The sequence below is a fragment of the Ahaetulla prasina genome, chromosome 15 (assembly GCF_028640845.1).
Source record: "Ahaetulla prasina isolate Xishuangbanna chromosome 15, ASM2864084v1, whole genome shotgun sequence".
Taxonomy (NCBI): domain Eukaryota; kingdom Metazoa; phylum Chordata; class Lepidosauria; order Squamata; family Colubridae; genus Ahaetulla; species Ahaetulla prasina.
Genome location: NC_080553.1, coordinates 18,618,400 through 18,865,557, shown reverse-complemented (window position 1 = coordinate 18,865,557; position 247,158 = coordinate 18,618,400). Strand labels below are relative to the sequence as shown.

Genomic DNA, 247,158 nt, shown 5'->3' with positions numbered 1-247,158 from the left:
TGCCTTGTGGAATTAGAGGGGGGCTGCCCAGGTGACCCAACAGTTGATCCCACCAGGTCCCTGGGTTCCATCCACCAGTCTGGCCTGAAGTTGGAGAGCTTATTTTGCACTGAGTGCAGAAAACCATTGAGCTGAAAACAAGAGAATAGGAGTAACTTCAGTGGCCTGCAGTCAGCAGCCCTTTGGGGCTAACAAGACTCAGCTGCCTGAGAAGCTCCAGTGACGTCACCCTCCTGCTGGGTGCTCAAACAGAGCACTCCGTGTTAGAAGATTGTAAAAGTCAGTGAAACAGAAAATAAATCACTGTTCACTGAGCTTAGCATAATCTCTGGGTGAAAGAGATTATCAGAATTGTGGAAGAGTGGCAGGTCTGACAGGGGGTTTGCTCTTAAGAGCGAATTTTCCTGGATTTATGACCCCACCGAATTCCACTCCTTCCAACTTCAGCACGCCCCTGTTTTTTATCAGGGAAAAGGAGAGGAATGTTGCTTCTGCTCTAGAGAACTTATTAAATTGATTGATATTCCAAGCAGACGGGAATTTCACAAGCGTTCGAACTTTGAAGTAGAATCAGCACGGCAAGTACCGACTCCCTTTTTGAAATTTGAAACCTTTCTTTGTCTTTGATTAATTGACTTTTAAAATGGCGTCTAAAAGTGAAAGTAAAATCTTTTAGTACGATGAAGCAGCGTTACTTGTGGATTGTTACAAACGGAGTTTTTATACTGAAAGGAGGGAAGGAGAGTTATTAAGTTTGAATTCCTGATTCTTTTGAAGACAGAATGGCAGCTAAACCTTTAAAGCCTTCTGGAAGAAGGGATCTGAACCAAGTCTTGAGGAAATATTGAAAGAACAATTAAAACTTTCTGAAGATAGGCAAAAGAGATGATGGAGAATTTTAATGCAAAAATAAGAGAAGATATTCTTATGGCAGTTCAAGGACTGAGTAAAAAATTGAAGGATTGGAAGTGGAAATGCAACAGATCTCTCAGTCAAATAAGTATTTAGAAGATGAAATGAAAGGTGTTCAGAAAAAAGTGGATCAAAATGAAGATCAGGTTGTGATATTACAATATAAACTTATGGAAGGAGCTCTTAGAATTCGTGGTATGCGAGAAGAGCGTGAGAAGACTTAAGAAAAATTATATCAGAAGCATTGGCTGAATTTATTGAAGCGGACCCCAAGAGGTAGCTTACCAAATTGATAAAATATATAGAGTTAATTCTTGGATTGCAAGACAGAGAAAGCTTCCTCGGGACATTGTGGTTTATTTTGTGAAAAGGACTATGAGAAATCAAATTCTGCAAGTTTCATATCAGACAACTTTAAAAATTGGAGAACAGGAGTTGAAGGTGTTGAAAGAGATTCCTTCAAAGATGTTAAGAGACAGGAAGAATTTGCTTTTTACACAAGAACTTAAAAAACATCAGATTCAATTCAGATGGGAGGTGCCAGTTGGACTGACACTATTCTATCAAGGAAGGAGATATAGAATTGACACGGTTTTAAAGGCAAAGGATTTTCTTTCTACAGTTTTGAAAGTCGAAATAGAAGTGATAGAAAACTTCAAGAGACTCAAGAAGGCGTGGTGACCCAAGAGCCTTTATTGCTGCCAGTATTAGAGGAACCACAAGAGCAAAGGGTGACAAGAGGAGCCCTTAAGCGTAAGAAGAGCAACAGTCTCAAAGTAAAAGTCAGGATCCCATTATGGAAGCTGTGGGAGGAGCTAGACGGAAGATACCGGAGGAGGAGCTTCCGTTGTCTGCTTCAAAGCTTCAGGAGGCCAGTAATGGCAAATAGAATCTTGTCATGGAATGTTAATGGCTTGAATTCAGCTCAGAAAAGAAGGAAAATATTTCACTACTTGAAACAATTTAAAAATGATGTGATTTGTTTGCAAGAGACACATATAAAATTATCAGACCAAAAATATTTAATTAATTCAAAATTGGGTAACCATTTTGTTGCATCAGCTTTGGAAAAGAAGCATGGAATTGTTGTATATATCAGGAAGGATATACCAGCTAAGCTAATTGAGGCAGATATTCAAGGAAGATTTATTGCTATTGAACTGGTGATAGATGCAAAAAAGACTTTGTTGATAGGTATTTATGCACCTAATCAGCAACAAGAAAAGTTTTACAAAATGTTACATGAGAGGTTGACCCTCTGGGATTATAGTTCGTTTATTTTATTAGGAGACTGGAATGGAGTAATTGATACAAGAAGGATAAGAGAACCTCCTCCAAGAAGATACCTATACATGCAAAATTACCAAAATCTTTTTGAAATGATGGAAGACTTTGAGTTTAGAGATATATGGAGGTTACGGAATCCAGATGAGAGAGATTTTACTTTTTTTCTGATAGGCATCAATCTTTTTCACGCATTGATTTTATTTTAATTTCTAATGACTTGCTTTCTAGGGTGAAGAAAACGAAGATATTTTCGAGGTGTTTAACTGACCATAGCCCAGTATGGATGGAATTATTACAAGGGAAAAAAGGTGGTAGAACATGGAGGTTGAATGAAAATCTGTTTAGATATGAGGATAATGTAACTTATTGTAAGAAACAGTTAAAAGAATTTTTTGATTTTAATATGTACAAAGGGACACCTATAGGAACTGTGTGGGAAGCGAGCAAAGCGTTTATTAGAGGGATATTGATTTATTTGGACAACAGGCAAAGGAATAATAAACAAAAGCAGCGTAGATATTTGGAAGAAGAAATTCAAAGGAAGCAACAGTTATTAATTCAAAACCCACAAGATCATAAACTTAAAGAGGCTATAAAAATATTACAGAGTCAATTTAATATGTTAATGGCAGACCAGGTGGCAACGAATATACAATATGCTAAACATAATACTTTTTGTAATGCAAATAAACCTGGGAGATGGTTGGCATATAATTTAAGGAAGAAACAGAAAGCACGTGTCATACAAAAAATAGAATATAAAGGTAAAGAGACATATCAACAGGATAAAATTAAAAAGGCATTCTCAGAATTTTATACTGCACTATATGCAAAAGACAAAATATTGGATAGGGACATATATGATTATTTGAAAGATTATAAGGTGAATATTCAAACATTAGAACAGAGGAGGGAGCTGACCCGGCCGATAGCTACTGGAGAAATAGTGGAGGCAATTAAACAATTAAAAATGGGGAAAACCCCTGGTACAGATGGTCTTACAGCAACTTATTATAAAAAAACACAGGATGAAATATTAGGCCCACTTAAAGAATTATTTAATCAGATACAATTAGGAGTGGGAATACCCCCGTCATGGAAAACATCTTTTATTTCACTGATACCGAAAGAGGAGCAAGACTGCTCTAAACCTGGTAACTATAGGCCGATTTCACTTTTAAATAATGATTATAAGATTTTTGTAAAAATAATAGCAAATAGATTAATGTTAGTTTTACAACAAAGAATTCATACTGATCAATCTGGTTTTATAAAAGGGAGGCAGATGAGGAATAATGTTAGACAGATTATTAATATATTGGAATATTTGGAAAGAAGAATACTTCAGCGGCACTTATTTTTTTGGATGCAGAGAAAGCCTTTGATCGATTGCATTGGGATTTTTTATTTAAATTAATAGAGAAAATGCAATTTGGAGACTGTTTTATTAGAATAATTAAAGCGATTTATGGAGAGCAAACAGCACAGATTATAGTAAATGGTAGTTTGACAGAAGTTATTAAGATTGCGAAAGGAACAAGACAGGGATGTCCCTTATCACCATTATTGTTTGTTTTGACTCTGGAACCATTATTAGATAAAATACGAGAATTAATGAAAATAGAGGGAATTAAGATTAGACAATATGAGTACAAAGTTAGAGCTTTTGCAGATGATGTAGTGGTTACGTTAATGAATCCTATAAATTCAAGTAGATTTTTGTTGGAAGTAATTGATAAATATGGAAAGGTATCAGGATTTAAAATAAATCAGAATAAAACAAAAGTGATAATTAAAAATATGTCTATACAACAGAAACAAAAACTAGAGGAAATGACAGGATTTGAGGTAGTAAAAAAGGTTAAATATTTAGGGTCTATATTAGCTCATCGAACAAGAAACTTTATAAGAATAATTATGACTTGCTATGGCAAAAAGTTCAGAATGATATGAATGGCTGGAAGAAATTGCAGTTATCCCTATTGGGAAGGATTGCGGCTATTAAAATGAATGTGTTACCTAGATTTTTGTTTCTGTTCCAGATGATACCTATAATTAAAAAGGATAAAAATTTGGAAGATTGGCAGAGTGGGATTAATAAATTTATATGGCAGGGTAAAAGGCGAGGTTAAAATGAAAATAATACAGGATTCACGGGAAAGAGGTGGTTTAAGAATGCCTAACTTTAAACTATATTATGAAGCAGTAACCCTCTCAGTAATAAGTGACTGGTTTAACTTAACAGAGGAAAGAATTTTGAATATAGAAGGTTATGACTTGTTATATGGATGGCATGCGATTTATTTTATGGAAAAAAGTGGATAGGGCTTTTAAGAATCATGTGTTGAGAAGTGCTCTTTATGGTCTGGAATAAATATTCCTATAAATTAGATTATAAGATTCCTATATGGGCGAGCCCTAGACATGCAATAGAGAATATAAATATAGAACAGAAACAGGAAATGATTACATATAAAGAACTTTTGTATGCTGAAGGAGGTAGATTGCAATAAAAATCATTACAGGTATTAAAATGAAGAAGGAGGAATTATACTTGGTTTCAATATGGGCAAATAAGTGCTAGATGGAAAGAAGATCAAAAATTGGTATAATGCAAAGGGAGGAAAACTTAATAAAGCAAATTAGAAATCAGACCCAGGAGCATATAAAGAGATTGTATAATGTGTTGCTTGAAATAGATTCGGAAAAGGATTTGGTAAAGGATTGTATGATTGTATGATAAAATGGGCACAGAATATTCAGGAACCAATAATGTTGGAAACATGGGAGAAAATTTGGGTTAGAAATGTTAAGTTTACACAAGCACAGAATTTAAGGGAAAATTTTTATAAGATGTTTTATAGATGGCACTTAGATCCCAAAAATTATCATTGGCCCCACCAGAGGAGAGCTGGAGAGGAGTGGGGGGCCCATTCAGTAGTCACTTCCCTCCCCCCTCCCGGAGCAGCTGCAATCCCTCCCTCCCCCTTTTGCCTAACAAATGACATTTATTCTGATGAAAAGTGCTTACAGTTGCAGAAAAAGCAACTCCTTTAATTGAAGCACAGCTAGCAGTTTAATAAAGCCATAAAGAGGATGTAAACAGGGACGTGAAATGGGAGGAGGGGGACACTCGGCACAGGGGGATGCTTGGGGGGGGGAGCGGGGTCTCCTGGGGGCCCCCAGGAGAAGGAGAAGGGGGACTCTCAGCCATTCCCTCCTCCAGTGGCCAGGAAGGCTTGGAGGCCCCTAGCAGCCCCTCTGGGTGAGTGCTTGCCCACTGCTAAGTGCAGGTCCAGCCCCACCTGGATGGGGATACAGCTGCCCCAAGAAGCAGGAGGTGGGGGGGAATCTGCAGCCGCCTCTCCGTAAGCTTGAAAGCAGGGGAGGGGGAGGGAGGTCCCTTCTGGCCCAAAGCCAGAGCTGCCAGTGGCAGGAGTTTGTGGCAGTGGAAACGGTAGCACCCAGAACCGCCTGCGGTCTGAACTCTTGGGGCCCCAACTGTGGGAGGGCTGCCAAGGGGGGGCAGGAAGACAAGAGGGGGGAGAAGCCCCCTGCATTCTCTGCGCCTGGCCTGGCCAATCAAGCTGTGGCCCTGGGAGGCAGTTGGGCTCCAGGCCCCTGAAGAAGAGCTTGGCCTGTCCCCAGTCTCTCATTGCGGGCCTCCCCAGCTGAAGACCCTCCCACTCTGGACCACGCTGGTGCTCTGGCTCTGGGCCTCACGTGGCTAGAGTTAAGTTTACAAAAGGAATTTTACTCCTAGAGAGACAGGTGAATTTGAATACATTAACATAGTTAAATAATACCCATTTAAATAAGGAATTAAAGAGAGAGGCGAGATGATTAAATTAGGCTGCACCAATTCCCCTCCGCCCAGACAGCTCCAGCCAAACTGAAGAAAGGGGCACCGCCAGAGGTGGTGTGCTTTGTGCCCACGTGGGTGCCACCCAGCTCTGTGCATCTGCTCTGAAACCACCCTGAGCAGCCCCCAGACCACCCCCCAGGCGCCTTCGTATTTCTGGCGTCTGCTCACATTTGGGTTAATTTGCTATTCCGAATGAGATCTCTAGCGCTGCCCCCCCATCCCCTAACCCTCTGTCGAGCAGCAGATGGGTGCCAGCGGGGCGGGGGGGGGCTCATCTGGTTCAGGCAGGCTGGTCGGCTTCTCTTGGCCTGGCCTGCCTTGCCGGGCTTTTGTAGAGAAAAGTGGCGGACGGACGTTATCCAGATAGCGCCTTGAGCTGCCCTGGGCGAAGGTGGGGGGAGAAGCAGAACCCACAAGCCCCCCCTCCCCCCTGCCCACCAGGGGAGCCTGGGAAGCGGAGTTCAAGGGAATGACTTGAAGGGGATCATTTTTTTTTGTCTCAGCTGACGAGAAGAGAGACCCCGGTGGGGAGTCAGGCGAGGCTCCGGTGTTACATAAACGCCTCCTCTGTTAGCAACGCATGTCAGTTTCGACTGATGTGCTTACACACAATACCTGCAATTTGTTCCAAACTCATTCAAAAGGTTTCTTTGTCTGCTCCTCCTCCAGGCTGCGCTGGGGTTTATTCCTTCTCCTTTGCTTCTTTTTGTTGTTACTTTTATTATTTTCGTGTTCCAGGATTCTTTTAAAACTCCTACAAGAAAGCTATAAATGGAAACATTATTTTCGGGGCTAATACTAGTTAAACAAACAGCCTGTTGCTTCCTCGGGAGGAAAACTCCCTGGCTACAGCTCAGCCCTGAAATAGCTACAAAGCAGAGATCCCCTATTTTGCAGCAACCAAAGGGACCCCTTAAGGGCAGCCGGCCAGACCCCAGGCAATCAACCTGGATTGCCACGGATTCAGGAATCACTAGCGGCAGCAGCAGCGATGGGGGCGGCAGCTCCCAACCCCAACACGGTTTGATCGGTTGCTTCAGAGAATCTGGAAGCCCGGAGGGAGGGTCAGTCTGTGCAGCACCCAGCAACCCAAGGCTTTGATGGAGGTCAAGCTCAGGCGGTTTCCTCCTGTCTTTTCGAGTCAGGGGGATTTGGCTGTTCTCTTTCCCCTTTGAGGAGGGGGACCCAAGGGCTTTGCTTAGCCCAGGACGTGCTGCTGGCTCTGCCGCCACCAAGATAAACTCAGTTTATGAAAGGGACGCTCAGAAGACATCCTGGCTTCACTGATTTGGGGCCTAAGATATCCCAGTTCTCCTTCACCTGTTCCCATGGAAGGAAGGCCTTTACTGCCCCCAGACTAACCGATGACCTCTGTTGTGGTCCGCCAGCAGCCTGCAGAGCTGGCAACGGAGTCAGACAGCGATGAGGCTGAGGAAGAACATGGGCCAGTCCTGGAGCCTGGGGAAGGCCCAGATAAGGGCTCTGCGTTGGAGGCAGAGGTGGGGCCATCGGGGAGTCAGGTGCGGACACCAGAGCCTCCAGAGGCTGACAGTAGTGAGGCAGAGGAACAGGAGGAGCCTGTTCCTAATACACGCATGAGAAGAGCGGCCAGAAGGCAAGAGCAGCTCAAGCAAAGAGGATGACTCGGGAGTATGGCCAAGAGATGATTGGCCCCTCCCATAAGGTTTAAAAGACCAGCAACAGCGTTTGGGCTCTTTGCCGGAAAACAATGTTGATAACTTTGTCTTGTTGCATTTGTTTTGTATCGGTGTTTTCTGAACTTTTGCCAAGAAAGGCGTTTGGCAGTTTGCCTAATTGGACCAAGGTTTGCGATAGGACTGAGGAATTTGTGTTGGGAGGAATTTGCTTTAATTTAGTTGAACTACGCTAAGAATGAAGTAATTCTCAGCTGTTTGAATAATTTTTTTTTTTTACACTGACTGAGTTTCCTACTACCTACTGGGGCCTGGGTCACAACAGCCCCTTCCAGGGTCAGACAATCAGCTTTTCCCCCCACAGCAATGCCTTTTGCTGGCCTGGAAGGGTATTTTGGCCCAGTTTGCACGGAACCAGAGTGGACCTGCTCCTCTGCAGTGAGTGAGAACAGAGCAAGGATTCAGCTACAGGTTGAGAGGAAGGAGCCCCTGGCTGTGTTTGTGTGTGTGGAGAAAAAAGGGAGGACAGGGTGAGGGCTTCATCTTTGTTCTTTGTGCCAAGAGGCTCCTCTCTCCCACCCTTCCCTCCCTCCCACATCCACCATCTCCACCCCAGACACCCCCTCTTGTCCTCCAGGAGCCCCAGCAAACACCCCCCACTCCAGATATTCCTAAAGCCACCTAAGCCAACTCTCAAAAGAAGCCGACCGAGGCGCATTTCCAAGAACCAAAAGGTTTTATTTGGCGTCAGTCAGTCCAAGAGTTTCCTGAAGGGCTCCTGACAGGGAAGGCCTGCACATCCGTCTCTCTCACATCTAGGCACCCTCACACCCCACGTGTGGCTGTGCATTATGGTTCCGGCAGCTCCGATGGGGGAGAAGCCTTCATCCACAGAAGAAACCCTACTTGCAGATCCATTTCAATGCCGTTGCTGAAGCCCTGAAGAGGGAGGAGAGATGGCAGCTGAAATAAATCTGGGTCTGTTGGGTCTGATGCTCCCCTCTTGGCTGGCGCCCTGCCTCCCACCCACCCCCCCGGCCCCATTCCCATTCAGACCCCACCCCACCTCCGCCTTGGAAGAATACCTGGGAGAGTTCCCAAGCCATGCAAGCATCCTTTGAGAGAATAAACAAGCCCCGGATTAGAGAACCTGTTTGGATGAAAGCCACCCTGGAAACATCGCACAATTGGCAGATAAAACGAAGAGGACATTCGCGAAGGCTGAGCCGCTCCCGTCCAGGTTCTTAATTGGCTCTTAATGAGCTCACTTGCCAGCGGAGCAGAGCAGAGCAGAGCAACATGCAAAAGGCTCCCGCTTACTAAGAGGGGGCCAAAATACAGTTAGCCAGGAGGAGGAGGAAGGATAGAATGTAGAACAACAGAGTCGGAAGGGACCTTGGAGGTCTTCTAGTCCAACCCCCTGCTCAGGCAGGAAACCCTACTCTGTTCCAGACCAATGGTTGTCCAATCTCTTCTTAACAGCTTCCAGCGTTGGAGCATCCACAACTTCTGGAGGGAAGGCCTTCCACTGATTCTGACTGTTCTAACTGTTCCCCAAGCAGGACTGACCGATTAGATTACCTTACTCTTTCCCAAGGTATTTCATCATGATGCTGGTCACATCCTCTTCTCTGCCTTCCGCCTCGGACCGCGGGTGAGCCTTCGCCCCTTCCAAGCTCCCTTTGCCCACGCAGCCTTCCCCTTCCTGCCTCTGGACTTGGGGCCGGCGCTTGATGCTGTCGGCGCTTTTGAAAGACCCCACCGAGCCGTCAGAGGAGTCAGAGGAGTCAGAGACATTACCGGGGTCCTCCTTCACTTTCGACTGTGGGGACAAAACGGCCTTCATCTCAGACAAGAAAGTGCGCGGAGGCAGGGCGGCTTGGTCTTCAAAATGGACATCCTTCCTCTCCTTGAGGCCTCTGGGCAGGCTACTGGTGGACTGAGATTTCCGGATGGCCGGCAAGAAGTCGTCCAAGTCAGTGTCTGTTTTCCGCTCGTAACTTAGCGTTGGCATTTTCCAAGAAAATGGATCTTTCCCGTCACTCGGGATCTCCCCCAGCCTCCTGCTTTGGAACATCAGAGGCTCCTTCCCGAAATCCAGGCTCTCCTCCAAGGAGGGCTCCAGGCAGCTCCTCCACGGCCTCCTTGGGCGTGATGGGCTGGCTGCGTCTCCACCCAGGATTGGAGAGGCAACTTTGGCATAAGGGTCACCCGTGTTCTGCACGAGGGAGTCGTAGGAGCCAAACCTGGAGGCCCCTTTCAGAACTGGGGAGAGGGACGGCCGCAGCCCACAATCCGATGAGATGCTTCTCAAACTGGAGGCACGAAGCAGGTCGGCTCCAGGGTTTGCCTCAAGGTTATCCAGGCTGATCTGAAAGTCTTCGTTGTCCTTCAGGGTCCTGCATCTCCTTAGGAAGGGAGCCCCGGTTGTTTGGTAAATGGGCAAGGAGGAGGCCTCCTCCAGAGGCTCTTTGTCCTTCAGCCGCTTCCTCCGCAGATCCTCCACGTACTCCGAGAGCGCAGAAGAGGACCGGGACAGCTTGTCCTCGGCCAAAGGAGAGAGTTTCCTGCTCGGAGATGGAGACAAAGGGAACTTCTCTTCGGCTGCAGCCGGAGAGGCCACGGGCCTCCGTCCAGGGGGTGACGTGGCCTCTGACTTGGGAGGGCTGTCGTAGTCCCACCTCAGGGAGCCAACGGAAGGGCTTTCCGGGCCTCCTCCACATTGTCCATAGTCCTTCCTTTTCGCACTTAGCCACGACATCGGCTGCCAGCTTTTCTCCGGGTCTTTGTTTGCCCTACGAGGAAAAAGTGGAACAAGGAACTCTGAGCTGGACGTTAAGCCAAGGCTTTCACCCCACAGCTGCCAGATTGGGAAAAACACGCCCAGCCGGGCTCCACAAAGGAAATCTACATTTACACTTGAAAATTGAGAGGAGAGAAGCTGCTTCCCCATCTGGCAGGACGCAGCCCTCGATCACAGCTGCTCCCTCCGGCTTTTGCTCAAGGAACCCTGCAGGGCCAACCAGAGAGGGGAAAGCAGCCAGAACTGGAAGAATGGCGATCGGAGTCCCCCGCTTGCCAGGGCCTGCAGGGTGGGGATCCCAAACAGCCAGAGAGTTGGGCTATTCCTTCTCCTTTGCTCTGTGCTGGGGTGGGGGTGGGGGCAAAGAGGAAGGAAGCGAGAAAGGCCACACTGAAAAACTGCAAAGGGTTCCTTTCTTTTTCCTACTTTCTGCTCTGTTTTGAGAAATACACATTTTAACAACATTTAGCTTGGCAGTAATAGACCCTTCTGGCTAAGGAGAATGGATGCCATTGCCATAGCAACATTACACAGCCTGTAATCTGCAGAGTCAAGGCCTAAAGTGAGATTGACCTGAAATGAAATCTACACGGAGGGGTCTCTCAAGAGGACCTCTCTATCTATCCGCCTGTCTGTCCACCCACCCGTCCGTCCGTCCGTCCGTCCGCCCATCCATGTCTCCTGGGAAGGCTACAGAGTTTGGGAGGGCCTCAGGCAAAGCAGCACATGGGGAGGTGCCCAGCAGTAGCACATGGGGCAGCCTCAGTTTCCAAGAAATCAACCTGCAGCACAGAAGAAGACCACCCACGGCCTCCCCCCAATTGATCCCAGGCCCACAGCCAAAAGAAGAATCTTGGACTGCCTGCGACTCAAGTCATTCAACTGCAGCCCTCCACACCCCTTCTGCCGCTCCAACAAGAGGAGCTGAAAGGGTGTGGAAAAAACAATCCCTGCTGTTTGCAATCCTAGCAAATGACCCCCTCCTTTAAGCAGGCCCATTCTTCTAGACAACCCCCTCCCCAACCATGTCTCCCTCTCAGGCTCAGGGCAGAGGAAGCACCTGGTGGCCTTTTAGGAGGATCCGGGCTTTGAAAGCTCCTACCAACCTTTCCAGGTTAGCCACAAACGGGCGAAGAGGTTGTAGAAAAAATGCTTTTAAAAGGAAAAAAAAAAGTTGGCCACGCCCACCCAGTGGCATTACACCCCTCCCCACCAAGCCACGCCCACAGAACCGGAAGTAACCAATTTTACATTTCACCACTAGGTGGGGGGGGGGGGCAAAAGGGAAGGGGACCCTTCTCAACCAAGCTTCTGAGGGTCAGCGTTTGGCCCTCTCGGCCAGTGAGAAGCAGCCCCGCCTTCTGGAGCAGAAAACCATCTTTCTCATCCGTGCCTTCCAGGGAGAGGCGAAAATGGCCAGGAAAGGCTGCCCTGCCTCTCCTTCCTCGCTTTTCCTCCCCGGTGGTTTTTTTTAAAAGAGCATCTAATGGGAGAATCTGAAAGCCTCCCTAAGCCAAATGGAATTTTTGCAGTGTGCAATCTGCACCAAAACAAATGACATACAACAGTAATTAGTGAAGATTACACAGCAATTAGGATGATTATTATGCTTATGCTAGTTGAAATAATTTATGCAATAATATCTGTGCTTGAATTGAGGCACAGAGCATGTCCAGAGACAAAAGGATAGAAGCGGTAATTGCACAGAGGGACGGACCAGCTGAAAGACCAGGCAGCAGCGAAGTTGGTTTGCGCTGGCGGGAAATGCCAGCCCTGCCTGGGATGCAACCTGGCGTCAGCCCTCCAGTTCCACCAGAAGATCCAGAGGAGGAAGGGAGCCAACACCCAGCGCTCCCAGCCTTTGCAAGAGGCTCCACGCAGAGAGCCAAGCGGTCCGTGGGGTGAGGAGAGGGTCACCCCTTCCAGACGGGACTCAGAGGCTGGAGAGCAAAATGACCCCTCCTTTAAGCAGGCCCATTCTTCTAGACAACCCCCTCCCCAACCATGTCTCCCTCTCAGGCTCAGGGCAGAGGAAGCACCTGGTGGCCTTTTAGGAGGATCCGGGCTTTGAAAGCTCCTACCAACCTTTCCAGGTTAGCCACAAACGGGCGAAGAGGTTGTAGAAAAAATGCTTTTAAAAGGAAAAAAAAAGTTGGCCACGCCCACCCAGTGGCATTACACCCCTCCCCACCAAGCCACGCCCACAGAACCGGAAGTAACCAATTTTACATTTCACCACTAGGTGGGGGGGGGGGGAAAAGGGGAGGGGAGCCTTCTCCACCAAGCTTCTGGGGGTCAGCGTTTGGCCCTCTCGGCCAGTGAGAAGCAGCCCCGCCTTCTGGAGCAGAAAACCATCTTTCTCATCCGTGCCTTCCAGGGAGAGGCGAAAATGGCCAGGAAAGGCTGCCCTGCCTCTCCTTCCTCGCTTTTCCTCCCCGGTGGTTTTTTTTAAAAGAGCATCTAATGGGAGAATCTGAAAGCCTCCCTAAGCCAAATGGAATTTTTGCAGTGCAATCTGCACCAAAACAAATGACATACAACAGTAATTAGTGAAGATTACACAGCAATTAGGATGATTATTATGCTTATGCTAGTTGAAATAATTTATGCAATAATATCTGTGCTTGAATTGAGGCACAGAGCATGTCCAGAGACAAAAGGATAGAAGCGGTAATTGCACAGAGGGACGGACCAGCTGAAAGACCAGGCAGCAGCGAAGTTGGTTTGCGCTGGCGGGAAATGCCAGCCCTGCCTGGGATGCAACCTGGCGTCAGCCCTCCAGTTCCACCAGAAGATCCAGAGGAGGAAGGGAGCCAACACCCAGCGCTCCCAGCCTTTGCAAGAGGCTCCACGCAGAGAGCCAAGCGGTCCGTGGGGTGAGGAGAGGGTCACCCCTTCCAGACGGGACTCAGAGGCTGGAGAGCAAAATGACCCTGCCTGGGACCACCTCTTGGGACCCAGCCTCAGAGGAGGCTGCCTTGGGGGGCCCTTGGAAGCCCTCTCACCTCAGGCTCGGGAGGCTCCGGATGTCCAGCGAGAGCTGAGAGCTGCTTCCCGCCAAACTGGGAGCTGAAGGGGATGTCCAGCCTGACCCCGTCTCCAGCCACGACCGGACGCTTCCTTCAGACTCCAGATTTAAGCTCAGCGATGAACTCGAAGCCAGACTCACCTGACTCTCCCTGCAGTGAAAAGAAGAAGAAGAGGAGGAGGAGGAAGGAGGAGGAAGAGGAAGAGGAGGGGGAGGAGGGGAGCTGCAGCTTCAGCCTCCTCTGAGGAGATACAGCTGTTCTCTGACAGGCAGAGCAGGGAAGGGTTGAACACGGATGTAATCCCAGACTCTCTGGAAGACCCCCTCGCCCCCACACGTTCAATGAATTATTGTGATGATGATTTAAGTTGCTGAGTGGGCAACTTAATGTGGGCAGGGAAGAGGCTTTTTGGGCAAAAAGACTTGCAAACATCTGGACATCTGCACTGCTGTTTCTCAGCCTCAGTCAGTTTCAGCTGTTTGAACTTCACCTCCCAGTATTCCCCAGGCAGCACGCTGTGCGTCCCTTGAGACCATCCTCCTCCTGCTGGCTGGGGAATTCTGGGAGTTGAAGTCCGCACGGCTGAAAGCTATTAAGGCCTCTACCCAATGGCACCGCATAACAGCCAAGGGAGGCTCCTCAGTGCCCTGGATGGGAAATGGGGCTCACTCAGGGCAGACGCCCAACCCCAACCCCCCCCCCCCGTCCACAGAGGCATCTCAGCCCCCCTCCCTTCCAGTGTGCAGCTTAGAAAAAGCCAAAGCACCTTTTGGCCAGCCAGCTCTGCCATCGCTGCCCTGAACTGCCAGGAGAAACTCCCCCGACTTTCAGGGGGGAGAAGCTGCCAGGCAGAGAGTTGGGAAAGTGAAGTGTGAATTCTGAGGCACAAAATGGAATAAACCCAAAATTGATGTAAATCTAATCCGTCCTTCCTTTCTACTCAGCAAGGCTTGTTTTTCACAGGTGCCCATCAAGGGGGTTTATCCTGCAGCCGCCCATCAGCCCCACCAGGGACCCCCTTTGGCTCCACTTACGTCTCCTGCTGTGCACCAAGGGAATCCTGGGCCGTCTGGACGCTGCAAGGAAGGAGAAATCAGTCCCGGGTCCCAGTGACTGCTCCCCTCCCCTCCCCTCCAGACCCCGCAGAAAGCAGGATCAGGTCTCTCTTGAAATACATTCACTCAGGGAAACTGTGTGTGTGTGGCTCTTGGTTTTGTTTTTGTTTTGTTTTGATATCCTCTTAAGCATCTCTTTCGTTTGAAAATTCAGATGGGGTTGATTGTTCTTTCTGTACGAAATTTATAAACAAGTGGATGTTGGCATTATTAACGTTAGATAAACTGACCTGCGGTTGTCTCCCATCCTCCTCTAAACCTGAGGGTGAAGTGGGCGGAGGGGGGGGGGGAATGAGCTGCTAATGCTCTATTAACAGGCTTAATCACCGCGATCACCAAGGAAAATCATTCTGAAGTACGTGAAGGTGGAGGACGGAGCAGACCGTGGCTGCGCTCCAGGGCCAGGAAATCACCAAAAGGTTTTCCGTTCTGGTCCCTCAGAGAAAGTCTGAACTGTCACCCCCGCAAATTGCAAACTGTTCTCTATGGCTGTGACCCCCCCTCAATACTGCGGGGCCCCCAATATTTTTTGCAATCCTCCCTTTCCCCCCCTCCCACCCGTGGCTCTAAATCACACACACACCACCACCACCCGTTGTCTTGTTGCTGGTCTTTGATGGAAGCAGGGGGGAGGAGGGGGGCCAGTGCCTGCTCCCCCCTTTCCTTTTTCCCTGTCTTCCATTTCAGTCACGCTCGGCAGCTCAGCAAGACCCAGATCACAATTGGCCCAGTCTTTACACATGCACACACACACATACACACACACACGGTACGTCATTCTAGGCAGTCTGCTTTTGAGAAGGATCCCTTTGTGGGTTTGGCTCCTGGGATCAATTCCCTTTCCTGTTCAGTACACAAAGCTGAGCTGGAGTACAGGAAAGCGGGGGGGGGGCAGTCGAGGAGAGGCAGCCCGGCTCTGCCAGGGGAAACAGAGGGCCTGTGTTGGACTCACTTTTCCCCAAGCCTTCTGCTGCGGCCATCGCCACGAAAATGGCCAAACTTCAAGCCCAAGGAGGCTGGAATGGCGCTTGGCATTAAGCAGGGGCCTCGAAGGAACGCAATCCCCATGGCTGAACTCACACATCCCAGGATGCAGGAAGGGGCCCAGCCGCATGGGAAGGGGCCTGGCCAGGACCAAGGAGGGTCATTCGCTGCACGATAAGCACAACCCCAGAGTACATTCAGCTGGAAAGGGGGGAGGCGGCTGGACTGGACACCGGAGCCAGTTATCAAACCTTTCCCCAAAGCACGTGGTGGGGGTAACTGCCGCTGTACCCCACTAAAAGTTGGGGGTTTTGCAGCATCGGGGAAATCTCCTCCTGGGCACTGTCCATGGTGCTAAAACTCTCCCCCCCCCCTCTCTCTGTTCAGCCAGGCCCTGACTTGGCTTCCCACCTTTTCTGGCTGAGCAGCTGACAGGGCCTTGGAAATTGGGCAGCTGGGCAAAGGCCGAGGGAGAAGCTGCCCAGGTGACTGCTGGGCTGGGCTCTGGTGCACTCACCTCTCCGTCTCACTCTCGTCGCTCGACTGCACCTCTTCCAAAGCCACCTGCAGGTCTGCAATGCGCCGGATCGAGGTCTCCAGGTCTGCCTGCAAAGTCTGCCTGACCGCCAAGAGCTCGTCCACTTGCTTCTCCTGGGGAAATGGGAGGGGGATTCAGGGGGGGGCAAATGCAGGATGGGGGGGCTGCCGCCTCCGGAGAGAAGCTCCTGGGGCCTTCAAAGCTCTTTCACGGATGCAGGGGGGAGACAATGCAGGACTGTCTTGACTGGGGTCACGCAATGGCCTTAGCTCAGTTATTGCTTTAGGCCATTTTCTGAGTTTAACCGAAAGCTGACCGTGGCTGGTTTGCACAAGCCCCTTGCTGTGTCTGCTCTACCCCCGAAGCAACAGCGCCAATGGCACCGTGAGGCCGAAGCATTTTGGAACAAGGAATTCTCATGCCCTGCTCCCTCCCTGCAAAAGAGCCACAGGTGTGGCCAGCATGGCACAGCCTGTAATTCCTCTTGATTGAAGCTGCCAGCAATCAAATCATCATCACACGGAGGTGACCAAGATCGAGGCACCCACAAACAGTGGGCAGGCATGGCTGGGAAGGCCTGAGAGTAATCAGAGAAGGCCCGAGGTTTGTGGGCTGGATGAGTCAAATGGAAACAGAACTGGGACTAGAAAAAACAAGAAGAACGACAGGAAATGCAGAGTGTGGAAGAAGAAAACCCTCCGAAGGATGCCTGCCAGTTGCAGAACAGTGGGTGGGTGGGTGGGTGGGTGGGAGGGAGGGAGGGATGGAAGAGCACCAAGCATCCTTCAACAAAAGGCAGATCCTTCAACTGGGCCATGGGGAAGACCAGGGCCCCACTTGCTCTGGAAGGGAAAACCTGTTTTTAAAAGGGAAAACCTGTTATTAAAACACAGCTGCCTGCAATTACTGCAGGTTCTAGTCCCACCAGGTCCAAGGTTGACTCAGCCTTCCATCCTTTATAAGGTAGGTAAAATGAGGACCCAGATTGTTGGGGGGGGCAAAAAGTTGACTTTGTAAATATATACAAATAGAATGAGACTATTGCCTTACACACTGTAAGCCGCCCTGAGTCTTCGGAGAAGGGCGGGATATAAATGTAAAAAAAAAAAAACGGGCCAGGGGCAGATGGGCAGAAAGACCCCCTCCCCTCTTCGCAGGAGAACATGCTGAACGGAAGAAGTTGCACTCTGGGCCTGACTCTCTGCTCAGGGTTGCCTCTTCCACCTGTCCCAAGCATGGGAGGTGGTCCTTGGTGGTCAGAGCTGGCGGGAAGACACAGCACTGCCTGGCCTTTGGAGGAGAGGTGGCTTTCAGCAGGTTTGGACCAGTTCTGGAGAACCGCTAGCAGAAATTTTAAGCAGTTCGGAGAACCGGTAGTATAAATTCTGACTGGCCCTGCCCCCATCTATTCTCTTCCTCCTAAGTCCCAGCTGATCGGGAGGGAATGGGGATTTTGCAGTAACCTTCCCCTGGAGTGGGGAGGGAATGGAGATTTTACACACCCACTGAACCGGTAGTAAAAATTTTTGAAACCCACTACTGCTTTCGAGGTTGGGGGCAGCCTTCAGCTGGGACCAAGGAAACTGGGAGAGCCTCTGCCCCCACGTCTCCAAGGCAGAAGAGCAGGAAAGCTGCTCTTTCAAGCCCCACCCCTCTTTGTAGGGAGGAAGGGAGGGGCAACCTCCTAGATGCTAACCGATGCAAACCAACATGGCCTCTCCTGGGGTTTCCTAGAGAGCAGGAGCTAAACTGGCCATTTGGACAGGAGAAATCAGGAAGGCCAACCAGCCTATTGATCCTCAGGACGCTCGGCCCAAAACTCGAGAATCATTTTTCTCATCCTTTCTCCAGAGACGAAACTCAAAAATCTCACGGAAACAATCAACTAAGCGGGGGAAGGCCTCGCAGTGCTTTTGTGTTGCCGGTTGTGGCTCCTTCAGGGCTTGGAATCGGAAAGAGGCAGCTCCTGCTTCCTGTGGGTGGTTTGGAAACTCAGTGTGCGGAGGCTGTCGCTGTGCAAACGAGAGATATTTTAATGCCACTGCACCAAGATTCGCTTGCGTGCAACGACAGGGACACGGGGCGAGGGGGCTGGCCTAATTGCACATTTCTAAAGATATATTTCTCTCTCTCTTTCTTTTTGCCCTTTGCTATTTTAAGTCTACCTTAGAATCTCAAACCTGCTCAGAGCTTTGGAGCTCTAAGAGCAGAACTAAATTGGCCATTTGGAAAGGCCCTCCCTCACCTCCTACCTACTGCGTCCTCCCAACAATCTTGTGAGGTAGGCCGCCCCAATTTCAGACTTCCAAGAGGCAAATGGCGTGGGAATTCCACCCTCTCTCAAGCTCCTTACTAGCTGTTATTCTTTTAAAACAATGCTCATATTGTCGTTAATTTTTTTTTAATCCAATGATTCAAAGAGAGACCTTACAGCCTGCTTTCTGTCTTCTTCCAAAGACAACAAGAAATGGCCAGTTATACAAGTGGGGAGGCCAAACACCCTCCCCTCCCAAAGGAGCAAGAGCAAAACATCCTTCCTTTCATGATGGAGACATGACAGCATCGTTGGTTTCACTTAGAAACCGATGGTTTCATTGACGTTGAAGGGGCAGCTGAAGTCACCCCTTGGAGTGGTTTCCCTCCAATTCTGTGGCAGAAACGAAGAGGCTCCCCTAAGGCCTCCTGATCTCCCCACCAACCCACAGCTTGCACTCCGAGGAAGGGGCAGTACAATGGGGCACTTCCAAGGAGTTCAAGCATTGCTCATCAACCCTTCCTTCCCTTCCCTTCCCTTCCACCATGAAGCCAAAACTGAGAAACGATTAAGGCATGCAAAGTGAGAAGAACGGGGGTGAGGAGGAAAGCACCAGGCAAAGAAGAAGAAGGTGCTGAGATAACAGCTCCAGCAATTAGGGGGAATGTCTGCTGTCAGAGAGGCCCCGTGGCAGGAAGCCCACAGGGGGAGGTTGGCTTATATTTCTCGCTCTGACTCTTTGCTTTCTCTCCCCCAGAGCCTTGGGATGAAGGAGGCCCCAGCATACCCTTCAGCATCAGTCCCTTCTCTTGTAGCTCCTACACCACAGCTGCTTTGGAGGCAAACCAAGAGGTGGGATCGTAGTCACAGGTTGGCACCGCAGCTTTGGTTGGACGAAGGCATCCTTGGCTCCTTTAATTGGTGCCCAGACCAGGAGGATATGTGGGCAGCTTTTCACCCACTGTCACATAAGGATTAGCAAGATTTGGGAGCTCGAGGCACAACCTTCCTGGAGCCACCCAGGGCTAAAGACGTGATCCTCCTGCCAGCTACGTTTCTTCCACGCACACATTTACCTGGGAAGTCCTCTGCCAACTACACACTGAGTAGGTACTATGGCATGGAGGGTGCCAAGCCACTAGGCTTCCCCCGCCCTGATCTTGCGCTGGGTAGAAGAGGCCCCGAGAGACTAGGCACTCTGCACCCGCACCCAGAGAAGTGGGGCAGGAAAGCCCTTCCAGCTGCCCAGCAGGGGCCTTGCAAGACAGGCCTTGGGACCCAGCCCCCATCGCTTCCAAAGAAATCAGCCCAGCTGCCCAGCTGCCCAACTGCCCAGCGTAACAGACACAAACCACAACTGACGTGTTTATTTGCTAAGGAAAAGGGATCTTAGCTTCTCAAGTCAATTAAGGCACCACCCACTGCAATGTGCCATGAACTATCCTGGGATTGGTGGTGCAAGCAAGTGTCTTACGTATCTCACCTACGGTATAAACATAAAAGATTTCTAAACCGGCTTTTCTGTCTGTGTCCCCCCCGCCCCCCACAACCAGACCAAGACCAGTGGGATTGCTGGTCAAGGCTGGACCTCTCACACATGGATGCCCCCCACTTTACTCTTACCAGATCTACCCGCCTGCGACTGGCCTCCAGCTCCCTCTGGGCCAGCTCGCTCATGTCGGCCTTCACCTCCTCCAGCCGCAGCCGGTAGTAGTGGACGTTCTCCCTCTCGCGCGCCTCGCCCTCCTTCGCCTTCTCCAGCTCCTCTCCCATCTTGATCACGCTGTCCCGGAGACGGAGCACCAGCACCTGCGGAGAGCAGCCTCAGGGGAGCTGAGCGACCCCTGTCCAGGAAGCCCACCCACCCCAGACCCCGGTATGGCCATCACCCTACCTCGAAGCGCTTGATCTGGACACTCTGGAATTCCATCTTGCTTTCCAAGTCGCAGATCAGGGCCTCCTGGCGGCTGACGATCGACCGCTCCACCATCGCTTGCTCCAGGTAGGAGAGCCTGGCCTGGGCTGCCTGCAGCTGTTTGTGGAGGGGAAGGGAAGGCGGACATCAGCAAAGCACCATTAAAACTCAGAGGACAGCAACCCCTAAACCGAGATGGGGCGGGCAGGGGCACCCCTACACCATCCCCAGCTAATTTTAGCGTCATTGCAGGCTGGCAGCTCCCCTCTCCGAGAGCCAGGCAGGAATTGAGGCCCCTGGCTCCAGAAAGGTCTTTGTTCCACCTGCTGACCTCCCCTCTGCAGAGCCCCCCCCCCAACTATGCCCTCTCCAGCGCCCCCCAGCCCAGCCGGCATGCAGTTCCAGCTCTTACTCTTTCCTGCAGGGTCTGCTTCTCCTTCTTCAGCTCTTCCAGCTGCCCCTGCAGTTCTCGGATCTGGGCAATGTCTGTGGCTGACTGAGGGGGGGAAGAGAAGCCAAGGCCTCTGAGCGGCCGCGGGGTGGGAGGCCGAGAAGGGGGAGCCCCATGGCAGGGAGGATGTGCTGGCAGACTCTCGGCAAGGGTGGGCAATCTGTCCAAGCCCATCTCAGAACATGCTTGCCACAGTCACCACTGGCCAGAAAGTTGCCCAGCGACATCAATCCTGATTCCCACCAGGAGGTTCCCTTCACCTCTGCCTTTTATCTGAGCAAGGGGGCTGCTCCCGGGGGCGGGGGGGGGACCCAGCCGAGTCTGGGCCTTGGAAACGCAGACACAACTGTTGTGTCATTTGTTGGATGACAGCAGGCGCCCAGTGGGAGGGGAGGGGGCACCAGCTCCTATGGGGTCCCCAGTGGAAGGCCCAGTGATCGGGAGTCTGTGCCCAGAAGAGAGGGGGAGGGAGGGGTCACCTGTGCAATCAGAGCCTTGTGCTTTGCCATGAGCTCGTTCAGGTCCTCTTGGTCCTCCTCAAAGCACTTGAGCAGGTCGGCCTTCTCGTGCTGCAGCTGGTATAGCTGCTCGTCCACCTGCACAAGAGACAGCAGGGCCTCTAGGTGGGGGCTTCACGGGGGTGGGGGGGGCGTTTGGGTCAAGGGGCAATTATTCAGTCTGGTACCAAATGTTTGTTCCTGGTGGCCGTCTCCAGCTCCGAGTGCAAATTCTCCACCTCCAGGGACAGCATCTTCTGAGACTCCTGGGCTTCGGCACATCTGGCTGCGCTCTCTTCCCACTGTCAGAGCAGGGAGGAAGGACCTTAGCGGACGCCATTGCCATGCTGGCTTTCCAATGACCCCCTTGGCTCTCCCATAGCTAAGTGGGGCTTTAGCCCTCCCCCAATGCAAGGGAATCTGGGGGGGAGCTTCCTCCTCCTCCTTCCCCTTCCTGCCTGGTGGGGGGAGGAGAGGAGGAACAATGGGGCCACGCTTCTTTCATAGCGGCTGAGCTGAACAGCCGGGCTCATTAATTAGCCAATGAGGTGAATCTCCTCCAATTGGCAGAGATTAAAGCAACTCACAAGGCAAGAGTTGATAAACGATTGTTTCTTAAGCAGCATCGATTGCAACCAGTGGGCACCAACCCAGGAGGCCTCAAGGCTCTTCCACTCCGGAGCAGCCCCCTGCCACCCCCCACCCAGGTCTGGCCGGGCAGCCTGAAGCCCCCTCTTCCGCTATGCCCGGTTTCTCCATCTTGCCTTCTTCACTCCTGGCGTTTGCCAGCACCTGGTCTTGCCCGCAGCGTGCCCGCTGGGTCTTTGCTCCACTCGTGCCCAACCCCTGCCCAGCCTGGACTCAGCAGCTCCAGCTGGCCTTTCTCTGAAGCCTCCAATCAATCCTCCACCCCACCCCCCACCTCCGCCCGCCCAGTGGGGCCTTTGCCTGTTTGCTGACTGAAAAAGGCAGGGTCTGCAGCTGGAAGCTTCAGTGGGCGATTTTTGCCCTAAAACCAGCATCATCGGCTTTTTTACGCAGAGGCTTTGGAGACGGTAATTAAAGCCTCCCACCCAGGGGCTGCCTTTAGTGATATTAAATAACAGGGATTGTTAAGAGCAGCAAAAAATTCTGCAAGGGAGGGACTCAAGCGGAGCAGCCCCTGCCACCCCACCCAGGTCTGGCCGGGCAGCCTGAAGCCCTCTTCCGCTATGCCCGGTTTCTCCATCTTGCCTTCTTCACTCCTGGCGTTTGCCAGCACCTGGTCTTGCCCGCAGCGTGCCCGCTGGGTCTTTGCTCCACTCGTGCCCAACCCCTGCCCAGCCTGGACTCAGCAGCTCCAGCTGGCCTTTCTCTGAAGCCTCCAATCAATCCTCCACCCCACCCCCCACCTCCGCCCGCCCAGTGGGGCCTTTGCCTGTTTGCTGACTGAAAAAGGCAGGGTCTGCAGCTGGAAGCTTCAGTGGGCGATTTTTGCCCTAAAACCAGCATCATCGGCTTTTTTACGCAGAGGCTTTGGAGACGGTAATTAAAGCCTCCCACCCAGGGGCTGCCTTTAGGTGATATTAAATAACAGGGATTGTTAAGAGCAGCAAAAAATTCTGCAAGGGAGGGACTCGGGCGGGAGCAGCCCTGAGCTGCAAGCCAAGAGCAGCCTGCTGCACGATCCCTGGGTCAGAGGAGTTTGGACGGAACTTTTGGACGGAACTGATGCAGGCGCACGGCAAGCCTGAAGGGAGCCCCCATGTGGGGGGTGGGGGGACAGGCTCTAAGTGCAGAAGAAGCCCCTAAGGCTTACTGTCCGAGCCAGCTGCCCCATTCCTCATCCCTTGGCTTCACCCTTGGCTTCACCCTCCTTTTCATCCCAGAGCTGGCGTGGCTGGATGGCCGTGGCCACGTCGCACCAATCCCAATTTTGTTTATAAAGGTTCTGCTTTCCAGTCTCGCTTGCCCCCATTTGTGAGGGGGAAATGAGATTTGGGACACGCAGAGCCCTCTCTTTCTGCACCCCGTAATTCAGATTATAAACCCCAGAGCTCTGAATGTCTGATTGCCTCTCCTGAAATATTTAGCCCCCACTTCCCTTCCCTTCCCCTCCCAGCCCTTCATTTGTCTGTTCTGCTTCCTCCTCCTCCTCCTCCCTCTCTCTCTTTAAAAAAAATCTGCATAATAATTTTTTCCCACTTGGGAGCAAACAAACTGAAATTCCCATCAAAAAGGATACATAATGTATGAACAGATCAAACGTGTTAAGTTGGCAGTGGTGCCATCTGTTCAACGCCTCTTCTGCATGTTGACCAAGGGTCCCTTCTCAAAAGGCTGGGGAAGGGCAGGAGGGCACCTTCGGGCCAGTTTTTAATCCTCGCAGAAAGTTTTTACTTCAGCACCTCGTACCCCCCCACACACCCCCAGCCTTCCTGCCTGCACTTCCCTGCTGCTTAAACCTCCTGGGGAATGGTGGAAAGGAGAATCTGAGCAAAAGAGGGGCTGCTGCCCAGGGGGCTACCTGCGCCTCCCTCCCCCAGCTTCGCCCGTCTAGAGGGAATGAAAAGAGAACAATCCTGAACATCAGCAATTTGAGACTGGACAGCAACAGCCAGACCTCCGGCGGGCCTTTTTTTTGTTTGTTTGTTTACATTTATACCCCGCCCTTCTCCGAAGACTCAGGGCGGCTTACAGTGTATAAGGCAATAGTCTCATTCTATTTGTATATTTTTACAAAGTCAACTTATTGCCCCCCCCAACAATCTGGGTCCTCATTTTACCTACCTTATAAAGGATGGAAGGCTGAGTCAACCTTGGGCCGGGCTTGAACCTGCAGTAATTGCAGGCTACTGTGTTCTAATAACAGGCTCTAACAGCCTGGGCTATCCGGCCCCTTTCATCTGCCCTCTTCTGAATAAGTGGATCTTCCACATCCAGGAGCAGTATACCCCTAATCCCCACGTGGACCAATGAGGACAAGTTATCTCTGCAATACCCACTGGCGGGCACTTAAAGGCACCTATCAGGAAGAGAGGCCTTGTAGGTTCATCCAATGAGATGATCCCTCTGGGCGGAGAGTGGGCGGTGGCCTCTGACCAGGATAACATTCAGGAGACAAACTCACAGCACAAAGACTCCACTGGCTGCTGCCCTGCTGGCCCAAACCATGTTTAACTATGCACATCATGTTGCAGTGACCCCTATTGAGGAGATACAGGCATTACAGCGTGGTGTGACATTGGAAACATTTGGAAAAACAGTGGGAAATTAAATTAAAGAACACCTAAATTCAGGGTCTTTCCCGAAAGGCACAATTCTGAAAAGCCAGCCCTCTGTCAGAGTAGGCGGGACAGATTGGAAATATATTTGAGGGTGAGGCAGGTTGCTCTCTCTCTCTCCCCCCCTCAACCATATACCTGAAACCGAACTGAGGGAGGGGCTGCAGCAGGCAGAGGGCAGGCTAAGGTATCTTCCAATCTCTTCCCCAACACACACACCTTGGCTGTTATCTGCAAAGCCCCCAGGGGGCTTCCCCTGAGCCTGAAGGGCAGTAGGGCAAGAGCCCCTGAAGGGACCTGCAACTCCCCTCCCGCTTCTGCCAAACCAGGTAGAAACATCTGCAGTTCACAGATGCTGTTTACACAGAATTATTATCCCAATTACCAATGCCTGGGCTCCCTGTAATTGCTCCCATCTCCGGAATGGCGTGTTTTCAATGGAAACAAGCAAAGGGGATTATTTATTGAATGTCTCCGGAATGCTTGTGCAGCTAAATTGGAACTACTCTTCCTGGGCCCCCCCTCAGCCATCCCCACACTCCCGTTTCAGGGATCAGATGAGCCTCCTTCCCAGCGTCCTTCCCACCCAGCCGCCTGCCCCAGGGCCCCTCAGCTGCTGCTGCATCCAAAGCCAGCCACGGGGCTCTCCACCCCCCAAAACAGCTACGCAGCCCCCTTCCATTGCTGTGGAAGGTCGCCAGAAGCCCCAACAATCCCACACCCAATTTCTGTCTGTCCCTGATGGGCCCCAGGAAACTTTGGAGATGCCTTTTATCAGCCAAATCCTCCTCCACCCCCACCCCAGAGGTGGGTTTCAGCAGGTTCTGACCAGTTCTGGAGAACCGGTAGCAGAAATTCTGACTGACCCAGCCCCCATCTATTCTCTGCCTCCCGAGTCCCAGCTGATCGGGAGGGAATGGGGATTTTGCAGTATCCTTCCTTCCCCTGGAGTGGGGTGCGAATGAAGAATTTACAGTATCCTTCCCCTGGAGTGGGGTGGGAATGGTGATTTTACAATATCCTTCTCCTGCCACGCCCACCAAACCACACCCACAGAACGGTAGTAAAAAAAATTGAAACCCACCACTGCTCACAGCCCCACCCTCAGCTTTTCCCAGCGGCTACACCACTACCCACAGAGGCCCCAGCGAGCGCAAGGCCTAGTAATTACAGCCGGGCAGACGAGGCCCCAGGGAAGACCCTCTATTAAACCAATTGCCCTAATGCCAACCCAGCCCTTCCCAAGAAAGCTTCCACTCTGCGCAAAAGGAGAGCCAGAAGAGGAACAGGAAGCGGCTTGGAGGCTCAGGGTTCAAGTGCCATCAAAGACCGTCTGAGCCACCCTCTCATCATCTGCTGGGCTGAAAGAAGCTTGAAAAGTGGGGAGCTTTTGATTCAACCTTAGGATTGGGTGTGGAGCCCATGCAGGCAAAGGCCAACACCGCCTGGCCGCTGAGCCTCTTCCTGGGGGCTCCCCTCCTCACCTGGCTGCGAAGCTTGGCCCACTCCTCCTGGCTTCCTGATGGGCCCGGCTCTGCTGTCCCAGAGGTCTCCAGCAGCAGCTGGACGTCTGCCAGCAAGGCATGAGTCCTCTTCAGGTCGCGCCGGAGTCGCTTCTCCACATCGAAGTCCCGGTGGCCAATCTGAAGGAAGGGGGGGAGCTCAGGGAGGGCCTCTATGTGGGGTACCCAAAGCAGGGGACCAGCTCAAAAAGGGTAAATGTTGTTGTGTCGCCTTATCTAAGCCAATGCTTCAACCACCTGATGTGGCAAAAGACCCAGGAGAAAACTGAGCAGACCAGGAGCAAAGAACACCATTGTTAATTGTCTTTGTGGGGGGGGGGGACTTCAGCCATAGGGAAAGGGGCCCGCCAGATGCCATCCATGCCTGCTGTTGCCATGTCTCCTTTTGCAGCTGGCCTGCAGGGTGTACAGCCTCTGGGCGCCTCTGCCAGGGGTGAGTCAAGCGGAAGGAACCCGGTGCCCCCCCATGCCCACCGGGCAGCTGCTCTTCCCTCACCTGCTCACAGAGGGTGGCAACCAGACCCTCCAAGTCCCGCTTCTCGCGCAGGAGGTTCTGCTTCTCGTCACACTCCTGCTCACACTGCATCTCCAGCTGGCGAAGCTGCAGCCAAGCCAAAGAGAGACATGAGGTGGGGAGGGGGCACGCAGGCTTCGGGGGGGCCTGACACACCCTGAGACCACCCTTCCCTCAGGCAGGCCGTACCCGCTTCTGGCAGGACTTGCGGGTGTCCTCCAGCTCCTCCTCCTTATCTTCCAGCTCCTTCTGGTGGATCTGCTTTGTCCGCTCGATCTCCAGCTCCAGTCTCAGGTGAAGCTGGAGGGGACAACCAGGATGAGGGGAATCAGGTGCTATGGTGGGCCTCCCCCTCACCTCCTGGCTGGGCCCCCTCTGGAAAGGGCCGTGGTAGCTCAGGCAGTAAGATAGCCTGTTATTAAAACACAGCTGCCTGCAATTACTGCAGGTTCTAGTCCCACCAGGCCCAAGGTTGACTCAGCCTTCCATCCTTTATAAGGTAGGTAAAATGAGGACCCAGATTGTTGGGGGGGCAATAAGTTGACTTTGTAAATATACAAATAGAATGAGACTCTTGCCTTACACACTGTAAGCCGCCCTGAGTCTTCGGAGAAGGGCGGGATATAAATGTAAATAATTTTTTTTTAAAAAAAGGAAGACAGGGCCCTGAAGGGTGACCGTGGATGGGGGGGGCTCACCTGCTCCAGCTGCTCAACAGCCATGGTCTGCTGGCTCAGCTCCTGCTGCTGCTCCCAGGTCCTGGATTCGAGATCCCACAGCTTCTTCTGCAGGGCGGCTGGGGCACCGGCGTCCAGGCTGGCAGAGTTGCTGAGCTCATCCACTTGGCAGCTGAGCGTTGCGACCCGTTGGCCCAGGCCCTCATTTTCCAACTCTTTTTGCTGCCAGGGTGGGTGGTGGAAAGAGAGCAGGAAAGTGTGGAGAAGACCTTGGAAAGCCAGCCTCTTCTGGATCCTGAATCCCAGCAGCCCCCACACTCATTTGGGGCGCTGGGATTCAGCCCGGCAGGAAGCTGGCACGGCCAGTCTCCACTGTGCCCACCCGGGTCTTACCTCGAGGCTGTGCCGCAGGCTGCCCAGCTGGAACTGCAGGCCGGAGTTTTCCTGTGCCACTTTCTCACGGAGGCTCTTCTCAAAGGCCGACTCTCCCAGCGCCTGGGCCAGCTGCAGGTCGAACCTGCCAGGAAACGTGGACTTTGGAATGCGGATAAGGAATCAATCTCCCTACAGAGTTGGTCCAGTTTTGGGTAAGCCATGGGGCAAGAAGCCCCTGGAAACCCCCTCCCTCAATGGTCTCCCTCCCTCCTTCTTGGACCCTCCTCACAACAGAATGCTGCCATTATTGGTGGGGGGGAGACCAGGAAGGACCCCTAATATATGCTCCCCCCCAGCCTCATCCCTTCCATTGAATATGCTTGGAGTGCCGATGGCTGTGTTGTGGTCCGCCAGCAGCCTGTGGAGCTGCAACGGAGTCAGACAGTGATGAGGTTGAGGAAGAGTGTGGGCCAGTCCTGGAGGCTGGGGAAGGCCTGGATGTGTTGGAGGCTGAAGTGGGGCCAGAGCCATCGGGGAGTGAGGTGCAGACTCCGGAGCCTCCAGAGGCTGACAGTAGTGAGGCAGAGGAACCGGAGGAGCCTGTTCCTAATGCATACATGAGAAGAGCTGCCAGAAGGCAAGAGCAGCTAAAGCAAAGAGGACGACTTGAGAGTAGGGCCAAGAGATGATTGGCCCCTCCCATAAGGCTTAAAAGACCAGCAACAGCATTTGGGCTCTTTGCCGGAAAACAACATCGATAGCTTTGTCTTGTTGCATTTGTTTTGTATCGGTGTCTTCGGAACTTTTGCCAAGAAAGGCCTTTGGCAGTTTGCCTAATTGGACCAAGATTGGTGATAGGACTGAGGAATTTGTGTTGGGAGGAATTTGCTTTAATTTAGTTGAACTACGCTGAGAATGAAATAATTCTCAGCTGTTTGAATACAGTTTGTTTGTTTTTTTCACTGACTGAATTTCCTACTACCTACTGGGGCCTAGGTCACAACAGGCTGCCATTGCCTTGCTGAAAGAGCGCAGGGACTTCGGGGAAGTGGGGGGGCTCTTGTGCTCCCCCTCGGGCAGACTTACTTCTTCTGCTTCTTCTCCAGCTCATGGTTGCGGCTCTGCTGGTTTTCCATCAGCACTCGGGTGTCCTCCAGCTCGCAGGTCAGCTGCTGGCACTTCCGCTTCAGTTGCTGGGCTGCCCGCCTGGCCTCCTCATACAGTTGCTGCACCTGGCTGAGCTGCAAAGCGGGGGGGGGGGGGCGTGAACAGAGAGCCATCCCTCTCTAGGGCACACACCTCCCACTGCCCCCACCGTAGGGCTGCTCAGAAAGCCTCTAAAGCTGCCCTGTGCCCATGCAAGCCATGTGGTCTCTGGCACGGATGAAGAGTTTGGCCGCTGCGGTGTGACTCCCAAAGCCCCTGAGGACTTTGCGTCGGATTAGCCCCAGCCCCAGCCAGGCCCAGCCGGGGACGCTGTGAGGTCAAAGGCAGCAGCTGGGCAGTGGTGGGAAGACCCCCGGGAGGGCTGTCTTTGAGTCCTGCGCTCCTCCTGCATTCCCCCACATGTGCGTTTACACACGCGTGTGCCCCCTCCGTGGCCTGCCTTTTGCTCCACTTCCGCTTTGGACTGCTGCTCCCGCTCCAGCCTCTCTTCCAGCTGGCCGATTCTTTTCCGCAGAAACGCCGTCTCGGTCTCTGCGCAGTCCAGGCGCATCTGCCACTCATTCCCTGCCAGTGCAAGAGGATCCCGTGTTTGCACGGCCGGCCGGCCAGCCACGCCCAACCTCAGGGCAGGCTGCTTGCAAACACGCAGCAGTGGCCCGAAGGCTGGAGGGGCTCAGGCATCCAATTCCAATTGCCAGAAAGAAAGCAGAGGGTCTCAAAAGGTTTCGGCCTCAGGGCAGCCTTAAAAATGAGCCCCAGAAATTCTGGTTCACACGGTTCCTGTCCAGAGCTATTCCCTGGATCAGAGAGGCCAAGTGAGAAATGAAAGGGTCTCAGCGCCACCCCCCCAGGTGTCCCCAGAGCCCAGCAGCGCTGAAGCCTCCCAATCTTCCCAGGCAGGTCGTCTGCGGAGGGAGCCCGGTGCCTTTCACGCCATGCTGGCAATAACCTTGGATGCTGTGCTCAGCCTGGCTTCCCAAGACTTCCTAAGACATCCTGACAGATCTGGGGCAGAACTTCTCTGGGTCAGCCAGGGGCGCCTTGTGGCTTGACTCAAACTGACATTCCCCAATGCCCCACCCCACCCCCCCGTCAAAATGAGGGGAGAGACAGGTGTCACTTGGGAGAACTGTCAGGCGCCCCAATCTAGCAGAGCAGTGGGGAAGGGGGAGGCTGCTGCCCCACGGCAAGAGGCGTCCTCGAAGACGTCGTCCTTCGTTCGCTGCCCCACTATCTTTTAGAGGCCAAAGCCAGTTGGGTTTTGTAGGAAGGGAAGGGCAGCACCCATCAACACCAGCTCAGGGCTGCCCCAGATCCTGTTGGGGGGGCGGGGTGAGCGTGTGTGTGCCTCCCACCTTTCCCAGAGCTCTTGGCCTCGATCTCACGGAGCTGAAGCTGCTGCTGTGTTTCCCCCAGCTGTTTTTCGGCCTCCTCCAGCCGCTTCTGAAGCTGCAGCTGCTTGGCCTGAAAGGAAAGAGATGCCTAGGTTGAAGGCTCTGTGAGCAGCCCTTGTCACCCCGCTTCCTCCTCTCTCGTGGGGCTTTTTCAGGGGCACAGCTGCAAACGGACCTTCCGGCTCAATTGCTCTGGGGCCAAACTGGTCAGGCGCCGTCTCTGCCACGCCAACCGCGGCTGCACCGGCCCATGTGGAACAAAACCTCTGAGGCTGCCTCTACGGCTGACCCAGAAATGAGGCCTTGGTGCTGCTTCCTCTGGGAGGAAGAGACGGGTTCTGTTGTGTCCACCAGCAGCCTACAGAGCTGGCAATGGAGTCGGACAGTGATGAGGTTGAGGAAGAACATGGACCAGTCCTGGTGGCTGGGGAAGGCCCAGATGAGAGCTCTGCGTCAGAGGCTGAGGTGGGGCCAGGGCCATCGGGGAGTGATGTGCAGACTCCGGAGCCTCCAGAGGCTGACAGTAGTGAGGCAGAGGAACAGGAGGAGCCTGTTCCTAATGCACGCATGAGAAGAGCGGCCAGAAGGCAAGAGCAGCTCAAGCAAAGAGGACGACTCGGGAGTAGGGCCAAGAGATGATTGGCCCCTCCCATAAGGCTTAAAAGACCAGCAATGGCGTTTGGGCTCTTTGCCGGAAAACAACATTGATAGCCTTGTCTTGTTGCATTTGTATCTGTGTCTTCTGAACTTTTGCCAAGAAAGGTCTCTGGCAGTTTGCCTAATTGGACCAAGGTTGGTGATAGGACTGAGGAATTTGTGTTGGGAAGAATTTGCTTTGATTTAGTTGGACTACAATGGGAATGAAGTAATTCTCAGCTGCTCTAATAAAGTTCGTTGGTTTTTATACTGACTGAGTTTCCTACTACCTACTTGGGCCTGAGTCACAACAGGTTCAAGCAGGACCTCCTTGGTGGTGGGACCGCAATGCCTGATCTGCCACCTAGCTCTACTTCCTCCATTCAGAGCCCCTTTTCAAACCAGCTTCAGCTGATTTTCCAGGAGCTGCTCCAAACTGGAGATGGAGAGTGAACGGATGCTTTCATTGCCGTTTTGGTTGTTTATGTGCAGGCAATCTATACTGGGCACCAGGGCGGCTTTTCAGCGGCTAAACTGTCTGAGCCTGGCAGCGTTTATGCTTGGTGCATTCAGGGCCCCACACTGGGTTGAGAGGAGGGCAGCTGCGGGGGCTGAAAGCGGCAGGCCGAGAGGGGTGAGGATTGCTGGGTGGAGGACAATTTGCCTTGGTGATGCCAGGGACGGAGACCGCTGCTAGCCCCTCTGCGCCCATCAACACACACACACACCCACGCACCTGCAGCTCTTGGGCCTCTTTTGTTGCCCGCAGCCTCTCGGCACGTTCCGCATCCAGGACCTGACAGGCGACATCTCCTTTCAAGCGTTCGTCCGACAACTCTGCCGCCAGGTCTATGACCTAAGCAGAGCAGAAACAAGCGGTGGGTGGGTGGGAGGGAGGGAGGGAGGGAGGCTTTTCCAGGGACAGCACCACCATCCCCCACCCCTGATACTTCGGAAGAAAGGAAATAAATAGGAGACTAAGGAAAGCCACATCATTCAGAATCGCCCACTGGTTTGTCCGGGACTTGGGTTCCCTGTGTGGATTGAGAGCAAAGGCAGACAGACAGGCAGGCAGACAGACAGACAGACCAATGTTCAACCTCAGCAGCTGGATATACAGATGATAGATGAGAGAGAGGGAGGGAGAGAGAGAGAGAGAGAGAGAGAGGGAGAGGGAGAGAGGAGATACAGTGATAGACAGATAATCTCACTAAAGCCACGCTGGCAGGAATACCAGCCCTCACAGTATCTGCCAGCTTCTACTGGCTTCCAGAGTGGCTGCGCAGCCATGACCGAGAGGCCGGCTGGAAGGGAGGAAGGGGCAACAGGGGGACCCTCTGTCCATTTGGGCTCCCGTCCTGAGCTTTGGGAGAGGAGGCGGCTTCGGAGGGAGTTTTCCTTGCCTCGCATAAATCCTCTCCACAAGTTTATTGGAAGCCTGAGACAATTTGATAATCTCCCGGGTGCTCAGGGCATGATGATAGTGTTAATTAATTAATTGCTGAAAAGAGGCTTTGGCGGGAGCGTGCCAAACAACTGTTGTCTAATTCCCTGCACAGCCGAATGTGCAACAAATGCCTGCCAAGTTCGGGGGAAGGGAAGGGGGGGGCAAAGGGGGAGAAAAAGCCTGAGAAGCTGATCTGGCAAAATTCCAGCATCTCAATGGGAAGCCGGGAAGGAGGCCCCCCCCTCCCCCAGCTGGGCCTGGCAGAGAGAGCGGGAATTGGAGCACGCCAGCCGGAGGCTTTCAGGAAGGGACCTTCCTGCTCCCCCTCCTCTGCCCCAAGAGCCCCCACCGGTCGGTCCACCTCACAGGGCTGCAGAGGCCAGGTGCAAAAATTCTAGAGCTTCTTCTAACTCCTTTCCGCATGAGACTAGAGCAAGGAAGACCCTCCCGGCTGGGTGTCCCGGGCTCCCCTGCCCTCCCCTTTTATGCTACACCATTTTGCAAGCGCTCCCCCAAGTGCTCTTACCAATCTACCCATTGTTCTGGAGTCAAGCATGACAAAGAACGTGATAGGAATGCTTTAAAAATAGTAATAATAATAATAATAATAACAAAGCCCAATTCTTTTGCTTGTGTTCCTTAGCCTCCAGGTTGATAAGGAATCCAAGCAAGCAGATCCCCGTCCACCAGGATGCTTCCATCCTGCAGGGCTGGATAAAGGTGGGGTGAGGAGGGGGCTTCTTAGCATTTCTCCATGCTGCATCCCACATGCCAAGCACTGAGGCAGGGCACCCCCGTGTCTCTAGCAGCAAGACCACAGAAAACGCCCCCCACCCCAGCTGATGGAGAGGCCAGGCAAGCTACCAGCCTGCCACGGAAGGGCCCAGCTGGCCGAGGCACCGCAGCCCTGGACTATGCCAGCCCCTCGGCCTGAACATTTCGCCCACACCGGCTGGCCGTTTGGGGCTTGGTGGGGGGCAGATAAAGGGGGAGGGAGAGGCAGCAAGAGTGGCAGGGGACCCCAGCGGCCAAGGAGGGCCTGAGGCGCTGAGCAACTGCAGAAGCAGGCAGAAAGTAGGATCACCGCTTTAATCTCCCTGCTGCCCGCCGTTAGGTGCCATCTCGGCCCGGGCCATTCCTTCCAGGCCAGGAGAGGCTGGCATGACTGTAACCGAGAGGGGGTAAGGAAGGAGGGTGTCGCTGGCTGCAATTGCCTCAGTCCTGAAACCGGGTTATATCTGCCCTGCTGTCTTTCCCCTCCGCTTCCCATCATACCCGGGAGAACGTTCTGTGGCGCTCCTGTTGCCCACTGGGCCAGGCGCTCGTGCCAACTGCAGATGCGTCAAATTCACCCTCTCTCCTCCATCACTCAATGGCACAAGCGTCCCTTGGCACTGCTGATTGCAATGCTGACCCAAGAGACGCGGCTGCGATGGGCAGCTGCTGACTTTTGCTCAGCCTCAGAAAGGTCGGGCGGGGTGGTGGTGGGGAGAACCCATCAAGGGGCAGTGAGAACCTGCCACCTGTCCAGTGGCCCACCTGTAGGAGAAGCCAACCTGTGGAAGCAGAGCTTGTCCGCCTCCCCCTCCCCATGCTAGAAAAAAGCTTCAAAGGTTCCCCTCCCCTCCTATTCCTTGTTCACATGAACACTTCCAAACATGCAATCCAAGCATCGCCTGGATCTGCCGCGGCAGTGGCCCACCTACCTTGGTTTCCAGCAATTCAGTGCTCTCCCGAAGCTCCTGGCGAGAAATATCTGAATTTTCCAACTTTTTTTGCAGCACTGCAAGCTCCTCCTGAGAGGGAGGGAGGGAGGAAAGGAGGGAGGAAGGAAGGAAGGAAGGAAGGAAGTTCTTCAGGGTTTATCTATCTGCAACTTGAGTTCAGGATCACTCAGCATGGAGAGGCTGCACGGGCACCTCCCAAAATGGCTGCCTTGAGAAGGGGGTCAATTGCCCATCACCCCGATGAAAAAGAAGGCTGCTGGGTCTGCATTGGGCTGGGGATTGCAGCCAAGGCATCTGGGTCTCTCTCTCTGTGTGTGTGTGTGTGTGTGTGTGTGTGTGTGTGTGTGTGTGTGCGTGCACCAGGTGGAGGACCAATTTAGCTCAAGCTTCCTGCTGAATCTAAGGAAAATCAGGATTTGAGCCTCGCCCCTCCCCCCTTTTTCTCCTGGCAACTCAGGTACCTCCTTGACTCGGAGCTGGCCTTCTGCCAGGCTGATGGTCAGGAGTGGCCGGATGGTACACATCAGCTGCCACCACGGCCAGCTCTTCACAGCTCGGTAGGCGGCCAGGTTCTTCTGGATGCATCGGGCAGCCAGGCTCTGGATCTGAAGCAGAAGTGGGGGACACCTCAGGGCCAAGGACTAAGACCACTACCCAGGAGTAAAATCCAGCAGGTTCTGACAGATTCTGGAGAACCGGTAGCGGAAATTTTGAGCCGTTTGGAGAACCTGCAAATGCCACCTCTGGCTGGCCCCAGAGTAGGGAGGGAATGGAGATTTTGCAATATCCTGCCCTTGCCACGCTCACCACACCCACAGAACCAGTAGTAAAAAAAATTGGATTTCACTACCGCCACTACCCCAGTGTGAACCTGACGCTGGGCTCCAGCTAGGCGTCTTCCAGCGCTGTAGGCCAGAGAGAGACAGGATGGGGCCATGGGAGCCCCCCAGTTTCCCTCTGCTCAGTAGGGGAATCTGCTGAAAGCCACCAGCCTCTGTGGGTCCTTTCCCCAAAGGAGACCCCCTCCAACCTCCCCGCTGGATCCAGGGGCCACCAGGGCCGCCCTCCCCCAGTGCAGAGCAGGACTACCTTTAACTTCCTGAACTTCTGGCGGGAGAGGAAGCCCCTGCAGGCCGCCTGGAGCAGGACCAGGCTCTGGGACACCAGTTTCTCTCGCTGCTTCTCCAGACGCGGAAGGACGCCAGTCTTCAGGAAGACCTGCCCAGAGGGACGGAGGGTGAAGCCGCTGCCCGTTTCCCACCAGGCGGGTGAGAAGAACCAGGGTGGCTGCTTCCGGTACCTGAGTGTGGCCCAGCGCAATGCTCTTCTTCTCCAGATCGAGGGCCTGGAAGAGCTCCTCCAGAGCCTGCAGGAAGAAGGAGCACCAGCCTTCAGGGGACCTGCAGCAGTGGCCGAAATCTCAGGGAGGAGCCCTTGGGCTGCCCCGCATCATGAGGCCCACAATCGGCCCGGTGGCCCCATCTTGACTGCTCGGCAGTCTTCAACTGCTGCATTCCGCCAACATTTTGGCTGGAATTTCCCAAGTACAGATTCAGATTCGGATTCTCTCTCTCCCGCTCTCTCCCTCTCCCCCCTCTTTCTCCCCCTCTCCCCCCACCCCCTCCCTCTCCCTCTCCTCCTCTCTCTCCCTTTTATGGATCAGTAGAGCCAGGGTTATTTTGCCTTTAAGAGAGGAGAAATTCACCCGGCAGTTTCATATGGGGCAGCCGTAACTGCAGAGCTGCAGCAGGATTCCCCTGCGGTCCCACCTTCAGCTGCTGGACATCTCTTTGGGGTCCCTTTGTGGGGAGACTCGGACCCAAAGCAGCCCTGTGGGTCACTGGAATTGAGCTTGGGAACTTCCTCACCACCACCACCTCAAGCCCCCACATTCCTTGTGCCACTCAGATCCTCAGCACTGAAGACCCTGCCGGGCAGATGAGCAAGCCGGAGCACTTGTCGAACGAGTCTCCCTGCAGCGCAACCTGGCAGGTGTGGCCTTTCTCCACCATCAGACGCCTCTTGTTAAATCCTCCGCCAGAACCCCACACGCTGAGAGGACCCACAGGGCAGCTGCTTTCACAACACAACGGCACACACCCACCTCTTTCCCATGAACACATGGCCAACCCGAGGATGGGGTGGGGGGCTGACGGTTGGCTTTCCTGTCTTTATCGGCTGAAGCTGCAGTGGCCATCTGGGCTCATCCCTCCCTCCATCATCCCTCCCTCCCTCCCTCCTTCCCTCCATCGCTTCCCCTTCTGACCTTCTTCTCATCCGTCAACTCATAGGCTGAGGTGAACTTCTTCATCTCCGGCTGAGCCAAGCCCTGGAAATGCCTCCAGAATTGAGCCAGCTCCATGCGATCCGCATAGCCTGCCGGAGCATAAACAGAGGTGAAGCGCTTGGTACACAAGAACTAGCATCCCAGACCACTGAGACCACCCCCCCCCACCAAAGTGCCTGGAGGAGGGAGTCCCCTCTTGCACATTCAGTTTAATGCGTGTCGACCAACCCCGAAGAGCTGAGTCCAGGCCAGCCCCCAGAAATCCCTCTGCATCCCCAGCTGAAAATTAAACGTGTGTGTGTGGGGGGGGGGGGAGAGATTGATAAGAGGGCTTTGCAGCATCCCTAGGCCCCCAGGTCTTGTCCAACAGGGAAAGAGCTCCTCAGCCAGCATCCCCCGTAACTTCCCTTACGGCCTGTACACAGTTAGCTCTGGGCTGTCACTTGCCCGGCTTCTGATGGATTTCATTGACATTATAGCCGTTTTCGAGGTCTTTTATTGAGTTTCATTGTGTTTGTACTTATTATTTGAAAGAGTGGCTGTCCTGGGAACCATGTGCAGAAACATATTTTATAAATTCCCCCAAAACAAACAAGCAGAGAGAAGTGGCCTTTTCTCATTGCAAACACTAACAAGCTGCTCACAAAGCAAAGAGATTTGGGGCAGTGCGAACCAGCCAGCCGTGTGGAGGAGAGGTAACCTAGTGGCCCAACCCCCCTCACAGTTCTCTGGAGACTACAACGCCCAGAATTCCCAGCCAGAAGTTGGTCTCAGCTTCTTCTAGGCTTCCTTGCGTGGTCAGAATCCCAGCCAGTTTCCAGCCAAACTTCCCCACTTCCTGCATCCCTCAGTCGCCTGTTGTGTAATCTGCACCACTACCCAGGAAGGGTGGGCGACATTCCCCACCCCGCACAGCCCTTCCCTTGCACTCGGCAGGGAGATCCAGAAAGCCTCCCTTTCGCACCAATTCTGTGCAGCCGCAAGGCCTCCAGGATCAGGCTGCCAGAGAGCTGGGCGCGCAGGGCAGGAACGTCCCACGCCGGTCCTGGGGCGGCTTCCGAGGCCTCCGTGGGTGGCTGAGGCTCCTGCGGCGTTCCCGGGTCAAGGCAATGGAGAAAGTGGATCCGAGACCGCTTGAGCAGATTGCTGAGAGCATCCTGTGGGGGGGAGGAAGGCTGGTTTCAGAGGGATCCCTCAGCAATCACCTTTCTTGCTGCTTCTGAGGAGGGGCCCAAGGGCAGCAGCAGCAGCAGCCAGGCTCTGCACAAGTTTTGTTTCCAGGCGGCTCCACAGGGACACCCCACCCCCATCTCTATGGCTGTTCTGGGAAAACGAAGCCCCTGCATTTCCAAAAACCTGCTTTCTCCCTTGTCAATCACATTCACAAGTGATTTCTGTTGGAAGCAAAGGAGGATCTGCCTGCCTTCGACTTGGTTCTCTCCCTGTCAGAATTGCAGGAGCTGCCTTTGCAAACTGACCAGGGGTGAAATGCTCCCAGTTTGGACCGGATCGCCCGATCCGGTAGTGATGGCAGCGGATGGTTCGGAGAACCGGTAGCAAATATCCCTGCCCTCCCACATGCCCAGCTGAGCCGCGCGATCATCAGAGTTTTTTTTTTTTCTTTTAAAAGAATTTTTTCTTCGGTGGATAAAATCCTTTTAAAAGTTAAAAAAAAGGCTTCTGATGATCACGCTCAGCTGGGATCACCAGAGCCTTTTAAAAGCATTTTCTCTGAAACCTCTATAACCCAGCCCTGGCCAGGCGCTTTGCTCACCAGCTGCAGCTTGATCTGGGCGCACACCGACCTCTTCTTCACAGCGGCCAAGCTGCTACTGAAGGTCTTTCTGAGGCAGCCAATGCGCTGCAGGGCCTGCGGCGAGTGGCCCTCCCAGCCCGCCACGGAGCGGCACAGCAGGGGCATTTGGGCGCGTGGCAGGAAGACTTTCCTCAGAACCCCTCTGTGGGGAAGGAAGGGGGGGGCTCGTCAGCAGGAAGGCCGTCCTCTCGGCCTCCCCAAATCCACCCAAATGGGCACAGCTAATTTCGCTCAGCCGTGGCATGGCGGATCCGGCTAGTTCTCAGCCTGGCCTGCTTTGCAGGGCTGCTGTGGGAGTAGAGTCTGTGGGCAGCCTGGGGCTTCTGGGAAGGGAGAGACCCCACCCAATGGCTAATTCTTGCCCTCTGGCCACTGTTTCCCAGCCGTGCTGTTCCAGATAATAAGAGCTTGTCATTTTTCCATTGAACTTGCTCTAAAAACTCCCCCTGCCCCAGATCCAAACTTCCTCCAGGCTGAGCCGGATGCTGGGTAGCTGACGCACATTGGCTGCCTTTTTAAAATACTGACGAAAGATGCGAGTTTTCCTTGGCAGCCCCCATCGGCCCTCCTGCCTTTCTTTCTGGCCGAATAGAAGGGGAGCCAAGGGACTGATTTTCCCCTGGGCTTTCATGCCCCACCCCCGTCAGAATGAACTTCCACCACCCCTCCCCCCACCATCACCAACTGCCCTCCTGTGAGGCAGGAGAAGGCAGGACAGCCGGGCCCGGCTCCAACCACCTCCTGGGTCCTGGAAACTGCCCCCACCCCCCCAGTTGGCATCTGTGCCCCAGAGATGCACTTCCTTGCTTGCATAGTTTGGTGGAAAGATGGTGAGCACCAGTGCTCAAGTGGGAATGAACCCAGGAGCTTGAGATTGGCCCAGTCTCAAGCTGGCCATCCTGGAAGCTCACCTGGCCACCCCAGGCAGGCAGGCAGCCCTTGAAGCTACCTCAGAGCCTAGCCTCCCTCCTCCAGCCCAGCCAGCCTGGCACCACAGCCCCTCCGCCCATCCAGCCACAGAGGGGGAGAGGCATCCCCCCCTGTCCCCCCCCCCCACTCACATCTTGGACTGCTGCAGGAGCTGGATGGCGTTTTGCACGGAGAGGTTCCACTTGGCCTTGCCCACCCAACCGGTGGCATCATAGCGAACGGGGTCTTTGCCCAGCCGGTGGGCAACCTCAAACTGCAGGGGCTGCTCACACCTGCGCAAGACCCCCTGCCCTGCAGCAAAGAGGCGGAGTAAAGCTTAGCTGTTCTGCCAGGGGAGGGGTGGGGGGAGGATGAAGGGGCCAAAGATGCCAAGATGTTCTACGGCCTTGTTGGGCACTGTGGGCAGCACGGACATGGCATGCCACTGAAGGAGAGACACGGAAAGGCCCCAAAGCCGCCCTTCTCCAAAGGATCTGGAGAGCAAGACCTCCCCTTCCTTTGGTGGGGCAGAGCAAGAGCCCGGCTCCCGAATTGGGGCTGCCTTTGACGAAGGGAAGAGGCCCTTTTGCCCTTCCTGATGCAGCTGGCATTGCCCAAGCTTTCCCCTTCGGCCTTACCTTCCTTCCCGAAGGCTGAGCACAGGCGGTCGAGGGCCCTGCTCTCGCTGGAGCTCTGCATCAGGGCCTCCTCCTCCAGGATCCAGAGCAGGCCCTGGGGGTCCTCCGAGGGCCCCCCGGAAGACAGAAGCATCTGAAAGGGGACAGACCGGCGTCAGCCCCCCCTCCCCTCCCCCACAGCATCCCCTCCTCCCCCTCAGCAAATTTCCTGTGGTTTATTAATCACTGATTATTACTCATTTTAATTATCATTTATTTATCGGCGGCTACATATGTATTATTATATCATTCCATCTGTACAGGAAATATTACATTTCCCTCCTAGCAATCTGCGGTTTTACAGCTCCAGGTTGGGAAGCAGATTATTGTCCCCTCCCAATAATTTTGCCATGGAAGGAGGGCGGGGAAGTCCGTTTCTCCCTCCCTGCAGGTACCCTACAATGATTGTGGCCATGGCATGTGTGTGTGTGTGTGTGTGTGTGTGCGTGCGTGTGTGTGTGTGTGTGTGTGCGCGCGCGTGCCACCTCTGATCAGGATCGATCCCACCAGGGCAGGTCAAGCACAGCAATGCAGACCGGAGGCAGCAGCATGCCAGTTCATGCCATCCTTCTACGGTTTGAATCCGAGTCGGTGGCACCACTTGAAAGGCCAGATTGGCACCAGAATACCTTGGGGCACCCTTCCCCCTGGCTCTTTGGCCTCTGACAGCAAGAGCACAGAAAGCCTGGGTAATTTCTGAGACAGGGAAGGGTACTCTGTTGTGGTCCGCCAGCAGCCTACAGAGCTGGCAACGGAGTCAGACAGCGATGAGGCTGAGGAAGAACATGGACAAGTCCTGGAGGCTGGGGAAGGCCCGGATGAGGGCTCTGCGTTGGAGGCTGAGGTGGGGCTAGGGCCATCAGGGAGTGATGTGTGGACTCCGGAGCCTCAAAAGGCTGACAGTAGTGAGGCAGAGGAACAGGAGGAGCCTGTTCCTAATGCACGCATGAGAAGAGCTGACAGAAGGCAAGAGCAGCTAAAGCAAAGAGGATGACTCGGGAGTAGGGCCAAGAGATGATTGGCCCCTCCCATAAGGCTTAAAAGACCAGCAACGGCATTTGAGCTCGTTGCTGGAAAACAACATTGATAGCTTCGTCTTGTTGCGTTTATTTTGTATCGGTGTTTTCTGAACTTTTGCCAAGAAAGGCCTTTGGCAATTTGCCTAATTGGACCAAGATTGGTGATAGGACTGAGGAATTGTGTTGGGAAGAATTTGCTTTGATTTAGTTGAACTACGTTGAGAATGAGATAATTCTAAGCCGTTCTAATAAAGTTTGTTTATTTTTACACTGACTGAGTTTCCTGCTTCCTACTTGGGCCTGAGTCACAACACACTCAGAGCCCCTAACTTTTTCGGTCAACCTCGTTCCTGAGTTGATGGCTCCTTCCTAGCTGGACTGGCATCCCTGGGGGCAAAGGCCCAGAGCTTTCACCCCAAATGTTTTTCTCTGGGTGGGTTTTATCTCCCCCAACTCACCCACCCCTCATGCTTCGTGCCAGCCCTGCTTCCAGCGCTGCCCTTGGCATCAGGAAAACTTTACCCTGGCAACAAACCCTCGGCAAGCTGCCCCCCACCACACGCCAGCCTCTGAATTACCTGGGACGGGTTCTGATCTACAAGGGCCACCGTGGCGGCTGGCGAGAGTTCAGGCAGATCAAAAGGCACCTCAATGTTTTCCTAAGAAACAGTGATGGGAGGTTGGGCCTCGGAAGCGAGTGGAGGAAAAAAGTCCCCTCTTTTCTGTTCTGCCCCACTGCCTCCCCCCGTCCCCCCATCTTTTCCTGAGGCTCTAAGCTTTCATGAGCTAAAGGCCGCTCCCCCAACCATCTCCATGGCCTTTCCCCAAAGTGTTCTTGACCCAACGGACAGCAATGAGGCCAATGTCCAGCAAGCCTCAGAGGAGGGGGGCTCAGCACTCTGCAGGAGAGCCCACTCCCCCAGTCTGGGAGACTCTCCTGGGACAGCCGAGGAAGCGCTGGGGTGGGTGCCTCACCTCCTGGTATCTGGCCACTTCGGACTCCAGGGTGGTCTTGTAGAAGAGCCCCTGCAGCCGCTCCTGCCCGTAGTTGTGGCAGAACTCCTCAAAGGTGGCCGCCCGCTCTCCCTTCTGGTGCCGGGGGCTGAGGAAGCCAGGGGTGTCCACTACCATCAGGGAGGCCATGGGGAGCTGGCTGGAGGAGAAGGACCTGCAAGGGAGGAGAAGGGCTCCCTGTTTCTGAGCCTCTCAAGGTCCAACCCTCAGACTCAGCCTCTCCCTCCTGGGCTTTCGCTTCCCCCTGGAGTAAGGGGCAAGCCCCAGTCAGGGGGCTGCAATGTGGGGTGGGGTCTGCTTGCTTTTCCCCAGCCAGATTCTGAACACATCGGTGACCTTCGCCTGAATCCCGCAAAGTCACATCCATTATTAATAAGCAGCCACCGCCCCACCTCCCATCCCCTGCAGCCTCCCTTTCCCACACCTGCCTGTGGCACAGTCCCCACCACCATATTCGCTAGGGGAGGGTCCTCGACGGGGGTGGGGGGGAGAGAAAAGTCTCCCCTGATTGGCCTGTCCGTCATTGGTCTCCTATGTGCCTTCTTCCTCATTAATTTTATTTTTATTGATTTTAATGCCATATCTTCAATGGAGAGCGGCTCGTTGGGAATCAGGCATCCTACCCACTGAATGGATTATTGCCCTCCCCATCTTAGGTGCCAAAGGGGCTCCCACCTGTTGACCATCATCACCACGGCTGCAAAGAGCTCCTCATACAAACCGGCAGCCATGCCTTCCAGGCACTCCACCCCGCTGAGCTTGGGGCCTGGGGAAGAAAAGGACTAGTGGGTGGAGGTCCCCTCCACAGGACCCCCCAGCCAAGCTGCCCAGAGCAGAACCAAAGACATTAAGAACCTGCTTTGCCCTCCAAAGGGACCTCCCACCCCCCGCCCATCTCTTGAGTTGAACAAAAGGCAGCTGGAGAGCTTGACAGATTCCAGTTCTTATCAGAGGCGGCTTCGGTTTTGATATTGGCCTCAACCGAGATTTGGAATAGAATAGAATAGAATAGAATAGAATAGAATAGAATAGAATAGAATAGAATAGAATAGAATAGAATAGAATAGAATTCTTTATTCTATTCAGAATTCAAGACTTTCCGAATTGTCCCCTCGCGGATGTTTAGACGGAGGGTGCAGCTGACTTGACTGCATGGATGAATGAATGACCAGAAGGGTGTAGGAAGCAAAAGGGAACATGACCCACCAGAGGTGGTGGGGATCCCCCCCTCCCAGCCACCTGCTCCCTTCTCTGTACCAGCCGTCCCATTCTCCCTTTCGGTGAAGCCGAATAACCTGGGGCTGCGTGGACAGGGAGGCTCTCCTTCTCCTCTCCCTCCAGCAAAAGGGCTGCAGGGCTACACAAGAGGAGGGATCAGGTGCAACCCAAAGCAGGTGCCGTCTTGGGGAAGCTGCCCGGCCAGGCTCCAGGGCACCAGATTCCAAGCTGCTGCCCATCCTGGGGCTGGCTTTGCCAGGGAGGGAGGGGACAAAGCCCCCTGTGTGGCAGAAAGGTCCCTGCCTTCTCCTCCAAAGAGAAGGGGGGGCAGAAGACCCCTGCCAATCCTGAGCAGGGGCCAGCAACAAACCAGCCAAGCAGGTCTCACCTGGCACCTGGTCTGGTTGCTAGGAGACCATCTGAGGCTTACTGGCTGCCTCCCAGTTGGCAGCAGAAACAGCAGCAGCAGGACTTGGCCAGTCCCAACCGTGGGCTGGGTGCAACAGAGCGCACAAAAGCCAGGCCTAATGGAGGGGAGGGGGACGGAGAGGCAGCTGGAAAAGGGGAAGGGGATTCGACCCAGCGCCACAGATCTGGGAGGAGCGGTCAGGGGCTCAGAGGCTGCCTCCTTCGTTCCTTTCAGCCTCCCAACTATCTCCCTCAGAGGCCGGGGCCTGCCTGGTTTCAGGACAGGGTGGACAAGCAGAAAGAATCAGGGTCTCTGAGAAAAACAAGAACAGACCCCTGTGTTGCAAAGGGTCCAGACGCAGAACTTGGAGCCCCCCACCTGGGTCAAGGGGGTCTGTGAGGACACCAAGGAGAAATCACACTGGGGGAACAAAACAAGGGGGGGACGCAGCCATACCGTCCAGTGGCTCCTCCGAGCGGGCTCCAGCTGTGACCTGCTGAAGGATCCGTTGCAGGTGGTGCTTGAAGACAGCCGTGGTCAGCTCCTCCGCCTCGCAGCCCAGGACATCCGCTGCCCGGTTGGCCCACTCGAACTTCAGGAACTGTTTCCTGCCCACTGGAGGAAGAGGAGGAGAGCCTGGCCATCCAGAACCCCCTCCCCTCGGGAGTCCTGGGATTACCCAGCACCCAATTCTTGCTCCCCAGTCTCGGGAGGGGCTGGAACTGGGTGGTGGTGGCAGTCACCACCAGTTTCAGCCGTTGAACCAGGCTGGCCCTTCCTGCCTCATTCCGATGCACCGAGGTTGATCCGTCCATCAGCACCTGGCCGGGTTCAGGGCAGCCACCCCAGATCCGCTACAAACCCCAACTAAACCGAGAGGCGCAAGGCTGTCCCTCGTGGGGGTCGCTACACGAGCACACCAAACCAACATTAGCAGCAGGTCAAGGAATTTCCTCCACCGAAGCGCCAAGGAGCGGATATGTCTGGCCATGGAACAAGGGCCAAGTCTCAGACCTGCAACGGGCACTGCACGGGGGAGGGAGGGCTGACTGCAGCGCCCCAACAATACAACAGCCATGTAGGTTTGTGAAGTCTCTGCCATCTTGGCTTTCCACCGAACCCCCAAGAGCAGCCAAAGAGGGGACCGTGGCTGCACGGGCAGGACACCAGGTGGCCGATTTCTGCTTGCAAAGCCTCCTTTAAAAGCAGAGGGAAGAAGGGAAGAGGAAAGCAGTCCAAATGAATGGCTGCTCAGGTGAAACGCGCAGGTGCTAATGAGCTGCAATTTGGATCTGGCCCCTTCGTGAGGAGACTGCAGCCTTTTGGTTTCCTTTTGCCTGGCAGGGCCACCTTCCCTCTCCGGCTGCAGGAGTCCTACGGATTCACCTGCCAAAAATCAGGCATTCAGAGCCCTCCTCCTCTTTGAACCTGTCCTTGCGGGACCCTCCCGAGCAGTCCTGCCTCAGGAAACACCCACCCCCCACTTCCCCCCCACCCCTGGAAAAGCCCAGCTGCACAATGTGCCTTTTCAGAATCACTGTTTAACCGCAGGGACAATTATTTCTGCTTCGCGGGCTAGAAAGAAATCAGTCAACAGGCGAGAGGCAGAATAAGCCAGGTTATAAAAGCAGCAACCACGGTGGCAGGAAACCAGCCCCAAGTCTTCTTCAGAGGTTGAAGAGAAAAGAAAGGAGAAAAGGGGGAGAGAGGGAAAGGAGGAAAGAGAGGAGAGGAGAGGAACTCGTGCAAAATCCACAGGAAAGGCCCTTCTGCTGAAGTGGGCATAAACTGGGAAGGCCGGGGTCCCATAGCTCCCCACCCCCAATTCAGGGTCAACTCCTTCTGGAATTCAAAATCAGGGAAGGGCCATCCAGGTCAAAATGAGAGACCCCCGAGGGACCCCAAAAATGTGCCAATAATGCCTTGCCTCTTCCAAAACTGCCTCGATGGAGAAGCTGGCAGGGGTAGCAGGATGCCCGTACCTGGCGGACTGAGGCGCTAATTTCCTAATAATTAATCATTGATTCATGGGTGAAATTACCATAAGGCACAGTGCATGCTAGGGAAACGTTTCTGTTGAACCGAGCCCCAGCAGATTCCCCAGTCCTGTGCGCCTGTCTCTTTGAAAGGGAAGTGCATAAATCACTGGGCACGACTGCAGAGGGGACACCCCCCCCAAACACTGCTTAAAGAATTTATGAGCAACTTCACAGCTTCTCTCTCTCTCTCTCTCTCTTGTGGCATCTTAAGAGGGCTTCACAAACAAGAAGAGTTTCCATCCAAGGGTCTCTCCCCAGTTTAACTCCAACCCAGACACAAGGAACTAGCAAGGAAGGAAGCAGAAAGACGGCTGCCCAGGCCAGAGGAGAGGTGGGTTTGGGGGACTCACAGCCAGCCAAAGGAATCCAACAGGGCACTTGAGCCCATCTCTAACCTCTTGGGCACACACGGGAAAAGGGCTCAGGGAGACCTGGTGGATTGGATCTCTCTGGCCAGCTGCAGACCCAGAGGCCAGACAGAATTTCGGCTGAGGCCAGGCAGACTCTGGACTCTACTATGGCCATCTGCCTTGGCAACTCTGCCTCCGCCGGCCAGCTCAAGAGAGGCCAGGAGTCGCTTCACCAGCCGCACCCACGAAGTCGGGGCCACCCGCCGGGCATCTCCTTGGCCTTTGGAACTGTCTTGGGCAGAACCCCAGAGAAGAGACTGGCAGGGCCAGGGGAGAGCCAGCGTAGGTTCCTCAAGGGGCTACCAATAGGATACCAATAGGAGAAATATTGGACAACAATGGAGAAAGAATGGAGAGAGGATAAGATAGGCGAGGAGAAGGAGAGAGGGGAATAGAAGAAAGGGAAAAGGAGAGGAAGAAAGGGTAAGGAAAAAGAGTAGGAGAGAAGGGGGGAGAAGAAGGGAGGAATGGGGGAAAGGAAGGGGAAGTAGGGAAGAGGAAGGAGAGGAGGAAAAAAGAAAGTAGGAGAGGATAGACAAAGGTAGGGAAGGGAAAGAAAGGAGGAGGAGAAGAAGGTTTGTTGCAAAATAAGGGAGAAGAAAGGGTAGAAGAGCAACCCCGAATATAATTAAAAATCTTTTCTTTTCTTTCTTTAGAAAATATATGTATATGTGTGATTAACTATGAATTAAAGAATGTGCGTTTACAATATGTTTATAAGAAATAAAATAAAAAACTTTTTTTTTAAAAAAAAAGGGGGGGGTCGCCCCACGGGGTCCCCTCTTCCTGGCTGTACCTTTGCAAACACCAGCAGCCCCCAGGTGATAAATGCCAGCCAAGACCCGCCACAGAGCTTCCTGCTCAGCCGCCTCGACTCCCAGGGTGCCAAGGGCAGCTTGGAGCTGTGCAAAGGCAGCCGATGCCCCCTGCTTCTCTTCTCCCTGCATGGAAGGAAGAGAGTCCAGAATCGCCCACCAGCCTCAGGGAGGGTCCCTTCCTGCTCAGGCGGGAAACAGAACCGGCTAGGGGCTGGGCTGGGGGGAGAGACTTTGCCTGAGCCTAGCATCCCTGGCTAAGAGGAGGGGAGGGGGGGCGCCCTCTTCCCTCCAGAGTGGCCTTTCCTGGCCTTCCTGCTCTCCTCAATCAGCAAGTATTGGACTCGGATGGAGATTGCTAATGGAACACGATCCCAGCGGGGGCGTGGGGGGGGGAAACCTGCCTGACCCACAGGACCCAGTGTCAGTGGGCAAAAGGCAGGGGGCAGAGGAAGGCCCCAGCGCTGGGATCTGCTTGCAAAATCACAAATCCCACCCACCCCCCACCCACCCCCGTGTGATCTGCACTGCAAAGGGCCATTCTCTGCTCTCTTTCCTGCCCACGCAAGGGCTCTGACAGGCCACTGGTGGAACTTGAAACAGCCACTCACATGTGGTGGGCAGCTTCTTTCCTCAGCGGGGGGCTTCGGTGGAGCCCAGGGAGGTACCAAGGCCCTCTATTCTGATCTCACCTGGTCAGAACCTATTCAGCATCTCACTTGACACCCCAATCCCCTCCCCACCCCACCCGTCTGCGAGCAAGGCAAAGTGGAGATGCATTCAGGAACTGAAAAAGGGGCAGAGACCCAGCCGTGCCCCCTCCTCGGGCCGCCTGCAGCCCCACTTCCTTGGGGGACACCCAGTCAGGGGGAGGGTGGGGACAGACCAGGGAAAGGGGGCGCCTTACCTTGAGGCTGGCTCTGATGCCAAAGCAGCTGTTCTCTGCCATTTGGTGCAGATGCAAAGTTGACCTATTGGCAGAAATTTGGGGTGGGGGAGGGGAAATGGGACGGGGACAAAGTGAAGCACTTGCAGAGAATGCCAGTGCCTGGGGTGGGGGGGCTTGCAAGTACTTAGGAGCCGGTCAGCATCCTCGGTGCCAGCCAGAGCAACCAAGAAGGGCTCACAAAACGGCCGCTGCTCACCCCCACCAGGCACTGACAATGGCGAAGCCCTCCCAGGCCTGGTTCCAGTGCATGGCTGCCTTTCTTGGCTCTCTGGCCCCCTCTGCTGGGGAAGGGAGCCCCTCTGCCAAGGCAGCAGCTGCTGTGCAGCAGCCTCTCCTTTGGGGAGGGAAGGCCCTAGAGCCCCCTCAGAGGAGGAGGAGACCCTGGTGCTGGCTCCGTTCAGTCCTTCGCCCAGTTCCCAGAGAAGGCCGATGTGCCCCTCCCAAGCCCTGCCTGGGTTTAATGAATTCTGAGGGAGCCCAAAGGTCACCCCGCTTTCACCCTCTGCCACCTGCCCAGCAGCCTACCTCTGATCCAGGTCCAGCCCTGCCAGCATCTGTGAGAAGACGTTGAAGGTGCCCTCTCCCTCGGGCTGCTGCGCCACCCGGGCTCTTTCTAGCAGCATCGTCTGGGTGGGAGAGAGGCGGGGGACTCTGGATCAGCAGGAGGTAGCACCTCACCCGGGCACAGCGAGGGGTCCCCCACTGAGGATGTCAGAAGGCGGGTGGGGGGCTGCTGTGCTTCAGAACCACCACCTCCTGCAGCCGGTGCCAATCAATCCTCTTACCTGGAGATGGGCAGCCGTCACACGCCCAGAGGCACTGAAATCCAGCGCCATGACCATGGAGAAGCGGGTGGAGGCTCCGTTGGGCCCAGCGGACACCGTGCCAAAGGCTCTGAGCACTGTGAACATGGCCTGGATCTTCTCCACTGCAAAGCCAAAACACTCTGCAGAACGCAGGCGTGCCCCACACTGCCACCCTCCCTCTGGGATTTGAAGGCTGCTGGGCGGGGTCTGCCCAGAGGACGGCCTACCTGTGACCCGGTTGTCCAGGCTGCCCGCGGTGGCCACGAGGTACTCCAGGATGTCCTGGCAAGCGGTGGTCTTTCCCGTGTTGCTTCTGCCCAGGGCCACGATGGCCTGGTCCTGCCTCTGCGCCAGCAGGCTCCAGTAGGCCCTCTGTGCCACCGCAAAGAGGTGTGGAGACATCCTGTCCCTCCTGCCTTGGAAGGCCTGGGAAAACATGGGCCAGGGTGTTCCATGCACAACCATGGTGGGCCCCCGCCAGAGGGGTCACAGGGGAAACAAATGTCTGACACCCCCCCCCAAAGGACGCAGCCCTTCGCCCAACCGCCAGGTTACTGTACCTTTCTGGAGCTGCTGGCGGTGGAAGGAACCGGCCTGAGGGCCACCAAGTGAGGGCCAGAGAAGGTGTAGGGCAGCTGCGACTGGAACCTCTGGTGGAGAACGTGGAGGACACTCGCCTCATTCAGGCTGACCAGAGCCGCCAGGTCCTCGGTGTAGTCCAGGTTGGGTGGATTGGCCTGTTGAGAGAGGAGGAGGAGGAGGTGGTGGTGCTAGTAGAAAGCCTGTTTCACCTGCTTCTCCCCCAGCCAAAGGAATGGAAGAGACCCCGACTGGATGCCTTCAGGGGATCCTGCCAAAATGATCCCCGTAAATCTAATGGGCCTTCAAGTGGAGGACAGAAACTCTCACCTTCTGGACCTCTTCTTCGCCCACCTCCACAATGGAGCCATCGGCGTCCAGGCGAGCGCGCACGGTTCCTGGAGGCAGCTCCAGGGTGCCCACATCAGGCTTCAGTTCAGTGGCTGCAAAACCAGACTAATTCTGAGGCCAAACCTCGCTGGGATCCAGTCCCTGAACAGCCATTCCACAAAGGCAGCGAACCTTCCCCCACCTCAGCAGGAGCCCCCAGCCCCAGCCCAGGAGGGGGCTACCCGGGCTCTCTTCTGGGTCAGGACCCACCACGTGGGAAGTGTTTGTGGCTCTCTTCTTCAGTGACCCTGCCTGCCCACCTTCCTCTCTCCTCTGCCTCAGCTGCTCCAGTCTTCACCGAGATAGCGTGTGCCCTTACACACACACACACACACACCAGTCCAAAAGCAAGCAGCAAGGGGAGAACAATCTTCGCCTTTTACTTATTTATCGCATTGATATTCCACAAGAGTTCAAGGATTCTCAGCAGCTTTTACGATATGAAAAATTAATTAAAACATCCACGGTACATGAAACATTAAAAAAAAACCCTCCTAAATCATCAAATCCTAAAATAATAAACTGTCTCAGCGACAACATACAAATAAAATAAGGCAAAGTGTAAAACCCAGCACAAGACATGAACTCATTCCCTCCTCCGTGCTTCCCCTCTTTCCAAAGTCATTGGGGAGGGGGCTGCTCCTGTGTGCCCTCCCCCCCCCGCCCGATGCAGCCCCTCAGTTGCACAAGTCAAACCTACCAAGAATGAATTTATCCTTCTGAAACAGCCATAGCTTCTCTGTTTCAAACCAGGCGTCCTCGGAGACCTGCCGAAGGAGGAGGGAGGCTGAGTGCTCCCAGTTTGAATTGGGGAGCCAACAGTTTCACCGATTTTCTTAAAAAGGTGGGGTGGAAACTGCTCAGGGACTCCAGCCTCTTGCCCCCCTTTGCCTCTGAAGGCCTTGCCCCACTTAAAGACTGTGTCCCCTTTTAGCCCTCACTTGGGGTCTCCCCAGGGCACCCATGGCGGGTGCAGTTTCAACTCTTGCACAAAAAGGTCACACCTACAATCACAGCAGCCTTTGGGGGAGAGAGGGGCCATGTTTTATGGATGCAAAGTGCATCCGTAATGGAAAGGCGGATGGGGAGAGCCAGAGGGCTGTGCATCAAATTCAAACAAGGAAGAAAAAAAAAGAATTCTAAACACTGTTCCCCATTTGGGGGGGGGCAAGAGGTGCACAGTCTGGGGAGAAGACCCCCACCCCCAAGGCCCTCCGAGGATTAGGTCCTGCCTGGCCAACACCCAGGCCCCGGAGGCAAGGATGGGCTGCCAAATGCCCAGCAGCTCCCCTCTCACCTTGCTGGAATGGAAACTCTCTTCGGGATGCTCTCGTCCTTCTCCCACCACTTCTTCCAGGCTCCCCTTTATCTCTTCTGCTGCTCCAGAGGCTCCCTGCTCCCTTCCTCCTCCGGCCGGAACTTCTGCTTGCTGGGCTCCTTCAGGTCCCTTCCTGGCATCTCCCTTTTCCCAGCTGGCAGCTGCCAAGGCCTCTCCTGGCCCCTTCTTGGCTTCAGCCACATCCACTCCCCTCTCTGCGCTTTCTTCCATCTTCTGCTCCCCCTTCTTTCCCAGCTCCTCTCCCTCTGCCCCCTTCCTTTTCCCTGTCCCTTTGGCCCCACTGCCCGGCTTGGTCCTTCCTTGGGCCGTCTCCTTCCTTGGGCTCTCAATGCGTTTGCCTTGTGCAGCTGCCATGCCAGGCCTGGAGTCCAGCGGCCCTTGGCTCGCTTCTGCAGCAGATGCCTTGGGACACGGCCCTCCGGCCAGGGGGACCTTCTCTTCTGCCTTGGGAGGAGCAGCTGGGCCCAGATCGGGCCCAAAGAGCTTGGCATTCCTCCTTGGGGGGCCTATCCTGAAGGGCAGGGTCTTCTTCTCCGGGAGCGCCACCATCCCTTCCCCTGCCAGCTTCTCCCCGTTCAGCTGCCCCTTGCTGCTGGCCATGTCGCCCTCCACTTCCAAGAGGTCGGCCTCCTTGATCGCAACCGGCTCCCCAGGAGGCTGCGAAGCAAAGAAAAACCTTCTGGGACCGAAGGGCACAAAGGGGGCAGAGATTTCTCCCTGGGGGCAAAGCATGGCGGGGGGAGGTGCAAGGTAGAAGCCCAAGCAAAGGAGGCCCCTCCTGGGGATTCTGAGAACTGGGGAGGGGGCTCCAGGGCCACTGACACATTGCAGGGCGATCCAGACTGGCTCTACTGGTGCGTCCAACAAGGATGTGATGCCCCCAAGGAGGGCTGCTGGAGCAGCCTCCTCTCCAGAGGGGGACCCCCACCTCGGGGAAGATCTCCAGGCAGCTGGTACTCCATCAGCTGCCCCTCCCGGCTTAAAGGAGCCCACCCCCCCTCTGGCCACTCACATCTTCCTGGGAATTCGAGGCAACGTCCTCTTTCAGCCTCAGGGCCTTGGACTCCTTCTCGTTCTGCCGCACAAGCTGCTTGATGAACCCCCCAGGAATGATGGAGAAAGGCAAAGGTGGGGAAGTCGGCGGGGGGCTTCGGTCCTCTTCCCTAATCTGTTCACATCAAGTTGTTCTGTTAATCAGGGACGATGGAAGAGAAGACCTCTCCCCAACCCATAGAAGCTCCCCTCCCCCCTTGCAAAGAAGGTGCTTCAAAGACCAAGCCGAAGCCCCAGATGCCCTGCGGAGTGGGGGGGGAGGGCGCTCTGCACATGCTCCAGAGGTTCTAACAGAACTAAAGATGCTTGCTAAACAGCACTGCTCCGTATGTACACACACACACACACACACACACACACACACACACGCCCCGTTTGCAAGTTTTAAGATATAGGAAACTGCCCATTTGTTTGGACAGATATGACGCTTCAACGGCCTTCAACTCTGAGGCAAAAAATTTGAATTAGTTGCTAGTCCAAAGCAGAGAAGCTCATGAAAGGAAGCCAACAATGCAGAGGAGGATCCGAGCAGTTAATGGCAAGGAGGGCAGCCCAGCAGCCACAGGGCCTTTGTTTGGGGCCTGTGAGGGTGGCGGGGGGGGGGGGGTCTTTTCAGGGCACCAAAGCTCCCCCCACCCTCCCCACAGCTCATGCTGCTCCCCGCGTTGCCTCATGCGGGCTGCGTCTGCCAGGAAATCCACTTCCCTTCTGCTCCCACAGAGCGAGTCGTGACGAGATGGCCATGCTGAGGTGGGGATGGGCAACTCAGAGAGGGGAGGGCGAGTTTCACGGATGGAGACAAGGACGGACGGCGGATGGAGACACGGAACAGCAGCCTGCGTCCGGAGGGAGCGAGCACCCAGGCAGGGGCCGGAAGAAGAGGAGAGACCGGTCAGGTTCAGTCGGACGCCCTTCACCCCATTCGGCGACCCAGGCGGGGCAGGGCACCCTAGATTGTGCCTCTGCTGTCCCAGACCACTTTGAAGGCTGGCTCCTTCTCACAGGCACAACCTTCACCAACCCCTCCCACTCCAAGATGGGGAGGGGGACAGACACAAGGTCTCCACCCTGAGAAACCTTGATCTCTGGAGGGACCCTCACTGGCTGAGCGGGCCCATCTTCCAGGCAGCCCCTTGGCCCCTCCACAATATTCCAGCGGCTTCTGAGTACTTGGACTCCCATGCCGAGCGACACAGCCCTCCTTCACAGTAGTAAAATGTAAAATTTCTTACTACCGGTTCTGTGGGCGGCTTGGTGGACAAGTAATGTGACTGGGTGGGCATGGCCAACTTTTTTTTTTTTTTACTTTTAAAAGCATTTTTTTTACAATTTCTTCGGCAGAAGAGGTTGTAGAAAAAGTGCTTTTAAAAGGCTTTTCTGACGATCCCAGCTGAGCCGAGCGATCATCAGAGGCTTTTTTTTTTTACTTTTAAAAGCATTTTTTTTGGCCGAAGAAAAATGCTTTTAAAAGTAAAAAAAAAGCCTCTGATGATCGCAATGCTCAGATGGGCGGGAGGTGGGGAGGGATTTTTGCTACCGGTTCTCCAAACCACCCGCTGCCATTGCTACCCGATCAGGCGATACAGTCTGAACCGGGAGCATTTCACTCCTGTTCCTTTCCCAGCCCCAAGCCTCTGGGTCAGGTTCCCCGGACAACTGCTGACCTCTTGGAAATGTAGCCTTCACAGCTTTTAGCAGCCACTCCCACCCACCACCCACCCCTGGGCACCTCCAACACTCAAAATGCCTCAGCATTAAAGTCACCCTGTTGTGCCTAGAGCACAGAGAAGCCAAGCTAAATTATTGTGCAAATGAGGGAGGGGGCATAAAAGCCCCCCCCCAGCTCCACCTAAAGAGAGAAGCCCCTGCAGGACACAATGAGAAGGGACTGCTGACCACCTGCAGGGGTTGAGCTGGCCTAAATCTTCTCCCAAGTCTCTCCTGCACCCAGGAGAGAAATTCCTCAAATGCTTCCCATCGGTCTTAAACTGAGATCAGGACAAACACCCATTCCTGAAGAAGCTTTACTTTATCAAGAGCCCTTAGAAACTGGAGGCCCTTACTTTGGGAGTAACAGTGAAAATATAGGAACAAGGGAAAGGGGAAAGAGGAGAATGGATAGAAATACAGGGCAAACAAAGAGAGTAAAGGATTTTAAGAGAAAGGCGGGGGGGAAGGAGAAAGAGAGAAAAGAAGAAAATGAAAAAACAGCTGACAACATATTGAATGGTTTAAATATTAATAATGGAATTTGAAAATATAAAAAGTCTTTTGCTTGGCTCAAAGGACAAGAGAAGAAGGGCTCCTGCTGGCTGGAGGTCGGGTGACCTATGGTGGAAAGAGGGTGGTGGCCCAGAGCGGAAGGTAGTGCTCCATTCAGGCTCCCAGAACCCTCTAAATTAGGGGCATAATTATTATTATCAGGATTCTGATTATTGTTATTACACACACGCACACACGCACACACACCCAGCCACAAATAATGCATCAGAAAACAAAAAGGACGGCCGCTTCTCCACCCACCGCCATCTGTTTCCAAGCGTGTCTTGAAGCAATTGGAAAGTGCTAAAATCTACGTAAATGTAAATATCTTTTGGTAGTCCCATTCCCCCCCCCGTAACCATGGAGACATTTTTAACTGTCAGCTGGCTGGGTCCCCTCGACCACAGGCGAAACTCCTCAGAAATCCAGTTCAAACATATCTACGCAAAACAGTAAAAGCAGCAACAATCATCGCAGGCAAGAATGGAAACTCGAACAAGAAGCTCCGTGGCCACTCGGGCGCTGCTGCCCTCCCCCCTCAGGCCACTGGCAAAGCTGCCCTGCCACCTTTAGCTCCTCCCTCTGGACAGGCTGAAATCGGAGCTTCGGCTACCAGAGAGAGAGGGGTGGGGGGGGCAGGCGTTCTCCAGAAACTCGATCTCTCCTCCCCAGCAGAGAAGCTGGAGTGGGCTGCCCTGGGCATTCTGCAGAGTTTGGGTCAGCCTGCCTGGCCAGAGGCCGGCCCTGCTCTCCAGCGGCCTCATGGCTCCTTTGCTGCACTGACCTCCCAGTGCACAGCCCGGCCTCCACCCACAGCCAGGGACCCAGCTGGAAACCATGGTGGGAGGCCACCCCTGCTGTGACCGACAAGGACGTGTCCTCGTGGGTGGCCACTTCTGCCAATCTCAGGCCCAGCCACATCCCTCTCAGCCGCCTTGTGCCAGGCTTGGTCAGGGGTCCAACAGCCCAGAATCATCTCTCGGCTTTCTGGGCTTCCATAGCCGTCTCCCTCTGCCTTCTGGACTAAGCCGCGGTGTGGCTCAGGCTGTAAGAAGCTGTTATTAAAACACAGCTGCCTGCAATTACTGCAGGTTCTAGTCCCACCAGGTCCAAGGTTGACTCAGCCTTCCATCCTTTATAAGGTAGGTAAAATGGGGACCCAGATTGTTGGGGGGGCAACAAGTTGACTTTGTAAATATACAAATAGAATGAGACTATTGCCTTACACACTGTAAGCCGCCCTGAGTCTTCGGAGAAGGGCGGGATATAAATGTAAATTAAAAAAAAAAAATAAGCCACCATTGCTATCACATAGCACCTGGACTTACACAATCCTGGTTTACGCTCCCAGCTTAATTTCATCAAACACCCTAAGGAGAAACCAGAAATGGCATGGGGGCACGGCATGAATCTGCCACATGCAGAGTGTGTTGACACGAAAGGCCTCACTTGGTTTCTGGATTAACCCATTTTCTATCTTTACAGAAAACACAGCAACAAAATTCACACACACACACCCTGAAGTATTTGGCAATCTGGCTCATGAGAAGACACTCATGGGGAGCAAAACAGGGCCTTGGATTATTTCATTTCATGAACGGGGCGTCTGTATCGGTTCAAAACAGAGGACCCCCACCCACCCACCCACCCACAAGACCTAATCGCACTTTGGTGACAGAAGGAAAAGACGGTTTCCAAACAAGGCAATTCCTGGTGGGAGGAACCTAAAAGGGAGATAGCCAGCCTTTATCTGGTCACTGCTGAGAACTGGGAAGCAACTGGAAATCCATTTTCTGGGAGGGATGGCAAGTGAGTGAAAAGGGGAAAAATATTTTTAAGCATGAACTTCCGCCATTTGCCTGGATTGCCTTTTCCCAGCTTGGCCGCTCAATTCCTGAATCTGGGAGCTCCCCCCCCCGCCTCCTTCCCACCCTGGAAGGAGCCCAGTGAGAAGCTCCCTGGCACTGTAGGTCAGCACCCCCTCCCCCAGAGGGGAACAAGATGTGGACACTGATTGCGGGTTCCGGCCGCACGGGAGCAGCAAAGAAAACAATTACCCAGGCAAAACATGGTGGCTGGTCAAAAGCCTGTGCTAGAAATCCCGAAAGCCTTCCAGGAAGCCCAACTCTGGCACCATCCGTGAACCCATATGAGACCCGGCACTCTTCTCTCCATGAGCCCCCCGCTCAAACTTCTTCCCAGCAACTTTGTTCTTTTTATACACAGTCAACAATCACTGCGCCTGTCATCTTTTGGATTTTGACTTTTCCAGATTTGGGGTACAGAAAGACTCCTTTCTGTAACCGAGGGGGGCACCCACATCTCCAGGATTTTTCCATAAAACATGTTACAGTAGCCTTTCAAAGGAAAATCGGATTTGGACGCTTAAGATTCCATGGTGCCGATTTCTCACCCAGCCACCCACATCATCTCCCAAGCCAAACTGGGATCAGCCGCTGAAGGGCCTTCCAAGGATCTGGAGGCCTCTCCGGATTTACAGGAAAAAGGTTAAACGTCTTCAGAAACACACAATCCTTCCCAACCCCCTCCAGCATTCAGATTTTCAAGAAAAGTCCCCCTGGTGTTTCCCAGCGTCTGAGCTGGAGGCGGGTGGTGGTGGTGGGGGTGTTTCTCTTAGGTCGGCTTTCCCAGGAGTGGGTCTGGAAAATGAGGGTCTTGCCCCTCCTGGGCTGGGTCCCCCGTTTGCCTCGGGGATCGAGACCAAAGAGAAGAAGAAGCCCTGTCCACTTCTGGTGGATAATCATCCAGGGAGAAAGGAGGGCAGAATGGGAACTTCTTCCCAGCTGAGCTGCCCCAGAGCCTAGGCTGAAGGAAGGCCCTGCTCAGCCATGGCTCTCTAACGTTCCCGCAGGCTGTTCTTTGAGCCTCGCTAAAAATAGCCACCTGCTGACCCTCAGGCTGGCATTTGGGAGGCCAAGGCAGGGTCCACCCCAGACCTTCTCCCCAGCTTCTTCCCCCACCCCCCATGTAGCCACAGAAGTCACCTACCTTCTCTATCAGCCACCTGGCTGACCACAGACAAGCGGCTTCCTACGCAAACAGCCCCAGGCCCAGCAGCAGCAGAAAAACCCGGAGGAGGAGGAGGAGGAGGAGAATGGGAGAAGTGGCTAAGAGGACCCCTCCCCTTCCACCCACCCCAGATGAGAGTCAGCAGCTGAACAGGAGGCAATGTCATGGCTAAAAATACACCCGGGTGTCAGGCTGCCTGGCTGAGACAGAGGCACCCTGCCAACCAGCTGGGCAGGGAAGGGAGGACTGGGGCCCTCTTCCTTGGTCACACTCTGGGGGTCAGCACCTGCACGTATGGCGGAGCACAGAGGTGGGTTTGGACTCTGAATTCTGTCCCCCCAGGCTGAGGTGAGAGGGGTTATTCCCCCAGCCAGCAAGTCAAGGGTCACAGTTAACCACAATCCATTAAGTTAAATAGTATCACCCACCACAACCACCACTTCTAGATCTCACTCCCAAGAAGTAGCTTCCTTTCGCCAAGAGCATTGAGGGGAGTGAATGTTCTGCTTTTGCCAAGGGCTATTCCAGATCCATCTACTGCCCAGAAGTCTTGGTTAGTGGCCAAGAAGATCCCTGCATCCTTTTCCAAGCATGCCTCCCCCCCGCCCCCCTTTGGGATCAGCTGGTAGAGCCCAATCGAAATCCACAGCTTGCTTTTCCAAGGGAGATGCTTACCCCAGGGGTGAAATGCTCCTGGTTCGGACAGGATTGCCTGATCCAGTAGCAATGGCGGCAGGTGGTTCCGAGAACCGGTAGCAAAAATCCCTGCCCCCACCCCCATGCCCAGCTGAGCCACACAATCACCAGAGGTTGTTTTTTTTTACTTTTAACAGCATTTTTTTCTTCGGGCAAAAAAATGCTTTTAAAAGTAAAAAAAAAAGCCTCTGACGATCAGGCAACTCAGTTGGGATCATCAGAGCCTTTTAAAAGCATTTTTTCTATAACTTCTTCAGCCGAAGAAAAAATGCTTTTAAAAGTAAAAAAAAAGTTGGTCACGCCCACCCAGTCACATTAAATCCCCGCCCCCACCCAAGCCACACCCACAGAACCGGTAGTAACAAATTTTACATTTCACCACTGCCTTACCCTGACCAGCACTGCCCACCCTGGGGTAAGTAATAGGGCTTTGCCTACTTCTGCTGGGCCGGAGAAGTCGGGTGCCTCTGCCAAGCAAGCGGTCTGTGGTCGCCGGACTTTTGACTGGTCTCAGCCCGTGTGTGTGCATAACAAAGTTTGGTTTGAAGGTCTTAACCTGTAACATAGCTCACCGTCTATCGTAATCATGATGAGCCTGAAGACGACGGCCGTCATTACTGTTAAAAACAAGCACAATCTTAGAAATAAGGATGACTTACCTGGAAGATCAAGACTTTGATCCAAGGAGTTCCCGGGAGCCTTTATGCCACTTCTGCTGCCCATCTGGCATCAACTTTTCCACCACGCCCAATGCAGCCTCTCGCACCTTGAGATCGTCATCTCGGGTAAACTGACGGCCCAGCTTAGAAACAGCCCTGCCGCCGCGGGCACAAAAGCCACCCACTTCTGGTGGCAGAAATGCCAGCAAATATCTTGTGCCCCAAAAATGTAAATATGATCTTGAAAATGCTCCGGAGAGGATGATGGGCTGAGGTCTCCTAAAGGGGGCTGTTCGAGAAGTTCTTTCTTCTCGTCTTCCAATTTACAAAAACATTTCCTCTCTTCTTTACGCTCCAAAGAGCTGTGGAGGATAATGTTTCAGGGAACATCTGTGGTCACTGGATAACCGTCACTTGCTTTTGGGGAGGAATGTCTGTAAAGAATTTGGGGGGGGGAGCCGATCCAACAGCGCCAATGGCTACCAGCTGCTGTCCTTCCATTCGAAGCGTCACGCTCACAATCGGAAGATTGCTCAACCTCAGGATCTGGTTCAAAAGGACAAAATATCTGTGAACTTGGCTACTAAAAAAGACCAAACTGAGCAAATGGCCTGAATCTCTGATGGGAACAAGGGCAACCCTTGGTAGATCAGCCCAAAGGCCTCCTGGTCTCGTCTCCGGTGTCCCAGAATGGCCAGCTAGGTGTCCCCCAATGGGATGAATCATCTAGAAGAAGATGGCCCAACGGAGGGTAACCATAGGACCCTAATTTCACAGGGGCAAACTTCAATAGCCCCATAGAAGACCCTGGGGAGGGGAAGAACCTTCCTCATCAAGGACACCTGCAGGCAAATGCCACAAGGGGACTTTGCAAGTGGTCATTATGCTCTCAGTCCTCTAAGGTTTCCATCCTCAACTGATTTTCATGTGAAAATGTGATTTTTTAAAAAAAAAAAATCCAATAGATGGCAGCATATATGAACTTTTGGATGAAGAGAAATCTATGTAAAACTCTCCAGGGCTCCTTTCTACCTTAAGCAGGCAACTATCTGAAGCCAGAGACCTGCAGAGAAGACCTCCTGATCCTGTTCACCTCAAGACAGAACTCTTTTCCTCACCTGGTCGAGGAAAGGGACGCAGCCCCAAGCACCACCCCTCCATCATGCTTCAATGCACACAGCAGAACTGCTGAAAAACAAGCAAACAAACCGGATCATCTTCTGTTGGTTCAAGATGGGAAGAGGCTCTACTGCAAGATGTTCAAAGGCAGGGCTGGGAATTACTATCCAATCTGCTGGCAATTTTGCTTCGATAAGAATTGCAGAAGCCGAATTTCTGACTGCACCAGCTGAGCTGCTCTCCTAAGAGCTTCATGAGATCTCCATCGGGTCTTCTCTAGGGCAGCATGGAAGGCGGTTGACTCTCACTTCTTCCTGAAAGCCAGGTGTGACCCTGCCAAGGCTCGTTGTGGTCCGCCAGCAGCCTGCGGAGCTGGCAACGGAGTAGGACAGCGATGAGGCTAAGGAAGAGCGTGGGTCAGTCCTGGAGGCTGGGGAAGGCCTGGATCTGTGTTGGAGGCTGAAGTGGGGCCAGGGCCATCTGGGAGTGAGGTGCACACTCCAGAGCCTCCAGAGGTTGACAGTAGTGAGGCAGAGGAACAGGAGGAGCCTGTTCCTAATGCACGCATGAGAAGAGCTGCCAGAAGGCAAGAGCAGCTCAAGCAAAGAGGACGACTCAGGAATATGGCCAAGAGATGATTGGCCCCTCCCATAAGGTTTAAAAGACCAGCAACAGCATTTGGGCTCTTTGCCGGAAAACAACGTTGATAGACTTGCTCCTTGTCTTGCTGCATTTGTATCGGTGTCTTCTGAACTGTTGCCAAGAAAGGCCTTTGGCAGTTTGCCTAATTGGACCAAAGTTGGTGATAGGACTGAGGAACTGTGTTGGGAGGAATTTGCTTTAATTTAGTTGAACTATGCTGAGAATGAAGTAATTCTCAGCTGTTCGAATAAAGTTTGTTTGTTTTTACACTGGCTGAATTTCCTACTACCTACTGGGGCCTGGTCACAACAGCTCGGTTCTGCAGAGTGGCATTCAAGATTACCAGCCTGCCCAGCCTGGCAAATCTGCAGGCTAAACACCAACACAGATTGTGTTTTCACAGATTGTGAAAAGGCCCATGCGCTCACAAGACACCTGAAGCCAGAGGAGGGGAAAACAAGAGAGGTCCTTTTCCTCTGAACTTGTTTTATTGGGGATGGTTGGACAAAGGAAATCCAGCAAGTTTATGAAAACTGTAATAAAAAGTTATTGAACCCAACTGGAAAAGGATCCTTATTATTTAAATAACAAACAGAAAATGAAGAAAAAAATTGTACAGGGAATTAAATAAACCAAGGTGTCCAGACTTAAAAAATAAATAACATGAAAATGCCTTTTAGTTAAAACATAATTCTCGGGGTTTTTTAAATATTTCTGAAGATAAAAGTAACTTAATGTACCAAAATAAAACTTTGATTATTAGTTTAACACTTTAAAAAAATAACAAATTATTAGATGCTCTAATATTCAGTAGTGCTAAACCACATAATATTTACATCATGGAATATAACAGCAGGCACAAAAAATTGTCTTCTGGATATGCATACATTTTTTAGTGTTTTTAGATATATTTCTCCCATTTTGTGTAATACTGAAAGTAAGCAGTGTAATCTTAAGATCTCCAAAAATGTATATTGTCCCAACATTTTTTATCTGTTTTTAACTAGAAGTTCTTCTCTCTCTACAGCACAGTTCAAAAACAGTATGCATATATCATAATTCAAGATGGTTAAGGTGCTCTAAAACAGATCTCTAATATAGCAGTGCGATGCCGAAGGGGGAAAAACTGTAAATTGCAATTTTCCCTCAAGAGATGCTGAGCGGATGCGCTATTCCTGGCGCCCTTAACTTTCTCTGAATGGGTAGAATTGCCACCAGGGCCCAGATCCTCTGTCAGGGGCTGCTTTGCAGGAAGACCCTCAACCTGCTGCAACTTACTACAGATGGACAAAAGAAGATGGCGGGATCTTCAAGTAGACCAGGGGAAGGAAATTTTACAGAGGGCTTTGCAAACCTTCATTTTCCGAACTTATTTCCCATCTTCCACCAATCAAATGCCCTAAGGAAATGTTGGCGTTAGTAAATTGATAATAATTTGTATTATTATAATAATTTACCAAGCATGCCTCTATGAGGCCCCTGTTATTAAAAAGCTATGAAAGGAAGAGGAATTCTTGCCCAACCTCCTGGGGTTTTAAATGCAGCCAGACCGCCCCTCCACCCCCAGTGCATCGGGGAAAATGAAATTGCTTATTCTTTTAAAAAGTGACTATGCAGCAGCCAGACTGGGATTGTCACCCAAAACACAAACTTCTCAGACAATCTGGAGGGTAACAGCTCTGAGGCTCCATAGCTTTATCACATTTCTGTGTCAGGCGCCCTTCAGCTGCCTCTTGAATGAACACACACACACACACACTTAGACACACCCCTAAAATATCTAGGCTAATCTGAACAACAGCTTAATCTGGGCCACCCTGAGATGAGGGCATTCGGCAGCATAGCACAGCCCAGTCTCAGCTGGGTTTCCGATTCTCTCCAGCCCTGTAAAAGCAACCCACTCGCCTGCCTCTTCCGCATGACAAAACTCTCTGGGGGAGAAAAACCACCCTTGAAATGTGGCTAAAACACAGCACTCTCCTAAGTAATGCATCCTGAAATCCTTTCTGGCAGAAGGAAGAAATCGAGGGAGGGGATTCTCACTTAAGCAGAGCCCAGAGGGGAAGGGAGTCCCTGCCTGGTTTGCGCCAGGCTGCCAATAGGCCGGCCCAACCGGCCAAGCCGGACCGACACGGAGCTGATGACCCAAGGGAGGCCCTCCTGTTCTTAAACAAACACTGTAATGTCAGTTTTGTTTAGAAATACAAACTCACAAAGAGTCTTCAGCTGTTTAAACACAGCCCGGCTTCCCAGTGCCTGAAGTGACCACACGAGAGCCTTTGCTTCATCATCCCCCCCCCCCCCCCGTTCCTTTACAGCCCCTCCAGGACACAGAAGAGCAGGGGAGGCTGGTGGCTCTGTTACTCAGGGCCAGTAGATGCACACATGCAATAGGGGTGCTGCAGAGGCCCCTGGAAAGCATTTTCCAACCCCATCTAGTATAAAGAGGAATTTCGAACTTCAAAGGTCCACTAAACCCGAGCAAGAGTGGAGGGTGTGTGTGCGGAGGGGGATGAGAGCTGGCATGGCAATTCACCCTCAAACCATGTGGCAACTGTAGAGTTTGGGGTCTCTCTGCAAGAACAGCTTTTTTAAAACTTTCACAATCGCCGCCAAACAAGAACCACGTTTCCGAGCTAGCAGCTAGTCGTACCCAGCTATCAACTGCGCTCTGCTGAAGGGAGTTCCAGGTTTGTCTTCCCAAGGGGAGAAAAAGTCCTTGGGCTCCAGCTTCACAGGCGCCACAGACTGCCAATGCAAGCTGCTCTGAGCCCCTTCCTTAATAGACCCCAGGCTCCCAAGACCAAACCACGAGGGGACGGATGCACCAGGAGGACAGACCCGGAAACCGCCGGAGAGCTGAGCCAGGCCACCCAGTTGCCTGCAGGCTAATTCCAGTGTTTACATGCTCCACGTCTAGTTACTGGATTTGTTTAAAGTGTTTTTTTAAAAGTGCCACCAAGTCAGGAAAGTCACAGTAGCATTCATCCTGTGGCTCTCCCTGGCAACCGTTGTGTGAGAAGAGGAAGACAGGCAGACAAACAAACACACACATACAAGTGCAGCACAATCACTGTATCTCCCCAGCTTCTACTTCTACTTGCACCAGTCCAGGCCAAGGTCAGAGGAGCAAAGCCCACGGCAGACACTGGCAGGATGGGCAGGGCAGCTGGCGAGGGAGACGGGACGAGAGTCCAGAGTCACTTTTGCCGAAAAGAAGCAGCAGCAGCAGCAGCAGCAGCAGCAGCACAAAACTGGAAGCCACACAAAACATGTCGAGTTCAGTTGGTCAGCGTGTGTGAAGAGCCCCAGTGAGGCCCAGAGGTCTCTTCGGCCAAGTGGATGCAGCCAGGGAAGCACCACTGTGCCCCAAAGGTCCAGAGCGCCATCCCTGGCCCAGGCCGGAACACGAAGCAGGCGGGAGCCGTCCCGGATGCCAGGACCGGACGGCTGGGCTCCTCCAGGCCGGACAGCAGCATCTCCCTTTGGCCACATCGCCTGGCAGAGCGCATGCCCCTTGCGCTTCTCCCTGCCCGGCCCCTGCCTGCCCTTGGCAGGACCCGGCTCTGGGGCAGCAGGGCTCACCAGCCGGTCTCCTCCCCACCAGCCGCTACAGGCCATTGCTGTTCCTATGGCTCAGGGGGGGCTTGGTGAGCTCCACCCCCGCAGAACGGGACTTGTTCAGGAACTTGGGGGCCCTTCGCAGCAGCTTCTGGGCCTCCATGAAGGCGTCCGTCAGCTCTTTCTTCCACTGCACGAACTCGGGGTCACTCTAGGGGGAAGCAGAGGAGGCTTCAGCTCACACTGGAGAGACCCTCGATGCTCAGCCCCCGGGGAGGGCTGGCTCCCAAAGGAAAGAGCGAACCCACCGTCTCTGCCACGCAAACCATCAGATGCCGCCTCCACCCCAAACCGAGGCTCTTCTCCAATAAACCCAGCTGGTTCTTTGGCTAACAAGGCTGAGAGGTCAGGCGAGGGAGGGAAAACGGTGTCACTGTCTCAGCAGCTCAACCTCCTGATGGCTTAAGAGCCCCAAAGCCCCTCCCAAGGAATAAGCCCCCCTCCCCACCCCGGTTACCTCGCATTGCAGGACAAACTGCTTCCCTCCTTTAATTCGGAGCAGGATGCACCTTTTATCCTTGACCTGCGTTTCCTCCACCGACAGGAACTGTTCCATCGTCAGCAGGTTTTGCTAAGGGGCGAAAGGAATCCAGAGGTTGCCCAGCTGGGGGGCAGGCAGGGCAGGGCAGGGCAGGGCAGGGCAGGGCTGGCAGGCAGGGGGAGGCTGGGGGAGTGAGGCCACTCACCCGGGACTCTCCTTCTGCTCGCCATTCCAGCCGGTTGGGGAAGAGGTAGAAGTAGCGGCGCTGCCACTGCGTCAGGAAGGGGTTCCCCAGTTTCAGCATGTAGCCGTGCATAATGCAGTCCTTCCCCAGAGCGTAATCTGTTGGGGGGGGGAAGCTGCCATGATTGGGAAGACAGAAGGGATTCCCTCGGGACACCCCCCACAGCTGGCATGGCTGGGATGGGCTGCCCCTGAGTTGAGAGGGGGAGGGTGCCAGATGCTGTCCAATGGGAGAACCACTGCCAAGGCTGGGCGTACACCTCTTAAGGAATGCACAACTGGCCCAGAAGCCCAGCAGTCACAGTTTTGTCCTTCCTGGGCAGGAGGCAGTTCAGTGGCCCACCCTGCCCATGGAGAGTGGCAGCCGGGTCTTTGGGGCAGCCGAGCCGAGGGGTACCTTCCTCATGGCCCAGCTGCTTGTTCTTCGCTCGCTTCCGCAGCTCCACCTTGTCTGTGTCGGCGTTCACCGCCTCAAACACGGTTTCAGCCACTTCCTGCTGCCAGCGCTCGGAAATCACCAGGGGAAAGTTCTTGTAGAGCTCTTGGTCGCAATCCAGCAGCTGGCAGGGAAGAGGAGAGGAAGGATTCGCTTCCAGAACCATCCCCTGGTTTGCAAGCAACACACAGCTCGTCCGCAGGATATCGAGGAGAAAAACCGGCACGCTAGCCCTCAAGAGGCCCCCTGGCCTTAAACAGTCTTCATTCCACCACGTAAGGCCAAGGTGGTAGCAGATGCCCAATGCCGTACCAGCCTTATCCTCTCCTGGGCCTACGCTTTATGAGACGCCCCCAGACAGGCTGCGGAGACCTGCAGAAGGGGGCCGCCCCTGCCCACCTTGATTCCCTTTGTGTCCTCTTCATCGAAGGAGCCAATGTCGAAAGCATCTGCTGCGTTGACTTCTCCCCTGGGAGGGATCAGAGGCGGGGAGTACTGGCAAAGTAAGGAGAGCAGAGTTACAAAGGAAAGTCCAAGCCTATAAAGAGAATTTGCATAAAATGTTCCATAGATGGCACTTGGCACCAGCAAGATTGGCCAAAATGTCCCCAAATTTACCATCAAATTGTTGGAGATGAGGGTTACAACCTAGGCGCATACTACCATATGTGGTGGATGTGCCCTAAGATAAAAAAGTTTTGGCTAAAAATTGGAGGAAATTACCCAATTAAAAATGGAATTTAAACCAGAACTCTTACTTATTAGGAATAATTAACCCCAAAATAGATCTTTACAATATCTAATACTTCATATATTAACGGCAGTAAGGATTGCTGTCGCATATGGATGGAAACAAAACAATGTGCCAGGAGAGGAAATAATAATCCAAAAAATTCTACAATGTGCAGAAATGGATAAGATGACACTGGAAATAAAGAAAAGGGAAGAGTCAGAATACTATAAAGTGTGGAACAAACTGTATGATTGGTTAGAAAAAAGAAATCAAAATAATAAATTGGAATGTTAATCTAATTGGATTTAAAACTAGGAAGTGTACATTACTGAATAGTGTAACCCAGACAATGATGGTTCTGTAAATAGACACCAATGTAAATATAAGCACGTAGATGAACGATTGAATAAGAACAGAGAATATATATGTCGATCCAGTAAGCTGTAAAATAATATAAGATGTAATGTTATGTTTGTTACGTGTTTTTAATGTGTTTTTGTTCTTTGTTGTATTTTTTTTATTTTGTTTCTAAAAATCAAAAGTTCAATAAAAATTACTTTAAAAAAAAGGAAAAACAAAGAAAAGTCCAGGCCTTTATTTATTTGGCCTCGGAAGCTCCAACATAAACCAGGTCTTAGCAATCCGGTTCAGAATCGCCAGTCAGGGACCAGCAAAGTGTTCATTCAAGATCTCGGATAGCCGAGTACCTGACGCTGAAGGGCCACCGCTGGGCTCACCTTTTGCAGGTAAACGTGCTGCCAGTCAATTCCTTGAAAGAAAGGATGAGTCTTGACCTCTTGGGCCCTGCGGGATGAAACAGAAACACAAACCGAGCTTCACAGCCCCGAAGCCGCATGGCTGCCCTGAATGGCCACATTCAGCCCCGCCAGAGGGAAAAATGGATCTCTTCAATCGGATCCAATCCAGCCGCAGTGCCAGGATCCACCTGACAGGATAGGCAGGCAAGGCGGGCAGCTGCAAGAATATCTGGGCTGGAGAAACCTGGAGTCTCCCTTGGAGTAAGCAGCTTTGATCCCATAAAGGGGCCTCAGACACACTGGGACTCCCTTCCCCGAGTTAGCAGGTTCAGCCCGGCCAGGGGAGTTTGTGAAGCTGGAAGGGCTCAGGGGCCCAACCCAGTTTTCTGGGCTCCCTCCCCCACCCACGCTGCAGAGAGAAGAGGAGTCCGGGTGCAGGTGGGAAGCGGAGTTCTCTGCAACTATTTGAATTACTTGCACGGAAGAGCACCAGGATTTTTGAAAAATGAAATCAGGGTTCCTCAGCAAATTTAGATTGGGCGAACAATTGGACTCCCACAGCCCTCGCTTCTTCATTTGTCCAGCGGGGACTCACCCACCACCTTGGCAGCCGAGCCGCTTCGTGATGTCCCGCTGGAGAAGCCCCTCCAGGAGAGACTTGAGTTCGGGGGAAAAGGAATCTGGCAGCTCCACATTCTGGCGGGAGAAAGCGGAGGCGCTCTGGGAGCCGAACCTGCCCTGCGACGCGGATCTCCCAAGCACAGCCGTGGATCCCCTCGGCCAGACTTGGAGGCTGGAGTGCACCGCAAGGCTTCCAGGGTCGAACTCCCACTCCGAAGCCCCTTCCCCAAGGTGGGAGAACTGAAGCCGCAGCACATCCAGGCTGGAGCTCGTGGCTTTAACTGGATTTCCTTGGAGGAAAAGCTTCGGAGCCCCAGAATATGATGGAATGAACTGCATCTTGCTGCTGGCTTATTGTGTTCCCATCTTTAAGGCCGCTGAGCAGGCCACACACGGAACATATGAGGCGACTTCCCTGCGAGCCCACTTACCATGGTGAGCGTCATGCGGTCGATCTCGTGCTTGTCTTTGGTTTTGTGTTGTCTGAAAGGGCTGTGCCTGCAGGGAGGAGGCACATGCAGGGATTCAGCAGGGCAGAGGGGGAAAATGATGAACCTTATACATTAACATGGAGCTACTCGTCTCCTGGAGGACCCAACAGTTAACTTTCCTCCCTTCCAAGACGTGTATCTTCAGCCTGTCGTAAACCCAGGTTAGGTCCTTTCCTGCCTCACCACCGTAGTACCCCTGAGAGCAGCATCCTGGCCAAGAAGGCTCAGCCGGTTTGAGGGGACCGGACTTACCCTCTGAGAAGCTTAAACAGCATACAGCCCAGGGAGAACCAGTCAGCCGTGCTGTCGTAGGCTGTTCCCTTCTGCAGCACCTCTGGCGCCATGTAGCCATGAGTTCCACTGGAAAAGGGATGCAAACATGGGAGTTGTCAGCAGAAGAGACCAAGGCCACTACTCAAGACCAAGGGGGCTGGGCAAGGCTTGGGCTGACCCATCGGAGCAGAACAAGGAGTGTGGCCTCCTTCCTTAACCAAAGGGCCCCAGGCTCAAACTCCAGGGGCAGCTGCTGAGGGGGACAGCTGACTCAGGGCTTGGTCTTAAGCCATGGGGAAGCATTGGCGGGCTTCCCACACATGGCCCATCACACGTGGGTGTTGCGTCCCCACTCACACACTGGCGTGGGGCTTCTTCTTGGAGAAATCACAAGCCAGGCCCAGGTCGGAGATTCGCACGTGGCCATGTTCATCCAGAAGGATGTTTGCTGGCTAGAGAGAAACCAGGAGGCAACTGTGACCCTGTGAGGCAAGCAGCCAAGTGCAATGTAGCCGGACAAGGACAAGGGCAGACACAGAGGAAGGCACAGCTACTCTCGGAACCTTCGCTGGGACACCCCGGCGGGAGATGGACGAAGCTCTCATTCAAGAAGGGGGTCTGTAAAGCCCCAGAACCTTGCAGCCTTTGCTACGAACCAGCACTGGCCCCAAAGAACCCCCTTGGCAAATGGGGCCTGGGGAGACACTGTCACAGCTACCGCTTCCAACACAATCCTGCCAGCTTTCTTCCCAGTTCCGTTTTGGCCATAACGAGGGGTGCCGGGACGAGCCCTCTTCGGGAACATGATACTGGTCACAGAGGCCATCCTGCAAAGCCCTCGGTGCCCTGCCTCGCCCCCCCCCCCAGCAACCTCCCGGCAGGAGTTACCTTCAGGTCCCGGTAGACCACGGAGCGGCTATGCATGTGTTCCAGCCCAAGGATGATCTCGGTGGCATAGAAGCGCATTTCCTTTTCCGAAAAGACCCCATGCTGGGAGAGGTGGTAGTGCAGGTCTCCACCTAAGGCCAAGAAGGTCCAACCTCAGCAGCTGCTCTCTGGGTGGAAAATCCCGGGTTCAAGCTGTCCTGTGTCCCTGCCATGCTGGAGCCCTTAGGACGGCCTTCACGGACCACCATGGAGAGGCCCTGCGGTGGCATCCTCTGCGCCCTGGCCCTTCCTCTCTGCATGTGTCCAACAGACACCTCCCCACCCCCCGCTGGCCTGCAGCAGAACCCACCCACCCCCACCCACCCACCTACCCCCACTCATTTACCATTCATCAAGTCCAGAATGAAGCACAGCTTGTCGGGGGTGTGGAAGGCGTACGTCATGCACACAATGAAAGGACAGTCCTTGGAGGGGGGAGGGGGGAGAGAGAGATTGGCACAATGCAAAGAGGTCGTCCCCCCCTCAAGAGTCTGTGCCTTCTCAGAGAGAACGGCTGGCCTGAAAGAGTCAGGGGAATCCAGCAGCCATTCACAGGACCCCAGGCACAATGGATTGCCACCCACAGGATAGAGGCTGAGCCGGGTGTGGAAGGAGACGGATTGGCCAGGCGGCCTTGAGAGGAAGACCCCTGCCATTTTTTTCTCCCTGCCTGGCTCCAAATGGATTGACCAAACCGGGGCCCCAATGGTGGCGTTCTATCTCCACGATCTCCCAGGATTCCTGCAGAAGATCTTCAGGCGTTCTAATGCCAACTGCTCCAAAGAGGATGCAGCTTTTCCACACGAGCCCTTGGTACGTCCACACAGGCCCACTGCGGATTAAGCCACCGTGGGTAAGAAAACCCCCTCCCCCTTTTCCCCCTGCGCTGCAACTCACCCCGGTGCTGACGAGGGAGAGCATGATGCGCTCATTCAAGGCCAAGGTTTCCCCCTGCTTCATCTTGATCCGTTTCTTATCCAAACATTTCATGGCGTACCTAAAAAGTGGCAGAAAGAGGCTAAGGCCACCCCAGGCCACAAAAGCCTCCCTTTCTAACCAAAAAGGGCAGCGCTGCGTCCTCGCTTGCCCCCAGGTGCCTCCCAGGACTCGCTCTGCGATTTGTCGGTTTATGAATTAAAAGGATTAACGCTAGGGATTTCTTCTCAGGGACAGCAACCGCGCTCTCCATTCAGAGTTCGGGCTGCCTTGTCCCTGACCGGTGGCCGTGCTCGAGGAAGCTCCTCAGAAGCTGCACACAGCCCCCGTGCCCTTCACAGGGGTCTGCCCCACAAAGCTTCCTGCTGCTGACGGCAAGGAGTGAGTCCGTGCGGGCAGCACCACTGCAACCAGCCTTCCCACACTTAAGTTGCCTTTTCATGCTTTCAGTGTAAAAACTGAAAAACCCCCAAAACAAATGGGCCACAGTTGAAGCACAATTCAAACAAGAAGGGAAGATGCCCTTTCAAAGGGAAAATCTTCCTGGGGGGATTAAATGCCTAAGGCAGTAACCCCCCCCCCAACCCCTCTGATTTCTAATGGTTTGGTCTGGGACAATGCACGTTTCTCTCATCATACACGCAGGCAATGCAACTGACATTTTCCCTGTGTCCGCTTTACGGCAGCCGTAGACTTCTCCAAAGCCGCCTCTCCCGATAATCCGATGGACACTGAAGTCATTCATGGTCAGCTGTGGAGAGAAGAGGGGGACAACATAGAACCATTCAACCCCCTGAGCTGCTCAACTTCACAGGGACACTAAAGCTTCGCAAAGCACAATTACACGCTGAACACTTAAGGCCGACTGAACTCTGAAGGGTCACCCCAAACTAGTACTTGGCTAAAGGATATTTCTGGATCACACTGAGCCCCTCTAAGATAGACGTTGTTTATACCAGGGGTCTCCAACCTTGGCAACTTTAAGACTTGTGGACTTCAACTCCCAGAGCTTTGCTCTGCTTTGCTGTCAGCAAAGCTCAGTCAGCTTTGCTGGCTGAGGAATTCTGGGAATTGAAGTCCTTGGTAAAATTGCCAAGGTTGGAGACCTCTGGTTTATACAACCCTCAGCGATGTCTCTGCCCATCCCTGATTTTATACACCTGCACAGAACATCCAAGCAAAATGCCAGGAACAGACCTCAAAAGGTCAGAAAATACTTACGTGAATGTTCAGCTCTACATTTTTCCACTGGCAATATCTTGTAAACTTATCACTGGAAATAAGAAAAGAGGGGGGGGAAAGTTATAGTCCATGAACACAATAAAACAAAACTTTCTGCCAAGATGAAAAACAAAACCAAGTTTCTGAGTTTCTAAAGGTCTCTTGATCAGCAGTTTTTCCCCTAACCAGGTGTCTTGAAATCAGACCTTTAGCATGAGTTGCTTATGATGCTTCTTCTAAAAGGCAGGGGAGATTCCAGTAAAAATCGCTGCCAAAATAACATCAAGCTTCCATATTTCCTAATCCCCTAAGATTCTATTTGACATGCATTTTAAAAAGTGCTGAAATAATTCCTGAAGGCGGGGGGACCGAACACTGTATTTCAGAAAACTCAACAGCGTTGTTTTTAATTAAAAAATAAGAGAGTGCTTATTTCTGAAAAGTCTCTGTAGAACCTCCCCAATACAACACAACGGTTGCGGTTGTTCATTTTGCACAGAATGTCTGGGCTGCAAGTAGCCCCAAGATTTCTGGAAGGGCCCCACCTTGGAGAAGGTCCACTGAGATTCCCCCAGCTGAGCTACATCTTACACCCTCCCAGAACAGGCAAAGTATCTCATTCCCAGCAGCCATTTCCTCCTTCCTGAGCTGATCCTGCAGAGACCCCCCCCAAGGGCCATGGGTGGGGGGCCTGCAGAGAAGGAAGACACCCCCAAGCCCTACCTTTCCAGAAACAGCTGGAAGATGCTTCCTCGCAAGCTGTCACAGATTTCTTCTAAGTAGGGCTATGGGGGGGGGGGGAGAAAGCCAAGAATATTGCAATTATCCAAACCGCACTGGCTTCCATACCACAAACCCAAGATTAAAATCAACTCTCCTCAATCTGGGGAATCCCTTGGGGAAATCCCTTGGGCTGTACTAGCTGAGGATGATGGGCTTCAGAATTCAAGACGTTTCAAGACTATCAAATTGGGAAAGGCTGATCTAGACTTTCCTAATCATCCAATCCACCTCTCATCTTAAACCATTCCTTGCTTTCTGCCCAGTGAGTCACTTTGGCCCAGGGATTTATTAGAACGGTCGTTAAGCAAATCTCACGCTCACCTGGAAAAGGGTTATCGGGACCTGCTTCTTGGCCAGGCGGGTCTGCACGTGGCTGACGGCTTGTTTTGAAAAGGGCTGGAGGGAAAAGGCTCATATTTATTCATCCAGCTATTTTGGGGGGCTAGAAAACACTTGAGAACATTTGCAGCACGACCGGACTGGGGGTGCCTCTCTTCAGTCCCAACTGCCCCAAGCCAAGCGGATTCCCTCAGGGACCGAGGAGACAGACCTCCCTGTGCCCAGCTGCTTAGGGAGGCTGGGAGCTGCCCATACACACGTGTGAGCAGGACAGCAGCTCCTTCATGATGAAGGTGTCGTAGATTTGGCGGCTCCTGACAAGGCGATCCTCCTCGGAGTCCAGTTTCTCGTACTCTTTGATCTGCAAGACCCAACAGGGGCTAAGGAGTTACGCCCAGGCGTTGCCCAAGGCTCCTTCTTGAACACGGGTGGGGAGCGCTTCCGGGTCCCCCCTGGAAGGGCTGCAGATTGGGAGTGAAAAGCCGGGGGGTGGGAGACGTATTTGGAAAATGAGTTTCAAGAATGAAATCCCCTAGGAAGGAAGGAAGGAAGGAAGGAAGGAAGGGGGGTTAACCCAGCAGACCCCCAGAGCTGCACTCTCCTGTGCTGGAGAGTCGTTTTGCAGGACCGGAGGGTACACACCCTGAACCCTAAAAGGAGCCGGTCTCTCTGGGGCCACAGTCAGCTGAGCGGCCAAAGGCTGCCTTCGCGAAGAACCTTTTCACGCTCTTCCACCAGATAGCCAGAGATCTGCTAGTCTGGCCAGACACCCCACCCCCCTCCAAATGACGCCGCCCTTTCTGACCCACCCTGGACTATTTTGGGAACACCCGATGGGCTCTCCTTGCTCTGGAGGACAGGCCACAGGCCCTCGAGTGACCATCAAGCCTCTTAGCTTAAAACAGACTCAGCTCCATCTGCTTATTCCTCTAACCAAGTTTCCATGGAAAAGTCCAGTCGGCGTTTGCATCAGGTCGGCGGCCATGCAGAGATCGGGAGGGGGAGCCTTTTTTGGGGCGGGAGGGCAAGGAAGGGCTGCTTGATTCCAGTCGTTGGAGAACGACTGCGTCATCTTTGCCCACCAAACTTTTGGGGCTGACTCCATAGCTTAGCTTGTAATTAAGGACCTCTGAGGAGGAATAGGCAGCATCCCAGGAGGGAGCCCTCCTGGCATTTCCCAACCCATCTCCCACCAGCAATTAAACCTCTTGGCCACGTGGGCTCTGGGTTCTGCAGAAAGGGCACTGCAGGCAGCCTCAATCCACTTACCAACCATTCAGGGCACACCAAGCCCTAAAACGCCCTCATCCTGAGGGCTTCCTGCACCTCCAGGCCGCAAATGCAACCCGTTGCGCTTGAGGTCAGCGCCTGGCATTCTCCAGGGTGCCAACTCTAAGCAGTACCAGCATGCCTCCAGATGCTCCTTTTCCAGAACTAAGCCTGGGACATCTGGAAGCCAGTCGTGCAATTGACAGGTGCAGTAGGTCCTACCGGGTGCAGCGGAACGGACTCGATCGGCAGCCTTCTGCGGAGGGGTGGAAGGGCTGCCATCCACTGAGAGCATTTGCAGAACTCAAGACCAGGCTACACAACGTCTTGAAAGCCATTCTGAGAAATACACACACACACTCACACACACCGTTACCTGACAGCTGGGGTGAATCACTCCTCAAAACACACATTGCCGTGTGACTCACGGAGCCACAGATGAGTGTGGAAGATCTCTACTCCTTCCAACAAGGTCTTCTGATCAGATTTACTCAGTGCCTAAATGCGCCATTACTCTACCAATTCCTTAGACGTAGGAAGACCCTTTTCTTAAAAAAAACCCTCCAGCTTCCTGGGAGATTCGGAAAGGCACAACGTCTCACCTCTTCGTAAAACTTCAGCTGCGGAATGCCTTCATCGATGTCACTCTGGCAAAAGTCTCTGAACAACAGGAATCCTAGGAGGAAGACAAACCACGGTCATAGTTGTGAGAGAAGCAGAAGACCTGATCCCAGGCAGGATGCCTCAAAGCCCATCCGGGGGGGGTGGGGAACCACCCTGTCTGTCCCTCCGGGAAAGAGACTAAATGGCCCCAGAAGTCAGAGCCATGACAGACACAGAAATGGCTGGGAGCTTGTGAGGAGATGCACGGCCACAAAATATTGCAGAAAATAGGACTTCGGTAACAGAGTGGTCAATGCCTGGAATGCACTACCTGACTCTGTAGTTTCTTCCCCAAACCCCCAAAACTTTAAGCTTAAACTGTCTACTGTTGACCTGACTCCATTCCTCAGAGGTCTGTAAGGGGCATGCATAAGCGCACCTGCGTGCCTACCGTCCCTGTCCTAATATTCCTTTTCACTTATTCTTTTCATGTATCCAAATTATGTTTATACTTTTACCTGTTATCTTATATATGATTGAAAAAATAAATAGAATAAATAAAATAAAAATAAATAGGCAGCCACACACTGGAAGAGGAGAAGCACCTTCCCTCCGCAGGAGACAGGATGTTAAGAAGGAAATCAGAGGAAGGGAAATAAATTGCAGAGAAGCCTTCACTGAGACTCGTGAGCGAGGGCATCTCTACTGAAATGCCAGCCCGAAGTGCCATCTCTGGCAACCGTCCCAGAGATGCCAACCTACATCCTGGCCTTCCACTCTCTGCATCTGGCCTTGGACTGAAGCAAGGAGGGCCCCCTGCCTACCCCCCACCAAGCACAGGCGACTGCAGCTCCCGAGGACCACCCAAGGGGGATGCTCAGTCTGACCTCTTAATACAGCCATTAAGAGGACATTGTCGAGAGAGGCGGAGATCAGCCCAGGGCCTGCCAGGGTGAGGATGACCCACAAGTAATTTGATTCTTATTAAGGTAAAATGAAACGGAGGCTGCTGCTTCTTCCTGGCTCAAAACTCTTTGGGCAGCGTGGCCCCAAAGTTTGGCTGAGGCTGGAAAAAGGCCATTGTGGCCGAGATGACCCGGATCAGGACACTGGCAGGGCTTGCCCTCCGATCTTCCACCGGCTGCCAAGTCGCCCTTTTTCCAAGCGAGAGAGAGGCGAGAGGCCGTTCCTATGGCAATCCCTCCTGGGCAATCCCTCCTGGGCAATCGTTCCCCCCAATGCCAGTTCAGGGGCCTCCCTGGTGCTTTGGCCTCCGGCTGGCCTCAGCCCACCCCCAACAGCGGGGGCTCCATCCCCACGTCAGCCACTATGGTAAAAACATCAAAGCGGTTGAGTCAGAGGCGACTCTGCCTCTTGAGTCATCCCGACAAGCCCCTTCATTGCATGGGGCCGATTGGCCCCCAGAGACACAAAGCCAGAGAGAGCAGAATCGTTTGGGGAAGGGCCGAGGAGGACACAAGCCAATCTCCCATGGAGCAAGGTCTGACATTTGCTGATAGATTCAGGGGCAGCCTAAGCTTTGTTTGCAGAACAAAAGTAAATATCTTCTTGGCAAGGCTTCACAACATAGGCATATATATCTCTGGGCCAGGATGGAATAATTATCAGAATCTGCTGCCCTCCATTAACACCGGGCTCCATCCTTGAGCTATTTCAGGACTTCCTTTCCACTGGGGGTAAATAAAACGCTCCGACCCCCTTTCGATAAAATAATAATAATAAATCCTCAGCATTTCTGGTCTCCAGCCTCCGACACTTATTCATCCCGTCTTGAGTTTGTAAGTGATCTTTTTGGGTTACTCCCCCCAAGGCGCCCCAGGCATATTAATAAATGGAACAATTCACGCAAGAACAGTGCAATCTCCCCCATCTAGAGTATGAAAACAATGAATAATTAAACAAGCTAATTCAATAAAACAAACATTACAAGGAAACAAAAGGTGTCTCAAATGGGTGTTGTGACCCAGGCCCAAGAAGGTAGTAGGAAACTCAGTCAGTGTAAAAACAAACAAACTTTATTCGAACAGCTGAGAATTAACTCATTCTTAGCGTAATTCAACTAAATTAAAGCCAATTCCTCCCAACACAAATTTCTTAGTCCTATCGCAAACCTTGGTCCAATTAGGCAAACTGCCAAAGGCCTTTCTTGGCAAAAGTTCAGAAGACACAGATACAAATGCAACAAGACAAGAAAATGTTGTTTTCCGGCAAAGAGCCCAAACGCCGTTGCTGGTCTTTTAAGCCTTATGGGAGGGGCCAATCATCTCTTGGCCCTACTCCTGAGTCGTCCTCTTTGCTTGAGCTGCTCTTGCCTTCTGACCGCTCTTCTCATGCGTGTATTAGGAACAGGCTCCTCCTGTTCCTCTGCCTCACTACGGTCAGCCTCTGGAGGCTCCGGAGTCCGCACCTCACTCCCTGATGGCGCTGGCCTTCCCCAGCCTCCAGGACTGGCCCACGCTCTTCCTCAGCCTCATCGCTGTCTGACTCCATTGCCAGCTCCGCAGGCTGCTGGTGGACAACAACACTGGGCCACTCTTTTTCCTATCACAGATGAGCCTCTGCAGGTGAGCAACCTGTGGCCTTTGGGTAAGAGTGTGTGTGTGTCTGTGTGTGTGTGTGTGTGTGTGTACCACAAGGCTCATTCAGCCAAAGGAGCCAGGCTGGTAAGAACCAAAGTCCAGCACATCTGGAAAGTAACAGCTGGCAAAAGGCTATGTCCTTTTCATGCATTTCCTAGACTTTGGTTCCTTTTTGTGAACAACAGTCTGGGCAGAGCCTCCTGGACCGTTTTGGCCTTCTATGGCCTGGAGATGAGGGGAGCTGATTAATCAACAGATGAGTCTCGATGAGCGTCCTTTACCAAAATGCCAGGACTATTTTTAAACACATTTTATTTTCACATCTGCTTCCTTCATTTAGCAGCCGGGTTTCCTCTATGTTGTCTTTTTCTAGAAGGTCGTGTCTTCTGCCTGTTTATCCCAACAGCCAAGCAGGCACAGAAAGACTCAACCTTTGAAAATGTGGCAATGAGGCCAGCTGTTTTGACCCAGGCCCAAGTAGGTAGCAGTAGACACAATCAGTTCAAAAACAGACTGACTTTATTAGAACGGCTGAGAATTAACTCATTCTCAGCATAGTCCACACTAAATCAAAGCAAATTCTTCATAACACTTCAGTCTTATCACCAATCTTCATCTAATTAGGCAAATTGCCAAAGGCTTTTCTGGGCAAAAGTTCAAAAGCAGAAGACGCCGACAAGAAATAAATGCAGCAAGACAAGGAACTTCTATCAATGTTGTTTTCCAACAAAGAGCCCAAATACCATTGCTGGTCTTTTAAGCCTTATGGGAGGGGCCAATCATCTCTAGGCCCTACTCCCGAGTTGTCCTCTTTGCTTTCGTTGCTCTTGCCTTCTGGCAGCTCTTCTCATGAGTGCATTAGGAACAGGCTCCTCCTGTTCCTCTGCCTCACTACTGTCAGCCTCTGGAGGGTCTGGAGTCCGCACCTCACTCCCCGATGGCCCTGGCCCCTCCTCTGCCTCCGATGCAGAGCCCTCATCCGGGCCTTCCCCAGCCTCCAGGACTGGCCCAGGTTCTTCCTCAGCCTCATCGCTATCTGACTTCTTTGCCAACTCCGCAGGCTGCTGGCGGACCACAACACTAGCAAAGGCTCCCAGTCGGTCATGGATCTACAATGGCGACCACACCTGGCCTCCTAAATGGGGTTTCTCACAGGTCCCTCCCTGCCTGTCTAGCAGCCCTTCAAGGTAGACTAGGAAACCAGCATCATGCATACTAATGCTACATTTTTATAAGGTTGCAGCATCAGAATCTTGCAGGACTGAAGATGCTTCCCCCCCCTCTTATCTGCATGAGAACCAGAGAGAGTCAGGGGCAGCTCAGAGGCGTCTAGTCAGGAGTCAAGCTTCTGTTATCCGACTATTATGTTGCTGGCCTCCCTTCCTCCTCTTCCTCATTGCCTTCAACTTGGCCTAGCCAGAACCCACAAGTGGTGCTATCCAATACAACTGACAAGGTACCGTGTTTCCCCGAAAATAAGACCCTGTCTTATATTTTTTTGAACCCCGAAATAAGCACTTTGCCATATATTTGGGGAAGTCTTATTATTTTGGGGCGCATGGAGCAAAATGGGGCTCCTCTTGCCGTCTTACCTGATTTCCAGCTCTGCGTTTAAATATTTTCGGGAGGGCTTATTTTAGGGGGGCGGGGGGGCTTATTTTAGCACATGTGCTCAAAAGCCCAATTGGGCTTATTATCAGGGGAGGTCTTATTTTTAGGGAAAATAATGTGTTCAGCAGCTTCTTCTTCAGCCTTTTCAAGCTAAACGATTATCTTTTTTTTTTTTTTATTTGCATTTATATCCCGCCCTTCTCCGAAGACTCAGGGCGGCTTACATTGTGTCAAGCAATCTTCCCCCGGCCAAGCAAGCAGCAGCTAATTTTAAAAGATTTCCCGTTTTCAAAACATCCTCCTAAGAACCCCTATCCTCTTAGTGTAAAGAGAGGGAGGGGATTTAAGTTAAGCACTTTCAGTCGCTTTTCACCCTCTGACCATCCATGTCCCTCCATCGCCTAAACAAGCAGCTGCCAAAACCTTGATAAGCATTTCAAAGCCCAGACCGACTTTTAAATAATTCTCATGCGAGTGACTCCCCTGACCGAAACAAGCCTCTTTAGAGAATGTCGGCATATAGAAAACCACGGCAAGGGCCACTTTCATATCTGAGCACCTGACCTAAGATACAATATAGGTTTCGTCTTTTCCAGGCGCCAGAAAAGGCTTCAAGGTCTCGACTCACCGTCAGGCTAGGATCACTTCAATCCCAATCTAATCATATTGGAACAAGACTGAAATGGGGGAAATTTCCCCTTTTGAAGATTAATAAATACAGAGAAGCGCCAGGAGCAATTGGCTGGATTATGCGCAAAGCCTGCTTAGAGATTTGGCTTTGCAGGCATGACACTCCGATTCAGCATCTGTTTGGCGTTGTTTACACTTCTAAGGCAAAGCCTTCCCAGGATTTCCACAAACTGAGTTGCTGGAGGCAAAGCACACACACCCCACCACAGAAAGCCACCGCTCAGCAAGCACCGCCTGTCACCCCCACACGTAGGCAGGCTGTGCAACAGGAACCCCCACAGTCCCACAGCCGGCTCCCCCCCTCCAGGAAGCTTCAGCCGCTGCCAGCAAAATCTCAAAGGCAAAGGGCAGGCGAGGGTTTGGCTCTGCAGCAGAGTTGCCCGTTCGGGCACTGCCATCCTGCTGGAGGAGGCTGGTGAGGGAGCCACCGCAGCTGGACAGAGCCGGAACGCCTGTAGAGCAGCTGCAGCTCAGCTGCATGAGGGTCTGTGCATGTTGCTGGCAGGAGAGGGGGCTACCCAGCAAGGCCAAGGCTCAGCCGCCCTCTCCTCTCCAGCTCAGACTTCTGCAGACTGGCACAATCGCTCCCCTGAGGCGCTTGGAGGTTTGGCTTTGCCTCTGCTACCCAGGGATCCCAGGAGAGCCACGGCTTCTCCTCCAACTCCGGTGTTGTGGTCCGCTAGCAGCCTGCGGAGCTGGCAACGGAGTCGGACAGCAATGAAGCTGAGGAAAAGCGTGGGCCAGTCCTGGAGGCTGGGGAAGGCCCGGATGAGGGCTCTGCATCGGAGGTTGAGGTGGGGCCAGAGCCATTGGGGAGCCATTGGGGAGTGAGATGCGGCCTCCAGAGCCTCACAGTAGTGAGGCAGAGGAACCGGAGGAGCCTGTTCCTAATGTTCCCACGTGACACCTATCCTGCGCAGGCTGCACTGGCTACCTGTGGCCTTCCGGGTGCGCTTCAAGGTGTTGGTGAACGTCTTCAAAGCGCTCCATGGCATAGGGCCGGGCTATCTACGGGACCGCCTGCTGCTACCGAATACCTCTCACCGACCCGTGCGCTCTCACAGAGAGGGACTCCTCAGGGTGCCGTCGGTGCGACAGTGTCGTCTGGCGACGCCCAGGGGAAGGGCCTTCTCTGTGGGGGCTCCCGCCCTCTGGAACGAACTCCCCCCAGGACTCCGTCAACTTCCGGACCTCCGAACCTTTCGTCGCGAGCTTAAAACTCACCTATTCATCTGCGCTGGACTGGGTTAGTTTTTAAACTTATGGGTTTTTAATGGGTTTTATTCTAAATTTTAATCATGGCCAATTTAATAAGTTTTTTAATTATATTTTAATCGTATTTATATTGTATTATTTTGTATTTTTTATCAGGCTGTGAACCGCCCTGAGTCCTTCGGGAGAAGGGCGGTATAAAAATTTAAATAAATAAATAAATAAATAAATAAATAATGCACTCATGAGAAGAGCTGCCAGAAGGCAAGAGCAGCTCAAGCAAAGAGGACGACTCGGGAGTAGGGCCAAGAGATGATTGGCCCCTCCCATAAGGCTTAAAAGACCAGCAACAGCGTTTGGACTCTTTGCCGGAAAACAACGTTGATAGCTTCGTCTTGTTGCATTTGTTTCATATCTGTGTCTTCTGAACTTTTGCCAAGAAAGGCCTTTGGCAGTTTGCCTAATTGGATCAAGGTGGGTGATAAGACTGAGGAATTGTGTTGGAAGGAATTTGCTTTGATTTAGTTTGGACTACGCTGAGAATGAAGTTAATTCTCAGCTGTTTTAATAAAGTTTGTTTGTTTTTAAACTGACTGAGTTTCCTACTACCTACTTGGGCCTGGGTCACAACATCTGGTTGGACATCGCCCCGCATGTTCTCGGACCCCAACTCACGCCAAGACTTACCGATCTTCTGATTGAAGACCTTGTCAAAGGTCAGCTCTCCCCTCTCCTCCAAATACTTCTGCATGACGCTGCGGATGCTGAAAGGCAGAAACGAGGAAAGGGTTACTCCTGGCTGTCTAAAGGAGGACTCAGGGGTTGTGCAAGGGGAACACTGTCCGGCTAACAGGGGGCCGCAAGATCCCCACAGCCCTCCCACCCGCACCCCCCGCACCCCGTCCCTCATTAAGCCATCCCTAGTCACTTTGTGTGATTGCAGGGGCGTTTGCAAAGGATCCTCTCCTGTCCTAATCCAATCAAGAGAACAACATTTGAGGCATACCCAAAAATAACAAAGCTTATGCGGGCAGTAGAGTGGCCCTTTGTCTCTGCCTGCAGGGTTAGAGGAAAAGAGACCAATAAAAGCTATCAACTAGCCATCTAGTAAAGATTTTCCATCTATAAAGATTATTATTTCAAGCAAGTTATCTGTTGATTGGGGCACTTTCTGTAACACACACTTATGTGTTGTGATTATAAACTCCATATTTTTAATCGAATAAAAAAACTGTATTTGTGTATTACCCCCCCCTCCCAAAAAAAAAGCCATCACTAGCCAGGCTGAAGACAAATAAACCACGCAATGTAGTGGCCCTTTCAGTGGCCTTTTTCAGACCAGAGTCCGTCCGTGTTTGCAGCGCTCCGGCACTAAACCACCACTTCCTTCTCCAGGCCGCGTTGGGTGCCAGGGCAAAGAAGACCTCCATGGGAACAGAAGGCCATCGCCAGGGGCATTCCAGCTCCAGGACGCAGACCTCAGCCACTCAATAGGCAAAGACCGCCGTGGTGCAGAGCCCTGGGCCACATCTCGGCTAGTCTAAAACACACCCGAGACACGGGGGGCCTTTCCTGAAGTGCCCTTCTGCAGGGCTGCCCCTTACCCCAGCCCCAGCTAGCCTGGGAGGCGGCTTTCCCCAGGAAAGGAAGGGACTTTCACGGGCTCCTTAAGGAACGTTCCCACAGCCGCCTAAAGGCTGGTCCTCGTTTCTTTAGCTGCTGCAAAGGAGCAGCAGCTAAAGGCACGAGCAAATGTGGGCCAGGAATCTTTGGAACCAGTGGGGGAGGAGAGACCCTTTTTCTCCTTGGAATTAGATTCTGGGTGAGCTCTGCTGCTCAGACACAAACACCATCGGCTACGCACTGAGAGGAAGAAGACTGGTTTCATTCATCGCCCACCCCTTGCTCAGCTTGCACGGCTAAATAAATGCTTTCCTCTAGGCCTCCCTTCATCAACACATCAGTTGCTTCAGGCAGGAGGAAACAAAGGCAATTAAGGCTGCATCCTCCCTCATTATGCCTGCAAGAGCCAAGCAGAAGTGCCTCGTGCCCCCCCCCCAGACGTGCCCCATGGGAGCCCTAAGTGGGCGCCTGACTCCACTCTTCCCTGGGCTGCACCAGGCCATCCAGAGCTCCCTCCCTCCCCCCCCCCAAGTCACCTCTCAGAGAGTGTGTAAAGAAGCCAATTTACAGCAGACATTTCAGCCAAACCCATCCTGACCCCCCAATTCTTAAGCAGACGAGGGGCTCCTTCCCAGGACCCACTCTTGGGGTCTCCCCACCAGCGAGCAGGTGCCGTCAAAGACAAGCTGAGCCTCCCCGCCATCCCCCTGTCCAGGAATGCCCGCTGCTCCTACCATTGGTCTCGCTGGCTAAATGAGTTAGTCTGCCTTACTTTTGAATGCTCATTTAACAGACATTATTTTTAAAAGCCACAAAGAACTCCTGTTCCACTGATTGGCAAGAAACAAAAGCAACCTGGTGCTCTTGACTGCAGAAAATATAAATAATACAGATGGGACATTTTGCCCTAGTGGAATTTTGAAAAAAAACCAACAACCCTCCAAACCTCCTCCTCTCGCTTAAATGAGAGTCAGCTGTGAGACATGTAGCTGGGTCTCTCAACCTCTGCAACTTTTAAGCTGTGCGGACTTCAACTCCCAGAATCCCCCAGTCTTTGCCTCCGCTGCTCCCGGAGGGATTCTCCGGGACCACAGAGCCTGCTTCCGTCCCAGAGACTGGCTGGGAGAAGGGCCCTCCAAGGTTCATCACACAGTTCGGCCATTCGGATTTCTTTGGGAGAGGAAACTGATTCACCGCAGCAAACAAAGCCAGGACGCTCAGCCAGGGCTCCGGCAGGTAGCCTAGTTGCGGGACACCAGGCACAGGCTCAACAAACAGCTGCCAAATTTACAACAATCTGGCTAAGAACGCAGGATGGATCTCTTAGCTAGGATGGATCTCTTAGCCGGGAATCTAAAGACAACCCCACTCTACAACGGGGGGGAGGGGCAGAAAGAGAGCCCCAAAGGTCAGAGCCCCAAGCCAGGTTTACCTACTGCCCAAGGACCTCTTGTTGGGTTTCAGCGTCCCAGGCTGGGTTTGAAGCCAGCCTTTACCTGCTGATAAGCCATAAATTATGACTTAGTGTGATGGATCAACCCAGCCAACAGGCCTTGGGGCAAGAGGTCCGCTCCACTGCTGGCACTTGGCAGGGGACCTCTGGGGATCCAGAGAGGCCTCCAAAGGAGTTCCAAGTCAGGGAGGGGACCACCCTGAATTTGGGGGGGGGTGTCCCTCCACTGTTTTCACATTCCCTCGAGTAGGAAAAGTCAGCCAGGGGTCACATTTAGCTCCCCCCACACAAATGAAAACATACCTCCACGTCACATGCAAAGGGACAGCGGGAGATTGAAAGTGGCAGCTGGTCAAGGGACTGCTCAGGCCAATTTTGGGGAAGGGGTGCAGGGCCACCTGGACACCTGGCACATGCCACCCACCCCCCACGGGAGTCCCCTTGATTCTAGCCCCTTTGGGGCACAATGCTTGAGGATGAGATGTTCCCAGGGTGAAGGAGGCAGTTTCATGGGGGGGGGGGGGAGAGACCACAGTTCAACAAGCTTGGCAGAGCCTGGGGGGCGCTTTTGAAGGGCCAGACGGGTGGGGAGGTGGGGGGCTTTTTTGCTTCTCATTGGGGGTGCGAATGACGGGTGCCTGGATGTGGGGGAAGGATGCACCGACTTGGGGAAGGGGCTGCCAGCCCTCCCCTCCCCCTCCCTGCCGGCACCAAAGATGGAGGCTGCTGGGGGGGGGTGAGAGGGGGGTCTCCGAAGGGCGCCCCCTCCCCGGCCCAGAAGCCGGCCGTCTGGCCGCGCCGCCTCACCTGGGCTCCGGCAGGGCGAGCTTCTTGCTGGCGCGGGCCGCGGGGGAGCTGCGGCTCTTCTCCATGGCCATGAGGTAGCTGACGTCCGCCAACACCGCCTCCAGGTCTGCCATCTTGGCGGGGCCCCGCGGGCCCAGGGAGGGCCACCCAACGCCGCCCAGCTACCCGCCCTGGCCGGCCGCCGAGACGGACCGCCCCATCGCCCACCGCCCACCACCGCCGCCGCCGCTCAGGAGGGCGCTTCGCCGAGCGCAAGCCGGCACTGGGCTTAGGCAGCGGGGCTGCGGAGGGCTGCGCCCCGCCAGCCCGGCATCGTCCTCGGCGCAAACGGCCGGCCCGGCGCGGCGGCTCCTCGCGCAACTGCACGCCGGCGGCTCGCGACCTGCTGGCTCGACCGCTCGGGAAGGAGGCGGCGGCGGCGGCGGCGTCCTTGGAGCTGCGTCTCCGCGGCGGGCGGGCGGGCGGGCGGGCGAGCGAGCGAGGCGGAGCGCGGGGTGGGGGGAGCCCCGGGGCAGCTCCGGGAGGGGAGTGACGGACCGGAGGGTTCCTCGCAGGCGGCTCCTTTCAGCCCCGGCCTCGAGCCGCACCTGAGCGACCTTTCCCCGGCCTCCCCTGTTGTCGGAACCCGCCGAGCGGCTGCTTCGCCTCGCTTGCCCCAAGAGGGAGGCCTCCCCCCACCACAAGCCCTCTAAAAAGCCCGGCTGCTCTCGGGGACGGCCAGACGTCGGCAGATGTGAGTATTACAAGCCGCTGGAGCAACGGAGCCGCCTTTCAGGGGCCGACGCCGGGCTTGGTGGGGAAAAAAGCATCCGCTGAGGTTTTAGCAAAGTAACCAAAGCGTCTATTTAGTCACCGGGTTGGCGCATTGAACAAAACATAATGTAGAAGGAATAAAACGATGCCGCCAACGTGAGACAGGTAGATGAAAACAAAGAGCGAGAGTCATTTTCCTTCTTTCCCCGTTTGGAGGAAGTGGATTTGCAAAGGATGGAATAAAAGGACGAGCCCAGTCTAATGGCATTCGTTTTATTGCAAGAATTGCCCCCCCCCCTTTCCAACAGCTGGAGGGCATTTCAGGCTCAGGGTGAAGATCCTGCATCATCCCTGGCTTCCTCAGGTATCTCCTTGTCTTAAGTATCAGACAATTGTGGGGGGGGGATTTAACTTCGCTAGGGTCATTGATTGATGATCTCTTGATGCGAGTGAAGCAAAGAATTGAGGCCTTTGAACTCTGGTTGGACCATAAGGAAGGCCTAGCGCCAAAGAATGGAGGCCTTTGAACTCTGGTGTTGGAGAAGACTCCTGCGAGGCCCTTGGACTGCAAGGCGATCCAACCGGTCAGTCCTAGAGGAGATCAACCCTGATTGCTCTTTAGAAGGCCAGATCCTGAAGAGGAAACTCAAATCTTTTGGCCACCTAAGGAGAAGGAAGGACTCCCTGGAGAAGAGCCGAATGCTGGGAATGATGGAGGGCAAAAGAAGAAGGGGATGACTGAGAACGAGGTGGCTGGATGGAGTCACTGAAGCAGTCGGTGTGAGCTTAAATGATGGACTCCAGAGGATGGTAGAAAACAGGAAGGCCTGGAGGAACGTTGTCCATGGGGTTGCGATGGGTCAGGCACGACTTTGAAACTAACAACAAAGGGTCGTCACTGTGATGATTACCTGCAAAGCCTTTCATTACATTGCAATAAACCTGGGCTTGCCCCTCCCAGCGCAGAGAAGCCAGCTGGTGGCTGAGGACCCCCATCTGCAGCTCTCCTTTGGAGAGGGGCCTCCTCACAAGTAACACTGGGGACTCTGTCCATTCAAAGACCCCATCCGGCTCAGCCAAATATTTCAGAGTTTTCCATCATGCATTTGCAGATGGCCCCATCGCAATCGTTGCATCTCCTGATCAACAAGTGTTTTTAAGAAAAACATGCCAAGTGATTGTCCTTTACAGAAACATGCCTTGCCATGAGAAAAAGCCTCCCTAACCAATCTGATTTGCAAACCCTCCACAGGACTCTCCAATTAGGAGTTGAAAAGGCCACAAACAGCCGGCCATTAGCAGCAGCAGCAGCACCACCATAGTAGCCTGGCTCTGCAGATTTTCTTTCCCCTAAAAGTAATTAATGAGTCAGAAGGAGGCTGCTGGGAGTCACCGGAAGGGATACAGGAAGGAAGGCATCTGGGCCTGTTCTAGATCCCGTGGGAGTTGAGGGTTTCCTTTACATAGAGAACAGTCTCCCTGCAGAACCAAACAGAAAGCCGAAGGCCTCCAGATGCTCCTGTTCTGGTCAAAAGTTCCGCCTTACAAAACCCAGCAGATCCCTTCCTGTGGAGACAAGGCTGGGGGACACGGCCACCTCTTGCAGCTGTCTTTGTTCTCCCTCCTCCTCCCAATTCTCTGCTGGGGCCTCTCGGTTATAGCCTGGCAAAGATGGCCAGATGCTTCCAGCACTCCAAGGGTTCTCCTGGGATTCAGAAAAGGTCTCCTGCCAAGGCCACCATTGGGAGGGGAAAAAAAACTCCCAGCCACGGTGCTCAAACTGCCAGGCTCTCTTGCCTGCTGCCCACGTGGGCACTGAGGCAGCGGCAGCGCTCCCTCCCCCCCTCCTCCCTGGGGGAAATTATAGGGGACCTGAGGCTCTTTCACCACCTCTCCCCACCCGGACGGTTCAATTACAGGCTTTGGGTGCACTGGAGCCAAAGGGGAAAAAGATGCCAGATGTTCTTCAGATGTCACACTCAGCTCACACCGGCTTCTTTGGGGCCTCCAGGGAGGGTGAAGAGATGGGCAGGCAAACCAGGGGCTACTGAGACAAAAACCTTCCTTGGCTCCTACCGAGCCTCCTCCGGCAATCGGGCCTCCTTAACTCGAGCCACCCTGAAGGACCCAGAAGCTGCCCTACTCTTCATATGTATCCTATTGTCTGAAGGGCAAAACTGCTGAGGGTCCATCCCTCCCAGGGATGACCTTTCTCCAGCCGGAGGCCTCCAAGAGGCACAGGCACATTCCCCATTTTATTACCCCAGAGCGATGATGATGATGATGATGCCCCTCCCCCCACCTCAGCAACCCACCTGCAATCGGGGGTCTCAAATGTGCCAAAGCGCAGAGAACAGAAAAGGCTGGGAAACCAAAAGGGGCGTGAGGCCTAGGCCCCCCTCCCTTCTCCCCCCCCCCCCGAGTGATGAGAGCTCCAGCAATGATGCCAAAAGCAACTTTGCTCCATGGTCCCCAACCTTCCATCCATCCATTGTGCAGAATTTGAAAACTGATCTAAATATTTTGCAGAGCGACCCAATGCCTGGCTCCTATGCTCGCATTTTTTTTCTGCTGTATTTGGACAGGGGGCAAACTGCTCTGAGCCATTCCCCTTCCAGGGACTCTCGTCCACTGGTACCACTTAATCCCATCAGCTCCCACATGGCTGGGCAGTGAGGAGGAGGGGGAGGGAAAGGCTTGCCAATGGCCAGCTGAGTCAACCTTTTTCCTCTCGCTGCTTCCTGTGCAGCCCAAAGCAGACACCCCAAAGGTTTGCCCCCCCCCATGTCCAACCCATCAATCCAGGCCTTTTGGCATGGGAGGGAGGGAGGGGTAGGGAATCTGGGCTGCTTTGTCGCTCTGTGTGTGTGTGAGGCAAGCCAGGCCTGTGGAGCTCCCTGGAGTCTCCTCCCCTTCAAAGCTCCTTGGAGGCCCTTGGAGTGGCTGCAAAGGCCAGTCTGGGTCAGACAGATGGAGTGGCTGCACCCTGAATGCCAGGCGCCTCCATCCCGGTCAGAGACCAGCCTCTTTTCTGAGACACCCCCCCTCCAGTTTCAAAGGAGATGAGAAAGGGGGAGGGCTGCAGGCTGGCACCTCCAAACCAAGGGCAGCCTATGCTGACCTGCCTGCAGCCCGACGGGGGTGGGGGGTGGGAAGGGGGCTCCAGGGCTCAGCTCCTCCTTGCAGGCACCTTGGAGGGGTGCCGCCAGGCCAGCAGGAGCTTCTGGGGACCCCCAGGGTGGGGAGGCCCCATTTTTCTGCCACGCCAGGAGAAACTGAAGCCGAGGACTCTGGGAAGAGCATTTCAGATGACAAAAGCTTTATTTAGGGTTGGAAGCAGAAGCAGAGGCAGCGAGTGGAGAGGGGGCCCGGCCGGGTGGCGGAGGAAGACCGGGAGGCAAAGGGGGGCACTCCGGGGCCCTCCCGGGGTTTAGCTGGTGCGGTAGAAGGCGCCCTGCTGGTGCCACTGCATGTCCCGGATGCGCCGGACCGACTGGATGTGAGGCTGCTGGGCTCCGAACTCGAGGTTGTCCTTGTAGTCGCCCTTCTCAAACAGGCACTGGTACCCACGGTAGCCAGGGTACTGGTAGCCCACCCACCTGCGGGAGGAGGGCAGGGTCAGGCAGAGCTCAATCCTCCACTCATGCAAGAATGCCCCACGAATCGGCGCTCCAAGCCTGGAGCCCCTTCTCCAGCTCGCTGGTCCCTTCCTGAAGCCCAAGGTGGCTCCCTCCCTGAGGGAGGGTCCCGCTGCCCACCCAGAGACTTACGTGCCACTCTGCACTCGCACAGAAGACACCTTCTCCTGGTAGCCGTAGGCATGGAAGCTGGGCACATCGTCATCCACAATTTCGATCTTCTTGCCGCTGAAGCTGGGATTCTCGTACAGGACAATCTTGTGCTCCTGGCTATCCTGCAGGGACGCAGGGGAGGAGGGGAGCAGAGGGAGGGCCCCAGCCGAGTGGGGTGGGGGTCCTGGCTGAGCTCCCCAGGCCCAAACCTGAAGTGCTCCCCAGTTCAGGTGCTCTCCGTAGCCCGCCCGACTGAGGGGCAAGGCAAGGGGGGTCTCTGGGCACCTTCTCCCTCCTCCCGCGGTTGCTCCCGGCTTTCTCGTGGCCACCACCACCCTCCTCTGGTGGCTCTGCCTGGCTGCCATCATCATCCCTCCCCATGGCAGAAAACAGTTGCAAGAAGCTTGTGGTGGGGGCTGGCTGCCACGCCAAGGGCTATCCCTCCCCTGCCTTTGGGCACTCACCACTTTGATGGGCCTCAAGGCACAGATGCTGTCGCTCCTGCGGCTGCTGGTCCAGGAGTCCCAGCGGGGATACTCCCCCTTCTCAAAGATGAACTGCTCCCCTTTGAAGTGGGCCTGCTCATATCCCACCCACCTGGGAGCAAAGAGAGACCAGGGTGAGACCCCGGCTGGAAGTCTCCCCCCAAGAGCTTTGGGGCTGCCCAGACAATAGTACTGCCCTCCCCCTCAAACACTTAGGGGGCTGGGGTGAGAGGAAAACCGACTGACGGGTGTACCAGCCTGTCGTGGCCAAACCAGCCCCACGGCCCCTGCTCCCGAGCTCCCTTTCCTGGCACTTACGGGCCAGAATGCACCACGATGGAGCTGACTTTCTCTATCCCGGCCTCCTTCAAGTTGGGGCAAGGCGTGTTCAGCTCCTGGCAGCGCCCCTGGAAGTTCTCCTGCTCAAAGAGGGCGATCTGGAAGCACGAGAAGAGGGCCCGTTAACAGCCTTTGGGGCCCTGGACCAAGAGGGGAAGGAATCCTCCTCTGCCTCGGTGCCCATCCAATGGAGGGGAAGCAAGATGGCCCCTATGGTCCCCAAGGCAAGGGGTCGTCTTCCTCCTCTCGGTCAGTTCCATACAGGTTGCTCTCCACCCAACACGCAGCCGTCTAGGGATGGGCCCACTGACCTTGGAAGTGGCTTGCAGCTGCTTCGAGGTCTGATGGTCCAAGGCCATGGTGAAAGGGGGCTGCTCCCTGGGGAGGGAAGGCACAGCACGGGTGGCACACAGCCTCCACCCTGCCCAGGGTGCTCCAGAAGGGCTACCACCCCCTCCCATCTTCTGGCATCTCTTCGGTCCAGGGGAGAAGCTGGGGCCATTCCCCGGCTTGGGAGTGGCATGGGAAGAGAGGCATGGCGAAAGACTCGCCAAGGGGTACTTGCCAATGATAAGAGAAGCCGGATGCATTTGCGAGAGAGAAAGGGGGAAAACTAGCAATATGAAGGAAGAAGCCAATGCCTCCCATCCCAGTAAAATCTTGGGAAGCAGAAAAGGGATCCCGGCATATTTAGCCAAGAGAAGAGATCCCTTGTTTACCGCTTCCAAGGACCTCGGCCATCTGGCCAAGACAGAGGACAGACTTCCTCCGTTTGCCCTTTTCCTCTTATCGGGTTCAACCCCAGTTGGGAAAGAGCCCCACGCAAAAGGCACCGTCAAGCCCAGGAAAAAAAGCGAAGCGGAGGAACCCTACCGGTTGCACCAAAATTTGCTTCTGCCGCTGAAAATCCGCCGCCGAGCCCCACCATTTATAGCGGGTGGCAGAGTCCCAGGCCAGCAGTATTGATCAACATGTGACCCAAACCAAGAATGCTGGATTAAAGTATAATGCAAACAGAGTCAGCTCCCCCCCCCACCCTCCCTTTGTCCTGGGAGAGTTATTTCATGAGCTTTCAGTTTGGAGCGGCCCTGCTTTGCTTGCTCAGCTCGGTGGGCAAGGAGAGCCCAGTTTTGTTGACCTCAGCAGGTGCAGCCACCCCAGGGCCTGGCGCTGCAAAAACCCTCTGCTCTCCTCCCTCCTGAGTGGCCCCAGGGCTGTGTCAGCCGGAGCCGGTCCCTGCAACACGCCCTGTGCAGGAGGAGCCCAACCAAGCATTTACGGGTGGGCAGGTGGGCTGCTCCATGGCACGCAGGGCTCCCGTCCCACCAGACCAAGTGCTCCAGGCAGCTGGAGAGGCTTTTCTCTGTGGGAAGCCAGAAACCAAATCTGTAATCAGGTTCTGGCACCTCTGCTTACAAGCAGGCAGGGAACCCAGGAACAGAGGCCTCCTCCAGTGGCCGAGTCTGACTGACGGGGGGCGAGTGGGACGCCGTGCAGCTGCCCAGGGCTTGTGCTGGGCCTTCCGGAAACTGCTGCTACAGTTCCACGGACGCTTCCTGCCCTGAGAAAGTCCCGTCTCCCCAATGGAGGCCAGAGAAAAGCGCCTGTGGGCTTCAGCCCGGGGCTGACTGGAGAGCAGCACTGGTGGGAGCAGCCTGGCCAGTGTAACCCCCCCTTCCCCATCTGCAGCCTATGGGCAGAGGACTCCCAGGTGATCATCTGAATTTGGCAAGGGGCAGCCAAACTACCATAGAGGGAAGGGGGCCAGATGCAGATGGGCGGGGGGCGGGGGCTGGGCCGTCTGTTTCACAGGGAGACCAAACCGGGGTTTTCTGGGGTCTTTGCAGGCACCCAGTGGCTTTGGGAGACTGGACGCCTCAAGGGCTCCCTCTTGTGGCAACAAACAGAAGGGAGTCTGACCAGAGCGTGACCAACAGGGTACAATGGAAGTACAGGGCAGCTGCTCCCTTTGATCTGGAAAGGAGGCAGTGGGGCAAACATGTAAGTGCCCGTGTCCATGCGCAGTGCTCCTCCTTCCTGTCTACAGGGAAGTAGCGCTGCTGACCAGAGGAAGAGGGTTGCTTCCAACCAGGAAGAGAGAAAGAAAACCTCAGCCACACCAAGTCGCTCTGAGCAAGCTTTTTAATCAAGACGGTTGAGACGGAATATGTCCAGGAGCAGGACCTCCGTGCGCAGCGGCTTCCCAGGGATCTGCCAGCCAAGGTCTCCCAGCCTCAGAAACGCTGCGGATGCCCGGACTTCCTGCTGGCACTGCCAGGAGAGGCCTCCTCCAAGTGGCACAGGGGGCGGGGCCATCTCCCCCAAACAAGGGACAGGGTGCTCGAGGGCTGGAGGCCTGGCAGAGCAGATGGGCCTCCCTCTGCCAGGCTGGGAAAGAGAGAGAGAGAGAGAGAGAGAGAGAAAGAAAAAGAAAGAAAGAAAGGAAGGAAGGCAGGCAGGCAGGCAGGCTGTGGTCCAAGACCGGCACCTGGGAGGCGCAGAGGCAGATGGGGTCTCACCCCAGGCCCAACGGCCGGCTGTCACTGTCCCGTCTGGCTGAACCCTTTGGGGATCCAGAGCATTTCGAGAAGAGCACTTATGGGGAGGGGGGGATGCAAGTTTCTAAGCACAGCAGCATCTCAGGAGGCAGGAATGCAGACCCTGAAGTTGGGCACAGGGCTGACTGAGCAGCCAACCAGCCAGCCAGGACCAGAGGTAGCCTTGGGGTAGCCACTGCACTAAGAGTGCCTCCAAAGGGGCAAAAGGCAGGGGGGGTGACCCCCATGCGCCCCACAGCATAACCAAAGGGGTCTTCGGAGATCTTCGGGCCCCATCGCTGACCCAAGCATTCACAGAACTGCCCAGTTGGGGATTTCTCCAGCTAACCAGGATGGAGCAGAAAAGGGCTTGCAAGGGTCTCTGCCCTGTTCCCAGGGACCTCCCCACCCGGCCACCGAGAGGCTCGCTCATTTGCTGACTGATATCCCCACACTTAAAATAGGGGGAGATCCGGACATTTGGAAGGACCAGAATCGAATGCAGGACTCCCTTCCCCAAATATTTACAAGAAAATCTACAGCAAAGACAAAGACAATTCCGTGGCTAAGACCCAGTTTGCTTCTTTCTCCCTCCTGTCCGTTTCCTCTTTCTGAAGTCCAGGAGTGATTTACAGCCATTCTGGAGGAGACCCTGGACTTTATTGCTTTCTCTCTCCTGGGAAAGGACGGCTCAGTTACTCCACAGCCGACAAAACTCATACAATAAAATCTCCTCCAATCTTTGAACAGCGACAGACAGGAACGAACCACTGTTGCCCCTGGCCAAGGAGCAAATCCACACACTTTCGTTTGGATCCCGGAAAAAAAATAAGCGGCAGAAAGCGGGATCCGGTTCTCACTTCTGCAGAGAGAAAAGGGGAAGGCCGAGGCCTCTCCCTCCCACAGATCTCAGGTTCTCGCCTCGACTCCCCAGCAGGAAGGCAGCCCCAGGTGCAGGGCGGTGGGGGCCGGCCCCCCTCCTGCGGGTCCTCTGGGGCTGGAGCCGGACAGGGCTCCAAGAGGAAGGCACTGAGCACGGAGCGGTGGTTGGTCAAGGCGAGAGGAAGCCTCGGGAGGGCAGGGAAAGGGCGGGCGGTCAGTTAAGGCAGCTCCTCCTCTGGCCAGTCATGGCTTCAACCTAGAAAAGAGGGGGGAGCAGGGGGAGGGAAATCAGATCATCTGAACTGCCTGGGCCTCCCCTGGACCACCTGCAGCCTCTTCCCCCACCTGGCAGGCAGGCAGGCAGGCAGGGAAGCTGCCTGGGCCAGGCTGGGCCCCCCCATCCCTTTGCCTGGCACCAGCAGCAGTTCAGTGGGTGAGTCTCTCTTCCCCAGCTCACCCCCCCACCTCAGCCCACCCACCTCCCCGGCACCTCAGATGGGGCTCTCGGGCTGGTCCTGCTTCCTCCTGGACTTCAGCTCCGTCAGCCATGTGGGGGGCAGCTCCTCCATCCTGAAAGGCAGCAGAGCCTCAGCAGCCGCCCTGGAGGCTGTGCGGGTGGGGGAGGCTTTGCTGAAATAAGGGGCAGCCCTGGTGGTGTGACTCCAACACCTCCCCCCCCCACCATCTTGTTTTCTCTCACCTCCCTTCCTTCTCGGGGGTGGCCACCAGCGCCCGGCCCCCGGAGGCCCTGGCCGGAAACGGACCTTTGGGTGACTTGCAGAGGGGTGCTGGGGGGCCTTCCTCCCTCCTCCCTTCCGACTCGTGCCTTTTCCTGAGTTGAGCCTGTGAAGGAAGCCCCAAATCCCCCTCAGGAGAAAACGGAGAAGCAGCCGATGGCCTACAGGGGAGGCGGAGAGCCCACCCACCTGTCCATCCACTCAGCCACCCACCCCGGCTGTGTCCAGGATCAAGCCTTCAGGTGGTCCTGGGCAGGGCAGACAAGCAGGGTGGGAGTGGGGGTTCTCCGATGTACCTTGAGGGCGGAGGGAGCCAGGCCCGGAAAGAGAGGCAGCCGTGGCTGGGCAGGGAATAGCCTCTCTGCTGGAAGGGACTCCTCTTCCTCTCCTGCCCTGGGGGGCTTCTCTTCTTCACCGTGAGGAGGGGAGGGGAGGAAGGAAAATCATCACCAGAACAGACTGAATCCCCCCCACAAGAGGCTTCAGGGCTGAGAGGGTCCTGTGGCTGCTGTCTTGGAGGCCACGCTGGCCAGGTGCGCACCCCTTTCCCACAGCCCCCAGTCGAAATGCTGGCCAGGGGGGGAGGGCAGGGGGGGGAAGGAATTCCTGGCTGCAATGGCCTTCTCACTGGTCCCACCTGTGGAGTCCCTGAACATCCAGGCGCTGGCTGCTCCCTCCACCGCAGAGACTGGGGCCGGCTGGGCGTCCCCACTGGCCCCCCTCCTGAGGGTGTGGGAGATGGGGGCCCGATGCTGCCGCCGCCTTTTGTCCAGGAGGATGCGGCTCTTCAGGACCCTCGAGTCCAGCCGGGGAGTTTGCTGCAAGAGAAGAGACCGGCTTGCAATTGGGAGCTCAAACCTCCCCCCCTCAAAAAAGCCAGAGGGACCTGCCCTGCAACCCACCTCCAGGAAGGAGAAGTCCGGACTGTCCTTCTCCGTGGGGGGAGATGCTGACTCTGCGTCTGGGCTGGAATCGTCCAGGCTGTGGCTCCTCTGCTCCCTGGATGAAGCCCGTCGGTCAGCGGCAGCGGCCGGACCCCTCTGAGGGGAGTACAAGGAGGCTCGGTGGCCAGGGGATGGCTTCTGTGCGGGGGCCATGCTGCCCTCCAAGGAAGGAGACTCCGAGCTGAAACTAGGACAAGCACCAGATGGGATTCGGCCCCTGAATGGCAGCATGACTGATTGCAAGGACCCCTCCCTCGCCTGAGCTGGGGTCAAGGGAGGGGCTTGCTCTGGGGACAGGGAAGGATTCTAACACCTCAGGCAAATGTGAGGGGGGGGGAGAGAGAGGAGGCCCCTTCCCAGCTGCAGCACAAGAGGGGGGCCTCACCCCATCTGGGTCCTGGGCAAGGAGCTGACTGAGCAGCAGGGGGCGCTGTAGGCTGCACTTCCCAGGGAGAAAGCAGCTGGAGGAGCCACTTCCTGCCACCATCAACCCCCCCCCCAGCTGCTAGGAAGCCAGAGCTGGCTCTGGGGGTCCTGCCTGGGGCCAGGGGGGGGCCCCTCGCGGCTCCCCTGCCCTTCTTGCTTGTCAACTGGACTGCAGGAAGCAGGTGTGGGAATGTGCCCTTGGCGCCCCTCCCTGGCCCCTCACCTGTCTCCACTCTGCCGCTGGTCGCCCCAGGTGTCATACCTGCTGTCGGCCTCCTGCACGAGGATGTCGGTGTCCTTGGTCTCTGCTGCCGGCCGGCCGAAGCACTGCTTCAAGTGGTCCTTGGGAAGATGAGAAGGGAGAGCTGGCATCACCCTCTGCCAGGGAGAGACCTGGGGTCTGGGTGCCAGGTGGAACAGGCTGGGGGGCAGCAGCTCCTCCCTTTCCCACTTTGCCCCATGGAAATGGAGGCAGCCCCCTCCCCCAAGGGCCCACTAGGCCAAATCTTGTAACTTCCCTGGGAAGCAGAATTTCCGGGACTTTTGCAGTGGGGAGCTAGCATCTCTGCTCTCCACAACCGTGGAGCCGTTCATAAGGACAGGAAGCCAGAAAAAAAAAACCTTTGTAATTGCATTCATAAATGCTCAATTTCACCGCTTTATGGATATTAAGAGAACTTCAGAATGGCGAGTTTAATCTGACCCCTCATGAATTTGTACCTTCTTTGGATTTAAGAAGTTTTAAAGAGGGACTTAAGAATTTTGAATGACAAAACGACTGGCAAAAACAAAACAAGGATTTTGATTTAAGAAAGTTTTAAACAGACTGGGAGACCCACTGAGATTTGAAACACTGCTTATTTTTGCTGTGAGATTTGAAAAACAAGTATGTAGTTAAATGGGAAACAACTGATGTGGAACTGAACCAGTGCCAGGAATGGAGGGCAGAGGGAGGTTGCAAACAGACACTAGAGGGAACTGAAGGCCTGGCAGAAAAAGAGCTAAAATGGCAAAAGACAGCTGTAACTTTTTATTAAAGAGGTTTTTTTAAAACATGGGCTGAAATATCAATAACTGATATCTCAGAAAAGATACAGATTTCAATGAATAAACTTTCAGATGAGAAAAAACTGACATAGGCACTATGGACTTTGTTTGGAAGACAACAAAAGTGAAATTACTTTTTCGGAGTTGTTTTTATTGGGGATCCTACCAGAGAAAATTAGTAAAGAAAAATACTAGTAAAATTAGTAAAGAAAATATTAGTAAAATTAGTAAAGAAAATATTTATTTGATTAAACATCAAATAAGCAGCAATAATTTTTTTGCACAAAATTGGAAAGCAGAGAAAATACCCCTGGAAGGAGAAATTATTAGAAAAATTTTAGACTGTGCAGAAATGAACAGATTGATGATTAAAGGGCCGGGATAGCTCAGGCAATAGAGAAGCCTGTTATTAGAACACAAAGCCTGCAATTACTGCAGGTTCGAGCCCGGCCCAAGGTTGACTCAGCCTTCCACCCTTTATAAGGTAGGTAAAATGAGGACCCAGATTGTTGGGGGGGCAATAAGTTGACTTTGTAAAAAATATACAAATAGAATGAGACTATTGCCTTATACATTGTAAGCCACCCTGAGTCTTCGGAGAAGGGCGGGATATAAATGTAAACAAACAAAAAAAAAGAAAAGAAAAGAAAGAGAGGATTCAAAATATTTTAAGATATGGAATGAATTTTATCAATGGTTAGAAGAAAGGTATAGATCAGCAATGGACACTTATGTAAGAAAATGATAATATATCTGTGGAAAAATGGTAATCGTTTAAATTGGAGTGAAGAAAGAAGAAACAACAAAATAATGGAGCCAGGAAGAAAACACCGAGATGTCACATGGAAGGAATTACTGATGTTTTAAATGTATGTTTCTCTATAAAATAAAAAAACTTTTTTCAAAAAAAAAGTCAAATTACCAAAATGGGAATCCCGAGAAGGGGCCTGTGACAAGCTTTTGCTCTATCCCTGAATGTCCAGGCCACCCTCCAAGGCCAGCAGTGACCCCCCCCCACCGAGAAAAGCCTCCGAGGAATCTCTGATGCCTCCCAGATCGTGCGACCACTAGCCTTCTGGCCACGCAACCCCCAACCATGCAGCTTTGCTACACAACTACTCACCCAGATACACATTGCTGTGTCCAGGCTGCAGCCAATCCCTCTGCCGCCTTGGTTGGGGGGAAGCTCTATGCTCCCCCCCCACGCAGCAGGTGCTCCTCTTGAGCCAGCCAAAGGAAGGGGGGCCACTCCTCCCTGGCATGGGCTTGTTTTGCCCCACAGAAGGGCAGGGCCAGTCGCTCTCAGCCGGAACCCCGGAGGGTCACCCAGGGACGAGACCACCGCTGAAATGACTGACAAGCAGCAGCACCACCGCCTGGAAGGGCTTTCCAGCTGCCCTGCTCGCCAGGAAGGAGCCAGGGATGACCGAGACGGAGAGATTTTAAAAAAGAGCCGAATATAATCTCTTCCTCCTCCTCTCTGTTTGCAGACTCTTGGGAAAAGCACGCCCACCCCCCCCAGGATTTCTTAAAGAGGGGGCTTCTCCTCTTTGCCTGCGTGAGCAGCCGTGTCTCTTTCAAGACTCTCATCCAGAAGGAGGCAGGATCCCCGATTCCTGAGCTCAGCCAAGGCAATCCTGAAAGAGGACTCCGTCTCTCCCGGCTCCTTGGCCCTTCTCATCCCATCCTTTCTGCCCGCTTCCTGTTCGGCCGGCGAAAAGCAGGGGTGGCCAGTGCACAACCCCACACGCCGCTTCCCACTTACCCCCCCACCTTCCCTCGGAAACAAGGCCCTCCACTTCCGAAACGTTCTCTTCCAAAGGACGCAACTGGGCGAGTCTCCTCTGCACGCACCAGCAAGTCCTGGCTCACCACATAAACACACCGGGAGAAGAGAGCCCATGTGCAGCTTCGGAGCAAGAGGCGGCTGCAGCCACAGATAAGCAGCAGTTTCCTAGAAGTGTCTGACCTCACCCATTCTCCCACCCCCACCCTCCTATGATCACAGCTCTTTCCTGGTGGGGGGGGGCTGACTCCTTCCTAGAAGCTGGAGGGGCAAGGAGCCAAGGCTTCAGCCAGAAATGGCCGGGGTGGGTGGGAGGGTCCTCAGGCACAAGCCCCGGGGAGGGGGGGTCACAAAAGCCCCCAAAGGGACAGACAGTCACGGAGCCAAGATGGTGGGAGAGAGAGGGGTAAAGCAGGTTTTTTGGGGGAAGGGGTTCCAATTGCTTCATGGCTCCCCTCCAGGAGGGCTTCTCAGAAGCTGCCAAAGCTTCTTCAATGTGAGTTGGCAGATTTTCTATCTCCGCCCCCCACACCAAAGACTTTGAAAGGTTCGAGAGTATTTTTAACCAGAGCCAGAACAATTCAGCCAGACATCTGCAGCGTCTCCCATGCAAGTGGATGGGAAGGGGGAGGAAGGGGGGGGCACCACTCAAGGAGGCAACCTCCTTCTACAGGACAAGCAGAAACAACCCTGACCCACTTCTCAAGAGGGAGAGAGAGAGAGACCCTCACTCTGGTGGGAAAGCTCCAAAACATCCCTGAACTCTCTTTAAACCACAAGGACTCCAAAGCCTGCTCAGTGCCAGCATTTCAGCTGGTCAGAGCAGCTACAGCTCTGGACACCGGAAGTGAAACCCAACCTCTGGCCAGAGAAGGCTGCCCCTGCTGGGTGCTTTTGATTCCTGGTGGTTGTATTTCATCTCTGGGCTCAGGAAGTGGGAGCCCGGTTCACCTTCCCCTCTCTGCAAGCTGCCACGCATCCACCGGGGTTGCCATGCCAGTCAGCAGAAGGTTGTCAGAACCAGCAAGGTAGCTTCCTTCTGCCACGCAGGCCTGCACCAAAGTTCCCACACGCGGAGACGTGGTGTCACCCAAGGGGTGCCCCTCTGGACAGCGCCTAGCTGTCCCAGAGGGCTGGCACACCAACCTCCTGGAGAACTCTGCTTTAAAAAACACTCTGAAAGCACCCCCACCAAGCCAGGCTTCTCTGGCAAATCATATGCCAGCCATACCTGCTGGTTAAAGTCCTCTGTGGGCAAATATTTGCAAAAGAGAATCAAAACAAGGTGCAAAGGCAAGACTCAATCCAGTTCGCCACAATGGTTCTCGAAATTTCAGGGTCCTCGGAGAAAATGTCTCCCAACCTCAACCACTTTAAGCTGTGTGGACTTCAACTCCCAGAATTCCCCAGCCAGCACAGTCATTGCCACGGTAAGAATCCTAGGAGTTGAAGTCCAGCCGTCTTAAAGGGGCTGAAGTTGGGAAACGTTAATTTAGATGAAAACCATCACCACCACCATCCCCCACCTCCGCTCCCCAGCAAAGTCTCCTGCAGCTCAGCCCAGGTCCTTGGGCGGTGGGGGTGAGGGTGGGGATGCAATGCCTCCGCTTGTGGCAGACAAACGGACTTTTGCCCTCTTCCTTCTCTGGGAAATGCAGGCCAGGCCAGCAGGCAAGTTCCTGGAAAGAGCGGTGGGTCGCCAAAGACAAACCATGCAGAAAGCAAGCCCACCCAAACCCTCCCCACTGTTTAGAGCAGGGGTCTTCAACCCTGGCAACTTTAAGACTTGTGGACTGAGGAACTCTGGGAGTTGAAGTCCACAAGTCTTACAAGCTGCCAAGGTTGGAGACCCCGGTTTAGAGGCAGCTTCCCCACCTAGGCAACATCAGAGAAGTAAGAGCTGATCTCTGCCACCACCACCCCAAGCCCCTGCGAGGAGCAGGAGACCCTCAGCCTGCCCCACCCCCAGCTCCCCTTCCTCACACTTCTGCCTCATGCCAGCCCCACCACGAGGTCACCAGCCTTCCCTGCAGGGGTGGTCCCATCTGGAGCCCTGCTTAGGCTTGGGACAAGCAAGAACCCCCTGGGCCCGACTGACTCAGCGCCCCAGTGCTGGGCTACACAGCCCTGCTGCCTTTCGGGAAGGGAGCTGGGCCGGCCAGGTGGGTGGGGGGAGTCCTCAGCCTGGCTCAGCGGTTGGCAAAGGATTCCGTGGCCCTCCACTCCCCCCCAATTATCTTCTTCGGACAAAGGTGTCTTTCTTGATAAGGAAGCCGATTCCGAGGGCCAGCGGGAAGGGTCTCCCCCACCCCCAGCCCCAGCCCCAGCCCGTCCTTACGCGCTCCGGCGTGGGCTGCTCCGGCCCGCCAGCGGGCCTCTTCCTGAGCGAGGAGAGCCGGCGCTGGCTGCGCACCGAGAAGTGGCGGAAGGACTCGCGGCCCCGCGTGGCCAGCTGCCTGAAGGAGGCCGGGCGCTTGAAGGGGGCCCGGCCCGGCCCCTCGCTCGACGCCCGCTCGGGGACCACCGCCGCCGCCACCAGGTTCAGCGCCTCGTGCAGCGAGCGGCGCACCGAGCCCACCCAGCGGTTGACGTGGCTCTGCGCCCCCGCCAGCTTCTCGCCCAGCGAGTCCATGGCCGGCCTGCGGGGACGGCGCCGGCTCCCCCGGGCGAGCGCAGGTAGCGCCGGCCGGGCGCGCAGGGAGGGGCGAGGGGCGGGGGCTGCGCTGCGCGGGGGAGGCCTAGCGAGCCCCCCCGCTCAGCCGCCGCCCTCCCCCCGGGAGCCCCCTGGGCGGGCAGCCGCTGCCGAGCGCTGGAGGAGGAAGAGCAGCAGCCGCGCGCCCCGGACTCCGCGCAGGGAGCTCCGGGCCCGGCCAGGACGCGCATCCCGGAAAAGCCCCCATCTGCCAAGGAGGCGGCCACTCCGAGCCGGTCGCCCAGCCGGGAGAGCTCGCTCGCGATGAGCCGGCTTGGAAAGGCCGCGCTTGCAGGGAGTGGGGGGGGGGGGTCCGCCGCCGGCCCGACCCACGCAACGCCCCCCGCCGCCGCCGCCGCTCTGCCGGGAAGGGAAGCGGCGGGGGAGGGGCAGGACCAGGCGGGAGTGCGGGCGAAGTTGCCATGGCAACCACCGGAGGAACAGCAGCATCCGCCCCGCGAGTCGGGCGCATCCCATCGGGCGGATGATGCCGCCGCCGCGGCACGCGGCCACCCCGCATTAACCCTCCGGTGCCAGCCTTTTCTCCCCCCCCCCTTCACTCAAGAGCCGCAGCCAAATCTCCAGCCTGCCCGCGGATGCCCCGCTGCCAAGGACTGCTCTCTCCGGGCCCCTCCCCCAACCAGATGGGTGAATCCAGGTGGTCTCTGGATGCCAAGCGGAAGGGAGGGACCCCCCCACAGTGCCTGCCAGGCCCCCCTCCAGTCTGACCACGGCAGGGATGAAGTCTCTGCCACAGGCAGCTGGGGTGGGGGGTGCAGGCAACGGGCATCTAGGCCAAGGGAAGTTCCCTGGGTGCCTTGCCCCCCCTCCCCCTCTCTTCAGGGCGCTTCTTCCCTTTCCTCTCCCAAGCAAGCCTTCTCCAACTCTGGTGGCCCCCTGCACAGATGACTTCATTTGAGCCCTCTAAAAATAGCCCCGGGGGGAGGGCAGGGGGGAGAACAGGTGTTTGGGAGCCCCCACTCACTCCCCTCTTCATCAACAGGAGTCTTACGCTGCTGCCCTTCTGCAGTTTCCTGTTTGTGCCTCTGGCCTGAGGACAAGCTGCACCCATGGCTAAAAATAACTGGCAGCTTCATCGATCTGAAATCTGATGGCAGAAGGTTCTTGCAAGGGATCTTCCTTTCTCCCTATTTAACGGGCAGAATCACATCCAAGGCCTGCCTTTTTCACCACAGCACCCCATAATCCTTTACCCTGAAGGAGCTGGTTGCGAAAAATAGGGAGTTGAAACTCTCTTTTGTCCAGCAATGGCCAACTTGAAACCCCAAAGCCCCTCCTTTGCCCTTCAACTCCAGGAGGCAGTCGGGCAAAAACAAGAAACTGGCTCCTTCCCCACCTTGCAGTCTCCGAAAGCCGCCCGCTGGGAGCCTCGCTGGTTCTAAGCCTGTGTGGCTCAAGGAGAGCTCCCTTTAAGTGGCACAGAGGGCAAGGAGGCGCCAATCAAGCGCGCCCCCTTTCCAGGCAAGACCACTTCCTGCTGGGGGTGGGTGGGTATGTGGCCACCAGGGGGAGCACTCATTGGCACAGCAGGGAGTGCCAGAGGGCTGCTGGGACTGGGCTTCTCACCCTGTTTAGAAGCAGGCACAGGCAGGCGGTGATGCAGCAGGAGGGAAGATGCCAAGGCCTTCATGGAAGCTTAAATACCTGGCATCAACGTGGCGTTCTCCTCCTTCAGGAAAAAGTGGCATCTTGCCCACGGCATGGCCTGCCTGGAGGCTCCAGCTGGGGGGTGCCCCCTTGCTAAGCTCACAGGGGTCTGCTCCTGCCTGCCAGGGGTGGGTGGGTGGAGGGTCTGCTCCAGGCCAGTTCCAGGCAGACTGGCTTAAAATCCCCACAGCCCACGCCCAAGGCCCAGACTGGTTCCCGGCCCAAGCAGCCCTGCAGCTCCAGAAAGGCCAGCATCAACACACTGGAGGGTTGGCAATGTGCCTTGGAAACCAGCTGCCACTGGGTGTTGTGGGGGCAAGGCTGCTGCCGCCCTCGTGTGGCTGCCCAGCAGGTGCCACCAGAGGCACTTCGGGAAGGGCCCACAAAAGCACGAAGGGAAAAGGCCAGCAGGATGGAAGAGGAAAAGCCCAGCCAACTCTACCCGGCCCTCCAGCAAGGTAATGAAGGCAGGAGACTCCGCTGGGCAAGGGGCCACCATCGGACCCGCTCTCTCCCTAGATTCCAGGGGGAACAAGAGGCTTCTACGCTGTTCAGAGTCGGGTTATTTGCCAAGAGCCTCCCCCGTCCTTGCCAGGAAGCTGAGTCGTTCCCCACCAACCCATTTGAATGGGACAGAAAGCAAGAGAAAGGTTCTTACTCACCCAGAGGCTGCAAAGGGGCTTCCAGCCACTTGGACAGTAATAGAACTCCATGCCCCCCATCCTGTTCCCTTCAGAGCAGGCCCAGGCCCCTTCAAGAGAGCCTGCATAATTCAGAGCTCAGCTCCTGGGGCAGTCCCAGGGGAGCCAAAGGGAGGGGGCATCTCCTGAAACCTAGGGGGCCCAATGCTCGTCTCCGAGCTCCCCAGGGGCCCAACGGGTTGCTAAGCAGGGAGAGGCTGCGGCACAAGGTCAACCCCTTCGTTTGTGGCCAGTGACCTCATTTCCCCTTTCGGCTGCCGGAGGAGAGGAGAGGAGAGAAAGCAGCTTAATGTTTCTGTCAAAGCTGCTTTTTAAAAATTAAATGGGAGGATAAAATCCTCCCATGGCAAAGCAATTGTTCAGCACTCTCCCCTCTCCGGAGCATCTGAAATGCAGAACCCGCCAAGAAGCTGCAAATTATTCATCAGCCCCTCTCTCCCTCTCTCTCTCTCTTCCCCCCCTCCCCCCATCATCACCAGACGAGCTTCTGATCCACGGTCAGAGGAGGTGGGGAGGGGGCGCTGACTCTGCAGCCCCCCTCCCCCAGGAAGATCTGCTTTTCTCTCTCTCTTATGCCTTGAGAGGGGCCCCTCCACTCTGCCCCCCTCCTCCTCCAGGGAACCAAAAGAGTCGCCCCAAAGGGAATTCGGGGGGGGGGGGCGCAGCCTTGGCATCTTTCAGCAGAGCTGGACACGGTGATCAGGGGAGGGGTCTTTCTACCCTTGAGGTGGCTGCACAGCCCTGATAAACTTCAAAGCAGGAAACTCTGTCTCTGTGTTGCAAGGCCAGGGGTGAAATGCTCCTGGTTCGGACCGGATCGCCCAATCCAGTACCAATGGCGGTGGGTGGTTCAGAGAACCGGTAGCAAAAATCCCTGCCCCCCCCGCCCAGCTGAGCCGCACGATCATCAGAGGGTGTTTTTTTTTACTTTTAAAAGCATTTTTTCTTCGCCCGAAAAAATGCTTTTAAAAGTTAAAAAAAAGCCTCTGATGATCACGTGGCTCAGCTGAGATTGTCAGAGGCTTTTAAAAGCATTTTAAAATGCTTTTAAAAGTAAAAAAAAATAAATGCTTTTAAAAGTAAAAAAAAAAAAGAAGTTGGCCACGCACACCCAGTCACATTACCCCCCAAGTCACGCCCACAGAACTGGTAGTAACACATTTACATTTCACTACTGGGCAAGGCTGCCCTTCAGGATCCGGCCAAAGGGCCCCGAGTGGGACATGGATCCTCACCCATGGGCGACAGGCATGGCCGAAGTGCCCCCTGGGCTCCCAGGGAGGAGACAGACACTGCCCTATGGGGCCAGGAGGCAGGCCCAGAGAAAGGCCCAGCTCATCCCTCCCAGCCGAGGCCCCTCCCCACAGACCCCCCCTCATAGCAGGCAGGGAGGGGGCTCAGCGCAGGAGCCCCCCCCCCCCCCATTTCCCCACTGCTGGGCAGGGCAACTGCCGGAGGGTTGCTGGGCTGGGATTGGGGCCCCGTCTTGAAACTACTCTCTGGAAGCAGAGCTGGAGCCGTTCATCCAGAATGCCTCCCTAGAGCCCAACCCCCATCCACCCACCCCCCACCCCCGTGGAGCTTTCCAGAAGGAGTCGAGGGTCAGGTAAATAAGTGACTTTTATTGCAGATACACAAAGCTCTAATCGGGCAGATTAGGGAAGCTCTGCAGTTTCCCAGAACCTTCGTCTCCCATCACCTCCCCAGCCCAGGGGGGCATAACTGCCCCGACCCGTCCCACCCGCAGCTTCTCTGGCAAGGGACTCCTTGCTGCCCCTTCTTCTTTGGTCCGCGGCCTCGTCTGCTCTCAGCCTCCAAGGAAGGCACAGTCTGAGGCCGGCCTGACCTCCAGCCAAGGCTGGGAAGAGGAGCCCCCTGCCCGCCTCCACCTCAGTCACACATGGCTTCCTCCGGAGGAGAACCCAAGCAAAATTCCCAGGCCCACAGAAACAAACCTCACCCCACCCAGGAAGACAGGCACAAGCCACGTTCCTCTATGAGGAAACATGGTTTCTTCCATAACCCCAATGACCAACCGGGTTCAACCCAAATACTAAGCCATAAACTATGACGACGGGGTCTTGCTCCCTGCTAAGCCACAGGCGAGTGGAGCAGCCAGGCGGGAGCTGCGCCGTAACGACCACCACCAAAAATGAAGGCAAGGGGGCACCCAAACCACAATCCCTTCCCCATGACGAGGCCTCGGAGGAATGTTAAGGACATCACGCCTCCCCCCACCCCCCCATTACACCCACACATTCGGGGTTCCTTGCTGGCCCAATTGGACCCCCGCTTAGGAGCACTTCTGCTGGGGACTCAGCTGCGGGGGGAGAGCCGAGCCCCACACGGAGCCCCCCGGCCAGTGGCCGAAGCATTGAGGGGCCAAAGGCCGTTCTCCTCCACCTCCCAAGCCAAGGCGGGACACCATCCCTGGCCCATTCCTTGGAAGAACCAACCGCTGACTCACGGCATCCCAGGGGGACCCTTTCCAAATGGCCTCCTGGGTGCCCAACCAGCCCTGCAGATGCCCAGAGAAGAGGTGGCAGCACTCACCCCCGGCCAATGGTCAGTCCTCCTCTCGTTGTAGAAACTGTGACTGCGTTGCTGGGAAAGGAGGTACGGAGAGCCCTTGACGGCTGTGGCATCATCACGGTCGACTCCGAGGCTGCCTTCTCCAAGCTCCTGTTAGGAGGAGGAGACCCATCAGATGGAGAAGCAGCCTCCCCCCACCCACCCCCCCAAAAATATCAGGTGCTTGCTTGAGTCTCGACGGCCCTCCTAGTCTCTGGATGTCTCCAGGTGGGCTAGATTTCAATTCCCAAGGGAGCCAGACCCCGACTGCCCTGCCCCTTTCTTCCCACTCCAAGCCCCACACGTACCCTCGTGCGTCCGTGGGAGGAGCAGTCCCTCGGCGACGGGCCTCCCTTGCTCAGCCAGACCCCGGGCCTTTCGGGAGTGAACCGCTGGCAGATGTGGGCCTGATCCAGCCTCGGTCCCAAAGGAAAGCTGAGCTGTGCTGGGCTCTGAGGAGTCTTGTCAGAGGAGCAATGCTTCTCTTCCGGCATGGCCCCTGTCCCTGGGGATGTGGTGGCGCTGCTCCGCTCCGCTCCAGGCGGCGCTGCAGGAGGGCCCTTCTCCCGGACTCCGGCCTGAGGCTCAGCTTTCCACCCAGTCTTGCCGCCCCCACAGTCGCTGCTGGGGCACCACCCCCCGGCTGGGGCCAGAACTGCCCACTGCTTCGGACTGGCTTCCTTCCACAAGCCTCCCGGGTCTATCCGGGCAGGGTGGGGAACGGGACTGGCATCTTTGGCACTCTGCCCGGTGCCCTCTCCTTGCTCCCTGCCAAAGAGAAAGGATGTCTTCGTCCTTGGCCCGGCAGGCTCCGCAGACCATGGCTTTGGCTTCTCTGTATCCGGCTTGCCCCACTGAGGAGGGCTGCGTTTCCCCACTCTGGCCCTAGACTCCTGGGGGTGGATTTCCAGTGGAACGCTCCCCTGCGCATGGCTGCCCTTGCCGCTGCTGGCCTCGGTGCCCAGCCCTTTGCTGCCCAAGGAGTGCTCCACCCTGGTCCTGTCTCTCTGGTCAGAGCTGCAGGGGAGGTTCCCCGAGAAGCTGCTCCTGGGGGGCCATTTCTCCCACGGAGAGAAGCTGCTCTCTCTCTGGCTCTCCCTGGCACAAAGCTTCTGGGACTCTCCCCCATATTCTGCCATCAGCTCATCAATGTCTACCACTCTCGATCTGTAGTGATCGGGGTCCACCTCCTCCTCCTCTTCCTCTCTGCAAAGACTGAGCACACCGGATCTCTTCTGCTGGCTGTCCTGCTGGAGGGGCGCCAAGTAGGAAGGAGACCTTGCCCCAGGACGGAGGGGTGGGTCAGCTCTGGCCGGACGCCTTTCCACTGATGCCTCCGGCTGTCTCTGCGGCAGCTCCTGGTCTTCAGCCTTAGCATCCCCGGTGTCTGGACGGTCCGAGGCACCTGTTTCTCCCCTGCGCCTGCCAAGAGGCCTGGCTGGAGAGCTCTCCCCCTCCAAAAAGGGATCGGCTCTTCTGGAAGCGCTCTCACGAGGAGCCACAGCTGCAGCTCTCCCAGGCTGGGTATTGATCTCCTCCGAGATTTGGCAAGTGACTGCAAAGTACGTGGCCTTGGGCTCTGAAGGAGAGAGCGGCTTCTTCGGGCTGCTGGGAGAGGTGACCTCCACCCGCCTGGGCTCTAGTCCATGGAGGGTCTGGGGGCTTCTCTTTGCCGCCGAGCCATCCATCAGATGCAGGGCGTCTCTCCTGCTGGCCAATTCGACAGGGCCCCGAGGGATCTCCCCCGAGTCCTCAAACCTGACAGAGCCATGGGGCAGAGTCTTCCTTCGCCAGCGGTCAGAACCTTTGGGAGCAGAAACGTCACAGAAGCTGCTCGTCCACCTGGCTCTGACACCGAGCTCCCGCAACTCCTTTCCTGCTGCCGTGGCCTCCCACGTCTCTTGGGCTGCTCCGTATCTGGCTGAGCGCAGCTTTTGTCCTTTGGGGTCCTCTGGCCCCCGAGATGGCTTCAGGTCCAGGCCGAAGAGGAGTCCCGGGCAGCTGGCACTTTGCCCCCGGCTGGTCTGCTGATCAAGCACGCCGGCCCTGCCTTCCCAGCCGTTGTCCTCGGTCGCCCTGGCTCCAGCCCTCTGCAGGGTGCGATCCAGCGCTTTGGACCCCTCCGTCGCACCAGCAGGAGCAAGCCGCTTCTCCTTTTCGGTTTCCAACCACGGGGCAAAGTTGCCGTCATCCTTCATCCTGAAAGAGGACACCTGCTGTCCGGCCCGATTTCTCTCTGGCCCGGTTCCTTCGCTGTAGAAAGCAGCCTGGATCCCAGAGGCAGGGTGGTCCTTCAACGGGCCTGTTCCTGGGGCAGAAGCCCCTCTCCAGCCTTCGCTCTTGCCATAGCCACCGGCTCTCCGGTTCTCCTTCAAATATCTCTGGCGGCGGAGAGTGACGGCCTTCCCTCCGGAGACGGCTGCCACTGCCTCGCTCTGTGCCCTCTCCCCCACGGTCTGCAGAATCTCGTACCTGGGCTCGATCCTTTGAGCCAGCAGGGAATCCTCCATGTTCTTTGAAGCAGGTTGCTCACCCTTCTCTCCCAGGGGGTCTCCTGCCCACGTCAGACAGCCTTCATCCTCGGTGAAAGGTCTGGGATCTTTGGGTCCTCCGGCTTTCCCTGATGCATCAGCCTCCAGGGCGGAGGCTTTGGTCGGCTGGCCCTCTCCCAGCATTCTCTCCTTCCGAAACTCCTCACCACAGCAGCGCGAGCCTCCAAAAGGCACCATCAGGGACAGCAAGGCCGGTTCAGGGCCCAGCTGGCTGGCCACCACACTGTGTCTCTGCACATGGTGTTCAAACATGGTGGCTCTGACCGTCTTAGGGCAGGCATCTTCAGTGGACGAACTGGACAACGTTCTCACTTTGGGGCTGAGGACGAAGCCAGGGTCTTCCGCTGGCAGAGAGGCCTTTAGCCTGCCCTGTCTCTTGGGGAGCCCCTCTCTGGATGGTGTTTTTGCCAGCAGCAGGGGCTTCCAGGGACTGCCAGCCATGCCAGCTTCTCCAACATCTGCTCCACCCACAGGCAGTGTCTCCTCCTGAAACAAGCAGAAATATGCATGCATTAAAGAGGTGTTTGGGGCACCTAACTGGCATCTGCCAGATCAAGTCTTTTTTTTTTTCTTTTAAAGTCAGAGCTGAAAGCGTTCAGGAACACCTCAGTCTTTTTCTTTAAATAGTTCATAGCAGCATATTAATTTTTTTAATGCAGAGAATGATACAAAGTACATTATACTCCACCATCCATCCAGTAACACGGCTGGGCATTTGCCCCTGGGTTTAAGCAATCTCTTTAAATTTCAGGTTCATCCAAAGAATGGTCCATCCCACATACACACACACACACAAAAAAAAAGCTTTGCGAAGAGACCGCACCAGACATCACACCAAATCTGAGACCTTTGCAAAAATGTATATATAGTGGGAAATGTTTATTAAACTGGCTATACAAGCAAAACTACCACAACCTCTTACACACATAAGTACAACACCTACACTTTCACTTCTATGTCGCACAGCCAGTTAACCAGCACAATCCTTTGACAGATCAATGAATCACCAGGCGGAGCAAACCTTCAAGGAAGGGCTGGGAGGACCACAAAGGCCGTGTGGCTATCAGGTTGCTTAGAAAGAGCACAAAAATGGTGTGGCCCTTTCTTGAATCTTGGGACACTTCAATTCCCATAATCCACACGCTGGCTGAGGGATTATGGGAGTTGAACTTTAAACTTGGGGAAGACTGGCATAACAGCTAGACCGTGATCTAACTGACTGGGAAAAGGGACAAACCTACAGCTTATTACGATCCCGGAGAGCTGCTTAAAGCATTCCTGGGCACACGTGGCTAGGAAAAAACACAATTTTCTGGGCTACCCAAAAAAGGCAGCAGCGGATGAAGCTCTTGGGGATCCTGCCCTGCTTAAAGGGCCCATTTCCCACAGGGTTACATAGGCCGTGTCCAATTTAGATTTCTCTTTGAGGGAAGAAATGGGAGTTTGGGTTTTCCCCCCTTACCTCTGGAGCCTCTTGCATTTCACTGGCAGGCTTCCTGTCCCACTCAGGCTGCCTCTTGGGCTTCAGCTCGCCTGCAGTCATGGGGCCAGAAAACCTGTTTGCAAAGATTCCACACCATTAAGGAGGAAAAAACACAGGAGAAACACAAGACTTTGTGCAATTCCCTCCATCCTCTGCAGCTGACTATAATTGTCACACACTTACGAAACCTTAGCACTGGGCTCCCCCCACGGGTTCCTTCCCCCTGCCTGCCCCGGAATCGGTCTGCCCACATGTCAATAGGGCATCAGTAACAAAGTTGGAAGGGACCTTGGAGGTCATCTAGACCTGAATTAGGGATTCGAATTACCGAACTTTCTGATCGACAAGCTCAGTGTCTTAACCACTGAGCCACCTAGTCATCCCTGGGTTCAATCCTACATCCAAAGCTTGTCCAAGATCCCCCGGAACATCTTTTCATCGTTGAGGTCCAGACAGAGCTGATAAAATTGCCCAGAAGCTTCAACCTTCCTGGACCTCCATTTCTGTTAGTTCAGAATTAAAACTGAACTTCCTTCGTTCTCGCATTACAGATTCTACCTCCACGGGGCCTTTATTAGCGTCAAAGCCCCACCAAGGAAGCTTTCCTGCAATGCCGCAGTTATCTCTTTCCCAGCTTGATCCCGCCCAGATAGCCTGGATTTCCATTCCCAGAATCCCCCGAGCTGCACGGGAATCGTGGGGGCAAAATTCAAGCCATTCAGAAGGCACCAGCTTCAGGGCGGCTGCTTCACGGCTGTTCCTCCCCCCGCCCACCCCACCCCCCGGTCACGTACATCTTTGTCAAATCCGCGGAAAGAGGCCGTGAGCGGAAGGAGCGGCGCGGGCCTCCTGCCTTGAAACCCACGTTCTCCGCCGTCAGCACTTGAATCCTCTGCTGGATGTTCAGTATCCGGATCTCCTTCCCGGGGCTGTCGCGGAGGGACTCGCTCTCGGTGGGAGCCCAAGGCTTTGCTGACAGGTCCAGGAGTGGGGTGGTCTTTTTAGCGCAGCCTCTGTGGTTGCCGTTCGAGGCGTCGGGCGGGTCGGCGTTCCTTACGCCAGCCTCCTGGGGAGCGATCTCTCCCCTCTCCCCCAAAGGATGGCCTTGGTTAATGCTGTGCTGCCCCACACTGGGCTTCCCCTGGCTTCCCAGCTCCTGTGTGCACTTTTTCCCCTCGTCTTGCGGGACGGTCTGGCCTGGGGGAGCAGAAGGCAAACAGCTTTGGGGGGACTCGGCCAGCTGGCTGGCACTTTTTGCTCTGGGCCCAGATGGGGCAGCCCCGCTTAAGCCGGCCACTGCACCCCTCACTCCCGTGGCCTCCAGGGCCCTGTCGCCAACTGCGAGGAAGCTCTTCTCTCTGCTCTCAGCCAGGCAAGGCTTCTTCTGCCAGGAGGACTCCTGGGTTTCAAATCTGCCTGTGAAATCCGTGGGGAGCGGCCCTGATTTTGGGGGCCCTGGGCCGGAAGCAGCCTCGGGAGGAGGTGGTTGCAATTGTTTCTGCCAGGATCCCCAAAAGCCAGCTGAGGCTGAAGGTCTCCCTCCTGCCTGGGAGTGTGTCTCAGTGGCCAGAGTTGGACTCTGCTGTGTCTCAACGCTGCTAGCCAGACCCTTGGGTTCCCCTGCAAAGGCCTCCTTCCAGTGAGGGGCCCAAGAGACCGGCCTGGGGTCTGTGGAGAGGGAGGGCTGCCTTCGGGGCCACTTCTCTGACTGGGAGCGTAGCAGCTGCCCCTCCTGGGCCTTGGACCCTCCCTCTTCAGCCCTCCCCTTTGCAGGCCTTCTGCTTTCAAAGAGGATGACGGTGTTGGCCTGAGGGCTTGGATAGAAGGGCAGGTGGGCAACCGGCTCCATGCGGCTTTTGTTCTCCATCGGTTTCTGATCCAGCAGCGGTGGGACATTTCCAGGCGACCCCTTGGCAGCGTCTTCAAAGGCCTGGGCAAAGGTGTGGGGCTTTGGCGTAGCGCTGCTGGGCTTGAGTGCCGTGACGGGCGGTTTCACCGTAGCAAACGTGTCGGAAGATGTCTCCCGGGAAAAGGGCTTGGGGGTCCAAGGTGGCCTGGACGCAGTGGAAGGCATGGCGGTGGGACCCATGGGATTTCCCCTGTCCTCCGGGATGAGCGGGGCCAGAGCGCGGGAGTCCTCCCCAGGCTTCCGGCTGGCATCAGACAGCGAGCTGATAAAGGCGTGCCGGAAGGCGGCCTCCGTCCTTGGTTCGCTTATGCCACCCAGCGAGGTCAGGGCAGAGCCGAGTTCAACTTGTGTGGCCATTGCTCTGAAGGGCCTCATGGAATGGGGATGGCAAGGGTCCCGTGAGAAGGAGCCCCCTACGAGAAATGGAGATATCGGGCATCAATACGAGGCTGAGAGGCCGGCGGTTCTAGCTACCCTATTCCCAGGGAAAAGTTCCAAATAATCATAGCAATTGCTTTCAGCCCCCCCAAAAAAGGATCTGAACCTCTGCTCTCCCCCAAAGCCCCCCCCCCCCCATTCTGCTGACTTTCTCTTGAGTCCCAGCACACAGACGCAGGTGTGCAAGTGCGCACACTCCATCACAACACGCTCCCTCAGATGCGTTTTTAGCCTCCCAAGACCGATCCGGTTCCGTTCTTGAGAAGCCCTATCACACTACCTGAGTGTCCTGGCCCGTTTCACACGGATTCCACTCGGGAAGGGCTCTGACTCCGGGGAGGATCATTCTGAAGCGGATTTTCTCAAGGGACCCACAACAACGGCCGGAGAGAAACAGCCTCGAGGATTCAGCTGTGAATGAAAAGAAAAAGAAAAAGATAAGATACTCAGTGGCCGAGGAAGACACTTCTTGCCTCCTACCCAGGACTGATAACCTGGACCCCAACCCCCAAGTCCTGGGGTTCCCTTTCTGACCATTGTGGGGCCTCCTCTCGGCCCCCCTCTCTCAAGGCAAGAGAGGGTCAGAGCCGCTTGCACAGCCTCGCCTCCTTGGGAACAGGACAGGCAAGCCGGGAATTTAATTGGCTTTGGTTAAAACAAAAACAAAAAAGAAACCCTCGGCATCCAATTAAAAGCAACTAATCCACATTTGCATGCGGAGCATTTCATTCCAAAGGAAGCAGCTGATGATTGGGATGCAAACAGTTCCTGGGGGGGGGGGGACTTGAGGGAAGCAGCTACCTTTTCCCAGGAGGGATCCCCCAAGGCCAGGTTGGGGGTGGGCGGGTGGAGGATGCAGTCAAATATTTCAAGCAACTTCCCAGATAATTCCCAAGAACAGGACCCGGATGTGGCTCTGCTTGAGCATTTCTGCCAGCATCTCTTTTTCACCACAAACACTTGAAACATCCCTAAATCCCAACCAACTCAACGCAGTTCCCAGATCTGGTTGATCTGCTTGGAAAGGGGGCTTGGTGGGCTTGCAGGCACCTTTCTGGATGCTCCCAGGTGCACCAACCTGGCCGAGTTCCCTGCAAAAGCCCCCCTCTGGCTAGGTCGGCAGAGGCAGAAGGCTGCTCTTCGCCTCCTGGGGACAGAAAGGCCCTGCCGAGAGGTTGTCTGCTGGCTTAGGCAGGAAACAAGCCGTGGAGTGTATTATAAGGAGACACGTCTCTGTAATCAGGCAGGCTTGTGGCCTGGGCCCTGAAATTATGGCACAGCAATTAAGGCGGCTTTACAGTAACCGGCAGACCTTAATCCCTCCTACCCCATCAGGCCAGCTGAAACCCAGCAGCAGGGGAAACCAAAGGCCATCCGCTCAGAAGCAGAAAAGCAGAACTTCCCATAACCTAGCAAGTACCTGAACAGACTTGTAAGTGGATCACAAGCTTCCTAACAAACAGGAAGCAGCAGGTGAAGCTAAGCAGGATCACATCAGATACCTGTACAATTAGCACAGGGGCCCCCCAAGGCTGTGTGCTCTCCCCACTTCTCTTCTCTCTGTATACCAATGACTGCATCTCCAATGATCCATCTTTTAAACTACTGAAGTTCACAGATGACACAACAGTGATTGGTCTCATTCGAGACAATGACGAATCCGCATATAGACGTGAGGTCGAACGACTAGCCTTGTGGTGCGACCGAAACAATCTGGAACTGAACACACTCAAAACTGTAGAAATGGTGGTAGACTTTAGGAGAAACCCTTCCATACTTCCACCTCTCACAATACTTGACAACACAGTATCAACAGTAGAAACCTTCAAATTTCTAGGTTCTATCATATCGCAAGATCTAAAATGGACAGCTAACATCAAAAACATCATCAAAAAAGGACAACAAAGAATGTTCTTTCTGCGCCAACTCAGTAAGCTCAAACTGCCCAAGGAGCTGCTGATCCAGTTCTACAGAGGAATTATTGAGTCTGTCATTTGCACCTCTATAACTGTCTGGTTCGGTTCTGCAACCCAACAAGAAAAACACAGACTTCAGAGGATAATTAGAACTGCAGAAAAAATAATTGCTACCAACCTGCCTTCCATTGAGGACCTGTATACTGCACAAATCAAGAAGAGGGCCGTGAAAATATTTACAGATCCCTCACATCCTGGACATAAACTGTTTCAACTCCTACCCTCAAAACGACGCTATAGAGCACTGCACACCAGAACAACTAGACACAAGAACAGTTTTTTCCCGAAGGCCATCACTCTGCTAAACAAATAATTCCCTCAACACTGTCAAACTATTTACTGAATCTGCACTACTATTAATCTTCTCATCGTTCCCATCACCAATCTCTTTCCACTTATGACTGTATGACTGTAACTTTTTGTTGTTATCATTAAGGGTTAAATTGTACCCTATGACCATCATTTGTGTTGTAAATGTTGTACCTTGATGAAGGTATTTTTTTTCTTTTTCTTTTATGTACACTGAGAGCATATGCACCAAAACAAATTCCTTGTGTGCCCAATCACATTTGGCCAATAAATTCTATTCTATTCTAAAATATTGGGGGGAGGGAGAGAGAAGAGACAAGGGACTGTCATGGACCCCCCCCCAATACCCTTCTCTCCAGGAGCTGTCCAGAGGGAACTGGGGCCTGCCTTTTCCCTTCAGCACAAAAAAACCCATCTGAATCCAGAGAGTGAAAAAACAGGGGCGGGAGGCTGCCCAGGTTGAATGGATGTGACTGCAGGGGTTCTTCCGGATGTCTGCCCTCGTGCAGCCATGGCAAAAGCCCCCCACGTCCTGCAGCCGCCTCCAATTTCACCACCTCTGCCCTCCTCACATGATCAGAGGGAGAATCGGGGCAAGTTAAAGAGAGCCAACCTGCAGGCAAGGCTCTTGGGACAGCAGGAAACAAGCCCATGGTGCACAGCAAGGCTGACTCACCTGCTGGACTTCCTCATTCCACCTTGCAGGTGGTCCTCCGAGGCCAGAAGGCTGCTGACCCATCATGCCACAGGGCGCCCCTACAGCCAAAGGCTCCTTCCCTGTGCACCTCTGTCTGCGCACCTGGCAGTGAGCGGCTTGTGCCTGTACTGAGTGATCTCCAAATCCCCAGATCCCAAGACCACCTGCTTGCTTCCCAAGATCTCTTCAAGCCTCACCATCCAGCCGGGATGCCTCTGGCCCTCTCCGCTCATAGGGCCGTTTCCTCTGGCAGCAACCAAAGGTGGCTCTTTCCTGCCTTCCCCCTCCGCCCCAGTCTTCCTCGGCCAGACCCTGGCCCAAAGCTAGCTGGGAAGAAAACCCTGGCTGCGCTCTGCAAGGACACAATGGCCTCGGCAGGAGGCGCCTCCGGTCCAAGGCGCTGAGCAGGAGCAGAGGGCATCGCATCAGGAAACAAAGGCCAAGGTCTCCCGAATATCTGCCAGTCATGGCTCATGGCCCCAATGCAGCCGAATGACATTCGCCCAGGAGCTGGTCTTCTAGCCTCCCCAGGGGCTAAGAGCCCCTTCCCCAAAAGGAGCCCAGGAAGTCTCTCTGCACTGGAGCAAACCCTGTTGAAGGCCAGGCCCAGCAGCTCCTTCCTTGCACCAGTCTCAGACCCACCTCGGATTCTCAAGCAACCCAGCCCCATAGGGAAGCTCTGGATGCCAACACATAAACGGAGCTGGAAAAAGCCTTGTGACAAAGCTGCAGCAGCACAGCAAAAGGACAACAAAGAGGTGAATGCATCTTATCCACCCATGCCAATTCCATGGAGCCAAAGGGCAGCCCCTGGATAAGAGAGACCTGCCTCTGGGTCAGGCCAGGAGTCTTCTTTCTTTCAGTCCTTCTGCAAGAGCTGACTTCGAGGCAGGGGCATCCCTGGCAGAGCCCCCACCCACCAGAGATCCCCCCCCCCCAGGCAGAACTGATCATCTTCGACCTTACCAACAAGCCATTAACACACATGCAGGCAGCCCCAGGGGACAAGGCCAGGCACTGCTATGCTTTGCAATGCAATCCCCTCTCATATTTCTGGTACGCACCCCTCTAAAGCAACCTAGCGATGGGGCCTCATGTCCAGCGAGAATGCAGCTGGCAGCCCATGGGGCCCAGGAATGGGCCCTTCGGTTTCAGAGACGGAAGTCGGTGCAGAGGAGGGGCGCTGGGTCTTTCAAGCAGGCTGCCCCAGAGACTCTCCGCACCAGCCGTTTCCCAGGCTGTTTGTTCCAACGCGGAGTGACGGGCAGGGAGGGGAAGGCAAGCTGGCACAGGACTGGCGGCATCTCTGGGGTAGCCGAACAAAGAGCTCTTGCAGACAGCCCACAATTCCTGGCACCCGGCACATGGGAGAACCGGGCGAGCTGCAGGCGGCTGCAACCGAGCGGGAGAGCCCCGTATGCCGGGAGGCCCACAGCTAGGAAAGCCAGGCGTTCTCTCCAGGGCAAAACTAGAGGCTCGCCTTCCCCAACCTGGTGCCCACCAGGGAGGGCTGCAACTCAGCAAAGGTGTTCAAGTCAAACACGTCAGCCTGCCTGCCTGACCAAGGAACAGGCACAGCCCCTTCCCAGCAAGGGCAGGGCCTCCCTCCCTCCCCCCAGCCAGTTATCAGAGTTGCTAAAGGAGCAACTGGTCTTACAATCCTTTTACTGCCCTCAAAATCCACCATATATGATCACAGGTTCTGATTTATTTCACCCAAAACATGAAGCCTTGATTATTTCCAAGGAGACCAGGTTCACTTCCACCTGCAGTTGCCTGGCTCCCAGGCACTCTCCAAAGGGATCTGTGCAGGAGAATCGGCCCTTCTGCACCACGGATACACCTGAGGGGGACCTTGGCCCGCAGGTCAAGCTAAGGGCAGACCACTCCCTCCCTCAGCCTTACCTGCAAGCAGCCAGCCAGCCAGCCACCTTCTGGGCCAGGTACCCCAGCGCTGGGCCTGCCTCTCTTGCGGCCAAGACAGACCCTGGGCCGGGGCTGCGTTCTCTTTATTAGCAACTGTACCCACAGGACATGCGCCAATGGAGACGGCAAGCAGTGCCACCCCGGCAAAGGACTGGCAGCGGCCTGCCCAGACCTGTTCTACCGCACCTCACCTGGCGTGCTGTGCCGACCTTTGGCCTGAGATTCTGCCTGGAGCTGGTTCTCCTCAGGGCCTTCGGAAGCTGGCACCAGCCCCGTTATATGGCAGGGGAAGCCAACTCCCCCAGGCAGCCCCCCCCCAACCCTACAAGATGGACTATGGAAGCAGCTTCATGGGTCTCGCCTTCTGCTCCACTTTTCTCCCGATTCCAGTCCCCGAAGCTGAGAAACCTGATCCCTCCCAGCTGTCTGCATAAAAAGGAACGTATTTCCTTAAAAGCAGCACTGGTTTTCCACACCTCCCCTCCGCAGAACTGTTGCCACACCTATTAACTTCAATTAACTTAGGTGGAACTTACACACACACACACACACACACCCCGCTATTCTGGAGTTGGCATTTCCATGAAAAGGCAGGTTCAGAAGGAAGCAGGGGAGCTGCCTTTGAAGCCCCAAAGCTCAGGAGGGAAGAGCAGCCAAGTTCACCCAGCTACGGTCTCCAAGCCTTGCCCTGAGCTGCACTTCGCAAGTATTCTTTTAATATTCTATGAACATTCAGGAACAGGACAGGAACGGCAATTTCCCGTTTAAGTACTGTAATGTTTGCCTTCACTGATTCATATTAAATAAAGTAGGCACAACCTGGTTAGCCCCAGCGCTTAGGAACCCTCCCCTTCCAGATCAACAGAAGCTGCTGCTTGGGTCAACACAAGAGTGCTTTGTTCTCCCTTGTCTCTTCCCCTCTTTCTTTCCCTTTTAACGATTCTCTAAGACAGAACAGGCTTCTAGCAAACCTTAATCTCCAGCATTACCATTTCACTTTTGTTTTGCCAAACACGGCGCCTGCTCCAGGATCCACAAGGCTATCTGGCTGGCTGTTGTCTAAGCCCAAATCAAAACCATGTTTGTCTTAGAACAGCTTCAACCGCCATCTGAGAAGATACACAGAGCTCACTGCTGAGGAGACGGTCTCTGCCTGGATGACGCTAAACTCACTCACTGGTCGAACTGGTCGGACTAGCCTCCGCATTCCTTCAGAGCTCCGTCCACATGGCTGAATGGGCGAATAAACTCCTTCTCCGATGAGTAAGTCACCACTTATGCAGCACCGTCCAGGCTCATGGTGCTGGGCAGGAAGACGGGGCTAAAATTTAAGACAATTAGGCAATGGGCATGGCTGGGAGACTTGCATGGATGGGCAACAAAAGCCATCCGAAGAAGGCCCTGGGGAGCTTTGCTCTTCCTGCATCCCAGGATGTGGGATCATGTGTCAGAAGTCTTCCATCAGAACAAGCCAACAGCCTTGGAAAACCTAGTAACCATTGCTTTAATCGATATATTCCGGGATAACCATACGAACGGGTATTTAAGTTGTTCACACGTTCTTTTTAGAGAAGCATTAATCATTTGCCAGAAAAACCCAGCGTACAGATTTTTTCCGATTAGCTGCTCTATTTCCTGTCATAGTCGAAAAGAATGCCAGGAGTTCTCTTCCTGAAACACACTACAAAAATATACTCACAAGAGTTGCAGAAAAATAAAAACCGTTTCCAGCAAACCCAAGACAACTTAAATTACCCTTTTTTTCCACTTTAGCCTGACCACATATGGGTTTTTTGAGCCTGTTTTCAACCACCTGCTGCTCAGTGTGATTTCAGTAATATTACTGTTTTTCCATCCAATAAACCTCTTATTAATACAGTCTCCCACAACTTGGGATTGCAGACCACCTGACTCTGACTGGCCTGTTCCTTTTTTTTCCTGGGATGCCAAAGGAGAGCCTGGAAGCAGTAGGGCTCCATTGGAGTCTCCCCTTCCTCCCATCCTCCACAATCCTGAAGAACCTGACAACTTTAGGAAGGTGGCCAAGCTTGGTTCCTCTGGCCAGCTTCCAAAGAAAGGCATTTTCATCATCGCCTTTGTAAACACGCATTGTTTAAAGCTACTTAAGAAACTCTATTCATAACTATTATTATGTGGGCACACCTCTCAGTTTGCACACATCACATGAGAAGAACTCCTAGGCACACATTTCCAACTGCAGCGCAATTCCTTGGAGCAGAAAGACTTTCTGGATTAGGTTGTTTGTTTGTTTTTTTCTTGCCATGAGACCTTCTTATAATTGGCACTGAGGAAAAAAAAGATTTATGACCCATCCAGCAGTCATACGCTGCAATCCCGGAATGGCATTTCCACTTCAATTATTGTATTCCACAGGCAATTTTCAGCAGACCTGAGACATTTGAAAGGCCTAGGGGAGAAGCCACCAAGAACCGATTTTCATTCTCCAAGACACACAGTGGAAAATTATGTCTGAAAGAATTAGACTCGGATGTAACACGGTCTGGTTACCTTGAGTCCTGCCATCTGCTGAGGACTTTAGCTAATCCTTTGAATGCTGAAAATACAACCCAATATTCAGAGGTTGCCCGTCCTCTCAGAATAAATTACTCCGGCTCAATTTATGGCACCATTTATGGACAGGTGTTCTCCCAGTTGCCAATGTGGTTGGTGGCGAAAACTGAAGAGAACAGGGGAGAAGCCACTGGGGGAACCCAAATGAAATCTTTCACTTGCAAATCAAAGGCCATCGACTTGAGCGCCTTCAGCCCCCAGCAAAACCTTCTCTTGCTGCACCAGACTGGAGCCACCAGAAATGTGGGCCCGCACAGTCTAAAAATTTTCTAAAAATTTCTCCTTCCAGGGGTATTTTCTCCGCTTTCCAATTTTGCGCAAAAACAATTCTTGCTGCTGTTATTATATGTATAATCAAATGAATATTTTCTTTACTGATTTTCTCTGGTAGAATCCCAGAGCAGAAATGTGCAGAAGTGATTTTTTGATGATTAAAGAAAGAGAGGATTCAGAATATTTTAAGATATGGGATAAATTCTATCACTGGTTAGAAGAAAGGTATGGATGAACAGTGGATAATTTTGTAAGAAAATGGTAATAGTGTATTTGTGGAAAAATGGCAATAGATTGAAGAAAGAATAAAACAACAAAAGATAGAGCCAGGAAGAAAATACAGAGATGTCACATGGAAGGAATGATTGATGTTTTAAATGTTTGTTTGTTTATAAAATAAAAAAAACTTAAAAAGAAAAAAAAACATGTGGCCCGGGGACAGGCCAGCTCCTCTGGGCCCAAGATCCAGCAGATCCTGCCTGGTCTCAAAAGAGAGCCAACGAGAATCCCATTTGGCAAATGTGGGGTGGGGTGGGAAATCCTGGAAGGACAAAGGGGAATCACCTGCCTGCCCAGAACAAGGCACTCCCTGCGCCCACTCGGCTTCCTTTGGTCCCACCTGGGGGGAGCCTCACCCGGATAGGACGCCGGAGCCCCAACACCTGGGCGGGGGAAGGGGGGGTTAGGCTCCCTGGGCCTTTCGGAGACCCCGGAGGAAAGCCCCCCACTCCTCCACAAGACCCCAGCCCGGACAGAAGCGCCTCCTACCTGCCTGGGCAAGGAAGCCAGGGGGGGCGGTCCGGGGGGGGGCGGCGGGACCCCCTCCTCAGAGACGCCCCACCAGGAGGGATGGGGAGGGGGGAGGCGCTTCCCCCAGGAGCGGCAGAGCAACACGGGGCCCCGACTGCGGGGACAACAACGCCCATGCTCCCCAGCCAGCACCTGCCAGGCTCGGGGGGGGTCGGAGACCCCCCCCGGGGCCTCCGTTCGTCCCGGGGGGCGGGGCTGGAGGGGGTCACAGGTGGGGAGGGGTCCTGCAGACGGGGATAACCAAGCACGCCTCGCTCCCCTCCCCCACACACACCGCGCCCCTCTTCTCGCCCCCCCCCCACAGAGCCCCCCAGCACGCCGGGCCGCAGTCCTCACCTGGGTCGGGCATCAGCTTACCCGCTCGCCCTCCTCTCCGCGGCGCAGCCGACTTCTCTGCGGGGGGCGTGGCCTCAGCCGCCCGAGAGGGCGGAGCCCGCGCAGCCTAAACTGCTCGTCGGCCCGAAGCCTGGCGCGAGGGAAGCACCTCCGTCGCCATGGCGACCCCACGTCGCCCGAGAGGGCGGGGCCACGTCTCGCGGGGCGGAGCTTCGAAAAGGAGACCCTGTCGCGGCCTGCCAAACGGGCCCTCCCGGACCGGCCTTCCTCAGTTCGGGGCCGGAGCCGGTCTCAGCAGCCCCGGGCCCGGCCGTCCCTGGAGCGAGTGCCGCCCTGAGTCCCCCTGGAGGTTCCCCCCCCCTCCGCTTCTCAGACTTCGGTGGCGCCCGAGCGCTTTCTCCCCCCCTCCTTCAGATGTGAACTACAAGTCCCAGAATCCTCCAGGCGGCGTGGCTGGTGGGCCCTGGAAGCGCCCGGGAGACCCCTCCTCTCCGAAACTGCAGGGAGCCTGACGGGGACCCGAGGCCCGCCCTGCCAAGAGCGGCTTCCCCCGGGAATTCTGCATAGAAAAAGAAGCCCCTCCGCTTTTGCAGGCCAGCTTCACACGTTCAGCCCCGGCCGAGCAAGCCGGGCCCCTCCCTCCCTCCCTGGGGCAGAGGGCAGTTCAAAGACTTGCCGGACTCAACTTCTCTGCTTTTTTTCCTTTTTCTTTTACTGTGGATTTGAAAATACATAGAACCATAGACAATATATATAACTTTCTCTTTTGTTTTTGTTTTTTTCTTTCTGGCCCCACAGACACAAATTACACTCAGGATTAACAAAATTCCAAAGCATGATCGAGTCAATGACAGCAAAGGAACACAAGGGCAAAATTCAAACAAGTTTTAAAAAAACAAAACAAACCAGCAGCATTTTGTTTTAAACCAGACAAAACGTGAACCATAGAAACGACGATGCCAGGAGGCACTTCCAGAATGGATGAAATAAGCTCTCCCCCCACCATCACACACACACAAGCAGCAGCCGGTTTGTGTTGGGCAGCAGTTGCTACACATTCACAGCACTTTCTCTCTTCTCCAGAAACCTCCTGGCATTACTGGGGGCGGGCGGGGGGGGGGCAAGAAGGGGCTGGAGAAACCAAAAGCCTCCACTCACCTGCATCTCAGCTTCCTGAATGGGGAGGGAGGTCCCGTTACACTTTACCTCCCTGGCCCACAATTGGAGGACAGAAGCCTTGATTTAATCTTTTGGGACCCCCTGCCTTAAAGCAAGACAAAACCCAGAAGCAAAACAGGGAATTCACCCCTCGACACCCCAAGGAGACAGGGAAAATAGGCAATGCAGCTTTTCTGCCCATCCAGCATTGGGGAATTCATTTGTGTGCTACCGTAGTTCTTTGTAGGTTAACAAAAAAAACACCAGGCACCTTTGAAAAGTTCCTGGCCTTCCCTGCTTTGAAACTTGGGATCTCAACTCCTCAGATTAAACCCCTGGAATGGGAAGCGCACCAAATGCCCACTTGTGCACACACAGACCCACAGTTGCAAGAAAACAAGACTTGTTGCATTCATTCTTCAGGTGTTCCAACTAGCTAATCCCCATCACCCCAAAATGCCCCCAGCACAAGAATGCAACAGCAAGCAAGGATGAAACTGACATCTGTTTGCTCAAGACTTATTGGCCTTGCTGCTCAAAAGGTGTGGCTGTGTGTGCCAACAACTGTCTTGCCTTCCTGCTTCACCCCCATCCCCTTGGGAGTTTCCAGTCCTGCCCACCAGCCTTCCCAGCTGTAAATTGGATTAGTTTTATTTTAAGGCAAAGTCAGCAAAAAGGGGTCAGCGATCACCAGGCTGAGCCAGGACAATCCCTATCTGAAAGGGAGCTTTGCCTCCCCCTGCCCTACAATACAAGCACGCAGCCCCCACCCCGAGGAATTATCTGTACAGCTGAGGCCGGCACCCACCCCTCTCCCTGGGGGTGGAACTATCATCGCCCACCAAATAAGTCTCACGGTAGCAGAGAAAGGGAACAGCTGCTTCTTTCTGCTGAACCTGGCAGAAGGTTACTTATCTCGGGGTAAAAAGGCAGCTTCAAACATGGACTCTGCCCCCTGATAACAGGGATGCTCCCCAAAGGGGCGTAACTTATAAATTGTTCCCAGATATTTTATGGGAACCAGTATATCACTTCCGTTATCAATAAAAAGTAATGTTATAAGCTGAGAAAGCTTTCCTCAAATCATTTCCTTTTCCAAGACACTGAAGCAGAAGAGAAAAAACACCTGTTTCACTGACTCCTTCAACACACACCAGAGGGAGGGAAGTCCTCAAGATCACACAAAAGCTCTTGCACTGCATAATCCAGGCATCTTTTTTATGCATGCATATGTGTGTGCGTGTGTGTGCATGCACACCTGCTCACCCATATATATGCATGAGCTACCATAATATCTGTATAATATGTAGCTATATACAAGACGATTTCCTGCTAAAGAATGTTTACAAGATACATTTTGAGACAGCGACACAAAATACACCTCTGTTTGCATAGAGATTCATGCACACAGACCTCAGGACACACAGAATTCATAAAACACGTATAAATAATGTCTCCCTTGCACTTGTAACTGTTTCCCCCACGTGCGCACACGCGCAGTTCCGTTTCTCCAAGAGACATTGTCCGCTCTCTGCCTTCATCGGCAACCAGGACCAGGCACAAATTCCTCAGCTGGCCTTTGTAGTCCTACAAGCTTCGTTGCCCAAGACACCCTCTCTGTGAGATTCTCTTCTGACCTGAACACACCAGGCCCACCCAAGGGAATCCTGGGGGGGGGGGGAACCAGGGCTAATCCCCTGCCAGGGACTCTGCCAATGGCTCCTTATAAACAGTTTAGCTGCTGCTCTACAGATTGGGGGGGGAGGGTCACCCAAGAGTCACAGCTGGTCTCTACTGTGGCATCATCGTGTCCAGAATGAAATGCCCCCATAGCCGTTGACCAGACGGTCAATGAAAGGGATTGGCTTAATTTTCTTGTTCAAAAGCAACAAGATTTCCCTTTCGAGAACAGCTCACTCACTCATTAAGGATTGTGCTTTTAAGAAAGATCACTAGAGCAACATTCAAAATTCGATAGCCCAGCACAATTAAAATGCACATTTTGCACACATACACACTCGCGCACGTACTGGGTCTTTTGGGTGTCCAACTGATTACCTAACATTCCACTTTTGCCCACCTAAAGCCCAGAGGAAAAGTCCAGAGGAAACACTTGATGAGTTGGCTTCAAAAATCCAGAAACTTTCGTCTCTAAATGCTCCCTTTTCTGTAAAATGGGGTGGAGAGAATCAGAGAACGAAAGACCGCCAAGAACGGACCAGGTCGCCTGAGCAGGAGTTTTCTTGCGTTCTCACCAAGAATTGCGCCTCCACACTGAGATGGCCTTGCTGTTCTCAGGACCACAAAAAAAAACAACAACCAAAACCAAAAGTATTTTACTGAGAAAGCTTGTGGAAGTGCAAAGGGAGTCCAGTTTGCCTCCTGCTACTCCCAACATCATCATCTTCCTCCTTAACTGTAAGATGTTCACCTACGATAATATTTCTGCCAACTGTATTTCCTCCTTGGGCTATACAATTTGGAAGTCAGCCACTTCCATTTCCTGAACTAAATTTCCCTGGGATTTGCAGAAGGCAGCCGCTTTAACATTTGAAGCGACTGTAGAAATAGCAGCTAGAAATGAGCCATAATCGCAGACCTCCCTTCCTTTGAAGTCCAGCAATGACATCACCAAGAATGGCAGAATGTTCCGCTTAGGTTCAACAGACAATGTTAAATATACATACATATATATCTTATATGTACCAGAAATGCACAAACACGTATGCACGCAAGCGAACGGAGAAGGGAAGAAGCTTTTAAGAGTTGCTCTTTTTGTTACTTTTCCCTCTCCAAAACGAAATGGGACGATTAGAAGCCCACTGAGGAACTGCAGCAGCGTTTAGGAGATGGGTCCTTCCGAAGGACGAAAGTGGGGAGCAGCAGCTATGGCTAAACGTCTTCTGGCTTGCAGGAAAAGCATTTTCACAGCAAAAACATGGGGACTTGCTTAGGCCAAGCGGAGGCTTTTTCCTGGCAGATTTTGATAGTAACAAAATCCCATTTTGCTTCTCTTGAAAAACACCTGAGTTTAAAGAAACCAAACCACCAACCCTTCCTCCTTCCCTCCCTCCCTCCCCGAGAAGCCGAGGTCCCTGCTGACTGGTGATTCTGGAGCCGGCCAGGACGACAAGGCAGAGGCAGGGCTCCAGCAGGACCATGTGGGCAGCCCTCTTCACCTGCTTCAGAAGGTGGCTGAAGGGTGCCCTTAGAGGAGAAGAATGAGTGGGGGACGTTGATGGACACGATCCCACGGCAGCCACAGACTGAAAAGATGGAGCTACTTTGGCTGGAGAAACGCTGCCCTGTCAGAAAGAGGAGGAGGGAACCAGGGCAGAAGGTCTCCCTTGGAGCAGGAGAGGACAAGAGGCTCCAAGCAGAAGGAGTTTGCCAGACCAGCGCAGGGAGCCAAGTCCCATTCTCATGAAAGCAGAAGTCCATCAGTCAATATGGCAGCAGGAATTTGGCACAAAGGCCAGGGGATGGAGCAGGCCTCCAAGAAAAGCTCGAGGGCAGAGATGGCCCCCAATAGTAGCCCAATCCTGAAGGTGAGGACGGTCTATCCCAAGCTCGAAGGGCAAGCATCAGCCCGGGCCCTCCAGTGGGGTGGGGACAAGATCTGGGGAGAAAGTCCCATGCCCCCAACTCACATGCATGGCAGGAAGATCTGAAGAGAGGGGAAAACTAAGGACTGGCCACTTCCTGCCATCTTCTCCAAGGCCCCCATCTCCCCCTTTGTGCCAGGTCGAATGCCTCGCCCACCTGACCAAGACGGGGGAGGGAGGGGCTGAGTTCTTTGGTTAAGTGTCAGAAACGGCTCCTGGGCAGACTGGCAAGGCCAGGCTTTCATCTGCTGCCTTTCCAGGGGGGGGGGACCCCAGGAAAGACCCTCCAGGGAAGATCCTTGGCATCCTTCATCCTCCAAGAGCAGGAAGGTGAGGGTGGCCGCCCTGCTGGGTGGGCAAGAAGTTTCCCAAATCACTTGTTTTCAATGAGCGTCTGGACTTTGGAGACGAGTTCCCGGGCCAGCTGCAGGATCTGCTTGGTGTTGTGCCGCTCAGCCATTTCTGGAAGGAAGAAGCAGGAGAAAAACAGCAGAAGAAACTTTAGACCCAGGGGCCTCCAAAGAAAAGCATAGAGCTGGCTGGGGAATTCTGGTGAAAGTCCACAAATCTTAAAGCTGCCAGGTTGGGCAGCCCTGCCTTAGGCCGCAGCCGCTGTGGCAGCAGGTGAAAGCAGGCAGTTTCTGCCGGATCCCAGACCAACAAAACTTAGGGTCTCCTAAGACAGGACCCTCAGCAAAAACCCCAAGCCAGGAAGCTCCCCCACCCCCGGTGAGGCTAGAAGGCCTTCTCTGTGGGGGCTCGTACCGTTGAAGAACTTGATGATGTCTGTGAAGTCCATGTTGTTCTCCAGAATGATGTCCCGATAGACCTCCACCAGGGCCAGGGCGATGAAGAGGCCGTAGCAAGGCGACGAGACCTGAGCCGCTGCCCAGATGGTCTCCCAGACAGTGAAGACATCCTCGTAGACCAGCTCTGGGCGGGGGGGGGGGAGCAGAAACCGTGGTAGCTGCCAGACCCCACACCGGTCCCCAGAAGCCCATCCTCCTGAACTCCCACCCCTAGTAGTGGGTTTCAAAAATTTTTACTACCAGTTCTGTGCGCGTGGCTTGGTGGGCATGGCAGGGGAAGGATACTGTAAAATCCCCATTTCCTCCCAATCAGCTGGGACTCGGGAGGCAGAGAATCCCTTGGGGGGAGGGCCCAATCAGAATTTTTACTACCAGTTCTCCAAACTATTCAAAATTTCCGCTACTGGTTCTCCAGAACCTGCTGAAATCCACCTCTGCCCTCCCGCAGGTCACACCCAACCCCACAGTCAGGAAGACCACTGTGCCCATAAAGCTGTGCCAGGCAAAGGGCCCTCCTGCTGAACGGGGCAACCCCTGGCTCCCCAACCACCAGCCAGACTCCCTGGGGCCTCTCTCGCCACCCTCTTCCGAACTGGTCCCCCAACGGAGCTTTGTGCCATTCCTGGCCCGCTCACCTCGCTTGAAATCCAAGAGGAACCAGCGATAGCAGAAGTAGAAATGGGTGTAATCCCCGTTTTGGTGCATCAGTTCAAAGAGCTCAGAGTCTAGAATCTGCCAGAAAAGCACATTTGGGTCTGGGGGGGGGGGGAAGAGGACAGCCAGGCCACAGCCCCCTCTGCCCTACCGCTCCTTCCAGGAGGGTCTAGTTCAGCCACCTCCCCACAGACTCCCCCACCGGGGATTCCCCCTTCTCTCCTCTCCCCCATCCCACCAGAAAGCCTTTGTGTTGAATGCCTGCCTGTTTGAGAGGAACTGTTGTGACCCAGGCCCAAGTAGGTAGTAGGAAACTCAGTCAGTGTTTATTCAAACAGCTGAGAATTACTTCATTCTCAGCGTAGTTCAACTAAATTAAAGCAAATTCCTTCCAATACAATTCCTCAGCCTTATCACCAACCTTGGTCCAATTAGGCAAACTGCCAAAGGCTTTACTTGGCAAAAGTTGAGAAGACACCGATACAAAATAAATGTAAGAAGATGAAGCTATCAACATTGTTTTGTGGCAAAGAGCCCAAACGCCGTTGCTGGTCCTTTAAGCCTTATGGGAGGGGCCAATCATCTCTTGACCCTACTCCCGAGTCGTCCTCTTTGCTTGAGCTGCTCTTCTCATGGATGCGTTAGGAACAGGCTCCTCCTCTTCCACTGCCCCACTACTATCAGCCTCTGGAGGCTCCGGAGTCCGCACCTCACTCCCCGATGGCCCTGGCCCCACCTCAGCCTCTGACGCAGAGGCCTCATCCGGGCCTTCCCCAGCCTCCAGGACTGGTCCATGTTCTTCCTCAGCCTCATCGCTGTCCGACTCCGTTACCAGCTCCGCAGGCTGCTGGCAGACCACAACAGGAACAGCCCCCCCCCCCGCCCCTTAAAGCCAGGCCAGGCAGGCCACGAGGGACCCAGCACAAGGATTGGCCAGCTTCCCCTCCATACCTGGATGAGGGACCGCATGTTGGCAAAGTGGGTGTCCATGGCTCCTCCGTGGGGGAAGTTCTGATTCATCCTCTTCATCAGCTCCGTGAAGCAGCTGAAGGCCATGGCTTCTGCCGAAGGAGCGGAAAGGAGCTACGTCCAGGAGCCACCCTCCCGCTGCTGGCATAGAGCCCCCAGCCCCATTTCCAGCCCCATGGATGCCAGAGTTGTGGCCCCCTCCCTTGAGGACAGAGCCTGCCAGCCCCAGATGTAAGGCTCTCCTCTCCCCGATCCAAGGACCACGAAGTCTTTCCTTTCCAGTTATTTCTCCTCGGAGCCCCTCAATCTCCCCCCCTCATGGATCTCAGGGCACTGCAAGCAGATTTCTGCCACTCCCAGGCCACCGATGGACACAGAGCCACTCACCCTCGTCCAGGATGACAAGCAGAGGAGCCAGCAAGTCACACATGCCCTGGACGTAGCCCACGTCAATATGGTGCCAGATGTAGCTGCAGGGAGGAGGAAGACACCGTGAGGAGCTGCCCAGAGGGCAGCCAGGGTGGGGGGAGGAGAGAGGGAGGGGGAGGGTCTGCAGCAGAGAGCAGCCTCCCCCAGGGAAGAGCCTGGACCCTCACCTGCACATGACGTTCCGCAGCTTCTCCAGATTGGCCGGGGAGAAGTAGCAATAGTTCCGGTCACACCTCTGCACGTCCTTCTCAATCCGGTGCAGGTTGACCGTGTAGAGGTCCAGCAGCTCAGGCTACGAGGCAGAGATTTGAGGGGGAACCAATTGAAGGAGCCCAGAGCCACACCTGGCAAAGGTCGGGGAGGACCGTATGTGATTCCCCCCCCAGTGCTACCGATCTCATTTACTCCAGGAGGACTCCAGTTCTCACAAGCCCCCACGGGGGTAAAAACACAGGGGATCCTCGACTTCATTTCAGAAGGGCAGAAAACCACCCAATTCCTCCACAAAGAAAAAGAGCTCACCGAGTAGGTCACCCCCGAGGAGGAGACGGGGGAGACTTCGCTTAAGGTGAGGTCGGTGACAGCCAGCGAGTGTGAATCCAGTGTCGGGTAGAGGCTCTCCATCTCGGGCTCTTCTGACAGGTCATCTTCGCTCCCCATTGAATTCGGCTGCTCTGCACTGGGGAGGGTCCAGCGGTCAGTCACGGAGAGTGGTCCCTCCTCTTTCCCAGGCAGCTCCTGGCCCATCCCGATGAAGGCATCCAGGGTCCCGGCAGCAGAGACTTCCCCCTGGGGCCCTTCCGTCTCCCCTTTGCCGTCCAGGGGCGTGCTCTCCGTGGCAGGCGGCGGCCCTTCCCCACTGGCCTGGGCTGCCCCCCCTTTCCCTCCCTCCGGCCAGCTCTCTTCAGTGCTGAAGCTCTGCTCCGAATAGGCTGAGGCGACGGAGAAGTTCTGGGAGGAAGGGTGGCCGGAGTCGGGGGAGCAGGAGCCAGCCTCGGGGACCCCCCCGTTGGACAGAGCCGCTCGCCTGCTGGCCTCCGGCTTCATCTCTGCTTCCGTCGGCTCCAGCTCCTCCACCGATTCAAATACCTGACAAAAGACAAAAAGGGCCCACAAACCATAATGCTGCTCTCCGGTTCCTCAGGGAAGCCTAGGCTGCCTGGGGTGGTCAGCAGCTCTCCCCAAAGGCTCCCCCCAACAAGGAGGGGACCCCTTCCTCACCTGGGTGCTGCCGCTGGAGTCGCTCTGCAGCCGGCTGAGGTTTTGAGGGCCAAAACTGCTACTCTGGGAAGACTGCAAGGGGGGAGGGAGGAGGCAGCATCAGTCGGCTGGACAGAAGGAAGACTCAAACAGGACAAACACCAACACCCACCCCTGTTTCTGGCCCGGCCCATTTCCAAAGGTGGGCAGGGTCAAGAAGTGGACCGTGGCCAGGCCAAACCTGCCCGTTACATTCAGTGGCCTAAAGGAAACCCTTTTGCTGCCAACCCCTGGGGAAACGCCCTGGGAGATGCTCACGCCGTTACTGATGGTGGAGTCGCGGTGCCTCAGGGGCCCCATGTGGGAGTCCAGGCTGGCCCCTGAGGAGCACTTGGCCAGGGCCGCTGCGTGTGACTCCTTCTCCCGCTGCCGGACGATGGCCTCGCAGCCCAGCCACTCGGCCATGGTTTGCTCGTAGTGGGCGCGGGTCTGCAGGTCCACCTGCCAGCAAGAGAGACGGGGGGATAGCACGGCAGGAGCCCCCCAAAGACACTCCCCCCCAGATGGAGAGCCAAATGAACAAGGGCTCAACAGAAGACGATCCTGTTTGGAAGCCCTTCCACTGACTCTTAGCATAAAAGTTTATTTGGGATGGAAAAGACAAAGCCCCTATTTCCAGAGGCATCAAGTGAGGGAAGTACTGTTAGAGACTCGGACGAAAATTAAAAGGAACTTTTATCCAAAAATCCCAAAATGGGTGTCGACAATGGAAGCCTCGGTCCACCCTAATTTAATTGACCTTAACAAAATAGTAACATACAAGGAACTGTTAGATGGATTAGGGAATTTGAAATCTAGATAAAAATTATTGGAAGAAGGAATTAAAATTGACTGGTGGCCCTATTTACAAATCCAAACAAAATACAAAAAAGGTTTAGAATTATACGGATTCTTAACTAACCAACAAGAAATGGATATTAACTGCGACCGGTGAGAAAATAATTACCAAAAGATATAAATGCCTCCTTCAATTTAAAATGGAGGAGGAAACGGTAAAGGAAATGATGATAATTTGGGCAAAAAATGTTGGGTCTGATATTGAATTAGAGGATGGGGAAAAATTACGGGGAACAAATTATAAGATGACGTTGTCGGCCGCATCTACAAAAAAGATCCCGGGGGTGAGGGGCAGAATGCACACTTGTTTCATTTTGAAGAACAACTCGGGGCCCCAAACATTTTCAACCAGCTCACCTCTTTCCTCTCAGCTTCCAACATCCCAAACTGATAATGTCCCAGCAGGAAAGGCCAGACGGATTTCCGGATCTCATGCTGGATTCCTCCGAAGTAGACCAGCCGAAGAAGCTCCTTCTCCTCGTAGCTCTGCGGAGAAAGTGCACTTGAAACAGGCTGGAGGGGGTGTGCAGGGGTGGGAGAGGAGGGGGGGGTCCAAAGGGGACATCTCTCTACCGTGCCATCCTGGAGAAACCTCTCCCAGATCTCCGCCGTCAGCCCCGAGCTGGCATCGCAGGGCACCTCAGGAGACACAATGGCGTGGTTGACCAGTGCCGAGAGGTGCGTCCGGACGGTGGAAAGGTGTCGGCAGTAGGCCAGCCCTGCAACACAGGAAGCAGAAGGAGCAAGAGAGGCTCCCCCAAAATGCAAACCGCTCCCCTCCCCCCTCCTAGAGAGTCCAGTTCATCACCATGAAGGATGGGCGCCCCAATTAGACCCAGAGCTCCATTTTCATTGCCCGAGGGATCCAGAAGGAAGCCTGGCTCGGCCTTGAAAGATCTCATTGCGGGAAAAACTCACAGCCATAAAATGCCCGGGAGACGATTTGGTACTTCATGTTGTCACACAGCAGCTTCAGAGGGGCTCTGCAAAGAGAGAGAGAGGAGGGGGCCGAGTCCCCTTTCTTGAACCTGCTTCTTAGAGGCCAAACTGAAGAGCCAGTAGAGTCTGGGCTGTTTCTTCTCCCTCCCTCCCTCCCTATCCCCCCCCTTTTTTTAAAGAGGTGCTCCAATGTAGCCCATAAAGGCTGGTATTCCCGTGAAGTGCCAAGCTCCTCCTGACTCAGGGCTGAAGCAATCCTGGGTGGATTGCTCCCAGTTTGGACCAGATCGCCCAATCCGGTAGTGATGGCAGCGGGTGGTTCGCAGAACCGGTAACAAAAATACCTGCCCCCCGCCTAGCTGAGCTGCGTGATCATCAGAGGTTTGGTTTTTTTTTACTTTTAAAAGCATTTTTTCTTCGGCCAAAAAAAATGCTTTTAAAAGTTTTTTTAAAAAAGCCTCTGATGATTACGTGGCTCAGCTGGGTTCATCAGAGCCTTTGAAAAGCAATTTTTCTACAACCTCTTCAGCCAAAGAGGTTGTAAAAAATGCTTTTAAAAAGTTCTGGCGATCAGGCAACTCAGCTGGGATCGTCCAAACCCTTTAAAAGCTTTTAAAAGGCTCCTCTGGTGATCCCAGCTGAGTTGCCTGATCATCAGAGGGTTTTAAAAGCATTTTTTCAACCTCTTCAGCTGAAGAGGTTGTAGAAAAATGCTTTTAAAAGTTTTTTTAAAAAAGCCTCTGATGATTACGTGGCTCAGCTGGGTTCGTCAGAGCCTTTGAAAAGCAATTTTTCTACAACCTCTTCAGCCAAAGAGGTTGTAAAAAATGCTTTTAAAAAGTTCTGGCGATCAGGCAACTCAGCTGGGATCGTCCAAACCCTTTAAAAGCTTTTAAAAGGCTCCTCTGGTGATCCCAGCTGAGTTGCCTGATCATCAGAGGTTTTTAAAAGCATTTTTTTACAACCTCTTTGGCTGAAGAGGTTGTAGAAAAAATGCTTTTAAAGTTAAAAAAAAGTTGGCCATGCCCACCCAGTCACATTAACCCCCCCCACCAAGCCACGCCCACAGAACCGGTAGTAACTAATTTTACATTTACATGAAGCTCAATCCTGCCACCCCTCTTCAGGGTTTGCACCTCCCCCAAAGCAAAAGGCCGCCAGGCTCCCCAATTCAGGTGGCAGAGGGGCTGTGTCTCCTTGTTGCGGGGAATGGTGACGCTTGCAAGCCCCATAGTGCCCGGCAGACCCTCGTTTTCAGCTCCCTTCGTTTCCCAGGATCCCCCAGCCCCACCCATCTGCGGCCGCCTTGCCTCCTTCACCTTTCGTGGTTGCAGCCGTTCGACAGGCCGTTCTCGCTGGAACCGCCCTGGGCACATGAAGAACAGGAGGCCTTGCGGGTGCTCGGCTGCCACATGGAGGGGAGGGCGCTCCCAGGCGCGTCCATTAGATCCTGGGCAGCTGCAAGAGCCAGAAACAGGCTGTTAATATTGCGCAGGGAGGGAGCAGCAGCGCCGTTTCAGGAGCAGAGAAAGAAAGCAAGGAAAAAGCATCCCCGGAAAGATTGGGGCGCCCATCAGGCAGAGGCTTTGATCATCATCCAATCGTCCCTGCAAGGCTTGGAGGCAAAGTCAGGGAAGGAAGACCAACAGGAAACGCATCCACCAAGGAAAACACCAGAGGGCAGCAGAGCGCAAGGCTCTCCTTTACGCTAAGCATCCCGCAAGCATCTCAGCCAGGACCCTGGCACTGGACCGGCTTTGTTTGCCTCTTCAAGCGAGGGCTGTTCTCAGCAGAGGCGGCCGAGACCCCGACTCAAGAGGCCCATCACGGCTCTTCAACTCTCCCACTTGCTTCTCCTCTTGCAAACCAACCGGGAGCCAGAAATTAACTTAGACTGAGAGGCTGTTGCTATCCAAGATTAAATTAATCATTCCACCATTTGGGCGCAAGGAAAGGCTTGGGGGGGAGGGTTTGTGTGGACAGTTTGCTCTGCTTTGCTTGTTCTCTCAAACAGCTTAAGCAGCTTCTGTTTGCTGACGCAGCCTTATTTCTCTATTTTGCTGCAGGGCTGAATTTCTATACTCTTGGTATACCATGGAGACCTAAGGAGGTGGGGAAGGAATTCCTTCAGTAATATAATCGATTTTTGCTGGGTTTTTAGATGAGCTAAAGGCGGCTAATCTGAGCTGATCTCAAAAGACTGGCTAGGATGCTGAAGTGTTTTGTTCTAAGCAATAGGTGTGGCCTCTAAGGCTCAACCATGGCAATTCCCGCACCAGGGCCAGAGAATTCAGCCCAGGTGGAAACAAGGTGTCCCGAATCACCCAGCAAAACTGCAAAAGAAGCCATAACTCGGGAATGGCAGCACTTCTGTCTTCTCAGCCAGAATTGAGGGCCCAACAAAACAGAACCGCCTTGTTTGAGGAACAAGGAAGGGGAGTGCAGAACTCAGGAAAGAGACTGACAGGGATCAAAGAAGGAAAGTTTGCAAAGTCACAAGAGCTTGGCCTGTGATGGCATCTGAAGAGGGCGAGGGAGCCCCTCCGGAGATCCCCTTCCCCTGAGCCCATCGCTTTCCGTTCTTCCATCTATCTTCCCATCTTCGTGCCTCAACTTGCAAATGAAGATGTACAGTAAGAGCGGCAGGAATATTCATTCTCTCTGCTGAGCTGATTAAATCAATACCCTTAGGTGTGCCACCAAGTGTAATCTTGATTTTCCCTAATTCTACTTCATCTATCTGTATGTGAGAAATGTTTTTATTTGGAGCTGTTTTAGTGAAGGCAAATCGAGTTAGTGAAGTTAGTTAGATCACTCCAATCGAATATTGCCAGGAATAAAAGGCCCAGCTCTGCCTCTGCTTCCCTTTGATATTGATATTGTTTCCTGATTGCTTATTTGTACCCTATGACTATCATTAAGTGTTGTACCTTAGAATTCTTGATGAACGTATCTTTTCTTTTATGTACACTGAGAGCATATGCACCAAGATAAATTCCTTGTGTGTCCAATCACACTTGGCCAATAAAAAATTCTATTCTATTCTATTCTATTCTATTCTATTCTATTCTATTCTATTCTATTCTATTCTATTCGGCTTTCTGTCTCTGAAGCAGGAAGGATGGGCTGAGGAGGAACACCTCCTCCCCAAAGGGGACTGAGAGATAGTCCCTGCCTTGCCAAGCCACAAATGCCAACACAGGCGACAAACTGCCCAGCCTCAAGCCCCCCGCCCCCCAGTGGGTGAATGGAACATTACAGCAGGGCTGCCTGGACTCCAAGCTGGTGGGGGAAGGAAGGGGGGCCCCAGGAAGACTCAGGGGCCACTTGGGGATCACCACGACTTTGCCAGGGATCCGGGCCATCCAAGTCGCCTCCTGCCCAGAAGCACCAGCGCTGGCAGAGGTGGGGGCAAGGCAAGAGCCATTAACCACAGCTGAAGAAGCAGAAAAGGGGAAAATATAAAAATGGACCCCCAACCATCCTGCTTAAAAAAAACCCCAGAAACACCCAGAAAGAGTTTGAATATTTATCTAAGTGAACGTCCCTTCTTCTCTTTAGCAGGCCCTTGAGGATGGTGGAAGAGGCAAACTTCTTGGAATTATAAGATCCCCCCCCCCCCAAAAGAAAGCAACGCGATCTGAGCTCACTTCTCTGAGCCTCCCGCCCACCCCCGCCTCCCGTAAACCCTTCAAACTTCCAGCTTTTACAGGTTCCCTCTTTTGCACAGGAGCCACAAATGACTGGGTGTGTTGGATCATGAAATGCCCCTGAGCTGCTCTGTCACCCCAGATCCTCCTCACCCCCAAAACAATGCCAGGTTTTTCCACTGTACCAAACGTTCAAGGCAGCTGACGAAATAAACCAATTCAGAAATGTTTCGCATTAAAATAACAGTAATAAAATGGGGTTGCATTTCTGAACCGTGTGTGGCTGGGAGGTACATCCCAACATGCAGCAAACAAATTTTTGGGGAAGAACCGTCTGCCGCCCCTGGTGAGCAACCCTTACCGAAATCTTGGATGCCTGGATAGAGGATCCGGAAGACGTAATCCGTGGCCTCTTCTTCTTCCCTGTCCGAGGAAGACTCCGGGGGTCCCTGCAGGTTGCGCTTCTTCAGTCTTGGGAATACTTTTCCCTTTGGGAAGCAAAGACGGAACCTCTCAGCTCTCTCTGTGGGTGCATCTGGACCAGGGGTGAAATGCTGCCGGTTCGGACCGGATCACCTGATCCGGTAGCGATGGTGGCGGGTGGTTCGGAGAACCAGTAGCAAAGATCCCTGCCCCCCCACATGCCCAACTGAGCCACGCGATCATCAGGTTTTGTTTTGTTTTTACTTTTAAAAGCATTTTTTCTTCGGCCGAAAAAATGCTTGTAAAAGTAAAAGAAAAAGTCTCTGATGATCGCGTGGCTCAGCTGGGATCGTCAGAGGCTTTTTTTTCTTTTAAAGGCAAAAAAATGCTTTTAGAAGGCTCTGAGATCAGACAACTCAGCTGGGATCGTTAGAGGAGCCTTTTAAAAGCATTTTTTTACAACCACTTTGGCCGAAGTTTGTAAAAAAAAACGCCCACCCAGTTACATTACCCCCCCCAAGCCACGCCCACAGAACCGATAGTAACGAATTTTACATTTCACCACTGATCTGGACGGCCCAATGAAAGCCAGAAAGAATGCCGCAGCCGATGCCTGGGGGTGGGGGGCATCTGGGTAATGCCAAAGCCGTTCTTCCTGCCTTTGGCATTCAGGCAACCCCAAAGAGGCTCCAGCCGCTGGACTGGCATCTTGGATAACAGGCAGGGCGGCCCGTTCAGACAAGAGGCGCTCTGCCTCTTCCCACACCCGGCTGCAGGATGCAGCTCCCCCCACCCTCCAGCCTCACCTTCCCCCTTTGTGACCAGAGAGGGGGATCCAGCTGGCCGTGGGGCAGCAGGCCGTTTTCCAGGCAGGAGAGGAACTGAAGCAGATGCCCTCCCTTCGGGAACCTCAGGGGAGGGCGCTGGATGCCATCTTGGCTGACCAGGACAACGGTGCCCCCACTGTCTACTGTAGCCAAGAGGGGGCATAGAAGGAGACAGGAAGAGGGCAGGCTGAGAAGCAGATTTGGCCAAAGGAAGCCCCACAGAAACTGGGCTACCTCAAGCAGGCATGGCCTCTCCCAAGCAAAGGCAGGAATGGGCTCACGGTCTCTCCCCCTCCCCCCGCCCCCGGGCAAGAGAGGGCAATCTCAGAACTGCAGAGAATCAGTTCCAGTCCAGGGCCGCCACCGCCTTACCCTGCTGGTGGCAGTGCAGGTATACAATCTCTTCCAGGAGAATGGTCATGGCGTAGTCCCAGTACACGCTGCAGAGGGAAGAAGCAGCGCCTAGCAAGGGGACCTTAACAGTGACGCCTGCCCCCCCCAACCCCCCCAGATTGCTGAAGCATTCAAAGGACCCAACTGAGCCAGGGAGGGAAGCACAAACTGTTGTGGTCCTTCAGCAGCCTGCGGAGCTGGCAACAGAGTCGGACAGCGATGAGGCTGAAGTGGGGCCAGGGCCATCGGGAAGTGAGGTGAGGACTCCGGAGCCTCCAGAGGCTGATAGTAGTGAGGCAGAGGAACAGGAGGAGCCTGTTCCTAACGCATCCATGAGAAGAGCAGCTCAAGCAAAGAGGACGACTCGGGAGTAGGGTCAAGAGATGATTGGCCCCTCCCATAAGGCTTAAAAGACCAGCAACGGTGTTTGGTCTTTGCCGGAAAACAACGTTGGTAGCTGCGTCTTCTGCTTCGTCTACATCTTGCATTTATTTTTGTGTCTTCTGAATGGTTGCCAAGAAAGGCATTTGGCAGTTTGCCTAATTGGACCAAGGTTTGCGATAGGACTGAGGAATTTGTGTTGGGAGGAATTTGTTTTGAGTTGAACGACACTGAGAATGAATTAATTCTCAGCTGTTCGAATAAAGTTTGTTTTTTCACTGACTTGAGTTTCCTACTACCTACTTGGGCCTGGATCACAACACAAACCAGGTTCACTTGTCCTGCGAATTCCTCTCGCGTCAAACACAGGAAAGAGGCCATGGTGGTGGTGGGGAGACACGCGAAAGAGCGCAGGAGGACCCCCACCTTTTCTCATAGTCCAGGTCTCCCACGGAGCCATTCATCAGCTGGTTTGGGGTCCACTTCAGTGTCATGACGTCGGCCGTCTGATGAAGCGATAAATAGCCCGGAATGGCTTCCATGTCATCTCGCTATCAGGAGAGGGAAAACAAAGAGACGGAACCGGCTTACGATATTGTTTCTCTAGTGAGTACATTTTCAGCATCCAAAAAACATGCAGCTTCACACTGAACAACTACTCACAGCTACTCACCGGCTGCACCAAGACATTGTTTTTGCCATACAGGAGGGTGGCCCTGGAGTTCTGGTGCAGCGACTCCACGTAATCCCTGGCGGACAAGGAAAGCCGGTCATCCATGCTGCCGCTGGAGTGCCTTTTCTGGATCTAGAGGCCAAAGCGGGGGGAGGAAATCGCAATCTTACTTTTCCAAATAATTGGACTATTCAATTTGGGTGCCCAAGTCTAAGCAGACTGACGTTCCCAACTGAACTCTTTGCCCCCTTTTTTTGCACTTTTGAATCCCAGTGGGGTCTTGCCAGGCAGCCCCTCCTCCCCGCCCCCCAAGAGCCACCTGGTTCAGGGATTGAGACCTACGCAGAGCGCAGGGCGCTTGGTGGGCGATTCTTGCCGGCAATGGGAGCTGTGGATCCGGTGTCTTTGGACCAGCTCGTCCGCTGAGGGATCGGTCCAGAAGTGATCAGCCGTCTTCATCTTAGTGTACTCCAAGGCACAAGGACCCACTGTGGGCGCAGGAAAAGGGAGGACCGGGTACAGAGAAAGCGACGTTGGGTCTTGCACCCTCCCCCGACGACTCACATTCCCCTCCTTCAGTCCACCAGCTTTCTACATGTCAAGACCCTCTGGATGGGTGTGGATTGCAACCCCCTGGGATGCCCAGCCAGCCTCCGGCCCCTTACCTAGCAAAGAGGCCAGGATTGGTCCATCCACTGGGTCCATGAGTAAAGCCTCCTTCTCATAGTATTTGCTGCAGGTGGGGTGGGGGGAGAGACACAAAAGGGTTACAGCTGGGTAGATATGGGAAGAAGAGGCCATTTTCCCAGGGGTGAAACCCCAATTTTTTTAACTACCGGTTCTGTGGGCATGGCTTGGTGGGCGTGGTGTGGCTTGGTGGGCGTGGCAGGGGAAGGATACTGCAAAATCCCCATTCCCTCCCCACTCCTGGAGGAAGCAGTGGCGAAATCTAAATTTCTTTCCTACTGGTTCTGTGGGCGTGGCTTGGTGGGCGTGGCTTGGTGGTCCGTGTGGTCATGTGAGTGGGTGGGCATGGCTATGTGACTGGAGGAATCAAAAGACACCAACAATGTCCTGCTGGATTTCACCCCTGCGTTCTCCCCAATTTTAACTTTTTCTACTCCTGCATTTCTCATATTACAGAATACTTGATGGCTCCTGCCAGAGCTTGGCTGGCCCATGGTGCGTCCGAGAGGCCCAACGGCCGAGATGGCAGCAGTGCCCAGGACTGCCAGCCAAGTGGCAGCGTCAAGGTGGAGGAGACCTTCACCTGCTGTTTTCCACCAGGTAGTGCACAATTTTGTCCAGGACCTTCTCAAAAAGCGCCGTCCGGGTCCAGAGGTGCTTGACTGCTTGTGGGGAGAGGCTGGGGGGCTTCGGAGCTTTGCGAGCGCTTTCCTGCAAGCTGGAGCCCTGGTTTCGCCTGGAAGGGGGCAGAGAAGGAGGAGCCCCACGTTCACCATCACTGGGGGAATCACACACCACTCCCCAGATCAAAGCTTTTATCTTTTAGGGGAACCTATTTTTTATGTCTGTATTTTTTACCTGTCTGATACACACAGGTGCCCCACTAAATCCAAGATGAATCAGATTTTGATGGAAGGCCATTAAGAAACCTCAACCAGTGGACAAGACAGGGAATTTGAACCCAGGTCCCAGGGGCTTCTGATGGAAATCCCCTTCCATACTTTGGCTAAGAAAACAGCACCTTCCACAGGGCCACCTGGAACTGACTCAACTTATAGAAGACACCACTTTTCTAAATTACCATCAAACTAAAGGCAAAAAAACCCAAAACCCTCTACTGCGAAGGGGTGCAGGAGCTGAGAGGATGGCTTGGGTTAAATTCTAGCTGGGGACCCCCCCCCCATACCCACCAGCATCAGCACCAGCAAGCCAGCCAGACAGCCAAAGCAGGGCTGAGCTGATCCAACATTAATGCATCTCTCAGCACCAGCCAGGCCACAAAGAACCCAAACCCGATTGTTGCCCCCAACACGTTTTCCAAGCGCAGCTACTACAGCTCACGTGCTCTCGATGAGTTGCTCCAGGTCTTGCACTTTCCGGGAGAGCTCCTCGGCCGGTGGGAAGTTCTTGCCCACCTTCATAAACAGGGCAGCCATCTTGTTGCTCCGCAGGAAACCGGCTGCTCGGCGCTTAAGTCCATGAAGGACGCAGGCTTCGACCGCGGCTGGAAGGAAAAGCCCCAAATGTGAGAGCCCCACCCAGGAAACGAGGAATCTGGCATAACTCAGCTGTGGAATGGCCACGTCCACACCATCTTTAGCCAGCCAGCGCCTCCCCGCAGAAACTGCCTTTCCCCCTGGACAGGCTGGAGACTTTTTGGGTCCAGCAACGGCTTCCTCCAAGTAGACACACACACACACACACACACACACACACACACACACACACACACACGAAGGCTGTGGGTCAAGATTAAGAGCTCGGCTGTCCTTCTGACCACACCAACATTTCTTTTGGAAATCCAAGGGACTCGCAGGAATCTTCTCCAGCACCAGAGTTCAAAGGCCTCAATTCTTTGGTGTTCGGCCTTTCTTATGGTCCAACTTCCACAGCCATCCATTGCAACTGGGAATGTAGTACTTAGTACTTTAGTACTTACAGCACTTCTAATTGTAACAATAACTTTTTATATTCAGCTTTTGTTTTTAAACTCTGCTAACCGCCTCGGGTGCTCCCTGAAGGTGAAGTGCAAGTCAAATAAATAGGTTCCTTTTCTTGCGCTCTCCTCTGTTCCCCTGGTGCCAGGTACAGGCGCAGCCACAGACAATGAGCTATTGATTTTCAGGCCAACCTCAGAGAAGCCAACCATTCGCCTGCAAGGAGCTTGCTTGCCTGCATGGCAGCCAACACCAGGAGCTCAGGGAACAGGTAGGTCCACCAACCAGGTGAAAGACACACACACAGAGAGAGAGAGAGAGAGAGAGAGAAAGAGAGAGGAGAGAGAGAGAAGGCCTGGATTGAGCCATCTTACCACAGAAAGAAATGATATGGCTGCTGTCCTCGTGCACAAACTTCCTTGTGACAGCTTCCTCCATTATTTGCTTTACCTGCAAAAAAACAAAAGTTCAGAGAAAATGGGTACATGAAAAAGAGATTTCTCCACTAAACCAAATTTAAGGTCAACATTTGAGGAGGAAAACACTCACTGGAGATGCAAGAACTGAGGTGCCTCTGGATATGCCTAATGGTGGCCCCCAACCCTATTTTCCCAACCTGCCATTTTAGCAAAAAAACAAGCACTTTTCCCCCTAGCCAAGTTGAAGTAATCAGCGCTGAACGGAATTTTCTTGTGGTTTGAATTAAGGACTTTAGAGACCAGTGAAATCTGTTCTTCTTTGTTGTTTTGTGAAGAGGCCAGCGGAGAGACTGAGCGAGCCCCACCTTAGCCACGCTCACATACTGCAGCTAACCATAGTTGCCCAAATGAATCACAGCTCCTAGGCATAAACCCACAGTGCGCAAATGATGTTGTGCTATTAAGGCAATGTGTGAACTCAACAGAACCCTCTCTTTTCCAGGGGTGTTTCAGAAGGGGAGAAAAATGGGCCCAGTGCAGAACGCAGGGCCCGTCTCTTGAGGGCCAGCTGAGGAGCAAAGGGGAGACGTCCCCTCAGAGGCCCATATTCCTCGACATGACCTTTGTTTTGAGATGATCTGCAGGATGCAGCTGTGGGAGAGTGCAAAGGAATTAAAGCCATTAATCAGCAGGAAGGGGGATGAAGGAGACGGCCAAGTTCTCCTGCCTTTTGCAGCCTCAAGTCCCAATCACGCGGAGAGCCCAGCTCCTGTACTGTGGCACCAAGGCTGGTCACAAAAGCCCAAGGCTGCTCTGCTGCAGGGGAAAAGAGATGCAGGGGCGGCGATTTGGGGGGAAAGTGACCAGTTAGCCCTCACACAGTGAAGCCTGATGGGCTGAAGACCAAGCTGGAAATGCAGACAGCAGTTTCACTACAACCAAGCTGGAATCAAACCCATCCCGAAGGGTTCTGTAGCCTCCTCCTCCCTGGCCATTTATTCGGCCATTTATTCCGGGCACAGCATCCCTTCCCATTGCTATGGCAACCTTAGTGAAAGGGAGGGTGGGAGGGGCGTTCTGCATCCCGTGGGCTGGAAAGCTTCCCCGGCAGTCCCTCCCGGGCTCCCTGAGGCCACGGTCCTCATCTCCTGCACCGGGCTGAATCCTGTGCTCCACCTGAAGAGAGCGGGCAGGGCAGGGCAGGAGAGACAGGGTGAAAGGAAAGGAGCAGCAGGCCCGGGACGTTCAGAGCAAGCACGCAGGGCCAGTAATAGCCTCTCCAGCAGCAAATACCTCCCAAAAGCCACACAAGGGACCCGGGCTTCAGATCAGCTTAAGATGCGGCAGGATGGCCAGGCTCCTGGTTCCAGCCTCAGGCTGACCACCCCGATCTGATCCCCTTGGCCAGAGTTTGCTCCCTTCCATCCAAAGGCCAGTGGCTGCTGGGTAGAGGTGGCAGCATAAAGACCAGGAGAGCTGTGATTTTTCCAACTTCCTTAACAGGAAGGAACTGGCCTCCACCGAGACCCTCCCTGCAGAAAAGACCCCTCCCCCCCTCCCTGGGGCCCTTCAGAGCACTTTTGCACACAGGAGCAGCTTCTCACAGAGAAGACGGCAACCCAGTTATGACATTCTTTAGCCTCACCTTTAAAATATTTTGTTAGGCCATTTATACAATACATCGGGGCCTCTCCCAAGCCTGGTTGTACATCAGCTACGCAGGCGGGGGACTTGCTTGTCCATCTCCCAGAACGACACTGCTGTCCTGCCGAAACGACCTTAAATCTTGCCAGGGAGGTTCTGCCACATTCCCCAGCAGGCTCTGCTCTGGAATCACTCATCAAAGTGACACCTGAACAAGGCTGCTAGATATGGGTTTGGGCCTTCCTGCCCCATCAAAACTTCTTGCCTTTTAAAAAAAGGAAACACGTCCCTGAAGGAGGGAGGGAGGGGGTCTGGTTGAGGGAAGGACCCCAGAGCCACTGTCACTAGTCAGGGCAAAATGGGCATGCCAACCCTGCAGCCCAGGGGCACCAGTGGCCAACAGACCCTCTCCTGTGGCCCCAGGGTGGGCAAGAGCAAATGTCTGAGCCCTTCTTTTTCCCCTTTGGGGGAACTGGGGCAATTTTCAGAGTTTTACCTAAGCTGCTTTCAGAAGCCAAGATCCGTTTTGAAGGAAGCAGCTGGAGTTTCTATAACCCTGATTGGACCTGATCTTCTGCAGTCAAGACACACAATGTTGGGTCAGGATAGGCCTGGTTAGATGAACCCAGCTCTGCACTTTTAGGCTCACAACACAGCAGGGAACCCCAGAAATGTTTTAACGTCAGCCAACCAAGCTCCGTGGGGGTTAAGTCAAGCCAGCCCCAAAGGCTGATCCTTAACAGGACTCTTTTCCTAGCCATTTGCTGCCCCGATTAACACATGGCATGCTTATGCAATCCACTTTCAAATCTGTCCATAAGCTGTCATCCGCCTGCACTGCCAACCTCCTGCAGGAGCAAGCCAAACGGATGGCCCTGCAGACGAAGGACCTAACAGGAGCCTTTTAATTAAAAAAAAAAAAATTGGGGAAAGAAAGGAAGTGAACAGCATCTGCACTATTCCCAGCACTGTTTGCTCTGCATCATACAGAAAAGAAACCAGCTGAGGAACAAGTGAAGCTTTCTCCCGAGGAGACCCTTAAGGACAGACACTCCGAGTCCCAACAGAACTGAACTTACAAGACCCTGAACGGGTCGGGAGGAGGGGGAGACGTTTCCTTATTTTGCATGAAATGCTGCTCAGAATCCCAGCACCTAAAGATTCGACGCTCTTGATTCCTTCAAGCTGTAAGAGAGAGGGGGGGGTAGCCTGTCCAGGGCCTCCAGCCTTCCCACACCCACAAATGACTGCATTTGGGGGGGGGCACACCTTGGTGCAAGGGGGGGCTGCCTGATGTCATTTAGCTTGACGTGATTCTCCTCTCAGAATCACAGAATTTTGCACACACTTGCAGATTGTGACGCACAACTCCAGATCCTCCTCCCTCCCGAGGGTTGCAGTTACTGGCCCTGGATTGTTTCGTGTGCCTGGTGCTGACTTGTTAGAAGGCAGCCGTTCCCATGGAAACAAGCCGACATTATCAACCCAGAATCTGCACTAACCAGGCAAGGATGGTAAGAAGAACCGGGGAGAGGGGACTGCCCTGAAATGCTTGAAGGCACCACGCTGGGGGAGAAGAGACCTTCCTGCCCGAGTGGGCTTCCTCCCTCCAGCAGAAAGCCCAGGCTTTGGTCTTCAAAAGAAGAGAAATTTCAGCCTCTCAGAATCCCTCCAAGGGGGGCCACTTATGAGCTCTCCGTCTTCTGTGCTGGGCAGACTCACCAGCCTCTCCTTCTCTCAAGGGAGGCAGGAACCTCATTTGCCTCTCCATCCAAGGGAAACAGACCTCAATGGCCCCCAAGACAAAGGACGTCTCAGCATTGAGGTAGCCTCCGAGGAGCCCTTGGGGCTTTTGGGAAACAGCCGGACACGTGAAGAGGCTATGCATTAGGAGCAGAGATGCAGTCCTGTGAGTGTGTTGGTGCTCTGCTGAAGGACCATAATCGGAAGAGAGGCTGTGGCCGAATTCTAACAGGGTTTATTAGAAGAACTAAAAATGTAAACATTTGTAACCTGGAATCCGTCTACAACTATTGAGAGTTAAATGACGTTTTCATCAATTGCTCAAATTAACTCACAGCCCCAATCATGTCCAGAATTACGCCCGCTTTGCCAGCAGTACCCCTGAAGCTCGGCAGGCAGCCCACGCATGGAATGCCAGGCAGCCAATGAGCTGGAGGGGCTGCGCTGGCAATTAATCCCCCTCTGCCAGCCTCAAGCCCACAATTCAAGCAGACGACCGAATGGACGGTATCAATGGCTGCAGACCAACTGCCGGGCCATCAATAACACCCCAGAAAGGGGATGCCAAGAATAGGCCTTAAGAGCGGGCACAATGTGGCCGGTTCATCATTAATGAATAAAACTAAGGGAAGCTCCCGGCTGGCAGGTCAGTGAATTAAAAGATGCTTCAAAGGAGGCGGCAGAATCAGCCTGGCCAGCACTGTGGCGAAGCCCCGGCCACCACCCAGGACCACCAGCTGGGCAAATCTGGCTCAGCAGCCCCGGCCTCTCCGCAATAAGAGAGAGTTGGCAATCCAGAGAGTTTCTTCATGGGCCCAAATTTTGGCCCAAACCCTTTTTTTTAAACTTTAAATCAGTGTTTATCATTCAGGGAACAATTCCGGGTCATGACCTCTCTTGCCCCTTGACCCCTTCAAAATCTGACAACCCCCCCCCCAGTTCCAGGGACGCTGCCTTGAAGGCCAGCGAGGGGCGAAGGAGCCGGGCTCAGCCGGGACCCTTCAGCAGAGCCCCCCAGGCCCGAACCCCGCCACAGCCATCGGCCCCCTCCGTCCCTTCCGGCCCCTCGTCTTTGCTGGGGAAGAGCCGCCCGTCCGCCCGTCCCAGGCAGCGCGCAGGAGGGCCGCCTTGGCCGCGGGGCTTCCGTGCCCTACGCCACGCTGTGCCCGGCCCCCAGGAAGGCGGCCGGGCCGGGCGGGTGGCGGAAGGACGGCGGGAGTAGCTCCGGGTCCCCGGCCACCAGATGGCTCTGCGGGCGCCGCCGACAGTCGGGTCGGGCCGGGCCGGCAGGCAGGCGCTCCGCTCCGCTTACGCAACGGAGCCCGCGGCGCCCGACCGACTCCCTTCGCGCCAGCCCCGGGAGCCGGTCCGGCCGGGGCTCCGGCCGCCGACGGCCCTGGCAGGGCGGAGGGTGGGGGTCGGGCGGGGGTCCGGGCGCGGGAGGAGGGCGGAGGCCGCTCAGGGGGGCTTGTGCAGCGCCCGGACTCACCTCCTTCTTGGCGGTGCGCAGGAGGCGCTGCCGGGTCTCGGCCTCGGCGGGCAGCAGCAGTAGCGAGGCGGGCGCCAGCGCGCGCAGGGCGGACGAGCTCCCGGACGTCGCCCCCGGAGCCCGCCGCCCGGAGCCCGGCGCCGGGGTAGCCGGAGCCGCCGCCATCCTGCTCGCCCGTCCCTCCGTCCGCTGCCCTGGCTGGCTGCTCGGCTGGCCGGCCGCGGGGACGCAGCTGGGAAGGCGGGCGAGGCGAGGCAACGCCCCGCCGCCTCCGCCGCTACGCGCACCGGGCTCGGCAGGAGGAGGAGAAGGAGGCGGGCGGGCGGGCGGCTGGAGCCCCTCCCTCTTCTTCGTCGCCCGCCCCGCCCCCTGGCTGCGCCCCCGGGACTCGGCGGGGCGGCTGGCAGCGTCTCCTCCTGGGTGCCCATGGGGGGGTGGGGGGCTTAGATGAAAGAGGAGACAGGGGGCGCCACCTCCTTCCCTCTTCACAACAGCCCCGCGAGGCTGGTTAGATGAGAGGAAAGGCGCCAAATTTGAGGATCCCTGTGCCATCCAGGGGGGACACTAAACCACGGTTGGTTTAATTGTGGTTTCTGGAACTAACTGGGCAAGTTGCTCACGGGGACCTGAAAGGCCAAAACGTTCATTACAAAGGTAAACCTCGTAGGGCCTCCGAGGCAGTTCTCCTTTTGGGGCAATGACTGGGCCAAGCAGCTGCCCTCCCACTCTCTTCTCTGTCTGATTCCAGACAGGTGGAAGGACCCCAGAGTGAAGCTTGGCTCGCCAGGTATCTGCAACACCTGAGACACAGCCAAGCAACCCGGGTCTCCTGAGTCAGAACAGGCCAGGCATATCTCCCCCCACTCCCCAGAGGGCTTTCTTGCCCTTTGCCCTTCTCAGCTTGAGTTGCCCACACCCCCGCTCCACTCACTCCTCCTAGGCAAATGCTCATCGACTTGGCCACACCTGTCAAACCCATCGCTTTGCGTGAAGGAAGCCATCAGGGATTGGTTGGACTGAAAGGGAGCTTAGCTGACCAGGCTGACCAGGGCAGAGCGGTCCGTGGGCTGCCGGAAGGGCTTCACGCTCAGTGGCATCACTTCATCCTTCCCCCCCTCTCCCGCCTGCCCCTCTGACTGACAGATTCAGAAATGGGAGCTGTCGAAGCTGAAGGGAGACGTGAACATCTGGTTGACAGGTGGCAGAGGAGCAGGGGAGGCAGCTGCCCAGGCGTGGCTGAATGGCCAGCTGCTGCCCAGGCGTGAAAAGGTGCCTAGCAGAGAGCCCTGGGCAGCTAAGGAATCGACCCACCTCTCAGTGGGGCCCTTCTTCCTCTGCCAGTCTAGGGCAGCCAGAGAGCGAGGCCTCTCCGTGAGCACCTGGTGGAGCAGAGTGAGGGGAAGCCGGTGCCTTGACCTCCCCTTGGCCATCAGCCTCCAGATGCTTTCCCCCCCACCCCGGCTTTCGAATCCCCAGCAGGGCATAGGGAGGGTCCCCGATTGGGAAGGCAGCTGCTCCTTTAGGTGCCCTTGCATGGATGTCAGGGACAACTCATCTAACCCAGCCACCGAGGAAATCATCCAGGCAGCCATGGGTGGAATGGCTTCCCTCCAGATGTTGTGGGCGCTCCATCACTGGAGGCTTTTAAGGAGAGACTGGACAGCCATTTCTCCCAAACGGTACAGGGTCTCCCATCTGAGCAGACTTGGACGAGACCTCCAAGGCAGGGGTGAAATGTAAAATTTGTTACTACCGGTTCTGTGGGCATGGCTAGATGGGGGGTTAATGTGACTGGGTGGGCGTGGCCAACTTTTTTTTTAACTTTTAAAAGCATTTTTTCTACAACCTCTTTGGCTGAAGAGGTTATAGAAAAAATGCTTTTAAAAGGCTCCTCTGACGATCCCAAAGCATTTTTTCAGCGGAAGAAAAAATTCTTTTAAAAGTAAAAAAACCCAAAAACTCTGATGATGGCACGGCTCAGCTGGGCATGGGGGGTGGGGGCGCCAGGGATTTTTGCTACCGGTTCTCTGAATCACCCGCCACCATCGCTACCGGATCGGGCGATCAGATCTGAACGGGGAGCATTTCACCTCTGCTCCAAGGTCTCTCCCAATTCTGTTATTCTGAGAAGGGAGAAAGCCAACTCTCCTCCCATGTTCCCCTTCTGGCAATTCCTTCATCCCTGTTGGGCCAGGACAGGGTCCTGTTCTGCGATGCAGAAGGTGCCCAATTCTGCCCCCAGCAGGGGCTGAACAGGCTCTCCTGGCTCCCGCGTCAGAACTACGTCTGGGACTGAGAAAGGTGGAGAAGGACAGTAGCCCTTCTGCTTGGAGGGGCTCAGGCTGTGGAGCTGAAACGGAGCTCCCAAGCTGGGCAGGCCCCACAGCTGCCCTCACCCAGAAGGAAAGGTCACCCACCTATTTTTCCTTGCAAACCCCAGACAGAGGCTGTGCAGCTGTGGCTGTGGGTAGACCCACGCCCCCACACCCATCTTGTGCCTCTCTTGCTCCTGAAGCCAGACAAGGCCAGGCACGGGTGGGGAGGGGGGCTCCTCCTCTGTCTCCTCCCCCCCTCCCGCCCTTCTCCGTTTGAAGTGAGCTGCACTGACCCTCCTCCTGGGTGTGCCTGTCCTCCGCCAACTTCCTTAGCCCAGACTCTGCTGGGGTGTGGGGAAGATGTCCGCTTCTCCCACTGCCTGCCGGGCCGGGCCGGCTGGCTCCGAGACCCCCCGGGCCAGCTCTCTGCTTGACCAGAGGGACCCTCGGGACACCTGGAGCAAAAAGGTGGATTTCCTTCTGTCCGTAGTAGGATTTGCCGTCGATCTGGGCAACGTCTGGCGCTTTCCCTACGTCTGCTACCAGAATGGAGGGGGTAAGGAAGCGGGTCTTGAATGGGCATGGATTTGGGGCAGAGGTGAACTTTCCACCCAAGCAAGGAGCCCCTTATAATTCTGAGGGAGGGTCCCGTTGAAATCCTAAACGTAAAAGTGTCAGTGTAGCTTTATCAGAGAAGTTTGCCATTGTAAGAAGGTTCTTCCATTTGCCTGGAGAGTTTCTTGGGTCCAAAATCTCGGTGCAGACTCAGGTAACATTTCAACCTCAGGATAAAGGTACAAATAGCTGCCATGAAGGCTTTCTCCCTTTTGGGGATGGGGAACTGTCCATGGTATTTATTTTCAGCCTGGCTGAAATGCATGGAACACAGACACGCAAAAATGTGCGTAGCCAATATGGTTTCTCTTTGGCCCCATTGGAAAAAAATTATAAAATATTGAAAGATGGCACTGCTTTAATGCAGAACGGCCAAAATGTGGTAAAATTGCAAACCCTTTTTACCATTACTTGCAGCATTACGGACTTAATTTATAACACCAGACTTTAGCGATCTGCAAGTTACTTTCTTTTTCCCCCCTAATTCTGTCTTACATTTCTGCCCTATTTACCAGCAATTAGGGATGTTTGTGAAGTAAAATATATACAAATGATCACAGGAAAACTACTTAAAAGGGGACTATAAATAAAGCAATAAATAAAAGTCAGTCAAGGGGAAAACAAATGGATAAGACACTGACTGAATATCTGACTCCAAATTGTTAAATGTTTCCTTTAGATTTAAAAAAAAAAAATCTGGAAAAGCATAAGAAAAGTGGCCAAATGCCTTTCTTAAATGAGTCTGAATTGCAATTTCCAGTTCGCCTCTGGGACTTGCTCTGGGTGCCCATTTTATTCCAGGCAGAGAATAATATTGCAGGGCAAGACAGGTGTGTTGTACAGGCAGCCTGGAGATCTGCGTATTTTCAAATGTTTTCCCAGGTTGCGGGTGGCTATTCACCTTTCTAACGGCTGAGTGTCTGTACTTTTCAGCTTGTCTTATTAACTTAGCTTGCACCAGTTGCCTGTTTTATCTTGGATGCGTTGGCTGTGCTGTAACAATGATTGTGCATGCATGTTTCTAGACCACATGAATGCAGAGAAATCGGAGGGTAGTCTGGATCTCTTCAACTGTGGGCCAGCAGCTGCTGGAGGGCTTTTAAGAAAAGGGGAGGGGGTTGAGAGGAACTGGTGCATGTCCCCCCGCCCCTTGCTACTCCTTTAAAACATACAGGAGGAATTTGTTACGCACATCACCTGGAGAAGCAAGGCAGCTTCATGAAGCCTCTTAATCTGGTGATTAATTGAAGCTGGCTTTCCCCAAGAGAGATGTGGGGGGGGGGCTTGCTGGTCAGTTTTTTCTCCAGGTCAGAGAGAGAGAGAGAGAGAGAGAGTGCAGCTGAGGACCGGGAACCCTTATCCTCCGTACCAGTAGTGGGTTGCTCCCAGTTTGGTCCAGTTCTATAGAACTGGTAGTAAATGGTTGGAGGCTCTGCCCACCCACCACAATGTCATCATGGGTGATCTGCGCATGTGCAGAGGCTTCTGCGCGCACGCACATGCTCCCGTTGCGAACCAGTAGTAAAGGTAAGTAGAACCCACCCCCTCCTCCGTACCCCTTTGCTGTCCCAGGAGCCTTCCTCATCCCCTACATGCTGATGGCCGTCTTCGGAGGGGTGCCCCTTTTCTACATGGAGCTGGCTCTGGGACAATTCCATCGGGTCGGAGCCATACCCATCTGGAAGAACATCTGTCCCATCTTTAAAGGTAACTAGCCGGCCAAACAGCAGAAGTTCTCCCCAAGGGGGAGGGGCGCCTGTCTAAAAGTTTACGATCCCTCAAGAGAGGGGGGGGGGCTTCAGGAGGAGGCCAGGGCTTTTCTGGGACAGGGTAGGGAAGAGGGAATGAGGGTCCTGGGCCGCCCCCGCCTGCCCGTCTTCTCCTCCTGCAGGCATTGGCTTCGCCATCTGCGTTATCAACCTGTACGTGGCCTTCTACTACAACACCATCATTGCTTGGGCCCTCTTCTATTTTTGCTCCTCCTTTGCCCGCACCCTGCCCTGGGCCAGCTGCAGCAACCCCTGGAACACCCCCAGCTGCCTCAGCTACTTCGAGGTTGGCAACGTGTCCTGGACCAACCTCTCCAAGTCCCCCGCCGAGGAGTTTTACATGTAAGGGAGGAGGGTGGGTTTCAGAAGCCCTGATGACGGGTGGGGGGGCTTTGGGAGCAGAGCCAGGGCTGGCTTATTCTGGCACGGCATGAGCCAAGGCAGAGGCCATCTGGCCTCGAAGTCTCAGAATCTGGATGGAATTATCCACATGGGTAAATTCTGCTGGCATTGCTCCTGGGAACCTCGGCCAGCAATGGAGCTTCCTTCCCTCTTTAACCGAGAGCTTCTCTCTTTGCCACAGGAGGCACGTCCTGCAGCTGCAGAATTCACATGGACTGTCCGATGTGGGCGAGATCCGTTGGCAGCTGCTGCTTTGCCTCTTCCTGATCTTCACCACTGTCTACTTCAGTCTCTGGAAAGGGGTCAAGACCTCAGGGAAGGTACCAGCTGTGTGGGGGCCTCCACCTCTCTTCCCATTGCAGCATCTGTGGGGCCCTGATGCCTCCTCCTCCAGGGGACCCTGGGGGCCAGACCCCGTGCCCACACTCCTCCTTGTGGCCGCAGAAGTGGGCACGGGGCACCAACCCTTCAGGTGTGTTGCAGGAAGAAGGCAGGGGTGAAATCCAGCAGGTTCTGACAGGTTCTGGAGAACCGGTAGCGGAAATTTTGAGCGGTTCAGAGAACCAGCAAATACTACCTCTGGCTGGCCCCAGAGTAGGGTGGGAATGGAGATTTTGCAATATCCCTGCCCCGGAGTGGGGTGGAAATGGAGATTTTGCAGTATCCTTCCCCTGCCACCCCACCAAGCCACACCCACAGAACCGGTAGTAAAAAAAATTAGCTTTCACCACTGGAAGAAAGGCAGAATGGGAAGAAATGCCTCTCCTGGGATTTAGGTGGGGGGAGCTCAGTCCAAATCCTGCAGCCCCTCACAGCCTGGTTCTCCCTCCAGGTGGTTTGGGTGACAGCCACCCTGCCCTACATCGTCCTGCTCATCCTGCTGATCCGTGGGGCAACCCTCCCGGGGGCCTGGAGAGGGATTGTCTTCTACCTACAACCTGACTGGCAGAAGCTGAGGAGCATGGCCGTACGTTGACTGCGCGTAGCTTTTTGTAATTGCCAGGTTCTTCCTCCCAGGCTGAAATTCAACAGGAGCTGTGCTAGAGAAAGTAGCAAAAGGACCTGGCATCTGGAGGCAGAGAGGGGGCTCGCTCTTTCCCCTAAATGGGATCACAAAAGGTTTCCATCCAGCCGTTGTGCAGGACAGAAACATCGGAGGACCCCACATTTCAGGGCAAACAGATGTGGGTTTTCCCAGCAGGAGATCATGGAAAAAACCTGCTGCGTTGGGAAGCTGATCCAGAGCAGTGGGGACCAGGGGTGGGTTCTACTTACCTTTACTACCCGTTCGCATCGTGCCCGCATGCACAGATCACTTTTGATGATGTTCGGGTCAGTGGGAAGAGCCTCCTGCCGGTTTTACTACTAGTTCTATAGAACCGGTCCGAACCGGAACAACCCACCACTGGTGGGGACTCCCTGCGACTTCGGCTGGCCCGGCAGTGGCACTTCTCCAATTCCAGCACAATTCTGATTTTTCTATGGGGATCCGAAGGAAGCCAAGCCTTCCTTCTCACTTCAGTACTGCTGAGATCTACTTGATCCCAGATTCCCTGCCCTTCAGGAGCCCTTTCACTGTTTTGGGTGCCTCCCCACAGAGGGAAGGGCTTGCCGGGGGCCCTCTGTGTAATGGGCCACTCTTTTAACGGGCTCTGCCCCGCGACTCCCCCTCTCCACTCTTCCCTCTCCTGCAGTTCCACAGAGAAAGAGGCCCCCATCTGGCAACTCCCCTCCCCTCAGAAGAAGATCAGAAGGCCAGTCGGGGAAGAGGGGGGGCCTTCTTTCTCTTGCTTTTCTTTGGCTCCCTTAGAAATGCAAATCAGAAGTTGAATCACACATGTCATTTGCTGTCCGCTCGGGCGCCCGGCTTTCCTACCGAATTGACAATGGGCTTCCTGCCCATAATTACCTCTCCTAATGCACTGATGAATTTTCATGAAGACGAGGAAGGGGGGAGGCGGGCAGAACCTACAGGGGGCTTCCTTGCCACCCTTCCTCTACCTAGCGCACCTGTCCAAGGGCAGCACCTGCCTTGCAGGAATCCGTGCCAGCAGGAATACGGCCTTCTGCTGCCAAGCATGACCGTATGGCTCCTCAGCCGTCACCACTGTGCCTTCCTCTGCTCAGGTGTGGGTGGACGCAGCTGCCCAGATCTTCTTCTCTCTGGGGCCGGGATTCGGGGTCCTCCTTGCCTTGGCCAGTTACAACCCGTTCAACAACAACTGTTACCGGTGAGGGTTCAAGGCCCATCAGCTCCCCCTTCGCCTCTTAATTGCCCTGTTGGGTGGCTGCACATCTGGATGCCTGATGCTGGTGGGGGGCTTCCCAGTGTGCCAGGGCACCGCTTTGCCCTGTGCCAGGTGGGAGGCCCCCGTTGCTGGGTTGGAGGCAAAGGGCCGTGTGGGGCTGCCAAAGAGGGCAGCGAGTGGATCCCAAGGGGAGCAATCGAATGGATCCCAGCTATCCGCCTGCTGCTTTCTTACTCTTGGAAGCTAGCACAATCCTTTTCTTTTTCTGGCACATCTGTTGAGGGGAAGGTGGCTCATGGCTCTGTCGCTCCTTTCCAGAGACGCCATCGTGACCAGCCTGGTCAACTGCTTCACCAGTTTCCTCTCAGGATTTGTCATTTTCACTGTCCTGGGCTATATGGCTGAAATGCGGCAGATGGACGTTGCGGACGTGGCAAAGGACAAAGGTGTGTGGTCACCTCTTGTGGGCTTCGGCCTCTTCTCCCTCTACGGGGGCCAAAGGAGGCTGCAGCAGCTTCCTCCACTGGGGAGGACCAAGAGGTGCTGGAGTCCCTGGGCTGAGCAGGCAGCACTTTCTCTCGCTCTCGCTCTCTCTCTCTCACACACACACACACAGTGAGCAGGGCACCCTCAACTGCAAGGGGGCCAGCTCCCTGCTTTGGAGAAAGCCAACCATGTAACTCCGTCCTTTTACTGCCAGAGGTTCTGCTTGTTCCTCACCTACCCAAGGGTTTCTTTGGGGGTTATGGGTGGCAGGGAAGGCCACGGAGAGCTCTTGAGTGCCACGCTCCAGCACAGCCTCCCTTTGGCCCATCGGCCATGTGCAGAATCAAGGCTGCTTCTGGTGCCATCCCAAGGGTCTCTTCCAGGGCCCAGCCTCCTCTTCATTACTTACCCGGAAGCCCTTGCCAACATGACTGGATCCTCCTTCTTCGCCATCCTCTTCTTCCTCATGATGGTCACGCTGGGACTGGACAGCACGGTAAGGCCAGTTTCGTTCTGCATTGGGAGGACGGGAGACCCTCTTGGCTGCCCTCCTACAAGTGGGTCAGGCTCCACGTTACGTGCCCTGTGAAAGCTGCTTCCTTATATATCTTACTTTGGTCTTAAAAAAGAAGAGAGATTCCACGTGGAAATATTTCCAAGGCAGACGTCTACTTTATTTATTTATTTATTTATTTATTTTTATACTTTTATACCACACCATCTCCTGTAGGACTCAGGGCGGTTCACAGGCATATTAAAAATACAACAATAATAAATAAGCAATTTAAAACCCAATTAAAACAAAATATTATAATCGCCAAATCACTAAAACGGTAAAAAAACGGTTAAAACCCATTAAAATTGACTAAAATATTTTATTCTTAGGCTAGTCCAGCTCGTTGAAATAATAAAGTCTTCAGTTCACGCCTGAAGGTCCAGAGGGCAGGGAGTTGCCGTAACCCTGGAGGAAGCTTGTTCCACAGGGCCGGTGCTGCCACAGAGAAGGCCCTCCCCCTGGGGGTCGCCAACCTACATTGCTTGGTCGACAGCACCCGGAGGAGGCCCGCTCTGTGGGAGCGCACCGGTCATTGGGAGGCTATCGGTGGCAGAAGACGGTCTCGTAGATACCCTGGTCCTAAGCCATGGAGCGCTTTAAAGATGGTGACCAGAACCTTGAATTTCACCCAGAAGGCTACCGGTAGCCAATGTAGGCTGCGCAGGATAGGTGTTATATGGGAGCAACACGGTGCTCCCTCTATCACCCATGCGGCCGCATTCTGGACTAACTGGAGCCTCCTGGTGCTCTTCAAGGGGAGCCTCGTGTAGAGAGCATTGCAATAGTCCAGGCAGGAAGTGACGAGGGCATGAGTGACCGTGCGTAAGGCATCCCGGTCAAGGAAGGGGGGCAACTGGCGAATCAGGTGAACCTGATAAAATGCTCCCCTGGCGACGGCTGTCAAATGTTCCTCTAAGGACAGCCGATCATCCAGGAGAACGCCTAAGTTGCGCACTCCTCCCCTGGGGGTCAGTACTTCCCCCCCCCCCAGTCAGCGATGGTGTAAGCTGACTGTACCGGGACGCCGGAACCCACAGCCACTCTGTCTTGGAAGGGTTGAGTCGGAGCCTGTTCCTCCCCATCCAGACCCGCACGGCCTCAAGACACCGGCCCATCACCTCAACGGCTTCATTGGGGTGGTTCGGGGTGGAAATGTACAGCTGTGTATCATCAGCATACAGATGATAATCCACCCTGAAACCACGGATAACCTCACCCAGCGGCTTCATATAGATGTTGGACAGGAGAGGCGAGAGAACAGACCCCTGAGGCACCCCACAAGTGAGGCTCCTCGGGGTCAATCTCTGCCCTCCTGCCAACACCGTCTGCGAACAGTCAGAGAGATAGGAGAACCACCGATAAACGGTGCCTCCCACCCCCAATCCCCCTAACCGCCGCAGCAGGATACCATGGTCAATGGTATCAAAAGCCGCCGAGAGATCTAATAGCACCAGGACAGAGGAACAACCCCTGTCCCGGGCCTCCAGAGGTCATCCACCAACGCGACCAAAGCCGTCTCGGTGCTGTATCCGGGTCTGAAACCGGACTGGAACGGGTCTAGATAGACAGTTTCCTCCAGGTATTGAGGAAGCTGATATGCCACCACACTCTCAACAACCTTCGCCAGAAAGCGCAGGTTGGAGACTGGACGATAGTTCGCTAATACAGCCGGGTCCAGGGAGGGCTTCTTAAGAAGGGGCCTCACCACCACCTCTTTCAAGGCGGAGGGGAAAACACCCTCCAACAAAGAAGCGTTGGTAACTCCCAGGAGCCAGCCTCGTGTGACCTCCCGTGTGGCCAGTACCATCCAAGAGGGACACGGGTCCAATAAACATGTGGTGGGATTCAACCTACCCAACAACCTGTCCATGTCATCAGGAGTCACAGGATCGAACTCAGCCCAGATAACATTCTCAAGACTCGTCCCCGCCATCCCACCCGGATCTATCCAATCAGTGTCCAAGCCATCCCGAATCTGAGCGATTTAATCAGACAGATACTGTACAAAATCCTCAGCTCGTCCCTGTTTTTACTGTGGGAAAAACCTCCCAATTTGTTTTCCACGCAATCTGCCGTGACAGTTTAAACCTGTCCGCAAGCTTTTCCAAGGACAGAATTGCTCTGAAGTAGACGGAGCAGCCCCTCCCCAACAGTCTCCAGGGTTCGGCCTCTGCCTCAGACTGGGTTCTCCTGGGGGGGTGTTTGCAGTTTGGGGGCCTGGAAGCAGTGATCACTGCCCTGATGGACGAGTATCCCCAAGTGCTGGGCGAGCACCGACAGCTGTTCGTGCTGGGACTCATCGCCCTCTGCTTCCTGGGCTCCTTGGCCACGCTGACCAATGTGAGTTATGGGGACAGCGGGCGTTCCTTGACCCCCTTGATCTCAGGGCCAGGCAGCACCCCTCTGGTTAATGCAGGAGAAAAGCCAGCTGGGATATTGGAGGACCCTGAAACAGCTGCAGGCAGAGGAGGGCTAACAACTCTTCTTCACCTGTATGTATTTGCAAGGAAGAGATTGTCTTGTTGAATATTTGCCCCACAAGATACTTTATTTTGCTCCTGTAATGAGGGTTGGGGCAAAGCAAGCTGGAAGCCCCCAAGTGAGCTAACGGTGGGACTTCCCCCTACTAGGACCCACCCCAAAAGGGCAGAGTGGCCCCTTGAAGTGTGGTATTGTCCACCTTCAAGGGCTGCTCCCAACCCAGCTCTTCTGGGGGCTTGCAGCCTATCAGAGCCTCCCCCTCCCCTCCCAGGTTCACAGCAGGCTCTTTCCTGGTCTTCCAATCCAGGGAGGCCCCTACATTGTGAAACTCCTGGAAGAATTTGGGGCTGGTTACTCCATCTTAGCTGTGGTGTTCCTGGAAGCCATTGCCGTCTCCTGGTTCTACGGTGAGGAGGAAAGAGGTTTTGTGGCCCCTAGGTGGGGGGGAGGGGAGGGGAAGAGAGCTTCTCTAAGTCTTTCCGGTGCAGCCTTTGGAGGCCAGCTGACCCGTCCCTTTATGGGTCTCCTTCAGGGAAAACCCCCCAGCAAGAATTTCCCCCCATCATCTCTGAAAATCTTCCTGCACCCTTCTGACTTTGAAATCAGTATCCCCTTTTGCTCTGAGTATTTCTACCTCCCCCCCCACACACACGACTGTCCAGGGAGAAGGCCCAGCTCCTCAAAGGCCACTCAGGTAAGAGTGAAACGTTTGGGCTTTTGAGTGATGAACGGCCTGGACTTCCTTCCTAGGAATGCAGCAGTTCTGCAGCGACGTGAAGGCCATGCTGGGCTTTGGGCCAGGACTCTACTGGCAAGTCTGCTGGAGGGTAGTCAGTCCGGCCACCTTAGCGGTGCGTAACGGATCCTTCCCCCATCACCGTTTCTTATGTCACTGACTGAGGTTGAAATGGACACAAGGGGGGCACTCGCTGCCCCCACCCCCAAAGCTTTTGAGCGAACATCCCAAAAAATGGGGGGGGGATACTGCCGAAGAAGATGGGGATGAGTGGGGGAATGGGAGGAAAGAAAGGCGTGGTTATGGATAAGCCGGCTTGTGCCATAAATTAGGAACAAAAACGTGACCCTAATGCAGGGGTCTCCAACCTTGGTCCCTTTAAGACTTGTGAACTTCAACTCCCAGTCCCTCAGCCAGCTGGCTGAGGGACTCTGGGAGTTGAAGTTCACAAGTCTTAAAGGGACCAAGGTTGGAGACCCCTGCCCTAAAGGAGTATTCTATTAAGGTCTTCTGAGCTTTTATTGGCCTGCCAGGCTCCAGAGAGCTCAGATTCCTATCTTGCCCCTCCCAAACAATCTTTTTTCAACAACACCGGAGTTCAGAGGACCCCTATTTGTGGGTCATAGCCCTCTCGGGGAAGCCGACTGGGGCATTTCCAGGGGAAAGAAGTACAGATGCTCGAATCCAGTTCATAAATGGGGACATTAAATTTGCTGTGCTTGTCAGAACGTATCCTTAGCTCTCTCCAGGGCAACAGTCCTTCAGTTATTGTCTGGTACAAGTGTCCCCTTGGGGCGGAAGGGAAGAATTTTATGGCGGGCGGGGGAGGGGGGGCTTGTAAAGCAGAGAAGATGGGGAGGGGGCAGTGGGGCAGCTGGGCATTCTGCCAGGCCTGACTTCATCCTTTTCCTTGGTTCCTGCCCAGTTCATTCTCATCAGCTCCCTCCTGGACCAGCCCCCCCTCGTGCTATTTGACTACGAGTATCCTGGGTGGAGCATCAGTCTGGGACACCTGATTGGGGTCTCCTCCTTCCTCTGCATTCCCACCTACATGGTCTACAAGCTGGTCTGGACTCCTGGATCTCTGAAGCAGGTCAGGGAAATGGGAGCCTTACAACTTCATCAAGCAAGGGGTGGGTGGGGGTGTTTTCCCAGTCAATTCTCTTAACACTCGCCCCCACCTCTCTCTCTCTCCTTGCCCCCCTCCAGCGCCTCGCCCTGTGTCTTCGGCCAGAGAAGATTGCCCGGGAGCTGACCCTGGAGATGGTGGACGTGCCAGGCCCCCTTTAATTCTTGGAGAGCTACCCCCCCCCCCAACACAGGCTGTTCTTTGCTGAGCACCCCAAAGAACAACCTGGTTCTAGGGAACCTCCAAGCATAGCTAGATGGGCTGAGCCCTCCCAAGTCAACTCTCCAGCACCCCCTTTTCCTGGAATTGCTGGCTCCCCCACCCCTTCTCCACGTCTCCTCTGCACAGCGGGGCTTTTGAGCCTGGGCTGCAGAGGCTCCGAAAGGCCTCAGCCTGTTGTGGGGAGGAGGACCACTTCGCTCGCTGCTTTGAAGGCGTTTCTGGCGGGGCTGCCTCTTCCCCAGAAGGGCTCCGAGACCAGCCAGCGACTCCTGCTTCTCTCCCGGCGCCCCAAAACGAGCGGCGAGGAAACCGCGTCTTGGCTGGGTTGCGTCACCCCGCTCGCTTTTTTCTCCATCACTCCCCGCCGCCGTTTCCCCCACTGAAGCCCGGGACGAGCCCCAATGAAAATGCCATCCGCCAAATAATGCATCAAGCTAAGGACTCACAAAGTCCCCACCCACCCCAGGCTGCGGCCACGAGGCTCAGCTGCACGGCGTCGGCCGGCCGGCCGGCCGCTTGTCGGCGAGGGTGGGGGGAAATCGCGTGACAGCCCCGCCCCTTCCGTGTGAGGGAGGGCGCTCTGCACATGTTCAGAGGCCCTTGGACCCGGGGTTGCGAGCGCCTCTGTCTGCGCTGTCGCGAGGATGCCGCGGAGCCGCCGGGAAGCCGCCCTGCTGGCACTGCTACTGCCGCTCGCGATCGCGCTGGGCGAGGCCGGGGAAGCGGCGGCGAGCGGGCAGCAACATCCTTACGCCGTCCTCCGGAGACAGAACCTGGGTAAGGAGCGGCTGGGTGGGACGGGCGGCCCCGGGCTTCCCGGAGCGCCCCTCGCTCCTTCCCTGCCCGGCGGCTCTTCCCTCGCCCTGCTCCTCCGCGGCCACGGCTACCCGTGGGGTTCTCGGGAACTTCCCCGCTCGGCCCGCGCCTTCTGCCAGCCCTGCCCTGCCCGCTGAGCCGGCCGCCTTTTCTCCCGGCAGCTCTGCTGGGAAGCGTCTTCGGCCTCCTGGTGCTCGCCGCCGTCCTGCTAGCCGTCTGCGTCTATCGGCCGCTTCGCCGCAGGTAGCCGGGAGTGCGACCGCCGGGGCCCGAAGCTCCCGCCGCCCGACCCCACCCCACCCCACCCCGGCTCTCTTTCAACCTGACCTGCAGCTGCCGCGCTCCCCCCGTGGGCTGGACGAGACCGGTGCCCCCCCCCGGCGATTTTGCCGGCTGAACCTCCTTAACTGAACTAAGGACTACCCCGCATGCAGGTCTTGGCCCTGCGCAGCCAGCTGCTCTTGGTCTGATGCGCAACGGATCGCCGACCGTCGCCGCGCGATCCTGATGGCCGCCTGAAGCCGGGAGTGGCCACGTTCTCGGCCAGAGCCCATCGGACAGGGGAGCATTTTATGGGCAGCCACAGAAAGTCACCCTCTCTTCAGCTATCCAATTGCCAAGCGCCCCCCCCCTCCTTCGCGGGAGTCTAATGGAGATCTCTCACTCCAGAAGGGAGTCGGCAGGCCGAAGATGCACAGGGAAAGCAGCCCCCAAAGGCCTCCCTTTAATTTGCCCACGTGACTGCTGGCATTTCTTATGTAATTCTATGCTTTTCGTTTTTTAAGCCCTAATGGGATTTTCCTGATGTGTTATCAGCTACTTTGGGGTAGGTAATAAAACAGCTGTCAGTGTGATTTTTCTTTTCTTGGGGCGATTCCTGTGGGAACCGGGTCTTATTATCTCAGCCGGCAGGACCACCAAAACAAGGTTGGAGGGCATAATTTTTGCTCTTGGGAACAGATTACGCCATCCTAAAATTGCAGCTTGACCGAATACATTCCAACCTTCTTTGCAGTTTTCCTTTACTAACTTTGGAATCGGCCTCCTTTCAACACTTTTAAAAGAGAACTTCTTTAACCTAAAGAGCGCCCCACCCACCCCTTTTTTCAGGTAAGGAACTCAGCCAAGACAGGAGTTGCCCCCAATTTATTTAAAAACAAACCCCCCAGATTTGCTAGGAGGGACATGAGAGGGAGTGGCTAGGGAAGGCTACAGAGACTTCAAGAAGCGGCCGGAGGAGTCCAAAGGGGAAGGCAAAGCACTCCGGTGTAGGCAGGCGGTGGGCCATAAGACACCTGGCGGCAGCTGAAATCTTTGGTAGGTGAGGAGCTGACTCCGAGGAAGCCCCTTCCTTGGCTCAGGTGGTTACCCACTGCTGCCCTCTCTTTGAGGCTGGCAAGAGTCCGCCACCCCTTAGAACAGGCTTTGGCAAAGGAAGCCAGGGCGCCCCCTTTGGTGAAATGGAAGACGGCAGATCTTTGGGCTCAAAACTTTGGCGAGTGAGCGATCAAGCCCCCTCCCTCCCTGATGAAGAGAGCCATCCAGTGCCCAGGCCGAGCAAGGCCGGGCATCTGGCCCTTATTTCCCGCAGGTGTCAACCCACTACTTTTCCAGCAAGGAGCGCTGGAGAGCCTCCTTCAGCTCCTCCTCCTCCTCCTCCTGCCTCCGCTGCTGCTGTTCCTGCTGCTCCTGAAGGGAGAGCGCCATGGCCAGCTGCAACTCCCGGTCGAAGGTGGAAGACCCTCGCAGGGGTGGGTTGTTCCCGCCACTTGCCAGGAGGCTCTCCTGCAGGGCCCTGCGCAGGAGAGAGAAGCGCTTTCTGACCAGCGTGATTGGATGCCCCAGGGGTCTGCCAGAGCAGGGGGCTCCAAACCTGGCAACTTTTAAGACTTGGAGGAGGGTCTCCCTGCTATGCTCAGAGGATGAAAATGGTGGACAGACCAGGCAGCTGCACTAACAGCAAGTGGAAGAGGGCAAGCTAGAACCAGGAGGGCTTGTTCTGCCAGGAGACGGGTCTTGGCACCACTCCTGCCCACCAGCCTGGGGCTCCCTCGCTGGCCTAGGTCAGGGGTCTGCAACCTTAAACACTCAGAGCCATTTGGACCAGTTTCCAACAGAAAAGAAAATACTGGGAGGCACAAAACCTGGGTGGGCGTGGCCAACTCGACATCACTCACTTCCACCAGTCACATGACCCCCAGCCACGCCTACCCAGCCAGTCATTAGGGCAGAGAACCAGTTGTTAAAAAACACCGGGAACCACAAAACCCTTTTGACAACCCTCCCTCCTCTGTCTCTCTCTCTCCCCCTCTCTCTGTCTCTGCCTTGGCTGCTTCTCCATCCCCAGACATTGACCTTCTCAGGCCAGGTGAGGAGTGACTGGGAGGGGAAGGAGAGGGGCGGGACCAGCCGGTGGTGGGATCACCTGAAAGGGAGCCACAGCAGAGGGCCCAAGGAGCCACATGTGGCTCCAGAGCCACAGGTTGCTGACACCCAGCCCAGATGCACCACTGGGGAACCATGAGGAAGAACCTGAGGGCCCCCAGGTCGCTGGCATCCTTCTCGGCCTTACCTTTGATAGTGGAGGTGGAGGTCCTGGGAGTAGGAGACGTCCCCGTTCAAGGGTGGCTCCAAAGGCTCCTGGGAAGATACAGAGGTGACAGAGAGCTCTTCCTCTCACTCTTCCTGCAGCTTCAAACGCAGTGGGGGCTTTGAACTCCTCGGTGGGTCGCCTTCAAAGCAGCTAAGTACAATCCCTAAACATGCCTGCGGTCTTTGCTTTGAGCATAAAGCCCAGCGTGGGTGCCTCGGTCCAATGGCAAAGACCAAAGGGCAGCCTGGTGGGCCACACTCTTGACCCCGTGGAGGACAAGGACCAAAACTCACCTGGTTGTGGCCAGACTCCATCAGGCTCTGCTGGATGGCAAACTGCATGATTTCATTGTCTTCGTCCTGCACGTGCAAGTTCCGGCCGTCGTCTTGGACCCGGTAGGATTTGGGGATCTCGAAGACGGAGGGGTCCACCACAAAGGGGGAGGCTGGAGCAGCTGGAGGGAGGAGGGCTCAGGTCAGGACAGCTGCCAACACATTTGGGAATCCAAACGGGTTCCTTGCCCGAAGGCTACAGACCACTCTCCCGGCCCGGCCTCCAGAGAGACTCCCTCACCAACGGTCCCCTGGGGGCCTTCGGGGCCCTGGGGTGAAGCCTCTTCCAGGGTGCTGCAGCTGTTTACGCGTCCAAAGGTAATCCTAGCGTTCAGGATGTGGAACAAGGGGATTTCTGTGGAGGGAGAGGGGGAGAAAGGAAGAACTGAGCAGCAGGGCCCCCAGCCATCTTCGCCCTCTGTGTTGGCTTTGTGGTGCGTTCCGGATCGATTCAAAGCGCAGCAGAGCTGGGAGGCCGTACCGATTTTAACCGGAAACCCAGGAGGGAAGTCCAAGGTGATGAAGTCCTTCAGCCGAGCAAAGTGGGCAGTGGTCCTGGCCATCAGGTCCACGATGGGGGAGACCTGCTCCACAAGGGAGAGAGGGAACTCTTCGGACATCCACAGGTTGGCTTTAAATCTAGGCAAGGAAGGCAGGATAGAATAGAATAGAATTTTTTACTGGCCAAGTGTGATTGGACACACAAGGAATTTGTCAGTGCATACACTCTCAGGATGGCTGCATGGGTGGGGGCACAATCCTCCTGGGGAGGCTTTGTTCCCTGGGGACCAATTCCTGAGGGCCCCCCCAAGCCAGAGATGCTGTGGGAGATTTTTGAAAGGAGAGCTGCTTGTTTGCAAATGTGGAAAGAGAAACAGGAGCCACCACACTCCCCCCCCCCAAGATGCTCCCGCTGCTGCCTCTTCCTGGGGGAGCAAAGCTGGGAGGGGGGATATGCAGGTTGGGGGCGGGGAGAAACCACAAAGAGAACCAATGGCTTTACTTCTGAGTCCGAATGGTCACTTCTTTGGGCCTGCCGATATCTCTGTCTTTCAAGTCAAACTGGGGTTCGAAGTATTCCTCGGGCGTGAGCGCTGTTGGGTTGTTGGTCGAGGCAAATTCTGTTGTCAGGTCCTGGGGAAAGGGCGGCGTGAGTGCCCTCAGGGACGGCTCCCTCCCCGGAAGGCCCCAACCCGGCCTCTGGCCGAGGGCAACGGCAGGGCTTGGAGGGCAGACCCAGAAGGCTCACCTGCTGGGCTCCGTATTCGTGCTCAATGGTGCCCAAGAAAGACTCCAGGGGGTTTCGGTCAGCTAGGAAAAAGGGGAGAGGGGCCAGTCAGCTCCAAGCTGCTCCCCTCCCCCCAGGACCTCGCCCCCACCCCCCACCCCCCGGTCACTCTCAGCAAGGCAGCCACCTTTGTATCTTCTCTTCTCCTCTTCAGTCAAGTGTTCCGTCCGGATCCTGGTCACCACGTTCACGTTATTGGCCGTGAAGACCTGGAGAAAGGAACAAGAAGCTCATGTTTGCCCAAATTAGGGGAGCCGGACAGCCTGCTGGCGGTCCTCCCCAAAGGAGAGGCACAAAAGAAGACCCTGAGGTGAGCAGCCGGCCGGGGAAAGGAGGCACCAGTGCTCACCTTGGCTTCATAGTCATTCACCACTTCGCTCCTCTCCGTTTTCCAGACCCAGAAGCCAGAGGTGTCTCTGCAAGGCAAACATTTGTTTTCAGGTCTCTGAGCTTCTGCCATTCCTGGCCCAGAAATGATTCAATGCTTCCTAAGATTCCTTGCAGGGAGAAAGGCAGGCACCCCTTGGGGCCTGGGGCTGGGGTTGGTCCCTCATGGTACAAGAGAATAACCGGAGGGCTCCTGCCTCTCCTACCTTTCGAAGGCGATGTTCCTGGTGTCCAGGGAGGTGCTCAGGATGGGGGAGGTCAGCCGTCGCTCCACCTCCTTGTTCTTCGGCACCATGGAGTCCAGGGTCAGCCGCTTGATCTGCTGCGTGATCTCGAAGCGCTCAGTCGCCACCACTTTGTCATCGTGGTTAACCTCAATCAGCTCAGCCCAGTGCCCGGTATCTGGAAAGCCAAGTGGGAAGGGCTGGTAAAGGGGGTTAGGGTCCCTCCCCCTCTCCCCCCCCCCACGGAGCTCTGGCACTGCTCACCTTCCCCTCTGAAAATCAGGCTGCGCCTCCCTCGCTCCCAGCTCATGTTTTCGAAGCCCAGCAAGGTGATATCCACACGCAGCTTTGCCCCACTCTTCCAGATGCGGCAAACGTCACTGGGGCACACTCTGGACACCAGCGGGACTGTGGGGAGATGCAGGGAGGGCAGAAGAGCAAAAAGATGCCCGTGGATTCGTCACAGGAATCAACACGTTTCACAAAATGAATACCGGTTTCCCAGGCTGAGAGGGATAGCATGAACTTGAGTGAACATACAAAAAAGCGGCAACTTAATTCAGACTTACCCCAGCTGGTGAATTCCCACTTCATTTCCACATAAAAATCTGGAGTCTATGGGAGGGGAGGGAGGAAATGAGACAAGAATGAAAGGGGAACAAGGAGTGGGAGGAAGCATGCAGTGAGCCCTACAATTTGAGCCTGTGGCCTTAAGGGACGAGAACTCAGTACCTCACATTTGTGGAATTTTAGGGAAGGGAAACATTGTTCAGCCGATGGTGCAAATCTGAACACGCTTACTCAGAGATAGCGCAATGGCGGACTCTGGCTAGGTGAGAGCCTTAGGGGCTTTCGGGGGGGGATTAAATCACCCTAGCGAAAAAAGGGCAATCCGTGTTTAAGCCGCTTTAGAACATGGAGGCTACCTGAAGGCCCAAAGGATTTTCACCCAGGCGGTTTATTCTTTCCTGCTCCTCCATTTACCTCACTGATCTTCTGAAGCAATTCGGGGACACCCCCAAGGGTTGTGGATGTCTGCTGGTAGTCACGGTGTTGAAGGACCATGTGGACTATTTCCGGATCGCCGGTGCTGATGGCCTCGTGCAAGACTGGCAGAAGAAAAACCGAGCTAAGTCCGCAGGAGAGACAATCTATAGGAGATCAGCTTTAGGCCCTACGGAGATGCCGCATTGAGCTCTGGTCTTCAACACCTCACCACCTGCTCCGATTCCTCCTCCAGGGGGGCCCAGGGAAGCTCACCTGTCCACCCCTGGGCGTTCTCCTTCGTGACATCTGCCTTGTGCCGCAACAGGACGCGGACAGACTCCACGTAGCCCAAGGAGACCGCCAGGTGCAACAGGCTTCGCCCGCGGGGATCCTGCTGCTCAACATCCTGGGGAAAGGAGAGGGGGGAAGAGCTCTTCTGAGGACCCCCAGAGCCCACCAGGGACACCGACAGGATTGTGACCCTTTTGCAGACACACCATGGAACCTACGGAAGCAGCTCCAGCCCTGCAACAGTGGCGGCGTTGCTTCGCTCCAACACACAGACAGGCAAGCTAGAAATGAGGCAGTGTCCTGGGAGACCCCTCCTCGCTTTCCTTCCCTCTGCCAAGAGAAGCCCTTTCTCCCCTCAAGGGGGGGGGGGCTGCTGAGTGCGGTGAGCTACTCTTCCTAACCAGACTGGGGAGAATTTGGGGAGGGGGAAAAGAAGAAGCCACTTTTTAAAGCGGGAGGGGATCTACTGATGGGGATGGGGTCTTCTCTTCCTCCTCCTGATCCTAGCCAGGCCTGGGAGAATTTGCGGAGGGGGGAAAAGGAGAAACCACTTTTCAGAGGGGGGGGATCTAGTGATGTGGGGGTCTCCCTCGCCCCCCTGGCCGCCTTTCCTGGCCAGCCCTGGGGGGACGGGGGGGGCGGGGGCGGTGCCCCCGGCCGGGGATGATGGGTGTGCTCGGATGGGATGCGCACAGAGACAATGAGCGTCCGGACGGCACGGATGCGAGCGCGGCCGGCATGCGAGGCCCGCGCCCCTTACCTCCGCCTCCGGCCACGCGGGGGGGCGAGCTGAAAGAGAAGAGCACCTGCGGCTGAGGCGGGCCTGAGGCGAGCCCCGGCGCCCGCGGCAGTCTACCTGCGCGCCGCCCCCGCCTCCCCCCGCGCTACCTGGCCCTGCAGGGCGGCCTCCAGCTGCCGGAAGTCGTTCCGCCAGACCAGCCGGTGCAGCGGGAACCGGGCGGCGGCGCTCATGCTGCGGCCCCGACTCCTACGCCGCCCGGCCCGCCATGGCCCGCCCGGCTGAGCACCGGCCCGCCTGCTGCCCTCCGCCCGGCCCCGCCGCCGCCGCCGCCTCCCTCGCCCGCTCCACCGCCGCCGGGCCCGGAAGAAGGGAGCTCCGCCCTGCGGCGCCGTGGCTCGGCGCTGCCCGTGACGCCCGGCGGGCCATCTTGGGTCAGGGCAGCGGCCGCCCCGCTCCGTGCGCGGCCGCCATGTCGACCAAGGGCGCCCCTGGCGGGCCAATCGGGAAAGGCCGCCGTGGCTCCTGAGGGGACCCGGCCAATGGGGGAAAAGAGAACGCGGCGCCTTCTGGTTTTGGGGATCGAACTGCGGGCAGTTTCTCCCCCCGCTCTTTGTCGCTTCCTTTCTGAGGGGGGGGGGAGGCAGGGAGACCCGGGAAGCGGCGGTTTGTGCCCGCCCTAGAGATGGCCGCGCCTGCCTCCCTTCGCCCGGCGTCGGCATGGCGCCCGCAGCCTCCTCCACCCCCCCCGCGCGCGCGCGACGTACGGAAGCGTCTCCTGCGAATGGCGCCGCTCGCGCCGGCGGCGTGCGCGTGCGCGTCTAGGCTGCTCGGCGACTGGCGGGGCGGAGGGCGACCTGCGAGCGGCGGAGAGACCCCCCCTCCCTCCCCCCGGCCCGGCCCTCCCTGCCCGCCATGGCCAAGCGGCTGCGGAGCAGCGACGTCTGCGCGGATTGCAGCGCCGCGGGTAGGCCCCGTGGGGGGAGGGGCGGTAAAGGAGGAAGAGGAGCCCCGCCCGCGGCCAACGAAGGTGACCGGGGCCTCTGAGCTTGTGCAGAGCGCCCCGAGGCCGACCTGGGGGGGAGGGGCCTCTCGGGGCGCCGGGCGGGGTGCGTGGGTGGGGCGGGGCATCCCTGGCCGGGAGGGGGGGGAAAGACCCACTCGGCGCCCCCTCCCCTCCCCCGGGAGGGTCTCCGCGCCGGGCTCTGGTGGGGCGGGGGGGCCTCCGGGCGGGGTTGCCACCGACGCTCTTCCGGCTTCTCCCCCCCCCCCGGCAGAGCCGAGCTGGGCCTCCGTCAACCGCGGCGTCCTGCTGTGCGATGAGTGCTGCAGCGTCCACCGCAGCCTCGGCCGGCACATCTCCCAGGTGCGGCACCTGAAGCACACGCCCTGGCCCGCCACGCTGCTGCAGGTACCGACGGGGAGCAGGGAAGCCCTGGCCGCTTCTTGGGAGGGGCCGGGGATCGCCGGAGGTGAAATCACCCCCCACCCACCCCCGTCCTGGCTGGGGAATTCGGGGGGGGTCGAAGCCCCCCCCCTCCTCTTCAGCTCAGCCAGAGGTTGAGAAACGGGGCTTGGAAGGAAAGCATGTATCATCTTCTTATGTTCCCTTCTCGCTGGAAGCCCTTTTGTTACTCTTAAAGTCTCGGGCTTGGATTGCAATGAGCAACAGGAGCTTCTGGTGGCTGAAGGTTTTCTGGGCATGGGCGCAAAAGAACTGGTGGTGAAATAATGCCTCGTAATCGGGTTTTATGTCGCAATGTAAAAGGACAGGCCTTTAAGCAACACACATTCCCCTGTGTTTAAACTGACAGGTAAAAGGTTCAGGTTAAGGTTTCGGGGCTTGGCAAAAGGAAACGGGCTTTAGGACTTGTTTTCAACGTCAAGCGATGCTATTCGGACTGCTTCGATTCAGAGAAAGCTCCGAATGTGACTCCCTCCAGCCACGAAGCCACCATGGAGGGTGAGCAGAGGCGGCTCCAGGGCTTCGGCTTCTGTTTTGCAGATGGTGGAGACCTTATACAACAATGGCGCTAATTCCATCTGGGAGCATTCGCTGCTGGACCCGGCCTCGGTCATGAGCGGACGACGCAAAGCAAACCCTCAGGACAAAGTGCAGTAAGTGGAGCAAGCAGGGTTGGCATGAACCATAATCAGTGCAGCAGCAGCAGCAACAGATGCCAGGAGACTTTCTCCTGCTCGTGGAACATCCAGCAGCCTCCTGGCATCTTCACCGACTGGAGAACAGCTCAGTTGTTGACCTCAGTTGTTTAACCTTTTAAACACACACACACTCATGCACACACACTCTGTGAAGCCATGGTTTGAAGTTGAGTCTCCTTGTGGTGAGAAACTCAGGGTTGCCATCCCACCCACCCATCCAAATCGGGACCCCCTGAAAATAAACATACTGAGGATGAAGAGCTTGGCTGGATTGTTCCTGGCTCGGTCATAGCCCGACCAGTTGATCTTTCGTGATTGTCCATTTCTGCCTCCCCTGCATGCTGCCCCCTCCTTTGCCTCTCGGGTCCTTCGCAGGAGAGACCCTCAGCCTTCCCGAGGCTCTTGTGTTGCAGCCTTTTCTTCTTTCGTGTCCTGCAGCCCCAACAAGGCGGAATTCATTCGGGCAAAATATCAGATGCTGGCCTTCGTTCATCGCTTGCCGTGCCGGGACGACGACAGTGTGACTGCCAAAGACCTCAGCAAGGTAGGTTCACCCTTGGGCAGGTGGCAGGAGGGCCCAAAGCGAACGGCTCTTCCAGGCGCCCTCGTGCATTGCTCCAGCTGATTGGGGAAGCATTAGGCTTAGGGTTAGACCAGGGGTCTGCAACCTTAAAACACTCAAAAGAGCCATTTGTACCCATTTCCCATCTAAAAGAAAACACCGGGAGCCATAAAGCCCTTCCTGTGTCTGATTACTTCTTGAGCGGTCCCAAAATTAGCATATGTAGGTGAATTAAAGCATTCTGGGGTTTTTCTGAAAGTTTTCTTTTCTTGGATTTATCCATGGTTGGCCTAATGGGGGTTGAAAACCTCAATAAATCACATGCCGGGTGGGTGTCGCACATTGGCAGTTGTGACGCATATGTTGAGTGACAGGGAGCTGCAGCAGTGGGGTGAAAGAGCCGCATGCGGCTCCAGAGTCGCAGGTTGCTGACCCCTGGGTTATACGGTCCTGAGACCTCTCTTGCTTTTGCTTTCAGCAACTCCACTCCAGCGTCAGGACGGGCAACCTGGAGACCTGCTTGAGGCTTCTCTCGCTGGGAGCACAAGCCAACTTCTTCCACCCGGTGAGAGAATGGCGGCAGGTCTTTCTGTAGCCCGCAAACGGATACGGAGTGAAGGACTTGCGGCTGAACCAACCTCTCTGGGCCCTTCTGTAGGAGAAAGGGAACACCCCGCTTCACGTTGCTGCCAAGACAGGGCAGATTTTGCAAGCCGAGTTGTTGGCTGTGTATGGAGCTGATCCGGGCACCCCAGACTCCTGCGGGAAGACCCCCGTGGATTATGCAAGGTGAGCCCTGTTTTGCCAGGGGACAGGCTGGTTCGGTAGCCACAGCCCAAAGGGCAGGCTGGCGACTCTTCTGGCCTTGGGGTGAAGAGCGGAGCTCCCTTGGCCAGAACTGCGGAAGGGGGTCCAATTAAGAGCGGAGCTGGGCAGCACCCCACCCCCTTTGTTGTCCCCTAGGAGCCCCCGGGAAGTCTGAGTGCCCTTCTGCCCCCTTTTTCCCATTAGGCAAGGAGGCCACCATGAGCTGGCCGAGCGCCTGGTGGAAATACAGTACGAGCTCACTGACCGGCTGGCTTTCTATCTCTGTGGCAGAAAACCAGGTAACTGGGTGTTCTGGGTTGGCAGGACTCCCGGTTTTCCTCTCTGCTCAAACTGGGCCACACTCCTCTGGTCCTCGGTCCAGGTGGGCAGCTTCGGAGAAGGCCGCCTGCTTCCCTGCCCTGATGCTCTCTCGATACGTTCTTTTCAGATCACAAAGGCAGGCAGCATTTCATTATACCTCAGATGGCAGACAGGTAAGAAACAGGGCCACGTGGGGGGAAGAGGTTGTTTGGGGAGAGGCACACGGAGACTCCTATCCTTCAATCTTGGGAGGACAAAGCAGTTGAAAAGCAGGATGTGAAGATCCAGAAAGACGGAGCGAGCATATCTGGCGCCTTCTCCACATCCGCACCTGCTGCTTCAGTTACTCTGCCTAGCTCTGGTCTTCCAGGGAAAGGGGTCTCCGCTTCTGAAGGGCTCTTTGTTCTCATAGCAGCTTAGATGTCTCGGCACTGGCCAAAGCAGCCAAGAAGAAGCTCCAGTTGGTGAGTCTGCTCCTGCTTTGGCCTCCAAGCTGGGCAGGAAAGGCCACTTTTTAAAGGAGGGGCTGGTTTCTCCAGCTCCCCACGCCCTCCCTCCCACCCCATCCCCTTCAGCCCTGGGAAAGGAAGGCATTCAGAGCCGCAGCTCTCCTGGCCCTCAGACATTTCCTAGTGGAGGGGCAGCAGCTTCCCATTGAAGCCCACAGCTGCTGACTGCAAAGGCCAGGCCGGCCCAGTCTCGGACCCCAGGGACTCTGGCAGGCCCAGCTTCGCCATTCAGTCTTTCCCTCCCTCTTCAGTTGAACAATCACCTGTTCGAAGAGCTGGCCATGGACGTCTACGACGAGGTGGACAGGCGGGAGACAGACGCAGGTGCTTTCCTCTTGCGGGGCTGTCTTCACAAGCCAGGGTAGCTGCCTGTGGGGGCCCCCCTCCCCCTCCTCTCAAACCCCCCCCCCTTGCTTTTGCTGCGCTGGGATCCAAAATGAAGCCACGCTGCAGATCAGCAACAGGGGAAGGGCTTTTCTGGGGGTGAGGGTGGGATTTGGGGAACGGCAGGAGCCTTATGCAGCCCTGATCTCGCCCTCCGCTCGCACCAACAGTGTGGCTTGCAACCCAGAACCACAGCACCCTGGTCACCGAGACAACCGTGGTCCCTTTCCTTCCTGTCAACCCGGAGTATTCCTCAACCAGGAACCAGGTGCAAACCTTCTCTGGGCTCTGGCAGTTACCAGGAGAAGCAAGTGCCCCTTCTTTCCCCCAGCTGAAAAATGGCAGCGGTCGTCCATTTGGCCCTCGCAAGTCCATCGGTCCACTTATCAGGCCCAGTCTTCCCATGCCAGGTTGCCGTTAGAAATGGGGTCGGAGTTTAAAAGGGAGGAGGGGAAGTGTGAGTCTGCTGCCAGGAGAGGCTAGTTTGGGGGGAAGCCTTGAATCTCTGGAAAAGAGCCCCACCCTGTGTGGGGAGAAGCTGAAGTCCTCCTTCGTGTTTGCAGGGGAGGCAGAAGCTGGCCCGCTTCAACGCCCACGAGTTCGCCACGCTTGTCATTGACATCCTGGGGGATGCCAAGCGAAGGCAGCAGGGAAACCCTGTTCCAAGTGCCACAGGTGAGCCCTCCGGCGCCCCCAGGAGCTGCAGCCCAGCTCTTTGGAGGGTCTCCTCTAGGCGGCAGGGGGCCCTCCCTCCCGTGATGGGTCTGGAGGCATGGAGGTCAACGCGATGGCCTGGAGGGCTGCGAGGGAGGGGGATTGTGGGAGTCGCAGGAGCAGTTCTGGAGAAGACGGACCTGAGAAGGGCCTCGAGGGCGGAGTGGCCCTCTGGGAGAATGTATCAAGGAGCCCCCTCTGCCAAGGCTTTGAGAGAAGCCCCCCCACTGCACGCATTTCTCTCTCTGCTCTCAGAAAACGTGGAGCTGATCCTCAAGGCAGTCAACAGCCAGCACGGCCCGGGGGGTCACGAAGCCGACCAGCCTGACTACGACAGTGTCGCCTCTGACGAAGAAGGCGACCTGGAAGGCAGTTCAGGGAAGGCCTCTCGGCAGAAGGTAGGTGGAGACGAGGGCTCAGCCTTTGGGAGGGGCTCGGGGAGGGGGGCTGGACCCTCTGCCAAGTCCCTCGGAGGACTTGGATCCTGAAGGGCAGCCCTCTTCCTTGCCTTCTGGCAAAAGCTCTCCCGAGGCCTCTTGAACTGAACCCTGGCTCATCTGGGGCACCTCCCTCTCAACGGATGGCTGTGAGAGAAAGTGTGACCCCTTGTAAAAGTATGGGGCGGGGGGCGTCCTTTCCCAGAGCCTGGACTCCGACCTGTCTGACGGCCCCATCACTGCCCAGGAATACCTGCAGGTGAAAAACGCCCTGGTGGCTTCGGAGGCGAAAATCCAGCAGCTTTTGAAGGTGAACGTCAACTTGAGCGATGAGCTGAGGACCATGCAGAAGAAGGTAGCCCTGCACTCCACAGGCCGCTTGAGCAGAATCACCAGGGTTTTTTCTGGTGCAGTGACAAGGATGCCCTGCGTAGAGCAGCGGTTTCCCCCCTGTTGCCTCCAGGCCGCCCCCTCTCCCTTGCGGGTGCAGTCCTAAGCTCTACGGGCTGGGGACGATGGGGAATGAAATACCACCCATCTAGAGGGTGATGTTTAGGGGGTTGGTTACGGAGTGATTTAGCTTGGAATGGGATCCGGGTCTGCCTTTGGTATCCCGAAGGCAGGTGGGCCATGGTCGTCTCTGCTCTTTCCCTGCTTCCCCTTGGCCTCTTTTTACTCCCCTCCCCTCCCCTCCCCTCCAAGGCCAGCGAAGCCTTGCCTCCTCCCTTCCTCCGGCTGGCAGGAGTTGGGCCCAGCACTCCACAGCCTTAATCCAACTCTTGGACCGCTTCACAACTGCCCAGGGCAGCGAACAGATTGCCAGGCAGAGCCAGCAGCAGCTGCAGATTCCTGTGTTGCTGAAGGAGGAAACATGACAGCCCGCCCCCCTCTCTTGAGAATGGGAAGTTCAGGAAGTGCTTTGGGGGCCCTTTGGGGTCTTTCCTTAGGCACTCTGAGAAAGTGCACGCCCTCCTCTCTGCCCCCTTTTGGCCAGCGGGAACACAAGCACAGCACCTTGGTCCCACGCTTCGGCTGCTCATTTATGTATTTCAGATACACAGCGAGGGGAGGGGGTTGAGGAGGGGGCAAGACTGAGAATCCCACCCAAGTTGCAATTTCACATCCAAACAGCAGCCTTGGGAAACAGGCTTCTGTTGCTTTCAGAGGGGAGAAAATGTGACTGAGTTCCCCACCTCCGTTCTCTCCAGGGTTATTTCCATTTCTCCTGCCAGGGCTGTGGGCAGTTTCTTTAAACACTCTCGAATATTACGCCTTCATAATTTGTGTGTGAACTTCGATGGGCAGAGCAGGGCCCTCTTGGCAGTTGGGAGCTCCAGTCACTTGCCTTTCCGCTGGGTCCTTCCGCTTGAAGGCGTTGTAGGAAACGGGTTGTGCCCGGGTTCCTTGAGCCGCTGAGCCTCCTGCTTTGGCCAGTAGCTTTCGTCTTGTTTCCTCTCCCACCCCGGCTGTGGCTTTGGCATTTCCACACTTCCCCTCCCAGCTTGCAGCTCGCCCCTCACTTTTCCACCCGAGCGTCCTTTGCTCAGAAATGTTGCTCAAGCCACCGTCTCTTGGAGACCTTGTGGGAGCTGCTGAGCCCCGCCCGGCCCTTGGAACGCAGCTGCCAAGCTCCCCACTCTTCAGTTCGGAGGCCTGAATGTGGCCCTCTTTAAAAATAAAGCAGAGCGGGTGGGACGATTCCACATTTCCTTCTAGCTTCAGAGCCTGCAGAGCGAAAACACGAGCCTCCGACGGCAGGCCACCACCAATGCCCACCCAGCTCCGGGTGGCTCTGAGTACGCAGACGTGCCCTCTGTTCGGCGCCCCTCCTTGCGCAGCAGCCGGCCCATGTCGATGTACGAGACAGGGTCCGCCCAGAAGCCCTATCTGCCACTAACCGAAGCCTCTTACCCCGAGGAACACATCGCTCCCCGGCTCCAGCTCTTCCACGTGAGTAGCGCAGCTGCCCTGTTGCCTTCCGGCTCACCTCCTGTCTGTTTTCTCTGCAGCAGCTGCTGAAGCTCCTTTGCTTGGCACTCAGCACTACCTGCGCTTTCCCCATTCTGGGTGGTGGTGGGGGGACTCTCTGTGTAGAAAAGGCTCCTCATTCTCTTCCCTGCTGCCCAAGTCAGGCAGCTCCCAGGCCCTCTGCTGAGTCTGGGCTCCAGACTCTCCCGGCCCACAAAATCTGGGGGTGGTGGTGGTGGGTTTCCCAGCCTCCTTGAGACTGCTTGGCAAGAGGTAGGACTTTGGCTGCCGTTTCCCTCTGGGGGAAGAGACTGGCAGCCCATGAGGGAAGAAAGAGGCCTTGGCTGCCTCTGGCTGGGTGGTGACTCCTCTGTTCCATCTTTCTCCTCTTGTTTTCCCTTCCAGATGTCCCGGCTGGAAAAACAGAGCAGCTTGCCCGAGGGGGATTACGACAACACCGCCCCTGCTCTGGAGCTGGACGAGACAGGGTAAGGGCCAATGTTTTGAGTGTCTGGGACCCTCGGCAATTCCTGGGCTGTGCCTGAAGAACTCCCTTGCGGTCTTCACGTGCTGGCTTGAGCCAGAGAGAGCCGGGGTTTCTCTCTGTCCTTCCTGGGGGGGGAGGGCATGGAGCAGCCGGGTGCCCAGGAGAGCCAGTCTGGGGCTGCAGCACATGCCTTTCTTTCGGCAGGCTCATCAGGAAGGAGTGGAGCAGGAAGCAGTGGAGCAGCCTTGGGCCAGAGGGCAAGGACCTCGAGGCCCACCCCAGCTTCCCCAGCACCGAGGACGTGATTCGGAAGACGGAGCAGATCACCAAGAACATCCAGGAGCTGCTGAGGGCGGCTCAGGAGAGCAAACACGAGAGGTGAGCCTGGGCGAGCTGCCGTTCGGGGTGGCTGGGAACAAGGAGGGCCCTTTCCCTGTGAAGTTGCATCTGCCTTCTCTGCCCCCCTGCAGCTACGTCCCCTGCTCGGAGAGGATCCATCTGGCCGTCACGGAGATGGCCACTCTCTTTCCGAAAGTGAGTAGTGCTTCTTTGGCAAGAAGGGAGGCCCGTAAACAGGAAGCCACGTTTCCCAAAACGTTCCCCGTTTTTTCCCCCAGAAGCCGCTGTCGGAGCTGGTGCGCACCCCGTTGCGGCTGCTGACCTCCAGCGCCTTCCGGCTGCACTCCGAGTGCGCGAAGGCCCTCCCGCCCGAGTCGTGCTCCATAGCCGACGTCCAGCTGGTCACTCAGCAGGTCATCCAGTGCGCCTACGACATTGCCAAGGCTGCCAAGCAGCTGGTCACCATCACCACCAAAGAGAACGCCAACTGAGCGGGCTCCGGTGCAGCCTTTGCTGTCGCCTTGGAAACTGGGCTCAGGTTTTCAGGGGAAGCTCTTTTTTACAGGAATATTTAAAGCGGTGCGTTACCATTTTTTTTAAAAAAAGGAAACTCAGTATTAAATTTTTTGCATGTTGTTTTTCTAAGAAGACTCTTTCCCAGGATTGCCAAAATCCACTGCCTTATTTGGTGCTCCGTATTTGCCGGCATTGAGTGCTCGCGCTGGAAGTCGTCTTGAGTCAACCATCACATCACCAGCTTACAGGCGTTTTTTGCTGTTGCGAGGAGGGGAGTTTGAATCCTGCACTCTTTTTTGAACTCGGACGCCCAGAGCAGAATTCAGGGACCTGCCCCTGGAATCCTCCCCAGTTGCTTGGCACCATTGAACCACTAGAGAGCCACCTCTTCAGATACAGGGAATGGTCAAAAGGACACCCCACTTTCCTGCTTGGTCTGCCTGGGGCCACCCAGGCACAGGAGGAGGAGGAGCAGCCTCCTTCCCTTCCTCCCTCTGCGGGGCCAAGGGGCAGCCCCTCCGCTCCAGAGGCCAACGGCTGGCTCCTCATGCTGGGTTTTCCTTTTGCAAAATAACTATGCCTTGGGAGGCCTTGTGCCTTCCCCAATATGGAAAGCTCTCGTTATCTGCTCTTTTTGTCTTTTTATTTTCTTTGGGAATTCCCTGCCTTTGCCGATACGGACACATGAGGGTCTTTTCTAGAGTGTGTGCGGAAGGCCTGGCCAGGAAAGGGGGCCCTGTGCAGGATGGGTGGCCAAGCCTGAGAATGAGCTGAGAATGCCCAGCCACCCCACTGGCAGTTGGGAGTGTGTCAGGCAGCCCCTTGTGCTGGCTTCCCCTCCTGCAGGCACTCGGCCTTTGTCGCCCCCAGGCCTCTTTGCGTATGAAGTATGAAGAAAGCACACGGCCAAGGCACAATGGCCAGTCAATGCAAAAAAAAAAACAACATTTCTGGGGGAAAAAGTTGAGGGTTTGGAAGCTTCCCCATTGGTCATCCCCGAGTCGGTGTGAGATGGAAGCTTCCAGGCAGCTGCAGATTCTTGGCCAAAGGCTGCCCAGAATGAGATGATAATGGGTGAGCGGCCAACAGGGCGGCGTTTCCCCATCCATTTCATGGGCTGAGCTGCCGCTACCCCTTAGGACTCTCCTGCAGCCAGACAGCAGCGGTCGGCTGTCCCAGGCTTGCCTTGCTCAGGACCCCTGCAAGAATGGGGGCACCAGCTGCTTTGCGGCTGTAGAGACAGACTCCCCACCTCCATTTTAAAGCCACAACTAAGTGAAGACTCCGTGGTGTGTGTGTGTGTGTGTATAAAATATCCTGCTAGTGTGTGCATATGTAAATCTTACATGTATAAAAACCAAGTGCCATAATATTTTGAATGCTGGTATTTCATTGCAGTTCTTTTTTTTTTTTTTAAATTGTACTATTTGGGGAAGGGTGTGCGTGGAAGCGGTGGAACAGAAATAGAATTATCTTTGGACTGCCCATTCCAAAGTGAAAACCAATTTAAAAAGAAAAATAGCTCTTTATTGACCCTCTAAGCACCTCACCCACCAACTTCACTGCCACTCTTCCGTTCTGCCTTGGCAGGGAAAGAGCCACCAGGTAGCAGCTGCTCCTTGAGGGAGGGGGGGAGGCAGGAAGACCGCTTCTGGGGGAACCAGCCCACCCCCTTCATCTCCTGGCATCCCTGCTGGCTCCAAGTAGACTGTCAGTACAGCTGGCAAAGAGGTTGTCGGCCACCCAGACCCAGAATGCAGAATCTTCTTTAGCTCCAGGCAGCTTTGGGGTAGCTGTGGCACTAGAAGGAAGGCAGACGGAGGATGCCAGTCATGAGTCTGGTCTGACCCCCATCAGCAGTCACATCAAATTCCCCTCCCCTTCTGGGAAAGACCACTGAGCGGGTCTCCACCCTGGGATGGGAGCCCTGAGCCCCGAGATCCATCCTCGCAGAGCAGCGCCCTTGAGGGCCATCCGGCCTGCAGCATTGTCCTAAGCTAGAATGCCCTCGGGCTGGCAATTCCCACCTTGTTGCGATAGCCAGCCTCCACCATGCGCCTGGCCTCCAGCTCTTCCAGCTGCTGGTGCTGCTCTTCTCGCATCCGGGCTTCTGTGGCTGTCTCCTGCTGGTGCTGGAGCTCCTCCTGTTGCTGCCGCTGCCGCTCCGTGAGCTGAAGGAGAAGAAGGTCAGCGCAGGACAGGGCACCTCAACAGTCCAGCCAACCCTCGCCTGGCAAGGGAGCCCTACCTGGGCCTGCAGCTCCTGCTTGCGGGCAGTTTTTCGCTCAACCGCCGCCTCTTGTTCCCGCTGCGTCAGCTGCCTGGCCTCTTCTAGCTGCTGGATCAGCTGCTCCCGGAACCTGACGGAGTCCTGCTGGGCCTGCCTGTTGCGCTCCATCTTCTGCTGGATCTGCTGTTCCCTCTCGGCCAGGACCTGTTTGGAGCCACGGATGGGATGGCTGAGCAGAGACCCGCCCCTCCTTGCTGTGTGCCCTCCACGCCCGGAAGTCCTCCTCTCACCTCTGCCATGAGCCTGTCCCGGGCCTTCTGCTCTCTCTCCCATTCTTCCTCTCGCTTCTCCCAAACCTGCCTGGCTTCTTCCCTGGGAGGGGGCGAGAGAAAGAAAGGACAAGGGAGATGCCCACTGCCCATTCCCACTAGAACCTTCCCTGCAGCCAAAGGCATTCCCGTGTATGCCAAGGGGCTTGGTACCCAGCGTCTCTGAGCCCCCGCATTTCGCCCAGCCACGGAGGCCTTGGAGGTGAGGATCCTGGTTCCCCACTTGACCCCTCCACCTCAGCCCTCGCCTGCCGCTCCCTCACCTGAAGATGGTCTCCAGCTCTGCCTCTCGTTCTCTTTCCAGCTGCAGCTGCTCTTCAATGACCTCCTTCATCCAGGCCACCGCGGCCACGGCTTCTTCCCGCTGGGTAGACTTCAGGCGCTGGTCCTCCTCATCCTTCTCGGACAGGGCCAGGAGGATCTGCCTGTCCTTCTCCTGGAATCACAAAGCCACAGGAAGCCACCGTGGCTTGTGCCCAGCAGAGAAGGGCCGCTGCATTTCACATCGTTGGGGGGCGGGGAAATGACTCCTGCAGGCAGGGCCCTTCCAGATCCCTTCAACAGATGCCTCCTGCTCTGGGAAAAGCTTACCAACTCTTCCTGGACCTGTTGAGCCCGTTTCCTCAGCTGTGCCTGGACCTGATGCTTCAGAAAGCGCCTGGGGAAAGACGGAGGCATGAAATAAGTTGGCAGGCAACCCTGAGATAAACCTGGGCCAGCAAGCCCTGAAAAAAGGTTTACACTTCCCAGCAGAGCCTCCACCTTGGATCTGAGAGGAGCCCAAGACTCTGCAAACAATGCAGCTGGCTGGGCCTAGCAGCAGCTCCGATAATGGAATAAAGATAATAGTGGAATTCTGGAAGAATAGGCTGTGGGGGTGAGCAGCTTCCTCTACCAATGAACCTGTCGTGTTCTCAGTGTAGCCTCCTAGACAGGCCCTCATGCGTCTCTCGGAAACTCCACGTCTGGGCAGAGAAATCCCACAGCTGGACAATGGATTCCGCCCCCTCTTTGCTTCCAGAGCATCTGGAGAGAAGCTCCCCCCCCCCCGTGACCTACCCAAGCTCCACCTTCTTCCGCTGCTCATCCTTCCGCTTCCGCTCAGCTTCCATGGCTTGCAGCTCCCAATGCTGCTTCAGCAGGGTCTCCTCCTCCTCCTTCAGCTTGGTGGCCTAATAAGGGGAGCAAGAGTGAGAGGGCCAGAGGAATTCTCTCTGCTCAAGACCATCTTGGCTTTCCACTCCTCTCCTCCCTCGAAACACAGAGCAGACCAGGCATGGGGTAATGGACCAAGTAAGGGCGAGTCGAGGAATCCTAATAGAAAGCTGGTGATCTGCAGATCAAGGAAATGGGACTGGCTGCCTTCCCCCCTTGATGCTCCGGGATGGGATCGCTCAGAGGATCCGCCCTTTGCGCACCTCCACGTCCCGCAGCTGGAGCTCCGCCATCTGCTGCCGCAGGATCTCGGCCCGTTTCTCCTCCTCCCGCTTCCTGCGCTGCTCTTCCTGCTTCAGCCGCTCCAGGGCTTCTCTGCGGGCTCTCTCGTACTGGTTCTCAGAGCGGACTTTCTCTTCCCGATCAGCCGCTTCTCGCTCAATTGGGAGGAAAGCAAAGCAAGCATGAAGCTCCGTCTACCCTTCTCCTGGGCGAGTACACAGAGAGGGCAGGTGCGCCTTACCTGTTGCTTCAGCGCCAGCTGGTCCCCCCAGGCTTCCACCACCTGCTTCTTGTGCAGCTCTGAGCTCACCTGAAGTTCAGCAGAAACACCGCATCACGGTCTGGCCCTGGTGGGCACCGACTATCTTCCTTTCTGCACCCCCCTACAAGAGGCAGAGGCCTCCAGCCTGAAGGCTTCCCACCTCTCGGAGCTTCGCGCTGTTCTTCCTCCAGCAGTCGTAGAGACGATCTTCCGCCACCTGCGAACCAAGGCCAGGGAGGAATGCCACTCAGCCCCTGTTGCCCACCTCGGGGGCTGCCCAGCCAGGGAGGCCCCCCCCACCCCCCACCCCAAGGAAGGCAGACCTGCTTCCGCTGCTCCTCCCTAGCCAAGCGCAGCTCCTGGCTCCGCTGCCGCTTCTCCTCCAGCTCAGCCTCCCCACCGGTCCGCAGCGCCCGCAGCTCAGCCGCCAGGTCTTCGCGCTCCTGCCACAGCAACTCCCGCAGCCGCAGCCGCCGCCGCTCCAGGCCCGCCGCCGCCTCCGCCTTCAGCCGCTCCCGGCTGTGCGCCTCCATGCTGCGGGCGGAGAGGAGGAGGGAGGGAGGGAGACGTGGCAGCCCCCACCGCCTCCGCGCTCCCCCCCAGTGGTGGGTTTCAAACTTTTTACTACCGGTTCTGTGGGCGTGGCTTGGTGGGCGTGGCAGGGGAAGGTTACTGTAAAATCTCCATTCCCTCCCGATCAGCTGGGACTCGGGAGGCAGAGAATGGATGGGGGCGGGGCCAGTCAGAATTTTTACTACCGGTTCTCCAGAACTGGTCAGAACCTGTTGAAACCCCCCTCCCGCTCCCGCTCACCTCTGCTGGAAGGAGCGGCGCGAACTCCATTCGGCCTGTTTGCGGCTCCGCAGCCCGGACTGCTGGAAGGAGCGGCTGTGCAGCTCCCACTGCTGGCGCAGGCGGGCCTCCTGCTCCCGCCGCCGCACCAGCTGCTGCTCCAGGACGCGGCGGCGGCTGCCCCAGAACGGCAGGGCGGCGGGCACGGCCATGGCGGTGACGTCACGCCGAGGCCCAGTCGCGCCTCCTGACGTCGCCCGCTACGCCGCTGCGGGATAGTTCCGGCGCTCCCAAGCCGCGCTCGCCCGCCGCTGCCTCCGCGCGAACGCCCAACGGCCCGGCTGGTTTCCGGCGCCGCCAGGCGTCTCCATGGCAGCACTTCCCGTCTCTGTACGGGGGCCGCCCAGGGACAAGAGGCCTCGTATCGCGCAAGAGGGCGGAGCCGAGCTGGGGCTCGCAGAGCTAAGAAGATTGAGAGGGGTCTCAGCGCCGGCGGCTTCCGGGTACGCTCTGGGAACCACCCGCCTCTCGCCCTCCGGTCCCGGGATCGACTGAGGCGCTGCCGCCGAAGAGAAGCAGCAGAAGCTTCCGTTCCCTTTTGGAACTCTCAGGCAAAGCCAGGAGAGCTTCACAACAGCCTTGCAAGGTAGCACAGGCTCGACTTTGCCCTCGCACGGCGCTCCGAGGTCACCACCACCCCCTGCCAGCCGCGACTCCTTTATGGGGAGCGAGAGCAAATCGGAGCCGGGGGCCGGGCCGGCGATGTCCGGGGTCCCACGAGCCTCTTCTCTTCGGCCGGATCTTCCGCCGCGGCTGCAGCCTGCAAGGGCCAGAGCCGCTCGTCCTTCCCGACGGGGGCTTCGGAGCGCTCGGCAAGCCGCACCCATCATCCCCAGCTGGGTTGGGAGGGGAAGCCGAGTCGGCGCTTGGCCAAGGGGGGCCGGCGACCCCGAAGCTTCATCTGACCCGTCGAGGCGCGGGCAAGCGCAAAAGCATTCTGTACATGGTCAGAGGAAGCGCCGCCCCGTCTTTGCTTCCCGCTCCTTGGAAGCCGGGGGATCCTGGCGCCCCGCTTTCCTCCCAGGCAGGGAGACCCCCGGCCGCCTCACCCGCCCCGGTCCGTCCGGGGAGCGCCCTGCCCGGCTTGAAGCGCTCCGCGGGGCCGGGCTCCCCTCCGCTTGCTTGCCGGTAGACTGCCCCTGAATTGGGAGGCTCGCCTCCCCTCGGCGGGAGGAGGCTGAGCGGCGGCCCGCCTCCCTCGGGGGCGGCCAGGTCGGGCTCCACCCCGACGACGGCACTTCTCCTGCCGACTGCTGGCCCGGTGGGACGGCTGGGCTCCCGCCATGGCGCTGCTGCTGGAGTACGAGTTCCGGGCGCTGCCGGCCGATAAGCAGATCGACACGGAGCCCTTCCTGGAGGCCGTGACGCACCTGCCGCCCTTCTTCGGTGAGTGGCCGCCCAGCAGTCCCGGGAGGGGAGGCGCCCAGCCGGCCGGCCGGGCTGGGAGGGAAGGAGGGACGCTTGCAGGGACTGCAGCGCTGCTCAGGGATCGCGGCGGCGGCGGCGGCGTTCGGGCGGGCGGGCATCGAAGGGGCGACCGAGAGAGGACAGCATCAGCCTCCTGAGTCCACTTCGGCCCCCACCGGCTGCTGCTCTGGAGGGCTTCCCATGCTGGTTTGACAATCCCGGGCTTCTCCTCGCCTGGAGCCGAGCCCAGGCCAAGCTGGAGCCCCTGGGGCCACTTTTCCGTTTGTCCGTTCCCGGCTTCTTCCTCGGAGTCCCCAGCCGGGCTAGCCAGCCCTCCTCCGCGCTCGCGCGCTCGCTTTCCCCAGCGGAGGCGCGGAGCAGTCAGTCACCTGTCAAGGCAGTTTGCAAAGTCTTCCCAGGTGCTCCAAAAGGGGGCAGCACTTGCCAGCTCGGCTGAATTCGGACGCAAAGCCTTTGCGGAGACTTTTAGTTCTTAAATCAGCGGAAGGGCAGAAATTCTAGACCTTTGGGGCATGTGCAGAGGGCCCTTGGGTTGCCTTTAACACGGTCTGCCCTGCCCCAGAGGCTCTTTTCCCCATCTCTTTCCCCAATTCCCCTCATCAGCTTCCCCTTCTTAGTTGACAGCTGAGAGATCTCATTTCCACAAGCATCTTGGCTGCACCCCCCCCCTCCCCACCTGCTTTGGGGTTCAGATTTTTATTTAGTTGTTCCCTATGACTATCATTAAGTATTGTACCTTATGATTCTTGATGAAGGTATCTTTTCTTTTATGTACACTGAGAGCTTATGCACCAAAGACAAATTCCTTGTGTTTCCAATCATACTTGGCCAATAAACTAAACTATACTGTTCTATACTGTTCCATTCTGTTCTGTTCACCAGGGAGCAAGATGCTCCTGGGGAGCAGCTTTCATAATGGACGTACCTGACACCTCTAAATATTCTGCCAGGTCTCCTACTGTCCCTTCTCTTCTTTCCAAACAACAAAGATCTGGAAAGGCCAAGCAAAGCACTTTTTTTTCTAAGGTGGCCTCTGGAGGGGGGGCATGGGGGAGGAGGCGTTCACCTCAAAAGACGATCAGGGTATCTTGGTGGGCATATAGGGAGCAAAGGGGTCGGCTGAGCCTTTGCCAGGTTTACCTTTGTTCAGGGGGAGAGAAAACTGTCTTCCTTGGCAGAGCATCTGGAATTATCTGGAACTCGTGGGGGTGTGTGTGCACGTTGAGGATCCTGTGTGCTTGGGGGGGAAGTGAAGAGACCGGGTGGGATTTCTCCCTTCCCTGCAGCAGCCACAGTAGAAAAATGGACACTCCACGGATAGGGGCAGCCTACCAGGGAAGACTGGGCACTGAGACTAGACAATGCTGCCTCATTTGTGGCCGCCTTAGATTGGCCCCCAAACGCCTTCATTAAGGGCCCCTTTAAGGCTTTTCTGGGGGCTCCAGTGGCCCCGCGAAGACAGCAAGGAGTCCTTCCGTCCCTTGGTTCATGTGGGGTCAGAGTCCCCTCTGCATAACAGGTGAATGACTGATTAGCAAGTAAGGCTTTGCTTTGCTTAGCAAGCTGTCCCTGAATCCTTCTGGGCTTGTCGAGTTAGGCCCCCTCCCACAAAGCTGCCCCAATGCAGCTGGATGGCGGGTTGCTCCCTGAATCTTGAAACCTGGGTGCCCACTGTGGGGCTTTGCCACCCCGCTAACGGCCGAGTGATCTTCAAACCGGGTTGCCTTTTCTGCTCGGGACATATTGGAGTGTTGGAAGCCAAGCCTGCTGCTTTCTCAGGCCAGACTCGCTGGCTGTTCATCTCACCCGCCCCGCCCCCCCAAGTGGAACAAACGCAGGGCCTGCTGGGTGTGCCAGTCTCTCCCTTGTGCAATCCTCAGGGGGTGGATTGCATCACTCGGGTGCCTTCACGGGTGCGCAAGGCCTGAGCCTCCAGATGGGCTTGGCCAGGAAGGTCCCAACCCCCCAGACTGGAGGGGGACACTGGGCGTGGGAAGGAGCCAGGTCCTTTGCTTGAGGGGCGGTGCTGAGTGGCTGCCGGGATTCCAGAAAGCCAGGGGGAACAAGAAGAACAGGAACAACCGGGCTGCTTTGGGATCTGGAGGAACAGGCAGCCTTGCCCCAAGGGCTGTGTGGCGAAACAGGCATTCCCACAGCCTCCCTGCCCCCCTCCCACCGCTCCGCTCCAGAAATTGAGCTGCATTTTGTTCTCCATACCCCAAAACCAACTCTGAGCAAGCACAACAAAGCCTGCTTTGAAAATCTCCTGGCTTCTTGCTGGGAAACTGGTTTGCTTGGCATTCGGGAAGCCCTGCTGCCCACCTGCCCCCCACCCCACTTCCATGAAGCAAAATCTGGGACTCTCAGTCCTTTGTTTGCTCAAGCAGAGCTTGAAGGGCTGGAAGGTTCTTCTGTTTTATGCCAGCCATTATATTAGCGCCTGCAGGGCAACAAGGTGACTCTGGGTGGCTGAGAATCCACAAAAGCCACAACATGCTGCATGACAAACTGGAAACCATCCTTTAAAACGTGTCAACTTGCACTAGCGATACAACGTTTATGTGCCTGATAAACCATCTTAAAGGAAAAAAAGTAACCCACCTCATCCCACCCCATCTTCTACGCACGTTCTGGCCCAGAAAAAGAAAGGCATGTATTCAAGCCCCCTTCCCCAAAGGCTGTCAGGATGGGGGGGGAGGCTGTTTTGAAGCACCAAAGCCCCCCCCCCGCCTCTTAGAGGAAGGGCTAAGTAAGGTGTGGTGTGCGTAAGGGGCCTGTTTCTGACTCGGCAGCCTTCCTTCTTGTGGCTCCATCCATTTCTCCCATCCCTGGAGGGTAGGTTAAGCCTAGGGGAGTAGGAGATGGCACGATGGAAGGATGAGCTGGTAAAGGCCATCTAGCTCACCCCCAGGGTAGCTGCCCAAGCACCACTTCCCCAGGGTTTTTTTCCCTGAGGATGCCCAGCTGCAGGGAGATGCCTTCCCACTGCTGAATTAAACCGATGTTTAAGCCATCTGAAGACCCTCCTTGCCCCCAGAGCATTCCAGGGGGTGGATGAGGGCGGTTCGTCTTCCCTCCGGCCATTGGCTGGGGGGGAGGGGCTGGGCCCTTTTCCTGTTTGAAGTGGCACCCCTGGTCCCCACCTCCGGGTCCTGGGCACCCCTTGGCAGGCTAGATCGGGGTCCCACCACTGCTGAATGCAGATGCCCCCCAAACTTTGCTCTCTCTTCCGCAGATTGCCTGGGTACCCCACTTGTCTACGCCCCAGTGAAGGCGGATCTCTCCGGGAACATTAAGGTAGGGAAAGACAGCGAGGGGCCCCTGAGGCTGTGAGGAAAGGGGCCGCTGGGTTTGAGCTGGGATCCACCCGCCATGGGCTGTTTGTGGCTATGGTGGCTTGCAAATCAGGGCAGTATGTGAGGCCAGCTCATGGGAAAGGCAGCCCTTTGCAAAGCCCTAGAAAGGGCTGCACGGAGCTTCAGCTCCATAAGAAGCAGGATTAGGGGGGGCTGCTACAGTGGTGAAATCCATTTTTTTTACTACCAGTTCTGTGGGCGTGGCTTGGTGGAAGGGGAAGCATACTGCAAAATCCCCATTCCGACCCCACTCCTGGGGCCAGCCAGAGGTGGTTTTGCCGGTTCTCCGAACTACTCAAAAATTTTGCTACCGGTTCTCCAGAACCTGTTGGAACCTGCTGGATTTCCCCTCTGGGGTGCTAATCAGAACGGGCCTCTACACCCCACACTCTCCCACCAGCTGGATCCAAACCATCCCCTGGGTCAAATATATGATGATTTTCTTTCGGTTCACTTTCAGAAAATACGGGCGGTTTACGAATCAAACCCAACCAAGTTCAAAACCCTTCAGAACATCTTGGAAGTGGAGAAGGAAATGTACGGGTCGGCGTGGCCGAAAGTGGGGGCCACCTTGGCCCTCATGTGGCTGAAGAGGTGAGGCAGGTGATTGCAAAGCTGCCTCTGCTCCTATAGGAGCGGCTGGAAGACCTCACGGGGCCCAGTTCAAGGGGGGGAAGGGCACTGGCAACCTCTCAGAAGCTTTTCTCCTCCTCCTCCTCTCCCCCCTCCCCCGCAGGGGATTGAGGTTCATCCAGACCCTGCTGCAGAGCCTTTGCGATGGGGAGCAGGACAAGGACAACCCCAACCTGATCCGTGTGAACGCCATCAAAGCCTACGAGGTGGCCCTGAGGAAGTACCATGGCTGGATGCTGCAGAAGCTTTTCCTGGTGAGGCCCCGAGGGGGAGGGGGCCGAGGGGGCCTCCAGCAGAGAGCCAGCCTGCTTGGGGAGGCTGGGGGAATCTGGGGGAACCTTCAAAGCAGGGGTGAAATGTTCCTGGTTAAAATACTTTTAAAGGGTTAAAACAAGGCTCTGTCCTCAGAGCCTTTTTTTTTCTTTTAAAAGCATTTGTTAAAAGGTTAAAAAAGCTGAAGCCTGCTTGGCAGAAAATGGGAGGGAGGGAGGGAGGAAAAAGAAGAGAAAGGAAGGACTACAAACCTGGCACTAGACGCAGCTCCAGAGGACAATCCAGGGCTGGAAGGGACCTGAAGGACATCTAGTCCAACCCTGCTCCAGCAGGACATTATTAGTGAGTTTCTCCCTTTTGATCCCCCAATCACATAACCACGCCCACCCTGACACATGACCCCCCCCCACCAAGCCACACCCACAGAACCGGTAGGAAAGAAATTTAGATTTCACCACTGCTTCGAAGACTTACTTTAGGACTGGATGGTTCTAGCTCTGGTCCTGGCAGGTGGGATATTTGCAGGGCCGGCCGAAAGCAGAGAAGCCGAAGGTGCCGCCCACTGATTTGCTTTCCTCCCCAGGGCTCCGTCTACGCGCTCCCCTACAAGTCAGACTTGCTGAAGGCCCTGGAGAAAGGCAAGGAGGTCAAGGAGGAAGAGACCTTTGAGAAGATCCACCATTTCTTGTCCAAAGCGACACCCATCCTCGACACCATCTATGAGATGTACACAAAAATGAACGCGGAGCTGAGCTACAAAGCTTGACCAGGCCCCTCCCCCTTCCTTTGCCAGCCTTTGCCTCCCCTCCCTCCCTCCCTCCCTCCACTCTGCAGCCCAGCAAGTGCCTTCCACCCCTCGAGGTCACCTAGACCGAAGATCTGCAGCAGTTCTAGGAGGCCCAGCAGGCATGGAAAGGTTTCTTCTCTCTGGCCCAGGCTGAGGGGCTTTGGTGCTCTTTCGTGGCCTTTCTCTACTGGCCTTCCTCCTTCTAGGGACATAAAGGGGGGGGCAGCAGCCCCTCCCCGCTCACTGGGGCTGCCTGCCAGGGAGAACCCGTCTTCCTCTGAGCTTTGGGACCTGGCACCAGAGACACCAGGATGGCTGGTGCCCAAACCTCCCACGAGCCGTGCCAGGAGGGCGTGTAAAGCCCGGAAGCTTCACTCCTCGGGAGGCGGCTTTCTGGCAGTGGGGCCACGGTGGGCTTCCCTTGCCTTCTTCTGGGTGGCCTTTTAACTTCTCTGCCTCACCTGACGAGAGCAGCCGGACTTCAGTGACTTTTCGGCATGGCCCTTGGGGGTGAACATCCATGAGGCCTTTTATGCACAAAACGGATTTCTTCAGGGGAGCTGACTCCATCTTAAAACTTGCCGTCATTTTCTGGGGCATAAAAATGATGCCAAGCCTTAATGGTGTTGCTTACTGCTTGATGCCTTCCGTGGATGGTTTTAGCAAACCCAACCGTTGAATTAAAATTTTATGAGAGAGAGAGATGTGCAATTTATTTTGGTTTGCCCAGAGAAGACTCTCGGTGGGAGGGGCAGCTAAACCACACTGGCTGGGGATTACGGAGGTTGAGGGTGGGTGTTGGGAGCCAATATTTATGTAGATGAATATTGCTTTAATTAACGCACCCAAACTCTTTTGAAAAGACCTTTTAGGGCAGCCAGGTAGCCCGTGTGCTTATTTGCAACTCCTGAAGGGAGAAGGACTTTCTCGGCTGCTCCTGTGGCACCCAGTAGACAGAGGGCATCTTGGGAAGGGTCGGGTGTGTGTGTGTGTGTGCCCATCATGCTCACTTACCAGGCCAGCTGGACTCCCAGGTGGCTTTTTTCGGAAGTTGGCATTTGCTGCATCACACCAGCAGTGGGCAGCCTTTCCTCACAGATGGACCAGCAGACAATTGGTGTGGTGGGGGGAGGAACTCCTGCTGCTTCTTCCCCACCCAGGGAGGGAGGGGTCAGCAGAGACAGCCGGCCCAAGTTTAGCAGAAGGAGAAAAAGTTTATAAAGTGGGGGGGGAGGATCCTTTGGGGATGAGTGGGCCATGGGGGGTGGGGGCTGAATCCTGGGATCAGAACTCCTCGTCAGTCATATTCCTTCCCCCACTGTAGGGTGTCCAACCCACTGAACTCTTTAACAGAGTGTTGTCTCAAGCCGCCCCACTCCAGCCTCCCCCATTTGCTTTTCAACTAACCCCCCCTCCCCATCAGCTCCTTGGCACCAGCTCCTTCTTAGGCCCTGACCCCTCCCTCCAGCTTTCCAGGACTAGAGCACCCATAATCCCCAGTCTGGACAGCTAAAGGAGTCCAAAGAGCCCCAGGCGGTTGTCCCTGGACCAAGGGTGCAGCCCAGGCCTGTTCAGGCTGGCCAGAAAAATTCCTGCATCCAGCAGAAATCTAAGCCCTTGGCTGCTCCTGGCTAAAGCCATCAGCTCAGCCGGAGGGAGGGAGGGATGCAGGGGCGAGTCAGTAGGCCCTGAGACCCAGAATGGGGTTCTATAGTCAGGGAGGGAAGGTGGCCCCCAAGGAGCCCAGAGGAAGAAGATGGAGGGGTTGCAGTTTCCCACAACCCTCTGGGCCTTTGGGGCATGCAGCCGTGTCCTGTCCAGCAATGGAGAGTGGCCAGGAAGAAGATCCCAACTCCTTGTGGCAGGGAGTTCCGTAGTTTCTTGGAAGAGATGCTTCCAGGCTCTCCTGGCCTTGGATTCTACACCTGCCAGAATCCTTCCTCTCTATTTGCTCCTCACAGAGGATGATTGTAAAGACACCCCCCTTTCCCCTCCTTCCTTCAGTGTTGCAACTTGGGAGTCACAATCCCTTGCCAGCTTTCTGCCCACCTGCTTGCAAGGGGGTGGGGGAAGGAATTCACTTTGTTGTGCCTCTCTAGTTAACTGGAGAGAAAATAATAATGCTATTAAAAGGCATTTTTTTTTAGTCCCACCTGGGCTCCACCTTGGCAAAAAAAATTGTTTTTGCCAGGTAAGAGGCAGTTAAGAGCTGGGTGTATGCACAAAACTTTTTGAAACATTTACAGGAAGAGGACCGCCCCATTCCCCACTCCTTGTTCATTTTCCCACCTGCAGGCGATCTTTTCTGGGGCAGCCAGCAAGGGTTTGGTTTCGTTTGGGGGAGGGGATTGCCTTCCTTACAGCCCCCTGCACCCACCCCCAGAGGGGAGATTCTCAGCTCCCTCTGGGCTTGTCCTGAGGTCAAAGATTTCAGAGGGCGGAAGGGAGGGGGAGGGGAGCCATTCGTGAAAGCGGGGGGGGGGGTTTGCTCTTGAGAACACCTGGAGCCTTCCAGCAAAAGTGTTTCTCCCCCCTCTCCCCCAGGACAGATGGGAGGGGGGAATCTGACGAGTGGCGTTCTCCCCAAGGATGGTGTGGTCAGCTCGGGGGGCACAAGAGCTCCTTCGCTTCTCGGGGCGCGCAGGGAAGAGGAAGGGGGAGCCGCGGCACCGTCTTTTGCGGTGGGGAGGGGTAGTTTCTCTTGCGTTCTGCGGTTGGGCTTCCCCTGCGCGGAGCCGGAGAAGCTCCACTCGCGGGGGACCTGAAGCCGGAGCAGCCCGTGCGGCGCCGGGGGATTTTCGGCGGGTGAGACTGGAGACCCGGCGCTAAGGTGAGCAGGGCGCGTCCGGCAGGGGTGAAAGGGGCTGGGCTGGGGTCGGGAGGGGGAGGGGTGTGGCTGCGCCCCCCCCCCCGGGCTCCCGCTGGACACGTCCAGGGAAGGCGGCTCCAGGACGGGCAGCTTGGCTGCTGCTTCTGACTCTCAGGCCCTGACCTCTCCCTCCAGCTCTCCGGGACTCGAGCGCCCATAATCCCCAGCCAGGACAGCGAGCCCTAGGCGGTTCCTCTCCAGAGCCCGACTGGGGAAGGCGCTTGAGCTGAGTTGGGCTCCCCGGTGCCTCTAGAAGCCCTTCAGGGTCGGAAGAAGAGAGATTAAACGGGGGCGTTCACCAAGGAGCAGCTTTGGGTACTTGTGAGGCCATCTATCCGGGCCAGCCTCGGACTTTGGGGAGGTGGGATTTGCCTCCTTGCGGTGTCTTTCCCGGCGAGAACTGATCGTTGCAGTCCGGGGCAGAGACTGAAGAGCTGCCGCCGCCACTCAAACGGGCAACGTGGATTAAGAGACCCTCCCCCGTGCGCCCCCCACCTCAGAATCGGAGCTGAAGGGCCCCCCCCTTTGGACTCTGGTCCTGCCGGCTTGGAAATGTGCTTTCTTCCTGGCTAGCGGCCGTCGGCACTTAAGAGCGTAAGTCAGATTTCTTTCCAGTTTCATCTCCGATGCAGGCGAGCCCCCAGCCCCCTGTCTCACTCGGGGATTTTTGCTCTGCCCTTCAGGGTCCCTTCCACTCCGCGTGGGGCAGAGGAATTCCAGAAGGAAACTGGCTTGGCCCTGCAGGGGCCCTTTTTTTCTCCTGCCCTATAAGGGATGGGCAGGATCGGAATTCACTCCCCGTCTTTTATGGAGTTGGAACTCCTGCAGCCCCACAGATTCAGTGTTGGCTTTTATCTTTGGGTGGGACAGAATGGTCCAGGTATTCCCCTTGACAATATCACTTTTGAAGGTGGCAAGATTCACACAGGGGTGCAACAGCAGCTCCCTTCTGGGACATCTCCTTTAAACTATGTGCCTGCCCATCCCACCCCCCCCTCCAGAAACTGAAGGTGACCAGGCTTTGGGCTCTGCTGGCTAACCTCCAGCCCTTTGGCCTGGGTGGGGGGCTCTTCCCTCTCTCTCCAGGACCCCAGTGGAGTCCTGTCTGGGCATGTTGATTAATCCTTTGAGCTGTGAAATTCTCCAAACACTTAAGCTGCAGGACAGCCAGGGAGGGGGTTGGGCGTGCATAGCCTCGCCCCCCCCAGCCCCCCCCCAAGACCGACAAAATACATTTTGGAGAGGAGTCCTGTGCTGTGTGGACTCTCTGGCAGGGCGGAGACCCCAGTGCTGCCAGAGACACAACCACATCACAGGAGACAAACTGCGCCTTCCGGCCGAGCTCAGAAACATGCAGCTTTCTCTCTGTCCCAGCTTGGTTGTCCCCAGCTGCCTCTGGGGTTGCAGGAGGAGCCGGGATGGACCACGCCTCCCTCTGCCTGGGGAGTCAGGGGTTCCAGCCTGGAGCCCACCTCCCCATCCCAGACTTCCAGGCAGCGCAGCAACACACACACCCCAATAAGACAATGGTCCTTGTTTTGGAAGGGGGAGGCGCCCCTCCTCTCTGAGCGAGGCCTCCCTCCCAATGGGGCTGGCAAGGAAGCTCCTTGTGGTGATGCTACAAATGGAAGCTTTGGAAAGCTGCGGTGGGGCAGCTCAATCGGTTCCCAAAATAGGCCTCTCTTGCACACTGCCGCTTTTTGTTGTTGTTAGTTGGGTAGTCCAACCCATCGCGACTCCATGGGCCACATTCCTCCAGGCCTTCCTGTCCTCTACCATCCTCTGGAGTCCCTTTAGGCTCACGACAACTGCTTCAGTGACTCCATCCGGCCACCTCGTTCTCTGTCGTCCCGTTCTTCTTTTGCCCTCAATCGTTCCCAGCATGAGTCTCTTCTCCAGGGAGTCCTTCCTTCTGGAGAAGGAAGGGCAAGGTATTTGAGTTTCCTCTTCAGGATCTGGCCTTCTAAAGAAGGGTTGATCTCCTCTAGGACTGACCGGTTGGATGGCCTTGCAGTCCAAGAGACTCGCAGGAGTCTTCTCCAACACCAGAGTTCAAAGGTCTCCATTCTTTGGTGCTCAGCCTTTCTTATGGTCCAACTTTCACAGCCAAACATTGCAACTGGGAAAACCAGAGCCTTGACTATACACACTTTTGTTGGCAGGGTGATGTCTCTGGTTTTTCAGTATGCTGTCCAGATTTGCCATAGCTTTCCTCCCCAGGAGCAAGTGTCTTTTCATTTCTTGGCTGCAGTCCCCATCTGCCGCTTTTGGGGGGAGCTAAAGGTTCTGAATGATCCCAGAGGGATTCCTTTAAAGCTCTCAAAAGAGACAGGAGAAAATTCGTCTCCCGTGGGGGCTCCTTGGGGGGCTGGGATCCAAGGCAGGACGGGGAGGTTGGCGTTTAACCAGGGGTGCTTCTCTTCCCTGAATTGATCCCATCTCCCCCCCCCCACAACAATTGCCACATCTTGTGGTAAAGAGTTTCACCGTTTAATTCTGTCTCCAGGGAAGGAGCTGCTGGGTGAAGAGAGCCAAGGGGGGGTTGCCTGCCGGAGGGGGCCACCTTCTCCCTTGTTTGTCCAACTGCTGATTTGTAGTCCTTTGATCTTGGAAGAGGAGACCTCCCCCTCCCACCCAGCAAATTCCTGCTCTGAATAGCTTTGCCTGATCTCTGCTCAACTTTTGACTTACTGGGCAGTGAGGTCAGCTTCCGGGGTGGGGGGTGGGGGTGGGGGGAGTTGATGTGCCTGAAGTTCTCTTTCCACAAGTGTTGTTCCCCGCAAAGATTTTCACCACTCAGGCTGCTTGTGGGACTTCGTGTTGTGACTTGGGCACCAAAGAAACAACTTTGGCGAAGCTTCTATCCATGGTCTCAGTCTCAGAAGGATCTCCTGAACACTCTTAGAGTCTTAGACAAGCAGCTTCATCAGAATTGGCAGCTCCTCTGACCCCACCTGACCCAACCAGCCTGCTATGGCTTGGCTTCCTCTTCTCCCAGTCTCTCTCTTCCCACCCCCACCCCCACCCCCGCTTCCTTCCCAACTGCTCTGGAACTCCCAGTTCCTAATTTATTCCTCAAAACTGCTGAAGTCCCTGCGGCTCTTCCTGAGCGCCAAGTCTCCCTGCAGTCCTGGCTCTGGAAATCAGGAAGACCTTGGAAGAGGCCGGAAGCCGATTGCTATAAAACACAACTGAGGATCGCTTTGTGCCCAAACTCACTGGGTGCTACACCCAGGCCCTGGGCACAGGGAACAGCCAGCCTCCTCCTGCTGAAGGACACTGGGGCTTGGCCCAATCCAGGGTGTTCAGTGGTCCCTCTTTCTTTCTTTTTTTTAATTCAAAAAGTTTTACAGAAAATTTCCCCCTTTCCCCCTCCCTCCCCTCCCTTCACAACCCCTCCCCCTCCCTTCACAACCCCTCCCCCCCCGACTTCCCAGAACGAGCACAAGGTATAGTTAAAAATAAAACATATGCTAAAAATTTTTCGTCCCAAGTTAATTATACCCCTACAATCATCAATTCCTAACTTCCCCCAAAAATAATCAAAAATAATACATCATAATCATTCAAAAACAGTCTGATAACTCTTAGTCTGATATCTACTTTGAATATAGTCAATCCATTTTTTCCATTCCTTTAAGTATCTTTCTTGCGTTTTGTCTTTCAAAAAGGCTGATATCTTCGCCATCTCAGCCAAATTGGCAACCTTCAATATCCATTCTTCTATTGTAGGTACTTCTTTTTTCTTCCAGTATTGTCCTATTAGTAATCTTGCTGCTGTTATTAGATTTAAAATCAATTTAGTCTCAATTACTGTACAGTCCGTAATAATTCCCAACAGAAACAATTGCGGCAGGAACTTTATCTTCTTTTTCAAAACATTTTGTAGAATCCACCAAATTTTTATCCAAAAGGCCTTTATATCCTTACAAGTCCACCAAATATGAAAATATGTAGTGTCATCACAATTACATCTCCAACATTTTGCTTGCATATCTGGATACATACACGATAATTTCTTAGGATCTAAATGCCATCTATAAAACATTTTATAAAAATTTTCCCTCAGATTCTGTGCCTGCATGAATTTAACATTTCTAACCCAAATTTTTTCCCAAGTTTCCAATAATATTGGCTCCTGAAAATTTTGTGTCCACTTTATCATACAGTCCTTTACCAAGTCCCTTTCAGAATCTATTTCGAGTAACACATTATACAATCTCTTTATATGCTCCTGAGACTGATTTCTAATTTGCTTTACCAAATTTCCCTCGTTCTGCTCTATACCAATTTTCTGATCTTCCTTCCATCTAGCACGTAATTGCTCATATTGAAACCAAGTATAATTTTTCCCTTCTTCTTTTAGTACGTGCAGAGATTTTAATTGCAAATTACCTCTTTCAGTATACAAAAGATCTTTATATGTAATCATTTCCTGATTCTGTTCTATATTTATATTCTCTATTGTATGTCTAGGACTTGCCCATATAGGAACCTTATAATTTAGTTTATAAGAGTATTTTTTCCAAACACGCAGAAGAGCAGTTCTTAGCACATGATTTTTAAAGGCCTTATCCACGTTTTTGTCATAAATTAAATATGCATGCCATCCATATAGCAAGTCATAACCTTCTATATTCAAAATTCTTTCCTCCGTTAAATTAAATCAATCACTTATTGCAGAGAGAGCAGCTGCTTCATAGTATAATTTAAAATTGGGCATTTTTAAACCTCCCCTTTCCCGAGAATCATTTTCATTTTAACTCTAGCTTTTTTACCTTCCCTCTTTCTGTAGGTGGGAAAATGTGTGTGTGGGGGGGTTTGTCAGGGGCTGGCTGGTGGCTGGGATCTCTCTCTGGCTCAAGGAAGGGCAGGGAATCAGATGCAGGAGGTGCAGCCCCATACATGCACCGGGGTTCAGCCACAAGAATTGATGGGAGCCTTGGGTTTCGCGCATGTCACCATCCATCACTCCAAGTTGGGCTCTTCTGGAGAAGGCCTCGTTCTCCCACTTCAGCCTGGGAAAATTCAGATTGACCGCTCCATGGATGCCCCTTCGATGTAGGCCTTCAAAGCAGGCGGGACACCTCCTGGCCTCTGAGCAGGGAGCCGGCGTCCAGCACCTGGTGCCCTCCAGTGGGGGTGTCTGGGATTGCAACCAGTGGTGAAATGTAAAAATTTGTTACTACCAGTTCTGTGGGCGTGGCTTGGTGGTGAGGGTAATGTGACTGGGTGGGTGTGGCCAACTTTTTTTTTTAAACTTTTAAAAATATTTTTCCTACAACCTCTTCAGCCAAAGAGGTTGTAAAAAAATGCTTTTAAAAGGCTCCTCTGACAATCCCAGCTGAGCCGCGCGATCATCAGAGCCTTTTTAAAAAAACTTTTAAAAGCATTTTTTTGGCCAAAGAAAAAATGCTTTTAAAAGTAAAAAAACCCACAACCCTTTGATGATCATGCAGCTCAGCTGGGCATAGGTTGGAGGGGGCAGGGATTTTTGCTACGGGTTCTCTGAACCACCCCCCACCATCGCTACTGGATCAGGTGATCCGGTCCGAACTGGGAGCATTTCACCCCTGGATGGGGGCGTGTGGTCTCCTCTACCAGACTGCAGCGGAGCCCAGGAGGACGGCTGTTGGCGGCCCCTCCAGGAGTGCCGCATCTTCCCTCCCACCCGCCTGTCTGGATTTTGGGTGGGGTCTGGGTGAAGTTTCCAGGAGCACTGAAAGCACTCCTTGTTCCTCACTGGGCCGAGTCTGAAGTGAGCTGCGGGCCGGTGGCCAGTCTCTCAAAGGCCTCTCTGAGTAGCAAGCAGGCTGTGCCCCATGGGAGGGAGGGGCCATGTGGGTCAGGCACAGCAGCCCCCAGCCAGGACAGCCACATCTGGGAACAGTGTGTGGAGCTGCATCTTCACCCCAGCCACTGAGCCTTGATCCGGCTTTGCGGGAGACAGAGAGCAGAGGTGGGTGGTCTTGGGGCCCTAACATGGAGGGGGAGGGGGGAGGCAATGGGGCTGAGCAGGAGCTCCCGAATCCCAGGCTCCTGTTGAAAAAGGAAACTCCAGCCCCCTTGGCTCTGGTAAAGTAAGTAAGTAAAAGTTACTTTAAAGTAAGTTTTCCTGCTTGTCTTCCATTTCATCGGGAATGGAAGGTTGTAAAAGAGAATTTGAAAGAAGCAGGCCAGGCAGCGATGGTCTCTCCCGCCCCCTGAAGCTCCTGCAGCCGACGTGCTTTGTGACCCTTTTCTAAGAGACAGAATATTTCCAAAACTTCTTCAGCCCTTCCATCACTGCTAACTAGGGCAGGGTGGGGAGGGGGTGTGTGACAGAGGGGGGTTTCTCTGGGTTTCCATCAGTGGTGGGTTTCAAATGTTTTTACTACCGGTTCTGTGGGCGTGGCTTGGTGGGCATGGCAGGGGAAGGATACTGTAAAAGCTCCATTCCCACCCCACTCCAGGGGAAGGATACTGTAAAAGCTCCATTCCCTCCCCACTCCAGGGGAAGGTTACTGCAAAATCCTCATTTCCTCCTGATCAGCTGGGACTTGGGAGGCAGAGAAAAGATGGGGGCGGGGTCAGTCAGAATTTCCACTACCAATTCTCCAAACTACTCAAAATTTCTGCTACCGGTTCTCCAGAACTGATCAGAACCTGCTGAAGCCCATCTCTGGTTTCTCCCATGGTCAAAAGAGATGATCTCCAGTCAAAGCCAACAGAGTGACCAGCAGCAGGAGGGGCCTATTCAGCACGTGTTGCGAGTCCACGTGTGCCACGGGCACCTCTTCCCCCTGCCTGGCCTCCGACCACGGCTCCTTTCCTCCACCAGACCACCCTGCCGTGCACGATGGCTGACCCAGAGGACACCCCCCAGGCTGGCCCCGGCGAGGCCACTGAGGCCCCGGCCGAAGAGTCCTCACCGCAGGGCGAAGCCTTCCCGCTCTCCTCCCTGGCCAACCTGTTTGAGGGCGAGGAGGGCTCTGGGCCTGGCGAAGCCCCCCGCAGCCCCCCCAGCTCAGGGGACGGCAAGCAGAACCTGCGGATGAAGTTCCATGGTGCCTTCCGGAAGGGGGTGCCCAACCCCATGGAGCTGCTGGAATCCACCATCTACGAGTCCTCGGTGGTGCCGGGACCCAAGAAAGCCCCCATGGACTCTCTCTTCGACTACGGCACCTACCGCCACCTCCCCAGCGACAACAAGCGCAGGCGGAAGAGGGTCCTGGAGTGAGTAGGGGGGCCCTGAGCCTCTCGGCAGGAGGGATGCAGATCTCCCTTCTGCTTAGTTGGGGGCAGCTGCCTCTCTTGAGCGGTGCTGAGCTGCCTTTTCCCACTGGCCCTCCCCTAGGAAGAAGCGCCCCAGTACCAAGGGGCCTGCCCCCAACCCTCCACCCATTCTCAAGATCTTCAACCGGCCCATCCTCTTCGACATCGTCTCCCGGGGCTCCCTGGACGGGCTGGATGGCCTCCTGCCTTTCCTGCTCAGCCACAAGAAGCGACTGACCGATGAGGAGTTCCGAGGTGGGTGACGCAGGGGGTCTGTGGGGGAGGGGCAGAAAGGAGAGGGGCCCGTCTTGGCCAAGAGATTTGCACCCAGGGCAACATCTGTAGATGCCACCAAGTGCCACTGTAGCCCCATTCAGCCCAGATTTGGGGCCCAAGGAAAACCACAACCTGCTAACCACAACGCAGGAAATGGGAATCTGGCTGTCTCTCTCTGCCCAGTGAGAAAAGTTGTTCCCCCCAGAATCCGCCTCTTCAGAAACCCTGAACCATTTGGTCTTCAGCAGACAGAAAAGCGAGAAAGTGCTCCTAGGAGGAAGTGTCTGCTCCACATGTCCTAAAGTGCCAGGAGGGATGGTGCCACAGCTGGGTGCCACCAGATGCCACAACTGGTGGAACAAAGGGGGAGGGCATGATGGCTGTGTACATCCGTGGTTGTCAGCCCACGGTGGGGTAAAGGCAGCCTGGGGGCCCAGATGGGTGAGGACGCATTGCCTCCCCTTCCCGGCCCAGCCTACTTCACAGAGTTGTTGTGAGGACAAATGGGGGATCTGGGGTTGCCAGGGAGAAAGGGAAGCAATCGGTATAACAGGTGCCAATTTTGCCTGGTTCCAGAGCTCTCCACTGGCAAGACGTGTCTCCCCAAGGCCCTGTTGAACCTCAACGGTGGCCGGAATGACACCATCCCTCTCCTGCTGGACATTGCCGAGAAAACAGGCAATATGCGGGAATTCATCAACGCACCTTTCCGAGACGTCTACTACCGAGGTGAAGGTCCCCCTCTGAGGGTCCCTGGGCACCTTCTTTCCCCAGCGAAGGAGGCTCAGTCAATCTTCCCCCACCCCTTCCCGAGTTCTTCTGTGTTTACCTGCCCCACCTTCACATCCCCAGAATAAATGGCATATTCTATGTGAGGCAAGGACCATCTAAAACTAATGCATGGGAAACAGCTGTGGGGGGAGGAGTAGGACGGGCACTTTCATTAGTCAGGATCGGAGGATGCAATTTGATGCCCATTTGAGCCTCAGTCTCAGGAGCACCAGGTTGAATGAGTTTCCGGCATGGAAATCCGAGGTCTCGGTGCGCTGAGCCACATCCCAGCAGGTGCTCGTTTCGGGCCTGTGGAACCTGGCAGGAAGTGCTCCAAGGGTCACAGCCTCGGGGGGGAGGGGAGTGCTTGAAGGAGCAGTGAGGAGGCTCTCCACAAACAGTTGTACTTCTTCAGGCCAGACTGCTCTGCACATTGCGATTGAGCGACGGTGCAAGCACTACGTGGAGCTGCTGGTGGAGAAGGGGGCCGATGTGCATGCCCAGGCCCGGGGCCGTTTCTTCCAGCCCAAAGACGAGGGTGGCTACTTCTACTTCGGTGAGTAAAGTTCAGACTCTGGGAATGGCTGCAAGTCTCTCCTGGACGTCCTTCTCCTCGAGATTGGCCACTGATGTCCAAGGGAGTTGGTGGGTCTCATTCTGCAGGGACCCTACAGTCCACCTGTGGGCTATGATGATGACGAAGAGGAGAGGACGACCACAGGGGGATAGGAGGAAGGAAGGCGAAGGGGGCTGCCTTACCCGGGGAGGGGGAGAGATTCTGAATGGATGGAAAATTGAGGGGTCAAGTCACAGAAGAGATCTGGGTTCCAACAAGGGACAGAAGGGGGGGTAAATTGGGCCCCATAAGATTGGAAGAGGCTTGGATTTTCTGGGTATTCACTGCACATTTCCATGCTAATTTGGGGGTGTCATGGATGAGCTGAATCACGTGCCTTTGGAGACTTGGCACCTGCCCATTTCTCCACTTCTGTGCAGGGGAACTGCCTCTCTCTCTGGCCGCCTGCACCAACCAGCCCCACATCGTCCAGTACCTGACGGAGAACGCCCACAAGCAGGCTGACCTCCGGCGGCAGGACTCGCGGGGCAACACGGTGCTCCACGCCTTGGTGGCCATTGCAGACAATACTCGCGAGAACACCAAGTTTGTCACCAAGATGTATGACCTGCTGCTCATCAAATGCGCCAAGTTGTTCCCAGACACCAACCTGGAAGCCCTGCTAAACAACGACGGCCTCTCGCCCCTCATGATGGCGGCTAAGACTGGAAAGATAGGGGTGAGACAGGGCCGGTGGGGGGCACCAAGTTCAGGACTCATTCGAGAGTCTAAATCAGGTTGGCAGAGACTCCAGAGGTCCCGTTTGGGGGTGGGAATTTGTCCCCGATCCCCTGGTTGCTTTGGCCAAGCCAGGTCCCCCTCCTCAGTTCATCAGAACGATCCCCCCCACCTGCAGATGTTCCAGCACATCATCCGCCGGGAGGTGAAGGATGAGGAGGCGCGGCACCTCTCCCGCAAGTTCAGAGACTGGGCCTACGGGCCCGTCTACTCCTCCCTCTACGATCTGTCCTCCTTGGATACCTGTGGAGAGGAGGTGTCTGTGTTGGAGATCTTGGTCTACAATAGCAAGATTGAGGTGAGGCTGTCAGGAGACCCAAAGGGGCCACCCTCAGTGGGAAGGCGCTGCCCGCTGGCTCCTCACGGAGTGCTTGTCATCTCCTGCCCAGAACCGCCATGAGATGCTGGCCGTGGAGCCCATCAATGAGCTGCTGCGAGACAAGTGGCGCAAATTTGGGGCTGTCTCCTTCTACATCAGTGTGGTCTCCTACCTCTGTGCCATGGTTATCTTCACCTTGGTGGCCTACTACCGCCCCCTGGAGGGCACAGTGAGTATACCTTCCCCCCACTTGTCCCATTGCAAGAAGCCTGAATGGACGCAGGCAGGAACTGCAGCTCTGAGATGCCCCAACAGAGTCCCAGCCCGGTGCAACCTGACCCTCCCATCCTCCAGAGGCTCTGCTTTCATTCCCCAAGACTGGGGCAGCCCTCAGCGCCCTTCCTTTCCTTCCTCCCGCAGCCCCCGTACCCGTACACGACCACCCCGGACTACCTTCGCCTGGCTGGAGAAATCGTCACCCTCTTCACAGGAGTCCTCTTTTTCTTCACCAATGTAAGTGCAGGCGGGGAGGGCTTCCTCTGTCTTTCTCCTTCTCCAGGCCCCTTCACACCCCTCCTTGCTTTCCTTGCTTCTGAGCCTCCCCAGCCTTTTCGACTCCTGTCATTTCCGGCTCAAACAGGATCTTTTTTCCCTCCTCCTCCCCCAGATCAAGGATCTATTCATGAAGAAATGTCCAGGGGTCAATTCCTTCTTCATCGATGGCTCCTTTCAGTTACTCTAGTGAGTGGAAGAGGGAAAGTCAGCTCTGCGTGTGTTTGGGGTGGGGAGGGTTTTAATAGTGACCCCCCCCCAAGCCATAAGCTCTCTAACCTGGCCGGCTGGAGAAGATGCCTCTTCTTCAGGATCCTCAAGGGGACATTGTGGCCTCGCGGATGGGGCTCCCACCCCTGGTTGTCTGCATGTTAACTTGCTCGCCCGCCCTGACCTTCCACCACCTGCAGCTTCATCTATTCCATCCTGGTCCTGGTTGCAGCTGCTCTCTACCTGGCTGGCATCGAGGCCTACCTGGCGGTCATGGTCTTCGCGCTGGTGCTGGGCTGGATGAATGCCCTCTACTTCACCCGTGGCCTCAAGCTGACGGGCACTTACAGCATCATGATCCAGAAGGTGAGGGGGAGCAAGGCGCCCTTCCTTTGCCTTGGCACGGTGGGTGAACCCAGCTGGGGTTGCTCCAGGCGGTCCACAACTCACAACCATTGGTTTAGGGACCATTCAAAGTTACCACAGGAGCAAAAAAAGTGGACTAACAAAACCATCCCAGCATCGCCACAATCGCCGGAGCAAAATTCTGGTCCCATGTGGTTGTACATCAAGGACTACCTATATCCCAGCCCAGCTGAGGTCACAGCGGTGGAACTCACCTCCAAGTGCCATTCTTTCTCTGCAGATCCTGTTCAAGGACCTTTTCCGCTTCCTCCTGGTTTACGTCCTCTTCATGATTGGCTACGCATCCGGTAAGCCCCTCGCCCTGCAAAGCCTGGCACTGGCCCTGCCAGGTGGGCCTCTGGCTCACCTCCCCCCCCCCTGGTGTGCCAGGAGGGAATGTGCCAAGGGACCTGCTAAAGGCTCTTCCCCCCTCCGGTAGCGCTGGTCTCCCTGCTGAACCCCTGCCCTAGTGCCGAGTCCTGCCGCGGGGACCGCTCCAACTGCACAGCACCCGCCTACCCCTCCTGCCGGGACAGCAAGACCTTCAGCACCTTCCTGCTGGACCTCTTCAAGCTGACCATCGGCATGGGGGACCTGGAGATGATCGAGAATGCCAAGTACCCGGGGGTCTTCGTCATCCTCCTGGTCACCTACATCATCCTCACTTTCGTCCTCCTGCTCAACATGTTGATTGCCCTCATGGGGGAGACGGTGGGGCAGGTCTCCAAGGAAAGCAAGAAGATCTGGAAGCTGCAGGTAGGCGGGCTTAGGTGGGCTTGGGAGCCTTGGAGGTTGGGGGCCAGCGTGGCTGAGGCTCCTGTGTCTTCTCCATCGCTAGTGGGCCACCACCATCCTGGACATCGAGCGCTCCTTCCCTGTGTTTGTCCGGAGGGCCTTCCGCTCGGGAGAGATGGTCACCGTGGGGAAGTCTCTGGATGGGACCCCTGACCGGAGGTGGTGCTTCAGGTAGAGACACCCAAGAGTTCTGGCCGTACCCATCAACCCCATGGAGAATTGGGCTCCCGGTCCAGCTGTGCAGAATCAGCCCATATTTATTCTTATTGGTTCCCAACTTTTGGAGGTACTGCAGATGGGCATGGGAGCCTCTCTGAAGGCCCCCTCCACATCTGGAGACCACCCAGCTGCTCTCTGAAGTTCTCATAATGCTCTCTTAAAAGTCTCTTCTCCCGTTCTCTTCTGATCCGGAAGGGTTACAGGCAGGGGTGGGTTCTACTTATCTTTACTACCAGTTCGCATCGTGCTCGTTCCACTCACATGCACTCTTCTGCGCATGTGCAGAAGCTTCTGCGTATGAACAGATCACTTTTGATGATGTTCGAATCAGTGGGTGGCGCTTCCCGCTGGTTTTACTACCGGTTCTATAGAACCGGTTCGAACCAGGGGCAACCCACCACTGGTTACGGGGCTGTGGGGCTCAGGAAGTGGCTGGCTGCATCCAGTGATCATTTTTCTACATTGTAGAAGGGTGTAGAGCCCCAGCAAAGAGTTTCCAAAACAGGCATTTATTGGGGGGCCCTGGGCAAGTCAACGCCATTCAAAGTACCCCCTGAGCCAGGAGGTTCGGCATGGTGGAGAAAGGGCTTGCTTGCCCACATTGGTCCTTCTGATCCGCCCCCCACCTCCCCCCGGCATCTTGACCTGCTTTTTCCCTGGCAGAGTGGACGAGGTGAACTGGTCTCACTGGAATCAGAACCTGGGTATCATCAGTGAGGACCCCGGCAAGAACGACACCTACCAGTATTACGGCTTCTCCCACACTGTGGGGCGTCTGCGCAGAGGTGAGGGGGTGGTTGGGTGGGTGGGTGGTTCTGCTCCCCACAGAAATGCCGGGGCTGCGGACTCTGTTGCTTCAGCTGTAGCGACGTCCCCTTCTCTCTCTGGCGGGGTGCAGATCGCTGGTCAACAGTGGTGCCTCGTGTAGTGGAGCTGAACAAGAATTCTCAGCCGGAAGAGGTGCTGGTGCCCCTGGACAGCATGCGCTCAGTGGGAGCAAACGCGCACAAGCCCAGCTACCCTCACAGCTGGAGGAAGGAAGACGCTCAGATCTAAGGGCCAAGCAACCTCCACACTCCGGGACAGCCGTTGTGGCCTCACAGGACCCCCTCAAAGGGGGATCTTGATGGAGCCGCCTACTGTCCCCCACAGCCGGGAAGCTCATGCCAGCCTTCCATGAACCTGACTTTGAACGGGACAAGAGAGGCCCTGCCTCTCGCATTTTAAACAAAACGTTGCTTTTAAAAACACTTCTATAAAAAGAAACCGGAAACCTGGTTTTAGGTTGCCACGCTGCATCCGAAGGGCAACATGGCCCAGAAGTTGAGATGGCTCAGGATCTGAGAATTCTGTCCTTACCGGAGGCTCCAAATGCTGAGCCTGAATGCCGGGGGATTCCACAAAAAGCCACGATCCAAAAGGCATCATGCCACCTTTGAAGGTGCCACGTACCCAGTTTTGTGTGACTTTCCTACAGGCCAAAAACATGCAAGGCAGGCTCGGGTGTCCACGCTACCTGGAGATTGCAAGTCTCCGCTGATAGTATTATTTTGCACAAGGTTTTATTGAATTATTTATTTAGTAATAAAATCCAAAGCATCTCTATTGTACTCTATGCTTTTGGGGGGAGTTGTAAAACCCCTGCACCGCCCAGCTGGTCTTGACTGATTTCGGAAAAGCTACTGTTGTTGGGTGTGAGAATGCCTCTCAGTCAGGGGTGAAATCCAACAGGTTCTGACAGGTTCTGGAGAAATTTTGAGCAGTTCGGAGAACTGGCAAATGCCACCTCTGGCTGGCCCCAGAGTGGGGAGGGAATGGGGATTTTGCAACATCCTTCCCCCAGGAGTGGGGAGGGAATGGGGATTTTGCAGTATCTTTCCCCCAGGAGTGGGGATTTTGCAATATCCTTCCCCTGCCATGCCCACCAAGCCACGCCCACAGAACCGGTAGTAATAAAAAAATTGGATTTCACTACTGCATAGTACTTTTGCCTGCCTTCCTTCCCTCCCTCCCTTGCAGGTTGGGATCTGGGCCACAAGAGGGCAGCAAACCCCAACGGATCGCCTGAAGTTCTGCTCCTCTCCCAAGGTCAGGGACAGGCAGGCATTCAACAGCTGGCGCATCACCGGGTGGCCTGTCTTCAATGAAGGGCCAGAAGCCTACGGGGGGAGGGGGAGGAAGAGAAGCTCTTTCCGCTGAGCAGGTGAAACAAATGCAGGCTGGGGAGCGGGCAAGGCTCATGGGGAGCCAGGCTCGCCTGTTCCACGGTCTGGTGGGGTCGGGGGAGGGGGGCCGTGATGGACGGCTGCGGGAATCGCCATCCTCGGGGGAGGCTACAGGCGAGGAGCCGCGCAAACGACACGGAATCGCGGAGGGCCATTTTTTCCAGCAGAGGGGAGGGGGGCGACGAGGGAGGGGAGGCCTTTCCAACAGCATCGCTGCAGCTCCTGCCTTGATCTCGTTTCTGACACTTGATGAGCATTTTCTTGGCTTGCTGGGAAAGGTGATCGGTTGGGAAGGAAAGTGGGCTGCGGCGGAGCTTCAACGTGTCTGCACCAGCCCGCGTGGGAGCACACACGGACCCGCCAACTTCGCTGGTTGCCTCCTGAATGACGCGCGGCCTCGCAGAGCAATTAGAAAAGCCAAACATTTTTTTGGCTGGCCAAGCAATGTATTGAGACGCCGAAACTTGCACACTTGCCAGTCAACCCCTTGGGGGGAGGGGGCCTTCAGAGCAGGGAACTGAGGCGGGGGGGGAGGAGGAGGAGCCTTCGGCCCCTGGCTAAGCCTGAACTCCCGATTTTTTCCCTGTCCGTTTGGAAACTGACAGCGGCTGATGGAGCAAGGCTGACCCGACTCCCCAACGAGCGTCTCTCCCCTTTCCCAAAAGATGGGCAGCCAGGATTTCCCCTTCCCCAGGGCTGAGCACCCCCAGCTTCAGCTAAAACCACTCCCCCTTTTTAAAGACGGAATCTGTACTATTTGCCGTAAAACAGCAACTGCGGTTGACAAGGAACACCCCACTTTGAAATTCTTTGGCAGGCCAAGAAGTGGAAAAAACAATTGGTACCAACCTGCCTTCCATGGAGGATCTGTACACTGCACGAGTCAAAAAGAGGGCTGGGAAAATATCTACAGACCCCTCACATCCTGGACATAAACTGTTTCAACTCCTACCCTCAAAACGAGACTACAGAGCACTGCACACCAGAACAACCAGACACAAGGATAGTTTTTCCCCCAAACATCATCACTCTGCTAAACAAATAATTCCTTCAACACTGCCAAACTATTCACTAAATCTGCACTACTATTAATCTTCTCATCCTTCCCATCACCAATTTCCTTCCACTTAGGACTCTACGACTGTAACTTTGTTGCTTGGATCCTTACGATTTATATTGATATAGTTTCCTGATTGCTTATTTGTACTCTATTACTTTCATTAAGTGTTGCACCTTAGAATTCTTGATGAAGGTATCTTTTCTTTTATGTACACTGAGAGCATATGCACCAAGACAAATTCCTTGTGTGTCCAATCACACTTGGCCAATAAAAAAATTCTATTCTATTCTATTCTATTCTATTCTATTCTATTCTATTCTATTCTATTCTATTCTATTCTATTCTATTCAGGGGCTGAGAAGCTGCCACCTCCTATTCCCATCCCTCCCCCCATCTTGAAAAGCACCTTCTGAATGCTCAGCTGCTTTGGGGGGCCAGAGCCTGACCAGCAAGGTGAAAGACCCTCTCCGAACAGCACCTGTCCTTTGTCTTGGCCAGAGGAAGACAAAGCACCTGCGATGGCCAGAAAGCCACTGGGAAGGGGGGGGGCTCCATCCCCAATGCAGGGGGCCCATTTCACACCTGGCAGGGCTACAGTGGAGAGGAGCCCACTCCCCCCACATCCAACTGCCCCACCACCTTCTCCATGGGGCTCACCCCTATTTTCAAAGGATTCTGATTTGCTCCCCCTCGGCTCCCCCTTTCCACGTGGCTGCTTGTAGGAAGACCCTCCTCGGCTCTGGCCAGGGGAACTCCAAGCCCCCCCCATCCAAGCAGGGCTCAAGGGGTTCCATGGGGCGAGAGCGGCACGCAAAGATGATCCAGAACACCAATCCAGTGAAAGCCTAGATTTAATGTCTTCTGAGAGGGGGGTGGGGGGGAGAGGGAAGAGAAAAAAGTCAGACATTCGGAAACAAGGGTTTTTCTGGGTTTTTTTTCCCCAAGCTTTTTTTTCCCCTCTCATTTTCAAAACAATACAGTGCAGGGCGCACTTCTCACAGTAGAATATAATGGTTGCTTTTTCGTATAAAAACACATTCTCAGTTTATTTGTAAATGCACTTAGTGCTGGAAAAGGTGGTGAAGGACACAGTGCCTCTGCATTCGGAGCCCCCCCCGCCCCCCTCTTTCCTCTCTGTCTCTTAACAGGTGAAATCTGAAACGCCTGCCAAGCAAGTCACCTGGCCTTGAACCCCCTAATTCCAGCAGGGCTTTTTTTCAGAGGCCGCCTTTTTTGCTCTTTTTTTAAAGGCGGAAATTAAAGTATGCGAAATGCTAAGACGCCCCCCCTCCCTTAAGACAGGCTGCAGCTGAACACTCTGTAGGGCATTGGATGCTCCTGACGCAGGCAGCCTCCTGTAGAAGAATCCCCCCCCCTCACTCAGGAGGTTTCTAGAGTTCAGTCTGGGCAGGGAGAGAGAGGGAGGAGGGATGACCCTTTCCCAGGGGCTGGAATGGCCAATTCACACAGACACACACACACAGCTTGTCTTCCCACACTTTCTGGCAGCCCATCTCCATCACTTCGTCCTGCGATGGCCAGTTCCCAACTGGGGATTGTGGGGGGGAACCCAAAGGAGTGACCCTTGGCCCTTAGAGGATTTCGTTGCCCCCCCCCAGGGGCCTTCTTGACCCAGGCATCTGCAGCCAGATGCTACAGAGGTGGATTCCAAGCAAGGATTAAAGTAAAAGGACCAGAGACCCTCCTCCGTTTCAACACTGCGCCTCTCTTCTGCAAATGTCCGTTCCCCTCCACCCTCTCGTCTTCCTGGTTCTCACACGCAGACAAGTAATGAAATGAAATACTGCTATTTAAAAATAAAATAATAATAATAATAATGTTTTAATTCAGAAATCTCCTGGGGTTATGCTGATGTGATGGAGGGGTGGGAAAATCCATCTTATAGCAGCCAAAAACTGTACAGCAGGTTCAAACTAAAAAAAAGTCACTTCAAGTTTTCAAGTGTTTTGTTTTTTTTCCTTCTTTAGACAGCCTCCAGACCTTCGCCCCACCCCAATTATTAGCTTTAAATCAAAACAGTGCAAGTTACAGACTTCATCTAGAAAGGAGGCAGAATCGCTAAACCCCCTGGATTAACGGGAGGGGGTCGGGGGGGGAGAGTCTGCACCCTTCCTAGCCCTCCCCCAGTCGTGATGCATTTCAAATGCCCCCAGGCGTCACCCAGGGCAGAAAGAGGATGGGGCGAGGGGGCCTTCCCAGGTAGTCCAACTGGCAATGCCCTCAGGCAGACTCACACCTGTTCTCATCCCGCAGGGCACCCCTGGAATAGCAGCAAAATCTCCCTGTTCACCTCCTTAGCCATATGTCCCTTTCCTGTGCCCCCACCTCGGGCAGCCTGGTCCGGGGGGCACCTCTGCCCTTATCTGTAGACAGGCAGGCGGATGTGGGCGTGCTGGTGGTCCAGGAGGCGGGGCACAGAGACCGTCTCGTAGCCCTTGCCCAGCATCTGCTCCTTGATACAGGGCGGGTGAATGTCGTTGATCAGGTACTCCAGGGACTGCAGACTACTGCTGAGGATGGAGGTGTTGCAAGCTGCCTTGCTGGGCAGGCTGGGGAGCCCCTCCGAGGGGGGCAGGCCCAGGTCCCGGGGCCCAGTGGGCAGCTCCTGAGCATTGTAGCAGTCGCTGCTGTTGGGTGTAACCAAGATGCTGTTCCAAGCAGGGGCGAAGTACTGCCCCACTGAGAAATTCCCGTGCACACCCACACAGTTCAAGGGCGAAGAGCTCACTTTGTCCGTGGCGCTGGCACCGCTCACAGGGTAGGCGCGCAAGAGCCCAGCACACACCTCGGGCGACTTGCTGACGGCTCCCCCGCTGCCCGCGCTGTACATCCGCAGCGGCTGCTGCTTCTGCTGCCACAGCAGATAATCCATGCTGTCTGGGTAAAGACCCGGCTTGGGTCCCGCCAGGCCACTGCCCGGGTTGGAGCCGGTCACCAGCTCAGCGCCCTTCCGACAATCTGGCAACACGGCACCCGTGTAGGCCACGGCTGCCCCCACTGTAGCCATTGTGGTGAAGCTGCCCGCGGTGCCGTGCTTGGCCGGGCTGGGGTTGGCCACCACCACCCCCTGGCACATCTGTTGCCCAGCCTGAGCCTGGCACTGCTGATTGATCTGGAAAATGATGTTCTGGATGGAGGGCAGATTGGCCTGGGGCAGCACCACGCTCCGGCCGACGTGCGGGACAACTGAAGTGGCCACCGTGACGTTGGGAGGGACGGGCGCCTCCATCTGCTTCTGGCCGCCAGGATAGCCGAGCTGGGCTGCGCAGGACGGCCCGGGTGCTAAAGTGCTTGTCACTGAGTAGGGGGCTACCGCCACATGGGCAGGGGACATCTTAGTCCGCTTGCCCTCAGCACTCTTCACGGCCCCTTTGCCGGCGGATGCCTTCACGACGGCCAGGAGGCCCTGGTAGCTGCTGGCGTGCAGAGGGTAGGGGCTGTAGCGCTGGCCCATCGTGTCGTACCCGTTCACCGTCCGGTTAAGGTGCTTGTGCTGGGGGACCCTGATGTTGGTGGGGAAGATCTTGATGGTGAGAGGGTTGTTTGCCACCTTCTGTGCGTAAGCGTCGAGCTCAGCCGGGCTGGGGTATCGCGGGGAACGGATGGGAGCCATGACTTCACCTAGGAGAGACCAGGAAGATATGTGATATGCTGTAATGCCTGTAGTCACCCCTAGAGGTCACTAGAGCGCTCCCTGCCCAATTAACACTGACCGGGATGCTTCTTGCTTAAGCTGCCTTTCTACCACCCATAAGGAGGATGGACTTTGTGACTGGCTGAGGCATTCTGGGCACTGAAGTCCACCCATGCCTGCCATGGGTGAGAAACGCAGAGTGAAAATAAAAGCTGTCCTGTCCTCCCTGGGTAATCCAGGGATGGCGTTTTCTCAGGAAAGCAAAAGCAGCCCATTTAGCTTAAATGCCTCCCCTTCCCCAATTCTGGGAGAAAGAAGGGAAACCTCCAGACGGGGTTCTTTTGGCTCAGCCCAGCTGAGAATAGAGAGCAGTCTTTGCACGGTCCAGCTGCAGAATCCGCTCCTGGCAGCGAGGACTGACGGCCCCAACTGCACGCCCTAGGAGTAAATTCTCACCAAACAGCCTCACTCTCTCCGCCGACTCCAGCAACCCTATGCTAGAAATCCAGCCATTAAGGCTGGATGGCCCCACTTGCTTCTCTGGTATTCTGCCCCTGCTTGTGGAGGCTCTGTCGAGCACCAGCGTCACTCAAAGCAATTCAGCCAACACTGGATTCCCCCTTCAGTTTGATCATTTCTAAAGGAAGCCAATTTTTGCCTTCATTCTTCCAAAAGGATTCCATGTTCTTAAAAGATCGTCCCACTGTCCTTTTTGGACTCCCAAGGTTGTTTATAGGAGGGTGGCAGCAATTCTATACGGGAAAGAGTGGAAATGTCTCTTTACACGAAGGGGGGGGGGGAGGGGGAGGGGGAAGCACGGCTCTGAAAGATTGGATTTAAACCATATTATACAAGCAATTTCATGGATGCTTTGTGGCACTATGAGCGCTCCGTTGTAAAAAAAAATAGAAAAAAATCCATTTACCAGCTATAAATCAGCACTTCTTATAATGAGCACAAAAATGTCACTTTTATGCAATTTTACAGATGAACAAAACTGGTGAAATTAAGTGTGGTAACCTACTGTAGTCAGCAGAAGACGGCTCCAAGGAGGAGAACGGAGGGAGAGAGGGAAGATTATATGGATTGTGCCTCTCTCAAACTCCTTTCTTGAGCTAGCTTCTGGTGTGAAAACTCATTTGTTGTTTCCATTATGCTTTCATTTGGAGTTTATCTTGAGTATCCAATGAGCCACCAACTGTGAAAATGATTAAATCTACAAAATCTATCTAATAGATTGAATAAATTAGGTGTTTGAAGAGGCTGCCTCTGGAAAGAGGGGTGGGAAAAGAGGGTCTTGCTGAGAAGAGGGGAGGGGTTTGGGGAAGATGCAAAGAAGAAGGGAGAATTACAGGCCTGGACAAACAAACCCCACCATCCCCCATCCTTCTCCCAGTCTGTCACCCCAAACTCAGTTGGGAAAGACGGCAGCCGAAGAAAAGATGTTGATCAAAAGTCCTATTTTTTGCTCCGTGACAATTCCAACCTCTCCTTCGAAAGCAAGCTCAGAATAGCCTGTCTGCCACTTTCTAAAACCAAGCTAGGTACCTTCAAAGGCGGCAGAGATCTGCTTCAGGGGTAGTTTGCGATCATTAGAGAAAAAACACTAAAAGGTAAATACCATAAGAATTCGCAAAGAGTCCAGGGAAATAAAAAGGGCAAGAACCATCCAACTGCCTCAACGGAGGGGCAAGATCCAAGCCCTGAAATGCCAAACGTGTAAAATGGGTATTTCTCCAAGGAGGGAGGGAGGGAGGGGAGCCTCCAGATGCCAGCCCTGCCAGTCTGCAGGCCAAAAGCTATGGAGGGGGGGAATGCCATGTGAGCGTCCTGCTGCAAGTCTGCGGGCCCTGGCAAATACAATTCCTTGAAAAGGGAGGCGTGAGGAAGACCCCCCCGCACTTGCCAACTCTTGGGAGCCCTGTCCGTATGCCCAACCGCTCTGGGCGCCAAGGCAGTGCCCGCTCGTGCTGTGGCAGAAAAGCAACCGGTCTCTTCTCCCCTCCCTTCTCCGCCAGCGGCTACATTAAACGCAGCTCGGAAAGATGAGGTTTTAATTGACTTAATAGCCTGGTTAATAACAATGCTTATTCCAGACACCTGTAAAAAGCCCGTAATGTTAATGGAATGGGGAATGCCTGGCCAACGTAGCTTTTCAATGACTGCTGGTTTAATGAAAACTCACGATTAAGGGGCGAGGCACTCAGCTGCCGGAGCAAAACACCCGTGTGCCACCACACCCTTCTCGGGCAGAATAGGGGCACCTGTGAAAGCCCAGCCAGGCTTCCATTCCCCACTCCAGGCAAGTGAGGCAGAGGAGGATGCCATTCACAGCCAATGCCCCCTCTTGTTGTGGTCTGCCAGCAGCCTGCGGAGCTGGCAACGGAGTCAGACACCGATGAGATTGAGGAAGAACATGGGCAGTCTTGGAGGCTGGGGAAGGCCCGGATGAGGGCTCTGCATCGGAGGCTGAGGTGGGGCCAGGGCCATCAGGGAGTGAGGTGCGGACTCCGGAGCTTCCAGAGGCTGACAGTAGTGAGGCAGAGGAACAGGAGGAGCCTGTTCCTAGTGCAGACATGAGAAGAGCTGCCAGAAGGCAAGAGCAGCTCAAGCAAAGAGGATGACTTGGGAGTAGGGCCAAGAGATGATTGGCCCCTCCCATAAGGCTTAAAAGACCAGCAATGGCATTTGAGCTCATTGCCGGAAAACAATGTTGATAGCTTCGTCTTCTTGCATTTATTTTGTATCGGTGTCTTCTGAACTTTTGCCAAGAAAAGCCTTTGGCAGTTTGCCTATTTGGACCAAGTTTTGTGATAGGATTGAAGAATTTGTGTTGGGAGGAATTTGTTTTAATTTAGTTGAACTACGCTGAGAATGAAGTAATTCTCAACTGTTCGAATAAAGTTTGTTTGTTTTTACACTGACTGAGTTTCCTACTACCTACTTGGGCCTGGGTCACAACCCCTCTGTGGTGCCTGCTGGGGGTGCCAAGGGCAATGCTTGGAGCGGGGGAACCACGGGGCACGGAGCCAGAAGGAGCAACCTGGGGGCTTCTGAATTCGTCTCCCATCCAGGCAGGCAGAGGGCACTTCTGTGCTCCCAGCTGTGATGAACTTGGGTCCTTGGGTGGGGGTGGGGGTGGGGGGCGGGGGGCGAAGGGGGCGATCCCTGCCTGCATTCTAGGAACAGTGACACTAATGAGCCACTGACATGATGGCCTCCAGGAAAGGGAAACAGCATCCCACGTGGAGAGATCCTGCAGGGGCCCCCTGCCCAACTTCCCCACCCCGCACCCCTGTTTGTGTCCTCAAAATCACAGTGCAGGTTGGTCCCCAGCTTCCCCTGGCCGCCTTTGCCTTCCGGAGGGCGGAAAATGCCCCCCTTCACAGATCTGAGGAGGAGGAGGAGGAGGAGGAGGAGGAGGAGGAGGAGGGAGACCGACTCCGTCACTGCCGAGTACAAGCAGGGACTGGATATGACAAGCCGCAAATTCCCCATGTTGTCACCTCTTGGGTGGGGGGATGCTGAGCGCCCTGCTGTGAAAATGATAGAGGAACCAATTTTCCGTGGGGCTCCTGGTGCGCTTCGGAGCTCCGGCTGGCAAGCGTCCTTCCCTCCCCACAGTAATTACTGCTTTCCAACGGGCCGTAATTGCTTTCCTTCACGGCACCTCGCCATTGTGCCACCACACACTTGCCTCAACAGGCTGCCACTGGCCTGTTCCTCACCCTCCGCCACGCCAGGCGGCCACAGACAGGACTGCTCCCTGACTCAGGGTGGGGGTAGGGGTAGGGGTCTCTCCCTGAAGCCGTCCTCGTCTGCTCTCACCTGCCCTCCAGGCTGGGCTTCCGGGAGAGGCTGGCTGGGCAGCAGCAGCCTCAGTGCAGCCTCCCCAACCGGCTTCTTCTTCTTTTTTTTTAGAATTATTCCATTTTTCAAAAATAAACACTCTTCTAATTCTGCTAATGCCACATGACAAAGCTGATTCGTTAATGACCCGGTTTTGAAGATACATCATTGGGGGGAAAAAAGAATAGATATGATGTGGATGTCTACAGATTTAATATCTAAAATAGATGATATAGAGACAAATATTTGGGCAGACCACAATCCGATATCGATGGCATGGAAAGGCCAAAGAAAAAGAATGAGATGGACATTAAATCAAAGTTTACTAAATGAGAAAGATTTTATACAATATATGGAAAAAGAATTGACATTTTTCTTCAAAGAGAAAAGAAGAACCCTCAACCTTTCAAAATACTCAGTATGTATTTATTAAAGCAGAGGGTGAGACCAATCTCTGATCTATTCCATATTTAATTTTAAATGTTTTTAATGTCTTTCATTAACAAAATACATAAGCTTGTGTGGAATAGGGAGGAAGCAGGCCTGTGCACCGTTAAAGATTAAATACTTCTTTTTTAGAGGGGAAAAAAAGTCATTTCATAAGCCCATTAACCTAGAAAAAGCTTGAGTTAAGACCCAATTTAATCCATTCTAATTAAAGTGATACCTATTTTAAAAGCACATTGAAATGACCTGCAACGCAAAGTTACGGCGCTCAAAGCCATCCAGAATCCTCCAAACTGCCTGTTTGCCGAACCTTCTTTTGTTTCAATTTAAGTACCTTATTCTGTAATTTGCTTTTTCTTTCCGTCAACTGCTTTGAGGCCTTCAGCAAGGAAAATGCAAGAGTAACAATATATATTTAGAATTTGTATTTCTCTTTTAGGAAGCTAAACTTCCCTGGAAAAATACCAGAGGAGAAGGCAGGCAGGCGTTTCATTTCCTCCATCAACTCCTCCTGTCTCCATCTCATCTCATCGTATTTTTCGGGGTGGAAGGAGGAAAAAAAAGATCCCCAAATCCCCATCAGGAGCAGAAATTTCCTCTCCGTCTTGCAAGCTGTTCAATTTCCCTGACTTTGCATTCAATAACAGCTAAATAATTGAATCATCCCGGCTGCCGAAGACAGGCTTTGAATGTTATTAGAATTTTAAATTGTTTTGTTTCTTCAGTATTTTATTAGAGTAAATGGAAAAATGCACGGCCCAAGGTAATCATCTGATGGCTTTTGATATTATTCGGAGCTGGGAGTACATCCGGGACGCTGAGATGGAGCCGCCAGGACGGCTGATGAGATTAGCTCTGAAACAGAGGGACTTTCGGCTCACCCAAATTGGCCAACAGATGGGAGGGGAGGGGGGAACTTAGATCCAACCCTGGGAAATTGGTCTGGACCAGTGGTGAAATCTGCATTTCTTTCCTACGGGTTCGATGGGCGTGGCTTGGTTGGGGGGGTCATGTCACTGGGTGGGCATGGCTATGTGACTGTGGGGATCAAAAGGGAGAAACTCACTAACAATGTCCTGCTGGAGAAGGGTTGGACTAGATGACCTCCAGGTCCCTTCCAGCCCTGGATTATCCTCTGAAACTGCGTCTAGTGCCAGGTTTGTAGTCCTTCCTTCCTCTCCTTTTCCCTCCCTCCCTCCCTCCCTCCCTCCTTCCTTCCTTCTTTCTTTCTTTCTCTCTTTCTTCTCTCTCTCTCTCTCTCTTTCTCTCTCTCTCTCTCAAATGAAGCCCCCAGACTTCAGCATTTTTACCTTTTTTTAAAAATGCTTTTAAAAATAAAAAGAAAGCCTCTGATGATCAGGCACCTCAGCTGGGATCGTCAGAGCCTCGGCTGAAGAGGTTGTTAAAAAAATGCTTTGAAAAGTAAAAAAAGAGGCTCTGACAATAGTGTGGCTCAGCTGGGCACGGGGGAGGGGCAGGGATTTTTGCTACCGTTTCTCCAAACCACCCGCCGCCATTGCTACCGGATCAGCCAATCCGGTCTGAACCGGGAGCATTTCGCCCCTAGTCTGGACCCTCCCCAACGTCCAGGGTTCCTGCAGATTGTTCCTTGACCATCGTAAAAATCGCAAAGGATGGACCAGCCTGAAGCTGTAGCGATGGCTCCATGACTGGAGGGCTGCAAAAAAGATTAGACAGACATTTGACCAGGATGGGAGCTCTGGATGGTCATCTCTAGAAACAATAGTTTAAGAGAATCTGGAGAATCAAGACTGCCAAAGACTGCTGTGCAAATTTCCACCAGCATGAACACTTATCCTGGCTGCTGAGATACACACTCACTTTCTGCCCTGGCATGCTACGCTCATCCATTGGCTGTGCTTTGCACACCCAGTTAGGGGTGAGAAAAGTGAGGAGGGCAGAGCTGGCCAAATTCTCTGCCTCTGGTCTTTTTTTTCACCTCTTCTGATTAGGTAAATATTCTGTCCGTAGCCCAGAGATGTAATGTAATAGCAAGGAATCTGAACTGGGTAAAATCTAAGAAAAATGACCCTCTCTTTGGCAGATGCTTTGCGGTGGTCCAAAGGAGGCCCCTGCCCCAAAGAAGAGGGAGGGGAGGATTCCTGAAACACGGAAGAGGGAAATGTGCTTGAAAGCAAAGCTACCTTGCGAATCCCTCCCTGGGAGACCCCCCACCCTTACTCCTTTGCCAAGTGGAAATCGAATTCATATTTGCACAATTGGCAAGCGGCACCAACTTAGAGCAAACCAGCTGAAATAGACAGGAATCTCCACTGAGAAGTTATGAAATATAGATTTTTTTGCTCCCGAATTAACAGAGTTTCCAATATTCCCTGAATACCAAGCAGAGCCTCTGCCAAAGCCGGGCCTTGCCACTCTGCCCGAGGACAGCCAGCTTGCATGTCTACCCAAGACACTTAAAGATTTCCTAGAAGGCCCGTGGAATGGTTTCACTCAGATGAATCACCCTCCGCCTCGGCTGGCCCCACACGTGGCAGTCAGCTGCTCGGAATTTAATGCCCGAGTTTATAAAAAGTCTGGCAAGAGAAGAGACCGAGGCTGGCACCACTCAGCCGCCAAAGGACAGATGGCACCTACGGCAAACTCACCGAGTTGTGAGAGTCCAGGGCGAAATGGGGGTGACAAAATGCGTTACAGAAAGAACGGAAGCTCCTTTGGAGGTGGCAGCTTGGCTGCTTTGCAGGCTCCAAGGGCACCAGGTCCCTTCAAGAGGGGAAGGATCCAGCAAATACACCCCCAGAGGAACCCAACCCCCCACCCAGTTTTTTATGCCCCAGAAACTGTCCTGTGTTAACAAATGGCCTCTGGCTTGCCCAACCCACAAGGCAGCCTGTGGCCTGGCACTCAACCCTCTTCCTGGAAGTGAGGTGCCATGGATGTGATTCTCCATCACGTGCTCAAAAGTGGAGCTTCCCTCTGAGAAAGTCCTCTTGCTCCCTTTGGAGGAGCAACTGCAGGTGGGGAGGGTGCTGGGCGGCAGGAGGGCACTGGACAGGCACGGAGAAAGCAGGTGGGGGCCGGCTGGCCATGAGACCTTAAGCATCTCAGCCCCAAGGGCAGCCCCCTTCACTCTTTTCATCCGCAGGGAGCTTGACAGCCCAGCCCAGCCCAGCTCCCTAAGCCTTCCTGTTCTCCCCTGGAGAATATTTATCACTACTATTCCTTTATTTGACTTGCTCGCTGCTTTTCTGCTTCATAGCAGCCAAAGCGACACGCAGCCTGAGTTGTGCTTACTCATAAATAAAAGCAAGCTCTGATTTGCTGGGAATCGGGCAAAGGGGCTCCCCTCTCAGCTTTCTGCCTTGCAAGTGACCCACTGGAAGGGGGACTGAGCAGCACTTTCTGAAACCCCGGAATGAATGCGCTGCCATTGCTTTGGCTTAAGGTGCTTTGAGCTACCTGGAACACCTCGGACCCTCTCGGCTTAATGCTGAGCTAACTAAAGGGGGCTTCTTCCCAGGAAAGCAGGGGCGCCCCTCCTCATTCTGCACATCCCATCTAGGTGGCAGTTCTGAATCCTCTCTCTCTCTCTCTCTCTCTCTCTGTGACCCTCCAGTGCCCAAATTGGCATGCAGGACTTTCAAGGAGCCACTTCTCACACCTTCACTGAAAAATCTGGAGTGGGCCCTTGATTTTCAAAAAAACTTGCGTGTTGCTGTTTTCTTTCTCCAACGATGAGCCTAAAACGCAGCCAGCCTGGCCAAAGATCATCGCAGTGACATCACCAGGGAGGGGGAGGGGGGGCACCAGGTGCAGAATGCTAGCAAGACACCAGCTTTCTAAGCAGGGGGCAGAAAGGATTTGGGGGCTCTAGAGATTCTGCACTTCCTTCCCTATTTTGAAAAGAAAACACCAGCCTGCGGTCGCCCCGACGGATGCAAAATGCCCCTTTTCACCAAATCTAGAGCAGGTGTGGCTGATAAAGCACTGACTTCTCATGGTTGAGCCCCCCCTCCCCCACTTAAGCGATGTTTGCATGTTACTCCCCAGTTCTCCCCAGGCAGAAAGGGTGCAAGCCAGGAGGCGTGGGGTCCCCAGCAGGAGGAGGCTGCAGCCTGTCCACAGGGCTAGAACGGCTGTTCTGAATAGCCCAGAGAGGCTCTTGTTTACCGCAACAGCCAGACCCCTGGGGATTTCCAGGAGGGGGGCAATTTATTCTTACTGTCCACCCCGATTTGTGCCAGGAGCAGAGTGGGCAGGCTGATGCTTCGCCTAAGGGCACAATCTCCACTGGCTGGTGCCCACCGCCTGCCTCTCCCCCCCATAGACGCACCAGCCAGCTGGGTGCTCAGGGTGAGCCCCCACCCCACCCTCGTCTCACAAGGCAACCCAGCTATTAAAGGAGGAGCTCAGCCACACAGGCACTTCTGAAGTTGATTAGTCGAGGCTTGCTGTGGGTTCACCCAGCCGAAGAGGAGGAGGAGGAGGAGGAGGAGGGAGGCTGCTTCGCTCTGAGCCACTAAAAAGTAAAACGCTTAGTTTGCTTAGTTTGCGCTGTGACAAGTGGAAGAAACAGGGCTGTGTTTGCATCACAATGGGACAGATTGTGCTTTGTTTGCCCACAAAGAAATTGGTTGTGCTTTGGTGAAGAGGCTTGTCCCTATGCACTAATTCAATTAAGGGAGGATTATGCGGCTCTGCGCCCTTTCCACAGGACCATCGCTCGGGACTTTGAGAGCCACAGTGGGGTCCTTCTCCCCAAAGGAACATCAAATCTAAAGTCAAAGGAGTCAGCTGCATAATTTTCCAGGGACACATTTGATATGGTGCTTTCTGAGCTTGGTGGTTTTCTTGCAGATGTTTCATTACCCAAACTAGGTAACGTCGTCACATGTCTGTAAGAAAACCACCAAGCTCAGAAAGCACAAAGGACTGCACCCTCCTCCTCCTCCTCTTCCTCCTCCTCCCTGCAAACCCCACTCTCTTCTAGCACTGAAGACGTTACCTAACTTGGGTAATGAAACGTCTCAGAGAAAACTACCAAGCTCAGCGAGCAGCAAGGAGCCCTCATTCCATCCCTGAGCTACAAAGATTCTCCTTTAATGGTACATGTTTTGTAGCATCCACATGCACCCCTTCTGTCTCATGAACAATCAACCATTTGATTACAATCTTTGGGGACCTGCTTAAGAATTTGAGGGTCCATAGGTAGCTCCGTTTCTCCTACATTGAGATGCTCTGTGGGCATATCTTGGGCAGAATGCCAAGGCCGATCTGCATGCCCAGAGCACTGATGCTCTGGGTCACTTCACAGCTGCCAGAACCATTCCTGGTGCTTCTCCTTAAACTCTTTTAATTTTTGCAGTCAGGTCTCAAAATCCCCCAGTTTGGGGAGATCCAGTTTTCAGGACAGGGGTGCTGCCTGGCAGGGCTCTGGCTGGGCAGCTCTGGAAGGATGCTGTGCCCATCATGGGCCTGGCTTGGAAAGAAGCTGCTGGCCTTCCCCCTCCCTTCTCTACACCCTTCCCCTGTCTCTGCCAGCCATGGCACTTGGGCAGTGGGTGAAGAGTGCCCACTGGGGAGTACCTGTTTTCTCACCAACCTGCTAAGTAACCGTGCCAGCCTGGTTGCTCTGTGTAAAGCTGAGTGTGCCAGAAAGCGAGGGGAGGGGTCTGGAAAAGTCTGGGGGGGGAGGAGACGGAGGGGGGGTCTGGGAGAAACGTCATTCTCTTCTGTAGCTCCAGCACAGGCAGGAGGGCAAATATTAGCAGGCACACCTTTGATGCAAAATTAATACCGAAATTAATCAACGGCCCGGGTGCATAATAGGATTCTGCAGCCGTGGCAGGCCGTGCTGGGCGGCCGACTTATTTCATGCTGACGGAAAGGAAGCCAGAGGACATGAAATAAGGCCCATAAAGATAATTACCGAGATACTTGGGAGCAAATTAAGTAATCAGAGGCGCTTCTAAATCATGTCTAGTTTTAAGAAGCGCTATCATTCCTGATTACTGAGAGAGCAATCTGGAAGGACAGGACAAAAACAGACACACACAAACCCCTTTCCTCAATGCCCCCAGGCTAAGGCAAAGACCCCCACCAACTTCCCCACTGGCCCCCTATGTGCCCCTTGGCGCAGCTTCTCCACTGTGGGTGGAACAAACAGGTAAGGGGAACAACTGCCTTGGCAAGGAGATGCCCAGGATGGGGGCTCCCTGACCCTTAATTCAGAGAGGGGGGGGGGAGCCAAGCGAGGGGAGGGGGAGAGAGATTGGATTTCCCTCTTACTAAGCAAATCCACCCAGGCCGAGGGTGGCCCAAACAAACTCAGCCTGTGCCCAGTTAAAATTCAGGCTAAATTGGGCACTATCTAACAAAATGAAATTCAACAGTGAAAAAAGTAAGGCTTTACATTTAGACAAAAAAACCCAAAATGCACAGGTACCGTATATGTGGTACCTCGCTTAATAGTTGTGAGAGGGATCTTGGAGTCCTAGTGGACAACCATTTAGATATGAGCCAGCAGTGTTCTGCAGCTGCCAAATAACCCAACACAATCCTAGGCTCCATTAACAGAGGGAGAGAATCAACATCACGTGAAGTGTTAATATCACTTTATAAGACCTTGGTAAGGCCACACTTTTTTTTTTTATAAAAGATGTTGAAACTCCAGAAAGAGTGCAGAGAAGAGCAACAAAAATGATTAGGGGACTAGCGGCTACAACATATGAAGAACAGTTGCAGGAACTGGGTGTGTCTAATTTAATGAAAAGAGGGTTTAGGGGAGACATGATAGCAGTGTTCCAATATCTCAGGGGCTGCCACAAAGAAGAGGGAGTCAAAGTCAAACTATTCTCCAAAGCACCTGAGGGCAGGACAAGAAGCAATGGGTGGAAACTAATCAAGGAAAGAAGCAACTTAGAACTAAGGAGAAATTTCCTGACAGTTAGAACAATCAATAAGTGGAACAACTTGCCTCCAGAAGTTGTGAATGCTCCAACACTGGAAATTTTTAAGAAAATGTTGGATAATCATTTGTCTGAAATGGTGTAGAGTTTCCTGCCTGGGCAGGGGGTTGGACTAGAAGGCCTCCAAGGTCCCTTCCAACTCTGTTATTATTATTATTAAATAAGATTGGAAGCCTGAGAGTTGACTAAAAGCCATGTTGGTATTATGAGGACGATGATTGTCTTTATTTTGCTGCTTTGCACAGACACCGAGAGCTTCTGCAATTCCTTGTGCGCCTAATAACACTTGGCCAAATCAAGTATTCAATTCAAATCCTCCTCTCCAGCATTAATCGAATGAAAACAGGCAGAACGACAACCGGTAAAGTCTCCCTGGGAAAAACCCAGCCTGACTCTCCTGGCAAGGAGAAGCTGGTGCCAGGCGGAGAGAAGGCTGGGCCAGCACAAGGTCCACAGAGGATCAGTGCCAGCCGGGGGCACGGAAGGCCGTTTTCTAAAGGTCTTAATCTCCAGCCGCTTCTGATTCTTCAACCCCCTTCTTAAATGGCAGAATTGCTCAGCCATGGAAGGAAGGGAAAAGGGGGCCAAACCCCTGCAGCCACCGCACCCCAGCCCCAGGCCGGGTCCTTGCAGTTAAGAAACTGCTGGCATGAAGGAGAACAATCATTTACAAAAAAAAAAGAAAAAGAAAAGAAAAGCACCCTCCTGTTTAAAACACACAATAATCACTTGAGAATCTTAAATGTGCCTCCGCAGCCAAAGAGGTCAACGCTGCCCGCCTTGCCCGCCTAAACCAGGCTCATTAAATATACATTTAATCATAGCTTTGGATTTAAGAGACAAAGAAGGCGAGAGTGACCTTTGGGGACCTACTTTAAGGTAACTCGTTTACGGCTGCATCTGCAAAAGGCCACCTCCTCTCAGCCGCAGAAAGCCTTATGGGCTTGAGTGGGAATTAGCAGGGAGGGGAAGGGAGGGGAGGGAAGCTGCAACAGGGTAGATGGCCCAACAGTGCCCCTCATGCCAAGAGCCCCTTCCTCTGCCAGGGACCACCTCTCCAAGACAAGGAGGGTGGCTGCCTCTGCTGCAAGCAACTGGACCAGCTCCTTTGCCGCCCCCATCCACCCCGGCTGCAGCCGCCAGCTGAGAGCAACTCACCCTTGCGTGGCTCCAGGGCCTTATTCGGACAACCCAGAAGCTGCCTCGGTGGGTTCTGAGTCCTCTGCAGACAGGCCAACATGGCGGAAGAGAGGGCGAGACGACTCTGGTGGCATCACTCCAGAAGACCCTGCAAGGAATCCCAGAGAAGAGGAACGGGGTCAGTCCATCAGCCAGAAATTAGGGGGGGACGGACGATGAGGGGGAGACACCCCTCAACCAGCATCACAGACTGCCAGGGAAGAAAGTTTCTTCACAGGGTGCTGCTCACACCGGACAAGCCAAGATTCTACTGACCATCAACATTTCCAAGCTTCTAGACCAGAGTTTCACAACCTTGTTTACTTTAACATGGGTGGGCTCCCAGAATTCCCCAGCTGGCATGGCAAAGCCAGGCCACCAAACAAACACCTTTAAGGGCAGCGGGCACCCAGGTGCCAGGAGGACGCGGCAGAGAGGTCTTGCCCTTGACCGACGGCTGAATAGAGACAATGTTAAGGCAGGGACTGTGTTCGAGAGCAGCCCAGCAAGAGCTCCCCCACACCTGCCAAGGTGAGCAACTTGGGAGGGGCATCGAGGGTCCCTCCAAGGTTTGCAAGCGGAATTAAAAAAACATTGGCGAAAAAACAACTCTATCCCTTCCTCTCTGCTGCTACGGGATTTCTGCCCCCCAGGCATGTTCTCCCTTCAGTCCCAATCAAGATGGGCTATCCACTCTGTCGCCTGGGACTGGAGTGAACTGGTTAATGGTTCTGTCAGAGCGATTTCGCCCGCGTGTCCTTCTCCCTGCACACAAGGGACAGCACGGGGGGGGGGAGGCGCCTTGAAGCCACCCACCCCCCAGGCTGCTAAATGAGCAAAGGGGACACCAGCAAGCGGGTCCTTCCTGGCTCTCACCCAGGAAGGGCATCTTGGCACAGGGATCCTTTCCTGGAGCTCCCGGAGAAAGGAGCTGCCTAAATCTTCAACCCTCATCCTCACAGCAGCTCTGCCTCCCAAAAGCCGCCCCCACCCCACCCTGGTTTCACCCGGGGCCTCTGCCCAGCAGATCTGGCTCCCCTGGTTTGCACAGCCCAGGGACAAGGGGGGCGGGCAGTGGCTTCTCTCCAGGGGGTTGAGGTGGCGCCCGGAGGGACCCAAAACATCCACTGCTGCTGCTCCTGTTGAACATGCGCCTGGAGTTGCCAAGCTCCTGTTCCTGGTATTAATGAAGTATTCAGGAATAAAAGCCCTTTTCACTATCTTTCTTAAGATGCTAATTTCACAACAAGAGTTCGTTACTACATAATTATCTCAATCTACGTTCTCTTTCCCCCCCCCCACCTCATCTGTACCAGCTTTTCTCCAAAAGAGAGAAGAAAAGAAAACCGAAGTCTGAGGCACTTTTCATCATCACCAGCTATTTTATTTTCCATGAAGATACCTTGAAAGAAGTGATTTTTACTCTGAAAGGGACTTTTATTCTGTCTCGCAACCAATTTTCGCCTATTACTTGCCTGCAAGAGAAAAGAGAGGCAAGCAAAACAGGCCATGCACGAGCCAAGGGGGGGGGGGTCTATTTCCTGGCCTTCCTCTCTAGCAGCTTCATTCAAGGGGGCAGGCGGTCCAAAGCGAGGGGCTGCGGGGGGAGCAGGCCCAGGCCCCCACCGAGAAGGGCCCACAGCCCTTCACCATCACATCCTCCACTTTGGGGCTGGCTCTGAGCAGGGAAGAGGCTCTTTGCAAGGCCCGAGGCTGGCTCCTAGCCCCCGCCCCCACCTCCTCACGAGCAGGGCAAGAGAGAACCTTTGTGAGAGAGCGATCTCGGGTTCAAGGCCTTCAAAACCAGGCAGGGCAAGAAGATCTGGGGCCTTCTGCACTCATGGGTCTCTTTGCGCCCAGCTGTTGTGGTCTGCCAGCAGCCTGCAGAGCTGGCAACGGAGTCGGACAGCAATGAGGCTGAGGAAGAACATGGGCCAGTCCTGGAGGCTGGGGAAGGCCCGGATGAGGGATCTGCGTCGGAGGCAGAGGGGGCCAGGGCCATCGGGGAGTGAGGTGTAGACTCCGGAGCCTCCAGAGGCTGACAGTAGTGAGGCAGAGGAACAGGAGGAGCCTGTCCTAATGCACTCATGAGAAGAGCTGCCAGAAGGCAAGAGCAGCAAAAGCAAAGAGGACAACTCGGGGGTAGGGCCAAGAGATGACTGGCCCCTCCCATAAGGCTTAAAAGACCAGCAACAGCGTTTGGGCTCTTTGCCGGAAAACAACATTGATAGCCTTGTCTTGCTGCATTTATTTCTTGTCGGCGTCTTCTGCTTTTGAACTTTTGCCAAGAAAAGCCTTTGGCAGTTTGCCCAATTAGACCAAGGTTGGTGATAAGACTGAAGAATTGTGCTATGAAGAATTTACTTTGATTTAGTTTGGACGACGCAATTTTCAGCTGTTCTAATAAAGTCTGTTTGTTTTTGAACTGATTGCATCTACTACTACCTACTTGGGCCTGGGTCACAACACCGGCTGCCTGCGAGGTTGGATAGATGCAAGTGCTTACTGCCTCTCTCTCTCTCTCTCTCTCTCACACACACACACACACACACACCACTCTGCCACAGGGCCTCCTTGAAGGCCCCCCCCAATGTGTGTGTGCAGGGCTGTGTCAGTTGCTCTGCCCATCTTAAGAGGGATTGGCCATCTGGGCCTCCAGCCTCAGCTTCCTGCCCTGGCTTCTCCTCCTGGCACTTAAGGTTAATCCTGCAGGCAGATCCACAGCGCCCCGCCCCCCCTCACCTCCAAGGAGCCGCTCAGGGATTTGGACCACCAGGCACCTTCCCTCTGGGAGGGGCTCCTGCCCAGGTCACCTGCATAGGCACAAGAGCAGCTCAGAACTTTCTTTCTTTGAGAGCGTCTCTCCGTCGGAAACCTCCACCTACCCAAGCAAAGAAGCCAAACTCCCGGCATATTCGGCCTCTTTCTCCAAAGCCCTGAGGCGCAACCCGTTTTGAACCCACCTGCAAATCTCCCCATCTTATTGGTTAATCTGCTGTGATGTCATGGAGCTCAACCAAAAAAAAAAAGTTTCAGCTTACTTAGCTGCCTCAGCATTTGAGTTAAATCCCAGCCATCCTGGATTCCATTGGCAGCCGGATCCATGGAGAGGAGAGCTTGGCCCGATTCAGCACTTCGGCCCATCTGCCAATGACTCCATCCCTGATTGAGGACAGCTGGCCACTCGCCCCTCCTATTCTCTCAAGTCTTCGAAAGAGCCCCCCCAGCCCCCTCTTGCAGGATCAGGCCCTGCCCTGCCGCTCTCACCTCCCTGTTCCAAGAACCGGGCAGAGCATCCATCCATTGCAGAGCCTTTAAAAATAGCTGCCTTCTCCAAGTCATGCTAACAGCCCCTCCCTCTTGGATATAAGTGCCCCTTTCACAGCCTTTTCTCTAACGCCTGCTAATTTCGAAAGCCTGCCGTGAAAATCAGGGCTATTTATAAGCCCAAGGTCTCTGTTACTTCAATAACGCCACCCCCCCCCAAAAGTCACCTGTCCTTGCAGGCCAAGGAGCGCCCTCTGGCATCTTCCCCTTTGGCGATAAAAAGGGGACTTGAGTCCCAATGAGAGACGGGCGGGGGAGGGGGGGAGGCGCAGCAGCACGATTTTTTTTTTAATTAAAAAGTTTTACAAAGTTTTTGCAAATTCTCCCTCCCCCACTCCCCCCCCCCTTTCCCCAATCCCCCAACCCCCCGACTTCCCAGAGCAAAATACAGGGTGTAACGTTTAACAATCATAAACTAGACTATACTAACTATCCATAGGCTCCCCTCCCTCCCTTGGAAGCACGGAGAATTTTAAAACCAGAGTTGCTCCAACTTCCAAGCCGTCACTGCGGCAATCACCTGACATGGTGGCTTGTAGATGTATTGGGACTACAACTCCCATGCCAGCTCACTTGCAGCACCCTCAATGGCTGTGCTGGATGGGACACAGTTGGGAGTCATAACCCACCTGGTCTTTATTTGCTCCAACTGAAAAAAGCATTCAAACAAACAATGCTGCCACCCCTTGAGGTTGTTTGTTGGGGACTTTGTGCCGAAGTGTCACATGTGGCCATTCGAGTTCTTCTCTATTTGTGTTGTGGTTGTGTGATCTGATGATACTGGGGAGCAGCTGAGGTATGGAATAAGCTCTGCAAGGCTGGCATTGAGAGGGGCACAGGAAGGCCAGCTTCAACCCCCCGCCCCCCGCCCCAGCCAGCCACATCACTGGGTGACCTGGGAACTCCCCCATCCTACCCTGCAGGGCTATTCTGAAGGTTGTGGAGAGGAGGAAGGACAAAGGCATGGCACACCTATTCAAACACGGCTCATGTCAGGGCTTTACGTTCACCCGCCTTAACCCCGATTGCTCAACAGAAAGCCAAATATTATGGTCTGTGTTCAGGGGCATCACAACCCTGGCGCACAAGTGCTCTTCCTGGTACAAAGTTGGGCCTCATCCAGCAAACTACACACACCAAGCTTTGAATGATCGCGTCTAACTTCCTTCCGGGTCCAAAGGATGCAAAATTCCCCTTCGCACCCAAGACCCAGAGGCACTCTGCCCATGCTCCGAAGCACGCCATTCCCCTCTCCACACCCTCCCATGCTCTGCCTCCCCACCTCACCCCCCTTCCTGCGAGTTGCTACTCAGGCAACTTGCAAATAATTTATGCTTAACCTTGAAAACCCCAAAGGGCTGCAACTCAATTAGCAGAGCTGACAGTTTGGGTGCTGGAATGAGTTAATCTGGAGAAGGGTCACCTTTCTGTAAATTATGGCAAATAAATAAAACCCCAAATGGGAAAGTTCACCAGCACCTTGCCTAAGGCGCCTAATACAGCAGGGAGGCTGTTTTTTTGGGGGGTGGGTGACCTCTCTTCCCTGCTCACAAATGTCTCCATGAAACCCAGCTAATACATCCTGGGGAGGGGGGGGGAGAGAAGAGATCTTGACTGGCTGCCCCCCCCCATCACGAGCAAGCCCCGAGCCTGCTGGGGAACCAGGGGAGGGGAGAACAGAGGAGCACATCCGGTTAATAATTAAATGTTAATCTAAAAAGCAATTTTAGCTGCAGCCCAGAAGATGTGGTTCAAGATTATATTAGCATGCAAGAGTCAAGGGTAATTTCCACTCACCCCTTGTGTGATCAGCCAGAGCCCGGCCAGCTTCATGCCACACAGGCTGCTGATTAAAAGGCGGGGGGGGGGGGGACCCGACGGGAGAGGGAGAAACTGGCCAGGACATTTGGGGGGGGGGAGTTTTAACACTTGTGAAAAGCTTGCATGAACTTTGGTTACAGCTCAAGACTCTTGAGGCCCCTGTTGTGCCAGCGCCACAATCTTTGCACACCTGGTCACCCCCAAAGGCATGGGGGTCCTCTTCCTCCCCCTCCTCCAGCCTGGCAGGGCGGGGGGGGGGGCTCTCCAGGAATCAAGGGACAGACCCAGAGTCCCTTGTGAACTTTCCCGTTTGGGGTTTTATTTACTTGCCATAATTTACAGAAAGGTGACCCTTCTCCAGGTTAACTCATTCCAGCACCCAATGATGGCAGGTGCTCCATCACTGATGCAGGTCTGTGTTTCTCAACCCCCGGCAAGTTTGGAGATGTGTGGATGTCCCCTCCCGTGCTGGCTGGGAATTCTGGGAGCTGAGGTCCACGCATCTCAAAACTTGCCTTCTTCACTCTTCTTTCCCCACTCTCCCACAAAATGCTTTTGCCAAAGTTGTGGCATTTGGGCACATTCTGTGACTTCTATTTTAGCACCCAGGGCGCTTGTGAAGATTTCCAACAAGGGTTCTTTAATTTTAGCTTTCTTCCTCCCCCCCAAGAGTCCTCTCTGACCCTCCGGGCTCCCCCCCCAAACACTTTCCTAATTACAGCTCATTTGCATTTCCTAAATGCTGGCAAACTGGCTTCTGGACAATTGTCTGCCTGAAGGAGCGTCCACAAATATTGGAAGTAAATAAATAAGAAAATTATCAGCTTCTACCGCCTGGGCTAATTTCTTATCTTGTAACAAACAAGGGAGAAAATTATGAATGCCGTAAGTGCCCTGTTGTGCCATTATTGTGTTTGCTCTACAATTTATGGATTTTCTCCCCCTCTTTCTTGTTATAACAACGAGACCTTGAAACAGCCGTTTTGTTCTTGCTGGAGCTGAAATAAGGAGCCTTTAAGTGGGAAGCCCCGGCGGAGAGTGAGGCGTCTAAAGACAACCGGGTCTCCATCTCTTTAGTGCAAGAAAAGTGAGGCAGCTTTGCACAGGCACAGGTTGTTTCAAATGCGAGATTACGAGGAAGAAAAGCTGTACCGAGACGGTTTGAGGGCAGATAATTTAAATGAAATAGCCAAGGCAAATAATTGGGTGAGGGGTGTGTGTGTCACCCAGGACGCAGCCTCCCCAGGCCAGAAAAGGGTCTCCTGCCCTCCAGGACAACCTCAGATGCCAGCAGATCAAACTGGGAGCCATGAAAATACGCTTCTGCCAAAGGCAGCCAGTGGCCCTGGGCGTGGCCGGTGCTTGGTCTCTCCGGCTGCCCCAAACAGCTCTTGACCCAGCCAAGATTTTGAGCATCAACCAAGTGCAGAGTCAGGGCTCCCCAGGCCTGGAGAGGTAAGGGGTCAAAACAGCAAAAGAGAAACCAAAGTACTGCCTTCTCTTTCTTTGGGGGGAGGGGGAGGGAGGGGGTCATCCTGGGAAAAGCACCCAACTCAGCCTCTTCTTTGAGCTGCTGGGATGGGCATCATTGCTAAGGGTACCTGGGCATGACTAAAAGACTTTGCGAGTGATTACAAGGGGCTGCCATTCCTTTTGAGGGTTAGAAACAGGCTGGCCCAAGCAGGGACACTTGAGCCTGTGCAGAAGGCTTCCCTCACTCTGCTATGCCAAGATGCCCTTGAGAACCACTTCGGAAAGGCAAGCAGGGAGAGTCAAAGACTCGCCCGCCCCCCGACAAGGCCCCCAATCTGCTCTGAATGCCAATCTACAGTCCTACAGAGGAAGTACTGAGTCTGTTATCTGCACCTCTAGAACTGTCTGGTTCGGTTCTGCAACCCAACAAGAAAAACACAGACTTCAGAGGATCATTAGAACTGCAGAAAAAACAATGGCTACCTACCTGCCTTCCATTGAGACCTGTATACTGCACGAGTCAAAAAGAGGGCTGTGAAAATATCTACAGACCCCTCGCATCCTGGACATAAACTGTTTCAACTCCTACCCTCAAAACAACGCTACAGAGCACAGCACACTAGAACAACTAGGCACAAGGACAGTTTCTTCCCAAACACCATCACTCTGCTAAACAAATAATTCCCTCAACACTGTCAAACTATTCACTAAATCTGCACTACTATTAATTTTCTCATCGTTCCCATCACCAATCTCTTTCCACTTATGACTCTATGACTGTAACTTTGTTGCTGGTAATCCTTACGATTTATATTGTTTCCTGATTGCTTATTTGTAACCTATGACTATCATTAAGTGTTGTACCTTATGATTCTTGATGAACGTATCTTTTCTTTTATGTACACTGAGAGCGTATGAACCAAAGACTAGACTAGAATAGAATAGAATAGAATAGAATGTATTTAGAATAAAATAGAATGTATTTAGAATAGAATAGAATGTATTTAGAATAGAATAGAATAGAATAGAATAGAATAGAATAGAATAGAATAGAATAGAATAGAATAGAATACTATTCTATCTGGGAGGCCTCCCGAGACCTTTCCTCGGTTCTGCAGCTACCGGGATCATCCTTCCTTCCATACTGCCTTATAGGATGTCAATGCAGGCCAGCTAATCAGCATTCAAGGTTTATCTTTGCCTTGCATTTCCCAAATCTTAGTATTTACTTCCCCAGGCCTGCCCCCCAGGAGTTTAGAGCCAATTTGCCCTGGGACAGGGGGGCTTTCTCAGTCGGCTCTTAAGCAGAATATAGGTGGGAATAAAAATAGCTTCTTGACAGGGGTCCGGGCTGGAGGTCAAGAGGGAAAGGTCACCAGAAAGCAACTCAATGATTCGGAGCCCTGCCAAAATTCACCAGAAGAATCGCTGCAAACCACCCGCAGCCTACCTCACCTCGCCATCGGGTCAGAAAACGAGGCCCCTGTCAAATGCAGGGAGCTGGCTGCACAAAGGCCCACTCCCCTCGCACGAGACCCCGATGGCAGGCAGAGAAATGCCAAACGCTTGAAATGAACCGGGGGGGGGGGGGAGAACAATGGTGTGGTGGGGAAAACGGTGTCAGGGCAGGGAGGAAGAGAGAAGGCACACAAAGCTCCCCCCCAACCCCCTCCACCATTCCCTCCTTCCTTCCTTCGTTCCTTCCTTCTCTGTTTATAGCAGTTGTATGAAAATGTACAACACGGATCGGCAACAGCTGACAAATGAGATCAAACAGACGTGATTTCAAGTTGGCTTCATCCCGAGTTCTGATTGGCATTAATTGTGAGCATTTGCAAAGCAGAACACCGAGAGAGGCCGACATTCGCTCCGAGCGAACATTTCCCTTCTAATAGTTTTAATGATTACAATGGGAGCCCGTCATCGGCTCTGCGCATTAATAACTCCGGAACAGCTGGGGAGGCGGGCAGGGAGGGAGGGCCAGGGGGGAGGGGAGCCGCACAGGAGGGTCCGCCCTTTTGCTCACGTGTGTGCACCATTGAAACCGATCCCACCCCCAGCAGAAGAAAAGTCATGGGCAGAGAGTTGGGGCTCCTCCAAATGCTGTTTTTGGTTCACAAAAAACTTGGCAGAAGAGGGCATCACGGCTGAAAGGCAGAGGGATGCCAAGAAGGGACCAGGCACCCCCCAAACAGGATGCGGGTTCCCCACTTCCATCCCACGGCGGAAGTGGAGCACCCTCCTGCACCAGTTGCAGGGCTCCGTTCCCCCACCCGGGGCCAGGTCCCCTGGTGCATCTCAGGGCAAAGAAGGAGGGATAGAAACGGAGGGGGGCTGCTCCAGAGAAGAGGGGACAGCTGGGGAGACTAAGAGTTGAGTCTGATGCACCAGCTCTTCCAGAAGGCCCAAAAAACCCAAAAGAGGTAGCCACATCCAGCAATGGTCCAAAAGAGGTAGCCACATCCAGCAGTGGTCCACAAAAACTTTTCCTAGAGCCTCAGGCCTGGCTAGACAATCTCAGTCCCAGCTTTGAACGCAGAGCATGTGCAGAGGGCACAAGTCTTCCCCTTCGGAATGAGAAGCCAATGCTCAGAAATCTTTTTTTCTTTAAGTCCCCGCCCTCCACCCCACCCCCCCAAATTAAGACTTCAGGAAACCAAGTCGGCCCCATCGGCCACTTTGCAAACATGAAATGCATCGAAAGTTATTCTGAACACTGAAACTTCTGCTAGGCGGTTCCCGTTTCCTGAAGCGCCGATAGCAGAGGTTTCGATTCAAACAGGCTGCCTGCATTCAAGCCAACTTGTTGCCAAGAACATAACATAACATAACAACAGAGTTGGAAGGGACCTTGGAGGTCTTCTAGTCCAACCCCCTGCCCAGGCAGGAACCCTACACCATCTCAGTCAGATGGTTATCCAACATTTTCTTAAAAATTTCCAGTGTTGGAGCAGTCACAACTTCTGCAGGCAAGTCGTTCCACTTATTAATTGTTCTAACTGTCAGGAAATTCCTCCTTAGTTCTAAGTTGCTTCTTTTTTTGATCAGTTTCCACCCATTGCTTCTTGTTCTACCCTCAGGTGCTTTGGAGAACAGCTTGACTCCCTCTTCTTTGGGGCAGCCCCTGAGATATTGGATCACTGCTATCATGTCTCCCCTAGTCCTTCTTTTCATCAGACTAGACACACCCAGTTCCTGCAACCGTTCTTCATATGTTTTAGCCTCCAGTCCTCTAATCATCTTTGTTGCTCTTCTCTGCACTCTTTCTAGAGTCTCAACATCTTTTTTACATCGTGGAGACCAAAACTGGATGCAATATTCCAAGTGTGGCTTTAAACACTTTAAAGAGTTTCTATTCCAGCTAATGCTTTAATTACATGGGGTCCATTTCAAACAACATCCTTTTCCAGACAAAGACAGAACATCTGGCTTTTCTTTCTGTTGGTCAGCCCATCATTTCAGAAAGCCCCCCTCCCGCGTCTTCCAAATGGGGTGGACTACCATACCCATACCCCTCAGCCACAGGCCTTCCATCTCCAGAAAGAGGCTGAAAAACATCCTGATATCTCATCAATAAATGCCTTACTCCTCCTTTACACCACAACCTTAGATCTCTTCTTACAGAGAGGACATTGTCCACCCCAACCGATTTCCAGATCCCCAGGAGGGGGCTTTGGCATGGAAACTGCATGAAGGCCCCTCCCTCAAGTCTTACAGCCTGATTAGTGGTGGGTCAGTTACCTGCCGCAGAGCAGGGAGCCTTCTTCCCCCTAACAAGAAGTGCAGGCCCTCAAGCACAATCCAAAAGCAGTCTATAAAAATACAGGTGCCCCTCGTGAACAGGCAACTATTATGAAACACAGCCCCCCACCAAAAAAAACCCAAAACAGTTTAACAGACACAGGCCAAGCAGATTGCCGTGTGAGTTTTTGAAGCCCTCATCCTCCAAGGGAGAGTGCCCATCTCTTTAGCCCAGGGGTCCCTTAAACAACCTTAAACACTCAAAGAGCGATTTGGACCCGTTTCCCACAGAAAAGAAAACACCGGGAGCCACAAAACCCTTCCCGTGCCTGACTATTTCTTGAGCAGCCACAAAAACTAGCCTATGTAGTTGAATTAAACGTTCTGTTTTCTTCTGAAACGTTCTTTTCTTGGATTTATCGATCGTTGAAAAAGCTCAATAAATTGCATGCCGGCGGATGTTGCACACTGGTGGTTGTGACACATATTTTGAGTGACAGGGAGCCACAGCAGAGGGGTGAAAGAGCCACATGCGGCTCCAGAGCCGCAGGTTTCTGTCCCCTGCTCCAGCCAAAGCCAACATTCCACCATGACCGAGGTTTCACACAGATAATGCCTGCATGGGGAGTTAAGGGAGGGGTCTACCCCACTACAGTCTCTCCCCTTCCCTTTTCTACATTGAGGGGAGCCATCAACCATGACTGTTGGGTGGCAGGGAGTTCCAGGTGCCCTTGAAGCCCCCTGAGGTGCAGGAAATGCCAGGCTTGACTCATCCGAAGTGAGAGCAGAATTAGGATTAGGACAAAGGAAGAGCACAGCATAGCCCCCCCCCCCGTTAGTAATATTAGGCTCCCTGAGGGCCACCTTCCCAGATTTCCCTCCTTTACATCTTTCAAACTAGATGGGGGGGAGGGGGGGGTGCACCCGGCCATTGTGATTCTTTTATTCCACTGGAACCACAAAGAAGCAATTACCCAGCTGCATTTAAGCTGACACCCCAAAAGTTCAGCCAGCAGGTGATAGAAGTGGGGGAGGAGAGGATTCAGAAAACAGGGGATTAATCAGGAACTGCCCCCCCCCCACATCCCCCAGCCTGGACACCAGGAAAAACCTGCCCACCTCAGGATCCTTTCTCTGGAATTAAAATGTCAATTCGCTGATCTGCAGGAGGGAAAATGCAAAGCAATTAAAATCTTGGGGCGAGGAGCGTTGGCCCCCCCCTTCCTTCCTTCCATTCGATCCAAGGCCACTCCTGGGAAGAAGCAACAAAATCCATTTGGCTCCCAGGGAGACCAGAAGTTCACCCCAGCCCTGCAGGGACCTCTTGCATCTGGCCAGCTGGCCGGCCGGGGCAGCGGGCGGGGGGGGGGGGTAGGGGTCTGTGGGGGCGTGTGGAGTTCAGGAAACTGAAAGGCTGGGGGCCAAGTGTAGCCGGCCCTGGGAGGGGGCTTAAAAGCGCCAATATTGTCTTCCAGGGCAATAAAAAATTCCCAGCAGGCTCTTGTCGGTTTCAGGTCATTAACCTGTTTTTATTGAAAGGTTGTTTACAGCAGTCATAAATAGATTTCTTTCTGTGCCTCTCCAGCAAAGAGCCATCGTGAGACCCCGGGAAAGGGGGGGGGCGGGCGGCAGCTGGGAAGAAAGCCGCAGCCCTGAGACACCAAAAGGGGAGGGGGCTCTCCAACTGTGCAAGTGCAAATTTCCAGCTAGTTGCTCTGGGTTTGGATAATGCCAGTGGCTCAGACGGTCTGATCTCGCCAGGAAAAGCACCTCTGTTGTGCTTAAATCCATCCACTCGATGGGGGGGGGGGAAGCAACTGGACTCTGCAAAGTTCAAACCCAGAGTGGGAAGGAGGGGGGGCTCGAGCATGGTGGGCGGGGGAGCTGAAACCACTCACAGCTACCCAAGCCAGGGAAAAACCAGGAGAGGATGCAACCGGTGAGGACTCCTCCCAGGTATGGAGCATCCAGAAATGCGGGTCCATAATTCAGACGTGCCCTGCATGGAAGGTCTCACCAGCAGCTACAGAGCCAACTTTGCTGTCCTCTGCCAGAGTCTTCAGATGGCCTGGAAGAATCGCCACATCCTGGAGCAGCGGACAGGCCCCCTTCACCCCCATCCTCAAACGCCAGGATTCAAGATTTCCCCTTTGGATGAAAATCCATCACTGGAAGCAGTTAGGAAACGCGGCTGCCTTTCCTGGCTCCTGCCGGACGTGGCTTCCAAGGACGGGCTGAAGGAGGTGATCCCTAGTGGTCCAGGTGGAATGTGGACAAGGTGCTTTCAAAAATTCTAGGCCTGGCCACAAAGAACGGGAAATTCCAACCAGATTTTCCCCAAAGAAGGCTGTCTGATAATCCCAAAACTGACAAGCAAGCACCAAGCTGGAGCCGACGTGGGAAGGATGCCTAGAAATACTAGAGATAATTATATGGAATAGGAAAACTGCAAGCAGAATAAGCTTTTAATGATTAATTGTATTCCAACGTTTAATTTTAACTCTGATTTTTAATTGCAGAAATGTTGCTTCTATCCTTGTAGTACCGGAAGCTGCTATGCTGGTCGAAGAAACAGAAAGCCCCTTGGAAAGCCAATAAATAACTGAATCAGCCAAGCAAACACCTGCATGCATCTTCTGTTGCTCGGCTCTGCGCAGCCCCCAGCCCCCACCCACCCCCACGGGGCCAGCTGCCGTCTCTGGCAACACACAAAGCACACTGCAGACGCAACGCTGAGGGGAGAAGGGCAGCCACGGCAACCCCCTTCTTCCCACTTGCTAAGATGGCGTGGGGAATCATCATCATCATCATCGTAATCATAATAAGTTATTAAATGTAAATGACTTTCCCTGTCTCTGTGCAGTTCCTGGGATGATATTCCCATCTCTGGGGGAACCCCTTGAATTGTCCCATCCTCTTCAGGAGGGGCAGCTTTCAAAATGCGGATCTCTTCATAGAGAGAAGGTCTTTCTCTTCTCCTGCAGGGCTCACCAAGGTGGTGTGTGTGTGTGTGTGTGTGTGTGTGTGTGTGTGTGTGCGTGCAAGGAGAGATCAGGAGGAAGGGCTGGTTTTCCACCCTGAAAGCAGTGGAAGTAAACGGGGTGGGTGGGAGTGAAATATTGGGCTTGGAGTCCCTTTCTATTATCCTAAATTACCTGTATGTTTTGGAGGGAGGCAGGAAATGCATTTCATTTGAAAAGTGAGGGATTGCTCACCCTTTCAATTCCCATCTGTGGCCAAAACAAAGTCTCTGAAACAGGCAGGCCCACCAGGCTTGGCAGCCCCGCCGAGACAGCAGAGCAGTGACTCACTTGAAGGTGTGCAAGTGGAGGCCGCACGGCCCCGTCCGGCCAAGGCAGCAGCACCATATGCAGCCTCTGCTTTTTTTCCGGAGGGGAGGGGAGGGGAGAGAGGGTGTCAGGCAGCTCTCCACCAATGTCAGCCGGCTGATAATTATGGAGGGCATCTCCTCCGGAGAGAAGGCGCGCAGGGGAGCAAGTCACTTAGCAACCGAGCGGTGCCCCTGGAGTGGCCGAGCGACCAGCCATTTTCCCCTGCCCTTCCCTGGTGGTGCCAGGCGAACAGCACACAAACAGCAGAGATAGGCAGCCGCACAATAGCTCTTGACACACAAATAGGTTAACATAATAAAGCCAGCTTTAGCCGGCTCACTCCAGGGAGAGAAGCAATTCGCCGGGCCAGGAGGAGTAATAAAGCCTCCGGCTTTTGTGTGCAGCATTAGCCAGGGAGAGGGGAGGAATCGCCCTTTGATTGAATTACCTGGCGTGAATGTTCGCTTCCCCCCCACCCAAGAACAGGAGGAAGGCCTAGTGGTTCCTCCCACTGGCTGGGGCAAAAAGACCCCCATGCAATCGGCCACACTCCCCTTACAGCACACTCCCCTTTTCCTGTTGGGATGAGAGGCGCCCCTTTCCAAGTGCCTTCTACAGACAGCAGGCCAGGACACCAGTGCTCCAGTTTCACAGACCACAAACCTTTCCGTGACTTCTCTCCGGTCTAGAAATATAGTGGACTCTTGCAAGCAGAGAAAAAAGGAGGAAAAATAATTTCACAACGTGAAAGTGCTTTTCCATCTTTCGCACATCCACAATGTGGACTAGCAACTTGAGCATAGCCTACGGTAACAATAATACACGCCCAACTCGGGCAGTCCCGCAGTCCTTATTAGCCAAATGTATCATCCTACACAGACAGACAGCTTCAGACCTGGGAATGGGGGGGGGGGGAAATGGCATCACATCCATCACTTTATCCAAACAACTGAGCAAGGCTGAAGATACGGACCAGAATATAAACACCCCTGCCACGGGTGAGTAATGTTGCAGAATCAGAGCCCCCTCCTCAGGAAAACAGGCCCCACCCCTCTACTACTCTCTAACAATCCAGAGTGAAATCCAGACCGGCTTCCAGCCCACCCTAGGAGAAGCCATTTGAAGGCCCTGCATGACACTCCACCCACCCCCACGGGGCCAGCTGCCGTCTCTGGCAACACACAAAGCACACTGCAGACGCAACGCTAAGGGGAGAAGGGCAGCCACGGCAACCCCCTTCTTCCCACTTGCTAAGATGGCGTGGGGAATCATCATCATCATCATCGTAATCATAATAAGTTATTAAATGTAAACGACTTTCCCTGTCTCTGTGCAGTTCCTGGGATGATATTCCCATCTCTGGGGGAACCCCTTGAATTGTCCCATCCTCTTCAGGAGGGGCAGCTTTCAAAATGCAGATCTCTTCATAGAGAGAAGGTCTTTCTCTTCTCCTGCAGGGCTCACCAAGGTGGGGTGTGTGTGTGTGTGTGTGTGTGTGTGTGTGTGTGTGTGTGTGCGTGCAAGGAGAGATCAGGAGGAAGGGCTGGTTTTCCACCCTGAAAGCAGTGGAAGTAAACGGGGTGGGTGGGAGTGAAATATTGGGCTTGGAGTCCCTTTCTATTATCCTAAATTACCTGTATGTTTTGGAGGGAGGCAGGAAATGCATTTCATTTGAAAAGTGAGGGATTGCTCACCCTTTCAATTCCCATCTGTGGCCAAAACAAAGTCTCTGAAACAGGCAGGCCCACCAGGCTTGGCAGCCCCGCCGAGACAGCAGAGCAGTGACTCACTTGAAGGTGTGCAAGTGGAGGCCGCACGGCCCCGTCCGGCCAAGGCAGCAGCACCATATGCAGCCTCTGCTTTTTTTCCGGAGGGGAGGGGAGGGGAGGGTGTCAGGCAGCTCTCCACCAATGTCAGCCGGCTGATAATTATGGAGGGCATCTCCTCCGGAGAGAAGGCGCGCAGGGGAGCAAGTCACTTAGCAACCGAGCGGTGCCCCTGGAGTGGCCGAGCGACCAGCCATTTTCCCCTGCCCTTCCCTGGTGGTGCCAGGCGAACAGCACACAAACAGCAGAGATAGGCAGCCGCACAATAGCTCTTGACACACAAATAGGTTAACATAATAAAGCCAGCTTTAGCCGGCTCACTCCAGGGAGAGAAGCAATTCGCAGGGCCAGGAGGAGTAATAAAGCCTCCGGCTTTTGTGTGCAGCATTAGCCAGGGAGAGGGGAGGAATCGCCCTTTGATTGAATTACCTGGCGTGAATGTTCGCTTCCCCCCCACCCAAGAACTGGAGGAAGGCCTAGTGGTTCCTCCCACTGGCTGGGGCAAAAAGACCCCCATGCAATCGGCCACACTCCCCTTACAGCACACTCCCCTTTTCCTGTTGGGATGAGAGGAGCCCCTTTCCAAGTGCCTTCTACAGACAGCAGGCCAGGACACCAGTGCTCCAGTTTCACAGACCACAAACCTTTCTGGGACTTCTCTCCGGTCTAGAAATATAGTGGACTCTTGCAAGCAGAGAAAAAAGGAGGAAAAATAATTTCACAACGTGAAAGTGCTTTTCCATCTTTCGCACATCCACAATGTGGACTAGCAACTTGAGCATGGACTCAGCCTACGGTAACAATAATACACGCCCAACTCGGGCAGTCCCGCAGTCCTTATTAGCCAAATGTATCATCCTACACAGACAGACAGCTTCAGACCTGGGAATGGGGGGGGGGGGAAATGGCATCACATCCATCACTTTATCCAAACAATTGAGCAAGGCTGAAGATACGGACCAGAATATAAACACCCCTGCCACGGGTGAGTAATGTTGCAGAATCAGAGCCCCCTCCTCAGGAAAACAGGCCCCACCCCTCTACTGCTCTCTAACAATCCAGAGTGAAATCCAGACCGGCTTCCAGCCCACCCTAGGAGAAGCCATTTGAAGGCCCTGCATGACACTCCACCCCACCCCCCCTCTGCAGCCTTGGGTAAGGAGGAAGATTCAGTGGCTCGGAGGCTTAAATTTTTAATGCGGCTCCCTCTTTAGACTTGAAATATCTCGCAGCGTGAAACTGAGAAGAAGGCGGCAGAATGGAGATTTATTGACCTGTTCGAGCCAGTGGCGGATCTGCAGGCAGAGAAGAAGAGTGCAGAGGCCGGTCTGGGAGGCTTTTTAAAGGCAGGAAGGACACAAAGAATTCCCAGCACTTCCTTCTTCCAATAAATGCCCCTAACAAGATCAAAGGAGGCCAGAAAAGCACCCTTTCCGGTCCCTAAGATAAAAATTACCAGGGACCTACAGGTGACCCAGCAAAACGCTGGCCAATTGTGCAAGCTTTTGAGTTCTGCAGAGTTCTGAACAGGCAGGCAATTATAATATTCCCTCAATAGGGCAGGAAAAGAGAGAAGAGAAAGGAGTTACTATTCCCTCATTGGCTCAAATTTCTCCAATTTCACAATTTTGAGTCAGAGGAGCATCCAAGCCAAGCCAAGTCAGGTGTTTTCTCCCAGTACTGAAGCTCAAATGATCCACTTGAGGAGTGGGCTGACATTATTAAAAAGCGCACAGATTTTAACGTTTCACAGAATCTGTTATCATCTGGAAAAAGTCTTTGCAGTTTATGTGTGAAACCAGGTCTTTTTATTCAACTGATATGGCACCTTCATATTCAGGATGCCTATTTCAGGGAATTCACAGTCATAACCAGGATTAAAACCAGGCCAAATCAAACAGGACCCAGTAATCTTGTTCTTATTTAAAGGCCTGGCCGAAGAACAGGTCCTTTGCTCCAGTACTGAAATTCTGAGCCTTTTTCATTCTCACCAACAAAATTCCCACCGAAGTCTGAAACTTGAAAACTTTTTTTCCCAAGCAAGCCAGGAAAGAGAGGGGGGGGTTTAGAAAGTCTTATGCATTATTCTGAGCACGTCGCCTCACACACTTTGCACAATGAGGCGTTGACATCCCAAAACCACAGCCTACACTTGACCCCTGGACTCCAATGCCCAGACGACCAATCCCTGAATGCCGCCTTCTCCATTATAATAAAAGGCCTCTAGGTTCACCCCACCCGCTCTAGACAGCCTCCTTGCAGCAGATGGGAAAATGGGGGTGGGGGGAGAGAAGGTGGCGGGCACCAAGACTTCACCTGCAGGAGTTCCAGACAGATTTGATGGTGAGGGGCCAAAGTCCCAGGTCAGTAGTCGCCTCTTTCCAGAGAGCCAGGGACAGGCGGCAGAAAGACTGTGGCGGGGGGGGGGGATTTAAACCTTCCTGATTATGTTTGATCCAACTTGTCTGAGGTGGGGGTGGGGGCTTCACAAGGCCACCATCAAGGTTTCCAGTTGGGCAGGAGGAGATCTGACTTGCCTCCCAGAGTCTGGGCTCAGAGGAGGCTAAAGCCAGACAGTCCCATGCCTGCTCAGGAGGGGAGGGGGCAGCACCACCAACCATTCGGCCTTCCCCAAGCCCAAACTTTCTCAAAACAGACCCCATTTGGCCCTTCGATGCAGTGAGGGGAGGGGGACGTCCTTTGCAGCAAGGGGAGGGGAGAATAAATAAGTGATCTCGGAGGCTCCCCCCCACCCCCGCATCCATCAGGCCAGGCTTTGCCATCCTGGCAGCAGCAGCGGCGGCATTTCTTCCACCCAGGTTGGGAAAGAAAGCAGGCCTTGTGCCTGGCTGTGCAGCTGACAGCTACGGGGCGGTACAAGGGCAGCAGCGAAAGCCCTTGCAAGGGAGTTGTGCCATTGCCACTAGAAACCAGGTCACCTGCCCAAGTGCCCCCCAATGAGGCTGCAAACAGAAAGGAAAGCCATGCCAGGGATCCTCCCCCTCTCCCCCCATCCCCGCCAGTTGATTTCCTCGCAAAACCATCCAAGGGCCACACAGGCAGAAAGGGGAACTGAACCCCTTGCAGGAAGCTGTGGGGTGGGCATTTTCCTTCTTAGAGCTAAGAGGGTCTCTCCTGCCCCCTCCACCCCCCCCAAAGGCTTGCGGAAGTCCTGGGGCTCCAGGCTCCTCCAGGCTGCTTGTCCCTCCGAGTTTGTGGGAGGGGGGTGTCCAGAAGGCACCGGGTGGCACAAGCCTAGAGGGCATGGCCGAGAGGGGAGGGGAGGTTGGAGACCTCCCCCAAAGCCCCCAAAGGAAGCACAAGAGACAACTTCGCTCAGCCCCAGCCGGGAAGGCCTCATCAGCCTTCCTCCGAGCTCCAGCCCGCTGAATCCTACCCTCCTTGGCTAGGAGGGGAGACATCACACCGGACCCCAGGCCACAGACTGCGCAGACCACGCGGACCCCCTCCCCGAAGACCCGGCCGCTTTCCTCCCCTGGCCGGAGCTCCGTCTGCGCCTCTTCCAACCAGCCACCCGCCCAGCGGGAGCCAGAGACCCCCCCCAGGATCCCTCACCCCCCACACACCTGTGCAAAGCAACGGTTGGGGGGGGCCGTCCCGCCCTGCTGCTCATGATCCCCCCCCAAAAGGGCGCTCTGCCATCGGGCAAAGGGCCCGGGGGAAGCGAGGACGGGGCGGACTGTCCCAGCCAGACGCCCCGACTGCCCTGCCCATCATCCCCGGCCGGGCCCTGTCTCGGCCGATGTCTCCCCCGCCGACCCACCGCCCGCTTTACCATCTCGGTGAGGCTCCGGTTGGGCTTTCAGGGCGCCTCAGGCGAGAGCAGCAGCAGCCGCCGCCGCCTCCACCGCCGCCGCCGCCGGGTCCTCGCGGCCATGAAGGGAGCCGAGCCAGGAGCGCCGCCGATGCCTCGCCGAGGAGAGACGCCGCCCGCCCGCCCGCCGCGATCCTCAGGGGCCGGCCGAGCGCGGCCTGGCCCGGCCGGGGCTCCGCTGGGGTGGCCAGCCGCCAGCGGGGCTCACATCGTGCCGGGGCGGCGCGCGGCGTTGCCGGAGCAGCCCAGACGACATGGAGGAGGGCGGCGGGGCGGCGGGGCTGGTCCCTTTGTGTGCCGCCGCCGCCGCCGCGCCGAAGAGCCGGGCCCGAGCAGCCGGCCGAAGGGCGGCCCCGGGGGGCTCCAGTGGAGGAAGCGGGCAGGGGCGGCCAGATGCAGAGCGCGGCTCGGTCTGCCGGGCGCCGGGTTTCAGCCGCCCCGGGGGACGCCTCTCCGCAGCCTTCCTTTCCCCCGGCAGCGCTGAGCGAGGCCGGCTCCGGCGGCGGGGTTCTACGCAGCTTGCAGCTCCGGCGCAACCTCCCTCCGCGGCCGCGGCGGCGACTCTGGAGCCGCGCAGCGCGCGCGCCTCCTGCGCTCTGCCCGGCTGGCGGCCCACGCGGCCCGGCCACGCCCCCCTCCGCCTCCCCGGACCGGGGTTGCCCGGGCGACGCCACCAAGCGTCCTTTTTCCTCCCCCCCTCCCCGCCGGAGGGGGCGTGGCCTCGGCAGCCACGCGGCCGAATTGGCAAGTGGGCTCGCTCGGCCCCGGTCCCTTTGGCGGCCCTTTCCCCTTGGAGCGCTCCGGAGGGTCCAGTGCGGCCTTTTCAGGAGGTTTCCTTTGCGGGGCTCCGCGGCTGCTCCATCCATAAAACTCAAAGGCCCGGGAGTTGCAACTTTGCGCTTCTGCCATCGATCTGCTGCGGCGCGTCTTTCCTCGTCGCGCGCCTCTGCGAGCTGAATGAAGCCCATCGTCCCCAGCCGGGCTGGTCAATACGTTCGGCAACGGGGTTTCTGCCGCCAAGTCTTTCTTAAGAGGATGCTGGGCTCCGGTTTCGGGCAGCCACTGGGAAGGGAGACGGTAGCCAGGCAGTCCTCGACTCGGGAAGGGTTTCCTCTGAACGCAAAGATCTCTTTTTATTAAGGCAGCTTTTTTGACAGGATCCGTTCGCTACTTGGTCAGGGTTTCGTGTTGCTCACATCCCCGATCCACACACTACAAGCCCCATTATCCTCAGCCAGCAGTACCTACCTTTGTACCTACCTGGCTCTTTGGAACTGGGCACCTTCCACCTCTCTCTTCCCCCTGCCTGTCCCCAGAAATCCCCTCCTCCTGCCCTCTGGTGCCCCTTCGCTTCCCTGCCCCAAAGGAAGGGGGCACCACCGACCACCTTCATCCCACCTCAGAAGCCACAAACAATCTCCACGTCCTTCTGCTTGGCTGTTTATAGAGCATACAAATCACAACCACCACAAGGGCAGTGTGTTTCCTCTTTTCACAGCTCTGCTGTGCTGTCACACGGAGGGAGGGAGGGAGGGAGGGAGATTTCCTGGGCATTAAAAACCCGACTTTTCTCCTCCGGCTTCAATGATGCCTTGAAAGCCTCATCCGATCCGGCTTTCTTTTCCACAAAGTTATTGACTTATCAAGGTTAAAATACGCTGAGCGCAGTCCAAGCAAAGAGGGCTCCCTCCGCATTATGCTGTCATCGGGAGCCGTGTTTTCATGGCAACGGGCCTCCTTTCCTGCACATTAAACGGTTGAGTTGTGCAAAGTTCAGACATTACATAAACAGAGAGGGTAACAACAACAACAAAAATCAATGGACGCGCAGGCATGGGAAGAGAAGATAGCATTGATTGGCTGGGCCATCAATAGGTGGGGATCGGGGTTTCTTGGCCTCTCTGCGGAACCTTCCTGTATGGGTGAGAAAACAATGGGCTGAAGGACATGCTCAAAGAGAGAGGAGAGAAGAGGGAGGGGGGAGGGAGAGAGAGAGAGAGAGAGAGAACACCTCAGAATCTGCCTTTCCAGATGTTAGCATTTAATGAATAGTTGCCCCTTCCTCTCTGCCGCAGCTCAGCTGAATTCATAACCATTTTCTGCACCACCACCCATCGAGTGCCAGGCTCGCAAGCTGAAAGCAGTCACCCCCCCTGGAGAAAGGGGACCTCCCCAAGCCCTTTCTTCAGCTTCCCCCAGCCCCCAATATTTCAGAGTCAGACCTTGAAAGTTACAAGCAACCACTTTGCCAAAGCGGCAAAGGCAAAGCGGCTTTAAGAGAGGCAGCCGCTTTGCCAGGCTGAGGAAACGAAAGCCTCTTGTGAGGTCTTCGTTCTCTGCGCGGCTGGGATCCAACGAGCTTTTCTGGCCTCTTCAGATGGGAAACAACCGGCTTCCCAGCCCAAAGAGAGAATGGATTTCTCCCACCTGCCTGAGCAGGAGAGAAGCTAGAGATTCCAAGCCCACCCACCCAAGGGGCAGAATTTAAAATAAAGTCCCTGCAATCTTAGCCAGCCTCACCGGAGAAGAGGACCCGAAGGCCATCTATTATTCCAAGCCCCAACAATGAAGTCCTGCAGCCTTTTAACAGACAGGAGCATGGATCGGATCTTGTTCCAAGGGAGAGAGGGAGGGAGGGAGGGGGGCAGTGAGGAAAGGATGGGCTGAACCAGTTTTCTGGGGTGGGGGGGAGGCTGGGACTTCAAGGAGAGCACCATAAACACAGCAGCACCAGTTTATCTGGCTCGTGGGAGAGATCTAAGGGGCAGCAAAGGAAATGCAGCATAAAGGTAGCATCCCTTGTGAAAGAGGGCTGGGGGGGGATCTACTAAAGGGGCCCTCTCCCCAGCCTCCTTTGGCGGGGCATTTTTTCAATTGGGCCCATAAAGGGGGTGTATTTCCTCGCCATTTCCGATTCTGGGGCAATTTCATGCATCCCAAGCCTCTTGGGTGGAGGGGGGAGAAACCCCCGCTGGTCCTTCTCCATCCCAGCTGGCCCCCAGTCCGAGGAGAGGAGAGGAGAGACGACGCCAACATCCTGTGTGCTCAGAGCCTTGCGTGACTTTTCCCCTGTTGTCGCTCTAACACTGCAGGGCGGCAGTTTGATGAAAGGTTTGGAGAGACAGAACTGATCTCGGAGGCTGGCGCTCAAAAGTCGGGTTGTTGAAGACGATTTGAAGTGCCCAGTGGGTCTCATTTCCACACATGCTCAATGCCCCAGTGGAGCGTCCCAATTCAACTCTGCCTCAAAACCAATTTAAACTCCATTAAAGTGTTTCCAATTTGGAGCACAGTTATCTGCATGGATCACCCAGGGACTCCCAACTCCCACCAGGCCAGGCCTGGGCAATTAGGCAGAAATGGACAGACCGGGTCAGCCTGCCTCTTCTGCCAGGCAAGGCAGCTGGTCCAACTCCTCACCTTTACTGAACAGCAGCTTGGTTAAAACAGGCCCAATCTGGCCTCTGGGCAGGAGGCGAGGAAATGAGGAAAGGCTACGTTGTTAGAAAACATCCTGGCAGGACAAGCCCACCCACCCACCCCAAATTGCAGGGCAGACTCCTGAAATCAAAGGGGAGCCATTTGACAGGCAGAGCAATTCACCAGAGGGGTGCAAAAGTCCCCTGTGCTTATTGCTTCCTGCAGCAACAGGTTCCCACCTCTGGAATCAGTGATTCCTGCAAGACTTTGATCTTTAATGGAGGGGGCATCCTGCAAGGACTTCCCATGCTCTTTGACTGCAAAGGGGGGGGGCAGGGATACTTAGGAAACCTCTGCCAATAAAGAAGGGGAAATTGCAGCCGGCCTTTGATAGTGTTTTCAGAGGGTGGGGAGGCAGCAAAGAGCCAGACTTGCCCCATAAAAGTCACACTTCCTTCACACAAGGACGCATTGAGACACCCTCCCCCCACCTTCACTCACCAAAGGTATCTCATAACCTAGGGAGACTCTTCCGAATGTTTCTGTCTGGGGAAGCTCAAAAATGTCCTTGGAGCGTTTTTTTTTTCCCAGAAAGAGAAGGCCCCCCCCCCTCTCCAACCAGCACAAAGTTTTGCAGGCATGACAGGAGGTGGTAGGGGGAGGAAATCGGTGAACGGTTACCCTTCAGATGTGAGGCCAAAGCCCCCCTTGGCGAAAGACCAACGGATGCCCCACAGAAGAGCTGGGAGAAGCAGCTGGGCAGGGTGGGCCAGGCCTGGGAAGACTGAGCATCAGCTCTTGCCCCCATCACAACAAGAATTCCTCATGGGGCAGGTTGACCCAAACTTCCCCACCGCTCCGGCCACTGAACAGGTATAGGGGAGTTGTGGAGAGCGCCATCTCTTCTGACCGGGTGCCCGACGTGGCTGTGGGAATCGCAGCTTCTGCAGAGACGTGGAACGGAAGAGCCAGAGCAGGAGAGAGAGAGAGAGAGAGAGAGTCAGGCAGGGAGCCTTCCTGGCTGGGTTCCCGCTGGGACGTTGCCCGTTTTTCAAACAAGCGAGTTTTGCTGCTGAAATTCCAGATGGAAACGGGAAAAATATTGGCAGTTCTAAAAAACGGTTCTGGAGAATAGGAATAACAAGGCCAAAACAACAGAGCCGCAAATTCCAAGATTCCTTTGGCAGAGAGCGATGGGCATCCATTTACCGGGCAGGGGAAACAAGAAGGCCATGCTGAAGGTTGGGCTCTGGGTCCTTTTCAATCGGCCGCCTTCAGCTGCCCCCCAATCCCTGTTGTGACACCCCCCCCCCACAGGGCTTGGAGCTGTTCTCCCACATTGCTAGAAGATCTTTTCAGCAAATCCTCCATCAAGATTCAGGTCAGGGGAGAGCCCCGTACTCCTTCTCTGCCCCTTTGGACTCCTTTACCGAAGCGGTTGCTTCTCCAAAGAGGCTCCATGCTGCTTCCCAGGAAAGGACAGGGGAAGAAAAGCACCTGGGAAAAAGATGAAGCCGCATCCTTTTGCCTGCTGGACCCCAAAGCTTTTGGGGGGGGCAGCCATAAGAGGGTAAAAGCTCCCCAGACAGGGCACTGATCCCTGCCTGGGATCTCCAGGCACACGGGAAGTGGGGGAATGCCATGGGGAAGAGCCCTTAGGGGCCAGCCTCAGAATCCGAGGAGCCCGGGGGCCCCACCAGCCCCCCCTCCTTTGCAGAGCCCACGGATTGCTTCTGATGCCACCTGGGCCAGGAGAGGCTGGGGAAACGTGGACTGGAGCACCTCTGGGACTAGTTACAGGTGAAAAGGGAAAGGAGCTCAAGGAGCCTATGATTAGCTTGATTATGGTCATTAACTTGGCCAGCAATTTCCCCCTTTTATCTCTGGCTTGCATCAAAGTCGATTGTGGGAATCCTCCCCCCTTCCCAATTTAGTGTGTGTCCCCCCCCCACTTCTTATTAGCTTCAGCACAGAAATTCTGGGCAAACGAGCGGTGCAATTAACTATGCATGTGGCTTTATTTCTCTCTCTCTCTAAGTGTGTGTGTGTGTGTGTACAGGCTTTGCACAAAAAGGGGAAAGAGCTATCTATTTTTGTGCGTCCCTTCTGGGAAACGGCAAGCGGTGGGCCTCTCGCTCTCTCGCTTCCCCTCTCCCCCCTCGGAAGCCTCCATTATCCACAGCTGCTTAATTGAAGAGGGGAGCTGGCTGGCGCTGGAGTGGAAGCTGCCTAAAAGCCTAGCCACGCGGGAACCTTGCCTTATAAATGGATTCGCGGGAGGGAGGCCTTAATTACAGAGGCTTCTACGGCACCGGGCGGGTTTTACAGCAGCCGGAACAGAGTGGGGGCCATTCTGGCTAAAACAAGTGGAGTAGCCTCCACTTTATGTCCCTGGGAATATTAAGTGGGCCCTAGAAACCGATTAAGGCCGCCCCGCCATCAAGAATTGATGAGCAAGCGCAGGACCTGGGGAGGGGATAGGGGAGGGGCGGGTAGCCCATTAAAGACGCCCTCTCCCCGGGGGATCCAGCCCCACAGGCAGGCTTGGACTACCAGAAAACCATAAAGGGAACCGGGATGAGGAATATGGGCCTGCAGGCTCTGACCACTTACATCCCATAGACCGGACCCACAACTCCTCTAAATGCACAGCACCTGTGGGTTGGTTTCTACCCTCCCCCCCACCCCCCACCTTGCATAGAGGCCACAGCCACAAGCCCCCAAACTCCAGGTCGGCTGTCCACTAAGTCCCAAACCGGAAGGCCTGGAGTGGCTTTAAAGGGTCCCGAGTGGGGATGGACAGGGCACCGCCTGTCCATCACTCCTGTCAATCAGTGTCTCAGCCTGCGGCTGCCCAATTACCATGAGCTGCTAGGATTACTCACCTTCTCCCTGCAAGCAAACTTTGGGGAATTAATCTCCCCTGAGGTGGACCAGGGAGGGTCATCCATGGCTGGGCTGTCCCCCTAATCCGGCTGGTGGGTGGGGGGCTCCATTGATGCGAACTGCCCTTCTCAGACGCGAGGTGGGAGACCCTCCTCAGGTCCCAGTCCCAGGCAGCAGAAAGAACTGTCCAACTCCTGGACAAGCAGGGTGGGCAG

The 247,158-nt window shown here is 54.6% G+C and overlaps 13 protein-coding genes across 31 annotated transcripts; 5 read left to right on the top strand and 8 right to left on the bottom strand.

Annotated features, from left to right (window-relative positions):
- Positions 1–8,442: 8,442 nt before the first annotated feature.
- Positions 8,443–57,183, bottom strand: MYO18B (myosin XVIIIB). The gene is made up of 44 exons (XM_058158481.1): positions 57,029–57,183; positions 52,465–52,593; positions 51,717–51,874; positions 50,663–51,361; positions 50,066–50,132; positions 49,306–49,418; positions 48,957–49,133; positions 48,624–48,822; positions 48,376–48,518; positions 48,116–48,216; positions 47,549–47,612; positions 46,623–46,767; positions 43,834–43,992; positions 42,426–42,516; positions 41,712–41,904; positions 41,315–41,395; positions 39,679–39,811; positions 39,193–39,352; positions 38,090–38,273; positions 37,280–37,472; positions 36,295–36,404; positions 35,329–35,394; positions 35,118–35,246; positions 34,490–34,633; positions 34,008–34,097; positions 31,591–31,710; positions 30,180–30,288; positions 29,264–29,388; positions 28,744–28,898; positions 27,676–27,799; positions 27,304–27,504; positions 26,795–26,905; positions 26,588–26,692; positions 26,053–26,211; positions 21,494–21,607; positions 21,288–21,404; positions 20,770–20,853; positions 20,337–20,474; positions 20,066–20,251; positions 16,168–16,301; positions 14,586–14,627; positions 13,528–13,701; positions 9,301–10,514; positions 8,443–8,658 (listed from the first exon to the last, which is right to left on the bottom strand). Exons 2-43 carry the CDS (start codon positions 52,499–52,501, stop codon positions 9,302–9,304), a joined length of 7,047 nt encoding a protein of 2,348 aa, XP_058014464.1. The 5' UTR covers positions 52,502–52,593; positions 57,029–57,183; the 3' UTR covers positions 8,443–8,658; position 9,301.
- Positions 57,184–62,484: 5,301 nt separating this feature from the next.
- GRK3 (G protein-coupled receptor kinase 3) lies at positions 62,485–86,348 on the bottom strand. The gene is made up of 21 exons (XM_058158738.1): positions 83,897–86,348; positions 80,701–80,777; positions 73,900–73,973; positions 72,288–72,389; positions 72,011–72,085; positions 71,630–71,691; positions 70,907–70,958; positions 70,345–70,436; positions 69,647–69,746; positions 69,096–69,174; positions 68,711–68,841; positions 68,180–68,274; positions 67,802–67,909; positions 67,490–67,556; positions 67,033–67,133; positions 66,417–66,483; positions 65,346–65,441; positions 64,908–65,070; positions 64,473–64,609; positions 64,244–64,357; positions 62,485–63,937 (listed from the first exon to the last, which is right to left on the bottom strand). The coding sequence occupies exons 1-21, from the start codon at positions 84,007–84,009 to the stop codon at positions 63,776–63,778; spliced, it is 2,067 nt and encodes a 688-aa protein (XP_058014721.1). The 5' UTR covers positions 84,010–86,348; the 3' UTR covers positions 62,485–63,775.
- A 1,594-nt stretch (positions 86,349–87,942) lies between these two features.
- CRYBB2 (crystallin beta B2) lies at positions 87,943–91,233 on the bottom strand. 2 transcript variants are annotated; one of them, XM_058158234.1, is made up of 5 exons: positions 89,576–91,233; positions 89,244–89,362; positions 88,905–89,037; positions 88,420–88,562; positions 87,945–88,248 (listed from the first exon to the last, which is right to left on the bottom strand). In XM_058158234.1, exons 1-5 carry the CDS (start codon positions 89,852–89,854, stop codon positions 88,080–88,082), a joined length of 843 nt encoding a protein of 280 aa, XP_058014217.1. In that variant the 5' UTR covers positions 89,855–91,233; the 3' UTR covers positions 87,945–88,079. The 2 variants fall into 2 exon arrangements, with proteins under 2 accessions (XP_058014216.1, XP_058014217.1); XM_058158233.1 differs by having other exon boundaries at positions 87,943–88,248; positions 88,420–89,037.
- A 155-nt stretch (positions 91,234–91,388) lies between these two features.
- Positions 91,389–120,715, bottom strand: KIAA1671 (KIAA1671 ortholog). 9 transcript variants are annotated; one of them, XR_009152191.1, is made up of 13 exons: positions 120,557–120,715; positions 111,918–112,048; positions 110,085–111,612; positions 109,270–109,363; positions 105,564–108,293; positions 105,238–105,366; positions 95,014–95,132; positions 94,323–94,551; positions 94,058–94,238; positions 93,717–93,829; positions 93,384–93,526; positions 93,174–93,290; positions 91,389–92,939 (listed from the first exon to the last, which is right to left on the bottom strand). XR_009152191.1 is itself a non-coding variant. In XM_058158229.1 (13 exons), the coding sequence occupies exons 3-12, from the start codon at positions 111,572–111,574 to the stop codon at positions 93,175–93,177; spliced, it is 5,307 nt and encodes a 1,768-aa protein (XP_058014212.1). In that variant the 5' UTR covers positions 111,575–111,612; positions 111,918–112,048; positions 120,557–120,715; the 3' UTR covers positions 91,389–92,939; positions 93,163–93,174. The 9 variants fall into 9 exon arrangements, 8 of the variants coding, with proteins under 8 accessions (XP_058014212.1, XP_058014207.1, XP_058014213.1 ...); XM_058158229.1 differs by having other exon boundaries at positions 93,163–93,253; XM_058158224.1 differs by having other exon boundaries at positions 93,174–93,253.
- A 531-nt stretch (positions 120,716–121,246) lies between these two features.
- Positions 121,247–145,763, bottom strand: SGSM1 (small G protein signaling modulator 1). 2 transcript variants are annotated; one of them, XM_058158490.1, is made up of 24 exons: positions 145,483–145,763; positions 140,562–140,637; positions 139,592–139,754; positions 138,834–138,986; positions 138,229–138,296; positions 137,906–138,051; positions 137,564–137,695; positions 137,317–137,441; positions 136,489–136,556; positions 136,096–136,259; positions 135,228–135,354; positions 132,536–132,674; positions 131,196–131,260; positions 130,851–130,996; positions 130,635–130,763; positions 129,699–129,881; positions 129,402–129,473; positions 128,703–129,269; positions 128,348–128,472; positions 128,139–128,221; positions 127,734–127,843; positions 126,764–126,860; positions 126,085–126,252; positions 121,247–125,781 (listed from the first exon to the last, which is right to left on the bottom strand). In XM_058158490.1, exons 1-24 carry the CDS (start codon positions 145,645–145,647, stop codon positions 125,693–125,695), a joined length of 3,360 nt encoding a protein of 1,119 aa, XP_058014473.1. In that variant the 5' UTR covers positions 145,648–145,763; the 3' UTR covers positions 121,247–125,692. The 2 variants fall into 2 exon arrangements, with proteins under 2 accessions (XP_058014473.1, XP_058014474.1); XM_058158491.1 differs by having other exon boundaries at positions 136,096–136,256.
- Positions 145,764–148,157: 2,394 nt separating this feature from the next.
- LOC131185862 (sodium-dependent serotonin transporter-like) lies at positions 148,158–158,421 on the top strand. The gene is made up of 13 exons (XM_058158794.1): positions 148,158–148,353; positions 149,985–150,119; positions 150,304–150,523; positions 150,765–150,903; positions 151,416–151,550; positions 152,711–152,814; positions 153,151–153,278; positions 153,702–153,814; positions 156,083–156,214; positions 156,663–156,762; positions 157,106–157,206; positions 158,017–158,184; positions 158,301–158,421. The coding sequence occupies exons 1-13, from the start codon at positions 148,158–148,160 to the stop codon at positions 158,379–158,381; spliced, it is 1,752 nt and encodes a 583-aa protein (XP_058014777.1). The 3' UTR covers positions 158,382–158,421.
- On the top strand, positions 157,112–160,248 carry C15H12orf76 (chromosome 15 C12orf76 homolog). The gene is made up of 2 exons (XM_058158365.1): positions 157,112–159,219; positions 159,420–160,248. Exons 1-2 carry the CDS (start codon positions 159,087–159,089, stop codon positions 159,503–159,505), a joined length of 219 nt encoding a protein of 72 aa, XP_058014348.1. The 5' UTR covers positions 157,112–159,086; the 3' UTR covers positions 159,506–160,248.
- Positions 160,249–160,387: 139 nt separating this feature from the next.
- Positions 160,388–166,836, bottom strand: ANKRD13A (ankyrin repeat domain 13A). 2 transcript variants are annotated; one of them, XM_058158358.1, is made up of 16 exons: positions 166,249–166,377; positions 166,121–166,149; positions 165,343–165,475; positions 165,067–165,191; positions 164,652–164,697; positions 164,347–164,490; positions 164,065–164,260; positions 163,821–163,887; positions 163,599–163,680; positions 163,433–163,494; positions 163,187–163,317; positions 162,665–162,822; positions 162,425–162,538; positions 162,145–162,305; positions 161,831–161,898; positions 160,388–161,053 (listed from the first exon to the last, which is right to left on the bottom strand). In XM_058158358.1, the coding sequence occupies exons 4-16, from the start codon at positions 165,145–165,147 to the stop codon at positions 160,861–160,863; spliced, it is 1,503 nt and encodes a 500-aa protein (XP_058014341.1). In that variant the 5' UTR covers positions 165,148–165,191; positions 165,343–165,475; positions 166,121–166,149; positions 166,249–166,377; the 3' UTR covers positions 160,388–160,860. The 2 variants fall into 2 exon arrangements, with proteins under 2 accessions (XP_058014341.1, XP_058014340.1); XM_058158357.1 differs by lacking the exon at positions 166,121–166,149 and having other exon boundaries at positions 166,249–166,836.
- Positions 166,837–166,884: 48 nt separating this feature from the next.
- On the top strand, positions 166,885–176,678 carry GIT2 (GIT ArfGAP 2). Of its 5 annotated transcripts, none has more exons than XM_058158363.1 (19): positions 166,885–167,066; positions 167,377–167,510; positions 168,105–168,217; positions 168,701–168,806; positions 169,303–169,389; positions 169,483–169,613; positions 169,836–169,930; positions 170,080–170,125; positions 170,368–170,416; positions 170,713–170,785; positions 171,016–171,113; positions 171,409–171,520; positions 171,815–171,957; positions 172,202–172,351; positions 173,713–173,946; positions 174,370–174,452; positions 174,656–174,829; positions 174,922–174,985; positions 175,069–176,678. In XM_058158363.1, the coding sequence occupies exons 1-19, from the start codon at positions 167,015–167,017 to the stop codon at positions 175,279–175,281; spliced, it is 2,157 nt and encodes a 718-aa protein (XP_058014346.1). In that variant the 5' UTR covers positions 166,885–167,014; the 3' UTR covers positions 175,282–176,678. The 5 variants fall into 5 exon arrangements, with proteins under 5 accessions (XP_058014346.1, XP_058014345.1, XP_058014343.1 ...); XM_058158362.1 differs by having other exon boundaries at positions 170,365–170,416; XM_058158360.1 differs by having other exon boundaries at positions 166,885–167,129.
- A 133-nt stretch (positions 176,679–176,811) lies between these two features.
- Positions 176,812–180,724, bottom strand: TCHP (trichoplein keratin filament binding). The gene is made up of 12 exons (XM_058158555.1): positions 180,378–180,724; positions 179,888–180,098; positions 179,725–179,781; positions 179,544–179,612; positions 179,284–179,457; positions 178,925–179,037; positions 178,457–178,523; positions 178,129–178,301; positions 177,827–177,908; positions 177,555–177,740; positions 177,334–177,477; positions 176,812–177,107 (listed from the first exon to the last, which is right to left on the bottom strand). Exons 1-12 carry the CDS (start codon positions 180,566–180,568, stop codon positions 177,075–177,077), a joined length of 1,500 nt encoding a protein of 499 aa, XP_058014538.1. The 5' UTR covers positions 180,569–180,724; the 3' UTR covers positions 176,812–177,074.
- An 825-nt stretch (positions 180,725–181,549) lies between these two features.
- Positions 181,550–186,912, top strand: GLTP (glycolipid transfer protein). The gene is made up of 5 exons (XM_058158556.1): positions 181,550–181,802; positions 185,080–185,141; positions 185,661–185,794; positions 185,937–186,087; positions 186,690–186,912. Exons 1-5 carry the CDS (start codon positions 181,700–181,702, stop codon positions 186,870–186,872), a joined length of 633 nt encoding a protein of 210 aa, XP_058014539.1. The 5' UTR covers positions 181,550–181,699; the 3' UTR covers positions 186,873–186,912.
- Positions 186,913–189,387: 2,475 nt separating this feature from the next.
- On the top strand, positions 189,388–203,522 carry TRPV4 (transient receptor potential cation channel subfamily V member 4). 4 transcript variants are annotated; one of them, XM_058158554.1, is made up of 17 exons: positions 189,388–189,723; positions 189,898–190,356; positions 196,583–196,977; positions 197,099–197,271; positions 197,869–198,021; positions 198,479–198,619; positions 199,060–199,358; positions 199,536–199,715; positions 199,807–199,965; positions 200,157–200,249; positions 200,404–200,477; positions 200,699–200,864; positions 201,145–201,211; positions 201,343–201,659; positions 201,742–201,869; positions 202,581–202,702; positions 202,816–203,522. In XM_058158554.1, the coding sequence occupies exons 3-17, from the start codon at positions 196,601–196,603 to the stop codon at positions 202,971–202,973; spliced, it is 2,607 nt and encodes an 868-aa protein (XP_058014537.1). In that variant the 5' UTR covers positions 189,388–189,723; positions 189,898–190,356; positions 196,583–196,600; the 3' UTR covers positions 202,974–203,522. The 4 variants fall into 4 exon arrangements, with proteins under 4 accessions (XP_058014537.1, XP_058014534.1, XP_058014536.1 ...); XM_058158551.1 differs by lacking the exon at positions 189,898–190,356; XM_058158553.1 differs by lacking the exon at positions 189,898–190,356 and having other exon boundaries at positions 196,447–196,977.
- Positions 203,523–207,023: 3,501 nt separating this feature from the next.
- FAM222A (family with sequence similarity 222 member A) lies at positions 207,024–240,740 on the bottom strand. Its single transcript, XM_058158824.1, has 3 exons — positions 240,599–240,740; positions 221,262–221,391; positions 207,024–208,844 (listed from the first exon to the last, which is right to left on the bottom strand). The coding sequence occupies exons 2-3, from the start codon at positions 221,341–221,343 to the stop codon at positions 207,583–207,585; spliced, it is 1,344 nt and encodes a 447-aa protein (XP_058014807.1). The 5' UTR covers positions 221,344–221,391; positions 240,599–240,740; the 3' UTR covers positions 207,024–207,582.
- Between the last annotated feature and the right edge of the window lie 6,418 nt (positions 240,741–247,158).

Bases quoted from the DNA above. Each gene is read 5' to 3' on its own strand.
- MYO18B (XM_058158481.1), bottom strand. From the start codon at position 52,501: ATGGCCATCTCGTCACGACTCGCTCTGTGGGAGCAGA. The intron at 51,875-52,464 runs AGGGAAGTGGAT...CTTGATGTGAAC, and splicing joins ACTCGCTCTGTGGGAGCAGA to AGATTAGGGAAGAGGACCGA. The intron at 27,800-28,743 runs GTAAGTCTGCCC...GTTTCCTGGCAG, and splicing joins CTGGAGAAGAAGCAGAAGAA to GTTCGACCTGCAGCTGGCCC.
- GRK3 (XM_058158738.1), bottom strand. From the start codon at position 84,009: ATGGCAGACCTGGAGGCGGTGTTGGCGGACGTCAGCTACCTCATGGCC. The intron at 68,275-68,710 runs GTAACTCCTGCC...GTTTCTCTCTAG, and splicing joins TGGTCTACCGGGACCTGAAG to CCAGCAAACATCCTTCTGGA. The intron at 66,484-67,032 runs GTGAGTCCCCGC...TTCATCCCGCAG, and splicing joins CTCGGCTGCCAAGGTGGTGG to GGCCCAAGAGGTCAAGACTC.
- CRYBB2 (XM_058158233.1), bottom strand. From the start codon at position 89,854: ATGCATCCGGCTTCTCTTATCATTGGCAAGTACCCCTTGGCGAGTCTT. The intron at 89,363-89,575 runs GTCAGTGGGCCC...TCGTGCTTCCAG, and splicing joins AGCTGCAAGCCACTTCCAAG to ATCGCCCTCTTTGAGCAGGA. The intron at 88,249-88,419 runs GTAAGTCTCTGG...CTCCTCCCGCAG, and splicing joins GTGCGAGTGCAGAGTGGCAC to GTGGGTGGGCTACCAGTACC.
- KIAA1671 (XM_058158229.1), bottom strand. From the start codon at position 111,574: ATGAGGCCCTTCAGAGCAATGGCCACACAAGTTGAACTCGGCTCTGCC. The intron at 94,239-94,322 runs GTGGGTTGCAGG...CTTCTCTTGCAG, and splicing joins CGGACTTCTCCTTCCTGGAG to CAAACTCCCCGGCTGGACTC. The intron at 93,254-93,383 runs GTGAGAGAAAAC...GCTGCCTTTCAG, and splicing joins ACCCCCGAGAAGGAAGGGAG to GATGGAGGAGCTGCCCCCCA.
- SGSM1 (XM_058158490.1), bottom strand. From the start codon at position 145,647: ATGGCGGCGGCTCCGGCTACCCCGGCGCCGGGCTCCGGGCGGCGGGCT. The intron at 132,675-135,227 runs GTAAGGGTTGCT...TGGCTCTTGCAG, and splicing joins TCCAGGCATCCAAGATTTCG to CTGCCCAGGATCTAATGGAC. The intron at 129,270-129,401 runs GTGAGGAAGGGG...GTCTTTTGTCAG, and splicing joins ACTCCAGCGGCAGCACCCAG to GTATTTGAATCGGTGGAGGA.
- LOC131185862 (XM_058158794.1), top strand. From the start codon at position 148,158: ATGTCCGCTTCTCCCACTGCCTGCCGGGCCGGGCCGGCTGGCTCCGAG. The intron at 148,354-149,984 runs GTAAGGAAGCGG...TTGCTGTCCCAG, and splicing joins CTGCTACCAGAATGGAGGGG to GAGCCTTCCTCATCCCCTAC. The intron at 158,185-158,300 runs GTCAGGGAAATG...GCCCCCCTCCAG, and splicing joins CTCCTGGATCTCTGAAGCAG to CGCCTCGCCCTGTGTCTTCG.
- C15H12orf76 (XM_058158365.1), top strand. From the start codon at position 159,087: ATGCCGCGGAGCCGCCGGGAAGCCGCCCTGCTGGCACTGCTACTGCCG. The intron at 159,220-159,419 runs GTAAGGAGCGGC...TTCTCCCGGCAG, and splicing joins CCTCCGGAGACAGAACCTGG to CTCTGCTGGGAAGCGTCTTC.
- ANKRD13A (XM_058158357.1), bottom strand. From the start codon at position 166,821: ATGCCGACGCCGGGCGAAGGGAGGCAGGCGCGGCCATCTCTAGGGCGG. The intron at 164,261-164,346 runs GTGAGCAGTGCC...TTGGCTTTCCAG, and splicing joins CCTGATTTTCAGAGGGGAAG to ATACCGGGCACTGGGCTGAG. The intron at 161,054-161,830 runs GTAAGGCCGAGA...TCTCCTGCGCAG, and splicing joins CTCCACCTCCACTATCAAAG to GGCCCTGCAGGAGAGCCTCC.
- GIT2 (XM_058158359.1), top strand. From the start codon at position 167,015: ATGGCCAAGCGGCTGCGGAGCAGCGACGTCTGCGCGGATTGCAGCGCC. The intron at 169,390-169,482 runs GTGAGAGAATGG...GCCCTTCTGTAG, and splicing joins AAGCCAACTTCTTCCACCCG to GAGAAAGGGAACACCCCGCT. The intron at 174,830-174,921 runs GTGAGCCTGGGC...GCCCCCCTGCAG, and splicing joins CAGGAGAGCAAACACGAGAG to CTACGTCCCCTGCTCGGAGA.
- TCHP (XM_058158555.1), bottom strand. From the start codon at position 180,568: ATGGCCGTGCCCGCCGCCCTGCCGTTCTGGGGCAGCCGCCGCCGCGTC. The intron at 178,302-178,456 runs GTAAGCTTTTCC...TTGTGATTCCAG, and splicing joins AACAGGTCCAGGAAGAGTTG to GAGAAGGACAGGCAGATCCT. The intron at 177,909-178,128 runs GTGAGGGAGCGG...GCCCCCTCCCAG, and splicing joins GAGCTGGAGACCATCTTCAG to GGAAGAAGCCAGGCAGGTTT.
- GLTP (XM_058158556.1), top strand. From the start codon at position 181,700: ATGGCGCTGCTGCTGGAGTACGAGTTCCGGGCGCTGCCGGCCGATAAG. The intron at 181,803-185,079 runs GTGAGTGGCCGC...TCTCTTCCGCAG, and splicing joins GCACCTGCCGCCCTTCTTCG to ATTGCCTGGGTACCCCACTT. The intron at 186,088-186,689 runs GTGAGGCCCCGA...TTTCCTCCCCAG, and splicing joins TGCTGCAGAAGCTTTTCCTG to GGCTCCGTCTACGCGCTCCC.
- TRPV4 (XM_058158551.1), top strand. From the start codon at position 196,601: ATGGCTGACCCAGAGGACACCCCCCAGGCTGGCCCCGGCGAGGCCACT. The intron at 198,620-199,059 runs GTGAGTAAAGTT...ACTTCTGTGCAG, and splicing joins GGGTGGCTACTTCTACTTCG to GGGAACTGCCTCTCTCTCTG. The intron at 201,212-201,342 runs GTAAGCCCCTCG...CCCCTCCGGTAG, and splicing joins CATGATTGGCTACGCATCCG to CGCTGGTCTCCCTGCTGAAC.
- FAM222A (XM_058158824.1), bottom strand. From the start codon at position 221,343: ATGTTGGCCTGTCTGCAGAGGACTCAGAACCCACCGAGGCAGCTTCTG. The intron at 208,845-221,261 runs GTGAGTTGCTCT...GGTCTCTCCTAG, and splicing joins GGCCCTGGAGCCACGCAAGG to GTGAAGTCATGGCTCCCATC.